At 42.1% G+C, this 243,793-nt stretch overlaps 5 protein-coding genes across 13 annotated transcripts; 4 read left to right on the top strand and 1 right to left on the bottom strand.

Annotated features, from left to right (window-relative positions):
• The first annotated feature begins 1,104 nt into the window (after positions 1–1,104).
• On the top strand, positions 1,105–54,542 carry LCP1 (lymphocyte cytosolic protein 1). 4 transcript variants are annotated; one of them, XM_085577455.1, is made up of 16 exons: positions 1,105–1,199; positions 29,840–29,929; positions 36,165–36,316; positions 37,024–37,153; positions 38,153–38,285; positions 38,879–38,960; positions 41,001–41,166; positions 44,199–44,341; positions 46,321–46,416; positions 46,919–47,114; positions 47,275–47,353; positions 47,554–47,668; positions 48,487–48,620; positions 49,590–49,713; positions 51,758–51,882; positions 53,116–54,542. In XM_085577455.1, the coding sequence occupies exons 2-16, from the start codon at positions 29,863–29,865 to the stop codon at positions 53,246–53,248; spliced, it is 1,875 nt and encodes a 624-aa protein (XP_085433581.1). In that variant the 5' UTR covers positions 1,105–1,199; positions 29,840–29,862; the 3' UTR covers positions 53,249–54,542. The 4 variants fall into 4 exon arrangements, with proteins under 4 accessions (XP_085433581.1, XP_085433572.1, XP_021384126.3 ...); XM_085577446.1 differs by lacking the exon at positions 1,105–1,199 and adding an exon at positions 2,237–2,260; XM_021528451.3 differs by lacking the exon at positions 1,105–1,199 and adding an exon at positions 20,248–20,446.
• An 8,753-nt stretch (positions 54,543–63,295) lies between these two features.
• On the top strand, positions 63,296–76,430 carry CPB2 (carboxypeptidase B2). The gene is made up of 11 exons (XM_021528452.3): positions 63,296–63,432; positions 66,702–66,777; positions 68,713–68,837; positions 68,929–69,037; positions 69,570–69,671; positions 70,217–70,321; positions 72,841–72,957; positions 73,406–73,496; positions 74,674–74,876; positions 75,934–76,018; positions 76,142–76,430. Exons 1-11 carry the CDS (start codon positions 63,356–63,358, stop codon positions 76,324–76,326), a joined length of 1,275 nt encoding a protein of 424 aa, XP_021384127.1. The 5' UTR covers positions 63,296–63,355; the 3' UTR covers positions 76,327–76,430.
• A 1,074-nt stretch (positions 76,431–77,504) lies between these two features.
• ZC3H13 (zinc finger CCCH-type containing 13) lies at positions 77,505–123,095 on the top strand. 6 transcript variants are annotated; one of them, XM_021528454.4, is made up of 20 exons: positions 77,697–77,873; positions 83,695–83,817; positions 84,253–84,362; positions 89,715–89,826; positions 96,015–96,123; positions 98,170–98,309; positions 99,266–99,420; positions 100,733–100,930; positions 102,290–102,463; positions 105,192–105,502; positions 106,512–106,976; positions 107,855–108,037; positions 111,114–111,657; positions 112,328–112,431; positions 112,902–113,918; positions 114,895–115,404; positions 118,391–118,546; positions 119,157–119,357; positions 121,865–122,028; positions 122,602–123,095. In XM_021528454.4, the coding sequence occupies exons 2-20, from the start codon at positions 83,701–83,703 to the stop codon at positions 122,770–122,772; spliced, it is 4,941 nt and encodes a 1,646-aa protein (XP_021384129.3). In that variant the 5' UTR covers positions 77,697–77,873; positions 83,695–83,700; the 3' UTR covers positions 122,773–123,095. The 6 variants fall into 6 exon arrangements, with proteins under 6 accessions (XP_077637523.2, XP_021384129.3, XP_085433496.1 ...); XM_085577370.1 differs by having other exon boundaries at positions 77,698–77,873; positions 118,391–118,540; XM_021528453.4 differs by having other exon boundaries at positions 77,723–77,873; positions 83,692–83,817.
• A 29,922-nt stretch (positions 123,096–153,017) lies between these two features.
• On the top strand, positions 153,018–195,345 carry SIAH3 (siah E3 ubiquitin protein ligase family member 3). Its single transcript, XM_021528456.4, has 2 exons — positions 153,018–153,565; positions 194,523–195,345. The coding sequence occupies exons 1-2, from the start codon at positions 153,089–153,091 to the stop codon at positions 195,114–195,116; spliced, it is 1,071 nt and encodes a 356-aa protein (XP_021384131.2). The 5' UTR covers positions 153,018–153,088; the 3' UTR covers positions 195,117–195,345.
• A 31,492-nt stretch (positions 195,346–226,837) lies between these two features.
• On the bottom strand, positions 226,838–232,035 carry CBY2 (chibby family member 2). The gene is made up of 2 exons (XM_085577472.1): positions 231,836–232,035; positions 226,838–229,438 (listed from the first exon to the last, which is right to left on the bottom strand). Exon 2 carries the CDS (start codon positions 229,283–229,285, stop codon positions 228,332–228,334), a length of 954 nt encoding a protein of 317 aa, XP_085433598.1. The 5' UTR covers positions 229,286–229,438; positions 231,836–232,035; the 3' UTR covers positions 226,838–228,331.
• Between the last annotated feature and the right edge of the window lie 11,758 nt (positions 232,036–243,793).

The raw sequence follows: 243,793 nt of genomic DNA, 5'->3' as shown, positions 1-243,793 counted from the left end.
GTAGGGCACACATCTAAAGATAAGTGTGCTTGTTTTCTCTCATTTATAGGTAACCTCTGTTGAAACTGGCTGACAGATCAAGGATGGTGAGAAATGGTTGCAGAATTGGTTAAGTTATCAACACCCTGTGGAGCACTGCCTGCAAAATTCCAGGAGGAAGAACAGAATGGAAAAGAAATGAGGGATTAGGATGGAAATTAAGGGGAAGAATTCCTGAAGTGAATGTACATAGTACAGATCAGAGGCAGGGAAGGAGGTGAAAACACAAGAGGAAATCTGAAGTTACAGAGGTTGATGACAAGAAAACAGGAGACTCAGTGAGGGGAGTGGAGGAAATGCAATGTAGAGAAGAAACCTTAGTGCTTCTGGCAGGGAAGAAAAGTAGAGGTGTTCAAGCTGCTGGAGACAGAAAGGATAAAAGCATGTCAGAGGGAGAGGGAACATGATTTTCTCATGAGATAAAACTGACCATTATGTCTGGTGAGATTTTAAGTAAAAATAAAAATGAAATCAGAAGATTATCACAGAATATTCTGAGATGGAAGGAGCCCATATGGGGATTGAACCTACGGCCTTGGTGCCACACACACATGGCTGTAGTTAGTGCTACAGATGCGATTTAGTTCAAGGCACCAGGCAGCTGAGCCACCACAACTCATCAGTGCTGCAGAAGGGAGAACAGAAAGCTGGTAGAAGGGAAACAGCGTGGTGAAGGATGCAGGAGCAAAGGAAACGTGTCTGTCATGAGCCCTGCCAGGTTGCTCCTACTCTGAGAGGAGAGCAAAGTCAGGGTCTGAAGGAGGGGGAAAACCAATTCCCAACAAACATATGTGGATCAAAAGTAACCTGGATACAGCTGCACTCTTAACCATGCACAAGCACCAGGAACTTTCTGCTGCACAGTATCGAAGCCGGGCTAACACTGATGAGGAGAAAGCGCCTGTTCTGTGCCCCAGCTTAGAGCAGAACCCCTTACAGAGGCACCTTTAGCAGCGCATTTCCCCGAGCAACGCAGGGGCAGCCCAGCGCCACACACCCCCTGGCCCCGGTGCCGGTGCAGGGGCGTGCCCGGGGCGTGTCCGCAGGGGCTGGGCGGGGCACGGGCGGCGGCGCCGGTGGGAGCGGGCGGAGGGGCTGCGGCTGCGGGAGCGCGCCCGCCCCCGGCCCGGCATCGCCTGTTGCTGCGCCGCTCCTCGCTGGTAACTATCCTCTGCAACTGCGGTCTGCATGGAGGAGGTGGTGATGGTGGTCATTATTATTATTATTATGTTATTATTATTACTGCTATTATTATTTCCCCCTCGGTGCTCACGAAGAAAAGATTAAAGTTGCTATGAAGCAGACTCCTCCGGGAGCAGTTACCGCTCTTTCGGGGGGAGCGGCGGGCGGGGGGGCGCGGTAGGGACCGGGAAGCAGTGCGGACATCCCGGGATGATGCTGCCCATTGCGGGGAGCGGTGCGGAGGTGCCGGGATGACCCTGCCCATTGCGGGGGTGCCGGGATGACCCTGTCCATTGCGGGGAGCGGTGCGGGGGTGCCGGGGGGCCCGGCCGGGGTGCGGGGGGCTGAGGCGGCGGGCGCGGTGCGGAGCCGTGCGCGGGGAGCGGGGAGCGGGGGGAGCGGGGCTCTGCTGTCGGTGTCACGCTGTGCCCCAGCACAGCAGTGCCGCTGACTGTGCTGGATGGGGTAGCAGGTGTAAAGCTGGTGCTTCTTCGTGCGAACCAGGTCGAGCTGAGCCAAACCTTTTCAAATTAATCTCGGCTATATAATTACTTTGAGAAATAAGCCCAGCACCACAGTCCTGATTCAAGCAAGATTTGATGCAGTGTGATAGAAATTTTATCTGGGTACCAAGTCTTTTGAGAGTGACTGACAAATGAGGGATAGGGCAAAGAGAGAGACAGGAGTGGGCAGGGGTGAGGGTGGGCTACTGAAGTGGAGGCAGTCTTAGCATCTCTGATAACTGAAAATGTTCTCTTGAGGTTGTATTTAGGGACTGATGAGTAGTCTGCATCTGTGTTCTGTGAACACTAATCACCCACCACAGTTTTCTCTGTCAAAGAATGCTTGGCTCATACATTTAATCTTAGTATTTATTTTTTAAATTCACTTTTGTCCACAGGGTCCCACTAAAGACAACTCCTTTATAGCTGTAATAGTTTTGAACATTTCTGAAGGGCATTTCCTGTGCCTCACTATGGAGATGAAGAAGCTGGTTTGCATGTTGCAGTGACTCTGCTGTTTGTCTCCTGCCTGCAAGGTTAGCATTTCCCTACCAGGCTGGCAGCAATCAATTTTCCTCTTTCCTCTGCTTCTCTCCTTCCTTTGCATTTATTCCACTGCATAAAGTGAGTGGAATAGGCTGAGGGGAAAATTTGGATGTCTTTCCTCCACAGAAGCTGCGTAAATGAAATTAAAGGCATGGCTGCAATGTGCATAATAGGTACCAGAGAGGGATTATTTAATAGACCCAAGCATTTACATTTTTCTTTATGTAATTGTCATTCAAGGATCAATACAGTGCCCGAGTGATTTTTTCATCATTGGCTGTTGTGCTTAGCAGTGCGAGGTTGAAAAGAAAATGTCACCACAAACAAATGCAGCACATTATCTGTGTGCCACATGGAACCACGGGCTCTCCCCTGCTGGGCTGTGGGCTCTTTTGGGCAGGTGTAGCAATGCTGTGTCTGCACCATGGAGCTGCCCTCCCCTGGGCGGTGCTTGGGGCTCAGGTGACACCTCATGTGCCACCCTGACAGCCCTGTCTGGGAGGTGGAATAGGAGTGTTCATGTTTGCCTTTGGGTTTGGAGTTAGGGTATAGCTGGGTGAGCATCCAAACCTGGGAGCCCAGGCACACTCCTGAGTCTGCTAGTCAGATGTAGGTGCATGCACTGAAGATGACAAGCTCAGGAAGGCTAGGAGGATACCCAAAGGGTACAGAATTCTCCTAGTGAAACATTTTGCATGTGTTCCTACCATTGACAGCAAAATACTGGGTTGCAGATTTCCCTTGGAGGTAAATGTGGAATTGAATAGAAGAATGTGACTTAGGCTTTTTTCCTGAGGAACTTTTGCATTCTGTATTTTACAAGGAGGATGAAATTTTGCTCTTATACAGATTTCTGGCCAAACATTTCTGTGCTGCTGTGGGATTGGATTTTTTCTCCTTTCAGATGAGAGGAATAAGGCCTTTGTGTCTGCAGGATTAAAGCCTGTCTTTTTTGTTCCAGCATAAAAGATAATTAAAAGAGCTGCACTTAAACCACCACCTCACTCAGAGGCTTATGTGAGTTTTCCCTGGTGGGAAAGGAGCCCTTTTCCACTTCATCTTCCAGAACCTTCCCACAGTGATGGCAGGGGCCGTGACAGCAGGTGGATGATGGCGCTGCCATCTCAGCAGGACTCTGGTGTGACAAGACACATGGGAGGGTCTGTGGTCTGGTCCCCAGCAGCCTCTGTCATTGATTTCCACTGGAGATCTGTCTTGGGTGACTGGTGGCAGCTGCTGCTGCCATCAGCTGCTTCCAAAGTGACTCCCTGTATTCCTCTAACAATTGTTAAATTAAATTGTTAAATTAAAAGATGTAGTGACTGTGAATGAGATCACCAATAGCAGCCATCTAGCAATGGAGTGTGCTGTACACATTATCCTTTCTCCCTCACAGCCCATCATCATCTCCATGACGGACCAGGAATTCCTGAATTTTCTCATGTGCAACACACACTTCAGATAGCCCTTGATAAAAAAGAAGTCCTCAGAAAACACTTGCCCTCTGATCATCTATTGAAATTCAGAGAAAGAACAGTGACAAGGCAACATGGACAGAGTTTTGTGGGACCACATTCTTGGAGATCAAAGGGAGAAACTCAGAGCATAACATTTTTTGTTTCTCCACAGGCACATGTGTAACCTGTACTACTGCTAAATAATCAGATTTATTTATTTATTTATTTTATAGATATCTAGCAGGTTTTTCTCAGGAAGATCCAAAACTATAGTCTCTTCCTTGTTATTAGAGAATCCACATTTCAGTTTTGAGGGATGGATGCAATAAGTACCAATTGTAAGAGTGTGGGTTACCAAAATGGAATGCATTTCACCCAGAAGCTCAGACCATGCTGCTAATCTTCCTGCTGACCTTTAGCATTGGCAACATAGGGAGCATTTGACTGGAAGGTTCACAAACAGGTAACAGTGTTACAAATTGGATTCAAAGGATGTATTTCTAAATTGCTCGTGGACTCTGCAAAGAAAACCCATTTAGTTTATCTCCGTATTTTGCTTTTATCAGGCTCTCCCTGTACTGCCTGTAGGCAGAGCCACTGACCCAGCCAAGAGCCCTGATGTTGGTCCCATTGCATGCAGGCTTTAAGGTGTGAGTGGAATGGGGACTAGTCCTGATGCACACATCTGCAGCCTGTAGGCTTCCTCTTTTCCTTTCTCCCTTACCTTGTAACCTGGTGACTCTGAGTATTTACAGTGCATTTATTTCATTCTCACTTACAAGAAGACCTCTAGTCCATTTATTTCTTATAGGAAGAAAGAAGCCCACTTAATCAGCATTTTAAATAAACCCTAATTAGTATTTTAATCTGCCTTAGTAATATTTAATCTGTTTCTATTGTGAACATCCTTATACTTGTTTTTCCCCTAGGGTTTTACTCTGAATCAATATTTAACGTATTTGCCTAGTTTAAAATTGATTTGTCTCTTTTGGTTTTCATTATTGAATCTTCAATATTTACTCTTCCTTTCCTGTTGTAGCATTTTAGCACTAGTAGTCCTTTATTAGACTGTGACTATATGCCCTTGACTACTGCTGTTTCAGAAAGCCACTGAGGTAGTTTGCAGGGCTTTTTCTTAAAAGAAAGTCTCAGAAGAAGGTCAGCACATCTCATTTTGCTCTTGCAAGCCCTTTCCTGCAGAAAGTGAACTGTTTTACCTGGGAACACTCATAGGAATGAGCTAAGTAAGCATGCATTTACATCAGAAAAGTTTCCTTCCTCATAGCATTGAATTTTAATGTGACCCACTGCATATGAGGTTTGGGTAGATGAACTCCAAAGTTTCCATCCCACCTACATATACACAGTTTTTTCTTCTCAGCTATTTAAACTGTGTACCACATGATGGAAAACCATGGTTAAAACTCAAGTGTCAAAATATTTGGGGAGAATTATGTGGCAGCACATTTAACATTTACATCTCATTTTAATCAAGTCCAAAAGCTTTTGGAAAAGGAGGTCAGCATAATTCTGGAATTGATAAAGCACTGTAAATGCAGTGGTAAAAAAATTTGTTTCCAAGACTTGAGTACTTTACAAAATGTGTTTGTTTCTCTAGACAGAAATAGCCATATTTCTTATAATACTGGAATTTCTTTCCTCATTATAGTTCCTGTCACCATGCTGTTATGTTGCCTAACCTTGAAATGAAAGCAATTTTATTAACTTTTTACAAATGCTCTTTTTGCCATGTTGGGATTGAATTGCCTATCCCTCTCAGGGCAGATAAAAAAACCTCAAAAAGTTTAATTTTCTTGTGTGTACTAGTAAAAGGGAGCCAATATGCTGGGTAAAAGAGGAATTGAGGGTGAAAAATCTGAAAAAGAAGCCAGTTACTGCCATTTTTTTTTGTTGTTTTAATAGTTTTATATGGTCATCATTTTAGGTAACAAGGAAACAAAACCCAGTGTCTGCTCTTAAGCAGAAGTTTCAAGCTGAGTCACAGAAAACGTATCTTAAAATAGTATCTTTAGAAGCAACTTCTGTGTTTCATGATTATGTGAAGAAACATGAGAACATTCTCTGATTTTTTTATAAAAGGTCCTGGATGATTGACTTTAGGAAGTTGTCAATGTAATTTTTCTTTTGCTTATTAGAAGAACTCCAAAGATGGGATTTCAATGTATATCACAGACAAACTCTTCATTTCCAAAAAACAAAACAATTTATATCATAAGTCAAAATCTCTTAATAAACTAAACATCTTTTACCCAACTTTTGAATTCAGAAGCATCTGTATTAAGCATCAGCAAACTCGTCTAGAATTTTTGCCCTGTTGTTTTCTATACAGTCCTTGTTTGCATGACATTCTGTAAAGGGACAATTTTTTCTCTCCTTTCCCTCCCCGTAAGTGTGCTGTGCTTTTGTACAGGTGGGTGTCATGAGTTCACTGTTCCATTTCTTCACCTGTGTATCCAGGTCAGAGTTTTCAAAGGAAAATGTAGATTTCAGATTACCTGGCTTAAGACATCCAGGCATTCTAGAATCTCAGTTCAGCCAGGGTTAGAGAAAACAGCAAAGGAACAGAACATAAGTGGAAATAGCTTGGATTACATTTTGCAGTCACAGTGAGGCCATTTGCATGTTAGTGACTCGGTCAGCTTGGCTCTAATGAGCACAGTTAGAAGTGTGATTAACACAGGAAGTGTGAGTGGGGACATGCAATGAGCAGCAACATCAGATCTTTCTTTTTTTCTTTTTTTTTTTTTTTTGGCCTGTGAATTAAAATGAAGTAATTTATGTGTTTTTAAAAAATAAATCATAGTTTCCCCTAACAGCTCTTATCTTGGACCTAACTCATCAGGAGGAGTCCTCACTGAGTGCTCTGTTGTAAGGCTAGGCAGAATAACTCCTGGCTCCTCTTGCCAAAAAGAGCAAGAATCACAGGAAAGTATCCCACTCACCAGGTACCCAAAGCCAAATGTCTGTCCAGGTGTCTGGTGGGGTTGTTCCTCCAAAGAAGCCATTTCTGACTGTGGGAGAAGGCTCCCCTGTGGCTGTGGGGGGTGGGGGGGATACCTGAGGTGCCATCAGCTGATAATCCTGGGGGCACCTGCTGCCTAGAAGTGTTGCAGTAATAACATGGAATCACATGGACAGATGATACCAGGGGGAAATAAGCAGAAAAAGAACCTCCATGCTGCTCCCTTCTTGTGGAGGAGAGGGTGATGCCCACCGAAGGTCTCCTGTGCACATGAAAGAATGTGTCTCAGAACCATCATCAAGCTTTAAAAAGCTTTTATTTAAAAACACACTGTCTTTGAATGTGTCTGTAGGAAGCCTGGGGTTTGGGTAGTATTGAGGGGTCAGTATGCACAAGGCATTTGGGACAAATAATTTTATAATTCCTGCAAGAGAAAAGTACTATTTTGCACAGTTTGCTTCTTGATAATGGTGCTTTACATGATGAGGTGGTTATCAGTTTCTTTATTCTTATATTGCAAACACAGCTCTTATATTGTCTGTTTGCCTTAGAGAGATTGATAGGTCATAAAAGAGATACCAAAGGAGAAATACTTCCCAGAAAATGAGGAAGAGATTTATAGTCAGTTAGAGAGAGAAAATGCCCTTACCTGAGATCCCTTAGACCTACCTTCAGGCTCCTGTAAGTTACAGGATAGATGACACTTTTTACTTATGGTTTCTACTATCAGAAGGAATCAAAATATTTGTTAATATGAATCACATTTTTTAAAACAAATAGTAACCTTCTCCTTCCTTTTCATTTTGGGCATTCATTCAGTTAAAAAGGCAGTGTTGGCTTAATATTGTGATATACCAATGAGCCCCAGTAATTTTGTGTGAATGCTATACACTTAGATGAGGAATCAACTTTTCAAGCAAATTCAAAAGTAGCCCTTAGATGAAGGCTGTCATTTTACACTGGTTTTCAGACAACCCTGGCTTGGTGCAAAGTTGTGAGTGCCCAAGTATTTGCCTGTGTATGCAGTTCTTGTTTAAATCCCAATGTCCTGACTCCGCCAACCTCCTCTTTCAGAATTAAGTGCCCAAGATAGACAAGCAGGTCAGACAAGAAGGTCAGAAGAGGAACAACCAACCAAAAGTTAGAGTTAGGCCTCTATTTCAAACAGGGAAAGGTCTCTTGTGGACAAATGTTTTAGAGTTATGTTTCTCTTTTTTTTTTTTTTTTTTTTTTTTTTGAATGGGAAAATTAGAATGGATAAGTTGGCAGCATCTCAGTTGAGCTAGCTTCTTTAAGCAAACTCAGATTTTTCTCCGAATCTCAGAATTTCTGCACTGCTGTGCCTTCATTGTCTACATGCACATAATTAAATGGGTCTTTGCAACCAATGGTAATCAGAAATCCTAGTAGCTGACCACCACGTATCTGCCATGCATTTATCCTCTTACCCTTCCTCTGAGTTTTTCTTGTGGTGGGATATGTGGGCTCTCTTGTGTTGGCCCAGGTGCACAGAATCTATGCAGTAGCATTGTCCCAGAAATTTTGGGCAGAATCATGGAATACTTTGGGTTGGAAAAGATATTTAAACATTATCTAATTCCAACCTCCCTGCCATGGGCAGGGACACCTTCCACAAGACCAGGTTGCTCAAAGCCCCATCCAACCTGGCCTTGAAAACTTCCAGGGATGGGGCATCCCCAGCTTCTCTAGGCACCTTATGCCTGGGCCACAACACCCTTGCAGTAATTAATCTCTTCCTAATATCTACTCTAAACCCATCTTCTTTCATCTTAAAGCATGCCCTTGTGAAAATTTCTTCCCCAATTGTCTTGCAAGCCCCTTTAAGTGCTGGGAGGCTGCTAAAAAGTCTCCTTGGAGCCTTCTCTACTCCAGGTTGAACAGCCCCAATTCTTCATAGGAGAGGAGCTCCAGCTCTCTGTTCTTCTGTGTGGCCATCCTTTGGATTTGCTCCTGCAGGTTCATGTCCTAATGTAGGGGTCCCACCTCCAGAGCTGAAGCAGCACAGGGTAGGGGTCTCATAACAGTGGAGTAGAGGGGGAGTATCACCTCCCTTGGTGTTTTCTTTTGATGCAAACCACAAGCACATGGCCTTTGCTTAAATGACAACTTATTTTGCAAGGGCAGGTTGGAGGTCCTTTGGTAAAAGCTGGGGTTTGAGAGTGCAGGTGCGCTGCAGAATGCACCTGTGTGCTGGGAAGGGAGGCCGTGAAGTTTTGATGCCAGGCTGCAGAGCAGCTGGTGCAGGGGATCTCAGTAAATGGACAATAATTTCTTTCTCATTCATGAGTCTCACCCCTTGCACTCCCTGGAGGAACACAACCTTGGGCATAGGGTAGCTGTAGCATCATGATTCTCGGGCCAGCTGTCCTCACAGTGCTGTGTCCAGAAATTAACTTGGCAAAGGCATCCCTGTGCTTTAAGCAGAAAATGCCCAAGGTGCTGGAATCCCACTGGGCTATGGAAATACACTTTTACAATCAAAGACAACAGCTCTTCAGCAATGGAGGAAACAGAGGTTGCAATACATAGCTGAGACTACTGTGGAAATGCAAACAAAACCTAAATCTAGTCTTTGCAAAGGCACCTGCAACCCCTCTTGTTTAAATGGGATTTGCAAGCCAGAGTGTGCCCTGTGGAGCTGGGGGTACATTAGTGTCAGTGTGCTGCTCAGGAGCGTGGTGGGCCTTCCTTCTCTGGGGAAGGGGTCAGGAAGAGATGGGTGTGTGGGGGATTGTTGCAAGCCATCAGAGCCTGACCCCAGTTTTCCTTCCTCTTCCTGTTGCAATTGCAGGAACAGCTCACATGCACAGGAGAGAGGAGAACCAGGCAAATTGATGGGATTTTCTTTGCCTGGCTCTGCTATAGTTCGGTGCTTCTATCCAGTGTTTCTGACAGCTAAAATGGATATTTCATTACACAGCTAGTCAGTCATGTAATATGTAATGCTGTGAAGAGCTGAAGAACATACCTAGTTAAACCTAAACTTAGATACTTTCCAGAGTAATGCTTAGAAAAGGATTTAGAATTCCTGTCTGTCAGAAACTCATTGCTGCTCATGGGAAGCTCATAACTTACCAGGTGTCCAGAGACACAGAATTGCCTCAAGGAGCATTAAACAAGAAAAAGCAAGCTTAACCAGCAGACAGACTGCTCCTGCCACTCTTGACACTGAACTCTCTTTCCCTTGAGCTATTTGATGATTTGTGCTAATTTTTTATCTCAGTTCACTCCTCCTGTGTGCCTTACCTTTAGCCCTGGCTAGCAAAGTGGATTGAAATAAAAACTAAGGATTCTCCTTCCTTTTTCTCCATGCTTTGCAGCTCTCTGAATGATAGTGGTAGAGCAAGCCATTCTTCCGTCTGTCAGTTTTCTGGTTTCTCTTACCTGCCTCTGTCATCTGGCAGACTGCAAGACCTTTGGCAAATCTTTCTTATTCTCTGTCTTCAGTTCCTGGAACCACAGTGCCTGGAGTCTCCAGGATCTTTTGCAGAAATCAGCTATAGGCAAAGAGAGGATAGAAAGATGTGAAAGAAAGACTGAGCAACCAGGAGCATTCTGGAAAAAAGTTCTCAGCTGCATTACACATTCCTCTATGCTTGATGTTCCGGGGTGAATGGCCAGCTCTTCACAGTGGCGAGATCATTTCCACCCTCAAGCAGCAATGTGGCTTCCTGTACCTGGTCCCATGTTCTGGGGTGGGCTCCTCAGCCAGCCTGTGCTTATTGCCCACGGCAGTGCCTGCCAGGTGCTTCAGTGGGAACGTGGCCAGCAGAATGGGACTGGGGCAATCCCAGCCCCAGGCTCCCTGCATGCCCATGCTGTCCTTGGCACAGCTCCGGCTGCCTGGCCAGGGGCAGGAATGGTGGCCATGCCTCAGTTGTCCATTCAGGCCAGTTGTCCACTTACAGGTCATGACCTACAGGTCACATTGGCAAGTGGTATCATCTGCAGAGATTTCCTTCATCTTCAATGTGTCCAGGGGTCTGAATCTTTGCTGCTTGGGAACAGCTGAGCTCAGAGTTGTTGGAGTTTGCCATTCATTGCATGAGGCATGGATAAATATCCAGGAAGGGGCTAAACAGATCTGCCTGAGCCCATGTCCAAAGCCATACTGCTCACTCTCTCAGCTGTACAATGAGGAATGGAAACTGGGAAGCAAAGCCAAGTCGGGACAGCGACACTGTCCCTTTTGGAGTTTTGGTTTAGGAGATGGGTTGTGTGCACCTGTTCTCTTCTGGTCAGTAAGTGCCTGGGAAAGTGGACTTCACTTATGGCTTGGGGGTGACCTGCAGAGATGCTGTGATCTGTGCATTTATTTAGTGGGATGCAGAGATGAGCAGGGCCAAACATTTGCTCCTTGTACCTTGCTTCTTGTGCTGTTTATACAGGGGATTTTTGGGCAGCAGTCTGGAACAGTTTGGGTTTTATTCCATGCTTTGTGACAGGAAAGAAGGCAAAGTGACCACTGTGTGTGTCACTTGGATGGCACAGGGCTTTTTGCCTGAAAGGCCTTGGTTTCTAAATTCCTGACACCACCCACCCACCCACACACACACACACACACAAGATCAATACAGTTGTGGAGTTTTTGTTTGCTACTGAATTGTTTAACATTTCAGTTTCTCCTATGCCTCTTGAATGCTTTCTCAAAAGAGCAATTGTTTGTTTCAAGTTTGTCTTTAGATAACACTCCAGCTAAAGTTTTGTTCTCTTTTCCAAGAGCAGTCCTTTTGGGACTCTTTTGAGTCTTCTGGCATTTGAAAACACATCTGATGTCTTTGCCTCGAGAGCTTTCAGGGTGCATTGGCCACAGCAGCACAGAAAATGGAGCAATGAGGATACAGAAGCAAGGAACTCCCCTGCTTGTTAGTGGATGTGCTCTGCCTGTTCTCTCATGGTGAGGCAGCTCCTGGATGATGCCCACAGGGAGCAACACAAGCAGCACCTCTGGGATCAAACTCATGCACCTGACACGTGTCTGACACCTCACCATGGTACTTTCGAGCAGTGGATCTCCCATCTCTCTGTCAAAAATCCTTCACTTCTAGCAGTGAGCAAAATTACATTTGGTCTTCTCTTCTGTAACATGTGACTTCTGCAGGACTTCTTACTTAGCAACTATCCCAGTATCAAGGGTCTTCCTGACTATATTCTTAGTCAGGTGCTAAATATGTTGTTTGTTAAAAAAATAAGGCTGCCCCAAATTTTCTCAGTTGTGTCTTGGCCACCATGACTGTCAAAGCCTGGCTGCTGGTCTAGACAGAGAGACACTTTGATAATAGGAGTATGCCTTTGGGTGGATACCCTTCAGTTGCCTTGCAGGGATTTTGTATTCACATCTCTTCCAGCCTTATCTCAGTGGATCTTTCAAGAAATATCAACATCGACCAGTAGGAGAGAAAGGTGTTTGACCAGGAAGATGAATATTAAAAGAACAAACCAAAAAATCAAGGAAAAGCTTCTTTTTGCTTACTTGAGATAATCAACACTGATACTGAGAATACAAGGGAATAACAACTGGGTTTTTTTGGTGGCAAATATAATCAGTGTTTCTCCTTGCTAAAGGGGGCAGCATTTCCCCCTTCCAAAGCCTTTTCTTCTTGTATTTTTATGTGTCATGGAAGAGATTAATCTCAAATACAAGCTCCAGCTCAGAAGTCTAGTTGATCACTAAGTAAAATCATTATGAGGAATAGATTTGTTCACATTCCTTTACAAAAATAGAGATAACAGCTAAGAGTTTGTTGGATTCAGGGCCTTTGTGAAAAGCCTGACCTCAGATCACAGAATAACAGAATAATAGAACGACAGATTAGAAAAGTCCCTTAAGATAACATGAAGTTCAATGATAAACCAAGCACTGTCAAGTCCACCATTAAACCATGTCCTTGAGTGCTACATCTACACATCTTTTAAATGCCTCCAGAGATGGGGACTCAAGCACTTCCCTAGGCAGCCTTTCCTGCCTAGGGAAGAAATTTTTTCCTAATAACAATATGAACCACCCCTGGAACAACCAGAGGCCACTTACTCTTGTCCTGTCAGTTGTTACTTGGGAGAAGAGACTGACCCCAGCCTGGCTACAGCCTCCTTTCAGACAACTGTAGACAGATCCCTCCTGTGTTTGATTTCCATATGATGCCTCCACCAGAGAAAACCCTCTTTTTTTTGGAAAAATTTTTTTTTTTTTCATCCTGCAGCTTCGCTTCGGGAGATGCAGGGCATGTTCCTTTTGAGCAAAAGGCTGAAACCCAGCACAGGGCATGGGCAGCCTAGTGCTGGTGTTCACCCTTCACTTGCAGGAGGATGACAGGTCCCCTGATGCAGCCCCAGAAGCAGGACTGGCTCTGCAAACACAACCATGGCAAGGCTGGAAACAAAACCCCTTTGGTTTGGCAGTGCAGGAGGAAATTTTTTTTTTTTTTTTTTATGTGCTGTAGAAACCCAGCAAGTTCCTTCTGTGTTATGCAAAGTTTCCCCTCCTGACAGGGAACTGTTTGTAAGTGTTTCTGGACAGCAGTTCCAGTGCAAAGCTTGGGCCCCAGGCTTGCATGTGAGAGACTGCAAGCAAGAAGTCTTGATTCTGATCTGAGCACGGTTACGAATTTTATGAGAAATGCTGGCTTCAAAGCTTGAGAGCAAGCAAGCAGAAACTTCCAGGGTAGGGGTGAGGAAATGACAAGACGTAGATGGAAAAGCAGGGAAAAAAAAAAGAAAGCGTGTAAAGGAAAAATGAGATAATAAAGGGAAACATGCCAAAGAAAGAGGAAGATATACAAGAATACATCTTTTAAAAAAGCTGAGAAGGAAAGGAAGAAAACTAAGGTAAGCACAGAGCAGACAGCCTAGGATGTAAAATTTCTAACATTTAGAAACCTATGAAGTCAGAACATAGTGATAGAGTGCTCAAGGAGACACATATGTGAGTGAACCCATGTGCACATGACATTTTTTTCAGTCCTACAGGCATTTGTGTGCAAAGTTTCATCTAGATCCAAAGGTAGTGGAATTATTGTTTTCTTGGCAAAAAAGTGGCCTGCTGTTCAGGAGAGCAGTGTAATTTATATTTTTTGGGTTTTTTTTCTTCTGCCATGGTTTTCAGCAGAAGACAGGTACTTGATATTCTGGTGATGGGTTGGCAGTGCCCTAGTTTGCAGCAGAACAGCTTTGTCTTGGCTGTGACAGCACCCTGTGCAGGGCAGGGACCCTGGGAAAGCCCATTCTACTGTGTCAAAGCTGACGGTGGTTCACTCACCAAAAACTGAGTGAGACTGAAGCTGAAAGTACATGAGAAGGTTGGTTAACCATGAGTCAGCTTCTGCCAAATCGGATTCTCAAAAATCATTACTTTGTGGCCTCACAGTTTTGCAAAAATAACTGGCATAACAAGTGTAATTAAAAATAATTTTTTTTTTCCCATCAGTTTCTCATGGTTTTTACTACTGTAAGCCTCTAACCAGCTGCCCCACCAAAGTCACGTTTTCATGTATTTCCTTCCATCACAAAGTCAAATTATTTCCTGAAAGAAACCCAGGAAAATGAGGAAACACATTGAACTGAGGTAGGATCCTAACCAAGACACTGGTTGTCATTTCTAGGACTACCAAAACAGGATAGACAGTATTGTTGCAACAGCCTCCATGAATGACACTTCTAGACCCATATCTGTCTGGGAATGGGTTTATCAGCTGGAAGAGTCACTGCCAGTCTCTGCTGGAACTGTGGGACTTGCACGCTTTCCTGGGAGATTCTTGGAGGTGTGCCCTTCTCCCACTGCAGCCAGACCTGGGAGCTGACAGTGGCCAGGCTTCTCCAACCTCTTCTTGTCACTCTCTCACCAAGTAAAACCTAAGATTAGCTCATGTACTGTTATTAATATTTCACTACTACTCCTCTGCAGCAAATGGATGGTTTTGATCAATAATTCATGGCTGGGTGTAGCCTATTAAATTTGAAGTGGGGTGTATGCTTTCATGTTATTTATTTATCATTGCTTTTATTTTACAGGGTGTTTTTTCCCCTGCTATTTCATTTTTCACTTGCTTAAATGCCTCTCCTTCAAAGTTCAGACTGCTTGCAGGAAATTAATCTTGTGCCTTATGACTTTTAAGTAAGACTAAGCTCTCTGCAAGGGCCTGAGACTGAGCCACAAGGAAAACTTTCAGACCCACTCAGTCACTTCAGTGCAGAAGATCTCTTTGAAACAAATGACTTGGGGAATTTGGTAACAAATTTAACTGCTCTAAGTTCATCCATGGCCTCAAGAGCTGTCTGCTTTTAGTTTCACAGGGGTATTTGGCTACTTCTGCTGAGGGAACAACCTGCTCCAAGACCAGTGATCAGGCATTGCCCTGTCCCCTCCTTTGCCAGTGGGGGTTGTTCTATGGAACCAGTCTGAAAACAGGTTTTGGGGAGTGTAAGTCTTCTTGGGCTGGTTGCAGGTTGTATCCCCTAGTTAGAAATGGCATTCTGCTTTGCTTTGTGAAAATAGTCTACTCATAGCTTATTTGATTTTTGTGGCTTATCTTGATTCACGAATAAGACAGATTGTAGTGAAACTGAAATAAAGATTTCCTTACAAGACTCTAAGACAGGCTACAGAGTGTAGGGCTTGGAAACTGAAAGCTGCCAAAGCATGTGAAATCATAAACCAGCCTAGCTTTAACAGGCCATTACCCTCCTGGTCACTCCTGTGCCCAGATCCAGGGGAAAACACGAGGTTTGGAGAGCTGCTGATCTGAGAATTACCCTACCAAAATCATGCTTTTCAGTATGACAGAACTTCTTTCTACCTTCCTCTTTCTCCAGCCTTGCCAGTATGCAAACCTCGGTGTCCCTCCCTGACCAAGCATAAATGTCTTGTTGCTGATGGGCACTTGAGGCTGCCATATTTGCTGTGTGGCACAGGCTTCCCTTCATCCACATCTGTGTGCTTGGCATGGGCCATCCACCTCTCCTCTCCTCTCCTCTCCTCTCCTCTCCTCTCCTCTCCTCTCCTCTCCTCTCCTCTCCTCTCCTCTCCTCTCCTCTCCTCTCCTCTCCTCTCCTCTCCTCTCCTCTCCTCTCCTCTCCTCTCCTCTCCTCTCCTCTCCTCTCCTCTCCTCTCCTCTCCTCTCCTCTCCTCTCCTCTCCTCTCCTCTCCTCTCCTCTCCTCTCCTCTCCTCTCCTCTCCTCTCCTCTCCTCTCCTCTCCTCTCCTCTCCTCTCCTCTCCTCTCCTCTCCTCTCCTCTCCTCTCCTCTCCTCTCCTCTCCTCTCCTCTCCTCTCCTCTCCTCTCCTCTCCTCTCCTCTCCTCTCCTCTCCTCTCCTCTCCTCTCCTCTCCTCTCCTCTCCTCTCCTCTCCTCTCCTCTCCTCTCCTCTCCTCTCCTCTCCTCTCCTCTCCTCTCGGCACTGTGGCAGACTCCAGCTATAACAGACTCCTGCCCCCCTCTTTCCTGCATGAACAAATTTAGACAAAGAATGAGATGCTCTTGTTGCACCAAGAGGTATTTCATGGTATCATGATTCCACCCTCAACAGACCCCAGTATCCACGTTGTGACAAGTTCAATGGGATCACCCAGCATTGCTTTGCATTCTCAAGGCTTTTTCTGGCATAAATAATGCAGGAGGAACACAGTGTAAAAGGTCTGAGTTTCATATACATTCTGCAAAGCCCCAGTCTGTGGTATTGTCTCTCCTGCAGAGATCACAGGTGGCATTTCAGGGTACGCTGCTAACATAGATCCAGCAGTAGGTCAAATTACCAGCTGGCACCTGAGCACATGCCATCAGAGTAATGACTCCTGCTTCAGACTCATTTACCTTTCAACAGCATTGAGGTTCTTGGGGTCCATATTCAGAGGCGGTTCAGTGCCTAAATGGTTACAGTGGTTACAGGAAGTGGCACTGACTTTCATAGGTACAAGGGCAGAGTCACAAAATAAAGGTGCAACTAAAACTGTAGGGAAATTAGACTGGGTCCTCTGTACTTATATATGAGGAAGATATTATTTATTATTATTATTTCCATTATTTTGATTTGCCCTAGTTTTTAATGGACTTGGATGTCCCCCTTAAATTGTGCTGTCATTAAGTCAAAGACAGTTTGCAATGTCCACAAGAAGCTTTCATTCATCTTGGAAGATATGTGCTGCAGTCCCCACTCTGCTCCCTACCCTCTTCTTCCCATCCCAGGGCGTGGTCTACAACCTGTGACCGTATCAGCTGTGGCGAGGAAGACACTGAATGTGATTTTGCAAAGGAAAGGCTTTTGGGGAGAATAATTTCCTGAAGCAGAAGCAGCCCACAGCAAGGCAAAGTTCTTGGGAGATTGTGGTGGGCAGCTGCAAATGTGAGCACCCAGAGGTGGGTGTGCCAGGAAAGGCCACCACAGGAATACACTGCCCCAGTGCCCATAAGGAAACCACTGACATCCAGCAGAGCCCAGCTCCCTCCTCAGCTGGGGACCCCTGCAAGCCCCTCCTGGCTGCCAGAATACAGCGCTGCCAAGTCAGATGAAGCTGCTGGACCTCTTCTTAGGCAGATGCCCCAGATCCTTCAAATATAATTCCTGTTAATTGCTGGAAGTAGGATTACTCGTTCCTGCATGCTTTTTGGGTGGCCACTTACTTTGCTAAGAAGCATCCAAGCCTTGTGGCAGGAGAACACAGGCAGTTTCTGCCCTTCCCAAGGCTCCCCAAGGGTGAAGGTGAGGAAGGTGAGAGCCTGGTGGCAGGTGAGGAGGTTGAAGTGAAAGTGCTCTGTCCCTCAGAGCTACAGGGCTGGCTCAGGAGCAGAGGCAAGAAGGAGATAACTCGTGGAAGGGTTTGAAGCCTGTGGTGACACAGTCTGGCTGCTCTGCAGTGAAGTGTGACTGCATTTCACAGGCAGCAGGATGGGAGTGTCAGCACTGCCAAAAGTACTTGGAAATAAAGGCCCTTCAGCCACAGGCACAACAAGGGGCAAGACTTTTGAAGTGTTGTAGTGGTGACAACAGCAGGGAAAAGATTGGATCTGACCTTTTCAGCTGTGTATCAGGGGCATGGTCTGTTAACAATTATAGTCCTTCCTCTGCAAGTGATTGAACACGGTACATGCTAATTTATGGCAATTAATTTATAGAGAATAATCTTTGATATTTCCTAATGTCTTTTTCTGTAATTGGAGGACCACCTCTCCTTTAACTTTTTTTACCTTTCATACACATAAATCTCAAAGCAGCTGCATTGATATTTTGGCTCTAACACTGAAGCTGTATGTCAAGTTTATTGTTTTTCTGAGGTGGGACAGAAATGGACATTTAACTCAGTCCCACAGCACAGCCTGTCCTAGCACCAGCTGACCTGTTCCTAGCCATAAGCATGTTTTGTGGCAAAATGCAAGCTATTTATAAGAGTTAAACTTCAACACCCTTCTAGGAAACCAGTACTGCAGTATCCTGCCCTGTTTAAGAAATTACTTTAGAGAGATCATTCTCATGGAATCCTACATTGTCAGGAATAACACAAATGTCCACACACAGGCCCAAGTTAACCAGGTACAGGTAGGAGATAACTATTGCACTGTCCCACTGATATGTGTTTCTGTGCTGCTCAGTAAAATTGCTATGTGTGTGACACTTCAGGGATGCACAGTGCAGGGTTTAAATAGTGTGTCATAACAGGGCTTTAGCTGGGGTTGTATCTAAAGACTATCTAAGTTTAATAATATTTGGTGAGACAGTAATATTAGCTATACAGTGACAATCCAGCAGGTCTTGAAATGAGGCAGAAAAAGGGATTCACAATCCACACGGCAAATATATTTTTTGTTTACGTCTGCCTCATAAGTCCATCATACTTTAAATCTCATCCTTGCTGTCCTTGTATTTCCAAGCTTGTTTGAACACTTCTTTAACACAGCTGGTGCCTATGGGATGTGCTGGTATCTAATCAGTGCTGAGGACACAGTGTTGAGCTCAGTCTAGGTCACGCAAATATAAAATACCACACAGCATGGTGGACACTCTGAGTTGCTCCCCTACCTTCTGCATAAGCTGTAACAACTCTAGAGTTGCTAACTTGTTAGAGTTGCTAAGAGTGCTAAGCAAACATATCTGGTAAGGAAACACCCAGCCCAGTTTTCCTGTGCACGTAGGATGTTAGATTTAGAGCACGCATCCCTTTGGTGCTCTCTTCCTTATCTCAGAAAAGACATTGCAGCATTTAAAGGGATGTCATGGAGACCAATAAAAGTAACTTAGGATTTGGAAAAGGTCTGTAAGAAAAAAGCTGGGACAAACCATCAGGCTGGTGTAAAATATCCTAGAAAAAAAATAAGAGGAGCTGTGGCACAGCGTATCAAATAATCAAATACTATAGAGTAAATATTTTTAAAATAGAAGTGAGTAATAAAAAATGCCTGGAAAGCATTTCAATGGTCCTCTGAATAAAACAAATGTATGCTGATTCAAGGATGGATCTTAATTATAGAGATTTGTTCACGAAAGGGCTTCCTTGAATCTCTTTACAGCAGCATGTATCTCATGGTCCAGTGAATGACAGCTTTTTAATTAAAAGACATACAGTTTGGTAATTCTTTTCACTTGCTCCTTTTCATAACTAAAAGTCAGACCAGAAGTTTTTGAAAAAGCTGAAGGATGATTCTTCAGCTTGTGGAAAATGGCAAGAATCTTGCTGTTAAGGCAGGACACTTCTTAAAATCCCTGTGAGACTGATAATTAAGTTTTCTCTCTTGATATGTTTTCAGATCTAGGGCTTCTGTAATGCTGCATCTTCAGGGCTTGAAAGATGGTTTATAGCATCCATCGAGCACTTTTACATGTGACCCTCAGTGGATTGGGAAATGTGTCCTTGAAGTCTGTGTCAGTTGTGAGGTGGTGTGAGGAGCACTGTGTTCTTTCTCAGGCTTCCCTGTTCAATAAAGGCTTGGGCAAACTGTAGGGAGATACCAGGATGGTACTGGAATGGAGCACAACAGATCAGAGAACAGGTAGAGAGGGCTCAACTTGTTCAGCCTGGAGAGGAGAAGGCTGAGAGGGATTTTGGCATCTACACCAATCTAATCAGAGCTTATGGAGAAGATGGAGCCAGCTTTTTTTTGTCAGCAGTGAACACTGATAATGAAAAGGTCACAAGTTGCATCAAAGGAAATTCCAACCACTTGCATGGAAAAAGTTTTCACAGGGAGGGCAGTCAAACGTTGGCAGAGGTTGTGTGGTGATGCTGAGGAGTTTCCATGCCTGGTGACTCTGCCCCAGCCTGGCCTGGCAGCCAGCCCTGCCTGGTGGGTGAGGTGTCACTGCAGACCTTACTGTTCTCAAACGTAGCTGCCCTTACCAGTGAAGAAAGGAAGTGTTTTGAGCGTGTGTGTGTTCTGTGAACGAGAGTGGCAGTGAGAGGAAGCGGCGCAAAGCAGTGGCCTTATTGGAGGAGAACTGAGGTGAAGAGGTAGAGACCAGAGAAGGCTTTGTTTCCTTATAAAGACAAAAATCTATTGCACTATGGGGTTTTGTCACCACTCACTTCCCTCTCCGGGCTCAGTCGTGGGCTCGCACTCTTGGGCTTGCCTAGTTGCACTGCAGAAAAGGAAGAGTTTCCTTGTCTGCAGTGACAACTGCTGTGCAGCTCCTCCACCCTACGAGACATTTGGTTTATTTAAGAAGTTCTGCCCTTTCCACTGGATTTGCAACTGCTGAGCTCTTCGTTGCTCTGACCCACTGCTTGAGCCCGGGAGGTAAGATCACAGCATCTAGTGGTTTTTTGGCAAGCTGCTCTCACGGAGGAGCCCAGCAGTTTAACTGCACAGGAAATTGTGGCTGCCATGAAAAAACAGAGCAGGTTCTGTATTAGCGTGTAGCATTTTTCATTAGTCTTGTACACGGAATTTCTACTGACCTTCAGGAAAGTGTTTGATAGATTTAATTTGGCAGAGTGGTTTTTGGCTGAGTAGAATGGTAGTCTTGGAGTTGGAATTGGCTTGGAAGGGTATGATAAAGTAAGAAGCCATTATTTAGATTGCAGACTGGATCCATGTAAGAAGGTAATTTTAATTTCAGTGATGAAGAACACTGATTCATAAATATAATGTATTTTGGCTCATAGTGCTTACAATGTAATCTGCTGGCTATTAGGACATTTATATCAGGTTTTTAGAAATGTAATTTTACTTTCCAGTGGATAAATAAAACTGATTCATGATAGAGCCTAATTGCAATAGGGACTTCTGCTTTTAAAATAGTGACATGGGGTGGTCCTAACATTATAAATGCCTTTTAAGATCTTGACTGGTGAATCTGGTCAGCCTTGTCCCTTGCCTTCTTTGGGATTTCAGCTCAGGCTCTAGATGAATTGTGAGTTGTGAATATCTACAGATATTGTAGGTGGTATTATTGTGACCAGGAGCCTCCAGGCTTAACTGTCTTCTTTATAAGAGCAGTAGCCTTGCTGGTTTTGTCATATAGTGATTTCCTTGGCACATGGACTTGGTTTGAACATTGATCCAAAGGAACACTGATCCAATGGAACTTTAGGTCTTTGTTATCACAACCAAAGTCACAGACCAGGCTGGCTGACTGATCTCGTACTGCTACAGCTGTCAGGTGAAGATGATCTCTAGCAAATGCAGCTGGCTGCTCAGCAGATGGGGTTTGGTCATCTTGCTAAAAGCAGATCACACCCTGACACCCCTCCTGTAGAGAAACTCCAGCATGTTTCTGCTTCTTCCCCTCTTGTCTGCCCACAGGAGCAGTCTGGCCTCTTGAGCTGGGGAGGCTCTCATGGGTACACAGTAGATGTGGAAAGCCCCTCTGTGGTGGGAAACTCCACCCAGAGAAGTGATGTTAGAGCCAGGAGGGACTGGGAAGTACCTGCCTGCTTGCTGGTAACATGAGAGGGAGTTTCTGCTTCCATCCTGACCATAAGGTCCAGATTTACTCATCTCAGAAGCTGAAGGTCAAAAAAGGGATGTATTATCTTACTGGGTTTGAATCTGCTTCCTCAACTGGACTGGAATGTCTGCTTGGATTGAATATTATTATGGTTATAAAATGTTTGTACTTAAATAAATCTATTAGTGTTGCTCTTCTTGCTCACAGAACCTGCCACACACTCCATTGTCTTGTATTTTGCTATCAATATTTTTGACCCTGTTTCTTTCTGATTTCAGTCATGAACAGCTTAAAACAGCTGTGTAGCTTGGAGAGGAGTTATCTTGATGGAGAACCGACTGTAAAAGTCATTACCATATGTTTTTTATAAAGCATGAAAGAACTAGGAAGAGATTGAGTGAAGGGGAAGGAAGGAGACGGGGGAGATCAGGGAGTGCATTCAAAAATGTAGCTCATTTTTGTACCTAGCCCCTTCCTGCAGAACAGCAGACTCCAGTGAAATGCAAAATGTAAAATATTTATCAAAATGAAAAATACTTAGGAAAAATTCTGAAACAGTATCTAGGTGCTGCAGGATGGAGTACAGGAGGGTCTGTTGGATGCTCTCTGCATTCCCACTGTTATCCAAGGGGAAAGCTGTAGGATGGGAAATATATTCCTGCCCCTTGATGAAACAAGTAGGGTGTCCTGGACATGGAGGCTGTGCCAACAAGCAGGATAGTGGCATGTGAGAGACATGAGAGGGACATCCAGTGACCAGGCTTGGGGACCATGCCGTAAAGCCAAATCATTCTTCAGAGGAAAGGGGAGCAGGAGCATTGTGCCTTCTGCTGCTCCAGATCCTGCTTGCGCTCCCCACTGCACACTACAACTCCCAGCATGGCACCATCACAGGATGGGGGCCCAAGCAACAGCACAGCTGGTAAGAAGGGCTATGTTCAGATGTGCTCTTCTTTTTCTGGTCTGATTTTGTGAGTGGAAGGGCCTGGTCACTGCTGGAATCACTGAGGTGTCCTGCAAAACTGAGGACAGAATTCAACTCCCAGCAGAGGAGAGACAACAGCAGATTCATAGATCCTTGAGGAACCAGTCAAATGCTGTGTTTGTATGTGTCAAATGTATACGTTTGTATCTAAAATCCTCCTTTTTACAGCTGGAACATGTTTTTAATATTCTCCGTGCACAGAGGAACTGTTTTTCTGCAAACTGGGAGCAGAGGCTGTATTCTCTTTTTCGTGCATCCGTTACCAGGCTTCTACAGCACATTTGGGTCAGTACTTCATGATCTGATCTCTTGCTCTCAGGCTGAAGCACACAGGAATAGGAAGAGAAGATTTTGTCTGTATGTCCAGGGTTTTATGCCCATCTGCCACCCCAATTGTTCTGGGACAGAGCTGGGCTAGATTCTCATGCCTGTATCCAAAGCAGATCCTGCAGGTACTCTCCTCTTCTCCCACCTTTGTTAGTGAAGATGGAACTGGGTGGGACAGGGCTTTCCATGCCAAATGGGACACCTGTTGAATGACTGAAGCTGTTTTTCAGTTTGAGAATCAAGACATTCCTTTATCTATGGAAATAGGTTCTCACTTTAAAGCCAGCTAGCCTGTGTTGATAAAAGGATGAGAAAGATAAGTGACCCAACAAGAAATATAGTGTACTGGATCAATTTTTTTTTAAAGAAAATTCTACAGACACTGATTGAAAAACAATATGCACCTAAATGCTATCTCCCTAGTAGGGTGTGTCTGACAGATACAAGACACATAAGCAGAGTATTTATAGGTTCAGAGCTCTGCTTTTTCAATGTCTTAATCTCCTTGAAGAATTAACCCTCACTGCCACTGAGTGGTATATTGGAAAGAGATCTCCATCTCTTTCCAGACCCTGTGGATTTTCCACTCCTAAGGCCTGTTGACCAGTATTTGATTTAGGACTCAGGCATCACACTGACAAATAAGGTCTTTTATGAAATGGAACATTAACAAATAACTCATGGGCATCACTGTATTCTTTCCAAACAGTGATAAATGTATTTCCTCTGTATTTTTTTTTCAAATTGTGTAAGAAAAAAACCAGATAAAGCACAACATCTTAATAATCTCAGTGCCTACATACATGGTAAGATTTGCTGTTGCAGGCATCAGTCTTTTAAACAACCTTTGAGGCAAAGATTGTCATTTACTGTGGGCTAAATCATGAATCTTTGTAATGTACGAGGGAGGAAGTATTTGCCATATCTTCAGAAAGACTCCTCTTGGTGTCTTGAATGCTGATTTAAACAGCAAAATGCCACCCAAACTGAAGGTACTGTGATCCAAGTTACCCATTGCTAACAGAGCAAAGTATGTTTCTGTCTACTTTAGGATTTAAAATTTATCTTGGCATCTTTGAGGAAATTTTAAAAATACTCTTATTTATCTGTAGTTATTTCAGTAGGGAAAGTGTCATAGCCCAACATGCACAACATGAAAAACAAACTTTTTTTAATGAACCACCTCATGTGTTTGAAAATGTTGCAGTTTGTGCTTTTTCAGTGATTTTCAAAGTCCTTGTGTAAGAAATGTGTATAATTGGCATGCGGTTGCAAATGTGTTTGTGTTTGCTGATATTGTCAGCCATGGTGAGCAGCTGTCTGGGTAACTCACCAGCATGGAAGAGAGATATGAACTCTAGTTTTCATCTTACATCATGAGCAGAAAAAAAGCTGTCACAAAAAATTCCACTCAATCTGCCTGGAAGCTGTGACACCAAACAAGAATAAAGGACACCAATGGGATTGTTTGTTTGTCTAAGAAGGCTGGATACCCCAAAGCTATCACTGGGAATGATCACTGGCAGCTCACATTAATTTAGCATTAAAGCCACTATCCTATTTTGCTGTGGGTGCAGTATGGATCACCCTGCTGGTGCAGGGACACAAGCACATTATTTTGATCAGAACTGTAAGAAAAATAACAGCTAATAATAAATATAGTGGAGAAAAGCATGATACTAGCAAATATGCTGAGACTGAAGTTTAATTGAGAGATAAACTATTCTGGATTATGCTAAAGAACATGTTTGGCTGGTAGTCAACAAGACGGCTTTGCCTGCTACACTTTTGTTCAAAGTTTTTGCTGATGAGCACAAGATGAAACTTTCAAATTGAGGAACTTCTAGGCCACACTGCTGTAGTTTTGTAGTGTTGATTCTTCTTTCAACATGAGATCTACTGTATAGTTTACCTTTTTCTCACCCTTTAGTGACAATAAAATGTCAAAAACATGTCTCCAGAAGGAAAGAATCAGAACCTAACTCAAAAATCTTCTCGTCTCCTCCTCAGTCTTCCACGCTGTAGGAAGTCAGCTGAGACAAATAATTTGAACAGAAATGCATATGGATTTATGGACTTATGTGTGGTATCATATGAGAGAAAGATAGAGGAAAATATTTCTGGGGAGGAATATCCTATCAGGGATATTCTGAAGGGTGACCAGGAATAAGCAGGCATGCAAAGGTGCAATAAATATAGGACAAATATGTCCAGGATACTCTTGTTTTCCCTTGAACTTTTCTGGCCTTCAGGATGCTTCAGATCTGTCATAAGAGTTTCTGCACAATTCCAAGGACTCTTCTCTCAATCCTCCCTGCTGATGGCATGATCCAGGGCAAGCTGTGCCTTGGGGGAGGATTGCTGGGGGTGCCTCTTTGATGTCAGCTGGGAGGGAAAGTCTAATGCAGAAGAGAGCTGGGGAAGTGTTCCCCAGCCCTTACAGAAAGCTGGATGTTGGAAATTGAATTTGTGAGTGAGATAAGAAAGAGAAAAGGAGCTAGAGCTATGATCTTTGGTGAAGTAAAAGGTCGAGTTTTGTGCGTGCAGGGGGACAGTCTCACAGTGCCCCATGAAATTTTGACAACTCTGTTTTGCAACAGCCAGTGCCTCTTATTTCATCACTTTCAGAAAAAACAATAAATAAGTTTGAAGAGAGGATAGCAGGAAATTTATATATGCCAGGGAACATGTGTCTTGTCACTCTCCAACAACTAGACAAGTTATCATATAATTAGTAAAGTACTAGTGCATTAACAAAGCAAAGCCCTGATGGTACGAAGTGAGTAAATTTTAGGAGTGTCTTTGACTTTCTTGACACCAAATCCACAGTGAAGTTGTTCCTGACTAAATATGTTTGTGAAAAGCAATGTTGTCCCATGAAATATGCTTTTTTTTGTTTTGGGGGAAGGTAGACAGCTTTATGTCTACCTATAAAGTGCCATCTCACATCTTCAAGGTTTTCACTGCCCTGCTTGCAACAACTCTTAAACACTAGAACAGTGGATAAAAGTATCAAACAAGGTAACCATTTTATACAAGTCTTGGAAACCATGAGGTTTTAATGGCTTTGCCATTTATTATTGATAGTGCATGGCGGGTGCACACTTTGCCGGGCAATGCATAGTCAGACAGCTCCTCTGAGTATGGCTTCAAAATCGAAAAGAAAATGAAAGAACATAAATATCACTGTGTTTCAATTTAGCAATTATGTTCAGGTTTAAGATTATTTTAGTTCTTCCTTTATATTCCAGTCTAAAAATAGTTTGTTATTAGATCTCTTAAAACATTAGCGTGGTCATAGGTTCTTCTGAGGATAAGGTCAGATAAAAGGAAGCTTTAGGGCACAGCTGTGACATATTGGATTGGAACTGATGGCAGGGAAGGGAGTGCTTTGTTAAAGGCTCTTTTGGTACCAGTTTGCTTGTACTCTCAGCAGCTTGGGTGAGAACTTCTTCCCATTTTTACACCAACTGGTAACTCAGCAGTCTTCTGAGGAGGAAAGAGTCTATTTGCACAACTCTGTGTTTTGCTTTTGCAATAGCGGGTTTATGCTGCTTGCCAAACTAGAAAGAAGTGTTGCTTCCAGGCAATGTTGTAATCCGGACATCCTGAAGTCATCTGAATCTCAGACTGTCTCAGGGAGTTTTCTATTTTTCTTCTGAATGTTTATTGCCATCCATTTATTTCTTGTTGGCAGTTCCACTGCCTTTCTTGCTCTGAGCACTGGGGGTATCTTCCCCGTCTCAGCATCCTGCCTCAGCATCTAAGCACGTGCTGACTTTCACCTCACTCTCCCTGAGACACCTCAGTTCTTTCACTGATCTTCCATCACACCAAGTTCAAGATCCTTCCTCCCAGCTGCTCCTGGTCTTCAATATCTCATCTGTCCTGACAGCTAAGCTGTTTGTGTTCAGTTTGTACCAAACTCCCCTCTGTCTTGCCAAACCTCTCCCCTGCTCAGCCTTTCTCTTTGCTTCTGGCCATGCATCACTTTGCTCAAAGCCATTACCTGGTTCTCATCTTTTTTTGGCTGGTTTTTACTTTGCTCCTTCCTCAGATAGCTCCTCAACAAATGTTCCCTCCAAAGGAGCTCTTTCAACTTGTGCACATTGCTCATCATCATTGCTCATCCACATATTCTCCTTTGTTCGTGTATCATCCTCTGCATTTTTTTCTCTGCATTTGCCTGGTCATACTGATTTTGCAAACAGTTTGGAGTGGAGCAGTGCACTGTGTGCTTACAATGTCTTGTGAGTTATCAGTAACTGGACTATTCACCCAGGATTGTTGGATACCCTCTTGATGGAATGCCCAAAGTATTTTCAGTTTGTATGGGGGATGGTGAAGTGCTGAAAAAGGTTGAACCCTAGAAGCACATGACTCTGCTCTTGGCTGGTTCAATCAGTAAAAAATATTGTACCTGACCTCTCCCACTACTATCCAGAAGCACTTTACACCTCTCTGTGCCTAAATGTTATCATTTAATGATTTAAGCAAAATAAGCATTTTAAATACTGAAAGGTGTCTTTTTGAAGGGGCATTTTCTCCTTTTTTTGCTGTGTTGCAAAAACTTTGGACTTTTACTTACTTGATTTCCTTATGCTTTGTTTTTTTCTACTTAAACCTTTTAAAAATGACTTTAAAAAGTGATTTTTACTTGGGAATAACTCTGAAGCCTTTAATCTGAAAATTCTGGTGCCTTTCTGAATCTCACCGTTGTGAAACCACAGTGGGGTATTAATTAGCAACACCCAGTGGATTTAGATACTGGAGCTGACAGGCTGAAGTCTAGAGATGCTATGAGGGTGAAACTGTAGGAGAAGCTCAGTTATGTGTTGGAGCAGGCAGTGACCATCCTTCTGTCAACTGAGGACACCCATCCCTCAACTGATGGAGGACCAGTCCTCGTTCTTGGTGTGCACCTGAGATGAATCTGATTGCTCAGCTAAGTGTAGTTACCTTCACAACAGTAGATCATACTGACCAAAATAAGTCAAAAGGAGTCATTACAGCAAAGCCATTAATCATATATAGGATTCTCTGTATTTAACAGATTACTTATTTACATTTCAGAGGTCATATCTTCTTATGCAATCTGGAAGAGGCCATTTAATGTTGGTGATACTTTTTTCTCAAGGTTACTTTGCAAAAGTAATGTTATAGACAAAAACTTGTAGTGTTTCCTACCTCTTAAGCCTAGAACAGTCTTCATGCTATTAAAAGTTGTGTTGCAAATTATATTGCTTGATCAAGTGACTGGACTAGAAGGAATGACCTTGCAATGGAATATGGATTTTCTGGTTGATAGTGTAAGATTTTCATGTGTCCAGGCACATTTTAGTTAACCCACAATTTGTAAAAACACACAATAGACAACAGAAAAAGACTGGCAGAGAAAAATCAGAGGCAGGAAAGATACCAGGACAGACTGGGGGAAGACTATGGATCTAACTTTACCCTAACATACATAACCCACATTGCTAGTGGATCATATGGATTTTTAAAGGTGATCCTTGAAAATATGGTGGTTAGAACCAACTTCAAGAATAGTGGCATTATGGATTCTGCTGCTCTTCTCTATTTATCAAAGTTGGAATGAATTAGCATATTTTTTTATTGCTGTCCTTATTCTAAACCACAGTGATTAGGCAGGAGAAGGGTGCATGACACTACTAGGAGACAGCAAACAAGAAGTTAACCACATGGGTTGTTTTTGGGCTATTTCAAAGCCATGTCCACAGTGGTTTTCACAGACACAAGGAATCAATGCATGAGTTCTGCAGAGCATTGTCTCTGAAGCCCAGATAGGCTGTACATAATTCTGTGTTTTTACAGAGAGCTATTGCAAACCTAGGGTTTTTTTGTTGTTTTTTTTTAATTATGCAGTATGAATTTTAGTTTTGGAGTGGCATGTTTCTGGGTTTTTTTTTCAAAATTTTTTTTTGATTACTGTATCTACAGCAACCACTTCCCAGGATCAACTCAGGTTTCCATTCTATTCTATTTAAATAGTTGGTTGGTTAATTAATACTTAAAGAGACATAGGACACTATAGTCATTCTCACAAATATAGAATAATAGATAGTCTGTCTCCTGAACAGCTTCCTCATGAATATATGCAAGGGACAGTAGGTGCATGAAGAAGCAGATGGGGATAATGAGCATCTTCTGGCAGTGTATTTAATGATACCATAAAATAAAGTGAACTTTCCTGTCCTTGTTATTAAGGAAAGGGCTGTAAAGTGAAAGTGTAATCCTTGCTACTGTTTTATATCTTTGATAAGAGGAAAGGCAGGAAAACTCCTTCTGACCACACATTCCTAAAGCCACCCAGCCTCAAGCACTAACTTAGGCACCTTGGGAGGAAAATCCTTAAACTCCTCACATATCCAAGGAGAGAAGCAGCTGACTTTTGGGAAGTCTGAGCTCTGAGCACCTGATGCTCCAAGCACCTTGTGAAGGAGCTTCTCTCCCTCCCTTGTAAGGGTGAGCAGCCTCCTCATTAGGTACCCAAAAGTAAGTGGTGCAAATATCCCCTGAGATTGGCTCCAGCTGAGAGCCCTGCTGAAGAAATGACTGGTGAATTGTGTTTCCAGGGGGGAATAACAAGAACCAGCACAATTTATTCTCTTTTCTCCATGAGAAATGAAAGTCAGCAGAGGCAGGACTTAATTCTAGTTAAATTAGTATAAATAAAACTGTAGTAATTTTGAGCAGGAACTGGTAAAACAACAGGAGGGACATGGAATTGTATCTCATCTACACAGGATTTTATCCCTTCACTTGATTTCAGGATACAGAGAGGAGCTGGATTTTCAGCCATGGCAAGCTGCTCCAAAAATTTGAAAACCCAAGAGAAAACCTCTCTATTTCATCACAGTTGCAAACTCCTAAAGCACCAAATGAAACAAGTGTCTTCTTCTTGCAGGCCTGCCATTCACAGAAGTAAGGATGGCATCGACAGCACACTTCTCCGAGGAGGAGATGGCAGAGCTCCGGGAGGCCTTCAGCAAAGTTGGTGAGTGCAGCCAACAGCAAAGGCACTGCTGAAGTGTGAACCTGTGGCTTGCTCTTTTCTCATAGTCTGACTGACCAGCTATGAGGAAATGGAATTTGCTCCATCTGTTCTGTCACATCAACCACAGAAAGTCCTTTTCCTGCCACTGCAGGCCTCCCAGATGAAACCACACCAGCTCACTGCAGAGCACTGGCCTCTTACAGAGGGGGGAGTTGGGGCTCCAGCAGGTCTTGTGAAAAAACTCAAAAGCTGTACAGCAAACCTTATTGGAAATATTCTCAAGTGTTTTCCTGAGGGAAGAGTAGGCTCCTCTGCACGGTTGGGGTGTAGGGAGGCAGAGATCTCTGAAGCTTGCTCTTGGGGGAAGAGATTTATTGGAGAATTCAGGAATGCCCAAGCCTCGTGCTCTCAGGCGTAGCACGTGGCCGGGCTTAGGAGGACGGGGGAGGGGAGAGAGAAACGGAGGGTTTAGGAGAGGGGAAGCCCCAGGCAGGGAGGGAGTCCTAGAGGGGAGGAGAGGGCCAAGAGGCCGCATGGCCGCTCAGAGCCCCCTTATCAGGGGCTCCCAGGTGGGCTGGGACAAGGCATGGGCCAATGGGGTTACAGACTCTGTTTTAGGGGCAGGTACAGAGGTGCGGGATGAACCACAATCTTTTGCAGGGTGGGATGGAACAGTCCATTTCACTCCAGGATTCATCCAAGGGTAGAAGTGACATCCGGCTAGCTAAAATAACAATCATATCTATCTATCCTCTGCAACAATTGCCCCTTTTCGTTAAACTTTTGAAAAGGTAAATACAGACTTAATTACTATTTTTGCACAACTTGGGGTACATAACATATTGCTAATGAAACTATACTTATTACTCTAAAAACAATCAAGCTTACTTTACAGAGTTCCTTCAGCCAAGATGCAGAGCTCAAACCTTCAGATAAACTGTTTAGCTAGATTATTAATTGAAATTGAGGTGGCATTTATTTCTTTACTGATTGAGCATTTTAACCTTTTGACTGCTTTAGTCTAATGGAAGAATTTAACTGAGGTAGTGTTATTAAAACCTTTTGGGGAGGGTTCTATAATTGACTAGGTTGAAAAAGTCTATTAGAGCTTTGTATCAGTTAGAGATATGGTATCAGAGCTTGCAGTCTTGGCCAGAGTTACCCAGGCATTTGTCTTCGGTTAACCTATAGGTGGAACTTCAATACAAAAATTTGAAATAAGAGAACAAATGTAACAACAAGGGTACAAAATTAACATGCATGTGAAAATAAATGTCCATAGTCTTGAATTGTTTCTGGCAGGTAGTTTTCATCTCGTCTTAGCACAGTTCAAATCTGAGCGCCTGCTTCTTGGTTTGCACCTGCAAAGTCATTGCCACTGGTGAGGGCACTGCCAGATTTCGGTGTATGGTAAGGCTTTACATTCTTTGCCGGGATCCATCTGAGTCCTTCACCTGTAGAGACACAAGCAAACCCTCTCTCCCATGTTACGAGGTTGCATGGGCTTTCTATTTGTCCTGTGACTGAGGTCTTGATCAAGACTTTTATTTTTACTTTTTTGTTGTTCAGGAAGTGTCTGTAAATGGGGATGTCAGGCTGTCCTATACAGCAATTTGAAAAATTGTATGCGTATGGGGCTTTGCTGAAGCTATTTTGGGGTGTGGCCTTATATATTCCCCTTTTCTGTTTTAATAAGCTGCTTTCTAGGGCTTTAGATGTCTTTTCTATGGTACCCCCCAACAGCTGGTAACAATAGGAGAAATGGAAGCTACTATTTCCTGCCGCTACTAGGAATTCTCTCTCGTCCAGAGATGGGACAGCTGTCCACTCTCTGGGACTATGAGGCTTGGATATATGCCTGTCCATCAGTTGGAGGCCATCAATGATTCCCTGAGCATCCTGGGAAACTGAGGCAGCAGGGGTGGTACTGGTAGGGCTAGCACAGTTCTCTGTGGATCCTGTACTCGTCAAAGCAGCTGCCAGGTGCTGTTCCTCTTTCCCTGGCTGCATGCTAAGCTGTGAATTAGATGCAGCAGCTGCCAACAGCTGGGGCAGAGGGGCAGGAGTGGAGACTGTCAGCAAAGGCTCATGGGAGAAACTTGAGGATGTGGAGGGCTCTCTCCAAGCTGAGGCTGCAGCTGTGGAATGTGGATGCAGCCTAGGAGAGGAAGTGGGGGCATCCAGGGGCTGTAGGGGCGGCGGTGGGGTGACGAGAACTACTTGTTGCACGGCTGGCCGGAGTTCCGGGTGGGCACCCGGCACGGAGGGCTTTAGCGGCAAACCCGGAAGCGACTCGAAATTCCCCGGCAGCGGCAGTGGAACTCCTTCTGGCGGCTCCGGGGGTCCTGCCGGCGCCGCTGCTGAGCTCGGGGGTTCTGGTTGATCGCACATTGCGGCACGGGCGGCGTGGGGATCAGCAGGCTCCATCGGCGGCGGGGCAGAGGCGGCAGGAACTGGCCGGACCGGGGACACCGCGAACCGCGCATGCGGGCAGGGCGTCACGTGGTCCGCCGGCCGAACCAAGATGGCGGCCGCGTTTGCCGCCCCGCCGGAGCTCTCTGGGGTTGGGGCCGCTCCTTGGGGGGGTTGCCGGGAGGCGGGGGGTGGTGGGGTCTCGGCACGGGGCGCGGCGGGAGTGGCAGGCTCTATCGGCGGCGCGGCAGAGGCGACGGGGACCGGCCGGACCGGGGGCACTGCGAACTGCGCATGCGCGGGGCGCACCACGTGGTCCGCCGGCCGAACCAAGATGGCGGCCGCGTCTGCCGCCCTGCCGGAGCCCGCTGACGATGGGCACGTTCCGCGGGGGGGTTGCCGGGGGGTGGGGGGTGACGGGGTCGCGGCGCGGGGACCCGGGGTGTCCCCCCGTGGCCGCGGCACAGGCTGGGGTGGAGGCGCCGGGCTTCCCGGTGTGTCCTGCCGCGCGTCCGGGATTGGGGGTGTGGCCAAGCGCCCTCCCGGCGCGGGCAGCGGCGGCAAGGCGGCGGCGGTGATCGCCGGATCGAGCGTTTGTAGAAACGCGGCGAAGGCGCTTTGTAAGGAGCCAACGAAAGTAGCAACAGCCGCTGCTAGGGGGGTTTCGGGGGGAGCCGGGGCGGGCACGAGCCCCGCGGCCAGTAGGGGGGGCGGGGCGGCAGCGGGGGCCGGGACAGGAGCGGCGGCCGCGGGGGGTGGGGCGGGGCCGGGGCTGATCGCGGCGGTGGGGGCTGAGGTCGCGGCGGAGGTGGGAGGGGCGGGAGCGGCCGCGGCGGGGGCCGCCGAGCCCGGCGGGAGGCGGCGCGGCGCGGGGATCGGGGGGGTGCGGGGGGTGGTCGCAGGGGCCGGGGCGGGGGCGGCGGGAACCGCGTCACTCAGGGGGGCGGCCGCGGCGGTTGCGGCCGGGGCCGCGGTGGGAGGGGGAGGGCGGAAGGGGATCGCGGCGCGGTCGTCAGCAGCCGCGTGGGCCGGCCACATGGCCGGGACCGGCTCTCGAGGAACGAACAATTCGGCCACAGCTCTAAAAGCTGGGAGTAGGTCGCAGGCAACGGCGTCTCTCCTGGAAATCTCAATAAAAAGCTTATCACCTACTGAGTCCCAGAATTCTTTGGTAAAGGCGGCTGATCGATCCGCATGAGGGAAGTGGGGCAGGACCCATTCCAAAAGGGATTTTAACTCTTTCTTAGGCAAAGTACTATTATGACTACGTAACAGATGGTTCAATTGTTTATAGAGATCTCTATCTTGGGTAGAGTGGGATTGTCCCATATTTTAGACCTGTGTAGCTCACCTCAAATTCGCAAAAGCAGAGATCCTCTCGTCAGGACTCTGCACAGGTCCCCTCAGAGCTCCGGGCGTCTCTCCGGACGGCTTTTCCGTGCTCGGGACCTTCAGACCTCCCCCCTCGGGGCTTCCAGCGCAGGCAGTGCTGGGCAGTGCTCGGTGCGCTCTCTTAACGTGGCCACGTGCCACCAGCTCACAGCTCCTTGCTCGGGCAGTCCCAAGAGCTCCAAAAGCCAGCTATTCACAGGCGATGGTGCTCGAGGGTAAAATGCCTCGGCAAACTTTAAAGAGATAAGGCTTCTACGTTGCTTAGCAACGACAGCCTGTGCTCAGAGCGAAGAGGAGGCTATCACAGGTAATTACCGTGCATGGAGGTGTCGAGATTCCTGGGTTCCTTTTTCTTTCACATTGGGCGCCAGTTGAGGGAAGAGTAGGCTCCTCTGCACGGTTGGGGTGTAGGGAGGCAGAGATCTCTGAAGCTTGCTCTTGGGGGAAGAGATTTATTGGAGAATTCAGGAATGCCCAAGCCTCGTGCTCTCAGGCGTAGCACGTGGCCGGGCTTAGGAGGATGGGGGAGGGGAGAGAGAAATGGAGGGTTTAGGAGAGGGGAAGCCCCAGGCAGGGAGGGAGTCCTAGAGGGGAGGAGAGGGCCAAGAGGCCGCATGGCCGCTCAGAGCCCCCTTATCAGGGGCTCCCAGGTGGGCTGGGACAAGGCATGGGCCAATGGGGTTACAGACTCTGTTTTAGGGGCAGGTACAGAGGTGCGGGATGAACCACAATCTTTTGCAGGGTGGGATGGAACAGTCCATTTCACTCCAGGATTCATCCAAGGGTAGAAGTGACATCCGGCTAGCTAAAATAACAATCATATCTATCTATCCTCTGCAACATTTTCCCAAGAATATTGTTTATTCACGGCAACTTATTTGGAAGGTAGAATTTTTTTTTTTAATGTAAATTGAGTATTCCCTATGGAAAGGAAGAGTGTGGAGAAGACAAATGTGCAAATGGATAAAAAATTTGTGATCCCTTCACAATGAGCATTCAAGCCCCATATTTCTACAGTATGGTTTTTTTTTTCAAACCTTTAGGCATCTCATCTGATTTGTCTCCTTTAAAGTCACACAGACCTATCACTGTCTACCCAAATTCTAGGAAAAGGACTTTGTGGTTCTCCCAGTTCACTTAACTTCTATCAGCCTGGCTGGATTATGCACTCATCAGTCGTCCTTGCTGATTCAGGTGGTGGTGGGTTGATTTCTGAGCACACAGTAATCTAGGCTGGCAATCTTAATAATCTGGTCCCTGTGAGTGTCCCATACACCCAATGCACTGACAAGGCAAATCACAGAATCCTAACGTGGGTTGGCTTGGAAGGGACCTTAAAGATTATCTAGTTCCTACCCCACTGCCATGGCAGGGACACCTTCCACTACATCTGGCTGCTCCCTCAAATGCTGGGAGGAAGCTCTCATTCCTCTCCCAGGCATTTCCCTCTCCAAGTCTAGATCCTTTTGTTGAATGCCATGGTGAGATGGGTAAGATGCTCTTTGCAATCTGTGTTAATCCATGCTACAGATGCTGAGGGCTGAATGTCTTTTTGCAGCATTCAACAAGTGACTCAAATTGCAACTTGCCATGCAGGAAGTGAGCACATGCTGCTTTGAAATCACTTCAACCTCCAGGATGGGGACAAGAAGCCTGCAGAAAAAGAAAGACACAGATACTTCAAAACCAAATATAAATAACCATACCTAAGGATATATACATTTATCAGTGTCATAACCATAGTGTTTTAACAGAAACTCTTCATGTGATAAACTCAGTTTACTTTTTTATGGAGTTTTTCACTAAGTGGAGAATAAAGGACTATGGACCTGTATTGGTGATCTTCTCATCAAATACTACCCTGTATTGGTGATCTTCTCTACCAAATACTTGCAGAAAGCTCAGCAGGAGTATTCATGTTAGCACCATCACAGAGAAACACTGAAGTTTTTATTTTGAGGATGACCATATGCAGTTCCAGCCTACTTCTGATGTTATCAGATCCCAGAAACAGGCCAAAATCACAAATTATATATATGGATAAGTGCATATGTGTATTGTGTCAACTTTATTTTCTTTAGCTGTTCTGTGGACAGGATGCTTCCTGTATAGATCACATCAGTGTGACACACATCAGTGTGTAAACCTTGGAATGGCAGTTATATCCTAGCTTTATTAAGATATTTATATGTCTAAATATAAATTCATCACAGTGAGTGTTTGTTTGTTAAAAGTGATTGCAATTTTTTCTTGGGTGTGAATAACACCAAAGCAGTTGAAAATAGCAGGTTTCAAGAAAATTAATCTTTGTATATAGTGTACAATATAGTGTATAGTGTACCTTTCCTTGGGTAAAATAAAGCCAGCCTTTATGTGAAGAAAATGTCATTGAGCTGATGTAGAATGTAAAAGTTTGCTTTAATCTTTGCAGATATCAGCGGGAATGGCTTCATCGATACCAATGATTTAACAGAGGTGTTGAAGGCTGCCAATCTCCCTCTCCCAGGATATAAAGCCAGAGAGCTCATTCAGAGTCTGACAACCACGGGGAATGGCAGGATCAGTTTTGATGAATTTATTTCAGTAAGTAAGGTGTTATTTATTTCAGTCACTCAGGGTGAATGAAGGTGATCCCCAGGGCACAGCAGAGGCACAAGCACAGGGTCTCATGGGCACCTCATTAATCCAGTGAGTCTCCTCACTGGAAAAGCTGAAAGCAGAAAGTAATCAAACTAGAAATTCTGCAATTAACTGGGACAAGTTATGTGAATACAGCTGCTCACTGCATAAATGTAACATCTTTCAGTTTGGTTGATGCAGCAAGATACAGTTTTTCAGTTACACATTGCAAAAAGATGATGCTCTGGCTAGATGATTGCAAAAAGTGTAAGCATATCAAAACTGAAAACTTCATGGGGCATTTTTAATCAAAAAACTTCTTTTTCTGGTCTGAACTGGGTCAAAAGCAAGTGCTAAAATAGTGGGAGTTCCCTTGGGATGGAGAAGTAGGTTTTTACTTGCTCTTTCTTCAAACCCAAACTGCTGTGCTCCAGAGTAACATTTTTATTACTTAGCTGATCTTTGTTTGTTGATTTGAAAGCATAAAAGCTGAGTTTAATCCTGTTGTACTTCAGCAGATACACAGATTGTACCCAGAAACCCACTGAAAATACTCAAGCTTCCCTTCCCTATTTATGGAGCAGAGAGGATGTGCCTCCTGGCCCAAGAGATCACTGTTTTACCTTGGTTTAATCCTCCAAAATTCTAAAATCCTCTCTCATGCTTGAAAGATTTTCCAAGACCTGAAGAGTGATGATGTTGCCAAGTCATTCCGAAAGCAGATCAACAAGAAGGAGGGGATCTGTGCCATTGGTGGGACATCGGAGCAGTCCAGTGCTGGCACACAACACTCCTACTCAGGTAGGTGCAGCTGTCCCACGCTGACAGCAGCAAGGGAGCCCCGGCTGCAGCAGCACAAACACCTGCCCACTGCTGTCCCTGCTCACCAGGGAGCCAAGGCACAGGTTCCTCACTGCTGATAACCCATTTCCCTGCACATTTTACCAGGCACTCATTCTGTAAACTCTCCTTGCAACTAGATAGTTCCTGACTTTTTCCCATGGAGGGCACAACTCCATCAGGGCTTTTTCCCCAGCCTGTTTCTCCAAGCTGAAAGTTGGTTGCTTTTGTTACCTCCTGGGCACAGCCCTCTCTGAAGCAGTTCCATGGGAACATGGTCCTACCCTTGGCAATCTTCTGCAGGGGCAAGAGTGGGGGACTGACTCTCTCAGGGGAATAGAGAACAGAGGATGCTTCCAAGGACTCCATCCACCTTCATCCTGGAGGGCACCTCCTCTGAGCTACTGGGAATCATGTGAGCTGCTGCTGGTACAGGATAACTGTGCTGCAGCCCTGCTGAGCTACAGGCACATCTGCCCATTACCCTCTGAATGCTCTTTGTCAGAGCCCAATCCTGGCCAGGCTTTTCTAGATATTCCACATGAAGAGGGTGTAATGTACAATACAGAATTGTTTGAAGTCATGTGGGATTTCTATTTAGCAGAGTGGTCCAACAATGCATTCAAATTACAGTGAAAGCACAAATTACTCCTTGCAGAGCTTAACATCTGCACCACACATTTGAACCACATGGACTTCATTACCAGTCTCTGTAATATGCCTGATCTCATGACCCAGGCAACCCCAGTGAGTGGGAAGGGGCATTGAAGGAATATTAACCAGCTCAAGCCCTTTGCTGTCCTCAGCTCCTTTGCTTGTCTCCTGAGAGCTTCTTCCATGCAGGGTTTTGTTGATCAGTCGCACTGGTGGGAAAGGCTCCCCAGGGGTTCTGCCTTTGTCAGTAAAATGATGGTAGAGGTACTGCACAGCAAACTGATGGATTTGACATTGTGTCCACAGAGGAAGAAAAATATGCCTTTGTCAATTGGATTAACAAAGCCCTTGAGAAGGACCCTGACTGCAAGCATGTGGTGCCAATGAATCCAGAAACAGATGACCTCTTCCAGGCAGTTGGTGATGGCATAGTGCTTTGGTAAATGATACTTTTCCTTCTCACAAACGGGAACCATGAGTCGGCAAAAACTCTGATTTCTGTTTAAACAGAACCTGCTGAATTTACATTAAACTCGGGAGCATTTGCAGACTCAGGGCCTTGATAATACTAGGGTTTTTGTTCTTCTTTTATCTTCAAAAATATAAAGCATACTTCATGCTTAATGAGAATTTTTCCTTGCCTCTAGACACTTACAGTTAGATGAAGTCAGTGAAATTTGAGGAGCTGCTTGGATTTATTTTTGCCCAAGGACTTCTGTTGTTTCACACAAAGTGGCAGAAAATAGTGAGTGCTTCCACAGACATTTTCTGCACAAAAAACTTCTCACACAACTTCACCTTGTGGCATTCTTGGCCTCACACCTAAGCACAATCTGCATGTAGCCCAAAATAATTGCTTAAGTATTGAGTGTGTGCCTCTGTGTATATATGAAGAAGCAGAGGGTGATCATCTATTTTTGTTAAGTAACTTTCCAGCTCTTAGACATGTCCTGCAATGTAGAGACAAAAGCTATACCTATAGTTTTTGCACACATAGCTTAGTGTATTTCTTGTTTTTTCTTTTATTTCCAGTAAGATGATCAACTTTTCAGTGCCAGATACCATTGATGAGAGAACAATCAACAAAAAGAAACTCACACCCTTCACAATACAGGTACTTAAACACAACTAAATTCTTGGCTTTTCCCCTTAGGAAGCTTTTGTAATCACTTAGAGGAAAGGCTGGTTCTACCCAACACAGATAGACAAAGTTGTTTGTGGCACAGTGAGATGCTCAGGTCCATGTAATAAAAACACAAAGACTTACATTTACATTTCCTTCCAAACATATGAGCAACCTGACTAACCAAACACAACGAATTATGTCCATCAGATCAGAGCTTTAGATGCTTTTGTGGTAGATGCCACATGAATGCAAGAGCGCAGAGATAATACAGTGACCAGTTGCAGATGGAGTAGCTCTCAGAAGGCTGAATCCCTCTTTTAAGGCATGACAATGGACTTGAACCCACAAGTGCTGCTGTTGCAGTTTGATGTCCTCACCAAAATATTAACTGAGACCTTGGAAGTGCCAGTGCAACATGCCTGAAATTAGACCATTGCCGTTGTAAGCCTTTAACAAGCCAGTATTTCACCCTCAATACTGAATCCCTCCTTTATTTCTATCACATGCACATATATATGATTTTTAAAATGGACAAAAAGGGTGTTAATTTTTTTCATGACTTAAAGTTTCTCACACAGCATTATGTAGAGAGATATTTTTATATTAACAACATCTATATACGAGGTACAGAGTATAAATAGATATTTGGAATAGATATGAACATAACCCAGTTTAGCCTTCAGCTCCTCTGATTTGATGGAACATTAGCAAGGCTCAAGTAAGCTCAGAAGCCATTAAATTGGATTTTTATGCTGTATACCTCATTTTTCAGTTCTAATAATTTTGGTCAGCAGCATAACTTAATGATGCAGTTCAGATCAATCCCTGTCACATGTAGACATGATTTGATCAATATAGCTTCCACTTTAACTTAACCCTTTTACAGCTGCCTGCTGGAGAAAAGGTAATTAATTTGAAATGGTCCAATTTTTCTAGCTTATGAGAATTTACACTATGTCTCTCTCTGCATTTTGTATCTAATCAGATCTCCCTGTCATGACAGCAGTGCTGAAATTAATGTGAAGAACTGCAAATTTGTGTGATAAATTATATTTTCCAGGCTTCTTTGCCTGCTTTACTTGCCCTCTGTTTACAAAGTCACCTTTTTGCATAGTGTAGACATGAGAATCAGATTTTCTTATTCCTTTTATTTTAAATGGACAGGAAATGGAAAAGGAACATAATGTTCCTGAAATATCATTTTTATTTCTGCCTGTCACTGTGAATCACTGAATCCCTCAGTTTCCTCTGAACACTCCCAAACCAGGAGTCCATACTCCAGAGTTCAAAAAGAAAATGTCCAGCTATTACCAGTTCTGACCAGTTGGCTGAACTGCAAGGCTACAAACTCATCAGGTTTATTCATACTGATTGCTGGGACAGTGTGTTCTTTGCAAACACTGCCAGCTAGCAACTTACTTGTACCTTAGGTATCAGGCAGGGCTTTTGCAGAGTGCTTAGAGAGAGGTGAGCCTGGGATATCTGCCAGTTGATGGGGTTGTAGCTCCTTTCCTCCTCCACGTGTGCAGGACTGAGCAGAGGAGAGTTTGCCCACGCTGAAGCTGTCTGTACCTGGGCATGAACTCTGGCATTAGCCCTAGGGACATCCTGGCCTTGGTAGCCAGGACTGAGCCAGGACATCTCTGTGAATGTAGACATATGCTCTGAGCTCCAGTGCCCGGTGACATGACATTTGCCACCTCTGCCAAAAAGAGATCCTTTCTGTCTTTATGTTGAGACCCAGAATCCCCAGGAGAGTCTGCATTCCCCTGTTCCCTGTGTCAAACATGTATCCTGGGCTGCATCAAAAGAACTGTGGCCAGCAGGTCAAGGGAGGTGGCTCTGTCCTTGTATTCCACTCTGATGAGCACCCAGAGCATCCACCTGGAGCACTGCCTCATGGTTATGTGTACTTCAATGTATTTGCAGTGAAGCTGCCTGCAGATTTCACTCGTTTTGGCTGTGCTCCCTTCCTGTAGCCCCAGCTCTTACGTTCTGCATAATTCAGAAATTCTCACCTTTCCCTAGGAAAATCTGAACCTGGCCCTGAACTCTGCTTCAGCCATTGGGTGCCATGTTGTTAACATTGGAGCTGAAGACTTAAAAGAAGGCAAACCTTACCTGGTTCTGGGTCTTTTATGGCAAGTCATCAAAATTGGACTCTTTGCCGACATAGAGATCAGCAGGAATGAAGGTATGTATGGCTCTTCCTTTCAGTGCTCCACTGTTACCACTGCAGAGTCTTTAGGATAAAGCTCTTTTTTTAAAAAAATCAAGATTTTAATTTTTTTTTCTTCAAGTACTTGTTGTCTGTTTTCTTGACTGGTCTAATTTCCCTTGCTTTTCATGAGCTTCAAGTCCAAGGTTTTCTGTAGACTTGTGTATTCTGCTCATTGGGTCAAGAATAGTGGTCTGCATCCAAGTATATTGGTGTATTGGCACTAAACCTGGGATAATGAAATCTGCATTCAGGAAGTTTGACTCCTTCTTGCTCTTGATTGCCAAATATTTTTCTTTGTGAAATCATAATTATAGGATCATACAATAATTTAGGCTGGAAGGAACCTGTGGAGGTGCACCTTAGAGATCTGACTTAGTCATCCAGCTACCTGCTTTCAGCAGTACAACATCTTAAGTATAACAACTTAATGTCAGGTGAGGTAGCTCAGGGTCTTTTCCTGTGTTTTCTGGGCAGCCTATTCCAGAGCCCAACCACTCTTGTTCTGAATTTTTTTTCTAGTTGGAATCTAGTTGGATTTTCCCTTCTGGCATCTTGTGACACAGCTCCTCATCCTTTTCCTGTGCATACTGGAAAAATGCAGATCTGGCCCCTCTATAATGGTTGAAGACAATACTTGCAACTCTCTCAAACCTTTTTTAGGCTAAACAATACAAATTTTCTCATCCTCTTCCCTTATATCACAAACTTCCATCAAAACATTTTTGTGTCCTTCCACTAAACTCGCTTCAGTTTGTCAATGTCTCTCTTGTACTGGGAGTCAGAAACTGGACATAGCATTCCAGGTGTGTCTCACCAATGCCAAAATTCTCTATGAAGTAGCTTTGTCATGAAGGCTATGGGTGTACCTGCAGTTCACACAGAACCTCATCTTGCTGCTTTGTTCCCCATACCTCTGGATAGTCCCTCACCCAACACTGACACTTCTTTCTTCCAGTTTCTGTGCAGGCATTACCTTCATTGCCTCACCCCTTTCACAATTCTGTCCTTTCTGTTGCCAGAGCCACCCGTTCCCATTCCTTTGTAGGTAGCCTTGCCCTGTTTATTTGCTATTTTTTTCCTTTCTGGTATTTTCTCCTTCACTTCTCATCTAAGACTTCATCTAAGGCTAGACAAGCCAAGAAAATGCTGATTTTTTTTTTCAGGTTTTCCCTTTCCCTCATAGCCGTTGTCTGCAGCTGTTTCAGGTAAAACTCCCCTTTCTTGAACAGGGAACCCTGTATTTCCAATGAGTTTTCATGAGCACTTGATAAGGCAGTAATACATCCCAACCTCTTTGGGAATTACCTGGGATGCACTTAATATCATATTGGATTTTTCCCATGTCATATCAAATCATGGCTCAGAGTAGCTTGGAAGACATTTAATCCACTCAGGTTCTCATCCTTCGTTCATATAAGCTTTTAGCTAATAGCAGTTGCTCATATTAATTCCCCAGTGAATGTCTTTGAACATGGCACTATTAAATTGCATTCCATTTTTATTACTGTCATCTAGTTTGTTCTGTCGGATTTCCTGATGGTCCTCTGTATTGACTATGCCACCTATTGACTATCATCTTCACATTTTTAGCATGTTGCAAGTATTTGTGCCAAGATAATTGATGCAAAAAAAAAGAGAAAACATTAATCCAAAAATCAATCCACATCCAACACCACAAGAATCCTTCTTCCAGCCTTCTGTCAGTGTCAACACTGTTCTCTTCATAAAATCCTCTGTCTACCTTCAAATGCTCCTATTATCCCCCTCTGGTCCAGTTTAACCCCATTGCACCCTACATCAAATTATCTGTGTAACTCCAGTTATGGTATGTCTCCACTGTTTCCTTTATGTAGCCAATCCATAATTCTTTCAAGGTCTGACAAAAGATACTAGAAGAAAATCAGAGCAATGTAACACACTCTCCTTTTTTTGCCACATTAATAATTAGCTTCCATGTTAGTTCTTCTTTTCAAAACTAGTTCCAAAGCCTTTCATGGTCCAAAGTTTCAAGGGTCAATCTTCCCATCCTTCCTGTTCCTCCTCTTATGAACATAATATCAATTTTTCTATATAAATAGGGTATCTCCTCAATTGACAGATGAATTAGCCCTACTGGCCCACAGGCCTATGAGGTAATGTGCAAGCATTCCAGAATGCCTGTGTGAATCCAGTTTCAGTGTGAAGGGCACTGAGATTTCTTTCATCTAAGCTGCAAAAAGCAGTTCATATTTTCATTGCAAGCTTGCCCCTGTGCTCAGCATCACTGTGTCCAGCTCTGCACTGCTCAGCACAGGAAAGACTTGGACCTGTTGGAGTGGGTCCAGAGGATGGCCACAGAAAGGCTCAGGGTGCTGGGGCACTCCTATGAAGATGAGCTGAGAGAGCTGAAATTGTTCAGCCTGTAGAAGAGAAAGTTTCAGGGAGACTTTATTGCGGCCTTCAAGCAACTGAAGGGGCTTATGAGAAAGATGACAGTAAAATTTCCAGTGGGGCCTATTGCAATAGGAAGAGGGGTAATAGTGTTAAACAAAAGAGGGTAGATTTAGACTTGGTATGAGGAAGGAATTTTTTGCAATGGAGGTAGTGAAACACTGGCAGAGGTTGCCCAGAGAGTTGGTAGATGCCCCATTCCTGAAAACATTCACAGTTATGTCAAATGGAGCTCCAAGCAAACTGATTTAGTTGAACATGTCTCTGCTCATTGCAGGGAGGGTTGACCAGACCTTTATGGCTTGTGGGCAGTTCTTAGACCATACTGTAATTGTTTTCCATTTGAATATGATCCCCTACTAGATTCACAAATTACAAGCTTTGACTCATTTTATTGATGAGAGCCTTTTTCTGTTTACATCTCTGTCATGCTAACCCAGTTTGAATTTTTGAAACATTTTGGCAACTCATATTCAGAAACTAGGGTAGGAAAACATAAAAGAGAGAAAACAGTTATACGTTTTCCTCAACAAGTGTTCACATCATTGTTTTTTAATTTTTTCTTTCCTGCTTAGCCTTGATTGCTCTTCTGAGAGAAGGAGAGAGCCTGGAGGATCTGATGAAGTTGTCTCCAGAGGACCTGTTGTTGAGATGGGCAAACTATCACCTGGAAAATGCAGGATGCAACAAAGTCAACAACTTCAGCGCAGACATCAAGGTATGAGAAATATTGACCAACAAAAGCAAAACAGTAGCTCTACACACAAATTCTTGCCCTCCACAGAGGGATTGTGCACTGAAACACTCCATGAAGCTGAGACTTGTGCTTGACAGTACTCTGCCAAGCACATGGAGCTGGGTACTTAAAATATTTTCTTTGTGGTTTACAGGCAAACTACTGGGTATGGTTTGGACAGGGCATATGGACATTATATTTTCAACTCCTTGCCTCTATTGCTCACCTCCTTTCCAAATCTCCCTAAATAACTCTTGACCTGACTTCTGTTTGGAAAACCTTTAGTCAAACATGTAGAGAAAAATGATTGGGCATTTCCAATTTCCGCACTTGATCTTTCCTTTGCCTGGGCTATGTGCTCCTCTGTCCCAACATTTGCTATAGACCTGAATGCAGTTTTCTGTGAGTTTTAATTCACTGGGACTATTGAAAATATCACATCTATACTGGGAGGCACTTGCAAGGGTGGATCTGTAGTCTGGGCAGCATTATTTCTGGACCTCTTGGGCTTGTGGGTGCAGTTTCAGCAAAGCTTTCTCTGTAGGACCTTCATTGTTCCCAGACAGATGTAGCTGGACCTCAGTGGGCACCAGAATTTCAGACACTAAAACCCAGTGTGAGGCCCAGACAGCATCCCCGAGGTCTAGAGTGTGTATAAAGGAGGGTATCTGAACTGGCTTACAAGAAAGCCAGGGTCTGTCCAGCACATCAGCCTCACCAGCCAAAACCTGACTTGCCTGCTCCCAGAATAGCATGGGAAAAATCTGGCTCCTGAGGTACCTGGCCATAGGCTTCATCAGGGACTGAAGCATAAGCACAAGCATTCAATTGAAATTCAGAAAACAAAACAAAACAAAACAAAAAACCATCAGGGAAGGCAACAAGAGAGATAGAGGGTCACATTTGATAATACAATTTTTATTGTAACAGATTTTTGGTTGACTGTGTGGAGGTGACTGGAGAATATCCATGAAAAGGGAAGGGAATGGAGTCTTTCCCATCTTTCTGTGTGCTGGTCAAAAAGACTATGGTTCAACTGATTAAATCCTACCTGCAACTGAAAGCTAAATCACAATTCTGGTGTTTACAGTTGGAAAATAAGGCACACATTTACAAGATTTCAGTGGTCTCAGTGTTTACAGACATTCTCTAACTAAGTCTGTCTCCCCACCTCACTTCTGTTATAAATAACCACTTCCTAGATACCAGGCATATTAATGCAGATGTAAAATATTTTAAATAATTCAGGTAGTCTGCTTAATATTTTGAAGAGCATCAGTTGGGTTAGTTAGTCAAGTCCCTAGACATTAACATGTAGTTCTATTTTCAGTTCTTAGAGCTGATTTTGAAGTGAGTTGATATTTTCCACATATGGAAGCAGTGTTGTATTTCACAAAAGATTAAAGACACGACATGATAAACTGTTGTCTCGTTCCTGCCCTTTTGCCTGAAAAATGCTGATACTGTTGTCAGTGTTAACTTCTGTCCTTGCAAACTATGCTTTCTCTTCCACAACTGTTCCAGCCTTGCTTTGAAATCCACTTTAAACATCTGCTTTCTCCTTCTGCATTTTCTTTTATTAAATGCTCAGCAGCCTGACTTCTACAGCATTATAAAGGTATGCATTTTCTTACCTCTATTTTTATGTTCAGATTGTTTAATTCTGATATCTTTTTGTTGTTGCTGCCTTTTCCGTCAGTTCAACACACAGCATTTTTGTCTCGTGTGTTGGGCATTCTCCAGCACATATATAGTGGCTCAGGGAAGAAATAGATCTGGCAAACACAGCATAAAGTAGGAATTGCTAAGTGCTTCCAGCTTAATTAATTTAATTATGTAGCCCAATGATCGATGTAATAAAAATGAAGCATGCAGGCACATTGTTCAGGGGAGCACTGGCATTCAAAGGGCTGAGCTTTAGATGTAATTTTTCTTCCCTTTAATTTCTCTGTCTGTCACAGGACTCAAGAGCTTATTACCATTTGCTGAACCAAGTCGCCCCCAAGGGAGATGAAGAAGGCATTCCAGCTATTACTATTGACATGTCAGGATTAAGGGTAAGATGAGATAAGTTTGGAGAAAATGCCAATATTTTCTGTCCATTACTTGCATTCCTGGCCAACACAGAGCTGCACTGGGATGCCAGAGCCAGCAAATTCTTCATTGCATTGCAACATGATCTTGTATTTCAGAAGTCAAAGCTTCCAAAGAATTAAATTATGTGTTTGGATTTTTGTTAGATAATAACTCTGAAACTTCAGCAACCATTTAATCACACTGATAAACTACTAGCATGTAACAAGTGTATTTAAATACATTTATCTGTGAATTTCATGAAACCATCACATTTACAAGGAGTATGGCTGTAAAAACAATATGTTGAGGTGCTTGACTTGTAGGCAAAGCCCAAAATACAGAGTTGCCATTAGTAAAAATGGGAACGGGAACAACTGTAAATCTGTCAAGGGGCTGCTTTAGCAGCTGGATCCCCCCAAGGAGAGCGCAGTGGGGTGGTGCAGAGCTGGGGTGGGTAGCTGACGTCCCGTTTGTGCCGGGCAGGAGAAGGACGACGTGCAGCGCGCCGAGTGCATGCTGCAGCAGGCCGAGCGCCTCGGCTGCCGCCAGTTCGTCACCGCCACCGACGTCGTCCGGGGCAACCCCAAGCTCAATCTGGCCTTCATTGCCAACTTGTTCAACAAATACCCTGCCCTGCATAAGCCAGAGAACCAGGACATCGACTGGAGCTCCATTGAAGGTCAGGGAAATGCAAATATTGCACCGTGATATTTCCCATGTGTGTCCTTCTGTTCGTGGTTCACTGTGCTGTGAATTCAGTCAGGGTTTCTTCCCAAAGCACTTCCATTACTGAAGTGTGGTGTTCTGCAGGCCTTTGATTGATGTGTCTGTTGTTTTAGGTGAGACAAGGGAAGAAAGGACATTTAGGAACTGGATGAACTCCCTTGGTGTTAATCCACGTGTAAATCACTTGTACAGGTAAGATGAGGTATTACACTCCCTTCAGATGATAAATACAGCCATCAAGTTGTTTGTAAGACCATAAAAACTTTTGGGCCCTATAAGAATTTATGCTGCTTTGTGTTTCCCAGGAAACTAACTTTACCTCTGCTAATAGTTGAGTTGTGCTTCTTTCCTCTATTCTTTGGACAATGATATATCTTTTTTGTTTCTTTCAGTGACCTGTCAGATGCCTTGGTTATCTTCCAGCTCTATGAAAAGATCAAAGTGCCAGTAGACTGGAACAGGGTGAACAAACCACCATATCCTAAACTGGGTGGCAACATGAAGAAGGTACAAAAAGCTAGAATAGTTCCAGTAATGATGCCTTATCCTCAGTGAATGCCTAAGTCATGTGGGTATTCATGTTGCCCTCCAGTCCCAAGGAGAGCACCTTAAATGATTTTTGTGCTTAGTCAGTGGATAATTTTTCGTTCTGAAAAAGAAATATACATTAGACTCACTCACTCTGTTGACAGGTAAAAAATATTTGTTAAGTATAAAAAGACTTGACAACTTTTGTGTCAGTATTTAGAAACTGTATTTGCAGATCCCTTTTGCTACTGCTTTAGGCACTGATTGTAATGCATCTGGACTGTGAGATGCATGGCACCAGCTTAATTGCAGCTGTCTGGATCACTGCCCTCCACATCAACTGAAGACAGTGATGATAAGCATTCTTGATCAGATGCATCAAGAACCGATCACAGAGTTGCTGCTAAATGCAAAGCTTTCTCCCAACTATCTGGATGAGTAATTGCATCCAGTTAGACCAGATTGATCAACCAATCTAAAATATTGGCTGGGACACTAATCCTTTGTCTCAGTGCAAAGCCATAATGCTGGAGGTACCCATGAGCCATACACTTTTATTTTCCAGGATAATCTGCTTTTCAGGCCCTGATAATGAAGTATAGCATTTTCTTCTATGTTAAATGTTCAGAATGGTATTTTTGGGATGGATCTGCCTGCTAGTAGTCAATCAGCTGTTTTATCACAAAGCCCCAAAGTTTTTGTTTGCCCAGGAGGCTGAGTGATCCAAAGAATTTAAAGTAACAGTGTCTTGTCTTCTTTCTTCTTTTTTCCTATATTTTTGACCCTGGCATTTACAGCTTGAAAACTGCAACTATGCAGTGGAACTGGGAAAGAATCAAGCCAAATTTTCCCTTGTTGGCATTGCTGGGCAAGATCTGAATGAAGGAAACCGTACGCTCACGCTGGCCTTAATCTGGCAGCTGATGAGGAGGTAGGTCAGGCAGCCACGAGCCTCAGAGCATTTTGATCTGCTCAGTTTGCATTGCTGTGGTTATGCTCTCACTGAGGAGGCTCTACAGGCTACAGCCCTCTCACTCCTCTGCACTTCAGTGCCAAGTGACCTTCTGCTCACTCCTGGTTAAGGATGTGATCACAGTACGTCTTGTGGGCAAGGCCATTACAGTCAGCTCATGCAGAAGATTGTTATTGTCACTAACTGCATAGCAACAAGAAATGTTTATTGCATAGAAGAGAGGGAAAGAAGTTAAAAGGCCTCTGTGTCAGAGAATGAGGACAATGTCCCAGAAACAAGTAATTGATGCAGAAGTTTTGTAAGCTGCTCCCTGCATGGGGCACAACTAAGTACCTCTCCCCATTTTAATGTAATTCTCTGTGTGTGTATGTTTCTGTGTTTAAGAGTGTCATAGCTGAGAGTAAAAAGCCCCAGTAGCTGGGAACTGAATACAAACTAAATTCAGACTATAGAGAAAGGTAGAGGTTTATCAGTAAGGTGGTTAAAATAGGGATGAGCTGATTACTTACCCTAAGTTTGGGATATCTTTCTAAGGTGTATGCTGTATAAGCAAAATACTCCAGGCTTGGTTTTATGCAGAAGTCAGTCTTAGGTGAGCAGAAGGATTCCCTTCTATTTCTAAAATCAGTGATTATTTTTTAAGCACTATGAGAATAAGTAATTTACAATGAGATACATTGATAGGAATTCCAGGAATTTTAAGTAACCAAAACTTTTAGCATTCCTAAAACAGTGATTAAGGAACTGGGGATGAATGAAACTCCTTAGATTAATAATTGTGTTATAACATAAATAATATGCACTGTGAGTGTGCATGAGGCAGAGGAATATCAGATAATTGGGATAATGCCAGACAAGCTATGCACATGCAGGACAGTTCTGAGGTTACAGCAGACTTTAAGCAAATATCTTGGCTTCCCTCTTAAGGTACACCCTAAATATCCTTGAAGACATTGGTGGTGGAGAGAAGGTCAATGATGAAATCATTGTCAGCTGGGTCAATGAAACACTCACTGCAGCTGGGAAGGATTCAACCATCTCCAGTTTCAAGGTACAGTTTTTTTCAGAAATCTCTGCTCAGGAATCTCTTACTCAGAGTGCTTGTGTGTGTGATATATAGGTGTGTGTATGCATATACACACACACTCTACATTATGATACAATTCACTGCATCGCTTGATTATTTTTCATTCCCTTTTAAAAGCTTGTTCAAATACACAGGTTTTATTTGAGAGACTTTATTGTGAAAGAGTAATAGAAATATGATATGAACACTACAGGAAATATCTTGAATTCCAGTTTGGCTTGGGAAATCAAAGGATGGAGACAGGAATGATGACTGGAATTAAGAAAGAACTGCTATGCTGTTGGTTATGAATCAACAACAATTACAAATGGCAGCATTAAAATGAACAATAGCAATACATTCATAACCTGGTAGTACCATTCAGGGTACCTTACCTTATTTTGCAAGGTACCATACTAACACAGAGATGGACCAGTTCTAGAGCACTTCCAATTCCGCTAACATATCTATGACACTTCCCAAGCTAGGGAACACTCAGTGGATATAAATCAGCAGTTTGCACCAGGCGAGAACAGATCCATCAAACTTCATGTAATGAGTTCAGGAATCACACAGCTGATCCCTCTCACCCCTCCCATCAGTAGATGTCTATCAATGTCATCTCCCCACAGGAAGCAAATGCACGAGCCCTGCACCCCATCTTTTGCTTTAATGACATTGTATTCTATGACAAGGTGACCTACTTCATGGATGAGGAAAAGGCTGTGGATGTTTTCTACTGGGATTTTAGTGCAGCTTTTGACACTGTTTACCACAACATTCTCCTGGAGAAAGTGGCTGCACATAGCTTGGACAGGTGCACTGTTCACTGGGTAAAAACTGGATGTCCAGGCCCAGAGAGTGGTGGTGAAAGGAGTTAAATCTGGCTGGCAGCCTGTCACCAATTGTGCCCCCAGGGCTCAGTTTTTTGGGGCCATTTAACATCTTTATTGATGGTCTGGACAAGCAGATCAAGTGCATCCTCAGTCAGTTTGCAGAGGACACCAAGCTGGGTTGGAATGCTGATCTGCTGGAAGGCTCTGTAGAGGGATCTGGACAGGCTGCATTAATGAACCAAGGGCAGTTGTATGAGGTTCAATGAGGCCAAATGAGGGTCCTGCACCTGTATCACAACAACCCCAGCAGTACTACAGGCTTGGGGAAGTTGTCTAGCAAGAAAGGACCTAGGAATGTTGGTCAGCAGTGGCTGAAAATGAGCCAGTGTTTGCCCAAGTATCCAAGAAGGCCAATTGCACCCTGGCCTGTATCAGCAGTAGTGTGGCCACCAGGACCAGGGCAGTGATTGTGCTCCTTTACTCAGCCACACCTTGAATCCTATGTCCAATTCTGGGCCCCTTACTACAAGAACGACACTGAGGTGCTGGAGCTTGTCTAAAAGGCAACAAAGCTGGGAAAGGTTCTGGACCATAAATCCTATGAGGAGCAGATGACAGAGCTGGGGGTGTTTAGCCTCAAGGAAAGGAGGCTCAGGGGAGAGCTTATCACTCTCTACAACTGCCTAAAAGGAGAGTGTAGCCAGGTGGGGTCAGCCTCTTCTCCCAGGTAACAAGTGATAGGACAAGAGAAAATGGTCTTGAGTTGCAAATGGCCAGGGAAGGTTTAGATCGGATATTAAGAGTAGTTTTTTCTCTCAAAGTGTTGTAAAGCCCTGGAATAGGCTGCCTAGCGAAGTGAGTCACCATTACCAGAGGATTCAAAAAATGTGTAGATGTAGTGCTTAGGGACATGATTTAGTGGTGGACTGGGAAGTGCTAGATTAAGAGCAGTCTTGATCATAAAAATCTTTTCCAACCTAAATGATTCTATGATGTTTCATCCCTTGGGTGAAACAAAAAATCCTAGAAAGAGTTCTTAGTCTGCCTTAGATAAATAAATATTCTAAGTAGCCCCTTGTGAAGATCTAAATGGTATTTGACTGAACTGTGCATTGCTCTTGAGTCTAGACTCTGGCTTTGTGGGAGTTCTGTCATTCTGTTCTTGCATTTAATTTTATCTTTCATCTATGCAGGATAGCAAAATCAGCACCAGCATGCCAGTCCTGGATCTCATTGATGCCATCCAACCAGGGTCAATCAAGTATGACCTTTTGAAAACAGAGGACCTGAATGATGAGGAGAAACTAAATAATGCTAAGTACGTTTCTGCCGAGTGGCACTTAGCATGAGTTACCTGCTCAGGCTGGCCTGACTCTGTCTTTAAAATCTATTCTGCTGTCATTTTCATCTGGCACAACCTCATGTGAGAAATATCACTTGAGTTAGAAGCATGAAGGCTGGGAGTTAGGTAGTAAAAAGAGTATCAATGCAGTGTGTAATGTTGTAGTTCCTGCTTCATAAATCCCTTGAAATGATTGAAACCACTTGGGTTCACAAGCTCCTATTTTCTTATATTAAATTTAAAATTGTTTCAGAGATCAGGGAACAATGCCAACAAATAATGAACAGGGATTAGTGACAGCTCTTTGGTCACCTACAGGTAGAACAAGGGCATATTTAAGAGAGAAAGAGGAGAACAGGATTCATGCCTGAAAAACTGCTTTTCTAGATGTGGATATTGATTTTTTTTTCCTGAATACAAACGATTTCCTAGCAGAGAGTCAATTCTGGGGGCATCTCCCTCTCCTTTCTGAGTTACACAGATCACCTCCTGGTCTATCATCAGTTTAACGTCTCCTCTTCTATGCAGTAACTACAAAGGAGAAAAGGATGACTGTAAAGCAATCATTATTTTTGTAAAGACTTTGCCATTATTTTTGTAAAGACTTTTCCCACTGTTCTTTTTCCTTCCATTTCCTACCATCTATTCTCTTTCTTTTCTTGCAATCCTATGTCTGCTTTTCTCTGTACTTTATTTCTTCATTCCTCTGCTGTTCTTTTCCTTATTTCACCCCCATTCCCCTGTGTTCCCAATGCTTCTCTGCATTTTGGGGGAAATTTCACAAATGTATGTGCTCTGAAGTGGAAAGAACCTGGGATTTTCTAGCTTTTTTAAAAAAAATAAAGAGAAGAGACAAACTCACTGGAGAACAGCCAGTGGCTCTGAGCAGGGAGATGGGAATGTCAATTTGCACTTTCTGGGTATGACTGAAGTAAGTCCCCGAATGTTGATTTCCAAAAATACTGATTTCCACTGGCATCAGCCTTCTGCTTCTATCCTTGCAAGTTTGTTTTTTGTTACCTTTTATTAGAACTGTAGTTCTTTATGAACCTGTCTGATACATTCCTATAGAAAAGTTTAACTTTGGTAAATCAGTGAAACCCACTCTGGTTTTGATCATGTAAAACACTTAACAGAGGGAAAATTATTCCTACTGCACTAATTTCTGTCTTTATTTTTCCCCTTTTTTTCCCCACCCCTGTAATGCAGATATGCCATCTCTATGGCAAGAAAAATTGGAGCAAGAGTCTATGCCCTTCCAGAAGACCTGGTTGAAGTAAAACCCAAAATGGTCATGACAGTGTTTGCTTGCCTTATGGGAAAAGGAATGAAGAAAGTTTAAAGCACAAAAGACTTGCACTGATGTTGGTTATTCACTCTTTAGATTCCTTCAAACTGGATGCTGTTCTCTGTATCAAATAAATATGCAGGGTGCTCATGCTTTTATGGCATGAATGTTATACATGGTTCCAGGTCATACAGAAGTTGTGTATTCACATGTATCCAGGAAATACTTTGTTGCTTGATTTCTTTGCCTTATTTTCCCACTTTGCTGGCTATAAGCATTTCATATTCCTAAACAAGTTTTCGACACTGAGGCCTAAGCATATCCTTTCATTAATGGATACCAGGGTTTTCTGTGAGAGGTCATCCAGTGACAGACAGCTTTTAGGACTATGAAATGTTATACTCTGCTTCTACCTGAAAATGTTGTCATGCTTTTCGTAGCATTTCTGCCATATTTACCTTCAGTTTGCACCTGGGATAACAAAACAGGTTTCCTCAAGCCAATGCAAGTAATAGTGACTATTTCTGGAGCAGTAGGATCCTCTGAGGAAATTCTTGTGGAAAGAAAAAAGTGTTTGGTGTCTGTGATGTGTTGATGGTATGTAAACTGAGCAGTACTTTTTCCTGCAAGTTATGGCATTACTCAGATTACATTACTGCTCACCAAAAAAGCCACACTGCAGCCTGGTCCTCCAAGGACATCCAAACTCTGGAACCTTTGCAACAAACATTCTCCAAGGAATAATTCATTTTTATGTCATAATAAACTTTAAAAATATTGCAAAGAATGGTAGAAATGAAAGCCATGTTAAAGAAACTAAGGGAATGTACTCAGTAGCAATACAATGAGAGGTGAACAAAGGGATGCAGAATGATATATTTATGTAGACAATAAAAATTCAACTCTGTTAAGTTCACAGACTTGCACTCAAGGGGCTGTGGCTCTGATTCAGGAGAGCATTTATACCTGTGCTAGCATAAGAAACACATTCTAAAATGCTCCCCTGAACCCAGACTGGAATTCTCAACAGAGCTAAATCAGCTTTGCTTTGCAGCTAACAAGGCACTGTAAATTTGCCTCAGTTGAGGTCCTAGCCCTGTCTATGGATAGTCAGTGGGATATATTTGCACTGAATCTCTTCCTTGGCATGAGACATTTACTGGCCTTTATGTGGATTTTACTGTGGTGAAATGCAGAAGGAGGGAATTTTGCCTTAATGCAATCCCGTTGACACAGTTTTCTTCCTCTCCCCCTCCCTTTCCTCCAGACCTTCAGAACTGCCTTAACAAAGAACCAATATTCTATGACATGAGAGGTCTCTCCAAATAAAATGTTCTATGAAGCCAAATGTGTAGCCCTTGCTTTTAGTGGTGGACGTGCTAGTCGGTGTGTGTCACGGAGCTGAAATGGGGACAGAGGTAAAAATAATCTGTGGGCTCACTGAGAATGTGTCTTCTGCATTGTTATTGAAACCACAGATTGCAGAGAATGGAAAGAATTATTTCCTAGGCCATTTGTGAAAATCCCACTCTTAGACACTGTGAAAGATGGGACATTGTTCTGGCTGGACTTCCAGTATGATTTCCCCATTTGGTGCACTGCCCAACATCCTCTTCCTTTGCCCAGATACCCATAAATTTTTCTTTTTTAAGAATTCTGCAATGCAAATATGCTGCTTTGTTTCTTCAAGAATGGCCAGATCCTGATCAGATCTGACTCCCCTGTTCCTCCTAAGAATTTAATACAGGATGGGAAAAGTACAGCATCCTAAAACCCATTCTGTCTGGTCCCAGTATTTCCCAGTGCTTCCAGAGGAGGAGAACATCCAAAGTGCTGTTCAATGGAGATGTCACCCCAGCTTACTGCCCAGGAAGGGGGAATTATGAGACCATGGGCTGTACACTACTTCTCCTCTTTTCAAGTGTACCACCTGCTGTTGCCAGAGAAGAGGGGTGGCACTGAAAAGGCAGCTGCTCTCCCCTTGTAATTGACTTGAGAGTCCTTCAGAGGTAAACCAGAGAGAGGAAACTGTGACTGCAGAGCATCTCTCAGGTGGGATGGCCTTGTATTGTGTGAGCCACATGTATGTGTTTGCAAAATGAAGAGGCAATTTTTTGTTGGATAAATGGTGTAGATCTGAAAGGACTGGGTAATCCTGCCTAAAGACAGCCCTGCTCCAGGTTCCTTGTTTCAGGGAGATGGTCTCACCCCAGAGTCAGGGGCAGTCATGAAGGATGAAGTAGATGACAGATTGGAAATGGCAGCAAGAACCAGGGTGAGAAGGATGGCTTTTCCCTTGACCCCAAATGAATGCAGGCATTTGCCATCCCCAGAGAGTAGAAGAAATTTTCAGGCATTTTCCATTCACCAGCTCTTAGTAATTCAGCTTTTTTGCACAGGGGTAGGATTTTTAGAGGAGTCTGCTGAGATCGGCGGAGAGGAGGCTTCCATACATCACGCATTTCCACTAGGCAAGGCGTAGGACTTCAGGGGCTCTGGGGACTGAAATGCCTCTGCCTCAGGCTCTGGAGAGGGGCCAGGTGATGTACGGTGTTTTTTGAACCATGTTTTGTGGAAGGGGCTGCTTTTCCTCCTCCTCGGCATCCCTGCACGCATCCCTCCCCGCCGGCAGTGCCGTGGCCGCGGGCTGCTCTGGGGAGCAGCAGGGGCGAGTGCCACCCCAGCGGGGAGGGACAGGTCACCGCGAGTGGCACTCGCCGAGCCCTGGCAGCGCCGGGCACCCTCCGGCAACGGGGGAAATGGATCGGCGCTCTCGGCACTCGGCCGGCGCTCGCCGCCGCGCGAAAGGGAGCGAGCGCCGGCAGGGGTACCACCGTAAATACCTCCCGCATCTTCAGCCCTGGCTCTGGAATCACACTAGATAAACGAATCCGTCGTGGTCCCGAAGGTGTGGGAATAGCTGCATTCTGGTACAGGAGTAGAAATATTTTCACTTTTCAGTGCATTTCTGTTTAATCGAGTAGTCTTACTTATTTGATGGACTTAAGGTTTTGCTTTCATGAACTGTCAATAGCAGCCTGTAATAAAGGTCTCTCTCAGCAGATGCTGAAGGCGTTAAGCCTATGACAAACATCACTAAAAATACCAACCAGGATCTGGAATTTTTTGCTGTTTCTTTCCTCAAACTTTTTCCCATCCTTCTTAGAGAAAGCAGCTGTCTTTGGGATTCACTCTCAAATCAAGCTGGCTTTGTAAGCACTTCCATTATTGATTGTCATTGCACAATTAATCATGATTTTCAATGCTTCAAAAAGGCTTAGACATTAATACGAATAAAAATAAAGCATCAGCATTTAGACTAAATAGGAGAAAAAAAACATGAGGGCAATCAATCCACACGCCTCAGGGTACATCTGATCACCAGATGGACTTAGAAGGAAATGTCCCCCCCACAGAGTAGTAAAGCATAATAAGGTATATGATGAGGATTTTACACCTTCTTGTAAATCATCTACCCTAGCTAGAAATCATCTGTTCTAGCCTTAGAAAGGGGACAGCAAGCAGTATGGCTGGTTGCTGTGCTCTTGTAGAGATAAGGTTGTTTCTATTTCCTCCTGAACTGGGACTGAACCAAAACCCCAACCTGACATCACTCATCCTTCTAAGTGCAGCTTAATTCTTTTACAAGCCTAATCACAAACTTCAGGTCTTGGTGTCCACTGCTGCCTAAATGACCAGCAGCTTTGATCTGGTTTCTGCTTGGAAAATAGGACCCTTGGAAAATAGGTCTCTGTCAGCTGGCTGCAAAAAGCACAGGAGCTGCACTGGTCCTACAGCAAGTACCAGTGATTGCTGCTTTCAGCTTGACGGAGAAATGGATCCTGGTGCCTCCAATCCTACAAACCCATATGCTGAGTTGCTCAGAGTCAGCTCTCTGTCTTCTCATACTTCTGGAAGCCTCCTCCACCATATGAAGAACAGACTTGCCAAGAATTTGGCAGCATTTTCCTTCAGGCTGCTCAGCCAATTAAGCCCGGTGCTTTTCAGGCAGCAGAGAGTAGCACCACTGAATGCTGAACTCTGCCTGCTGTGTGGTGAGCCATGTTGGAGCTGAAATTTATCCACAAACATAAGAAGCTGTTCATTAGCAGGACATGAATCAGGAGAGCACTGTGTACTGTTAAGGTGGCATCTGTGGACTTTGTACAGCTTAATGTGAGAAAACTGTGAATTAGGGCCAAGCTCAAATTATAATGCTTTCAATTTTTTTATAATTGTCATTCAGTGCTTGGTAGCGGTTCTCTTCTGCCACCATGAAAAATGTGTTATTCACCTGGCAATTCCTTTGATGCTCTGAAAGTAACACACAGTTCTTACTTCTCACCAAGTAAAATGGCTATATTTATAAAGGTCTGTTTTTCATTGTATCTTATTTACTTTTTGTGCCCTGATAACTTTTCAAAGTGCTTTATAGGAAGATTAATTCGTTCCAAGAGTGCAAAGTACTATTACTGTTCCAGATCCATGATAAATTGTCCAAAGCTGAGAAAGGCAAGAATTCATACAGGCCATCTGCTCAGCGGTAATGCTATATCTGAAATTTATGAAAAGAGCAGAAAGCTACATAACCAATCCCACCTAGATACACTGAACTCCCTCAGGACAGGGTCTCATTTAGTGCATTTGTTAAGGATCTAAGGAAATAGAGCAATGAGTATCTGTAAATGCATGAAGCACAGAGAGGAGCCTCACACATCCACTCCAGAAATCTCCTAGCAGATGCTTCACGCGTGTAGTGCTGCTTTGATTCATGCAGGCAGAAAAGCAATGTGAAAATGAAAGGCAAAACACCCTGCATGTGTGAGAGGTGGTGGACAAGACTTAAGAGCACCAGCCTTGCCATGCTACCTCCTCAAGGCCTGTGTTTGCTTGGGTGTCAGTGAAACCATCCTGTGGTTAGGTAATGTGCCAGTGAAAGGCTTAATCAGCCACAGCAGGAAAACAGAAATTCCTGAGGAGAGATGCAGGCTCTGCCCACCAGTCCTACATCCACTGCTTGCAGCACTGTCAAATCACAACTGATATTAGGGAAATGTGGCCTCAAGTGTCCCATAATACTTCTCAGATCTACCTGGGGTGATGCTGTCCATGCAGAGATCAGATCTTGCATACCAGTCAAATGCCTCTAGAAAATTTCCAAATTTGTACAAACTTCCCAATTTGTGGTTGGAGCCAGGTTCTAGAGCAGTGATGTTGTCTCTGCAGTGTGGATCTGCTTGCACAGACTGATGGTGGTGGGGACCACACCAGCTGAGAGGGGTGAATGAAAGAGGGCAGGACCTTTGCTCTATGGAGTTTCTCTTCACCAGCATCCTCAAACAGGCCCTGGCAGCTTTCAAACAGGTCCCAGCATTCTCCAAAAGTCCAAAGAAAAGGTCAACTCTTCCAATCTCTTCCAGATGCCGTGCAAGAAATGTGAACAAGTTCAAGGAGAGCAAAGAAGAAAGAAAGTTCTGTTGATCCAGCCAGAGACAGGTAGAACACATCACTACTCCAGGGCTAATTTCATTCTGGATATGTGCACACATAACCTTTGTACATAGAGGGAGACAGGTGTGCATCCATTCACGTGCATCTTGGCCAAAGTGTGCTCTCTGTAGGTGGCACTTGGACACCTTCCTCAAGTGCTCAGAAGTTCTGCTTGGAGTGTTCCTGGGACTCTCTTCGATATCCTTTGTTTACCAAAATAAAACTGGCCTTGCAAGTGCTCCTTGCTAAGATATTGGCAAATAAGTCAACGTGGCAAAAAGAAAACATGAGTCACTTGGATAATGTGTTGTTTGGGTGGTAGTTTACAACAGACCTTCAGGAAGCAGAGCTAATGAAGAAAGTGTTTAAACGTACAGACACCTCCCCATTTACCCCAAACTGTGCTTCACTATAGCAGCTTTCATTTTGCTAACCCAGAAGAACTGACTAGTAAAGAGAGTAAAAGAAAAGATTTAATAAACAAAAAATGTTGGCACAACAGAGTCCTCAAAAATGCCAAGGAAACATGTATTTTCAGCCTCTGCTCATACCTATCAGCCATGATTGAAGCATACTGCTGAGGTGTGTTTCCTCCCAGCTTAATCCATAATTTTCTAGCACAAGCAGCATCTGATTTTTATATTTGAGGATGATGCGAGGTAGAAATGCCAGAACAACAGAAATTTAGACATAGTTCAGATTTTCCCCTCCTGGTGATTTCATGGGCTGCAAAATTGTTTCCTGAATGAAATAACAGAGGTTGATGACATTGGCCATGTATGCAAATGATCACAGTGTCCTACAAAGATTAATTGGTTCATGAATAAAGATGAGGAGCTGAGGTGTGCAGGGAGAAATCATTTATCAATTATATGCCTTGGAAAACTGAAAGATGATGCAGCCTTAACGGCTGAATGGGTTTGAAAGGGGGACTTGTAAATTGAGTTCTAATTTTGTTCTGCCACATTCATAATAAAGGGCTGTTAGACTAATTGCATCCTTGTGTGGCTCATGACCAACAGCACTCAGCTGCATCACACAGGGAGCAACAGAGATCAGAGTTTAGTTAGATTTTAGTCATCTGCCTCAGGTGTGAAGGATGCTCACTGGTTACCTTTGGCCTCATCAGTAGTGATAAGGCACAAAAAATGGCAAAAGCCTATCAGCAATTTTCATGAGATTATTTTCCATTTGAATCTGAATTTAAAGAACCAGAAAGGACAGCACAGACTCACTTGGCTTTTATGTTCTGCTTCAGTCACACAGATGCATCAGCACGATTACCCATCCCTGAAGGGACTCCCTGATTAACTGGAAACAAGAGAATTCTGGAGGATCAAAACCATAACAGACTATGCTAATCCCAAACAAGGAAAAAGATCAGAGGGATGTGGTTGCTGATAACAGCTGACCTCTGCTTCTCCTGCCCCTTGTGAGTGCTTGTTAACAGGTTTACTGTTACAACAGACAGCGCCAGCCTAGCATGGGGTTTAGCACACACTGAAATACAGACTCAGATCTGAGAATCTTGATGACACTTGTTATTTAAATTCTTGCTGCTGGATACTGTGCAAGCCCCAGAATCAATGAGGATATCATACTTAGGTTACAGTTGAGTATAAAGGAAATCTCGTGAGATTTGTGTTGCTGAAAACCAGGGTGAGAACCACTTATGAGAGTCACTGGAGATTACTCAGTGGCTACATCTGTCTGCAGCAGTTCAAGAAGTTTCTTCTTTGACTTGTTTTATCTGACAGCTTTCCAGGGTCTGGCTCTCTTTCACCAAAAAGAGAAGCCTGCAGGAGCCCAGCATGATGACCAGGCACAGCCCAGCATCCCAGCATGTGCTGAGGGGTCTTCAGCAATGATAGATACCCTGACTTAGCAGGGACACGAGTGCTGGTCTCTGCTACTGCCACCATTCTGGGCACTGACATCTTAAACCACCACACAAAGATTTGCCAGAGCCTGGTCTGTCTGAGGTACAGCACCCAGTGTCTGCCCAGGGGACACTGGTGTTTCTACATTTGAATGTGCAGAGGGAGAAGAGAGACAGGATTCAGCCAAAAGAATGAAGACATCTCCTTAGAACTGCCTTTAATTGTGATTATATTTTAAAAATCAATATAATGATGGCATCAAGAGGCTATATATATATATTACCAGTCCTAATTCCCAGATGCATATTTTTCAACAGAGAAATCAAGAGAATAATTTGTTAATTATCAGCTCTGAAAACCAAGACCAGCTCATCCCTCTTTAAATGAAAGCCTGTGCATCTCCCAAAGTGACCATAAAAGTTCAACACCAACCAACACAACTGAAATTGTCCCCCATTAGTACAAGGCCTCTGGCCATATTTGCTATGGCAACACTTGCAAGTGTCAGGTCAGCAGAGCCCATGGACTACCCAGTGAGAAGGAATAATTAATCCAAGTGCAACAAAAACTTTGAACTCTGACAGAATTTTTGACCAAGCAGCTCTTCACCAGGTGATGCTGAGTCGGCAGAAGCAAAAAGGGTTGCTGGAAATGATCAGTTTTGATGAATTTCCCAATTAGAGAAAAATAGATTTGTTCAAGAAAGGAGGATGTCAAATCTCCTCAAATTCAACTAAAACCTCACCTTGCAAGAGTTTCTAAATTGAGTCTTTTTTTCCTCCAGGTTTTAAAAACAATCTGTAGAAATTCAAGTTAATTTTCAATAAAATAATTAAAATGCCTTACAAAAATATCAAGCAACAGTTAAAATTCTCAAAACTAAATGTTTTTATTAACTCAATTATTTTTACTGTTGAACTTCACAGTGTTTTTTAAGACTGCATTTTTCTTTCCTGATAATCTGGGAAATACTTCTCAGATTCTAAGAAGTCCTCAAAGGCTATTAAAAGATTTACTGCTGCAGGTAGAGTTTCCTCAAACACCTTTTTTTTTTCTTTTTTTTGAATGAAATATTTCCTTTGCATTCCAGAAACCAAAAAGCAAGTAGGAAACCAGTAGCTTTCAAACACTGTGTGAACAGTCACTTTGCAATAAACTGGAGAATCTCCTGGAAGAACAACCAACACTAAAAAAAGTCCTACAACTATCATTTGTCTAAAACTCTCTTCTTGGGTAGACAGTAGAAAATGTTCCCTTTTCCCACTTAATTAACACCCTAAGACATGTACAGATATGACCTTTTCCTTTCCTTCAATAAAAGCAACCCAACTCCATCAGCTTTTCAATCTCTTCTGTTAAATCTAGCTCAGCAGATTAAATTTTTCTTCATATCTGTGCATGAAACAATTCCACATGAAATAGTGTCTGAATGAGCAAGTTTTGTATCCCGTATTTTATTTTTATTTGACAGCTTCCTTTCGCCTGTGTGAGGAAAGAGCATCTGAACCACTGGTTTAAAAATCAACCCTTCTGACAGAGTGCTGCCCACTGCCCTTGCTGGGAATGGCCTCTGTACTTTTATCAGAACTTCCTGTTTGTTTGAACAATATCTAAAAAGATAAAATAAGAACTAAAAGTGTAGGTAAGGCATCACTTCCCATAAGCCTTTCTTTGCCTTTCCTTTTGGTGTCTGGTTTGTGCTCAACTCCAGTTTGGGGATTTTCAGTATTGGTGTATTTTCACAAAGACATTAACCCCAGTGTACCCACTGGAGAGCATGATTCACCTCTGTTGACTTCAGCCACCTAAAACTCAGCTGTCCGGTTTCTTAGGACAGGACTGCCCTTCTGAAACAATTAAAACAAAACAAAACAAAACAAAAACAAAAAAAAAAAAAAAACAAAAAAACAAAAATAAAATTTACAACAAAACCAAAACAAACCAAAAAACCAACCAACCAAATAAAAAAACCCAGGACTGTGTTTGACTTCCAAAGGCCTGGCTGCCTGCTTAGGTGGAGAATTGTCTCTCATCTGGACCAACTTTAGCTCCATGTTCAAGCATGGAACAGAAATGAAGATTATCTATTCTCGACATGCCAAATTCACAAAGCTTTTCAGCATGTCCTGTACAGATAACTGTGGATAGAGAAACGAGAAGCCAATCTTGGGGGCATGCAAAAATTAGTAATAATGAGATGAAGAGTCACTTGTACTTTTTCTTGAAAAGTAATCCTTATGACATCCATAAGGAAAATACATGGATGACAAAACACTAAAAAACATATGTCTCACTTGCTCCTTGTTTTCTCTGCTAGCAAATGCTAGGAAAAGAAGGTTTCCTGATCAGAGTTTTTCTGCTTGGACTTAACCTCATTCCCACTGCTTTGAACCAGATTCATGCTTGACTGTGATGTCTTATAAGAGAGCTGGATGCACAGCATGCTGCTGGACCACCAGAAATACTAGAGGATTACAAAAGCTTTGTGCTTGTTGTCCAATCTTATGTCTGTGGTTTGTAGCTGCAATAAAATAAAAGGCTGAAATGACAAAGTGATTTGTCAATATGAAAATGTTCAAAATGTATTTTATCCTCTCGTACATGGATAACATCAGTGTGAGCAGCACCTCCCCAGGGAGCTTTGTCATATTGACTTAGCCACCAGGAGCTTGGGGTTGAAGTGAGAAGCAATATTAAATTTTAACTACTCTTTAAATAACATTTTTAAAATCAATAATGTGGGTCCTGAACCCTTGGCTTTCCTATTGCATTTGGTTTTGTTGTGAATGACATGAAGATGAAGTTTTACTTGCTCTTTTTCACCTTTTTTATCTTGGTTCCAGAGAAGTATGTCTTCACTATTCCAAGGTAAAGATCTACTGATGCTACTGGGCATTCTAGAGTGTAGTGGGTGGGAAAGCATTGATGCAAAATAATTCTGAGTTGTATGAGAAAACATTTGTCAAAGGCTGACATATATTTATTGCTCTTGTAATTGGATATGTGGTTCAATTTAACATAAAGATGGTAGGGGAAATGAAATTATTTTAAGTCTTCTTTGCATCCATAAATCCTATGTTTTTAATCATATTAAGACTACTCTTTTCAGTCTAAGTGCAAATCAATTCTGTTCATTCAGTACTTTTGAATGCCAATAAAGGGCATTTTGAAACTTAATAGGAAAAATAATTTGCTTCATTTGCCTTAAAACAAGATCTTAAATGAATTACTTCTTGAGGTAGAAAGAGAAACCATTTCAGAAAGTGCTACCAATCTGTTTTCTTTCCAAAGCAGCTTTTATGATGTTTTTTCCAGGCATAAATCATTTCTGAATAACCATTTGGTATTTGTACAATGTTTCAGAAGCAGCTTTATTGTTACCTATTGATAAACTTCAGAAATGCCCTGAAACCAAATGCTTTCTTAAAACATGAGAACATATGTCAGAGATGAAGACAGGCAAAGTGCTTTTATTTTCTGCCTGTACCACTGGTTTAAAAACCTGAAATGTTTTAATAAGTAGAACTAAAAGGATAAGTTCCTCATGTGGTGATTTTAAGCAAAGCTGAACAATTTAGGATTAAATACAACCTACTCCCAGAATTAAAATATCTACACAAATAAAATGTGAATTATTTCTCGTATCCCTTCTGTGATTTTGCACCACTCTGCAGACTTGTGAAAGATGACCACCATTGAGTTCACGCTTTTCCTCTCCCTTTGTGATGCAATCATATTTTGTTGTGGATTGCTATGGAAGTGTGAGGATTAAAGTAGGGGGAAACAAATGTGGGTTTAGGTGAATTCAGTGGAACAATGCTGTTCTGTGCTATTTGAAGATTTATTTATTTCATGTTTAAATAGAACACTGAATATCTGACTCTTAAAGAAGAATATGGTGATCCCCACTAGAAAGCAGGAGCCTAATCGCCCCAGCCCGTTATGAAAATGGCTAAAATAATGAGATTTATCTGATCAGATGAATTTTTACACAGCTTTGTGTAGGAATAAGTCCCCTTCATCTTTCTGTACAGCTAGTAGGCAAAAATAAGTGTATTTATAGGGCAATTAATTTCAGGTTAGCACACACATCTAAATTATCTCAGGTTAACCCAACCCCTAGGGTGCCTGTTTCTTTATTAAGATAGTGCCTAGCTCATATGAAGACATCAAGCCCACCTAAGATTAGCAGAAATGTAACTTATAGGGTAAGATCTGAGTAAGGTAGTGTGGGGATGGCAGCTGGATTTCTACCAAGAGGTAAAACAGAAAGGAAAAATATATGGGAAACAGGGACAGAGCTCAATGGGTCTCTGGCAGAACACTGGAAAAAGGAATGAGAAGGCTCTTTTCAAGGGCAAACTGAAAGCAATCAGGGAAGAGGGCAGGAGAACACAAAGAAAAGAGGTGAATTTGAGATGACCAGGTCCACCTGTCCAGGGGCAGCAGGCAGGGCAAAGAAACTGGGGATTGAGGCCTGATTCTGAGCTTGGTAATAAGGGTTTATAATTAAAATTTTTTGTCTGGGTGTTTTCTACAAAGAATGGGAAAAAAGACAGATGAAAGAGGGTACAATGCCAAAGAAAAGCAGAGCAGCTGAGAGGGGCAACAACTACAGTTTTGGCTGTTAATACTTGCTACACTGAAGTGCAGGGGCAGAATTCTGATCAGCTTATTCAGAGTATTCAGGTCTTATCACGAGAGCTAGGGAGGAATTGTAACAACCGTTCAGTACTTACCACACTTGGACAAAAAATTTGTGCAACAAATGGTGGGGTACAAATACACATCAGCTTCCCCATTATGGTGCTCTCAGGCTGTGGGAATCATGCAATGGAACCAGATGCAGCAAGCCTTTTTTTGGCTCCTGTGTGAAAAGACTACCTCAGCTATAAGAAGACATCAATTTTTAAAGTAGCCTCAAACACACACTTCAGAGTGCACTAAAGAAATAGGCAAACCGCCCACCTTGCCTATTCCTGATTGGTTTTTGATGTTCTGTCAAATGATGGTGGAGGCAAAAATAGGGTTGGCGTGTTGTTGGTTCTGCATGAGAAACAACAGTGATTGCTTGGAGCCTGGCTAAAAGTAAAGATGAATCACCTGGTTGCCAGATGCTGTCAGGTTTCTGCTTGAAATCAGTCACAGCAACAAGCTGTGACAATCATGTTATGCTGCTTGAAAACCCTAGTTTTGAGAGCCCTGCTTGTTTTCTCTTCAGGACAGCCTTTGCAGACAGGGCTGGCAGGGACTTTGATCATGCCTGGTTTATACAGTGCCTCCAGTTCCACGTGATTAAATGGCTGAGAGCCACCTCCACCAGGAAATGGAAAGAGGGTTCTGATATTCCCTGAGTCTCCTTCTTCTACACACACAAATTATTTTAATTACCTATACAATGCAATTCTTAACTACATGACTTGCAGGGCACTGATGATCAGGACTCAATGCAGAGTGCTGTTTTTTCTGAATTTCACTTCTGTCACCAACAGTGGCATCAGGCATGGAGTAGCTGGGAAGCACCATGTCATGTACAGCATGTCCAAACCATGGTTTTCAAATAGAAGGGGAATAGAATTTACTGGGGAAAGATGGGGAAGACAGTGGTACAGACCATCTGAAACAAAACCAGCAGAGGAACATATATAAGGACACCAGAAAAGCTTGACTGAAGTAGTAATGCACATCTAGAAAACATCATGTCTGTTTTTTGCCAAACCTGTGAGGGCTTTTGACAGACTGGGAGGGCTGATGTTTCTGCTGAATGGTGACCAAGAAGCTCAGGGCACAATAGGAGAGCCATCTTCCTGTTCTCATCTGGTTTTCAACTGCTGCTGCTGTGCTGTAGATTAGCTGGAGCTGGTGGCTGTAGTGCTGGTACCAGCTTCCAGGAGCAATCTCAGTGTTCAACAGTAAATATTGGTTACCAAAGCCCTGCACCATCTCTTGCATGGATTTTACTGATTAGTAGATGCAGAGGTTGGAACCAGATTCAGCATCTTCACTATTGGAGTGTCTTTGAGTTCATGGCACACAAGCCAGGGAAGATGAGAGAGGCCAAGCCTGCTTCTTCCCTTTTGCATGAACTGGAGCTGCTCCAAGTACCTGTGCTTTACCTAAATACCCTTGTTTTTCAGGGATGAAGTTTTGTGGGCTCTCCCACAAACCAATGAACAAGTTGAAGCTCTTCAGGATTTACTGAACACCACTGAGGTAAACAGATTATTCTGGCTCTCTGAACTCTAGGCCAAATTTTCCCCCCAAGTGCCCTAATACTGCTTCTCCCTCACAAGAAAGATCTAGCCCACTTTCATTCATTTGTTTTAATACATCAGCTCAGGAAATGCTTGATTTTAATTTCTCACTACCTTATGATTTACATGTGTTTACATAATGTTTCAGTAATGAATTATATCAAACTTTATATTTCTGCAATTGATTTTGTGTATTAAGGCACTGCAAAACTCAGAAAATACCAACACACAGTAAGTAGAAATATGTTTGCTAGAGAACCTCAGCACTTTTAACCAGTGTGATCATGACTTATATATGGCTTGCACACCTTTGAAGGTCAGGACTGGATTTTTGTGGTATTTTTTTAAAGGTAGCATCTAGAAGATAAAAATATCTTAAATAATATTTTTGTATTATTATTACTTCTATCTTTCATCATATAGAGGAGTATTTAATTAAATGGAGACATCTCTTTTCTTGTCCAATCATACCCTCCCAGTTTGAAGTCAACACTGCAACAAAAGTGTAACCATTCTTTCAATCAACATAATTTACAGGATGATTGAAGATGGGTTTCATATGACTGAGAGCTTTCAAAGGTGTCTATGCCCAGTCTTTCTCTGTCTTTCTTGGCTCCTATTCATTTCACGCCCACCCTAAAATCCTTCTGCTGTCCCTGCTAGCATGTTCTAATAATTATTTTAAGTTCTCAGAAACGTCTTGATAACCTTCCTTGCTGTTTTCCACCTTCAGAAGTCAAGTCACATTTACATCTCTTTTTCTGTACCAATATAAATCTCCACTCCTTCATCTTTTTTTTACTACTGTGATTCTTCACTTTCTTGTACACAGAAGCACCAAGAAGTCAGGAAGAAGAACTGCAGAATATTCAATGCAAAGAGGGCTTGTGGTATTTTCTTCCAAGTCCTTTATGGGAATATGCAAATGAAACATTTTTCATGGATTATAAACCAGACAATTTGTTTCTATTACTATAAACTGGGGAATCTAAAAGAAAAAAAACAGAACAGGAATGGCAAAGGGAAAGGGAAAGGGAAAGGGAAAGGGAAAGGGAAAGGGAAAGGGAAAGGGTAGGCACAGACAGTACCTCCCAACCAATTTTAATGGTTACCATTTATTGTTCAAGCAATAGTCCTTGTGCAACTGAACCATAAAGGAAAAAAATAAGCCCTATTGTCTGGTGACTTCGTGCTGTATGATACCCTAAAAATGCACCCAAGAATTATGCTGACTTTTTTCACACTCTAAATTTATGCCTAATTTACTATTAACTGTAATCCCCAGGTCTTTTTGTATTATTGGTTCTGAAGCTTCAGTCTTTTATTGAATATGCTGACTTCTGATTTTATTATTGTAAAATATTTAATTTTACCAAGAACAAACTAATTTTCTTACTTTTCTCCAATTTCTAATCTCTGTATTACTTCTTCAACTTGACTTATATTCAAACCCCTTCTGGCACTTATTTCTTCCCTGATCAAAGTCATCAAAGATTACAATAACTACAAAGCCTGGTCTGATCTTCATTAATTCTCCAAATACCCTCAGGGAAAATAACTCTCAGCACACTTGAAAACATGTAACATAATAACCAACTAAATATATCTATTATACTAGAAATACTATCTCAGAAAATGTTATGTTCTTGTCTTTGTTCTTGATTTATGAATTTCTGTGCAGAAGTCATTATAAACTTTTCTTAAATACACACATTTCACTTCCAGAAGTAGCAGAATGCTACACATCACAAGGAACATTAAACAGCTTGTTATGAGTGGTCTCTTAAATTGAAAACATATGCTTTGATTATTTCCAAAATGCTTATTAAATGATAGTAAGAATAATTTTTCTTTCCTCAGTAAAAAAAATAAAATGTTTTTGAAAACTTTGTAGGTCATTCTCTGGCAACCAGTTGTGGTTGAAAACATCCAGAAGGGCAAAGAAGTCCATTTCTATGTCAGGGCATCCAACATAAATAGCATAAAAGCTCAGTTAAGGCAACTGACCATCCAACACAAGTATGTATTTTTTATTTGTTGTCATGAATGATTCTGTAAAATCGTTTGTCATTTATTTAACAGGCGGTTGTGCTCTTCCTTTGTTATTCAGAGTCTTGCTGGGAGATGTTCAAGGAATTATTGAAAAACAGACTGCCAATGACACAGTCAATGCTCGTGGATCTTCCTCATACTATGAAAACTACCATTCAATGAAAGAAGTAAGCTGTTTTTGTTTTGAGCATGTGTAGATGCAAAGGGTGAAATTTATCTCACAGTTGAGAATGGATATAAAGGGAACTAAATCATCAGCAGTTAATAATTACCACTGTATTGCACAACAATTAAGATTTCTTTTTATTGTAACGTTTTCATAGAGATAGAAAGAAGCACCAGACAAAATCTCTCATACATGTATTGCCTCAAACTGTGGTTCAAAGACAGTAAATACAGAAGAAAAATGAAGTCACAAAACAAACATGTAAATATTTAAAACATGAAATCAATAACAATTGAACCAAATATAACTAAACAGGAATTTCAGGGCTACATTTGGACTGTGTTGTGGCTGCATTTTACTGCTGGTTTTAACAAAAATTAGAGTCAGGCATGTGGTAGGTGGGTTAAATTATTAGTTTTTCTTTCTCATCAGATAAAAATTTTGGGAAGTAGGATGAATTTAAATCTAGACTACTTTCAGGGAGGAAGCAAAACAATAAAAAGAAAATCCACTTACTAACTTAATCCTTGCAGATATATCATTGGATGGAGGCAGTAGTGCAAGTCCACTCTGATCTCCTCCAGAAAATATATATTGGATCATCCTATGAAAAGCGGCCGCTTTATGTTCTGAAGGTACACCTGTGACTTACTGCAAAAACTTTCCAAGTACTACTGTAAGCAAATGATGGGGTTTGGCCAGAACATTTCTTTAAATCTATTACCTACATTCTTATTTTTTGTGATTTTTAGAAGTCCCAAATTGTTCTAGTAAGATGCGTTACTGTTGCAAATGCATTTGACCAGATTAGGCTCCTCTCTGGGTCACAAGGAAGTTACCACATCTATGCCATCATGCAAAGGCATGAAATACTGGCATAGTGGATGCCCTCCTCTGTTGATGATGAAGCCAATCTAGTTTGTTGCCCTGCACAGCTGATGGAAGACTCATCTGACCTCAGCTCTTGCTGTCCTCTTGGTGCCTGTGTTAGGACTTTGCAAGCAGCCTGAATGGCTCTGACTGTATGCAAACCTAGCCAAAGGCTGCATCCTGGCCCAGGATCAGTCTGAGCTCTCCTTACAAGACAGATGCTTCTTCCATCTTGGTTACCTTTTCACTTCCACTTTTATGTGGTACCCTTTACAGTGGTGACATTTGAACACACTCTCTCTTTTGTCAGATTTCTAAAAGCAAGGAAAAATCAAAAAATGCCATATGGATTGACTGTGGTATCCACGCTAGAGAATGGATTTCTCCTGCTTTTTGCCTGTGGTTCACAGGTCATGTGAGTACATAACCACATCTGATTACTGTTTTCAAAGCAAAGCAAAAGATCTTGATGCCATTTACCTTTGTCCAATTGCATTGTAGGATCCATAAAGCCTTAATCAATTTACTCCCACAAGACCAACACATTATATTTATGTCTAAACTGCAAGCATAGCAGTGTGCGTGTATGTGTGTGTGTGTGTGCGTGTCAGTAGATAAGAGTACATGTGAAAAAAAGGTATTAGGAGCAAATGCAAAGGAGCTCAAATGTATTATTAAATATGAAAGAAACCTCAAAGTATGTGCAGCAAGTTCAACAGAGGCATTTATTGTTATGAACGGTCAGGGATGGAGAGGGCATGCAAGAAAAAGTACCAGTGTTTGGTAATCTACTAGGGCCATGTCTGTACTGCCGCGTGGACTGCTGGAGTGGTCTTGGCTCTGAGTCACGCAGCACATGGTGACTTGTGTCCATGTTACTGCAACTGGCACTGCCTGGAGCAGGTCAGAAGATACACAGGGTGAGCTCAAGCTGTCCTACAACCCTTGGCTCTTCTCTACATGCCTTCCTAGAGCCACAGGTACCCCACATTTACCTGCTCCAGACATGGCACAGCTCCACACCAGCAATCCACTGGCTGTGATGCATTACCCTCTGTGCTACTGCTCCTCCTGATTCCATGTTCTTTATTTCTGCTCCTTTTTTTTTTTTTTTTCTGGATTTGCAGAGAATAACCACATAAGCAAACTTCTTCTGAAGGTATTACCTTTGCTAGTGACACCCTCATGTCAGACCTCCAGAACATGACCAACAACACCCAGCTGTAGTACCTGTTCATGGTCATGAAGATCACTGATGGGTTGAGCCTGTGGATTAATCACTGATGGGACAGGCTTAGATCAACCAGCCTTGATATGTGGCCACAGACAAATAGGCACATTTTCTTTAGTATCTTTATTATCGACACTGCTCAGGAGAGGGAACAAAGGTGCACCAAAAGAAACAACATCCACCCTTTACAACTGGATTATAAAATAGATTGCCTGGGTCTTCTTTGAACTGAAAGCATCTCTTCTCAACTCCCTATGCTGAGCTGCTGACCCAGTCCCTGGTATGGACCAGGAAAAGGCTTCTGAGGCCTTTTTGGCCCAGACAAAGTTGCCCATTTTGCTCAGTTAATGTTCTGAGATATTTATTTATTATTACTTTTTCACAAAAGAAAAGTTCACAGTAAAAATAAACCATATGACACTGGACTTCAGTCACCAGTACTATAGTCAGAGAAACAACATAGACAAGTCCTTGAAATGTGAATTATGTTTTGGTCATGATGGAACTAAATAATGTGGTTGATTATGATAATAATAAAAAAATAAATGTATTTATTTTTGCTATCAGTCACAACTATAAAATCTCAATGCCTAAAACATTTGAAAGGATATTGCAGGAATTAGGGATGTATACAGCTGAATGGACCTTGTGACCCACTGATAATCCCAGCTTGCAAGGTTCCACTGAATAGAAATGCATTTGCCCTTTTCATGTTGCTCCAAATAATTACCAGCTGTGCTGTCATTTTGCCAGTGACATGTCCCTGCAGCATTTTTCAGAAGTAACAAGCTGAACATTTAGGTTCTCCATTCCTTTGATCTAATTTGTGTGGTTTAAATTCAAATTTTGTTTCTGTATCTCTTCATGAAGCAATGTTTTAAAATCTGACATTAATACATATCTGCACACATGCACTAAAATCATCAGCTCTCCCTAGCAAATCCTAGGCATTCTTTATAATGGGTCCACTTATTATAATTTAATTTTGTCGTTAAGATTGTACAAAGATTGACATTTCTCATTTAGTCAGAGGAAGCCCATTGCCTGAGGATAACTAGGAAGGATTTAAAATGAAAAAAGGTGATCTAAGTAAGGCATAAAGATAAAACAAGGATGATGAAGGACTTAGTCTACTCTAATAGTAACAAACCGACTCATCTAGATTAAAATTTATTTCTTTGTCATGGACCAACAACCAGGTTCGGTATCCCTAATGCCCTCAAAAGAAGCTGTGAGGCAAAATTAGCAATGTAGATCATACTGACTCTTGTCATACAGTTGCACTAAACTCACAATGCAACCAGAATAAATAATGTTATGTACAGCAGCCATTTGAAATATTACTTGTTATTTTGGAGCTTGCTGTATTTTGGGCAGGAGGGAAGGTTTCTATTACTTACACAGGCAGCAAAAGCTCAAACCTTCCTAATAATAGGCTTCATTTCTGTCTCATGACCACCCACTAACACTAAAGGACTGCAGTGTCTCTGACTGGCTGTATCAATTTTAACCTGTGGTGCTTCTGAGCAGAGAGCTTCTTTGCTGTTTAACCATTTCCATGACATGATGAACTTTATCAGACTCGGGTAGACTGCTCTGATAATTACACAATTATTTTACACATACCACCAGGTACCATTGCAGGAAGGTAAGAAAAATAACAATCAAAAGTGCTTTTAATATGTTTCCCCTGTGCTTTAAAGGCAATCCATGTGCGTGAGAGAGATCGGACCATGACAAGACTTCTGGAGCACTTTGATTTCTACATCATGCCTGTGATAAACGTGGATGGCTATGAATACACATGGAGCCACCCCTCTGTATGTAAACCTTCTTTGAAAGGTTGTTCAAGGTACTGATTTGCTGTTTATGGGAATTATCATTGTGCATGGTTAGGGCATAGTTATCATCCTGGAACTTCACATCCCAAACTTATTCTGTACTTGGAATTTCTGTATCCTTCCTCACAGAAAGTTGGATTTGTACTGCTAAACTCACATACCTAGCCAAACAGTATGTCTCCTGCCCTCCTTCCACAATCCAAATTCCATGGAAATCAGAATGTGATCACTTCTGATTCTACCCAACACTTCCTTTTATCACCCAGCCTTACTAGCAAGCAGACTGTTTTAGAATCTTCCGTGGTCTTCACTAGCACAGGACTGTATAGGTGCACATGAGAAGTCACATTTAACTAACCAGGGAGGCGGTGCATTGACTTTTCCAGCATTTTTTCCCTGAACATGGCTTGTGTGTCTCTTTCCATAGAATCGTCTGTGGAGAAAAAGCCGCTCCTCGCACGGTAACAGCAAGTGCATTGGTACTGACATGAACAGGAATTTTGATGCACACTGGTGTGGTAGGATATAATTTTCTTCCTATTGAACCCCTGCTTTTGGCCATTACAATTTTTGATTTTGAAAACATTTTCATCTACTGTTCCATGAAGTTAGTACAAAGACAAATGTAGCTGAGTATCTATTATGAACCAGTGAAATCTTTCCCAGCTTTAGATAATTCCTTCTGGGACTCAGGATTTTTCATCCCCAGATGACACACCATGGAATAACCTCTTCCCAGCACAACAGAGCCCCTTGCATCACACCATGACACACCTGGGGTGGCTGTAGGTGGGAAGAAAGAAAGAGGGAAGAGGTGGCCCTTGCCATGTCACCCAAGGCCTGCTGCACTATCCAGCTGAGTAGATGCTCCACTGTGGTATACCAACTGATCAGCTCAGTGATCCTTCCATAATGCCTAGCTGACCAAGATTTTTTTGGTCCTTAGTGATTCTTATGAAGACTATATTAAATTATGGCAGGCACTTTAGTACTTGTCAAGTTTTGTCCATAGTCTGCAGAATAGCTGCCTTAAAATGTTACCCTATCGATCAGATCTGACTTCACTCAGTGCTGACACTAAATTCCTAAATGTATTTCAGTCATTCTAGACCACTGCCAAACCATCCACAGCTGTTGTATCAAGAAAAACATGCATTTTCCCCCTGTAAAGATCTTGAACGCTTCCAGAAAGTTATTTGGTCTTATTCTGAAGACAGAAGTGGTGAATCCTATTTGTCGTCTTGATCATTTGTTCCAGTGTCAATTTTTCTTAAAAATTTTCATTTGTTTCCTCAGCTTCCCATTGGGAGTTTGCTTTCCCACAAAATTAAATAATAATGTAGGATTACCTTCTTCCTATAGTTCTTCTAGATTTTAAGATGTGATCTCTCAAACATGTGATGATTTTAAATGAAGAATATTCATCCTCTCGTCTAAGATTTTTTATCCAGTCTTTGAATGCTTTTTCCCTACATCTTCTCCTTGATTGTTTGTAAGAGCACAGTAGGTGAGAAATCCTGCTAGGCTTGCAGAGATTTCTACATGGATGCAAGTTCTTTCCATAGCATGGTGGAATCCATGATTTCTTGTGTATTAGCACCATACTCTGCTCTCATTTCATACTCTTACATTTTTCATGAACAGAAATGCAGAAGTGAAGAAATAAAGGAGTAAAACTGCATTTTTTTTTTAAAGGTCCAGGAGCATCTCACTCTGAATGCCAGGAGATATACTGTGGACCCTATCCAGAATCTGAGCCTGAAGTAAAAGCAGTGGCTCGCTTTGTCAGAGACCACAAGGACACCATTAAAGCCTACATAACCATGCACTCCTACTCCCAGTTGGTGTTGTTTCCATATTCTTACACTATGAACAAAAGCAAGGACCATGAAGAGCTGGTAAGTCTTCCCACCTCCAGAAGTTTCACACTTATCTCAGAACTATTCACCATCTTGGTCAATCTTGTAATGAGGGAATCACTATGCTGTGAAGATCAAGAATTAGGAAATTACATTTTTCTTGATGTCCTTAACAACTTTAAAAAGTCTGGGCTGGTCTAGTAGTGTGTAAGTCAGCAAGCTGCTTCTGAAGGCTACAGAAAAATGAAAATATTTATTCCAGATTGATTACACATCAACAACACTTAACATGTTGAAGCTGATGCTAGAAGAGCAGAGTCCTGTTGTTCTGGACGTCTTGAAAAGATACATATGTGCAAATTCTTCATTATGTTTTATGGTTTATATAAACTGTAAAATTAATTGGGTACATTACACTAAAACACCTTTTACATACCTAAGCAATGAGGTATTCTGGTGGATACTTACTACTTTTATTAAGGCTTTTGCTAGGGATACTTATTTAAAATTGTCTTAGTGGTAGGATGGAAAATATATCCTGTATATATAGAATTTTACTTTCTTGAACCACCAAATAACACAGCACAAACCCTCACTGAAAACAATGGAGTTCAAAACAGAACAGTTACTCTTTCCCTGTAAAGCAGAGAGAGGTGCACTGATTATTTATGGGCATTTCAGTCTTCTTCATGGTTTAAGAGCAGGGTTGTCTCAATTAAATTATTTTACTGCCATATTTGTCAATATTACTTAATTAAAGAGTGACTCAAGTACTGTGGCAGAAAATAAAAAAAATATGAGATGAATGAGAACAAATGGTTTGACAAGAATTTATTGCCAGAAGTGGGGATAAGGTCCCATCCATACTTTTTATCTGTCTACAGCAGAAATGCCATCTGTAGCATGGGCATATGCTGAAAACTTTTATCACATTTAGTGGGTTTTCTAGGACCTTTTATATGATTATGTGATTATTTTTATGTGAAATCCTGAGCACACTGTAAGTAAATTCTAACTGTGCACATTTTATCTGTTGTCACAAGGCCTTAAAGGTAATGGTTTTTAACCTTAAAGGTTATGTTTTGTTTAATTTCAGGAAAGTCTGGCACAAAAAGCAGCTAAAGCTATAAAGAGGACAACTTGGAAAACTTACAGACCTGGTGCTGGTGCACAAACAATCTGTAAGTATGACTTTACTGCAATGAAAGGCAAGACAGTATATCCTTGCTAGCATCAGAAGAAAGCTTTTGAATAGAAAAAGTTATGGTTTCAGGCAATTTTTCTATTTTCCCTTCCTCACATAGATTTAGCTCCTGGAGGATCTGACGACTGGGCTTATGATCTTGGCATTAAATATTCTTTTACCTTTGAGCTTCGGGACACAGGAACTTACGGATTTTTGCTTCCTCCTCGAGAAATCAAGCCAACTTGCTTAGAAGCACTTTCTGCTGTCAAAGAGATAGCTCAGCACGTTCTGCAAAATTTGTGATGTTGAATATAATTTATTCCAGCATGACTGCAGCTAGTTACTTATGAAAATGTAATAAAAAACAAGCTTGCTCCTTTATTAAACTTCTTTCTACATAGGCAAAACTCTAGAATGACTGTACCCCCTGTATTTTAAAACACATCAGTTTTTTTCAGCCATACTTATATACCTATATCTACAATGGTAGCTCACTGCACCACAAGAGTAATAGAGAGAGCACAGTGTAAGGGGAAAAAAAGCACGTATGTCCCACTAGGTAGTGGGAACTTCAGATGAAAGGGTCTCTGACACAGGGCACACTTGGCAGACTCCATCCATAGAAGAGATTCCCCCATTTAGGTAATTTGTGTTATTGTAGGATTTCATTACAAGAGAACAGCCCTACTTACCACATCCCCTGTGAAAGAGGAAGGGTGGTCACAGCAATCGAGGAGCACAAGTGGCCAAACCACCAAGCGGCAGCACCCAGAGGCTGCTCCACTGCAACTAGCCGAGCCCATTCACCCGGCAGCCAAGGGCTTGTCGCAGCACAGCTCTGGCCTGAAGGCTCTGTAAGGTGACGGGACAAGGGGCAATGGTTTTAAAACAAAACTGGGCAGGTTTAGACTAAGAAAGAAGGTTTTTTTACAGTAAGGGTGGTGTGGCACTGGCACAGATTGCGCAGAGGGGTGGTGGAATGTTTCCCATCCCTGGAAACATTTATGGACAGGTTGGATGAAGCTCTGAGCAACCTGCTGTACTTGAAGCTCATGGAAACACAGATTCATTGAGACTGGGAAAGACCTCTGAGATCATTGAGTCCAAGGTACAATCCAACACCACCCTGTCAATGAGACCAGGGCACTGAGTGTCATGTGCAGTATTTTCTTAAACACCACCCAGTATAGTGATTCCACCACCTCCCTAGGCTTCCATTCCAATGTTTAATCATCCCTTTTGTGAAGAATTGCATTCCTAATGTACAACTTGAATCTCCACTGGTGCAGCTTAATACCGGGTCTTCTCATCCTGTAACTTGCTGCCAGGGAGAAGGCCTGGCTAAATCTCCCGTCAGGTGACCGTAGGGAGCGATAAGGTCACGCCGAGCCCCACCTAGGCTGAACAGCCCGGCTCCCTCAGCCGCTCCTCACGGCACTCCCGCCCCATTGCCCCGCCCCGCGGGCGGAGCCGGCGCCCGCCCCGCCCTCCCCAAGATGGCGGCGGCGCCGCTTCCGCCCTTCCCGCCGCCGCCCTCCCACCTGCGACGTCACCGCCGCCGTCATCGCCGTCATCATCGGCGGCGGCGCGGGCGGCGCGAGGGCCGCCGGGAAGGGCGCGCGGAGGCGGTGGCGGCGGCGGCGCTCCCCCGACGGCTGTCCCGGCGCGCGGGGCGGGAGCGGCGGGTCCGCGGGGGCGCGCGCCGCTCCGCGCGCTCCTCCCCCTCCTGCCCGCGCCGCTCCGCGCTCAGGCCCGGGAGGACGGACCCCCCCCTCGCCCCCTCCCACCCTCTCCGCCCCGGGCGGCGGCGGAGGAGGCGGCGGGGAGCGGCTCGGCAGCGCAAGGAGCAGGTGAGTGCGGCGGGGCGGCCGCGGGCGCGGAGGTGAGGTGGGGTGGGGTGGGGAGGCGGGGCGGGTCCCCGTGTTCCCTTCCCCCGGCCCGCGGCGGCCGGGCCCCGGGCGCGCTGGGCCTGCGGAGCGCAGCGGCGGGGAAGGGCCGCGCTCCCGCCCAGCTCGGCGCTCGGTGCGCGGCCGGGGGCGGTCCGGGGCTCCCCGAGGAGGGGCGGGGCGAACGCCGTGTGCCCGGGGCCGTGCCGTCAGGCGGTGGTCGAGCTGGAGTCTGCTCCCCGTATAGTCGGGTATTCCTGATCGTGGGGTTTTTGGTTGGATTTTGGTGGTGTTTGGGATTTTTCTTCCACTTCAAGTAGTGCTCTTCTCCCGCTCTCTGGCAGTAAAATAGTTTCTGCTCTAATGTGCTCTAGAGGGACTGCTAATTTGGCTTGTGTGAATTCACGCATCGCCATTCCTTCAGGTAGCGGCTACAGCTAGCTCCCATCCCTTCCAGAACTTGTAGCCGGGCACGGTGGGTCGGTGTGTTATGGGTGGTCTACTTAGGGCCTCGCCTTTGGCTTCTCGATGGATTCTCACTCCACCGTTGATTTCTTGTCAGCCTTCTGCAAGAGTGCTTGAAGGTCAGGTGTTTGGCTCTCAGTGAGCACCAGCACTTCCGAGGGATCTTGGGCTGGTGATGGAACACTCACGGTTCCTCTGTGCAGACAGGAGTGGACACACTCAGCCCATTACTTGAAAACTAAAGAAGTGTGGTTTATGTGGCTGTGCCCAAGATAATACACCCTGCTTCTCAGCAGGTTTGCTGAGAGTGACGGCATGCTGAAGTGCTGATCCAGCTCACAGATCGGAGGTAATATAGAGTAAGGCAGAGTGAACTTGGACCTGTCCGCACCAGTCTGCACAGAGCGTCCATTAGTCTGGGGAAACATCTTCTTTGAGTATGAAGTCTTTGTTAGACAAGGCATGGAATATTCTGTACTTCCTGGTATGGTACTGTGGCCTGATGTTTTTATTCACCTGTGGAGAGCCAACCATGATTTTATACTTGTGCAAACATAATTAGCAGTTTCTTATTGCTACTAATAGAGAATATCATATGTGAAACTAGAGGGGTAGGTTCAAGTTACTATGGTGATGGGCTACCAGCAAGGAGTTTTAAAATTTGGATTAATTTCTAGTTTTGTGTCAAACAGGCTTATCTGTGTGAGTATTTAATTGCTCTTTTGGAAGGTTCACTATTAATGCATTTTACCACTTTTAGTAATATTTTTAGGTAGTAAACCCAAGGAGCTTCTTCAAATATTGCTATTTAATTAGTGATGTGACATGGAAGTATTAATATTGTAATAGGACCCAAAATGTTATCAGATAAAAGCTTTTCATTTTAAAAAGTGCAGGGAACCATTCTCAAAGCTGCTATTTAGTTTTCAACACATATTTAGCTTATCAAGGAGTATTAATAATGAGTTTGTATCTGAACATATGTAGAACTTCGAGGTAATTTTGCTTGTTATTTGAAATATTATTTATTATTTATTGGCATATTATGTATCTCTTCACAGGTAGGATTTTCGGAAGTGATGTTGTGTGTAACTTGTGTGTGGTGTGGTGTGCATGCGCAGACATTGACGTGCTTATGAGTGATGTTTTGGACTTCCTAAAGAGATTTTTATCTCCTTAAATGCTTTTTTGTTTTTGAACATTACTTTTGTTCTGTTACATCTCAGTTTCAAGTTTTCCTGTAGAATCCTTCAGGATTCATTTTTTCAGGTGGCTGGATTAGGTTTTTGTAACAGAAGACCAGATGTTGCAGATATCTCTTGATTTTGACTTATGTAGTACCGCACTGATTATGAAGAAAAATGTTAAGCATGCTTGACACCAAAATATAAGAATATTGATAATAAAAAATACAGAATTTCAGTGAATGCTGTCAATCATATCATGCCTCATTGATTTCCGTTCATTGGCAGAGCTCAATAGGTGCACTCACTTCTCTCAAGTCTGTCACATTTTAGATTATTAATGAAAATAACACTCTGTGATATGTTCTCCTTCGAATGGTAGTGTAATTAATGTCATTAACAGATTGTCTCTCGCCCTGGGAAAGTTACTTCCTTTAAAGAATAACATGGATGAATCTGTGAATGAGTTATCCTAGTGTTATAGTATTTCTAATTTATTTTAAAGGTTGTTGTGGATCTTATTTATGCATGGAAAAGTGAAAATTTACAGTTAAAATTTTAGGTATAGAGTTTATTTTAGGAGAATAAAGTTAACTTTGCTTAGTTTCAGAAATTTCATTCTGTTTCAGAAGTAGCAGAAAGTTCAGTGCCCCCAGGTAGAGTCAGCAGTGCAATGTCATGTACCTGAAATAGAGAAGTGCATAATATTCTGCTTAGAATTATTATTTTTTTTAATCCTGGTAGTAATTATTTGAAATGTTGAGAGTGCTTAAGGCTCAGTCCACATTGGTACTCATGGCTGTCCAATCCCACATTAGTTTTTGATAAGGAGATGGTAATTCAGAGGCACAGACATCTGATGGAAAGTCACTGCACTGGCCATCATCATGGGATGGATAACAGGACTGTGATCATCAGTGGTAAAAGAGCAGAAGGTGAAAATGTTTCAGAAGGGGAATCTTTATGGGATATTCCATTTAAATTGTTATTGGTTGTCCATTAATGTGCAGTCTGAGAAATTTGGAAATTAAACATGTCATTTTTTCCCCCTTACAGTACTTGTTTGTGAGCAAGGAACCTTCTCAGAAACAAAAAACCTACTGTTAATCCATCTAAGATTTTCAATACTGTTTTAATAGTCTCTTTATTTTTCCAACTCACTTGGTCCTCAAAGAATGAAAATGGGACTGACTGCATTTGCAAACACAGTCTCTGAAATGCATAGTTTGACAAAGTGAAATTCCTCAGTTTGCCTCAGAATAATGTGTCTGTACTCTAATCCTGCAGCTTTTGATACCATCTATATTCACTGAACAGTGGAATTGCAGTTCTTGTTACATGAGCGAGGCCCTCGTGATAATAGGTGCATACAGAAAGTAATGTGCTGTGCACTCACAGCATGCTGGGTTTGTTTCTTTAGAGTAATCTATCATGAAATACCTCTTCTGTTAATAAAGGATCTGTGGTTAATTGCAAACTGGTAGATACGGGCCAGAATACGAGGATAGAACTGATAGATTGCTACCCGAAATGGCGCAGGTTTTTGTTTCTCATTTTAAGTTGTTGTTTTTTTTTTTTTTTTTAAATATGGGGTTTTACAAACTTTAGAAGGTTTAGGATTAAATGGTATTCTTCTTAATTTCCATATGCAAAAATACAGAGAAAAAAGCAGTTGGAATTAAATTATGTGTTCAGTTAGGATGATGTTGCCCCTTCCTTCTCTCCACGTTTGTAACTCCTTTTAAGCCTAGTCATCATCATAACTTCCTATACAAGTTAATTCCAAAAAGGTGCTGAATTCTGGGTAAAAATTAACATTTAAAATGAAAGTTTTGCCTCTGTTTCTTTGAAAATAAAAGTACATTGGAATTGAGGCAAAATGAATGTGATTTTTCTGTGTGCTGCTACGATGTCACTGTGTACTTGTGTATTAGACTCATCTCTCCTTCATGTGTTGAACCCTCTCCCTATGCCATTGCCAGTGTTGTTTATCTAACTTTTTATTTCAAATATGGCTCTTCTAACTGTAAATATTTAATCCAAATTAGGCATTTGTTATACAATTGTCTTATTAAAAATGCTTTTGCATGTGTCAGTTGATTTTTATATCTTCTATTGAAAGAATGTGACTATGTGAAATGTAGAGATTTAATATTTTTTTTCTGAAAATTTGTGAGAATCCTGAAATGGAAGGGTGCTTAGCTAGGTGAGATGTGGTATTGTTTTGCTTTCTAACTTTAATGGTTTATCCTGTCAGACTTTTTAACTATTGCTGCACATTGAGCTGTCCACAATGACTCCTAATTATTTTTCTCAGAAGACTGGACTAATTTGGTCCCATCAAATATTTAGACAAAATCATTTCTCCTTGTGTGCATTGCATTATATTTATTTGCATTTCATCTGCTGTTCTATTATTCAATTCTCTAACTCAGTTAGATCTTTCTGGAAATCTCTGTTCTCCGCAGTTCTTACTAACCCAAATAATTTCATACTACTGGAAATTCTAATGTTTGACTGTCTGCTTCCACTAATTGATGTTAACCATTGTTTTTAATGTTTGGTATACACCGTATGGTTAACTTCTACCCTCCCTGGACATCTTGGTTAATGTCTTGATTATCTGAGCCTTTTTTATGAGGTAAAAATCTTCAGATAATCAGAGCCTTGAAGGAGTCAGTAGAGCAGAGGTCTACCGAGAAATGTCACATACACAATGTAAGCTTTCTTTCTTCTGTTGTTTATAAAGGTGCTGAAGTGCTTCACAAGAGCTTCAACACAGCATTTTCTTTGTAGAAAATGCACACGTGTCGGACTCCTAGGGAAATCTTGTTGTGGAAATAACAATAGGGTTCAGATAATGAAGTGTCCACACTTTTACATGATAATATTTTGTTTCTCTGAAATGTAACCTTACCATATGGATACTGTGGGAACATATTGCTGATCAGATGGTGAAAATGTGTATTAATCCTCTTTGATGGATGTTAGTTTAAATGTGTATTATTCTGGCTTTATGGATGAACTTTGTCATTTGTAACCTGTTTGTGTATGAGATCGTTTGTGTGTGTGTGTTTTAAATGCGGTGACGTGTGCTTAGGAGCAGAAGAGACAGCAGCAGAAGGGTAGGGGATTAGCATTTGGCTAATCATGTTCTACGGGTTAATGAGGGTGATGGCACATTGCAGTACAACAGAGCTGTGTTTTGGAGCTGTATAAAAATTGTTGAGCACCTAGCAGGTGTTTCCAAATGGATTTTATTTTTGTTTTCATCAAATAGAATGTAAAGAATGTGCATTAGTTTTTGAGGCCCATTTTGTCCTTTTTGTGCAATCTGTCTGTAGTGCTAAATATATATGTTCCTTTTTTTTTTCTTTAAATATATTGTGGTTTTTTTCACTATAACTCCTTCCTTTCTCAGGTAAGATGTGGCTTCTTGTTTATCAAAGTTATGGTATATTTCCTTTAAAATATTTTTTTTTTTCTTAATGAGAAGGAGCTACTTTTTTAGCAGATTAAGAAATAAGTCATCATTATGGAGTAATTTTTTTTCCTAAACTCATGTAATTCCATATAGTTGTAGAAATCAGACTGATAACACAGGCTGTGGATGATAGTGAGATGGCTTTCAGTAGGTTGTCATACACAAAAAGGGAGGAAAAAATAAAAAGGTCTCATTTTTAAAAATTTGTTTCAAGACTGGGAGGTGTTTTTAATGGTTGGAACTGGTTTCTGAGAGGTTGGTGAAATGACATTAAAGATTCTATTCATTTTAAGTCACTTGAATTTGTGCACCAAAAATACATGATGAAAGAAAGCATCTGTCCTGTGTGGTGTTTGCTGCCTAAATTAATAACATGTCATATGATCTTTCCCAAGGGGAAGCTGAAGAATCCAAAGCTGGTCATGAAATAAAATCAAAAATTATCGTTACTGGTGTTCAGCTGACTAGTTCAAGTCAGAAATATTCTGTATTATTAGATACATTTCACTTATTTATTACTTCTTTTTCTTTCTTCATTGCCTCTGCAGCAACTCTTGCAATGTATTTCATTCTATTTTATTCATATGAGTTCAGTGTCAATAGCCCCAAACTGAAGGATTTTACAGTTTTGCTTTTTTTTTGGTTGAAGTAGTACAAAATGTCAAAAATTAGAAGGAAGGTCACAGTGGAAAATACCAAGACCATATCCGATAGCACATCCCGAAGACCCAGTGTGTTTGAAAGGCTTGGACCCAGCACTGGAAGTACTGCAGAGGTGAGTTTTAAAAGTGTTCTTCTTTTCTTCCCCACCCCAGCATCTTCTTTTCCAGGATTTATGTGGTGGGAAAGAGTAGCTCACAAGCATCAAATGCTCAGTTGTTGTTGAGGTTAAGTAAAGGTGAAAAGAACTCCTTAACATATGGATGTCCAACATACTAATACTAGAATTTTCAAATACTGTGTGTTGTGCCAGCTTCTGGATAGAGTAGTGTTACTGTGCATATTAATAATGTTTCCACCAACCTAAATTTTTCTCTGCCAGACCTGATGCTCTTTGTTGATTATTTTTTTAATCAATTATATTACTGGTGGACAGAAATTACAGATAAATGGGACTTAATGTGTAGTCATTTGTTTGTTCTGCCACACTCACACCAATGGTATTTCCAGAAAGGAGTGTGAAATTCACCCAGTAATGTCTGTCTCTTAGACACAGTGCCGTAACTGGCTGAAGACTGGCAACTGCCTCTATGGGAACACATGTAGATTCGTACATGGCCCTTCACCACGAGGTAAAGGCTATAGCAGCAGTTATAGAAGGTAAATCAAGAACTCACTTTGAATTCTTCACATGCTGTAGGAAAATAGCTTTTGCAATTCTGTCTTTTGTTTGTTTTCTTTTTTTTTAAGTGAAATGCTGTGGTGTGCCTACTTGTGTGTTATATCAATAACCAATTGCCTTATGAAGCTGCTTAAAACAATTATTTTGGCAATGTGCAGGGTTTTTGTGTGTATACAGCTTTAAAAAAATGAATAGTTGACTAGATGCAGATTAACTATATATTACTTGAAATGGGAAGTTCAAGTGCCTTAGTACTTTGTTTTTGACAGAGTACCACTGCTTTCTGGTGTACTTTTCTGTCCTGTACTAAACTGTTGGTTTGCAATTACAGTGGTGCTCACACTCACAGCCTTTCTGCCTTTACTATGTTGTGTGTCTATCCTTTCTTTCATGTTATGAGAAAACTTCAAAACATGGCTTTGTGACTTTTTCTGTCAGATATTGAAAAATGTCCTGTATTATAGAGGGAGATCAAAAAAATTACCTAATTTTTAAAAAGATAATTTTTTTTATTATATGTCTCTTCGTATGTTTCTAAAATTTAATTTTTTTTCAACTGTCCTTTGTGTGCCATAATGCCTAACTTGACTGAAACCAAGTATGGCAGCAATCTTGTAGTGTTCTTGCTATAAAGGACAGAAAGATGTCATAGTTTTAGCATAGTATCCCTTTCTGTGAAGGCTTTGTTTACAATTTATGAACAGCTGTCCTTCATAATGCCAGTAATACCTATAGATTATGGATGGGCACACTGAAGCATGAAAGAGTAAAGCAACAACAGGAAAGCTGGCATGAGGTTAGGGTTGTGTGTTTGGTTCTTTTTTGTATTCCTATGGCATGCTTCTAGGGTGATCTTGACTTTGCTTGTTTGATTTTCCAACGCTTCTAAGGTGGTAGCAGCTGGAATACAAAATACATCACTGAGTTTAATGTTTCTTTTGGTGTGTAAAAATTTTACTCTGTTCTGCGCTGAGTGTTCCAAATGAATAAAGTAAGTGATTTACTGGTAGGGATTAAATTTTAAAAGTGTTAAAATGTCATTTTCTCCTTGCCTTCAGTGTTTGAAACATTCAGTGCATAGTTCTGCTTGGTCATTTGAAGAAAAGTGACATTTCTTTTAATGAAAGCTGTGTTTCTGCTTCACTGTCACTGTTGACATTTAAGAAAAACATTTATTTCCTTCTTATTGCTAACTTTTTTACTCTTTTTACTAAGACTGTATGAAAACTCAAAGGACAAATCTTCCTGCTTATTTGCTTGGCGCATTCAACATTTAATAAAGGTGTTCTTCAAAGTAAAAAGGGGGAGGAAGCCCACCACCCCACACACCCACCAAAATGGACAAATGAAAGAGCTGTGCCTGTCTTCAAAAGTTTCCATTAATAGCTCTTGGCCAGGCATAGGAAAAGCTGCTACATAATATGTACATAATAAAATGGTGGCATTTTCATGCCATTTAACATTAGAGAGATTTTCACAAATGTTATCCAGGCATTTCAAATGCAATTTTATTTGCTTCAGGCAAGCCAAACTAATGCTGCTTCTGCATCAGTTCACTTAAAGCAATATTCTTGTTCAAGTGTCTGGGATAGCAGAATGGCAGCGTTTCTGCATATGTTCAGTCACAACTGCCAGGGAAGTCTCATCTGCTTTGCAGGGAGTTGGGTAGGACAGAGCATGTCTTGCTGCCTTTCTGTCTTCATGCCTTCTGCCTCGATACCTACCTGCAGTCAATCCTGTTGTTAATGGTTTTATCTGACCATAATACCTCCCATAGTTCAAAACATCACCAGATAGTAGGAAAACTTGAGTTTGAAGTATGATAAAGATTGTTCCATTTTAGCACTAATGCTGCCTCTCACAGCATGAATTATAATCTCGTTATAAAAATAAAACCTAACATGTTTTTACATTAAGCTTACCTGATTATGGTATTAGAAATTCAGTATTAGACCTGCCAGTCTTCCCAACATCAGAATTAAGGAGAAGCTAACTGTGAGCTCTGTGTAAACGTGCTGTCCCACTAGGAATTTTGCTCTTTCTGCACTTGTAGATTGTTGGTTAGTTGCTTGGCAGCTTCCTGTCTGGCTCTTCCATGCAATTGTCAGGATCTATGCCATTGCTGGGCCCTTTTCTTAGTCTGACTTTTTCTCTTTATTTGGGATCATCACACTGCATTCAAAAACCAAACCAAGCCAGCAGTCATACTAGGAAAGAATATATGGGTTTTGAAAATTCCAAATGTAGGAAACTGGAAAACAGGATAGTGTTTCTTAAGCAGTTATAATGTGTACATAATACACGAATATTGGTCATCTGCCTCTATGCACATATCTGCTCTCACACGGGTACACAGAGATATCCTCAGGTATATGTGTTGCAAGGTGTGCCTGTTGTTGGATTCTTGTTCCTGGCGCTTTTAAGAAGTACAGGAGCAAAGGAAAGCACTTTCTGAATGTTCATTTCCTAAATGCCGTTGAGCATGGAGAACTGAACTGTTGCAGGAAGTAATGCTGTTTAAAATCACTTAACTGCTTTAGATTTTGCAATGAGGAAATTCCTCATTTTAGGCCTTATTTAAAAGATGGGCCCAGCTCAAAATATTAAAAAGAAATTGCATAATGCCTTTTGTGTGAAAGGTTCTGGCAGTTGCAGTCTAGCCACATCATCTTAAACTGCACAGGTAATTTGTGTTGATCTGTTGAAGTTCAACAGTGAGCATGACCTGGAATAACCAAAGATCCCTTTTGGAGTGGGCTGGGGAAAAGTTACATAGAATGAAGCTGTGATACACATAAAAAAAAAATCAGGTAGTAGACCAGACAAAGCATCTGAAAACAGTTATTGCTTCCTGAGTAATTATTTCTTAAAGTTTGACTAATTGTCAATCTTATTAGAGTTTTTGGATGGTTTTGATGTGTTTGGGGAAGGAGAGATAGGGTGATTACCATGACTTTGCTTTGGTGTTCTAAAGCTGAAAAAGGTTGGCCCACCACCAGCAAAACCAAACAAAAAATTGTCCAGCAAACCCCAGCCCTGAATGTGTAGCTTTTAAATTTGTGGTTTTTTTCATAGCTTATATAATATTTAAGTAGATTTGAGGAATGCTTTAGGGCAATACCTTTTTTTTAGCATAGGAGGAAAGAAAACATTTATTAATTGATGGTAAAAGAGTTTGGATACTTTGTTTTTTACTCCAACCTATAACTTAAAAGAAAAATATTATAATGTCAGATGTCACTCTATAAGGTACATGAGCTGCACTCAGTGCATGTTCTCTTGCTTTCTCCTTCAGCTAATGGGATTTTTTCCTGAAAGTATTCCTCTCAAGGAACAATATTACAAATGCATTATTGATAACGTTACTGCCTTTTAACTTAATTTTCAGTTTCACTAATCCAAATCTTTTGTATTTGTAGCTTAAATATTATTAAAAATTAAGGTGTTGAATTGCACTTTAATGCTGAAAGACAGGCAGTTTATTTGTTGAGGTAGCTGATGGTGAATGCTTCAGAGAGTTGTGGTAAAGAGTCACCTTTTTAATATGAGGGGACGGGAAAAATACTTTGAATTATGACCTCTACTAAATCCAGACACTTTAAAGATCATATAGTTATGCATGCAAAGAAGATAACTTATATTTGTATGCTGGTTATTATTTGATCCTTAATGATGAAAAAAGCAGAGCTCTACTCTTCTGTACATTTCCTCTGATCTAGATGGACCTGTACTTAAAATTTCATGGAGAATTAAATGCATTAAAAATGAGAGCAGTCACTGGTCTTTGTCTCTGTAGGTCCTCATATATTTAACCTTATGATGCAGTTTAAAGAATTAAATATAGGAAACTGTGCAGGGGAGGAAATGTTAAAAAAAAAGACTTTTTCAAATATGTGCAGATTGAAAATGAAATGGTATTAAATTTTTGTATACATTGTGAAAGACAGTTTACCCTTTATTTATAATGTGATAGGATGAGTGGCAGAAACTACTTTCTCGATGGAAACTGATTCAGTCTGAAAAAAAAAATGCAAATTTCATTATTCATATATTACGCATAAGTTTTCTAATCAAAAGACAGCATTAGTATCTTTTTATGATTCTTTAGTGTTAACTGATAGTCACAGATGTAGTACTTGTATACAACCATTTCACAGAAAAGTCTGTCGTTACAGCCAACAGCCATCACAGAAGTACTAAACTTAATGTCAAGCCAAATGTATAAGAAGAGAAAATTTGTTTTCTTGAACTGATCTTTCAGTTCTGAAACAGTTCCTACATTCCCTTAGCTTAGGAATTTGTTTGAATCACAGAATGGTTTGGGTTGGAAGGCACCCTAAGGATACCTGGTTCCAACCCCCCTGCCATGGGCAGGGATACCTTCCACTCCACCAGAGTGCTCAGGATGGGGATGTTGTGGGTTGTGGATGGGGCATCCACAACTTTCCTGGGCAACCTGTGCCAGTCCCTGACCAATGCAGTGGTTGTTCTCTTCCAACCCATACGGGGTGAATGAACTCATGAATTCATACTAAGAGGTGGCAAAATTACATTAGTGTAGGATGTTCCTTCCACATCACAGTAATATCTTTTACAGAAACTATATCATAAAGGTGCATGACAAGCAGAGTTCATCCAGTATTTTGCAATTAAATAATGAAATAGTTATTACTGCAAGATGGAAAATGCAAGTGGCCTCCAAGAGTTCATTTCTGATTCATCTCTTGTAGCAGTGTTTTCCTGTATAGCAGCCTCACCTAGACCATGGGAGGCTGGTGCTTAGGTTACCTCTGCTCCTCTGCTTGCAGATTTCATCCACATTCATTGTTGTGCTTCTCTGTGACTGTCATTGTTAGCCTGTAGTAGTTTGATTCTGCATTAATTGTGATTTTAAATATATATATGTTATATATAGAGAGAGACACTTATGTACTATATATAAAAGTTGTTGCAGCTTAGATTAAGGAGAAGGCTAAATCTCCAAATATTTGGTAGGAGTGATTGTGAAATACATCTGCATGATGGTCAGAAAAAGGTTATTTATTCTGGATGGGAAGCTGATCTGGAGTAGTAACTGAGTAATGCCATATATACATACAAATAATTTTTCTTCTTAGAGTCCAGTCTTCCTTGACTTTCTGAAAGGATTGTGATTTTTCTAATGCTTAAGCCCTTTAGAATGGAATATTTTCTTACTCATCCACCTTGCAGCTGGGTGGGAGGTTTAGATTTTTCTGGATATACTAATAAAATAATAATTGAAAGACAGATAATATTCCTTTAAAAATAGTCCCATAGAACTGGTTATATTGTGTTTCTGTATTATGTAGGTCACCAGAAAGACCCACTGGAGATCTTCGGGAAAGAATGAAGAACAAACGTCAAGATGTTGAGGCAGAGCCACAGAAACGAAGTACAGAGGAATCATCCTCTCCTGTTAGGGTAAGAGTGGAGTTTGCAGAACTCCAGAATCCCTCAGTAACAATTGGGCAGTGTGTCCTAGAAATGTTATTGTTGTGACTTGTAATATTGAAAATGTTTTAAAGAACTGATCATTTTGTACATAGCATATCACATTTTATGTTATGAAGTGTCTTAACAATTGTATTGTTTTGCAATTTTGTAGTGCTTTCTTGTCTTTTGGTTCCCAAAGATCTTATAAACCCCTCAGACTTAAAATGTGTTATAAATACTGATAAACAGGTATTTAATAACAGTGCAGACTCTTTGAATATTACCAAGAAAGTATACTAACCATTGTTTCAGTCGTCCACTATTTTCCCCCCAACACTTATTCATATCCCTTGTATACATGCATCCTGACTTAAGTTGTTCACCCCAAATTTGCTTTTGATGAAACCATGCAGTTACAATTGTGCAGGTTCATTTTGACTTCCTCCTCACATACTCATCAGGCACCCCAACTGGTCAATTAATGGATTTTGCAAAAAATTCATTATTGTTCATATTTTGTAAACATCTTTCTGCAACCCTGTGGCCCTCAAATATCAAAATTTAATTATTTTTAAATTGTGTTATCTGTTTCTGATGTTACAAACAAATAGGGATAGAGTTCGTAGTGTGACCCTGTACCTGTGTAGCAGTAGCGCCACTGTATTCCTGTTTAAGACCATCTTAATATGAATAATTTTTTAAAGGTTTTATTTGTGAAACATCAGTTTTACCTCTGCAGGTATTGACAATGTTCAATCATTTCCTCTTGGTCTGTTCCTACTTGCTGTGTAAAATGAATTTTATATGTCAGCTGTAAATAAATCAGCAGCAGCTGCTATCATTAAAATTAACAGAATGGCTTACCTTCCAATCATGTTTTCAGTTGCTGTTAATTTTTGTAAACTCTCAATCTTTTTACTGAAATGTGTTTCTTTTATTTTCTAATAGTTTGAATAAACTGTTCAGTTATTGAGTACATGGTTGGTGGGAAAATTTTTTTTTCCAACCGTCATTAAAAATTTGCTGTAACTTCTGTCCTGGTGCAACTCTAATTTTTATGTAATTCTTACTTTGGGTTAGTTAACTTTGCTTTTTATAGTGTTCTCTTAATGTAATAATAAAATATTCTTAAACAACTAAAACCCAAGTGAAAGTGAACTGGAAGCAACAATCTAAAGGAATTGGCGAATTAGTGTTGACCTATCAAAGAATTTTTTATAGATTAAGCACACAGCAGAGTAAAAAATGCTCTGCTTCAATCACATAAAATGGAAGACTGAGGAAACAGCTGAACTTTTGTTTTAGTTCCATGGAGGCAACTCTCAAAAAACAGGATATCAAAGAAAATGTTCTGGAACAAATAGCTGAAGAGGGACAGTCGTCAAGAGTTGCTTTGCAAAGAACCAGAAAATATCTAAAAGGACAGAAGACTCGAGTGACTGAACTGCTAAGAAAAATCTTGCTCCATCGGTGGAGCTGCTGTTATGGTGGAGATCTAATATGTGATGTTTCCATATTTTATTAAAGCTTTTGGGGTAACAGCAGAGCTTGATAAGAAAGCTTTGAAATCATGAAAGGTAGCTTGTTCCATAAGAAGTTTCATAATTTTGGTTAAAAATAAAAAAGAAGAGACTGATCAGAAACATTCCTGCAGACAATATCTGTGCTTCACCAGATTACTAGACTCAAACTTTGATGAAGGGTAGTGGTTAAGAGAGAACTGCCTGACATAGGTCAAACCTGTTGTGAAACAAGTCTTCTGAGGCATATGTATAGATAGTCAAAGAATAGAAGGTATAGTATTTTAGGTTTAGAAGCCAGCTAAGGGGAAAATTTTAGATTAATTTGAAATTGAATTACACAGAATGCTATTGTAATTAATTTAAAGAACTATTACTTTAAAGAATGTAGAAAAAAGTTGGACATCCCAAATGGCAAACTTTGCAGAAGATTGGAAAACAGTACTTGGGATTACTGAAGTCTGAGGAATGCCATGGGGGTTGGGAAAGATAGTTTTTGGCAGCACAATGGCAGATGAAACTTGGTGTTGGCAATGAAGAAAGTATTTAAAACAAAAAATGAATTAATTTTCTAAAAGTAACTGAAACCATGCAGTAGAAAAATAAGTTATTGTGGACAGCTCAATGAAACCATGTGTTCAAAGTGAAGTCACAGTTGTAGAAGCAAACATTCAGGTATATATATAAATGGAATAGAAAATTATTGATAATATGCTGTAGAAATTAATGGTCTAGTTTTATTTGAAATGCTGTTTGGTTGTCATCACATGTATGCAAGAAAATACAGTCAAAGGTCTTCTTGAAGTGGGCAAAGAGGTGAGAAATAAACTGGAGAGAAGAGAGGACATGGGATGAATGCATATAATGTATGTTTGAGAGAATGTAAGTTAGATGCGTCATATTCATACTTTATACCAGTAGAAAGAGTGGCAAATTTGAAAATGACGAGGGGAAATGCTATTTATGTTATATAAAACAAACCTACCTGGTTGCCAGGATAGACACACAAAACTGAATAGGTTCCACAAGAAGCTAAGACAGTATATAACTAGTATAAAATCTTTTCAGAAGAGATTTTTTATTCTTTGGAAACATAACTAGTACAATCTCTATGTATTTAGGAAGAAGCTTCCTATATTGACAGTTTATAGACTGTATCCCTTTTTATTTCTTCATGCTTTGTACTATTTGCAGAGACAATATGCTGTGCTATGTGGACACCTACATTGAACTCAGTTGTTTTTATGTTTCTTGGATTTGTGTTTGGAATTACTTAAGCACTTATGTTAGTGTATGAAGTATAATACAGATAATTAGGTGAGGTTCCTGCTGTTACTGTATTCAGTTGGAAATTTTTATTTTAAACAATATGAGAAGACAGTTACATTGGCGTGTATGAAGTCTTGCTAAAGTCTTAACCTGGAAGCTGTGTGTGATTTGGGAGAAACAGTGGGAGGAGCTTAATGTACATTTAGGAAGATTTTTGTAAGGAATGTGTATTGTTTGTTTCATATCTGTGGATTTTGTCACTGTAGCTTTTAACTATTTCCACTGGAAATAGGACTCAGCATTGTCCATTGTCTTCCATCTCTGAAATGGGAACAAATACCTCTTAATATCAGGGGAACTTCAGATTCATTTACTTACGTGTTTCTGTAGCATGGTAGTAGTCTGCACTATAAAGAATATATACCTAGAGCAAAGTAGTACTGTGCTTGCCCAAAAGGTTGTGGCTGTAATATGCATAGTTTACTGTAGGTTTAAAGGAATCTGTGCTTTGGAATGAGTTTATTTTGCTGCTGCATGTATGTGTGCAAGGTCAAAACCGAGATTTCTGCGATGTGAGAATTGTAGGTTCTCTTGTATTGTGTAAGTCTTCTATTCTTTCCATCGGTGTTGGCAAAGTAACACTTCTTGGCTAGAAGCATGTTTTACAGATTGGATGAGTCCTTTTGTGCTTGGCCAGGCTTTTCTGGCAGTAGTGGGAAATTTATTCAAGTAGACATCAAGTCTTGTGCTATAGAGTGCTGATCACATGAAACATAGAACTTCAACTTGAATAGACATTAAATTAAATAAAATCTCACAGAAGTCAGCCATAATGTCATACGTTTTTCCCTTTCTTATGTGGCATATCTCTAAACATCAACATGAAACTGTGAAAATCTATCCAATACCTGCTATGTTTAGCTGTGAGCATATACCTAAAAACACTGTAGACAAGGTCTACTAAATCATTGTTTCCTCTTAGGACAAGCTGCAATTTTTTTTTAGTGAATAAATATATAATTATGTAAGTGTAATGTTTCTAATGTAGTGAATGGCATTTTTTCAGATGCTGCAGATAAATAGTTAACAAGACTGAATATACAACATCTTCAGGTACAAGTGGCAGTCATGCTATTGGCCTTTAGGAACTGAATTTACTTTATTCTTGGCTTGTTTAAGGGAGAGACAAAAAAGGTCTGTAAAGGATATGAAGGAAATATTTCATTCCCATAGTATTAGGGAATCAACGGTGTTACAAGTGTAACAAATAAAAGGAACATGTTGAAGATTTTTTAGTGAGAAAAATTAGGTATGTGTTCTAGACCATCATAACTTAAATTCTTGATTAGCATGCCCCAGGAAAAATATACTCAATTTCTAAACTGATATTTGTTTCTCAAGATGCAATGTTGTCAAAATCTTTTTTTCTTGACAACTAAACAACATTAATGTAAAATACTCTGTTTGCCCTATAATCAGTATTTTATTTTGATAGCTGTTCTTGTTCTCAGTTCTTCTTTAGAAAAATGATTGTGCCACTACCGAATCTTTCCACTGAAAGGAGAAAATACAGGTTCTTTCAAGATGCTTGTATTGGCTTGTAAGTTTGAGGAGGTAGGCATGATACATACAGGTTGTGTAGTATTTTTAACATGGACTTTTAACATGGACTTTTTTAAATTGGACTTGAAGCATTGACTTGCTGCACGTTCTTTGATGACAAGGTATTTGATGCATTGTCTTTGGGAGATTTTTTAAAATCCGCATGGAGAGGTTGTCCTAGTGTTTGTATTTCAGTTTCCTAGTAAGAGCTAGTGTTGAATTAATAGAAACTAGTATTCATATTTAAGAAATTACAGTTTTGTTAGTTTATGTCATAGGACTTAGTTTAAGTATATGGCAGAAGTATACAGCTCGGTAGAACAGCTGTGGCCTTCATGGAGAGTGGGCTAGAAAAAATAAGAACAGTCTTCCAAAAGAAAAGAATGATTGAAGGGAATCTCATCAAATTTTCTTTTAAAGTAATTTGCCTTGGGGCATAGTAGAATTCTGGGCCTTAGATTGAATGTCTTTAGTACATGTTGAGACAATGGCTTAGTGGATGTAGACTTGTCTGGAGTTTATGTCAGCAACCAACATAACTCCGTAAGTTATGACCTTCTACATAATTTTAGAGATTTTCATCATTAAACTGGAGATAAGTTTCTAACATTGTTACTGAATAAAAAGGATTAGTTGAATTTTACTCATTTTTGAGTGACTGTCTGCAATTTTATTTTGTTTCCTTAATGTACTTCTAAGGTGATGTTAAGGTTTTAAATTAAGGTCTAAGTCTCAATAAAGAATAGCTAGTGAAATTCTCAGGCATCTCCTTTTCTTGGCGTTTCTCCCACATACCAACATGAAAGAATCCCCAGAAAAACAAAAGAGCTGAGAACAGATTTGCTGTTCTGGTTTCCTGTTTAATAAATTAATCGGAGATACTTCTAAGTTTGAATTTTCTTCTTTTGCTAGTAGTGAGGAAACTTTGTTCTGTATTCCACTTGAGTCCAGGTACATCATACTGAGAATGATGCTTCAGCAGATGCAGAGGTGTAACTATGTAGCTTTATACTGGAATTTAGCAAGGGCACAAGAGCAACACAGCATCAGTTGACTTGAAATTATTTTTTTTCTTGTAAGGCTAGTCTCTGGCTTTCCTTGGTGTTCACAGGACCATCCACCACATGGGAAAAGGGTGCTACTGCATTAGTTAGACTTGTCTTGCAGACAGTGAAAGTCAAACACAAAGCTGTCAATGGAACTTGATTCAATTGTGTTGCTTTAGGATTTTTTCCCCTTCTGCCAGCCAAGGGTCTCTGGGTTTATTTATTATCTCTTCCTCCCCTCTTCCTGTCCCCCCTCCCCCATTCTTTATCCTCTGGAGAGCTAAATGGTTCCACTTCTGGGACTCATCTGCCTTGCATATAAGTATTCTTATTTACAGCTGAGAATTCTTGCTCAAGCTGTTAAAATTATACTCTTTAAATGTTCATTAAACATCTGATCTTTAGAACTTAATATCTTCTTTTGGTGCCTATTTTAAACTTTATTCTCTGATATGTGCTTGACTCTTGCCCTGCCTTTAAGCCTTCCTGTTTTATGAACCCTTTCTTCTCTTTTCCTCATCTGCTATTTGCATTCTGATTATATGAAATTGCATTAGAGCATGTAGGCTGTGGAGTCTCTGCTTGTTTAGGAAGGTATTTGTTCAACAGGCTAAAGGGGAAAATGCTTTTTGTACTATGAAAAAACCCCAGCCAAAATACTATGTTAAATACACCTGCTTCTTCAGGCTTCTTTTAAAATAAAGTTGTTTACTCTAATGCGGCATTTTTCCCTTTATAGAAAGAGTCTTCACGAGGAAGACATAGAGAAAAGGAGGATATCAAAATTACAAAGGAGCGAACACCAGAAAGCGAAGAGGAAAATGGGGATTGGGAAACAAACAGAGAAGGTACGTATAAGGTATTGAAATGACACCTCAAAGAGCTGTGAGATTTCTGAACTGTGTGCCAAGTGGAGTGCTTCATGATTTACTTTATAAAGCAGAATACTTTTGTACAGTAGTCCTTAATTTTTTTTTTTTTGAGGAGAACTGACAAGTTACTGGAGTTGGACTGCTACAGTGGTTAAACAAACTAGCTTTAAAACCACAGGCTTTTTTTTTTTTTTTCTTTCCCCCCTCTTTTGACCACTTGGGCAACAAGGAATTTAGGTATATTCTACTCCATGGTGAATCCTTCACATTAAGGTCACTAGATGAATCCAAGTTGCATCTAAAGTAATTTTGGAGCTTGTCAGTCTGAGAAGATAGTGTAAATCCTTTGAAATCAAAAGTCAGCTGTTTTCGTTGCATAACTTGTAATGGTAAACTGTCACTAACAAGTTTCCATTAGAATAACAATAGTTGAAGGCGGACATCAGTGACATACTTATGTTCTAAAAATACTTGAAGAATGCTATGTGTCTTGCATTATATTTGTAGTCACTTCTGTATGAGTTGATGGATGGGAGTTTTTGGGTTTGGGGTTCTGTAGTACTTATTGGTGGTTTCATTATTGCTGAATCGCCACTGAACTCTGGTATTGCTGTAGTTTTCTAAGTGTCTATTTTTCAGAAGTAGTTACAACATTGCAAGAAAAAATGGCAGCTCTGATCTCATCTGAGGGAATTCACATATAATGAAGATATTTGCAATGAAGTTCACTGCAGGTTGTAGGATGGAGCTCCTTGGAAATGTCAATTAACTAGGGAGCTTTTCAATATAGCGTGTGTTAAAGTGTTGCAGGTCCTGTTTTGCTGTGTCTTAAGCACAATACATGGAGTGGATTTGGAATGGAAAAGTAGCCAATATATGTATTCACTAATTTAAAGGTTGGAACATAGAAACCACGAGGTCTATATAAAAATATGGAATGAATGTGTTAAGTCTTAGACACTGAGACTTTCATCTTGAGAACTCAGCTTTTTTTTGAAAATAGTGTCAATTGTTGGTATATGGATGAAGGAGAATTACTGTCTGTTAATTTCGACTGAGTGCTGTATAAGTAGATGGATAGGCTGAAAAGAACCTAAGCTATTGGGAACTGCACCTTTCTCTGTACTGTTCCCATGCATTCATGACACATGAAGGTAATTTGTAGACTGAATTTAGTTATTGCAAAACCTTTTATGTAGTTCCTGTATGTAGGAAGGGAGTGAAAGCTAATAACTTTTTAATGAAGTTGTCTTTTCTCTGACAGATATTTTTCTAAAATGCTTTTTGAGTATTAGACTTAAATAGCCATAAACAAAATTGATATAAACAGAGTGAATAAATTCAATTTTCAGTATGATTTCAGTTGCCAGGTTGGAAGCTTAAGATATTAACTGTCCATGACTTAATGAAAATATGAGAGAAATAGCACTTTCTCTAATGTGAAAAACAAACAGAGATAATGTTGTAAAACCAGATGTAAACTCTTGAAGTGTATGTTTATCCAATGAAAAGGTTCATGCAGAACTCTTATTTTAAAATCAACGTTTACATTAATTGTAATTAAGTCTATTAGTTGATTTGTAAGACACTGTATGAAATAAACCCCTCTAGTATCGTGCGTCACTACATGAATCTGTTTCATGTGACTTCCCCAGTTAAGTAGTGTTCCATATGTTTTCACTCTTTGTGAGGACACAGTGTTAATTCTTTTGTTATTTAAATATAAAGTGGTTTACTGTGTTTTCCTTGCTACCTCAGATGAATGTCCATGAAAGAAGTTAAGATGTTCTTTATAGTGAAGTTTAAGAGTTGAACTTCAGGTTGTATGGAACTAACTAGAATTACTTCATGTTTGCACACAGAATTCGAGAAGAAATTTGGCATTCATTCCTTGATCCATTCATGCAGTGCTTAAAGGTCATGGAAATATTTATGGTTGCCCTCTAGTATGCTAAATGTTATTGTTGTATTTTTCATCAGAAATTGTCTGTTAATCTATTTACTCTTTTTCTTCAAATAAAGACTCTGATAATGGAGATGTTAATTATGATTACGATCATGAGCTGTCTTTGGAAATGAAGCGCCAAAAGATTCAGAGAGAACTCATGAAATTGGAACAGGAAAACATGGAGAAACGAGAGGAAATAGTAATTAAAAAGGAGGTTTGTATTATGTAAATGTGAAATAAAAAAGACAAGTCATCAGCTGTTGTCCTGGTTTTTAAAAGTGTTAAGTTTTCTTTTACAGTTCTTTTGAAAGTTTTAAAGTTCTCATAAAACTTCTTTAGCCTTCTGATAATGTTTACATATTTGAGAGTCAGAGTTCCCACACAACTACATGTAAAAATAGAGTAGTTTACATATTTCTCTGTGGGTGGAGAAAAATGATTGATTGATCTTTGGACACTTCTAAAAATCAGGGCAACAATCAGCCACTTCATAGGGTTCTGTGAAGGGTTCTAATGGTTTAGAAGATTTAGTTTTTGGGCTACCAATGCACTATTGTGTTATGTGATAGTAAATAACTGGCACCTATGTAATTAGTATGTGACTTAAGTACTTGAAGTGAGTATGTGATCAGTCATCCAGCACAGTACCCAAGTTTTCTCCTTTTTGAAGTCAGCTATTAAATGAGTAGCATTTAATGCATTTTAGTGATACAAAACTAGTAAGATCTGTAACAGAGAAGATAGGTAAAAGAAAACGCAAGGCATTTCCCAACCTCATTTTCCAGCTTGCCTTGTAGTAACAGAATAGTGTGACAGAGAAAAAGCTGTAGGTTTTAGAAACTCTAAAATTTTGGGGAAGACTGAAAAAAAAACCCTCTTAGGATGTCTTTCTTTTCCAGACACATGTGAGTTAGTTAGCATACTTATTTTAAACCTTAAGTTACAGTTTTTGTAACGTATTACAGAATACATCACCTTCTCTTCCTCTACACTTTATCTGTTGTTTTCCTTTTACGCTGTTCTTTACAATGTGATGAGGTTGAAGTAGAGATGTACATGGCTCTCATACTCTGTCACTTGCTGAATTTACATGTTTGACACACATATCAGCATACAGTTACACTTTTGAGCATCAATATCTTACTGCTTTATTTTATTCTTACCCTCAAGATTTCTCCAGAGGTGGTTAGATCTAAATTATCACCATCACCACGGAAGTCCAGCAAATCTCCAAAACGAAGATCCAGTCCCAAATCATCATCTTCAGCTAGTAAGAAAGACAAGAAAGCATCTACTGTCTCTTCACCACTTTTGGAGCAGCAGAGGTCAGTATGTAGGTGCATCTTTCAAGAGAGTGCGAATAGGGAGCCACACATAACTGGAGTTTTCATAAATAATATTTTCCATTTTCCTTTGTTTCAGTGCCCTTGATTATATAAATTTAGGAGAAGATCTCTCAATTGTGCATTGTGAATCATCTTATGCAGATAATTGTCATATGGATGTAGTTTTCAATTGATTATTTTCATGGTTTACAAGCAGATCTTTTCTCTTTGGATCTCCAGAAGCTGTGTGAGATCATGAGAAAACAGAAACCATTGAAAAGTGGAAAACACTTTTGTTTTAAATGCTGCAGCTTGTGAGGCAGCCTCTCTAAATTGAAGTGTTTAAAATTTGACCATTCTTTTGGTGTTGTATATTACTGTTTAAGATATAATGTGTGGCTTTCAAGGCAGGGAATTTCTCAGAATTCAGGAGAGGATAAGAAGTGAGGGATGTGGAGGAGCAGGGAAGAATTAAGGATAAAATGCTTAAAAATCACAGCATTTTAACTGGATGCTGTGCCACCAAAGTCAATCTCCAAATCTGCTTCTAAAGTTCTTGCTGGCCACAAGACATTTTGAATTGTTGTTTGCAGCTTTTAGATAGGAAAGAAATTACTGCAGCAGTGTAACCAGACACACCTGTGTTTGGTAAAATCCCTATTTAACCTATTTGTTGAAATCCCCTTTAAAATAGGGGTGGAATGACCTTGTTTCTGCTGCAGGAATGGTACAGCATTTGCTGGTGTACTACTGACACATGCAGTGATACCTAGTTGATGGGATTTATCTTAGTGGTAAATTCTGTGGAAAATACATAGTATTTCATATTGTGAGGTACATACTCAAGAATGTTTAGATGCTTCATCCTGTCAGGTAGTTAACATTAAATTGAAAACATGAGTAGCTCAAGTAATTTTGTGTATGTGGTTGGGATATTGCATTGCAGAAATCGGAGTATAAATAGAAAAGGTACTGTATGGTTTTTGTCTTCTGATGTACACAGTTCATGTAACGGCATTTTATCTTTGAAAACTGGTTCTGTCTGAGCAAAAGCAATTCCTGGTTTTGTTCACTTCTGTAGGGAAAAAAGGCTGTAAATCAAGGAGCTCAACATAAATTTTTACCATCTCTTGTTTTTTCTGTCAAGTTCTCCTGTTGAATGGTGCTTGCTAAGGGAGTTGGTAAATCCCATCCTAAAAGCTTCAAGGCCTTTTATGTTATAACTTTCCTGTCAATGTCTGAGAAGTTACTGTATTAAATAGTTGTCAACTCTTCATTTTTATACCCTCCCGCCCTGTTAATTTTTCTCTAGGAGTTCTAAAAGTACCCAGAGTAAAAAGAAAGGTCCTCGTACCCCTAGCCCTCCTCCTCCAGTACAAGAGGAAACTCCCCTGGGGAAAAAACACAAAGAAAAACATAAAGCAAAAGAACGTTCAGAAGAAAAGACAAGGGACATGAAAGAGAGAGGGCGTGACTTTGAAAGGCACAAGGAAAAAAAAGAGAAGCAGAGGTAAGTTATGTTGCATTATGAGCTTTTAGCTGTAACCTCGCTTGAAAAATTATCTTCTATAGAGCACTGATTAACAAGGGTGGTATTACCTACTTTGCCAACAACCTTTTCAGTACTCAGTGAAGTATTTTCAGTGTATTATGTAGATGGGTCAATAGACTATAGCTAACAGATTGGTAGGTTTTAATTGCATAAATTTGTAAGTTTGTAAAATGCTCCTTTGAAAGCTTCATTACTTCTCAAGAATTTGGATCTTGAGAACCAGTGGAACAGATTGTTTGCCAAAATCTTTATTGAAGTCATTCACTGGTCTGAGTGTATGCTTTTCAGAAAAGTTGGCAGTGTGCATTTAAGTGCTCCCTAATCTTCAAGTAGGTTAAAGTATTTTTGAACTAATCAAAGACTACTGACATTTTGGAATTGCTTCACTTTTGCTTATATACATATTTATATATTAAAAAAAAATGGTAGGCTACTATAACTATTCCATTATTTCCTGGAGCATACATGTCCACTTAAGCTGAAAGATACATGATCTGTGTTTTTATGTCCTTTATTTTCTTGAAAGTCAGGTGCCTGTTGTTATTTTTTACTTTGTAACTGGCATAGCAGACTAAGAATTGGAAGAGCAGTCAATCATGTATTTTTAATTGATTAAATAAATTCAACCATACTTACTTGAAAGTATTTTATTTTCCTCATGATTGCACACTCCATTACTGGAAGGAAGTTGCAAGCAGTAGAAAGGAATATTCTAGATAGTGCTGAAAGCATCAAGACAGTACTTATCACTGTGCTATAACCAGGTATTGCTGTGGTGACTAGTCTTATATTTCACTGTTGGATTTTTGTCTTTTTTTTCCCTACATAATAAAAAATGAAGTTGTAATGTCGAATCTCTATGAGGTACAGTCAGTGAAATAGTTGAAGGTTTTGGCAGATTACTTTCATTCACTTACTACTGGGATTAGCCTGTGAAAATGTGTCTGAGCTTGAAGCTGATTAAATAAAGTTCTGATATTACAGAATTTTTTTAATAAGGTAGCAAAATATTTCTACATTGGTAAGAATTCTGTTTTACCACCTCATGAAATGTTAGGTTAAATTTCAATAAGGTTTTTTTTGGTTTTAGCATGTTTTAAAGTCCAGTGTAGCAAGAAATATAGTGCATATCTTGCATTCTTGAGTTTTGCTAATTTAAGGTAATTTAATATGTTAAATAATAGGTGGAACAAATGACTGTATAACATGGCTCTTGATATGGTAATCACAGGTTCTGTCTTGGAGGTGTCTGTAGTGTCTTAGAAATCTGCTAATGCTGTCTTAGCTTTGTTAAACAAGCTGCTGTTCGTTTCCCAGGGATCCATCTGAAAGCTCCCGTAGACAGAAACGGTCTCCTAGTCCTGCAGATCACTCTGGCAGTAATTCTTCCCCTTCCAGGGAGTACTCACCACCTGCTGCAAGGCGAAAGCAAACCTCCCGAGCTCCAGCCAAGTCAGCCACTCACAAACCTAATTTCTCACCCTCTCGCAGGTGGGAGGTCAATTCTGTGGATTGTATTTCTTTTAGTAGTTCTGGTTTTGAAACTTCCTCTCTTGGTTTGACTACTTGTTTATGTGCCTGTTGTGAATGTGTGTGCCTCAAACACTTGAGCTCTGAGATTTTTTGGTTTTTGTAATGTTACTACATGGAAGGTGTCTGTCATGTCAAGAACACAAATCACGGTAAAAGTTTCCATTTATCAGTTCCTCTCAAATGTTTTGCCTTCAGGTAGAACTTCAAAAGTCTGATATGAGATACAGTGAGTCTGTGAGCCTTCAGGAACTTGCTTCCTCCCTAACTTTCTCCTTTTTAAAAAGTGGAATATAGGAAATTATTTTACCTTTGAGATAGAAAACAGGCAGAGTTTCTCTTTTCTGGAATGGGTAAAGTGATACACAGGTTCTGGTTCTGCACATCTTTCTTGAGAAGCAGTTACAGCTGGTTAAACAATGCTGTACAAAGCTTCTTGCAGGAAGTTTTAGGGAAGTTATCGGATCTGTTAGTTCTTGGGGCTTTGAAAAAAAATGTTTTACAACCCATTAAAAATGGAGTAGGCTCCTTATTTTGGCCTGAATGAGTGTAAGCTCAGATTTAGAATGGCAGTGCTAAATACTACTGTAGTCCCATGTTTGTATAATGGAGAGCAAAGCATCCTTATTTTCTGCACCTCTGTTGAAGGCTGGGGGAAACAAAATAAAACCCATCCATTCAGCAATCCAAAGAGTTGTAAGCAAACTGATTGGCTTTTGTGGTGACTTGGTTCAGCTGGAACAGCACTGGATTGTTTTATGTGACTGATGGACATTCTTGCTATATTGGATTCTTCAAAGGGAAGAGAGTTCTTCCTGGAGGAGTAGTACTGAGACTGCAAAATATCTCTTCTGTACTCTTTTATCTGTTTTTCAACTTACTCCAGTGTCCTGGTTTCAGCTGGGGTAGAGTTAATTTTCTTCCTAGTAGCTACTGCAGTGCTGTGTTTTGGATTTAACATAAGAATAATATTGATAACACACTGATGTTTTAATAATGATTACCACAGTTTCCCACACCCTGCCAGCGAGCAGGTGCAGCAAAAATCCTGGGAGGGAGCATGGCCAGGACAGCTGACCTGAACTGGTCAAAAAGATATTCCATACCATAGAACATCATGTTCAGTGTATAAATGGGGGGAGTTGGCCAGGAACATCCAATTGCTGCTCAGGGATGGGCTGGGCATCAGTTGAGGTGAGCAAATATGTTGTGCATCACCGTTTTTCCTGGTTTTCTTCTTTTTCTCTCTCTTTTTATCTCCCTTTTGATTGCTATTATTGTTACCATCATGATTATATTTAACTTTATTTCAGTTTTGAAACTGTTCTTATCTCAACCCACAGGCTTTATTTTTTCCCATTCTTCTCCCCACCCTGCTGGGGTTGGGTGGGGGAGTGAGCAAGCAGCTGTGTGGCACTTAGTTGCTGTCTGGGATTAAAGCACGACATCTAATATTTTGCTCATCACTGCCTGCTTGTACCAAATGTTGTGCAAGGGAATGTTAAGCAGAGAAGATAAATGGGCCTTCTGCTAGAAGCAGGGAAGGGTATTTGAAATATTTTGTCTCCATACTATTGAAAGCCTTCATGCAAGCCAATCTTGGTAACTCTGTGTCTCAAAATAATTATTTCACAGGGAAAAATAAATGTAGTCTTAGTTTAAAGACATGAAAGTCTTAAAGTCATTAAAGTTTTTCTGATTCTGTCAGTCATATCTAGCCCTGCCAGAATTTTACGTTGACTGCTTTGGAAATTTGACTACTAATTCCAAGTTATCTGCTTAATTTGCATATGAGTTGTCATCTTAGAGGGATGCAGACTACTTGTTTCCTCAGGAAAAGTGAGATTTTTGAAGATATGTTGTCCGAGTGTGGCTTCTTAACTCCCACTCTTCTCCTTGTCATCTCTGGAGTTTTGTGAAGTGGAAGAGAGTTGGAGTTAAGGACAGTATATATTTCATGAGAAGAGATTCTTGCAGGTTACTTCAATGCTGATAAAGGGAAAAGTACCCCACTACTGAGCCTAAAGATGTGAAGTGTGCTTTTGTCCACATTAGTCATATTATGAGGAAATTTTATGAGGAAATCATATTATGAGGAAGTTTTCCATGTTTGTGTAAATATTCATGTTGGCTAACATCCTACATAGGTATATGTATGGTTTTTCTGGATCTAAGAACTGTTTAAAGATCAATCCTTACCATAAAAGGTATTTAAACATGTATAAGGAGGAGACACTGTTGCTTTGTAAAAAAAATTCAATGCTGCTGTAAACAAAAAGTTTTAGTTATACCTTGTAAAAATAATCTGTATAATTTTATTATGAACTCTAAAAATTATTTTATATTAAAGAAAACAATGGTTCTCATTTGGGAATGGAAAAGAAGATAATGATTTTTTTCTGACTCCTCCTTCCCCTACATTCTGGTAGCTGTGTAATACAATTTTGATTGGACAGACTTTTCCTGGGCACTAAATAAATAATAATCATTCAAAGATAAACATATTTTGAAAACATACTCTTGGCACCCTGGAGGGAAGCCAAGTTTGATGTTTTATAGAAACAGCACGTATTTTCAGCAGTCAGAGAGTAGAGAATACAAAAATTATTTTAATTGCTTTTTTGTATGGTATGTCAAGAACCTTTCAAGTCAAATTATTACATGTGCCTGTTTTAACTCTTCCTCGCAGGTCTGCTTCTCCATCAGGTCAGCATCATTCTCCCATATCCTCCAGGCATCACTCTTCATCCTCGCAGTCAGGCTCGTCTGTTCAAAGACATTCTCCTTCCCCACACCGCAAAAGAACTCCTTCTCCATCCTATCAAAGGACAGCTTCCCCGCCTGCAAGGCGGTCATCTTCCCCCTATCCCCCACACTCTTCCTCTCCACCTCAAAGGAAACGAAGTCCTTCGAGACACCGATCTCCTGGAAGAGACAAGGGAAGACATGATCGTGATCGGACTTCACAGTCTCATGACAGGCGCCACGAAAGGCGGGATGGTATGAATGAAAATAGCACTTCAGAATCGTTTTTATTTGTTTGCAAATTGCATTTGGAAACTTGATTTTCAAATTCTGGCATTGTGTGCACCCATCCCAGTGCCTAGGGATTGAAGAAAATATTGGCTGTGTTTACTCTGGCTGTGCTGGTGGTGCTCTTTGCAAGGTACTGCGTGTAATAACGTACCCCTGCAGAACTGCTTATGTAGGCTCAACTGATTGTAAAGGTGCTTGTAGGTATCTGTGTAGGTGTTCCTTGTGTAATGCAATGGTGGTGTCAGTAGGAAAGTGATTTTCATGGCAGGCTACACCTAAGTAACTATTACTCTTTTCTGTGAGGTACCCAATTCCAGTCCCCACTGATTGCTTTCTACTGTCTTTGTAATTGACATTAAGTGAGATGTGTGCAAAGAAGGAGTCATTCCCTCTGTTTGGGTAATATGTGATGAGCAAACATGCTGTTTGCCTCGAGAGACAGATTAGACGAGTGCATTTGTTGGCTCTATATTAGACTAGCTGTAAACTTGCCTTCCTGTAGTAGTAATATTATAAATACATAATAGAAAAAACCCAAAACAAACCAGACCCCCAAACTCAAACCAGTAGATTTTGGCAGAGCACTGGGGCCTTACAAATGGTCTAAATATATCATAAATGTTTTGGAAGTGTCTGTGTGTGTGTGTGTTTGTGTGTGTAGAAAATAAGAGGAATCTATGATTGAAGGAGTGATGATCCTGCCTTAAAATTATTGGAGTGCACTTGCTCTTTAGTATGTTTCACATTTATTCTTATTATTCTTACTGTGTTTTGAATAGGTGGATATCTGTAGAGATTGATATTTAGAATAAGACTGTTAAAACTTACTAAATGTATAGATAGATAACCCAGCATGATCTTGTCATGCTTATATGTTAATTTTGATTCATACTTTGCGTTTGTTATTTTAGTACTAATTGTTTGCTTGCTCAGATTAAGCCAGGTATATAACATTCTTTTGAACGTTCTGCAGAAACAAGAGGGAAAAGAGAAAAAGAAAGAGAAACAAGAGATGATCGTGATTATGACCAAGAGCAGAGTACCTCCAGGGACCACAGGGATGACAGAGAGTCTCGTGATGGAAGAGATCGGAGGGACACGAGAGACACCAGAGATCGGCGGGAGCCACGGGAATCCAGAGATACTCGAGACTCCAGAGACACCCGGGATTATAGCAGGGATGCCAAAGACAGTCGTGACCAGAGAGACTCGCGCTCCACACGAGACTCCCATGACTACAGAGACAGAGAGAGTCGTGATGCCCATAAAAAGGATGACCAGTATCAGGACGACTTGCGCAGCTATGGAAGATCCCATGGCAGAGAGGAGAGCTCTCGTGCTGAAACAAGGAATGACTCCAGAAGTGACTCCAGAAATGAGAGCAGAAGTGACAGAATTGGCAGAAGTCGAGGCAGAGGTCCAGAATTATCTGACAAAGGTATTACATAGTTTAAAAGTCCATGTGTCCCTATTATTGAAGATTGAGTATTTGCATTCCTACTGCCTTGTTTGATATTTGATATGCAAGTGCTGTCAAGTAGTTCATGCTTTTAAAGCTTGAATTCTGTTCAGTTCTGTTGTCGTTAAGCCTAACCCTTACCTCACTCCATTTAATGTTAATGCAGGTTTTCCCATTGGCTACAAACACAAGAGGCTGATACGTAGTGGAAAATTCATAGAGGGTAGTGCATCTCAGTGCACTGGGCAGCAGGTTTCTTAAGCTCTTTCAAAAACAAGTGCATGTCTTAGGTCCTGAAAACCATCTCTCATACACACTCACCTCTCCCTGCCTCACCACCCTGCCCCATCTGATTTCCAAAAAGTGTGATTTTATTCTTTAAAATTATTTCTGAAGTCTGATGCATTAATAATAATAAATAACAAAAACTTTTAATAATCTGTAATTTATTTTGCTTTTTCAGGCTTGTGACATTTTCATTAGGGAAATTATGTACAGTTTCTACAGGGAGAATGATCTCTGCTTTCTCTGCCTGTTCTTGCTACACTGTTAGGTTACAGCCTATTCAGAACAGTTGTGAACTGACTGATATTTGGACTGATACTTCTAGTCAGGACACCTTGTACTATGACCAGGGCATGAAGATTTAGAAAGTCTTGATTTTGCAGTTTGCAAATAATAACTTTAAACAATTAAAACATACGAAATTTGAGTTGTTGGTTAAGTAGAGTTTGATGGTACAATAATAAGTCAGCTAATTCAAATTTATTAGATGTTAATACATCAGTTGGTATAAAATATCAATGGATTTCCTTACGTGTGGAAGCTCATGTTTTGTGTTGCTACATCTTCATTAGGAAGTCGGGGGACTAGAGGATCCCAAGCTGATGGTCACAGCAGTAGTGGAAACTACCACGACAGCTGGGACTCGAGGAATAGCTATGCTGATCGGGATCGCTATGACAGTCGGGATCAAGCAAGGGATTCCTCCTTTGAAAGAAGACATAGTGAACGGGATAGGCGTGACAACAGAGAAAGAGGTATTTTAATGTCTGGTTTTACTCATACATCTGTAGTCAAATGTGTAAGTATGAATGTGTGTTTCCCTCATTTCTACCTTGTTCTGCCCCCACACTGATTCATAAATAGTTCCTCTGACACCACACACTGACTACTACTCCTATCTTTGATATAACTTCTGTTGAAATACCTTTCATTGGTATTATGTGCATGAATGCTGTCACCTTTTCTCCAGCCCTGTGGCTAAGTTTTGGCATCTTCTGTGTTTATTCCTCCAAGTGTTATTTAAACAAACTAAACTTCAAGGGATTTCATTGTACAACTTCATTGTAAAATGTTTTTGCCTCCTCCTCCTCTTCATGGTTTGTAAGCCTGTTAAGCTGAGAGTCATGATTGCATTTCATTACTGATTCTGTTTGCCTGTGTAGAAACATTATGCTTTTGCTCTATAAATTGCTTGAGTGTGTTTTGGGGAAGGCCTAAACTAGATTGACAATTATGGACTACTTGCTACTAAAGTAAATGGCAGTTTAAATTTATGCTTAATTCAAATATTTATTGTCTGGGGAGTTTAATAGTGATGAGTGCTTTGCTATTGTCAATAATTATTAACTAAGCATTGATACAGATACCAATGATAATGAAAACTGTATGCAAGACTTATTTTGACATAATATGCAAGATGTCAGACTTCTGTACCAGAAAGTTCACTGTGTTGGCTTGAAGGAGCTTAATACCAGCTTACACTCTGGAATATATTTGTATTGCTCACCAATTAAGAGAATAGGCGAAGTCAGGGAAATGAAAATAGTGTGAAAATTAAAAGTGGAGCTGTGAAGACTAAACATGAAATTACAGTGGGTTATTTTCTGTCTTTTGATTTACAGGTGACAGATACATTCTAGCTGCTCTGTAATTTCAGTTTTTCAAAGAGCTATTTTGTATGCCACTTCAAAAGATACTTTTTAGTCTATTGAAACAGATCTGTTGTTGCTTGTTCTTGTGAAAGGCTCTGCTTCAGATTGTCTCTCATCTTCAAGGCAGGATTTCAACAGACCTAAACTACAGGCTTCCTTTTTCATGTCAGCTGAAAAATCCTGAAGATTCTTCAGACGTATCCTGGGGGTTGGCTTTTACAATCTGGCTTTCATCTCTTTCACCTTCCCAGCTCAAATAAATCTTACAGATATATATCATATAATTCTGTGCCCTTCATATCTTAGCAAGTTCTTAATTTATTAAGAAAAACAGCAAACATCCACTGCCAAAAAAAAACAAAACAAAACCCCAAACCAACAGAAAAACCTTGGAAATAAAAGCATGTAATCACAACAAAAGAAATTTCTAGGAGGGAAGTTGCTTTGAATGGGTTGTGTTTCCCTTTGGGGGGAAAAATATAGAGTGTAAATTCAAAACTTGTTGTCTTTTTCTTTAAAAACTTAGATCACTTTTTGTAATAGTAAGTCCTCAGCGTTACAACTCAAGAAAGTTTCCTTAATTAGATTGCAGTTTTAATATCTGTCATTGTGAGAAAAATTGAGGTAAATTTTGATTCTCTGATATGCAAGGAGTATGATTTTAAAATGCAAGCTTGCAAATTTGAGCTGTCTTTATTCAACTAAGGGAAATATGCAAGTGTTCCAAACAACCACTGGAACAGTACTTCAAAAAATGAAGTCACATAAGAAGCGCTGACTATCTGCATTTAATTCTGTCATGAACTTGCAGTGTTTGATTCGCATAAGACTTTGATGTGGATGTTTTGTCACCAAAACTGACATAACAAATAGGAGTTACAGAACTTCTTTATAAAAATCTAATACTTGGTATGCAGAGTAAATCATATTACAGTGTTGTAGGCCACATTAAAAGAATGTGAAACCTGTTCATGGAACTGATTGCATGGATTGATGGTTTACCTTTTTAAAAAGGCAGAAATGTCACTCAGCTTTACTTTTAATTTTATGTGGTAACAGGAGAGCACTAAATCATTGTTAATTCACTCAGGGATGAAAATTGATTAAACTGATGGAAATGCATGTTTTATTGATTTATTTCTGTCCAAACTCTGCCTGCTCATGCCTAGTGGACATTGTCTCAATTTACAGCGAAGTGCACTCAGCCTCAGAGTAATGGACCAAGAAATACCAATCTCTGTTCATGCCATTTTTCCCCTCTTTTGTGTAGTGTTTTTATATATATGTTGTAGGAAAATTGTTCTATTGATTTGTTGTGCCTCAAATACTACTAATGTGAGCATAGAAATTGCTATGAAGTAGTTGAAACTTAGAGAAATACTGAAAAATATCCAAAATACAATGAAGAATACGTAGATAAGTCTGTGGAGAGTAAATACAATTAGACAAATAAGATTTCACCATCCTTCTGGATCAGTCATTTTCTACATGTTTAGTTTTCCCTCTGACTCTAATCCACTGTCTGAATAGCAGAAACTCAGATTGTAAACTGTGAAATTCTGCAGTGAACACAAATGAAAACTTCTGGCAGCTCTGCTTCCCCTAGCTCATCTGTGTCTCTCCCTGTCTTCTAGGTTCTGTTGTGTGTTTCTGTGCAGGGATCTGTTCCGTGATGAGACAAGCCAGTATTCCTAATTTTGCAGAAACTTTTACTCGATGTTATAAATAACTTGAGTCCTTGTAAAGCACTTGACTCTTAATAGATTTTGGAAGTAAAATCTTTAACATTTCTTATGCATGCCATTCCCAGCTTTTTAAGATCTTATACCAGATTTGGAATCATTGGGTAATACAATAGTAATAGTTATATTATGAGGCATACATTTGTCTTTTGAAGCCATTCAGAAAAATTTGGTAGAAAATTTAAAATTTTTTGGCAACTTCCGGTTAAGTAAGCAAAGCCTACTTCCTAAATGTTGAAAAAGTCTTTAGAAATTAGTTCTGCTTTTTGTCTTCCTTCCTCCCCAAAGGGAATATTCAAGTTTCTGCAGGAAGTTGCTTTCCATTTAATGCAAATCAAGATCTAGATTGTCAAGACTAAGGCTCTTTTTTAATTAGTGCAGTGGAAGCAATGTATATCTGTTTAGCACTTGGTAATCAAACCTACTTCTGATTGCAGATCCGAGAGCAAGCTCACCAGTACGGCACCAAGGACGGAGTGATGATCTCGAGCGGGATGAGAGGAGAGAGGAGCGAAGGGTGGATCGGTCTGATGACAGGAGAGATGAAAGGGCCCGGGAGAGAGAGCGGGAAAGGGAGAGGGACCGAGAGAGAGAAAGAGAAAGAGACCGGGAAAGAGAGAGGGAAAAAGAAAGAGAGTTGGAACGAGATCGTGCTCGGGAACGGGAGAGGGACAGAGAGCGGGACAAAGACAGGGACCGTGAACGGGACCGAGACAGAGACCATGACAGGGAAAGGGAACGAGAGAGGGAGAGGGAGAAAGAACGGGAGCGAGAGCGGGAGGAACGAGAAAGGGAGCGAGAACGAGAGAGAGATCGAGAGCGGGAGCGTGAAAGGGAGAGAGGTCGAGACAGAGACAAAGAAAGAGACCGCCAGAGAGACTGGGATGACAAAGAAAAAGGAAGGGAAGATCGCAGGGATAAGAGAGAAGATATTCGAGAAGAAAGAGGCTCAAGAGATGTCCACGAGGAAAGAAAATCCAAGTGAGTGCATCTAAATGTTACTTCAGTCAAAGAAAAAGGCAGTCATTTACTGTTGAATTTGCTAAGTTAGTAGGCAGGGGAGTATCTTAAGGAGGAAGACATCTTGTTTATTCATAGGCTTGGTCTGGAGCTGTCTCCCTTGCATCTGTGTGGCACGTGCTGGTCGCCCCCGAGTCGGTACTATGCTGGTGAAGTTATTCCAGTGTTTTTTTAGTGCTGCATCATGGAACTATTTGTGAGCTAAAAGTTGAGTCAGACAATGTAATTTTCCCTTTTATGCTTGCATTGTGTTGCCTTTAATAATGCAGTCACTAATGGAAACATAGTAGAAAACTGTGGTACATTATGAAGTCTGAAATTCAAATAGCAGCTATCTAGGTCAGGGTTTGTCACTTTATTAATTAAATTTCTTTGGAACATGCATTACCCTTTGCACTACCAAATTTCCAACACCAGAAGGCTACCAGTGATGGCATGAAAAATATCCCCAGTGTTGTGTTGTGCTTCTTTTAAGTGCACAGCTGTTACTTGGAATGGCAACTTAGAAAACTACAGAACTTCACAACATCGTTAAATGTCTTCTGTATGAGATGCTTAGACCTCAGGAATTGTATTGATGATAAACTCAAAGCATCCTAAAGAAATTTGGTGGTGCATGTTCCTTTTGCAGGAAGCGTCACAGAAATGAAAGCAGTCCAAGTCCCCGTCAGTCACCCAAACGTCGCCGTGATCATTCTCCTGATAGTGATGCTTACAACAGTGGAGATGATAAAAGTAAGTGGGAGTGGGCCCTCTCTGCAGCTGGACCCAGGTTATCCTCTGTCTGTGGAAAATAACTTGCAATTTAAACAGAAAAAACACGGGGAAAGTTTTATAAGTGTTTTCCATATTTTTACAAGCACTACAAGTTTTCTTCATCTTTATTTGTCATTTATCTTCATTTTGTCACTATGTGCTATGTCTTCCAGGTGATAGTGACTTCCACATCTTCTGTGTAAGATGCATGTTTACCAAATTGGAAATTGTCTTTTACTGCTGCAGCAATAGAAAAACCTGAGAAATCAAACTGAAGTAATGGATTATGTGTTTTAATGGACACTTTTTTTGGCATGGAGAAGACAGCAAATGCTCACATGCTCTTCCTACACAATAAAGGCTGTGAAAAAACATTCTTCTTAGAACAGGATGTTCTTTTTCTCATTTCCCTTTCATTTAGAAAAAATCTTCTTTTTCTCATTCTGCAGATGAAAAGCACAGACTCCTGAGCCAGGTTGTGCGGCCGCAGGAATCCCGGTCACTCAGCCCTTCTCATGTCACAGAGGAGCGGCAGAGCCGCTGGAAAGAAGAAGAGCGGAAATCAGACAGAAAGGAAAGTTCCCGGCGCTATGAAGAACCAGAGTTTAAAGAGAGGGTTTCTTCAGCTGATAAGCAAAGAGAGCAGCCAGATGCTTCAGAAGGTTCCCGGTCCAGGGTTCAGGAAAATCTTGGACACCATCCTTCTGAAGAAAGAGATGCTTCTGATAGAATGCATGATGACAACAAGAAGAAGTCTAAGATACAGAAAAAGGCCACGAAGAAGAAGAAAGATGATGACAGTGGGGTGGAAAGGTATGCTAATGAACCAGCAACTGAGGAAAGCCAGGTATTTTCCCCTAAGAAAGGTCAAAAAAGGAAAAATGTGGAGAAAAAGCGTAAGAGATCCAAGGGTGATTCTGAAGTTTCTGACGAAGAAATTGTTCCACATCATAAAAAGAAAAAAGGCCCAAGAACCCCTCCTGTAACTAAAGAAGAATTGGTTGAAGCACCAACTGAGAAAGCAGTGGCAGAAGTCCCTACAAAAAGAGAAGATACAACATTTAGTGACTGGTCAGATGAAGATGTTCCTGAACGTGGTGACATTGTTGTTCCAGAAAGAACCACTGAGGATTCCCACAGAAAAAGTCACAGGACGAGGGTAGAAAAGGTGGAAGCCCCTCATGTTACAATAGAGGATGGACCACACCGTAAGCCTGTGGACCAGAAGCGCAGCAGCAGCCTCGGTAGCAATCGGAGCCATGCCTCCAGCAGGCTTAGATCCCCCTCCAATGAGTCAGCACATCGCAGTGGAGATGATCAGACTGCACGGAAAAGGATCCTGCACAGTAGCTCTAGGGACAGGGATAGGGACAGGGACAGGGAGAAGAAAAGCTTAGAAATCACTGAAAGGAAGTCCCGAATTGATCAGTTGAAACGAGGGGAACCCAGTCGCAGCACATCTTCAGGTAATAAGATGCATTTTAGTGAGACTGACCTATCATTCTGTGTACAAGTCCCAGATTGTTCTTCATGGCTCTAATTAGTGACGGGAGAGGAAGGTGCTGTCTGCATTTCATTGTAAAACTAGAATGAATTAAGATTTCTGCAAGTGTTAACATATTTGAAAAGCTGATTCTCAGTGGGCAGGATTACCATTTTGTTTACACCAAAACATTCAGTTGGATTTGGTTCATGATGTCAGGGGAGTAAAGTAATTTGTAGGACAGAAAAACCTCATGGAGAAAATAATTGTGCTAACAGAACATTGAGGTAGTTTTATTATCTAAATAATGTTCTTAAATTTGTTATTAGTGTTACTTTTGGTATGGAAATTCCTGTAATGATGCAAAATGAGGTAAATTTTTATGGTTCCTGTTAGGCATACTTTTAATGTATATGGAAATCATTGCAAAATCAAAATAGTCATATTTTTTAATATGTGTAGTTGCTGTGAAAAAAACAATTGGTAAAATATTTTAAAACTGAAACAGCATCCATTCAAAAAACCTTCTTCCAAAAGCATTTTGTCTCTCTGTTCTCTTCATGATTACGTTCTTGAAATTTTTCTGAATTCATCATTTGTTAACTAAGGCATCCTAGCTTTAGAAGGCATGTTATAAAAATTTTGAATTTTGAGGTGATTCTTTTTTCTTTTCTGTTTCCCCCCATGCCTGAATTCCTGAGTTAAGATTGCATACCTTTAGTTGGTTTCTCTCATAGTAGAAAGCAGCCACTAAAATGCTTTTTTGGAAGTGGGAAGAGTTACCATGTGTTTATAAGTAAGGTTAAATCTTCTAAGGCATGTGAAAGCATCATTAATTTGAAGATTATGCTTTTTAGAGGCATATTTTCCTACCCACATCTTTAAAATGCTTTGGTCTAGTAAAATGGTATTATATTTATGTGTCATAGTCATGCTTATACATATAATCTTTTATGCAGATCGTCAAGATTCAAGAAGCCACAGTTCAAGAAGAAGCTCCCCCGAGTCAGATCGTCAGGTCCATTCCAGATCTGGTTCCTTTGATAGCAGGGAAAGGCTTCAGGAGCGAGATCGACATGAACATGATCGAGAACGAGAGAGAGACAGGAGAGAGGGGAGACAGAGGGACTGGGACCGAGATGCGGACAAGGACTGGCCAAGGAGCCGGGAGCGAGAGAGACTCAGGGAGCGAGAGAGGGATAGGGAGAAAAGACGGGAGCTGGAGAGAGAGAGAGACCGACAGCTGCCTGATCCTGCTGAAAGAGAGAGAGAGAGAACTCTTGACAGCTCTTCTCAAAAGGAATCAACAAAGCACAGTGAAACAAAACTGGACAGAGATCACGAAAAGGAGTTTGATGGTGTTTGCCGGGACTCAGCGGCTTCTGAGAAGGAGAAAACGGACAAAGATTTAGGATCTTTACAAGGCTTTGAAGATGGAAATGAGGCTGAAAAGGTAGAGAGTCTAGAAGGTGAGCTATTCTGGCAAAGAAACTGGGCTAACAAGTACTTCATTCTTTCTCTTAGCATAATGCTAAATAGAATAATTTTCTGCTGAAAGGCTTATTTGCTTCAGCTTCTCTGCTGTGGAAGCAGACAGTGAGAGAAATCTGATGAGTATCTTTCTTATTGTTAATTATGTTGGTGCCATTTCTTAATTTCCAGAGAAGTCTTGGGGCAAAGAAGCATAGATTATCTGACATAATTTCACCAAAATGCAATGTTTCTGAATAAGCAGTTTACTAAAAGATAACACCAAAATTTAATTGCCTTGTTACATAATTTTAAGATCTATTTCTTATTTTGGGGGTGACAGGTAATGAGTGAAAAAAAGGGAATGTGGACTTGGAACTGTTTTTGTTTTTTTTTTTTTTTTCTGACAGACCTCAATTATCATAGAACTGTTTGTCTGATTAGTAGGTGAGGCATATATATGGCTTGGCACAATAGTCCAAAAATAGTTTTCCTGAGGTAATCTTATAGATCTTTTCAGATCTAACCTTATCTGAGGTGATCTCAGTAATATCAGCTGAAAATGCAGCTTCACTTTGCTGGCCCTAATGATACTTGGGTAAGTGTGCTTAGAAAGAGGCAAACACTGACAAACTTCTAACAGTTTGTCACATGGATTAGAAGCTTGAGCTTTGCAAGAATAGGGAGTTGGGAAGTATTTTTACATGAAGAACATAAAAGAAAAGGTCTAAATCCAGAGTAACTGACATATGTTATGGTTACTCTCATTGTGTTTGCCATTCTTTGTAAGAATTACCTGTAGTATTCATTGTTAATTTGAGCAGTTAAATCAAATGCTGTCTCAAGAGGGTTGTGAGAAATATTTAGTACTTAGGTCTCCTACCTGATTACTCACAAAGTGGTCTTTAGAATTGAGAGATCCTGTTGGGAAAGTTTCATTTAAGGAGATTATTTGTGGAGTGGAAGCACTTGACAAAAATAGTATTTGAAATGAGCCTGGAGAAGTCTGCTTTTGCTAAAAGAGACAGAATTAACTATTTAGAAACTAGAGGAAAAGCATAAATCTGAGAGTGCCATGTAACTTGAGAAAAGAGGTAATGAAAGGCCATTCTTGGGTACGTGACCCGTTTCCAGGAGGGCACCTGTAACCATATAGGTTGTGTGTGTTAAATGTGTTCTTAGGTTTAGCCTTTCAGCATCCTTCTTTAGATGTGTATTCTTTTGTCTGTTTTTCAGAGGTTGTGTTCTAAATTCTCTGCGGTTTTTCATCTCTAGGGTATTATGGTATATTTAGGATTTCTTAATTTTTTTAGGAAAATCTACTTTGTAAAATATTAGATGGCATTCCATTTTATTAAAGCCTATTCTATATAGCATGGTTATGATTTTCTAAGGTTTAGTGTACTTCATTATCTTCATTACTTTGTAACTCCTCTTTACATTGCTCAATTCAGCTGATGAGTGTGTTGAGTTTTTAATGCAGATTTAATATAAAAGTACGCTTCCACATAAGAGTGGTAAAAGATAGTTTGTAAATTACAAACTTTTACTTGAAGTTCAAAATATAAAATAATTTTTTAAAAGTATATACTGAGAACTATGAATTGTATTATTTTAAATTTCTTAATACAGTAAATTTTTAATGGGTCCAGGCATGTAGTATTGGTGAACTAGTGAATGTGGTACATCAGTGGGGATGCAGCAGAAGGATCTTACAGGCAGTGAATATTTAAGGTTGTAAGACACAAAATGAAATCTAGTGAATTTTGGTCACCTTATTCTCCTTTCTAAAAAGGAAAAACTTGTTAGAAAGCTAAGTAAAATTTCCAGATGTGCTGATGTTAGGGAGGTATGTGGTACTTACTGTTGTACTTACTGTTGTATATTCTCTTAACAAAATATGTCAGGATATTATTAAATTGTCTTAATGTGTTTGCTTTAGGAGTGGGCTTAAATAATGCTGAAGATGCTATATGCTTCCTCCAAAGCATTTCCAGATGGTCTGAGTAGTTTGTTTATGCCCTATTGGCTTGTCTTTTACTTGCTTTTCCCTTGCTGATTTTTAGGCTAGTGAGGTGGCTAGTTTTTCCTCCCCCACAAAGGCAACCCGAAAAAAAAAAACAAAGAACAGGAGGAAACTTAAAGTGGAAGCAGTTTTACTCTGGCTAAGGGAGCTGGGAGGTATCAGAATAGTCATTCACAGATGAGGATCCCTGTAAATTCTGTCCAGTTTTTGGGGCAAACTCATTGTTAGTACCCATGGTGGAGAAACGTAATAAAGCCTGAGTTCAGAGCTTGAGTCTGGTCTTTCAGTCTTGGAGGTGAGAGGATGTCCCTTTTGTGAACTGCAGAATTCAGTGTTTGAATGTCTTGTGTTCACAGGTCCTAAGGAATATGTTTGACATACAGCACATGTATTTCTGTTTGCAGATAGTATGTGGATGGAAAGGAGGGTAACTAAAAGAAGTTTGGCATGGTTTTCTAAAAGCTCTTCTTGTGACTGCTACAAAGAATCTAAAATTCTGTACATAATTGTTTCATTCAGGATACCTGTTACCTTTTGTATTTTTGAGTTTTGTTACTTATTTTAAGACTTTTGGACTGAATCCTGATTTTAGATTAATGTATTAAAGCGTCTGAAAGACTAAGTGGCACTGACTTAGATTTTTATAAACTATTTATTCTTATAAACTACATGTCAGATATCAGATAATCAACATATATGTTGTGAAAATGGCCTTCTCTGAGCAGTTTGACTAACAACCACACCAAAAATTGACCAGTGTATGTAAAATTCAATTTACCACATTGTGTATGGCAGGCATAACTTCACTGTTTCTCTGGATTAATACCAGTTTTTATGTTGAATATACTTGTTCCTAAAAGTTCACAGTTTAGTTTGCTTTTTGTCTTCAGACAGTGTACACCATATTTAGAAAATAAATATGATTGCTTTAAAGCTACAGTATGTGTCTGTCTCTGTAGGAGGAGAGGATGAAACAAAGACCAATGATGTGCAGTCACTGGGGTCTGGTGCTGGAGAATATGAGCCTATCAGTGATGATGAACTGGATGAAATTCTGGCAGGTGATGCTGAGAAGCGTGAGGATCAACAAGAGGATGAGAAGATGCCTGGTAAAAGTATATCAACCCCCTTTTGTGATCATTTGAATATAAAGATTAGATCAGTGTGCATATAATGCTGTTGTGATATTAACAGTATTTCTGAATTAGGAGTGAAGTCTGTGAGTAGATTCTGTCTGTGTTTGAATGCTTTCCAAGTGCATTGGGAAGAATGGAATTGCCTAATTGTCCTAAATTCAGTTGGGTAATCTGGGCTCTGTGAACTAGCTTTCGGAGCATTTAATTTTAATCCATCTTAGCATATTCAGTTGTACTGTGACTTTTCTGCATGCATAAGTAATATCTCCAAACCTGCTGGCTAAGCAGGATCTGAGCAACCTTTCACAAAGGGATTGCAATAAAAATAAAGCAGAATATTAGGCATGGGTTGGGTTTTTAAAATCCATATAACTTTTTATTTCTATTTCTTTTTGTATTTCTCCCATTTTCCACCCATCCAAGTGAGTTTTGACATTCTTACAGGAAAGGTCCAAGAGGTCTGCAGAACAATGTTCATCTAATATGTATGTTGCTTTCAGGAGACAGCCGTGTGCACAGCATGTGAAATTAATCAGCTGTAGTAAGGGGTGGTGATGTGATAACTCATTCTCTGTCAATGCTTTTGCAGATCCAGTGGATGTTATAGATGTAGACTGGTCCAGTCTTATGCCGAAGCAGCCAAAAGAACCACGTGAGCCTGGGGCTGCGCTTCTAAAATTCACACCAGGTGCTGTTATGTTGAGAGTTGGCATTTCCAAGAGATTGGCAGGACCAGAGCTCTTCACCAAAATAAAAGAGACATGCCAGAGGGTCTTAGAAAAACCTAAAGGTAACTTCAGCAGGGATTAAACTGTCTTTTTTGTGGGGTGAAAAAGTCCTTATGAAATGTGCATTAATTCATTATTTTAGGTTTCAGAGACCACAGAAAGTATATAATGAGTGTTGTGTGAAAATTACAGAAATGTGATACAGCAGCATGTTAGTCAGATTACTGTTTAGATTCCAGCAATGTTGAGGAGGTCTAGACTAATAAAACAAAATTGCTTTCATCTTAGTGAAATATTCTTTTTCTGAGACTGTTCATGCTTTCCTAGCCTAAAGTGTATTAGCAGTTTCTTAAAAAGCTAAATATCTTTTCCAGTGATTTAGTAGTAGTATTTCAAGACAGAAATAAGATTTCTTATTTTCATTCTAAGGATCCTTTCTAGAATTCATAGATAGGGGTTTTGGATCACAACGAAGGCACTAAGTTAAATATGTATGTTATACCTCTACTAAAACTGGTAAATAAAATGATTTAAATGTTTGGAATTTGGACAAAGTGTATGTCACAAGACATGCATGATAAATGGTTAGGCATCAATTGTACTAATGCTGTTTACTACAGTTCTGAGTGCTAGCAGGGTTTTTCCATGAGAAGGAATACTAATTTTTCACATCTTGGGAATCGGTTGAGCTAGTTGCAACAACTTGCATGGTAGAATGGTTCTTTTGGGACTATGAAACATTTGCTTTCTATAAGACCTCTATGCAAATTATTGCAGGATCTAAATGTTAGAAAATTGTGGTTTGTAAATAATAGTATCTGCAGAGCTCATGTTTTTTTTTTACTCGGTAAATTCTAGTTCTTAATTTGAAACAATACCTTTTACTTTACATTATTCCTTATGCAGTTGTCTTGTTCTGAGAACCTCACAGTCTCACATAAGTGGGGGGAAATCCAAAACTTTTAGCTGTGCTAATCTCCATCAGTGTCACTGTTTGCTTGAGCCATTTAAATTGTATAACTGTATGAATCATGAGCTCCTTTTTTTTTTCTGTCAAACAAAATATTGAGTCTTCCTGAGCATACAAACTGATACAGTCAAGGTATGAACTGTGTCTCTCTCCCATTAAGCTTTAATTTCGTTGTATACTTCAGCAGTTCTTACCAGGGATTCCTTGCAACAGCAACTGCACTACGGGATGACTCCACCTAGCTGTTTAAAATGATACTTGAACTAATCTCAGCAATCTTTGCATGCTTCCCTAGAAATAAAGTCCTTAGTGATAACAGGAGGCTCTCCAGCACTGCCTTTGGACTGTCTTAAGTATACTTGGGTTCAGCAGAACCTTGCTCTGGAGAGGATAGGAGATTTGAAGTGCCTCTCTTGATTTCCATTTGGTGTGCATGTGCAGTCTCTCACACATCAGAGTTCCTACATTGCCAGTAGGCTTTCAAGTGTATGCACTTCCTCTGCAGTCTGCCAGGTGAATGTTCTCTGTATAGAGATTACACAGCCACAGCACATATAGTCTAAAGAAAGGCACAAATATGGTGCTCTGAAAACTGAATTAATCTGAGCTAGATGAGCTCTGTGTGTGTAACAGTGAAAAGTAGCATTTTCACTCTGGACTTCATGGTGGTATAATTTGTCTCCCAGTCTTATTCCTGAGGTAGGTATTCCCGTATTTGTTCTTGTTGAGGAACAAATCAAAATATTTCTGGTAATACTATTAAATGCAGAAAGTAGGGAAATTATACCTTGTTTCAGGGTGTGCTTTTTAAATTATTTTTTCTTTGGAAATAAAAATCTGTAGCATGTGATGTGATGGTATTGAGATTTTTAGCTGACTTGCCCTCTATTGTATGCAATTGTTCTTCTAAGAATATGGACATGCTTACTTGCCAGATATGCTCAGCAAGCATCTGGCAGCTTAGACTCTGCAAGCTGTCCATGTTACCTTTAAAGTGGCCTTTTTGTGTCTTGTCACTTATTTCCATTTGTTGATTGTCCATTGAGGTTGTCTTTGACCTCAATGTAGTTCTCTTTAACCTGCCCTTCATTTCATGTAACTTTATTGTTTCTTTTCACCTTGTTTAAAAACTACTGAGTTTCATCCACATTCTGAGTGGTTTAAAAAATAACCATACAACAACAGTGTTGACACTAGCACAGTTACCTGATGTTTTGCAAAGAAGTGAAACTTGGGCTACTTTATGATTAATGCAAGTGGTAAGCAAATACCTTTCTTCTGTCACACGTCTGATCATAAATCATACCCTGTCTTCTGTCCAAAGCTGTCATTTGATTTTTAGGCTTCCCAGTGATTGCTGTCTCAATATTGCTTTCCAGTGCTGAAACTAAATACAAGAGTATCCATCCTTCCCTTTCAATGGTGAAGGTTTTATTCATGTTATTTTATAAACTGAAATACTCTTTTTTTCCAAACTTTGATATTGTTTAGAAGGCAGAAATACAAGTAGTAAAACATTAATAAAATTCATATGACTGTATGGTGCTGTTCAAAAATACCATGTATATATTCATCTCTGCAAATCTTAATTCTTTCTAGATGCAGAAGACCTTTTTGAGCACGAACTGGGAGCACTGAACATGGCTGCACTTCGGCGAAAAGAAGAGAGAGCAGGTCTTCTCAGCAATCTGGGTCCTTGCTGCAAAGCGCTGTGCTTCCGCAGGGATTCTGCAATTCGTAAGCAGCTCATGAAGAATGAAAAGGCAAGTGGTCTGTTTACAGTGCTGGGTCAGAGTGTGGGAGCACAGATGGCCCTAAGCAGAGCTTTTCTCTGGGAGATAATTTTTGTGTTTGTTTTTCTGAAGCAGATCTGGTCCTTTAAATAAACTGACTTTTATTTAGAGAGGTTGTAGGGTATTTATTTTTTATGTAAAATGAGAGATTAATTTAAATTTGAGACTAGAGCTAGTTGCTGTTTCTTACCATTTCATATTTAAATTCTGGAGATACATTTTCTATATTTAGAGAATAATAAAAATAATTAGGTAATATATTATTTCAAAGGTAACTGTTGAATAACTTTCTTGCTTAAGATTCCATGTGCTATTATAAGAATTGTAAGAAGCCAATAAAATTAAAATTTCTGCAGTGGGTTTTATGATTTTGTATGCTTAGTAGAAAAATCATTAATTCTCCAAGTCTTTTCTAGTGGTATGATTAGTATGATTAAACCTGTAATTGCTGAGAGTACTTGAGGTTAATTTCCTAGTTTGCATGTTAAAAGACATTGTTTTCAGTTCTTCATTTTTTTAAAATTACATTTCCAATTTCAACAGGGTGCAACAAAACAAACTTACACAAATTCTGCAGCAATGGACAGCGACTTGTTACGGTTGAGTCTACGGTTATTCAAACGAAAGACTGTGTGCCAAGTTCCTGGGCAGGAAAAGACAGAGGACAGCAAAATTCCACAGCCAGCTCTCCAGCAGGAAGTGTGTGTGACTTGAGGAAATGACTGCAGTGGCACTTCCTTGAGTTTGAGTTGATTTCTCACTACCAGTGTTGGTGTTGCTGTTTAGAACTGGTGGTTGTAAAGCGGCTCTAGAAGATGAAAGGAAATAATCCATTTGTACACAGTTAAGAGTATTGGTTTTAGATGTGAATAGGAGTGAAAAATTAAGACTTCTGTGTGGAGGTCTCTGCAACTTTTGTAATATTGAACCTTACACTGTAACATAAACCTCTTTTATGGTGCATCAAGTGTAATAATGTGAAGATGTCTGGATTTAGTAGTTTATAACATCAAATTATATTAAACTGAGGAAAACTGTTGGTGTATCTTTTTCCTTACTATGAATGGGTATTTCCACCACCACCTTGGTCCCTCAGTACACTTCTGAAATTTTTAAATAGCTGAGTCTGTTTGCCTTTTTTCCAAATCCCTTTCTTATCATAGTGGCCTCTGGTGTGGAGTTGGATCAAACTCTAGCTCTTTTCCATCTTTAACATAGGTTTCCTTTATTGTAAAGGACATTTCCTTTAATTTTTTATGGACACAAAAACCTAGTCCAGTCAGTTATGGCTCCCTTTTTTGTTGATTAGAGAGAAAGTTAAAAACAAACAAATGAAAAAAAACCACTTAAAGAAATTATTTATGACCAGTTTTAGGTGTCTATAATTATGAGCCTAACTGCATTTTGGAATTGCTGCCTGCTTTCAAAAAGGACTAACCTAACCAGTGCATAGTGAAAAACTGTGAAGAGCAGCGTGGTCATTGGTCACAGCCAGCAGAGCTTTGTGTGGAAACCTGCTTTTCAAACCTGATTTTCTTTTACAACAAGGAAACCTACATGCTTGATCAAGATGCAATCTTCTTGGATTTTGATACTCTCTCAAATATCCTTCTGGACAAAAAGGATGTCCAGGACACAGCTGGATAAGCACATCATGTTATAGGTGAGCAACTGCCTCATGGATCAGGTACACAGTGTTACAGTGAATGGAGTGACATCAGAGTGGGGACCTGTCACTAGTGGGCTTCCACAGGGCTCCATCCTCAGCCCTGTGCTCTTTGTCATCTTCATTAAGGGTTAAGTAAGCTTCCCAGTTGTACTAAACTGCGAGGAACTCTTGATTCCCTGGAAGGCAGAGGGGCCCTGAAGAGAGACCTCTATAAATTAGAAATGGACATAAGAAGTTCAACAATGGCAAGTGCCAGATTCTGCACTTGGACAGCCATGGAAGTACAGACAGACTGAGGTTGGAGGCTGGAAAGGAACCCCATGGTTCCTGGGGGGTCCTGGTCGATGGCAAGTTGAACACAAGTCAGCGGTGCCCTGGCATCCAGGAGGGCCAACCCTGTCCTGGGGTACAGCAGGCACAGCATGGCCAGTGGGTAAGGGAGGGGATTGTCCCACTCTGCTCTGAGCTGGGGCTGCCTCACCTCGAGTGCTGGGGGCAGTTCTGGGTGCTACAATATAAACAAGGCATTAAACTATTAAAGAGTGTCTAAAATGAGGATAGTGAAGGGCCCTGAGGGATGCCATAGGAGGAGCAGCTGAGATCACTTAGTCCATTCAGCCTGGAGGAGAGTGGAGACCTCGTGGTCTTCAACATCCTCGCAAGGGGAGGAGGAGGGGCAGGTACTGATTTCCCTCTGGTAGCCAGTGACAGGACCAGAGAAAACAGCAGGAAGCTGAGATGGGAGGTTTAGTTTGGATATCAGGAAAATATTCTTCACCCAGAGGGTGGTTGGGCACTGGAACAGGCTCTCCAGAGAAGTGGTCAGAGCACCAAGCTCCAAGAAGACAGAGTTCAAGAAGCATTTGAACGAGGCTTTCAGGCATATGGTGTGACTCCTCGGGTGTTCTCTGCAGAGCCAGGAGTCCGACTTTGATGATTCTTGTAGGTCCCTTCCAACTCAGGACATTCTGTGATGAAATTTACATTCTGTTAATCATCAGGGCAGATCAATCCCGTGCAGCAACTTGAGGGTGTTTCACAGTTGCTGAGTTTCAGGAGGTTTTGTATGTTAGCTGTAGAGGCAGTGACCAATGATGTTTTTGCTGGTTATTAAGATCTCAGAGGTATATTATGGACTTGTCAAGCCTGGGCTCAATTTTGTAAGAATTGTTTTATTACAAAATGGGTGGGGGATCTTTGGTTCATACCAGTAAGGTGTCTTCAGGCGGTCTGTGTTGTCCTCCATATGAAGCCAAGACTTCTAATACCTCAGACTAAGTCTCTGTATACACCTCTATGCTTTTTCTGGCATTAAACTGGAACTGTTACTTTGAAATCTGCTTGTAGAGGATTGAAAAAAAATCCATACCTATACCTTGATACTGGGTTACTGCAGAACAACATGCTTTTGCTGTTCTCAGATGAGTTGAAAATGAGTTATGAACCACTAAATTTTTTTACAAGTTTATATCAGTTTCTTATCCTTTTCCACCACTTGAAACCAGCACACTGTGGTGGGATGTTGAGTGTGCTAACAGCTGGTCTGTCTCACATCTGTTGTAATTGCTGACAGTTGTATTGGCTTCAGGCAGAGGCCTAACTGAACAGCAATGTGGTTCAAATAGAGATTTCTTACTACAATGCTTTCTGTAACACCTAGTACCTAAATGTTCTTACACTACATTTAAAGAATTATTTAAGAAGACATGAGGAAGTTTTTAGTTCTGTTTGTTTTTTAAGTGCCCACGCAGCGGTGTATAGTATTCATATCAAATATAAATGATGTTAGAAATCTGTGCCTTCCTTTTTTTTTTTTTTTTATTTTTTTTTTTATTTTTCCTAAATTATGTGACTCAGGCAAAAATTCATTTTATGCTTTTCTCTTGCTGGACATTTTTAGCTTGTTAACTATTTGTGATGTCATTGATGATTTTATATATGTTTGTAAAAACAAACATGTCTTTAACACTGTAGTACCTGAGCAAGAGTTAACAAACCAATTCTATTCAGCATTTAAATGTGTTCTCACCTGTTTTATAGCTACCGTAATGCTGCCTTTAAGCTGAAAGTATCAGATCATTGCTACCAATTATGTTAAAGCCTATTTTAACCTCTGTCTCTAAAAGGCATAAAAATATTTGATAGCTAGAAACAGCCTTATCTAAGACCACAGTACACAAAATAGATCAATAGTGTGGCATTTAATTACACTGTGCTTTAAACTGTCTTCCTGTTAAATGGTCAAGGTGTATATATGTACTTAGTTTGAAGAATATTTCACCCTAGGAAATGCAAAATAAAGTAGGTCTGATGGGCTGCTATGAGTATCTTCTGAAGTGCTGCAATTGCCTCTTACACACCTTTGCTTTAATTCAATTTGCAGCACTTATGACTGCAAAAGTATGATAAAGTACTGGCAGAAAACGTGTTCCTGTGGGAAGCACTAAGATTTTTTTTTTTTTCAAGCATTTCCCTTCACCTTGCATGAATTACTGTACAGGTAGAGCCCAGTAAGTGTGAAGTTCCCCTGTTACGAGTATTTTGGTCTCCATCATTTTAAAAAAAAAGTAATGTTTAGTTTGCAGGGAATGTAAGTTAAAAACTGCCATCAGGTAGTTTACAATAGCTTTAAGAAAAGGAGAATTCCCCACGTCCTAATTTCAGAAAAAGGCATGAAATTTGTCTGAATTGCAGTCCTTCCTTTAGGACTTCCCATCTTTGGACCCTCCACACTTTCCCTGTGTTGATCATCATTTCTGTGATGGGTCTTCTTGCATCTTTTCCTTCCTCCCCATTTGTCTCCTAGCTTGATTTTGTTTGAAAAAAGATTGAGTTGAAGAATTTTAGTCCATTTCACATTTTGCAAGGCTTCAGGAGGATACACAAGCGCCTGTAATATATCTGGCAGTGGGGCTAAATGCATGCCTTGGGTGCCCCTTTGTCTTCTGGCTTCAAGTATGAAAACATGGAGAAGCATCATTCCCTACTCAGTTTCTCCTTTTAAGCTGTGGCAGTGACTTTAAAGCAGTTTCTGAACCAGATTAGAGACGTCTGCCCTCTCTGCTGCTAAGCTCATGCTGTGCCTAGTTGGATGATAAATTAGTTTTAAGCATCCCTGAGGTTCCACTGGCACGTGGCGCTGCAGAACAACGAGCTGTGCCTGTGCTGGTGGAGGAACCAGCCTTTTGTCCCAGTGAAACACAGGGCCCAGCTCCTGCAGCCAGAATGGATTTAAAGGCAGAGCAGATTTTTAGAGCCTCGAGACACAAATAGGACTATGACCTGTATCTTGGGGTGGCATCACATTCATTATCCCAAACAGTACTTTAGGGCTATTGCTGCTTCAGCTAGTGGAAGGAGATAGGGATTTTGACAGTGGGCCATCTGCACAGCATACTCAAAAGGCAGAGTTTAAACAGTTTTGCTAGATTAAGGCTTTTATTTGCATTGTCTTGACACAGTTGTGTTCTCCTTTTCTTGCTGTAGGGGTGCCCTTCAACAGGGAACAGGCTGACTGGAGCTGGACACAGCCTTTGTGTTCAATTCCAAAATTTGCTACCAGCTAAAAGAGTTCAGGAACCTCTTGTTTTGCAGTCAAAGTCTGTTTTTCAAAGGGTCCTTTTACAAAGCAACTGGTTTTACTGTACAAGTTTTTGTTTTAATGCCAATTGGAGGCCCAAAGTTATAGTACCAAAGGCTTGGTCTTGCTGCACACATTGTAAAGTGAGTAAGGGATTGTGAACAGTGTGGGTGTCAAAGGTGGTTTTGGATGCAATTTGGATTTGGATGCAGTTGAGAATGGCAAATAAAATAATAATGAAATAATGTTAAAATAATAATAAAAAGCTCTAAACAAAGCCTTAAACTCCAAAGTAAAGCAATGTGACCAAACATCAAGATGTGAGGAGTTTCCTCAACAATTAGCCTCCAGAAAAAATTGAAAATTTGTCCCATCAAATTCTATAAAGGGGACCAAATCATGTGGGAGAGACAAGTACTAAAACAAATGCCCAGTTTTATGGAAGGAGACTGTTTTTGTACTGAACAGCCAGTATTATTGCCTCTGCCCTATCAGCAGGGATCACTTGATGAAAGTGGGAAGATAAACATCTTCTGGAAAAGCTTAATTTCTTAATATCAGCTTTCACTGCTGGGGATGCATCTACCACAAGCTTGCTTTCTTTTATTGGTGATGAAGCTAAGGTATTACCTATAAAGATTGAAGTGTCAGAATACATATTAGTACAAATTGCTGAGGCACAGAGCAATGTGCTGCCAGATTTTAAGTGTATGTTCATATGTGAAAGGACTCTGATAGTTGCAATTATGCAGTTCCTTACCGAAGGAAGACTGAAACAAAGAGTTTTGGATGAGGATTTTAAGAAAGCTCACAGCTTTGGGCAGAATGAAAAATGTTCTTTCTCATTGTCTTAATGATTCAATTCATTGTTTGGATATATTGTGGGTATGAGAAATGCTTGGGGCACTGCCTGGAAAGTACTTGAGAAAGGGAGTAATAGAAATGGGACACAGTTTGAGTAGCAAAGGTTGTAGTTTTCAGCCCGGGAGTGTGGCTTCACACTCCTAAAAGCTGGGAGCTCGCTCATCAGAATGGAGGCGGCAGAAGGATCTAGATATGCTAAATGAGTACATGAAGCACTGGTGAAATAACTGGAAACAGGCTGTGTGGCTGTAATATGGTTCCAGATGAGTGTTTCCAGTAGGCTGAGGAGTGGTTTTACTACTCTCTGAGTACTTCCAGATTCTCACCTGGTCTGCCCTGGTCTGTTTCCCTGTGCTTTCAGAAGCTGGATTCAACCTACAGACTCGAAGAGCCCTGAAAATGAGGAGGAGCATGTGTCGGAATGTGTGGTATTGATGATCCCGAGATTGTAGAAAGTCTCTGTCTTTCTGCCCCATTGCCAAAGAAGAAGTCATAATTCGTCTGTGCTGTTTTCAAGGTTGTTTATTCTTGCTCATCTCTAACATGTTCTGCTGCCCTACTGCAGGTCTGTCCTGCAGGGCAGCGTGTGGGGCTCTGCCCTCAGTGGGATGTTACAAATATTAAATACCAGAAACTACCTGTGCTGTATTTACAATAATGTGCCAATATCTGTCACCTACATTGAACAGTGTGTCCCCAGCCTAAACCAACAGAAAAATGCCAACACCACAGTGAAACATGGAGGGCATGAAGAAGGAGAAAAAGGACAAGACACACCCAATTTCCTCCATCTTGTCCCCTTTGAACCCCTAATCTAGAAACTTGAAATTTTACTTTTGCACCCATGCCACACTTAATTATTACTCATATCAAACACTCTGAGCTTGTAATTCATCCTGTAAGATTGAAAGCTCTTTTCCATGGACAGAGATCAGAGACAGTGTCTCTGGGGGCTCTGTACAGGGGGGTTCCTGACCCCCTGCCAGGGTCCCAGGCCCTCCAGGGCAGCAGAGGTAAGCCCTGGATTCCCACAAGCGTGGAACATGAATTCCATCTTTTGAAAAACTGAGAATTGGGGAGGAAAAACTGAAGGTCAGAAAAAGATCAGTGGGGACCTATGCTGCTCACATGTACTTTTAAGATGGCTACTGAGATCTGAATAGGTGCACACAGATTTACCTTCTCTCTGAGTTGCAAGGATGCTTTGTGCCAGCACAAAACATACAGTTGGTTCTGTCTTAGACATCATGCCTGCATCTGTGCCTTGTATGCTCACAGAAAATGTGCTAGCAAGAGGTTTCAGAGGACTTCTGAAACGTCTCACACAAGGTTAGCAAGAAAAAATTAAGCTACAGTGAGTGAAGAATAAAGAAATGACATGAATTTAAAATTAACAAGGAAACAGAAGGAAAAACAGAGTATTAACTGATCATGTCTCATCACAAACAGCTCACAGTGTGTGACCTCCCTGTACATTTGTGATTTGGAAAGGAACTGACTGAGAAGCAAGATGAGAAAATTTGCAAATCACAATTACAACTGGAGGGAAACCTGAAGAGATATGTTTGCTGCCATGTGGCTCATTCATTTAGCTCATTTCAAGTCCTTCTGCCAATCAGCATCAAGATGTCCAAAAGTGACTTTGGTTTGTTCAGCATGGGTATGGTCACAGGGGTCTACAGGGATGGGTTCAGTGAGAAACTGCTGGAAGCTTCCCCCATATCTGGCAGATCCAGTGCCTGCCAGCTCCAGGACTGACCCCCACTGGCCAAGGCTGAGCCCAGCAGTGACAGTGATAGTGCCTCTGGGATAACAGAGTTAGGAAAGGGAAGGAAAAAGCCTGTACCATTGTAGATGGAAAGAGGAGTGAGACTACATGAGAGAAACAACTCTGCAGACACCAAGGTCAGTGGAGGAGGGTCAGGAGGTGCTCCAGCCACCAGAGCTGGGATTCCCCTGCAGCCCCTGGTGCAGACCATGGGGAAGCAGCTGTGCCCCTGCAGCCCAGGGAGGTCCTTGGGGAAGCAGAGATCCTCCTGCAGCATGTGGAAGAGCCCACACTAGAGCCAAGGGATGCCAAAGGAGGCTGTGGGGAAGTCCATGCTGGAGCAGCCTCCTGGCAGCACCTGTGGTCCTGTGCAGAGGAGCCCACACTGGAACAGGCTTGCTTGTAGGACTTGTGACCCTGTGGGGACCCAACCTGGAGCAGTTCTTGAAGAACTGCAGCCCATGGGAAGTTCTAGGGTAGAAATTTGTAGAGGACTGTTTTCAGAGGAGGACCTCACACTGGAGCAGGGGAAGAGTGTGAGTCCTTCTGAGGAGGAGGAAGCAGCAGCAGAGACAACAACTGATGAACTGATCACAGTCACCATTCTCCATTCATTGGTGCCACTGAGTTGGGGGAGATAGAGAATTCAAGAGTAAAGTTAAGGCCAGGAAGGAGCGAAGGTGCTCTAAGAGTCGGGGTTTATTTCTCATTGCTCTACTCTGATAATAAGTTAAATAAAATTTCCCCAACTTGAGTCTGTTTCTCCCATGACAGTAATTGGTGAGTGATCCCTCCCTGTCCTTATCTTGTCCCACAAGCCTTTCATTATATTTTCTCTCCCCTGCCCAGCTGAGGGTCACTTTGGGGGGCGCCTGGTGTCCGGTCAGGGTCACCCCACCATATTGACATAACACAGAGGCAGAAAATTTAATCAATGTCTATACCTTATAGTGCCATAAGTTTGTGGTATTGGTACCAGAAAGAAACCTGTAGATCACCGAAAACTTCAATCTGAAGTAGAGAGATATGTATAAAGCCAAAAATAAAAGAATATACAGAAAAAAGTTATATATGCAGAGGTAGTAACTGCACAATGAGTAGGTTTCTAATGTATGAAAGTTTATTACAAAGCAGGTGAGAACTTGGGGAAGGCACGTAAGATCGTATATCAAGAATATTAAAATTCTTGGGACTGTGCCCTTAGAAAGGAAAGGAGTAATAGTTAGGTATTATTAAATTATGTGAAGTAGTGATCCAGAAAAAGAAGCATGGAAGATACTTTTTTTTCTGGACCTTTTGACAAAGCTCAGTTGATATTCGGTAAAATTGAAGACTAGCAGAATTGAATAACGAAATAGAAATTCTTGTTTTCCTTGCAATGCCTAATTAGGTTTAGGGTTCAAGCTGTAGGATGTGGCAGAAACTTAAACTTCACAAAATTTTCAAAAGGCTTAAGCATGCTGTGAGCATATACAGCTGTTTCTGGGAGGTAAACTAAGACTGTGACTAAACCAGCTTCTATTACATGAACTTCTACACAGTGGGAAGGCTGTCAAGCATTGTGAACTTCTGGTCTCCAGCAGATTGTTTCTGTGTGAGCAAGCTGTCTTAGCTCCTGAAATGGGATAGTTGCCTGTTGGGAAAAGTCCCTGACCCAGCTGCCAAATCACATAGAGCGTTTGGTTGGGAAAAAATCATGTTGGGGTGAGCCAGATTCTATCACACCATCATTCAGACTCAGACACGTTCCTGCACTTGGGAACCATCCTGGGCATGTTTGAAACTTTCAGGGTACCGTTTGTGGAGACTTAAACAGCTCATCTCTTGGAGACTATAAGAGCTGCTGGTCAGGCTATGTCAGCCTGTGTCTAACTCTGGTAGAAAGTATGAGACTCTGTCTGATGGCTTTTGAATTTCCCTTTGAGGTGTCTGGTTAAGAACACTGTAAGAAAGAGATAAACTGACAGATAATATGCCTGACTGTAACATTTTTCTTTCATGATCTGCATTTCTTTTTCTTTTTTTTTTCTTTTGGGAAATGGCTTTTTTTTTTGCCAGCTTTTCCAAAGGTAAGTTATGCAAATAATAAATGCACTGTTAAATCCACACTTAGCAGCAACTATTCTGTTCCCCACTTCCCCAAACCATGGTACCCCTCTTTGAAAATCTCATCTGATGCATGAACTGTCAAAACATAAATGGGCAACTGTGACTTTTCTACTGTCTGCTCTGGAATGATAGCATAATCTATTTCCTGTATTCATGCCTTTAATTTCCATTTTTATTGCTACAATCTCACCCACTTTTTTTTTTCTTAGTGCACAAATTATGAATATGGCCTTGCCTATTCATCAGTAGTGTCTAAAGTGCATGCAGTGGGTGATGCACAATCCTGTCTTGTTGTTTGGTCTAGTTAATGCTGCAGTCATAACTACACATAAAAAATGGGAGTGCTGCCTGATGACAGCTTGGTGTAAATCATTACATCCTCTGGCCAATGTGGAAGCAGGGCTGAAGCTTAAAACAAAAAAGAGGAGGGATAAACATTGCTTTTAAAATATTTCTAAACCCGTGAAAAACAGAGTTGTTCTGCTGTTCTGTCTGTTGCACAGGTTTGAATGGACACATGAGCCTTTTCATGGAACATAGGACCAATGGCACCACCATTTACACTGAAATTTCATCATGGGAGGGCTACATAACCACAAGATTTGTTCATAAGGAAATTAGGGGTCACACTTCAGCATCATTTTAGGAAAAGCAATTTAAGCCTGTTCAAATTCAGTAAAAATAAATCAGCCTGCTTTTGCTTAAATTGCTGGAGCCTATAACAAAATGTATTGGGTAGTTAATAAATAAGGCAACTGGATAGAGTCTGAGAGTCAGACTTTTTTTTTTGTGGCGACAGGCATATATCAGTTCTAGGCTCAGCTCAACCATGCACATCTGGATAGAAAGGAAATATCACATTTATGTATGGGAGATTCAGGTCTAATTTTCACCTGTATAAACCAATGTGAAGTGTGAAGAGAATGACGTGATAAAATTGATGTACTACCGAAGTGATAAATCCAATATCTGGAAAGATGTTTTCCTTCCCTGCTTGCTTCTGAACCGTAGAAATTGGTTTTCAGCTCTTCACCCAAGAACAGCAGAGGACGATTTATCACGTGGGGTTATTTTTTTCTTTAGAAGTATTTTGTGTTGTTCTGAAAGTACCTAATCACCATGGTGTTGATTTCTGTATCAAAAGGGAATATTAGTTAAAGAGCAGGAGTTTTCTTGGCTTTTGTCAGTGATTGTTACTGGAATAGACATATATATATATTTTTTTTTACTACAGTTTCCAGAGGGTAATTTCTCTGATCTGACCATGTGACACAGGCAGTGGAGTTACTGCCATCGTGCTTGAGCCTGTGGGCTGTCCCTGTGATGGTCTTGGTGCCACGGAGGAGCCATGGGCTCAGTGTGCTGCTCCTGGCCCTGCACAGCTCCAATGAGAAGCACCAACATGTTGGCCATGGCCCAAGGGGCTGTCACACCTCAGGCTGCCTGTGGGCACAGGTATCCTAAGCATGTTTGCAATCAGCACCCTTAAGCGGATTTACATGATGACACGTGATGACAGTGTTTTAAAGCATGGCACAAAAGTCCAAGGTCTGCAACTAAAAAAGGAATATTTTATCTGCAGACATTAATCTGATAAATGCTGACACGGTCCTATAAAGGAATGGAGGAGAAGTCAATGTAACCCCAAATTAATTTGAAGTGTTGGGGTTTTTCTCCTCTTGCTTTTTCAAGACTAGGGTAGCTTTGTGATTAATTGATCAAGAGCTGGGAAAGTTTCTTTCCAGACTTACAAAATCAAATTTCATGTTGCTTTTGACCTGCATTAGTGGTGGACAGAGCAATATATAGCCTGATCCCAATTATTTCTTAGCTGTCACCACTGGCTTTCTCCATCCCTCTAGTGCTGACATGTGCTGCTGTTTGTAGGCTGGCAGCTGCACAGAAGCTTGCTGGAAAAGGAGTCATGGAAGGGTTACTAGATGGCAATAGAAAACTGTTTTAAACAAAAACATTCAAAAAGCCAGCAGAAGTCTTAGACATGTCTTAAAATGCATTGTAAAGAATATTGCAGATTATTTTAGAGATATAGTAATCTTTAATATGGCTTTCTTTCTAATTGAGTCTTAGACCCCCACTGGTTAAATGACTGACTTTCTATCTACACGGTTAAATTTACTTTTTTTTCCCCAGATAAAAATTTATGAACACTGCTCCTGTTACAAATCCTGAAGTACAATTTACATTGAGAATAAAACCTTTAACAATTGCTAAAACAGTTAATCAGCACACTAGAACATTCTCCATCATGGATCTAGCCTTAGGAATTTAACTAACAAACATGTTATTAACCACTGATGAGGCACTGTTTGGAAGAGATCATTGCTTAATTAATCTTTGTACAGAGCTAATAAAAGTGTTAAATGGTCCTCTCTGTTGAACTGGATTGCTAGTACAGATTGCAAGTTCCCTTGAGGGGAAATCTGAGGCCAATATGACATTAAAGTTAGCCATCCAACAAAGAAGATATTTTAGGCATTAAAAATAACAATGCCAAACATTTCTATTAATAATGTCGTAAGGTTCAGTGGCTGTAGGTGTACTACTGAGTGTATGTGCGTGTGTGAATTACTGTGCTCTTTCCACTTCTGGTAAGAAAGCTTTGTCAAAAATCTTATTTAGATTCAGTGTTTTTCATCACTGTTCTGTTGTGGCATAAATTAAACTTGTCGCACTTATCTGAAGGAGGCAGGTTCCACTGATCAGGAAGGCAGAATCTGACACAAACTCTGATGTCATCTGCTTATCCCAAAAAGACAAACAAGATCAAAAATCCCTTCATATTAATGAGGTGGATAAACCCTCTGCTTGATACAATTTGATACTGCCACAGTAAAAGGCAGTGTGACCAGATTGCCCTTGTGCTTCACAGCATTTTTAGCAGTGAGTGCTCAGGTTTTAGCCATGGAGCAAGGTGCCCATACTTAATATTAAACATTTGTTTTGGAAGGCATTATAATTCCTTGCACGAGAAGTTACCTACTGCCTTGAGCTCCCTTTTAATACACACGTTACATCTTTTGGGAGAAGAGAAAATTCCATAAAAAGGAAGGTTGGAAAGGAATAATTTGTCCTTGAATGTCTGGTGTTAGTAATTCAGAAAGGATATTGGTCTGTCACTAGAGTCATTTCCCCACTCAGAGTGTTGACTCTGTGTGCCTGCATCCCATGATCTGAATATCACATTCAATGTGTGATTACATTTGTTTTGTATGAAATTATCTCAAAAAGGACTAGGCAGAGAATTTATAAAGTGGCAGTGTGACAAAAATGCATTCATGCATACCTGTATTTTTGATGTTTGGGTTTTATCTTGCTTGAATTCTTGCTGGTTTCATGTTTAATATTCTGCACACATCCCCTTGGCAAAACCTGGGTGTGTCCAGGTGAGATCAAATCCTTGCAGGCCTGACTCCTCTGTGATCAGCCTTTGACATTTCTTTCATGGTCTTTTACTAGGCACACTTGAATACTGATAAGAGTCTTGCACTTCAGGAATGTGGTCATAAGCAGAGATCATCCCTTAGTGGTCCATGGACTGGTTTCTCTGTGTTGTCTATGTAGTCTCTAATGCATCACATTGAAGCACCAAGGCAAAACCGTCTTGATTAGCAAACCCTTGGAGACCTCTAAATATTGCCTCACTTCATTACTACTGCAAAATAATCAATATGCCTCACCAAAATTAACTGTACATTGGACATCTCCCTTGCCTGATTACTGTGCATATTTTATTCCTCAAGGATAATGGAGGTTTGTTCCCTGCCAAGATGTTATCCTGGTTGTAGGCACAGCTGCAGAGTCTCTCTGTGCCTGTGGTCTTTTTAGGAATGGGCCTTAGCTGCTAATCAGAAGTAGTCTGTACATGTGCACATGATTTCTGTTTGGTCAGTTTGAGTTGAAATTCATAAATGGTAAGTGAGTGATTAGAATAACATACCACTGTGCTTTTTTAAACATCAGAATGAGGGCTGTAATAACTCACTCCTGACTGTCTACAGCACATGTTCACAAACCAGAGATGGTTTTCTACCCCTCATTTCATGCTGACCTTTTAATGCAGTAACCAAAGCAAATGTTACACGTACAACATCATATTGGCTGCAATGCAAACACTGGTTTTGTTACAGATAATTAATATTGCTCTAGTCAGACATTTTCTCATTTATTATTTCCAGTTGCTTCATGGTTATTAAACAGCCACATTTCAAACGTGGACAAGTGTCCATGATGATATACAGAGGTCTGTTAAGTGGAAAACTTGGAGGTGCCTTTGTATTACTCACATCCCTGAGGAATATTGCTCTGGTCATGCTGTCTTCAAAGATACATTTGACCTATCCTCAGTAAGCACTGCTAAAGGTTAGAATAAATATGCATGTTTTCTATGCTTATTAAGCCAAACTCTAGACATTAAGAGGACATGAGAGGCGTTTCCACTGGTCTCCCAGCACAGTAAATTGCTCATGCTGGATGTGCTTGCCTGCCTCAGCTCTGCTCCACTCATCCATGCTGCTGTTTTTCCATACATGCATTCATAGAAATCCATTTGCATGGAAATACCAGCTCACTAGTTAAGCCTTTGCATTGTAAATCCAGCTTTAATATTATCAACAGTGCTGCTTCCTGCTGTGCATCAAGGTCCAGTGTTTCCCATTGTGCATCAAGGTCCAGTAAGCCACTCCTTTGTGCTGTGGGCTGTGGGACCCATTCCATGTCCTGTGTCTTCTAGTCTCTTGCTTTGCATTGCTCCTTCCTCCATGAGCAATACCAAGTCCTTCTTTCTGCAGCAGAGGCCAGCTGAGCTGCTGCAGTAATGCAGGAACCTTCTAGACACAGCACCACAAAGTTGTCCACATGTTGTCCTCAGTAAAATCTCCTTATCAATGTTGTTCTTGCAGAATCCTTTCTGCAGAGAAGGAGTTAGATCCCAAGTGAGTGTGAGCTTCAGTGTGGGGGTTGGTAACATGGTCGGAGAGTTCAAAACCTCATCCCCTTCCAGTTCACCACCACATCTTAATCTGTGATCCTAACCACTGTCAGCTGTGTCTGAACAGTGCTTGGGAAGAGAGAAAAGGAAAGATGAAAAGGAAAAGCAGGTGAAAAGAGTAAAAAGCCTGGAAAAGAAAGGTGCAAGAGTTAGAAAATTTTGAGAGCAGATATTGTGAAATTTCTTTTCATCAGGTAGTAGAAATCTACACAGAGAAAAATAATTTGCTTTCCAGGACAGACCTAGCTCCAATAAAATCATGTTAGATCAGGGACTTGTCTTTTACAAAATTATTTTTAAGCAAAAAAATGCTGTGTCTTTTTACTGATAAAAATCTAGACACCATGATCAGGAATCCAGCTGAGGATAAGCTTCTACTTCAGTAGTCCTCTTTGTCCAGGACAGGTCTCTCCCTTTCCCTCTTTGCTTTTAGACCCTGATATTTCATTTTCTCAGTTGCTCAGGACACTTTTTTTATCAACCAGAGCCTGACCACTGCAACAATGGTCCCCTGCTTCCTTTTCTCTCTTCTGTTTGGGTATGTTCCCACCACTGCTGTGACCTTCAGAACTGATGTACGAAGCATCCCCTGACACTAACTGTGAGGCTGGGCAATAAAATGAGGAATTATCAGGCATTTACATTCTGAAGTCAACGATGAGGAGGGTGAGCCTTCTGAACATCTGTTTCCCCTGTTTTCAAGGGGGCCTTCAATTTACTCCTGGCTCTCACCCACGTGGTTGTTACCAGTAACCACCAGTCAGCCGTGCCCTGCATCCCCTGGGAAGGGCTGTGCAATGAACTCCCTCTAAACTGTGGTACATCTCAGTTTTGGGGGTATGATTGTAACAGCCATGAGGTTAGGAAACAGCTGTAGACCCCTGAAAGGATGATGAGAGAAACACAGGGAGAGCTCTGATGTCCTCGGGTCTGGATCCGGAGTCAGGGCTGCACAAATAGGAGATTGTTCTCCAAGTGGTTGTGGTCTCTTCTCTAGGGTGCCACTGTCCTGTCTCCTCAGTTGTGTCCTAGATTGTGAAATGTTGCCCAAGGAAGAGCAAAGATCTGGCCTGAAGGTGAGAGAAGAGCCAGAAACTTCACAAGTGTAAATTTCCAGAGGAAAAAGGAGTAAGAGGGAAAACATAGTAGGACAAAAGCCCCAGCACTGCATGTGTAGGAGAAGGATGTAAGGAGAGATGGATGAAGGGAAACTGAGTAATGACCACTGTTTGGAAATGGACTTGATGGGCACAGGGGCTGTTCCCCAGTAAAGCACAGGCAGGGGTGAAGCTGTCCAAGAGCAGCCATCTCCTGACCCCATGAGTAAAGAGGACAAATGGGAAGCCCTGGCACATGGTTGGGGTGTCAGAGCAAAACGTAGAATGGACTCTTTATGGAATAAAATGCCTGAGTGGATTACAAAGGCAAATGTGCCCCTGCCTTTGACTTTCAAAGACTTATGAGGGCACGTTGTTCAGCTGTTAGACCCCTCCCTGCTTTAATGGCACTGGAAGTAACCTTCCCCTCCCAGAGTTCCCTACTTTATTGCCTTTAATAACCTCATGAAGGGTAATGAAGCATTTTAAGTCTTGTGTCAAGCTGACTGGTGTGGTGGGGATGGGAAAGGGAGGTTTTGAGACATTGGGTCAAGGCTTTGAGATGTCTTTGAGCAGGGGCCTGAGGTGGGAATGTGACATCCCAAGCCTCAGCCTTGTGGTCAGGGTGCTGCTGCAGCAGTTTCAGCTGAGAGCCCCCTGCCTTGTTCAATGCCTTTCCCAAATTCTCCTGAGTCCCTCTGTGACTTCCATGTGGAAATTTTGGGCCAAGATGGAACAAGGATCAGGACGGAGGGAGGGAGGAATCACCTGAGCCTCACACCTGCTGCCCACCCACAGGAAGAGCTAGAGGTGAGTTTGAGCATTCCCTCTTGTCAGTGGAGTTCCCTCATGCCAAAATCTAAGAACAATAAGAGCTTGGGGGAGCTTTAAAAGCCCAATGCCAAAGTGACTTTCATTATGCATCACACTGCTTGCAGTCATCAAAGTGCTGCAATGCCAGTGCACTCCCAAAATTGGATCTGTGACAGCTGGATTCAGGGTGGAGGTGTGGGAAGCCTCTGTGGTTTATCAAATAACAAGGCGAGACAGGAAAATCAACATGTCACACGGTGTCTGCTAGCAGTCCAATGGACTTAACCAGCTCCACGTATTTTAGTGTTTGTGGTGAATTTGCTTTGCTTTTAAGAGCAGACAGACTTTCAGGCTTGCAGCCATTTTCAGACTAAACACCCCACACTGCTCTGTCCTCCCCATCCTATGCTGAGATGCTTTTTGGACCTGCATAGATTGTCTGATTTTGTTCCAAAATGCTGCCTCCAACATCCAATAGAGTGTTGTAATAAAATGTTTTCTTTTTTCTTGGTTGTTTCCCTTTTAAACAAGGTAACCAAGAAACCCCAATTTGCACCCTGAAATGCTGATTGCATTAAGTAGTTCAGTCCATCAAGTTCCCAGTGACACTTTCTGTCTGTGAGTTTCAGATAAAGACAGGGAACTAAAGTAGCTTAGTGGATTAAGGGAATTGCCTTTCCCACCTAGACACCTCGGCTGGAATCCGATTTTGGCGCTCAAGTGTAATTGTCCATCTGCTTCGGGGGAGGGAGGTGGGGACAGACCACATGAATTTGTGTAGTCATTGGGCAACTAGGGGTGGCAGCCCCTGGGACTGAGGCCATTGGCTCCCTGCAAGTTGTTCCCCTATCAGATGCTACCTCCATATGGGGTTTCCCCACCGCTGAAAATTTATTAATTTATTAGTTATTTCATCCCTTTGGCATGAAATAATTACCCCTCACAGCACATGTGGAGAAGCTTTTCCCAGTACGGAATACACTGTGGCAAATTCTGCCAAATTCGTGTTCATGGAGAGCAGTGTTCAGAGAGAGGAGGTGCTAAATGGTTAACCTTTCCATCAGACCAGGGAGAGGCTGTGGCTGTGAAAGCACCAGTAATTTGCCTTCCATTAAGATGCTGCAGCTTCTCATCTATTTGAAGGTTGCAAGAAATTGTTTTCTAAATAATAAGACTTTCTCTGCAAAAAAATATCATAGGTAATGGAAAGATTAAAACAGGGGTTGAGGCACCACCAATCTATATATTCAATCAATGTCAAATGCTTTATGTAATTGTTCTCTGCTTCCTGATACATGTTACTAGGATCATACCAGAAAGCTCAGGAGAATTTCCAGGAATTGCTGCTATTTATTTTTTTTTTTAATTATTGTTATTTTTAGTTCAGCTATGAGGTCTAGAACAGAATAACTGAAAGTTTTCCAGATGACTGAAATCAGTGGAAAATCTCGCAGAGAATACATGGCTTTTGGTTTACATGCCTATGGTCACTTTCAAAGGAGCAACACAGCTCTCAGGCTGTTCCTTTCACTCTTCAGTATGGCTGTAAGAAAAGTGAACTTTCTTAAAGGATGCTTGTTTCTGTGTGCAACTGAGGCCTGTTATTCCTTATATATCAAGACATCACAGAGCACCTGAGAAAATGTGTCCAGAAGAGCTGTATCTTAATTGTTGTGTTCTCCAAGGTGGAACATCACAATTCTGTCTGGTAGCAGCACACTGCAATCTTCATAAGCGGGAAATTTCTCCAAGATAGTCAGATTTTGATGAGGAAGAACACAAGCAGCCAAGATGAATCTGAACAGTCAATATCCCCATTTTGCATATTTTTTTTTCCTATATAGTATTGAGGAAAACAGTCTATGAAAGCAGTAGGGAAGAGAAAACTACAGAAGTTTGCAGAGGTAAAAAGTCCCACTCTGCCAGTTGAGGCAGAAGTGAAACACTGTGTTTTACAGGAATTATGCATCCACGCGGCAGAGGAGAGAGACAGAAATACCACTTAATGTCGAATTAATCCAACACGATTTAATAATAAGGCACAAAGGAACAGAGTTGTCATTTACCATCAGATTTTAAATGTTTTGTGTGCAAGCTGCCCATTTAAACCCTCTTAATATACTCTCTTGTTAGCATTTGCTACACATCCCAGTTTTACTGCCCCTCTCTTCTGGGTTTTTCCTGACCCAACTTTCATAAAAATGTGATTCAAGCAGAAAAATGCGTTGAAAGATGCTGCAAGAGGAATCCACTTCTCTCCTCTCTTCCTATTTCCTGTAAGAGTCTAGAAGAAGGCTGACCTTGACATAGGACCTGGTGTCATTGCCTCTTCCCTTTTCTTTGTGGTGTAGCAGTTACTCCCTCTTGTGAGAATGCAGGAGGAAGCCTACTCTGCAGCCCTAAACAAGGGAAAAGTTTTCCTTGACACTGAGTTGAGCAGATAAGATGGGAGATTGTTCTTGGGTACTGTCTTCAGGGTTGATCCTAGGCTGCAGCCAGAGCTGATGGAAGCCTTTTCCCCCTGGAATTAGGGACTTCTGTTGTCTGAGCTGATTTGCAAGTTTCTGCATTAAAAACCCATAGGTTACAAAACAGAAACATTTGGGAGTTTTTTGACAATCAAAACTTTTCAGATCATGAAAAATCATTAAAATAATCATGTACTTGAAAATGTGTATTGAGTGCAAATGCTGATTTTCACTGGAAAACATCAGGGACTATTTTCTTCACCAATCTGGCAGATCTAGTCACACATAAGCATTAGCTTCTTTCTTACCCTGTTTCATTTCCAAATGTTTTGCCTCCTTCTTCCCAAGTTCTCCTCTCCCTCTCTGCCAGCAGAGGTGATGCTGTGGTCGGAGAGTCAGTGCATGGTCAAAGGGTCAGTGCTCCGTGGCTCAGCCCATGCAGAAGGCTGTCAGCATTTAAATGTCATGGAGAGCAGTGGAATTTCATGGTGCTCTGGTGTCAGGGGAAAACAAACTAACAGATTCCCCCTATACTTCTGACTCTAGGAAGCAGGAGAAGGCAGGAGCTGGGAACAGAAGTAGAGCACTGAAATGAGGGAAAATTCCAGGCCTTGCCCAAGCTTCTGCTGTAGGCAGCCATGGGTCACTCTACCCCTGTGCCCATCCACAGAAGGACACCCTCATCCTCAGTGTCCACCCACCCCCCTGCCCGGTCACCTGCCCTGTCACATAGAGATCCCTGAGATCCTCTGCTGAAATATCAATGTGCAATGACAAATTACCAGGATATGTTAGTCTGCCTTACTCACACCAGGTTAATTAGGATCCACTAGCTAAAGAAATTGCATTTATCCCAGTCAGCCACAAAATACAGTTTATTTAACTTATGACATTGAAATATCCTGGTGGAACAGAGGGTTAAAAGGGAGCAGTGACTAAGTACTTCCAAATTGTACAGTGCCCTGAGGGCACCTCTGCCGGTAACAAAGTGAATCTCAAACAGATCTGACTTCCCTACAGCCCAACTAAGTGAAGTGGGGTGGATCTGTCCCAGGTTACCTGCAAATGAGACTGACATTCTAACACAGATCAACACCCATCTGGGCTCTTATTACATCAATCACAAAGCCTTGGACAACCATCTACAAGGACTTTCTCTTCTCCAGGAGAAATTAGTGGATGAGATCTTCGAACAGTGGGAAATCAGATGTACAAGAACCAAAAGCCATTTAAGTTCTTTTCTTTGCTCACCTTTCTCATGATGAAAACCAGCAATACTTGCCCTGGCCTTTGAGGCAAAGCCCCTTTCACTCATGGATGTGGCCACACCCAGACAAGCGACAGGAGACAAGAGATCACCACTCCAAGACTGACAGTTGGACATGAACAGGACTGTGATTGTGAAAAATGCGTGGACTGGGAGAGGTTTGATTTCCCAGGGGGCTTTGAGGACACCCATGTGTAGTCTCAGTGCCCCTGCAGGTGAGATTAGGGTGCCATGGGTGCCTGCCTCACCCTGGAGTACCACGACGCACTCCATGCCAAATCTTTCCATAGGGATGTGACCATGCTGTCCCCAAGCCCACACCTCTGCCCTCCTGCTGAAGGGCTTCAGCCCCAGGCAGGCTCAGCCAGGCACCAAAGGGCCAAGAGACACAGCCTGCTCCACTGGTGCTTTGGAGGAACAAAATGTGCTTATTTTCTTTGCTAAAAGGAAATGTATGCAGGAGCCAAGATCACCAGGGGGGTGAGGTCCTCTGTCATGACTTTGGGCCACTTGTGCTTGTGCACTGGAGCATCTCACCCACAGCAGGCACATCAGAATTGCAGACAAAGTGGCAACTCCCAGGCTGCACACTGGACCAGGTACAGAATGATACTGGGACTAGAAAAAAATTGAAAAGTGAAAATTTGAGGATAAAAAATTCCCAATCTGAATTTTGAGGCTGCAATTTGTCCCAGCTCCTCCTTTCTTATGATGGGCCATGGGCCAGGATGGCTGATAGGTGTTCTCTGAGGCAGGATGACTCCTCTTGGACTTTGATTCAATGCCACCATGCCAGGAGATGCTGTTTCATGCCTTATCCTCCAGTTCTGCTACTTTTCATTTCAGATGCAGGGGCATAGTTTATAGCCTAATTCCAAAAAACAAAGATTTGGCATCTATTTTTTATGCTTTGTTAAGTATCTGTTTGGATTTTTATGATTGAACTTATATTCATGGGGTTTTAGGTTGTGTGCAGCCATCCAACAGTAAGATTAAATAAAAAGTGGAGTCCCTTTATTGATTTGCTTTTGGTTAAAAACAAACATGTCATATATAATTGAGATGTACACTGCTTGTAGATAGTAGAGAAGACATTTATAAAGCTACTGAAAGAAATAATTAAACTGAGTATATCACAGCCACCTTTCTGAATCATTCAAACAGGGAAGTTTACACCCATAAAAGGCTGATACTCCTTCTGGCAAACTTTTAATACAATAATTTGGTTTGTACTTTAAATGCCTGGCATATTTTAACGTTGGAGATAAATAAATCTCAGTGGGATTGCTGAGTAATTAAGAAAAGTGTGTCTGATGGGCTTGCTTCATATGGAGAGGTGAAATAACACCGTGAGAGTCAGCTGATCATTTGATATCTTTGCATTAAACAAAAAAAAAACAAAACCAAGGTAAACCCTGAGGCATGCCATTGTTATGCTGTGTGACAGGGATTGCTTTCGAACAAGTCATGTTTTCAGTGTTAGCTGTATCATGGTTTTTAAATTGCCATTTAAAATGTAAGCCAATGAGCATTGTGGAAGGAAGTCTCCTGAGAGCTCCTGAGCCGGAGCATGGTGGCCTCGAGGCCGAGGTCAGGGCTCATCTGCTCACTGGGGCTTTCCTTGATTGAGGGCAACAGCTCGCTGGGAAAGCTGCAGTGGTGGAAGGGCTTGAGGAGGAGCAGGTTGGTGTCTGCTGGCTAATTACTGGCAAGAGATCTGCAGGGGCTGTTTATTTTCTAGTAATAGGTCAAGACACAGTTAGGATGGTCTTGAGAACTTGCTTTAGGGTTTTGTGTTGAGCCATCTGGACGCTGAGTTTTACTGAGGGTTAGACTCCTGGTAAGCAATGTCAAAAAGCAGCTGAAACACCGAGCCCCCAAAGAAAGGAAATCAGGCCTTGAATTACTGCCTGAGTGCAGTGTTGCCATGAGGATCAACACACACAGTTTTAGTCCCAGTGCTACTGCACACAAATCACACTGGGAAGACTCCCTCAGCTATTCCTGCCAGCAGAGGGATGCTTCCACATCAAGACGTTTCTCTTGAAGTAGTCACTTGGCTGGAAAAACCTTGGAGAGCAGACTCTGGGAATTTTCCCTCCAGTGTAAAGCAGCAGAGTTATATCCCAGGCCGGAAACTTTCAGCCTTGGTCTCTGCTGGCTGCCCAAGGTCAGGCTCTGCTTGCCCCTGGGGAGTTGGCTGTATCACAGCCAGGAGCACATGGTATCAGCTGGGATTTGTGCTGACAATATTGCTCTTGGTTTCAGTGAGCATCTTCCAGCATGAAAAGCATTCCAGGAAGGAGGTGGCTGTATCCCCAGGGATGATAACTTATCTTGTTGTGAAAAACATCAGTTGCTCTCTGGAAAACAGAGCCCCCATAAAGACATTATGCAATTAGGACCATTGCCCCTCAAAATTATTATTTTCCACTAAAAGATGTTATTATTGGTGGAGAAGTGGCTGCAGGAGCTGTCCACTTGGCAATTGTGTCTGAGAGCATGGGACAGAAGCACCTGTTTATTGACTATATAAATCAAATTAATTTAGTTACATTTACAAACACAGGAAGAAAAGCAATAAGGTCTGTCATGTGGCTGTGCCCCAAAACAGGCAATTGAAACTGCTCTCCCCAGGGAAACCAAGAATGTGATGTGGCTGCAAGTATTCATTTGGTTGTTGTCATTTCCAGTGCTACATATTTTAAATTTACTTCAAGCACTGTTGAAAGCCTATAATGGTGAGGAATTACCTGCCCAGAGGGACTCTGGGTGACATGCCCACCAGCACAAAGGGAAGTTGTGCTGTCTTGCTCCACGGAAATAGTGAATTAAGGGCTTATAACCAAGGTTAATAACTCCAGATATATCTCCTTCTACCACACAGGGAAAGTGAATTATTTATAGGCAGAACTCCCGCCCCCTAACTCTCACCTTCTGCCCCTCTCCACTGCTTTACCAACATCCTTTGCCCTGTCCATGACTCCAGCCACACCTAAAACATGGCACAGGATTTCTCTTCCACCTGGGATGCAAACAAGAGGTAAAAAGAGGCCATATTTGGAAAACTCTCCCCAGCATTTCTCGCTGTGGTATTTGCCACATTATCCAAGGCCAGATGGGCTGTGTGATGTGGATCCTGGGCACCTCAGCCTTTGTCTGACTTGTGAGATGCTAATCCAGGGGCACAGGGAGACACAGTCCCTGTGGAATGTAGCTCAGAGGGAGCTGGGAAGCTTTCACTGCCCTGGGCACCTGGTGATGGCAATCATTGGTCTGCTTCATCTCCATTTGGCATAATCACAAGGGTATATTGAGCTGAAGGATGGCCCCAGAATTTGTTTCAGGGAGGACTGAGACAGAGAGCCACCTCATTTTCTTCCTCCTGAGATTATCCTGAGGGTGAAATAAATAGTCTAAGAATGAAATTTTGCCATCAAATTCCTGTCTACAAGTGTCATGGGAGCATCACATGGGAGCACAGAAAGAGGATCTGGTCCTCCAGGTGAGGCCCTTCTTCTTCAGCCTCTTTTATTGTGTACAGTTCCTGGGCAGATGAGTCCCTGCACTATCTCTGACCTCTGTGGGCTCAACCTAAGCTATCTGTAGGCTGGGAAAGTGCCACCAGCTGCCAGGATGCCTGTGGTACTTATGCAGATGTGAAAGGACACATTCCAAGCAAGCTGTTCCTGGGTGCAGCTCATGCAGGACGGGCACCTCTGGTGACATGCTGGGACATGGTAATCATCTTAACAGCACTTGGCACTGAACACTGCCTCTCATCCTCATTGCTCCCAGTCTCTGTGCCATTAGCTAATTGAGCTTTTCAGCAATGCCTCAGAAACACTGGCTTTGGCAGGCACATTTTTCAAATTACTAAATACAGATTTGGAAAGGCTACATGTGCCTCTTGGCCAGTGGTCATCTGTGGGATCTACGAGCCTTTAGCTGACAGGAGCTTGTGAGACCCTCAGTGAAGGTGGCCCCTGGTCTCACAAGAACTTCAAGGGAAGATACAGCTGTAATTTGTCCCAGAAACTCTTATGAAAAGTGATTGGAAATTTAGAAAAGGGATCTGAAATTCAGACACTTGTCCAACCATTCCCAACCTGAATAATCTATCGATCTTGTGACCCAAAAGAGCAGGGACTTCTGTCTTGCTAAGTCATTTGGATACAGACCTCCAGCTCTTCCTCCATGCCCTCCTCCTTGGTGTGAGAGTCAGGAGCAGCAGTACATTGTTCATCAGGGCTCCTCTGCAGCCCCAAAACCATTTTACATGAGCCCAGCGAGTCTGTCTCCTTCCTGCTACCTATCTGTCTTTTGCATGTTCTCCTGCATGTGTCTCTGTGTCTGTTCTAAAGCAGCTGGACTGAAAAAGCCCATTGGGACTCTGGCAGTCCCCCAGCATTCTGATTGCACACCAGCACTGGAGCTGAGAGCACACCAAGGAGATTAAAGGGTGACAGCTGTGCTGCCACCAGCCTGGTTGCCCACTGCTGCTTCCCCCGGCTTGGCACGGTTCTGGGAGTGAAGAGAGGGGCAGAGACAGCCTCTCAGGCAAGTCTCCCAGCCACAGAAAAATTCCTCATCCCTTAAAACCTCCTCAGAGTTAAAGGCTGCCTCTGAAGAAGCTGCTACTTATGCTGTCAGCAGGAAAAGGAGCCTACTCCATGCATCCCTTCTGGCTCCAGGAGCTTCTTCTCTCCAACACTGGGCAACTTCGGCAGATACAGTCCATCCCCCCAGCCGGTGTGGCCTGGGGCAGCAGAAGTCTCCGGTGGGCACTGTTAGGCTGGCAATTGAAAGCAATAGGTCTTTATGGTAATTTGGGCACCAGGCAACTACTATGAATAGGAAATGATGGCAGTTACTTTATCAAGTAGCAGCATGAAAATGTGAAGTGCCTTTATTGAGCTGCTGGCTTGCTGGTGAGAGTTAAAGGAGAAGCTCTCTGGGGGATAACATTTGCAGAGAAGTGGCATGAGATACTGCCATAAACTCCTCCGTTAATAAGCGAGCAGAGGAAGGCAGGGAATACCTAATGCAGCTGTGTGAAAGGACAAAATTGAGATAGTAGAAGCAGCAACATTTTTCCCTTGGCAGCAGATGTATCCTAAGGAGAAATGAAGAATTTCCCTCTTGACCCAAGAACTAGAAAACTCATGTAGTGCTAATATTAATATAGGAAGGATGGCTTTGAAAGGCATAAAAGAAAAACACATCTTGGCACATCAGTGCCCTCCAATACCAGCAAGAAATTTAAGTCTCTGCTGAAAGGAAGATTAACAGGGAAGAGACCAGCTCAGCAGCTGTGCAGTGACGATGCTCTGCAGGTGGCCGGGGGTACAAAAACGACTTTTGCTCTGTGACAGATGGGGCAGACGTGGCCCAAGTGTGTAAAAAAATGGCAGCATTCATCCCCAGTTATTCCAGTGATGGTGTTGGATTGCAGCGTTGCAAAGCAGCTCTGAGGGCGATGACCATGCATGGTTGAAGGTGCTGCCCAGAGGGAACAGAAGGGCAGCACTCAGGAAACTCTGGGAAGAACATCAAATTGCAAAATTGTGAAATTGGTTACAGTTCAGCAAATTCTGTTTTCTCCCAAGTTTTGCAAGATTGTCTGTGGCATTTATCACTGATATCTTAATTGGTGTGTTATTCAACTGCTTAAAAGGCTGCTTTTGATAGTTCTTGCCCAATGAAAGCTGTTCTTCAGAGAAAATAAAAATTGTTGACACATTTAGGATCAAATTCTGCTTAAAGCATGTGTACAGCTCCAGTGCTCATGTAGGAAAATTGCTTATATTGATGAATGTAGTGAAAATGGATTTCTGAAAACCTATTTGGCAAAATAATCCACCACAGAGAAGGAATTTTGGTAAAGCAAACAATTTCTGACAATGCTTTGCTTTTGAAAAAAAAGCAGATGATTATTAAATATGAGAAAAAAATCTGCTTATATTTTCACTGTAGTCATCCAATACGATGAGAGGAGGGAGCACCTCCCTGCATTTTTCTGGGAGATCTGTGATTCTCCTCCATGCCTGCAGGCAGCTCTGGCTTCCTTGTAGCTGCACTGGAGTTAAATCTGCCCTGCAAGAGAAGTGGAGGTGTGGAATGGAAACTCCAAGGAGTGGACAGGTCATGTTTGTAACCAGAGCACCGTGAGGTCTCTTTGCTTCTGTACTCATTGATGGTGAGAAGCAGATCAGGTTCGAGAAGACAAGAGGAGGAGGAGGAGGAAGAGGTAGAGAAAACGCACAGAGAAGCTGCAAGAGTGACCTGACCTTGGGCAAAAAAGGTGTTTTGCAAAGTAAACACTACCTATTTACTGGGTTTGATGGAGGAGGTTTTGGGCAAAAAACCGGGCCTTCAGATGCAGAAAGTCTATGATGGCAGACACTGCCCCAGGTCAGTGAGGGAAAGTGAAATGACTTTCTGAAGTCAGAAGCTCATGTAGGAAAATAATTCAGACTGAAAATATGATAAAAAATCCTAGTGGTGAAGATACATAATCCTTGGAAGAACTTAGCAGGAGATGTCACTGGTCTCCATGGGAATCTTCAAAGCCAGGCTTTTTGGAAAGAATGGGTTCCAATCAAAGCACAAAGCAGTCACTGTGAAGTGACACATGCTTTACAGGGGCCAGGCTGGAGGGCTACAAATCTTGTTCCAGTTGTAAAAGTTGTTGCTGCTTCTAAAAGGCTCGATTCCCTATGGATGTGCCCTCCAGTGTCCCAAGATGACAGCTGTAGTGCTTAGGGAATGCCAGGGGAATGGAAAGCAGGTGGGTATCCCTGTCCACAAGTCAACTCAAAATGCCATTTTCTGTAGTCACTGCAGAGGACAGGGTGCTGGGCTGGAGGGATCATTGCACTGGGCTAGTGAGACTTTTCATATGTTCTTGCCTAAAAGATAACACAGGAAAATTATAACAATGCAAAAACCTCTCCTCAAAACCTGCTGTGAGAGCCAGGAGAGTGCATGAAGCTTTGTACATTGTTTGGATCCAAAGGATGCAGAAAACTGCCTGATATCCCAGCCAGGTGGCAGGTTAGATTGGCCTGGTTCCTTTTTCAGGGAAATACAAAGAGTGGAGCCAGAGGACATCCTCCATCAGCCAGTGTTGCCAGAAATCCTACCAGCACTCAGGAACATGGGCAGGCCTGAATGGACACTCGTGATACCCTGAGCAGCACCTGCTCTCCTGTTCCTAGGATAAAGACTAGTGTTGGTAACGTGGCAGGTTAGGTTTACCCTACGGCTGTTGAAGAGGGAAAGCAGCATGTAGGAGGGTGACTCCCAAAAGTGCCCCATCAGAAAAACAAACCCAAAATCTCATGTTAGATTTGGATGGAGCAACCCACCTCCCAGGTTATCATGCTGACAAATCACACAGTGCCTGGATACCTGAGGTTTCCCATGAGCATTTTCTTTTCACCTTGGCAGCTCAGACTGAAAAACTGGATAGCTATTGCTGCTGTGGTTGATTTTTGTGTCTGGCTGATCCTGTTACCGTGTAAACCTGACGCAGCTGCAGCAGCAGCTCAGCAGTTAGAGCATTATAATCCCATGCACGTTACAGTGATGCCACTTGAGCTGCTAATTTGGCAAAATCTGTATCCTAATGGAGGTTCAGCTCATGGACTTCTGCCACTTCCCACTTGTCTGCTACGGAATTAACCATCTTGGGTGTAACAGCTGCAGTCACCAGAAATTTGCAACGAGCAGTGAAATGGGGTTCACCAAGCTCCCCTTGCAGGTGAACTCATTTCTCCTCTCTCTGGCTGCATCCATACAGTTAAATAATGACATTAAGAACCTGCTCCATGGTGTGAGGGTAGGTGGGGCAGCTGACCTTGGATATCCAAATCTGGGTGAGACCACCATGACCTCAAATTAATGGAGTTATGCTGGTCCAGACCCTCTGTATGTGAAAGCAGAAGAAAGAACTGGATCCACACCTGCATGCCAGATGATGTTGCTGACCCTTTGTTTGCAAGTGAAGTTGCTTGCACAGCCAGCTGCCGTGTCTTGGTGGCTGCAGAGTCCCTCATCAAGCAGGTGCTAAAAGTCCTGTGTTGAAATGCAGTAAGCAGGTGCTGTGTGTGAGTCTCTCGACAGCATACAGGCAGTAAAATATTTTCCAGATGTGCCACCATGAATGTGAGCCCATGTACTGAGCATGAGTTACGTTCAGATGCACTGAATGCTCATTTTTAGCTTTCTCCACAAATATTGGTGGCAGACAGATGCTCCTCAGGGGGTCACATGTAGTAAGTATGATGGGCACAGAGGCACACAGGGATTTCAGCACTGCAAAGGTCCTTCACCCATCCTTGAATGTGGTCTTTGTTTTGGAGAACAGCAATCCTTTTTGTACACCAGCCTAGAGGTACTGACACATTTTCAGGTTGAAGATGATCCTGTGTACCTGTGGGGTCACGGATACCTCTCCTGCCAGCCCTGGAAGGCAGCTGGGTCTCAAGAGGAGAGGATCACAGAATTGCCAGAGCCCTGAGGTTAGCAGGACTGCAGGGATGGGGGGTTTCCATCTCTGCTGCCCATGGATATGGTAGTGCTTCCCAAGTCTAGGCATTTAGTCAATCGTCAAACAGAAATTATCTCCAGGGATTCAGGTGGTAATAACCAGTGCAAATAGCAAGGACCTTTAGATCATTTATGGCTTTCATGGCAGAATACTTGCACTGGTAACTTGCAGACTGAAATTTCCTGGTATCAAGATTTGTGCAGCTACTAATTACAAATCAGGAAAAAAAACAAATAACTTGCTGGAGGCTCACAGTTACTTTGGGAACAGATAGAGAAAGAATACATTTAAGCAAATCGATTCACTCACTTGTCCTTAAGTCTGTCTGAAAATATTCTCAAAGTGTCACTCAGCATTGCAAAAAATTATCTCCTGTTCTCATTTACAACCAAATGTTAGGAACTGAGGAATACATATTCCTCCCATCCTTAACATTTTCTTGGGGGTTGTGTTATCAGCTGTTCCAGCATTTTCACTTATTTATCTACTGAGATTTTTTTTCATGCACAGCCTCTCTGCAGTCTGGCAGAGGCAGGATTGTGGTATTGATTTAGGAAGAGGCAGTTGTGACAAGACAGTCCCAGGCTAATTCCCGTGCTGTACAGGGGCTGCTCTGGCCGCAGCAGCAGCTTCACCCCCAGCATGGGGCTCACTTTTAAAATGAAGAAAAAAGAATGAAAGAAAACCTACTTCCCTCTGTTCTGCTTTGAAGGGGAAAAGGATTACCCAGGCTAAATAAGCCATCTGAGTATTTAGCTAGCAAGCCTAAATAGTACCCTGATAGGAAGTTCTGGCAGAGAACTAATTAAATTAACTCTCTTTGATTTATTAACAAGCAGAGGAACATATCGCACAGGATTGTCCCATGAAATTAATGTGCTTTCTGATTCCCCCAGCTGCTTCAGCTTAGTCACCTCCCAGAAAAACCGGTTACAGGGACTCAAGTTTAATGAGACGCAATGGCTCGAGAAGGATCCCTGCCCACCAACAGAGATACGCACTGGTAATAATACCTAAAAGCATGTTTATTTTCGTTGCACTTCCCTAATTCCTTTTTAATGCCTAGGACTATTTAATGGTTAATTCGTAATTTCCTGCTCACTGATATGCAGATGAATGACAAGGAAAAGCCTTCTGCATGTTTAATTATTCTGTTGATTTAAAAGCCACTTTTCCCTCAGTGCAAGTTTCTCTGTGTGTGTGTGTGCTCTCATGCATCACGTATTTCATTATTTTTAGAAGCATGCTCTGTGCTTTTTTATGCTCCCATAGTTCCAGCATCCAGTAATTACCATGTTTTGTGTCCAACAGACCTGATCCACCAGCAAGTGTAAATCAGGAAAACATTGCTGTCTCTAAATGGAGTTATTCCAAGTTACACCAGACCTGAGACCTGACCTCTCCTATTTTCAATGATGGAGAAAATGTTATTTGTGTGCTGGGACTCTTGTGAAGTAGCAGCATATAAAATTTAGAAAACTTCAGAGCAATGAAAATCCAAATTGAAGCCTGTGAATGCACAGACGAAAATCTATTTATGTAGCAAGCTCTACTTCTGCTTAACCCCTGCAAGGATCTGTAACTCTCTTTGCATATTTGATTTTTCTCCCTCAATAAAATATAGTCTGCTTAACCTATTTTTGCTACTTTCCAACAGTTTCACTGGAGGGGTTCTTCCCTGCGCCTTGCATTTAGCTTTGCTATCTGAGCACTCCTTTGTAAAATTAAGGCAATTAATAAATGGAGATGTTAAGCAATCGGTTTTGCCTGCATATCTCCACAGCCTTACGTATGACTGGCTGTAATCACAAGATAAATGCAATGTGCTGATGTATGGTAATGTTCAATAATACATTCTCCACCAGGCTCAATTCATCAGGGAGTTTCTGGAGGGAAGGCATTTGTTATTGGCTGTCTCCGGACCTCAAGGATAACATTCCTGTCCTTTCCATTGGCCGCCCCGCTGCTGCAAGCCTCTTCCCGTCTTATTTTGATGATGAATATGAAGGCATGCTAAGCTGTGCCGGAGAGCAGCTCTCGCCGACTACACTCCCACCCCGGGCTCAAGGACTCCAGAGCTCCCCGGCTGCTTCCCCTGCCAGCAGCACAGCAGCAGCAGCAGCAGCAGCAGCAGCAGCAGGAGCAGCAGCAGCAGCAGCAACGCCAAAAGTTGTGATGCTTTTCTTCACCCAGTGCTTTGGGGCTGTGTTAGATCTTATTCACCTGCGGTTTCAGCACTACAAGGCAAAGAGGGTTTTCTCAGCTGCCGGGCAACTTGTCTGCGTCGTCAACCCAACACACAGCCTCAAGGTGAGTTAAAAATATATTTTCTCTTCTAACATCTCCTCGTCTTCCCCAGCACCACCACCGTGATTCTCCATAGGGAATGAAATTATGGTCTGGCAGCAAGGGGAGAGTGCTGTTAACACATTGCAGCCCTGGCAGAGAGGATGTTTGCATTGTCTGAATGTATGATTCCCTTTGGAGCAAAGGAGAAGCAACCCACTGCTCCGAGCGATCGTGGGAAGTTGCGGTTCCCCCTGCCCAAAGTTTCCTCATCCATTTCGCCCACATAATGAGCGTGCATGTGGCAAGCGTTTAGTAAAAATTATTGGAAAAGTTAGCTGGATGAATTAACATCCTTTTCTAGTCGAAAGATGCTGTGTGGTCTCCCAGGCTGACACCCCAGCACAGAGGGATGCTGCCCGGCAGTAGGGAACAGGAAGAGGGGGGTGGCAGTAGAGGGATCTCCTCTGCTGTCGTTTGCTCTTTCAGCGGAAAACCGGCTGCTTCTGTCTCCTGGGGGGAGTTGAAGGAATTCCTCTGGCGCTGAAACTGTCCTTAAGCTGTTTGCAAGGTGAATCTATTTTAGGAAGGAGAATACATTTGCTTTAATGCAAAACTATTTATAGTCCCAAAAAAAAAAAAACATTTCTTTTACTTGCACAGTTCTGAATTTTCACTGACAAAGTGTCAACAGCTCCATCTCTACCAAAGCCTTCATGTCTGTAGTAGAGAAGGAGCAGCAGGGGGAGAAAGTAATCAGGAGACTTTAATTACTTTATCACACTAGTGAATGACCAACTTTAATGAACTGGCTTCTGTTTTGTGAGAAGTCCTTGCTGACCTGACTCGTCAGGTAGCTCCGTTATCCTGGTGCAAGCTTTGAAATTAATTTAATTCAGGACAACTTATTTTTGGTCTGCAAGCATGCTTGTGAGGTACTTGGAGGGGTTGCAGGAAGCATCTTTCCCGAGCTCCTGGTCCCTGGGATGTCCATTGATGGCGCAAATCCCTTTCAGAATACCATCACTTCACCAAAAAAAAAAAAAAAAAAAAAAAAAAAAAAAAAAAGGCATGTTTCCCACAGTCATCTTTCCCGTCTCCCCATCTCAGGCTGTGCTTAGGCAGGAAGAGATTAAGAGATTGTCTGTAGCAGGGTGCCGGCTCCGGGAGGATTTTCCCGCAAGGCTGTGCTCTGAGCACTGCCGGCTGGGGCAGGCACTCGCCGGGGCTGAACCGCTTGGGTGCAGGCTCGCCTCTCCCGGCACCACGCTGCTCGCAAGACAAGTTAAAAACACACAGCCCTGTCATTAACTGAAAGCGTCTGGTTGTCTGAATGAGTACAAGAAATAGCTGCATTCCTAAGTGCATGGAGAAATTTTGTAAGTGAATTCTTCTGCGCTCAACCCTTTTATGTGACCATCTCCTGCTACTTTCATCTATAATTTTAATTATTTTTTTTAAGTGAGCAGAAAAAAGGCTGTCAACGCACAACAGGTCCCAACACAATTTCAGCGCCAGGGGAACTGTCTGATAAGGTCCCATAAACACACAGGGGGGTGACTATTGCTCCACACCTAAGACTAGTCCCAAGTTTATCATTGCAGGTTCTGCTGAGTTGCAGGCTTGCTATGGTAGGAGCTGCAGCTGTGTTAAACATAAGGCACTTCATTTTACTAAAATCCCCCATGGTCAAGCTCTTCACTGCTCAGACCAGAAGCCCAGCAGAAAGATGAACAATCTCAGTCCTGCTGTGGCAGCATTTGAATGCAGGCATTGGAAGCAGATTCTCTTGGAAACAAACAGGACCCTCTAGGAAGAGGTCTGGTGTGTCAGTGAAGCCCCAGTAAGAATTGTTTTGACCGGGGTAGGAATTGCTCCCCTGATAAGGCTGCACTGGGAACCCAAAGACACAGGTGTCTCCACAGCAGCCTGTTGAGACACTGTTCAGATGAACAAGCTGACGAGAAACCCTCTGCTGTGATAAACCCCTCCGACTGTAGAGTGAAACATGCTGTGCAGGTGCTCCCAGGTTACCCAGCTCACAACCAGCCTCATAAATATGGTGGGCTTTAGCTCTGATGTGCTTCCCAGGTGTTCAGATTCCCTCCAGCTGCATAAGGAATGCATCACGACTTTGTGGCAGTATCCAGAGGAGATGTGAGGATCAGGTCCCTTTGTGCCCAGCGTGGCACAAACAGCTGTTCACCCAGAGCAGCCTGTGGGCCAACTGGAGCCTGCTGGCTCCAGGCAAGCAAGGCATCTTGTCCAAAGCCTGGTGTCAGAGTGAAGCCAGGTGAACCTGCTCCTCAGGGTGCCTATTTCTCCCCCAAGGATGCACAAGGAGGCTGTTGTTGCTCACAAAAGGCATCTAAGGGACCATGAAATGTGAAAAGGCTAAACTTATTGTTCTGTGGTGGTTTACAGTATTATGACTACTTTGATGTTTCTTAGTCTATTATTTCTAGCTGGGTCTTTTCAACTGCAACATTTTGTTGACAGCCCCTAGATTTATCTTAACAATTGACAAATGGAGTGAAAACTGTATTAAGGTTTGCGGTCGATGAATACAAACCTGCTAGGAAACAAGGGCTGGAAGCAATGTAGTTTCTTTCCTTTTTCTTCAAGACTTAAATGTTTGTGCTTACTCCAAAATAATAAGCCCTTTGCAAAGGGATTACTTCATTCTGTATCTCCACAGTACTGGTGCAAGGGGACTCCTGGCTGATTGGTGCAAATGATAAATGACAGGCATCACACTCTGGTGTTATTATGCACATTGACATCCTTCACACAGGCCAGGTCTTCAATCAGTGCCAGCACATATAACTTCATTAAAGTCAATTGCTGCAGGACCTCCATTTTCACTCCTTCCACCCTAGGGAGTGCTCAGGGATGTAGTAGGATTCAGCCCACACAGGAGGATCTGTGGCTAGTGATCATGTATGTGTGTCAGAGATGTGCATCACAGAAAGCACTCAGTAAGCAGCAGAGGACAGAGGAGACCTGGTATCCTCCAGGGAAGGTTGCACTAGCTTCTGCTGTCTCAGACTCACAGCCAGAACAAGGGGGCACTCCTGTAAAGTTATGCCAGAATGATGTCATCATCATCATCACAGCCTGGACCTCTGACAATGACCAGAGCCTTCACTTGCATCTTCTTTTAGGAGGTTCTCTACCAGAGTTGGTAGAGAAGCACACACTTAGAGAGCAACCTATGTATTTCTTCCCACTGAAAGGCTCATTAACTGGGAAGGCTGATGAACATTTCTGTGTTTCTTAAAGGGCAAGATGGTAAAAGTGTCAGTACAGACACCTCTATTGATCTGCTGCTATTTTCCCTGCACTCAACCGGCTGACATGGCTGACTCTAAGAAAGAAAGACAATTTTGCAACTGTCCACCTCTGTTTTGTCATTTTGGCAGGAGTATGAATGGGAGGGGGTGTTTGTTTCAGAGCCTTTGTCCTTCTTGCCACTTTCTGCTCTTTGTCCTCCTACAAAGCTTTCCCAGACATAGCAGCGTCTCACAGCACAGTGCTATGCTGGGATCAAAATTCACTTGCCAAGCAGAGAAAACCACTTACCACACTTCTATAGGTCACCTTCGTCCTCAATCATATTATATCTATTTCTTTGTAACCCGCCTTCTCTCAAGCATGTGGTCAACATAACATCTTCTCTTGGAGGGGCACAGCTGGGCAACACAGCTCTCTATCCAAGTGGCTGCTCCCTCCAAAGCCACACCAAATAAAGGAGCAGCACTTATGCTGCTGGCTGCAGGTCCCAGCATGCAGGGAAAGTCTGAAGGTTCTCCATTTGCATGGAAGAAATGGGCAGGGTTTTCTGATCCCACAGAGATGAGGCTCAGTGAATTCCTGTCCATTTGCCCCCTGTCAATAACAATTCTCCCCAGAACTGCAAACTGCAAAGAAGGTGAAGCTGGGGGAGTATCCTCAGTCCTTAGCATCAGTCCCTATAGGGAGCCTCACATGGCAGGGGACGGAAATGCAATCACATTCCTGACAGGTGCTGATGCTTCATGAGATGCTGCATATGGCTTAGTAAAACAGATCTTCTTCATTCAAGGAGTTACTAGCTTTTTACACACAATTTTTAACTCTTTGGGGAGTGTGAAAACTGTTCTTTAAAACAATAAAAAGTTGTGTTTACATTACTCTTGTAAAAACCATCAATCTCCACCTCTGTAGGACTTCAAGGAGATTGTTGAATTACAAAAAAAAAAAAAAATCATCAAACAAGGACAAAAAATGGTTCAATCTTAATATTCTAAAAGGGTCAAAACATGGTTTATGGGTCCAAGCTCTCTTTCAGCTAGTTTTTAAAGCAACAAGCAAATCTGCTCTGGGGAAGGGATCTGAATCCTGTTATAACAGTTTGGCTCTGCACCCAGTGGCTAGCCAAATAGCATTGAAATCCACTTTATCCCCAGGAGGATTAAAGTGCTAGGGTGCATTACACCCCCATGAGGATCTATTTATTTGGTGCAAAGGAGGAGAGCAACTATGAAACCTCCTGCTAACAACACCTGGATGTCCCTGCCTCGACCCATACAACCTCAAATCTCCATGCAGGGCTGTGATTTGGGGACAAAGTGGCATTTGGCCCCAGTGTCCAGCAGGACTGTGACAGCTGCAGCGAGAAGATATGTAAAATGCTCTGCTACCTGCAAACCTGGGCTCCTGGCAAAGCGCCTGCTTCCTGGAATGAACAGGGTCTATGCCTTCAGTAATGTTCAGCTCTTTATTAAAAAGTCAGCTCGGCAGGGGGCTCGACAGCTGACGGGTGAGAAGGTGTGCAGAGTCTGTCCCTGGAGTTTCTGTAGCACACTGGTAGTCGGAGGTGAAGAGGTGTCCAGTCTGTATCTGCAGAGGTGAAGAGGGTCCAGTCTGTATCTGCAGTCCCGATCAGCAGACCGTCCTCTCTCCTTTCCTCCTGGCACACACTGATAGCCGCAGGGTGGGGGGGTGTGCAGAGCCTGCTGCCGAGATCCAGCAGCAGCCATCCCTCTCCTGCCCTCCTGGTAACACCAGGAAGAGTGGCTCTTTTGCTTGTGCCTGCTTCCCATAGCCCAGTCCAGTCTGGTCCTCTGCAGGTTATAGTGACAGGTTAAACACAGCCTAAGGATGGGGTTCCCTTTTCCCCTACCAGCACATCCATCCAGCCTCCTCCACTGTGCCCATCTTTTCCATTTAGGGGTGTTTTTCATCCCCAAAACCCCCTCCCATGATTCCAGTGGATTATTTTGCATCCCGGTCCTAGTGTGGGTGGGGTTGTAGGTGATTCCCAGGAGCAATTAGCTAATTAACATTTCAATGTCAGTACTTAGTTCGAGCCAAGTGTCCCAACCAGGCTGTTTTGTTCATAACACTTCCCACCGCAGCTGTGGGCTGGGGCTGTGTGAGCACAGATCCATCCCTTTTCTAGGGATGTTGATAACAGCAGGCAGGGCTTTGTCAGCCCTCCTTCAGCTACGCCTCTGTTTGAAGGAGTTCCAAGTGACCTGACCACCCCAGGAGGCTCGATCTGTCCGAGACTTTCGGGGTGCCCTGCAGAGGGGAAGCACAGCACGCTCAGGCAGCTCTCCCGGGGCTCTCCGTTCGCTGCTGCCTCTCGGCTCCAGGAGCCCCGGTCTCTGCAGCAGCCGTGACCACCGGCCCGGGATCCATCCACCGGCACCGCCTGGCACGGCACGGGCAGCGCGCTGCGCTCCGAGCGCGCTGCAGAGCGGCACAGCTCCAGCCTCTGCCACAACCCCCGAGTCTCCTTGGCAGAGGGAGGGAGGGAAACAGCCCCCACCTCTGAAGTTTCTTGGACTTCCTTCTCCTCACCTCCCAGCCCAAACCCACTGCAGAAAGTTAATTACCGCTGTTAACTGGTCCTGTGTGTTCTGCTACAGCTCTGGAGGGAGAATCAGGCAAGCACTGAGTCCCTTCCCACCCACATTTGATTTTGAGAGTGAATTTGAGGCAATAGCACAAGGGGTAATGGTTTTGAACTGAAGGAGGATCGATTTAGGTTAGATATAACAAAGAAGTTTTTTATGATAAGGGTGGTGAAACACTGGCAGTTTTCCCAGAGCGGTGGTTTATGCCCTGTCCCTGGAAACATTCAAGGTCAGGCTGGACAGGGCTCTGAGCAGCCTGATCTCATTGAAGATGTCCCTACTCATTGCGCTGGGACTGAAGTAGATGGCCTTTAAAAGGTCCCTTCCAACTCAAACTATTATAGGATTCTCTGATTCTATATTAAATCTGACCCGGTTGCAGGACATTTGAAGTCAGATGTTATCAATGGAAGTGCTGTTATTTTAATATTAGAGAAATGCCTCTCCCCTTGACAGGGTGTTTGACAGCAGGGTGAGGAGCAGCCATCAGACACTGCCACATATTACTTTGTAACCCACCCACTCTGATATGGCTCAGTATATCAGGAATATAGGTTAGACATAGTAGTCCAGGTAACTCTCTTGGGAGAAATGCTGTCCCAAAGGAATTGCTGTTACTAGCACAGAGGGTGCAGAGGAAAAAGGGGTGTTTTAATACAAGGCTTGATTATATTAAATCAGTGGCAAGGTCTCTGTCTGCTTCCCAGCAGACTGGGACACAATGAATATGGTCCTGCAAGTCCCTTCAGGTGTTAAAATGTCCTCAGTCAAGTTCCCAGACATCATGAATTTTGCCTCAAAGTCAGAATTTACAGAGAGTATAATTTTTTGTTTAACCATTAAGATTCTCACCTGGTAGCAAAGAACTCCCAGCATATGTAGTTGGGTGACATTTAAAAGCTTCATTTTTTTTCCTCAGAAACAATCTGAGGTTCTTAAGTAATGCAATAAATTGAGTTTAAAGGTAGCACATCAGATCCCAAGGGCTCTGGTAAAATGAGGGAGAGGAGCTGCTGTGTCTGTGTCCTGTCTTCCTGGGACTTTGGTGCTTCCTATGCTGTTTAAAAGCCCTTAATTCTTGTTCTGCCTGGCTCTGAGCTGAGACTTTGGCCCCCTCAGAGTCTTCCCCTCATGACAGGGAATTGGCATCCCTCAGCCGAGTGCACAAGAGAGAAAAACTGAATCCTGCAATCATTTTACAGGGTGGCAGTGGGGGAAGGACAGTCTTCATGCAGCTTTACTGGGAACTGCGTGCCGAGGTGAGGAGCAAGGGGGGACACAGCCATGCTCTCCTGGCTGCCTGGGGCTGGGTGCCGAGGCCTGCTGCTCCCATGGGAACAGTGACCCTGGTGGGCTGCCCTTGGCACGCCCTGTGGCACCAGCACTGGCACACATGGCACGACACAGGCTGGTACAGAGCCACGGTTCTCTTTGGAGCCCCTGGAGCTGGGTGTCAGCCAGCACATCAGCCACCATAAAGGAGGGAATTCCTTTGGAGAGCTGAGCTAGGTTTAGGCAATATGCTGGGCCTGCTTTTGCTGTGAGTTTTGCAGCAGAACTGAGCAGAGCTGAGCCACTTCGACTTGATGGAGCTAGGGGAAGCCACTTATGTCTAGCTGAACATGACAACTTCCCAGGCCACCTCTGTACGCATGTGGTGTATTTGGAAATAAAAAGCATGGATGTTCAGTCATTAAACACCTTATCAGACTGCATTCTTTTTCTTTCTTTCTTTCCATAGCTTGCCTCTTTTTGTTAAGTGTCTTTTCTTCTCTGCTTTTGCTTTTTTTCATGCTTCCCATTCCCTGCTCTACCAAAGTTTTAAAGCAAAAGATTATCCTCATCTGTCATTCAAAAATATAATTTGGGGTTTTCTTGCTCCTGCTGAAAGGAAAGCATCACTAACTTCACTGCAACTTTGGATGTCTTATTTTCCTCCAAGCTGTTTCAGAACAAATCACAATCATTCAATCCTTGATGTCACCAATTTGACAGATGAAGTTTCACTTTTACACGATCACAGACAAGACCAGGAGAGCTGCAAAAAGCAGTGAAACTGTGTCACCAGCCATGGATGCAGCTGGCAAGGAAGCCAAGGGCTTTGTATGCCTGCAAAACTTAATTGCCACCCTGCACTGGCCTGGAGCTCGAGCAAGCAGGTCCAAGTGAAGGAGCCACAGCCCTTGTTGTCCACCCAGCATAGTGAGATATGAAAATCATCCCAAGAGCTCCCAAAAGATAATATCTGCCCTCTACTTTGGTGTGGCAAAGCAAATCCAATTCCAGCAGGGATTTAAGCTGGCAGTTTCCTGTGCATGCCGCCAAAGTAGACACATGTCCCTTCTGCTTCCATGCTGCAAGGACAAGCTGTTGGGCAGGGCAGTGGCTCAGCTGTTTTTCAGAACCTCACACAAAGCTTTTACCCCTTGTGATTATTGAGGGCTGTGCTGAATGGAAAAATTTCACTTGTGCATGGAGACTTCTTGAAAATTACTCTGGGTGACCTGCTGCTAATAACCACCTGCAATACTTCTGCTCAGCTTTCCCACAGCTCTCTCCAAAGCGGGAAGAGCATCTTGGCAGTGCCAATAAATTTCCTGACACATGTGCAGTATACAATCTGAAGTATTTTTATTTATTTAGAGGCATTTCTGAGCATCTTATATAACATTAATGGATTTATCTTTAGCTCTCCCCTTTCATCTCAGCAATACCATGAAAGCGTCACTGGAGGAGAACAGCAGAGACCTCTGAGTATTTTGTATGTTTATTTTGGTGTTGTTTTCTTAAAAGGAAGAAATGTTTGAAAGAACTTTGGGAAGAAATTAACCACCTATTTCCATACCAGATGCAGTGCTTTCAGTTCTAGTCTTTTCTTCCAGAGCAATTTCATTCTGAACTGATCCAAACTGAAACTCTTTTAAACTTCCAGATTGGCCTCCTCAGTAAAAAATAAATCATTTGAACAGCCTTAGAATTTCACACATGGAAATATTAGGGTTCAAAGTAGCTGATGAATTGCCCATCAGCTCCTAGTAAATGTGTAGCTGAGAAGAGACACTAGTCCTTGTGAATATTTTAAATACAAGATCACACACTCTTTTACATCAAATGCCAGCTGAAATGTAAGGAGAAATAGTGAAATGGAGCATAAATAAGACAGAAAAATATTAAATTGGTAACATCTCCTTGTGCAGAACACAAATGCTGTAGATGAGCAAGGAGGCGGATGCTGCACATTAGAAAACCGCATCAGCAGAGGATGAAAATGTTCTTCCACTCCTGGAAACCACTACGTGGAAAATAAGCAGAGTAATAAGCCTAAAAATGGAGTAAATGATCAGCACACAGGGATTACATAGGGCAGCTGGGGTAAGGGGATGGTTATGGTCACCTTCAGGCTTTGTGAAAATGAGAGGCTCAAATAGAACAGCAGGATGGTGGCAAGTGTGTTGACTGTAGCAGTAACCCAACCTCAGCAGAAGCACTCAGGAGCTCAGTGTCAAGCACATGCACAGATGGAAGAATATGGATGTTTTGCAGGATTCAGACACCCAGACATACTTATTCTGAAAATTATCAAACTCGATCCAGCAAAGGACCATATAAAAAACCTGCTGGAGTTCAGCAGACCTACCCACCTCTTTTCAAGGGTTCAGGGCAGACTGAACACATCCTCCTCCTCAGTAGGGATGTCTGAGGGTTACATTGCAATGTCTGCTCAGCTGAGGACACCTGGTTGCACACAGGGATATGCTCTCTATACTGGTTGGACTCCCCTGTATGAAAAGGCACACCACAGGCCAGGGGAGTCCAGGGAAGTTCAGGCTTTACTTGTAAAAGGAGGGCAGCACTGTGAGTTCCCTGCTTTTTCTGCTTTAGAGCTGAGGTTCTCTCTGTGGTGAGAGAGACAACATCCTTAGGAGTCTAGGATCAATGACGTTTCTTTGTTCTCAAAGAAAGACTGTAGTTCTTGCCACCAACAATCAAGGAAGCTAGAAAAATAGCTTGGGATCGATATGTCATTTTTGTCTAAATGTTAAATTAAATTAAATTAAACTAAAGCTAAATTAAATGAACCCTTCTGGTACCCTACAGTTCCTTTGACTCATGCAAAAGAAAACCAGACACAATAGTTGTCTCCTTAAGACAAATCCAAAAGTTTGGGCACAGTAATACCAAATACTATGTTCACTGTTTAATACAGGTTGAGGTAAAACAACTTTCTTTCCACTCCAGAAAAGAAAGCTTTTATGGAGATTTCAGACATAGAAAAAAGAGTTCTGGCAACATAACTGCATGCTGGAGCTTTCAATTTATTTGTACTAGGAGGAACTCATCACCAGCAAAACTTAGGGAATTACTTTTTAGACTAGTTGATGAGAACTTCAGGCAAAGTGGGTGAATAAAGCATGGGTTTTATTACTTTTTCCAGGTAAGACAGAAGGACAAAGGGCACTTCCCTGGTAGATAAGCTGAACATGAGCCAGCAATGTACCTTGGGGCAAAGACCAGCCTTATCCTGAGCTTCCTTAGCAGGGCTGTAAACCAGATGCAGTGCAATTTCTGAGATTGCATCCAGAGCTGCCCAGAGCTCCTTTCCCACCTGAAGTGTTCTGACCCTGAAATAATCTATAAAAACAGAACTTGGTGCTAACAGGCAGGTGCAGCAGAGTAAGGGTGTTGAGAGCAATCTTTGAACGTTTGCCTCAACAATGACCAAAGTCATATCAGAAAAGTATATATGAAAAGAACAAAGAAGGCAGACAGAAAGTCTTGTGGGATGCACTTGGAAATCCAAGGTTCAGCACAGGAGACTTACACCAGTGAAAATGTATGGAGCTATGCCAGTTACACAAGTATCTGGTAATTTAAACTCATCAGAAATCCAAATCCTCATGATGGTCTAAAGCCCAGAGACATCACCAGCTAATTAAATCAGTCTGAACTGGAAAGAAGGTCACTGTGGCATATGAGGGATGGCAAAAGAGAGTAAGACGTACTCTAAAATATGCTTTGGGACAAGTACCCTTATTTTTAATTACAAGCAATGCTAAATAAATTCTGACAATGAGAAGACAGATTGTTCAACATCTACCAGAAAAGACTTTGCACCATGGCTTAAGTGTAAATATGCTCCTAAAGAGTGCTGAGTGGAGAAAATAATATGGAGCAAGTCACAGGGAGAAAATAATCCACTTGGACAAATCTTCCTCTCATTCTCCTTGTGGGATGGCTTCCAGCAGAAAGAAAATTCCTGGGCTTATTCAATTAACTGCTTCATGATTACTTTCCCTCTATGGTAGAATCCCTGATGCTTCAGACCTGCTTTTGGATGTGCAAGCTGTGATAATTTGCTGTGAAAAGAGGCACAAAGCAGAGAGGCTACTTAGGTAGTGTAATATCTGTTCCCTGTCTGGATTCTGGGTCTGTTCACAGACTCAAAGGAGTCTGTTTCTGTTTGTCTTTGATCAGTGAAAGCCAGAGGTGTAGCAGATTTTGGTGACTTAAGATGAGATAGCATCACTAGAGGTGAGGAAATGCTGGTTTTCCCAGCATTTTTAGGCCAGCTCATGTTTTGCAGTATGGAAGTCTGTGGGTGACCTGTGTTTTGTTGGGGGACTTTGTTGGAATGAAATATTGCCATTCCTATGATTTTGTTGGTTCCTTAAAAGCTGTCATAGCCCTGCAGCAGCAGCAGCAGAGGGGGGAAACAAAACTTGGTCCTTAGGCCACCCCCAACCCATTTCACAGCCTTTTGTGGGTTTATTAAAATAGTTTGCATTTGTATGTCAGACTAGAGAGACAGCTGGAATGCAGGTACATGTTCTCCTTTGCTGCCTTGGCAGTGGCTGTGTTGGTCCTGGAACCAGGAATGTCCTAGGCCACCATAGCAAGCTTCACCATAAGGTGTCTGACAGGAGCCCAAGACACAGGTCCTTCAAAAATGTTTTGTTTCAGGTTTGTTGGCTTGGGATGTATGTTCACATCTTATTTTCTATCCTCACACTCCTAGGAAATAGTTGTCATGTGGTCAGGGCATTGCCTGGCTCATTCAGTTTCCTCTCTATCATCATTCTAGCAAATGCTTTTTGAGGATGTCTTTACCCCTGTTGAGCCAAGAAGTGTCCTATATAAATATTTCCCTCAAGACATCAACTCAAGAAGGTTAAACTTCTCATTATTTGTGCTTCAGGGAGTGGCTGAAAATACAAGTTTTTCACAGCCATATACCAGCCTCAGCAGAGTGCAAACTCAAAGAAGGCAGCAATGCAGCAGGAGCACATTCCTTACAAATAGGTATGTGTCTGCCTGCAGACAGTTCATGGCTATGTCCAGATTAAGGTTTAAACTGTGTCAGGAAAACAGATGCAAATGCTTGCAGTAATTCACCATTGCTTCTTCTGGCTCCTCCCCTACAACCAAACTGGAGCCCTTTGTCCAATTACTGTTCCTGCCTAGAATCTCAAGGGTCTAATTCACATGGGAAATGTTACAGCTTTAAAAGAAAATTAAACTTTTACTGAGTTTCTACTGAGTTCCATGGAAAGTATTTCAAAAAAGAGATTCAAAATTATTAAGGTCATGAATGGTTGCACAAACATAACCACTGATTTGTAAATAACTGATTATAAAGACTGAAATTTGTTTCAGGCTGTTGGTAAAAGATGAAGACCCTATCAGAAAACAGATCTGAAAGCAGCTTAATCTCCAGAAGCTTCACAAGGCAACTGGAGATAATTTATACTTGCAGCTAAACATGAGCTTACTGGTATCTCTTAATAATTTTTAAGCTTTTAATGATTTTTTAATAATAAACCAGTGATTAGAAAAGAACATCCCAGTTCACAGATAAATCCAGGCTGTGTCTGGATATTTTGCTTATTTGCTGCTTTAACTAAAGCAACTTCAATTTGCCAGAGGCCAATGAACAGCCAGTAGCAAGAGAACTCAGTCTGATGAAGCAGATGTTGGGAAAGGGAAAACCTTTTCATTGCTCACTCATAGGGAAAATCTGCCAAAAGCAGCCTTTCAGCATTTTTTTGTAATGTAAGTTTTGCTTTTTGTAACTTTTGCTTCTTGGCTTTTAGAAGAAACTTGCAGATCAAGTATCTTCTGAGGGGCTTCTCTGTGGAAAAGGACCTTGAGGCTCTCTACAGGCAAGTCACAGAGTGGGTTGCAGCCTCCTTTGGTTCTGGATGACTCAAAATTACAGCTCAGGTGCTCCAGGAAGGCCTGTGCCACCTGGTACTTGCAAATAACTGAGTGTTAAAAGTTGAACAAAAATCTACCCTCTGTAGCCAAGAAGTCCTACAACTCAGGTCTGGGTTTGTGGGTAATTTGTTTCCCTGATAGGGAGCAACCCTACATCTTAATGGGCACCACCAAGATTTCCCCAAGATCCATCCATCTATTCCTGAGTTCATGGGCAAAATCAGCATGAGCCCCTTGGAGAGCCCTCAGGGGTGACTGATCCTATACTCTGAGCCCAGGTTACAGGGAACAGTGACAGAGTTTGCTGTGCTTTCCTCTGTTCCCCAAATTGCCTTTCCCCTCCCTGTACAAACAGAGGCTTTAGGCACACCAACAGTCCTGGCAGGCTGTCTGTCTCCTGCCCCTCTAGGTCTTGGAGCTGGGGTGCAAGAATAGATGGAGCAGAGATGCAGCAGAGGCTGGATAGGAGCCAGGCTGAGCCTGAGGAATAAACAGATGCATCAGGCGGGTGCTGTAAGCCCTGCAGGAGACAGGATCTGTTCAACAGCATCCTGCCAAGGCCTTGTGGTCTATCTGCCTCCAAACCTGATGGGCCTATCCGTGTGCTGCAGCACTCCATCAGGCTGCTGGAGCTGCAGGAGACATCATCTAGCTGGGATGCTCTGCAGGAATATTTGTCTTTGGTTTGTCTCTCTGTAATTTAGTGAGGGACAATATTCCCTGACATCAGTTAAGTGGTTTGGGGTGGAGGCAAAAATAGTTAAATCACTTGTGTATGTTACCTTTCACTGTGTGTGCAAAGGGCCCATCTGTAAAACTGATGCTGTTGCCATAAATACTGTGAAGTTGCCAATCTTTTTGGTATCAGTAAGGCCAAAGGATATACTCCACTGATTTCACCGTTGTAAATAGGTAAGAAACAAAATGAGGATGCTGAAGCTTAACTGTAGCCATCTAAGTTGATGATTTTTTTTACTTTAATCCCTTAATGATTATTACAATGTAAGTAGAAAATATAAAGCATTTTAGGAGCATTAAGTAATCCTTAGAGGGCTCATTAATCCATGGTTAATATACAGCCACCACTGAGAAGAGAAGGAGCAATCACACCGCCTCGGCACTGCGCAGTGTGCCATCACTGCCCGGCTTCAGGAGGGAGGCACAGGATGCCCCTCAGCCTGGCACTGCGGAAGGAGGCAGAGCTGGACAGAAAATGAGGGTCTGAAGTAGGCACCACAAGGCATGCACATCTCCCTAACCTCCCTTGTTGTCGTGCATTGGGGTTTGGAGGCAGATCTGTGCCAACAGCTTGACTCTTTCCCCTAATGAAAACAGCAAAGTTGGCACCTTTTTCTTTCAGCTTCCAACCTGAGTAAAATTCAGCCACCTAGATCATAGCTGAAGGCTGTGCTTTGGAAAAGTATGTTTCAGTGCAGCAACCTCTCTGGTTTTCCCTGGCAAAGGCAAGACCCTGGGGAGCTCAATCTTCTAGGCTTCACCACACCTATGACTTGATAAAAAAATAAATGTGTGGAAGTATTTTCCAGCTTTATCTTCACCAATAAACAAAAATGGTCTTCATCATGTTGGGTTTTCTTGGTGATTCCCTGTACACAACAGTGTTAAGACTGTGTATCGTTCAGTCCTAAGTATCAGGAATTGCCAGACCTGAAGAAGAAATCTTTGTCTGCAGTGCAGCCACCAGTCTCTGGGCTTTAATTATGGGGAGTTAATTCTCATACAATATGTCCAAATATCAAATGGAAAACGAAAAAATCTTGTAAGCTAAGTGATCTCCAGGAAGTTCTTAACTGGCAGAAATTTCAAGGGCATACTGTGCACTGCCTTAGGACAAGACCAAACAAGAATGGAGAGACATATCGGGCAATAGTAGATGTACTACACAGTTAAAAGCAAGATCTTCCTTTGTCTTGCCAAGTAACTTAATTTTCCTGATACCTGTCACCATAGCAAATGAGTAGGGAGGTTATTGCAGTTCCATATGATATTTTCTTCATGCATTATCTTCACTTTCAGTGTGCAAGATACGGCTAAGGCTGACTGAGCTGCAATACAGTGTCCTGGCCAAATCTCAAAATGGGAGGTGGTTGCCCTGGCCATAAGCCAAAGAGAAGTACAAGAGCAGGAAGCCTTTTGTTATGATGGGTTTACTCCTCACACCCTGTCCCTAAGGTGAAGAAGGAAATAAATTCATATGCTCAAGGGATAAATCCTTCTCTAGACCAAAGCAGGAGAGATGCAGTGCCCCCTGATACCTCAAGCCTGCATCTGTGCTCTGTGTCTCATGGTGGCAAGTGACTTGTGGTCTTCTGCAGTGCTGGCTACCACCCTAGACATCATGGCCAGGGAACAGGGAGTGTGGACAGGTCATCTTCAAATTATAACAGCTTGCTGCAGATCAGCCCCCTCCCTGCTCTGTGCTGCCCTTGTAGCTAATGTGGGTGTGTCTTCTGTCTTCCATGCCTGCGCTAATCCAGGAGATACACCCAGGGAACCAATAAATGCCATACCTTCATGTGATACTCCTGATTTTCCAGAATTTTTATCTAAGCATAATCTATTGGTGTTATTTAATTATCATGAAGCAGCTGCCTTATAGCATTCAAAACATATCTATTTGCCTTAATTTTGCAGGATGGCCATTAACTACCAACAAATGATTTAAAACATATTTACAGAAGGAAATGTTAGAGATGCATTATTTTTTCATGCCCAGTAAATGCACTCACAATAACCAATTTGGTATTTAATTAACTCGCTTATGAGCTCACCTTTGAGAAATATTATTTGAGAGAACATTTGGCTATGATGCTTAGAGAGGCTCTCAGAGGGAGAATGCACCAGCTGCAGGTCAGCAATAATTTTTTGCTTTATTATGTTGGGGCGTTTTGCTGTTTGTATGGCATTAATGTAGTTCTGGCCTTCACATCATTTCAAAGTTAAACTATTAAACATGCAGAAAATCAATATGTAATAGAGGAATGTTCATTAAGAGAACCATAAATCAACTCTTCTGTAGACAGCAGGTACCAAAAGTTTTCATAAAGCTGCTGGCCCATCATGATCAGAGGAGAGGAGATGGTTGCCATGAACAGCACATTTCTGTCTTTCAGACCAGGGACAAGTGATATATACACATTAACAAATATTAATTAGGAGGGGAATTTGCACCCATCATGACCTAGCAACAGGATGATCTTTCTAGTGTTCCTTGTGCTGTAACTCTCCAGATGAGATGGAAATTGTACAAGTTAAATGGCTTTTCCATTTATGATCCTATTTGAAATTTCACTGACATAACACAGGCAGAAGTTCTGGTGAGGGTACAGTGACATTTTCTTGCCTCATAGACTTAAATTCACATCCTTTAAAGCTAGAAGAGGCTCTTATGGCAACCTAATCAGGCTAGCTGCACAAATCCAAAACCAAGATCCTTCCTCAGGAGCTCAAGGCCATAAATTTCATCTCCCAGATGTCTTTTAGAAACTCCTCTGGTTTGAACACAATGACTTCAGTCAATAGAGATCACATGTCTATGGGTAAAATATGATATTTTTAGAAATTTTACTGTCAGCAGAAATAAAAAGCTACATTTGATTACCTTGGAAGGCTTTGGCAAAGCTGGGAAGGCATTGTTCCATGTTTTTTTCTTCCTGAATATTAACAAAACAGCAGCAAGGTTTGTATCAATTTGGTATAGCTTTGCAGAAGGCTTACATTCCCTTGGTATTTACTACATCAGCCTTCTCCCTCCACAGCTCCTTTTCCCTGTGCTCTTCTCCCTACCAGATTTGCAGGTGCAGATGCAGCTCATCTTGACTGCTGGATCAGCACTTTCTGCCCTCTAAGGCTTTGTGAAAGTCACCCCAGCTTGCAAACCTCCTGGCTGATGCTTCAGCACTCTGTAAAACCAGCGATGTCTGCACACACCACCTACCCCGCAGCAGAGTCCCAGCTCTCCCCACTGCTTTCCCAGGTAGCTGCAGCTTTCTGCCCCTGCCCCATTTTGCTGGATTGCTCATTTACTTTTCCTCAAGCCACTTCCTGACCCATCCAACTGGCTTCTCCATCCAGGAGAGGGCAGAGAGCACTCTCCCCACAGAGCATCTGCTCCTGCAGGTTCCTGAAGCAACCCTGGTCACCCCATACCATGGGGATCAGCTGTGGGCTTTCTGCTCCCTTCGCCCTGGCCTTACCAGCCTGGCAGAATTAAAATGTCTTAATGCTACTTCTGTGCTAATTAAGTATTGAAGCAGTCAGGGGACTGGTACTAGATATTCTTGTACCTTTATATTTTTTTTTTACCTGCAGTATAGGGATCATGGCTCATTGATCTGGAAAATATTGTGCTTATCATTGGCAAATAGCTAGGCTTCCATATAATGTCCCTCAAGTAGAAACTCCCAGTTGGCTTATAAATATTGTCACCTGCATTTTAGAGCTGGAAAAACCAAGGCCTTTCTGAGGTTAAAGCAAGACCTGCGACACAGAAAAGAGAAAACTCCAGTCTCTTTTCATTAAGATGTTCTCAGTAATTTTGTGGAATGAGAGATGAAATCTCCTCTGAAGTCACAGAAAGTCTCACGGGCTCAGCACTTAAAGGTTCACACCTCCCATTAGCTGAAAGAAAGGGGTTTTTTTGAAGCTGATCAAAATACATTTGATGTTGAAGTTACAGAAAGCCATTAATTATTCTGGTTTTGTAGATAATCAGTCCAAGCACCTGTTCATACAACAAACAGCAATACAGTGCTAAAAAAAAGAAGAAAAGTAAATGTAAGCTGATAGCATTTATAGTGAGGAAAAGGTGTCCTTTGAAGGACAAACACTATTCTTTATCTCACCCCAAAGTCCATGGGCTTTGTGCGAACATCCCAGCTCTTGTCAGGGCTGTTTTGCTAGCACAAAGAATCTAGAAAATCACAATTATTCAATTGTGATTTCAATTAAATTCAATTCAATAGAAAATAAATTAAGGAAGTTACGTTCAAGACTGTGCTGCATCATCTGTAGATTGTACTAAACTTATTATACAAAATAGAAAAAAAAAAAAAAAGGAAGACACTGTTGAGTGCCTGAGGGCAAAAGGGCAAATTTCATGCAAGATGCCTCTGTTTGTCCTCGAGGGCAGTGCTTGGGCAGTGCCTGTGGGATGCTGCCTTCCTGCTGTGCTTCTGCTGCTGCTGGTCATGCAGGGGAGACCTACAGCAAATGCCTTCTGCTGATTATTTAAGAGGAAGAGAGAAGTTTTGATTGAATTAAGTATGTGGTAGAATTTACTTAGGACTAAATTGCAGCAAAGTTTAATGTTTCTTTTGAATAACTGGGGGAATGTTGTTCTCATTTCCTAGAGGTTTTAACCACTTTTGAATCAGAACTGGAGAATGAACAGTCTGAGTGGCAGATGGTTTCAATGCCAAAATATAGGGACTGGGTTTTGTTCTCTCCCCCATGGATGGGCAGGTAACAATCCCAAGGCATGAGAGGTGCATGGCAGCAGCTCTGGAGCTCAGCCTGGCTCTTTGGCCATTCTGCAAACTGAGCTCCCTGGAGAGCAACAGGGTAATTGTCCTGGAAGGAGACAAATCTGCATTTTTCTCATCACCCGAATGCACAGAAATGTTGATGGATACTGCAAGGTTTGTACTTTTCTCCTGTATTTTTCTTGGTCTTACTATAGCCAAGTGGTGTGCTGTTAATGGGCATGCATCAAACTGCTTGAGACAGCATGTTCAGCACTGAGAGCAGGAAATAATCATTTCAGGGCCACTGCTAAGAAAACCTGTCGAAGTGTCTTGGGGCAGAGTGAATATCTAGTACTTGGGGATTAATTATCTGGAATTTAATGAGGCCAAAAGCTAGGTAGCAATTAAATGTCTGTAGATGGAGAGAGTAGTTTCATAAAGGACTTCAGTGGTGAGGCTGGCTTAAAAAGATTTTGCTCTCCCGTCTCAGGCTGTTACCAGTATTACTGGCTTTAGGGATGTGCTGTGAACCAGATTGCTGAAGGGATCTGCATTGCAAACTCTTTTGGGGGATTACATGTGAGGTGTGACATTTCAAAATTAGACTTAGGTTTCTGCCAAATTGGGGGAAAGAAGGAGATGTGTGTGTGTGTGTGTGTGTGTGTGTGTGTGTGTGTGTGTGTGTGCAGCACATATGCCCTTACACATATCAACATAAATGTGTTGCAGAAGTGATGTTTGCACAGTATCAACATCTAAGACTGGTGGGTTATGTATAAATAAAAGAGGGGTGGGAAGTAACCTCTTTCCTGAAGTTAAATAAAAATTACTTCTTCAGCTGGTTAAGGTTAGCTCTTGCCACAGCAATTTCACCTTGGAGAAATGTAGCTGGGGTGGTGCAAAAAGAACCAGGGAGTGAGCTGATTGTTCAGGTTTGTGGAAGATCTGGAGTTTTATTTTCATATGTACATATATGCATAAAAGGACAGTGGTTTTTGCCAGTAAATTATACTTTGATGAGTCAACAGGAAGTCCTATTTTCTTTCTAATTTATGTTAGAGGTGTAGCCAGGTTGGGGGTGAGTCTCTTCTCTCAGGCAACAAGAGACAGAACAAGAAGAAATGGCTTCAAGATTTGTCAGGGTAGTTTAGATTGGATAGCAGGAAGAATTTCTGCCCTAAAAAGTTAGCCACACATTAGAACAGGCTGTCCAGGGAAGTGGTTGGGTCACCATCTCTGTAGGTATTTAAAAGAGATGTAGATGTGGTTTTAGGGATGTGCTTTTGTGGTGGTCTTGGCAGTGCTGGGTTAACATTTGGACTCGATCTTAGAAGTCTTTCCCAATTTAAACAACCCTGTGATTCTAAGAAATATGTGAACAGTTCCCATCTACTTTTTTTAAGAAAACATGTTTAGATGACAGTAAAACTCCTGACCAGTGTATAACTCCTGACCCTCCATACCGGTCTATGTGACATTAGCCAAAACCCACTCCTGTTCTCAGTTTCATCCAGTCCAGTTTTTCTGCAGAGTTCATGTTTCCCTCTGAGTACAATAACAATATCACTTCAGTTATTGCTGTTGTAGCAAGCAGATCAGACACGCTCCCTGGCATCTCCGTACAACATATTAATTCTGATTATGTAAAATATTACAACAATTATTGCATCAAACAAGTTGCAGACAACAGGATTAAAACACTATGGCATGACACATATAATATGAAATTATAGACACATTACTTGACTAGGTATTATATTAGTTTGCATATGGGACCTAGGAAATGACTTGCAGCATCAAAGATCATTTTATTTTTAAATCAAGAATCAGAATATAGCCACTCTGGGCTTGAACAGAGCCCTTTCTTGCCACTTATAAAAAGACTGATGGTTTTCTTGCAGCCATGAACCAGCTCTCCATCACATATTTTGTTTTTTAAAGCTGTAATGAGATCAGACATAGCTCAGCTTTCCTTAACTCTCCATGGGCTAGTATCAACGCAGATGTTCATTAAGAAGAGATAATGGTTTAAAAGCTCTAATTTTGTTACCCTCTCTGCCATCTAAACTGATCCTAATGTGATTAGGAAAGTCCTTTCTTACTTAGGCAGGGTCAATTTGTCTCTGAGGAGGTAGGGAAAGGAGACATTGAGGGTGCCAGTGCTGGCTCCGTGCTCAGAAATGTTATCGTGGTGGCAAGCAGACTTGTTAATGCCGTGTCCTTCATCACATCCTGAGGCAGGGGAGGGCAACCCCCTTTAGTCTTTCCTTATCTGCATTTATCTGGAAGCAATGGGCTGCCACATTTCCACAGGTGCACTTTATAAAAAAGAGGCTCCCAAACCTGGTCACTGAGGCTGCACTCATCACATCTGATTTATCACAGCTTCACCTCAGTGGAGGACCACAAGAAACCCAGTGAACCGAGAGCAAGCTGCAGAAGTGTTGGCACAACAGGTTTGGTTGCCAGAGCTCTTAAACATTTCTTGTCACGCAGAACCAGATAAGAAGTTAAAGCAGTCATTAAGGAAGTTTAGCCTAAGTTCAGAGAACACCCTGATGAGCCTGTGTGAAATAATAATAGCAACCAAAAAAGGGAGAAAGTTCTAAAGATATGTTGGTGCAATGTTGGCCAATGGGTCAAGATTTGGCTGCAAGTACAGGGAACAGCATGGGCAGCAAGGCTGGAGGGTCATTATGGGCTATGGGGTCATGAGAGCTTCAGAGCCACAGAGAGGGGAGGGAGCAGCAGGGGGAAGGGGCAGAGCTGTAGGATGAAGCCCATCAGAGGAGGTACACGTGACATAAGCAATGCTGAAAGTGCCTGTGGTCGGGCCATATCTGCCCTGTTTTGGGACAGCCTCACACCAGGGCCGTATATGGAAAAGCTACAGAGCTGATCACTTCTGCTGCATTCACCTACAGCAGGCCTGGGTGGAGAGAAGCACTGCTAAGCTTTCATATGGGCACTCTCATCTGGCCCTGGGGGTGTAAATTATGACATCCCTCCCCTGTAGTTCCCCATCAGATGTCACCAACAAACTAATTTTCAAAAGATGATGTTACTTTATTCCTTCTGCAGTTGCTCTGTATCTGGCTTTTTTTACCCCTTGTGGTAAGATAACCCTGTCCAGCAACTAAGTACCTGCAATCTGCTTGCTCACCAGCAGGATGGGGGAAAGAAACAGATTGAGAAAAACTCAGATCTTAAGATAAATATAATCAAATAAGAGAAAAAAGAGAGAAAACAAAGAACATGTGATGCAAATACAGTCACTTGCCACCTCCCATCAGCAGACTGGTGTCCAGCCAGTCTCCAAGCAATGACTACTTTGAAAATAATACCCTCTGCCCGATTTATTGATTAATATGACATTCCAGACTACACATTTGATCAGTTCAGGCCATCTGTCCTGGCTGTATCCCTTCCAAATTTCTCAATCAACCCGAATAAACTTGTTGGGGGGAACCCGAGTGATAAACACAAACCTTGATGTTGTGCAAGAACTTCCCAGCAATAACTAAAATGTTTGTATTTGACCAACACTTTGATTTGTGTTCAAATCACAGATTTGTTGGTCATGAGTCCAAAGTCCAGCACCATAAGGGCCTCTGAGAAGAAAGTTAATTCCATCCAAGTTGGACCCAGTACTCCTTATTTGATTTCACTCCACACCCTCGGTGACTCTTCCCTTCTTGCGCACTGCTCTTTTCGGGTGCCAAATATAAAGGAATGCCTGAATAAATGCAGAGCCCCATTTTACCAGTGGAGGGAAATAGGTATGCCTAGAGCAGATGCAAAAGCAGATCACAAGGTGAGTAATGTGATTCACTCTGACTCTTGGGAGATCCTGCATTGACTAGGTAATGAGCAGATGTCTGTGAAGCTCAGATGTTAGGTAAGGTGAATTAAACTTGTCTTTGAACCCTTTCAGTGATCTCAAAACTCTGAGACACAAACCAAAAGTCTTTAACCAGATTTCTCTTTTTGATATCAGACACTTTCCACTTACCAGAGTGGTTTATATCTTCCAAAAGTTTTTTGCTGTGGCTCTTACTAAAATCTAAATTGTTGTCCTTAAAAAGAGTCCACACCATGCATCACTTTCCACTTGTGTACAGGTGAAATACAAGTTTGGCTGTGTTTTTTACCCATATGCCTTTCTGGTAAACTTCAACACCAACAAATAACTATGAAAGTGTTTCATGCTCACTAGCTGAAGAGATGACAACAATTCAGAGGGACAACCAGAACAAAGAAAGCCAATTTCCCTCTATTGGTTGTGCTGGATTTATGTACTGGAGAGAGGAAACAGTCACCCTCCTTTTCTAGGTCACTTTGTTCAGGCACCTTTTGCTATGCACAGAGAGATTCTGTAAGCAGGATATCCACAACTTTGAAGTATAACACGGTTATTTATTGGTTGAAAGAGACAAGGGATATCTGGGATTTAATATGTTGCCACACTAAGCGCTAGAATGCTCAGTGCCTCCATCAGACACCTGAAGAGTCCTTGCTGGGCAAGTAGTCAGCCACAGGCTGGGAAGGTTTGCACTCATGACGTGTTCTCAGTGCTGCTGAGTTTCCAATCTCCAAATCTCTTTGTTGCCATCTAGGATTTTGTCTCTTCCCAAGATGGTGTTTTTCTTCTTGCATCCTGTAGTTGCTAACTATTTACCTGTCCCTACAGAGGAGAGTAATTCTCTGTAGTCAATACACTGAAATATCCCAGGTTTTCAGTCGTCCCCCAGTAAATAGGGGGTTGGTAAGTTCCCTTGAGGGATGCTGGCTAAGCCAGTGTGGGAGAAAATTGTGCAATTTCCTTCACCTGTTCATGAACATGACCTGCTGGGGACTGGGGGAAGGATCCAGCTCCTAAAATACAATTAGATGCTATTTGGTCTCTGACTCCACAAGACTCACCCGATCACTTAGGGTCGTCAAGAATCCCTGTACACCAAAGCTGCCACTGAAAATGTGTAAATGTACCCAATGTGCCTCTTTGCCCTGGGCTGATGTCCTTGGACCAACTTTGCTGAGCTCTGCATCTCTCCCTTGTACCTCCCTGGGTGCAAAATCAGATAGTCCCATGCTCCCCAATGGACTAGATCCTGTATTTAATTTTTGGGTGTACCCAACACAGACTGACAGTCTAGAGGACAGGAAAAGACAGAACTCCCTAGCAGCAGCTTTCAGTCTATGTCTCATCCATTGTTTACAGAGCAACTCAACTAGTAAGAAGCCTCTCCAAAACGGGAGGGAGCTGCAATCTGCTACTTCCTACAGGAGTGCCCTAGTGGTGGAACAGATTGAAGCGGGGATCACCTTTCACTCTTTCTGTTGAAGCAAGATCATCATGCAGGCAAAAACACAAGCATCTTGGAATAGGAAAAATATTATTAAATACCTATGTCTCTTATGGAAACAGTGAACCACAGCCTGTTTTTTTTTTTTCTCTCCTGTAAAGCACAATTCACAGAAACTAGGGCTCAATACTAAATTTATCTTCCTTCACGTCAGCACACAACCTGTGAAAGCCTCTGCTCTCCCCATGTCTTCCCTGCTCCTAGCAGCTCAGCTCTGTGGAATGGCTGCAGTGGAGCTCTCCTGGCTTTGTTCCTCTAAGAATTTGGGTTTGCATTGTTCACCCTTTCTGTACAGTGCTTTTTCAAGATACCTGTTATGCTCAAAGCTGGAGAAAAAGCAATAGCAGAAATAACAAGGGTGGCATAACAGTAAAGCAGCCAAGTGAGAAATGTACCACTCCAGTGCAACAAGACTCATTCTAGCCACTCAGCACCTGCTCTTCTCCTTGGAGCTGCAGCTCCACTACCAGCAATGTCTACAAAACCCTGAGGTGTCTCCACTGAATCATGATGTCACCTGCCCACAGCTGAGCATGTTCAGCTGAATGTGACCCCTCACCAGGTGTCTGTAGTTGTGTGGATAGGATTCAGATATATAACAAGAAGCCAAGTTTACTTGAGATACCCTTGCTCGAGAGTGCCAGTATCAGGAAACAAATGAGATGAAAGGAAATAATGCACTCCTATGACTACAGTATACACTTAAAATTAATTCTCTGTAGCTGAAACTGATTGTTCACATAAATCTCACACTGCTTTTAAGCTAGGACATAACCTCTGCTTAATTGATATTCGTGTCTGAAGACGAAGAAATCAATTTGGCATGTTTAAGGAGACTTTAGTTTTTTTCATGGAAAGTCTTTCCCTGGTAAATGAGTTTGTCTTTGTATAGGGTCAGATTCATGAAACAGATGATAAACCTTTAATAGATGTAGCCTTTCTTGGTAGGTTTGGAAACCAAAACACCTTCTGGATGCATCCTTTCCATGGTCAAATGCCTGCACATATGTAAACTTGCGCAATTAGCTCCCATTCTTTCCCTGTCTCACTACCCTAGGGTAAGATGTCCCTTTGTAATTGTTTATCACTGTGCACACAATCAAGTCCTGCAGAGGCACCTGCTGAAATAGGGCCGTGACTCTTCCATTCCTGTTTTATTTTTCTTTAACCATTGCCCACACAGAAACATCCTGGGATTCAGGTGAAAGTGAAAAAATTAGGTGGGAAAGCTCATTTTAACATCAAGCCTGCAGTGTGGGAAAAGCAACATTAAAAAATACAATGTGTGAGAAAGCTCAGCCCCATTTCTGACTGACTGGAGTTGGGATGTGGTTAGCAATGCATGCTCAAAGCACACCCTTCCTTAAAATTCTGAATCAAGCAAGTGGAAGAGCAAGGAGTCTGTGCTAGGTTTTGAAATGAGCTTGTACAGCAGGTTTGGTGCATGGTTATCATGCCTTGTTACACACACTGCCTCATGTCCTACAATTTATGTGCTAAGTATTTCTAATGCAGCAACCACATTGATTTCAAGGGCAGTTTGCAAAATGGTGTGACTCTACAGCTGACAGGGAAGGTAAAACCTGAATGCCCTCTTCTAGATATAGAAGGGTTGCAGTACGGCTGAGGAGCTGAAATCAGTCCAAAAGCTGCTGACAAAATGTGCACTTGAAGAAGAGAGGATTTTTACATAGTGCCTTATGAAAACAAACACGTACTTGACATGTAACTGCATCTTGACATAAGATGTCAAAAGAAAAAGCCTTTCACAGGAAAGTGCTTATTATTTTCACTTTCAAATGACCAAGTGCTTAGGAAAGGTGTCAAAAGAAGTCCCTGAAAGCTGTCTGTCTCTGTGCAGCCATTAACCTTCAAGAGCTTGGGAAGCAAGACAAAAACACCCCTGGTGTGGATTTTTACCTCTCGCCTGCACATGCTGAGCCACCTCAGGGTGTGGGGAAATTCAGATGTGGCTCTATCTACCAAACCACATCAGGCCAAGGCTACAAAACTGACCTGCAATTATCCATGCAGTGTGATGGGCAGCATTCTCCCCAGATTTGGTGCATACCAGCAAGCATTCTCCTTAATTTACTCAGAGAGACCAGGAACTGTTTCCACCAGACACAAAGTAGAGGCCACTCTGTGTGAATGGTAAATTAAACCACATAGACAAAAGATGTTCCACTTCATCTCAGGGCCAGGAAATGGCTCCTGAATTGTTTTATTCACCTGTATAAAGGCAGCCTCTGCTGATAAATTAGGGATATGCCAGTGTGGGGCCAGATGGATGGATCAGGAAGAGTAAGACTCAAAGGGCTTGAAGGTTACCAGGGAGCTCAGAGGCAGGAGCAAAGTGGGATTCATCTCACCTTAGTGTAAGAACTGAAAACCTGATAGTTGCATCTAAGCTCTGCTTAGTCACCCTCAACAGCCCTTACAGACAGTGGACAGAAATAGCCAAGTGAAGCCAGAGTCAGGGCAATGCCAGACCAAACTGAGAACTAAGTTTAGCTGTAACTGCTACTCTATGGCTACGGATGGTTTGTCCCAATCCTGATGCTATTTTATGGAGTATTTTCTAAGTTTTCCACCTGTATTGCTTTAACTACAGTCACCTGTGTATGGTCAGTAGCAAGAAACTCCAACAAAGGGCATTTGCAAGTCAGTTTAGGTTCAAACCACAGTCAATAATTTTCATTTTCACACGCGACTGTTAAGAAAAAGTTGTAGATTACCTTGCTCCCTGCTTTAATGCAAAGAATTCATCTTAACACTCTTTTTAACCTCAGTTTCTCATCCTGAAACATTCACTCTCATCTTCTACCAGGGTCACCTTAATGTCCACCAGCTGGAGTTGTGACTATGCCTCGCCTTTGCTGTTCTCAATTGTACTGTCCTTTCTACTTCACTGCCTGAGTTACATGCCTTGAAAAATAGTAGCCAGTCATCACTGTCCCCTGGTCTTGGCACCTTTCTAAGTACAAAGGAAATTAAATATTGAGCAGTAATAAGTGAAAATGATACATGGATCAGTATGGCAGCTCATGAGAATACTGGGGGGCCTTAAATTACAAGAGTTTTTTCTTAAACCATTCTAATTTCACAAGACATCTATGTACTCTGTAACCAAGGGCACTACCAGGCCCACAGCATTTAGCACAGCACCTTCTCCAGTCTGTTAACTTGGATGATCTCTGGCTGGTTCATGCCACAGCTTTTGCAGAACCTGTACAAATCTGTTGCTGATGATTGCCTTTCTGATAAAAGGAAGAAAGCAGCATGGGCCTGCTCCTCCATTTACTTAATGTATCCTCACTAGCATTACCCTGTAATATATCTGTTACCAATCAATACTTAATATAATTTTAGCGAATGGTGGTGGAGCAAGCCCAAAAGCTAAAGCAGATCGCCATGTAAAACAGGCAGCAGAAATAAATGGGGAGAAAGCTCATGTGGAAAACAAAGTAGAGATGGTAATTTCTGTGTCTGCATATTTACTCTGTGTCAGAGCGTGGACAGACCTCTAGGAGTGAAAGATAATGGGACAGTTTTCCATCTTAGGACCGGAACAAAAAAAGAACAAGAACTCAACTAAAGATTAACCATTAGTTGATTAAGTGACAGGCAATTATTAGAATTTTCCTTCCTTCAGTACATGAGACAAGGCCAGGGCACTGTGACATGCAATTGGGAAAGACTGGAGAGTCAGGGTAGGTTGCAAGGAGGGAGCAATGCTGCTGGATCAGGGAAGGCTGGCCGAGGGTGCAGCTGGAGCACAGGCTCAGACCAGGATGGGTGCTGTGGTGCTGAGCCACTAGGGTGTGATGGCCCCACAATCTGTCTAGGGCCAGGAGGGACTGAGAAGAAGTCAAACATGTGTGCCTTGAGTTTGAGGCTGTGCAGCATTTTAGAGTCTATTTTTGCCTTCACACAGCTCAAAGTTAGGTTATCCATTACATTCTTCAATATTTCCCCTAAAACTTGGAAGCTATTGGTTTCTCTGCATTGAGGATGCTTTTGAAGGAGACTGACTTTGCTCCTTGACAGCAGAGACTGCTTTTCAATCAGCATCAGACTAAGAATACAGAATCTGTCACGGTGGCTACTGTTGGGAGCAAACTGTACTATGCACTTATGTCCTTTTGATTCAAAACCTCTTTGGTGGGCAGTTTAGCTGCAGGCAATGACAGAGGGAAAAGAGGAAAGTAAGTACAAGGCTAACTGATCCTTTGTCTCTATGAACTACATAATGTGGCAGCTGGATTGCACATCCAGGTTGCAATGGAAGGAAGCCTGTGCAAGTGGAAAGTCCTACTAGGCTCAAAAAATTTGGGCCTACATCTCAAGGTCCTTATGTCACTGAGCCTTTCCTGCATATAATTCTATAAAGAGCCTCCAGTAAAGGCAGTGCTCATCTCATTATCAATTCAATTTTTGCCATAGCCCTGTTAGGCTCTTAATTTCTTGTGTTAAAACAACAAATGAGATGACCCAACTGCAATCTCTAATAGGTATCATGGGTCAGTAATTACTCATTTGTTATAGTGCCTCTCACCCATAGGACAGAGATGAAAATTTGTTCTCCTAATGGCAAGAGCTGTAAATTAGTTTTATTTAACTGTTAAATCTAGCTGCCTGAAAATTATAATGACCAGCCCTTAGCTGGGAAGAAAATGTGTCAGCTCAAGGGATTTTCTGCATTAGGCAAACAGGCAGCTCATAATCACCCATTAAACAGTCACACTGGCTGTGTCCTGACACCCTTGCTGCTCAGAGTCTGAGTGACTGCTGATGGTGAAAGTTTGCAAGCCTGGTGCCCACTTCTGGGCCAGTGACCCCAGCTCCACTTCTAGCTTAAGAAGAGAAGTGAACATCTCCTCCAGGCGCTCATGGTAATTTCAGCTTTCAGGAAGACAGACGTGTTCAAGATAGGGATGATGAATTTCTCTGTGAAGGTACATCTTATCTCTGTTATTAAGGGAGCTTCAGATGAGTAGGTCAGATTTGAACATGTTGATCTTTTAGACATATACATTTAGATGAGACAAATCCTGCTCAAAATTTAGCCATTTGTTTGTCACAGGTGTTTCTTCAGATGAATATTTTTATCTTTATCCTTGAAATCTTTGCAAACCCTGTGGATCTAAAAGATGTTATTCTGAATTAGCATGGACTCTCTGTGGAGTTGGAATTTAAGGGGTAAGCTATCACTGCATACTTACAGGGTACAAAAGAAGGAAATGAAGGGGCTTAAAAACAGATGGAAGCTCTGTTGACAGGGTCATGAAGATGCCTAACAGCCTTCATCAAGCAAGTAGCTGCTGGTGAAGTTGTAGAAACACTTGAGTCGTTCCTCCTGGGAGTGTGGGTGTCCCTCTAGCAGACACTTCACACATTACTCGTGTTTTTGGTAAGACAGACTGCACAAAACACCACACAGCCATTCGTGTTTGTTAAGCCTGATCCCGGAGGGCAGCCCAGAGCTCTCCCATCTGAAACCAGCGGGGGGGTACATTGCTCACCTTGACTGATGCAGTCCCTTGCAGCAAAGCCATGCTGTTCACTGCAGGGTCACATTCCAACAGGCTGCAGGGATTACAGCAGACATCTCAGTGGCCTGAGGGCACCCTCCAAGAGCAGGGAGGCTGTTGCCTGCACTGTGAGAGATTGGGAGCAGATATTCCCTCTATCCCATCCCTGAGAAACCACACTTCCTCTGTGCAGCCCTTTGGGAAGAAGGATAAAAGTTTGTCCTGGGAAAGAAAGGCTGAAACACCTTCGATGTGATGAAATGAGTGGTCCATCATCTTGTTCAATAATGTGTAGTGCAGAAAACTCTTTTAAAAGCTCTCTATAGAAGGCTGAAAATAAATTTTAAAAATCTACCCCAATGTCAAATCCTCAAAACCCATAAGTGTATGAGAATAGTTGTAAAATTATTCACTTTTATGATATGCAAGTTATAGAATATTGTACAGCCAGACAAGTTTATAAGAACATGTATTAAGCTGCCAGCGTAGGACCTGGCTGAAGTTAAAACATAAAACCTTGCCACAAGAAAGGTGAAGGTGTGACGAGGGACATTCAAGAATAAGAATGGCTTTGAATAAGAAATGTAGTCCTCTGCCTCCTTTTCCTGGTGCTCCATTTGCACTGAAATAGGAAAATTTAGAATGGAGAACCATAGAGACCAGAGCTGATAGGAAGAGCCCGTGGTGCTGCAGCCAGAGCTGCATGGTCTATGCTAATGGGTTTCTCACTTTAAAAATAACTAGACTCTAGGGACTGCAGCTCTGCTGAATAATGGGTCTCTCTCATCTGACTGTGCCTGTTTTCCCGATGAACAACCTTGTCATTCCCTGGTGATATCCAAGCAGTCAGCCTCACCTCCATGGCTGGTAAAATCATGGAGCAGATCCTCCTGGAAGATGTCAAAACATGTGGAAGACAGGGATATGATTAGAGACTGCCTACATGGCTTCACAAATCATGCCTGACTATTTTGGTTACTTTCTTCAATGGAGTGGCTGCATCAGCAGGCAAGGGAAGAGCTATAGTTGCCATCTACTCCAACTTCTTTAAGGGTTTTGATACAATCCCCTGCAATATCCTTACCTCCAGGTTGGAGAGAGCTATGGGTTTGACAGATGAACTGTTAGATGAATGAGGAATTGACTGGATGGCAGCATCCAAAGAGTAACAGTCAATGGCCCAATATCCAAGTGAAAACCATTAATGACTGGTGTGTCCCACCAGCTGAACCAATACTATCTAATATCTTCATCAGTGACACAGGCAGTGGGATCAGTGCACCCTCAGCAAGTTTGCAGAGGACATCAAACTGAGTGCTGCAGTTGGTTCACTTGAGGGAAGGGATGTTATCCAAAGGGGCCTTGACTGGCTTGAGGAGCAGGGCCCTGTGGATCTCATGAAGTTCAAGTGCAAGGCCCTGAAGCTGGGTCAGGTCAATCCTGGGTATCAATCCAGGCTGACTGATGGATGGGTTTGGAACAGTCCTCTGGAAAAGGACTTGGGGGTGCTGTCCATGTAAAATCAGATATGACTCTGCAATATGCACTTGCAGTCTGAAAAGCCAACCATATCCTGGTCTGTATAGACATAAACATGACCAGGAGGTCAGAAGAGGTGATTCTGCCTGTCTATTCCACCCTTGTGAGACCCTACTCAGAATACTGCATCCAGCTCTAGGGGTTCCCAGCACAAGAAGGATGTGAGCCTGTCAGAGCAGATACAAAGGGCCACGAAGGTGATCAGGGGCTGGACCAATTCTCCTGTGACGACAGGCTAAAAGAGATGGGGTTGGAGAAGAGAATGCTCCAAGGAGATCAGATTGCAGCTTTTCAGTTTATAAAGGGGACTGATAAAAAAGATGGAGAGACATTTTTTACCAGGACCTGTAGTAACAGGACAAGTAACAGTTTTAAACTGAAAGAGGGCAAGTTTACATTAGACATTATGAAGAAAATCTTTACTGTGAGGAAGGTAAGACAGGGGAACAGGTTGCCCAGAGAAGCTGTGGATGCCCCATCCCTGGAATTATTGACGGTCAGTTCAGATGGGACTTCGGGAAACCTGGTCTAGTGATAGATGTCACTGTCCATGGCAGGGCATTGGAACTAGATGGTCTTCAAAGGTCCCTTCTACCCCAAACCTTCTGTGACTCAGTGGTGCTACACCACCTCTTGCTGTTGGCATGTGAGGTCAGAAGGCAGGTGCCAGCAGGTGAGGGGATGCCAGGGTATTCTCCCTCAAAACAGCAGAGCTGCAGGAGGCACAGCACGGAGTCTGACTGACTCAACCTCTCCTGGAAAGGGTAGACAGTAGCTTTCTGTAAGCAGGAATGTTAACTTAGAAGATTGCTGTGGATTTTAGTTTTCATTTTTTGTTAGATTTTTTAACAAAACCTTTTAAATTTTCAGTCTATTAATGGCAAGGAACATTGTCTTCTCAGGCTAAGCTGAGCCTCCCTTTCTGCTCTTTTTTTCTACCTGCATCCTCCCCACATGAAGAAAACTTCTAGAAGAACTATTCTTTGAGAATTTGAGGGGGAGGATGATGAAGGAACAGGCTATGATTTGCACAAAATTAAAAGAATATTTGAGACACAGACAAATGTTCCCAGAGAAATGCCCCTTTCTTTACTGCAAAGAATATGTCAATGAAGCATTTGCATACATTACACCAACTAAATTAGTTTATCCAGACTTGCCTTTTGCTCTTCATTCCCAAAGCTAACAGCTCACATAGATTTTCTGGGTTGTTTTGTAGGTTTATTCCTCTTTCTTAAGCTTGACTGCACAAACTCAAGACACACTTTCATCTGACAGTGGAATAAGGATGAATTTTGGGTTGGTTTGTCACAAGGACACTTTTCTTTCAGTTCCATCTCTACATTGCAAGGTACCCAGAGCAAGGGCAAGCTGAAAGACACTAGTGAAGAATGGGCAGAGATGTGCAGGGGAACATAGAATTGCTCTGAGTTAGAAACAATTTATTTTCCCCTCTTCTATAACCTGAGCGTGACCCCTACCACACCAGGCCATTGTGGGTGTGTTTGGGTTGCCCATTGCTTGCTGGTACCAGCAATGCCTCAGTAAGAAGGAGACAGACATGACTTTAAGATACCCTTGCATTTCCTCAGAAACAGCTCTCAGGAGAAAGTCTTAACTAAAAATGTGGAGTGTTTTATGGCTCGTACATTGCTCAGTGACTGCTACAGAGGTGTAGACACAGGCAGAGCTTACAAGACAGGACAGGGAGACAGGGTTGGCAGCACTGAGAGCCCTGTGTTCCCTCCTCACTACACCTACCTGCCCCCAGCCTACTGTCTGCACTCTGCTGTGGCCAGTCTGACACAGGTTTAGCTGCACGTTGCCCTGTGACAGTTGTCAGAGCAATGTGACATAGACCACAGAGCAAATCCTTGCCAGGAAAGGCACATAGATGGGACTGGAGACACTGGTCCCAGCAAGAGAGGCTGGGGGCTTGTTCAACAGCCACCACCTTATCCCTTCTCTCCTTCCAGCAGGCCAGTAACATTTGTGCCATCCTTTGGCACTCCTGGGGTGCGTCTCTGAAAGAGCAGTTAATGGATTTACATGTCAGACAATTGTGATAGCTGGAGATTGTCTGATGGAAGGGGAGAAATTCAATTGTCTCAGGGTGGATTTGGTCTAATTATCTCAGATGACACCAGCAAATCTGCTGCTCTTGGAGACACGCTGTTACTGTAGTAACTTGTAAATGAATATCAGATGATGAGTAATTTAGAGGCAGTCTGAACTGCTGAGTTTATGAGCACAGTGGGCAATAATTTCTTTTTTTTTTTTAAATGTTTTTCCATATTAATTTCTTTTTCAGTGTGAATGCAAACCACAAAATCAACAGGTCAGATATAGGGCTCTTGTGAACTCTGCCTTCCCTATCAGTCAGCGCAGATGCAGCTTGGAAACACTTTATCACTTTGCTTTTAATTAAAGCCTATAATGGTTTTGCATTTTGTGAACAGGCTTTATCCAAAATACAAAGTGGATAAAGGATAAAGCAAATCTTCAGATAACTCTGCATTTTTGATTATCTCTATTGTACATATGCAGGCTGCTCACTCCCTCACCCAGAGCCAGGATCAGCAGTGTCTCATGAGCAAGCTGCTGATAAACAATGCTGCACCCTGCCCTTGTGGAGAAACAGCTGATAGGGTGTGCCTTGGCTTCTGATATTGCCTTGTTTGGCCCAAAGGGATGGCATTTAGAGGCATCACCCTTGCTTAAATCAAGACATAAAATCTAGCCCAAAGAGGAGGTGGTAAATGTCTGCACACCCCAGTGCATCACCAGTTGCAATGCAGCATCAAGTTCAATATGCTATGGTTTGCTGTCACTGCACTGTGCTCAGTCCTAAAATGCAGCAGAGAGAATACAAGTTGCAAATCAGGTCCCAAGGGCATGTCCCACCTCCAGCCTAGCTTTTTATTTTGACTAGCAAATAACTGCCAGATGCTTCACAAGGAACTGCCTGTGCACACGGTTTTGCTTGCATCTAATCAGTGTATTTTATTTCTGAAATAAAGTACAGAAAGTGATCTCAGGTGAGATCCACCAAACACAGCAGCTAAATTGGGATCTTTTTCTGGGGTGTCCATGACCCTGCTGCAGCTTTGGCTGAGGGTCAGCAAGGTGGTATGTCTCCCTTCAGTTTGAAGCACAGGAAGTTTTGGTGCCCACCTGGGCTTGGAAAGGTTCATCAAACTTAGATTTGAAAGGAGAGCTGGAGAGCATGGCCTTGCTCCATCCTACCACTGTCCACATGGGCTCTCTTAGAAAGCATCTATGGATTGAAATGTTTAAGCGTGGATCCTGTTTATATTTCATTATAATTACATTGTTTCCAATATATTGAAGAAGGTTAAGTTTCTTGAATTTTTTTGCTTGCACTTCAATAGTTCATAACAGTTAATGCTGAAAAAAATGATTTTTGAAAAGAAAGCAAGGGGATTTAATTTGAGAATAGCATATTTCTTTTCACCTGAGATACATTTAAAATAATGAATCATAGATTTGCTAGATCTACCACAAAATCAGTGTTTTTTTTCCAAAATACCCCTGTATATATGTGGATTCATCTCAAATTCGGGGTCATCCAATAGAGAGAAGTGTGTGGACATGTACTAAAGCTGCATTTTCTCTGCATAGTCAGAGGTGTGTAATTAGCATGAGGACAGCCATTAACACATCCCATGTGCTGTGTCACCAAGTCACGCCTGATTATGTTGCAAAGTGAGATTAGTAAAATGAGCTTGAAGTTGTCCTCTCACTGCCATTTGATAGTAGGGAAAACAAATCCTTCCACTGCCAAAGCTGCAACTAATATTCAGTACTTAAGAAATTCAACTGATGCATTCATAATGAACAGGATTTTATGAAATTAAAATTTTAAATAAATCCCCAACATGGTCCCTGGCTTGGATTTCTTAATTTCAGATATGAAAGTACAGCTTTTGACAAAATAGGTTGAGGGAGTTGGGGATTTTTTTCTTCTCTTTTCTTTCATCTGAAAGACTTAAAAAAATCTCATCAGCATATTAAAAAAAGAGCAGAAGATAAATTAAATGAAGACCAGGATTAAAAGACTCACTACTTTCTTCATGTCACCTTTATAGTTCTTTTGAGCTTCTGTCCCTGTGAGGTGGGTGTAAGTAACATGGAGGTGGATGTTAGTGGGTGGTAAAGCTTTTGTGAGGCAGAAAGAAATTGAGGATTAGAAAATTACTGGAGGCAGTTTCCATACAGATGAGAAGAAGCAGTCAGTCCCTGAGAAGCCAAGAAATAGGAGGAAGACAGCAAGAAAACTGAATAAATGGCACATTTCTCTGGCAAAGAAAATGTCAATTTGTTTCAGCAGAAACCCTAAAAGTTACTATGGTTCCTAAATTTGCTGAAAACCCTGGAAGCTGCTTGCTCAAAGCATTCTCACAGCTGCAGGCCCAGGTCCCTCCTTGTCTGCAGAAATCCTTAGGTCAATGTCAAAAATCCACTGAGTTTTCACTGCACATTTCCAGCTGCTTACACACCTACAGGGTGACTGTGTCTCTTCTTGCTTCTTGTCACAGGCAGGTTGATGGGTTTTAACAGGAGGTGTGAGCACAGCCCCTCTCAATCCCTGGCTCCCACCAAAGATTGCAGCTGCCATGAACATGTACAGCTCCTATCAACTCTCCCATAACACAGCCAAGAAAACTGTGGATGAAGATGAAAGAGTTTGGGTTCATGGAAGGAGTAGTTTCCTCTTGGGAGGAGGTTTAGTTTGCAATGTCTCAGGGTGTGCTAAAGTTGGACTAGGGTAGAGAGGGAGCACTGTCTTCTGGTTTGGTCTGGGTGACATGTGTGGTGGCTTTGTTTTCATCTTTGCAGTTTTCTGTGTGGCCCTGCTTAGAAGCTCCACCATGGTGGCCTTCAGACCACACCACTGACTGCCCCAAGCAAAGAGCCCAGCGAATGGGTGAATCAATAAGTGTTTGCAAAGTGTGTGTGACCACTGGAGAAAATGCAGTTGCATGGGTGTGAAGTGTCTGGAAAAAGATGATTATTTGCAGCACCTGCTTTCCTGTCAGAAACACTTATTTACTGGGCAGTGAACCAGTCCCTGTCCTTCCTCCTTGGGAGGCACGTACTGGCACTGTTCACAGGGATGTGAAAGGCTGATTTTTGAACATTATGTGCATTACAGCAAGTAAAAGTATGAACGAGGCATGAGGAACATTGGAAAGTGCTGAAAGGTGACCCCTAACCTTTACTCTAAAGACCCAAGCAGTGTTTTTAATTCTACAATTTGGTGATGCTACTCACCTTCCTTATACTCTAGGTTAGCAGTGTCCAGGCCCAAGCACTGCTTTCAACACTCCCTCACCCTGTGGGATTTATCTTGACAAATTCATAATTTTTAAGTCAGAACTTCAATGGCAAGACACTTAGCTGTTCAGGGCAGCAGTTGCACTTGCTCTCCCTGCTGAAGCTGTGCCAATGTGCAGCAGAGAAGCAAGGCTTGAGGGATGGTGGTGTATCGAGTGCCTGCACCCTACAGGGCCATGAGCTCAGCCAGCAGAGGTGCAGTGTGGGTTGCTGCCTCTGTTTCCACTATTTTCACCATAGCTGATCTGAAGACTTCACTAGTTCAAACACAGAAGGTCCCTCGGAGCATGAGGAGCAATAGCAAAGCCCTTTCTCTTGGATGGGTGCCTCTGCTTTGCAGCTGCAGACTCAGAGATGTGCTTGTGTATTCTTTACTTCTTGGAGGTCTTTAACTCTTGGATCTACCTTTCATCCTTCCCCTGATTTTTCTATCAAGTCATTGGAGTTGTAATGATGAGAAGGAGCCACAGATGTACACCCTCATGTGAGCAGGCATCCATTGCTCTCTCCTTGGGCTGCGTTGTCTTCAGCGCAGCAGGAGAAGGAGAAGCCCATTGTGGTACACATCTTTCCTGACTGAAATTGGGTTGCCTTTCTGTTTTCTGTCTAGAAAACAGTTAAACATTTGTGGGTCTGTGCTGAGGATGGATCTGCATGTAGAGAGGGTGTCCAGGGGGATGTTCTTTCAGCACCACTTGGAATCAAGTGAATTGCACTCCAGGGCTCTTCATGGGCTGTAAAAGGAGCTGACAGTCTTCAGAGTTAGGGACTTACCCCTCAAACATCAAAGTTAGAACAAACGTATCACATCTAAATCAATTTGTTGCATTTTTAGCAGAAGCCCTGTGTCATAGTCCAAATCTAGTCATGGTTTAGTTGGGTTTTTTTTTCCATAAGAAAAGCACCATGTGTTTATAAATTGGTCTTTGCCAAATTACTTGGTCTTAAAAAGAGCTGCTCTGTAATAAGCTGCATCATTAAAAAGAATTTTTTCTGTGAGCAGCAGAGCCTGGTTTCCTGCGGTTTGGTGCCTCATGGTGGGATTATGTTGCATCTAATGAGGAGCACTCTGGCTGAAGCCTTTTCTCCTGTTCATAAAGACACTGTCTCATGTGAGTTCTCTAGTGTCTATAATCCATTTGGGATCAAACTGCCATTGTTTAGGTTCTCTCCTATCCGTCAATGTAATACTGCTCACGTGGCCAGCTGTTCCTCCCTGGAGACATGAAAGAGTTATGCTGCTCTACCCTGATGCCTCTTCTCTCAGAAATGGTTGAAAATTAAAGCATTTGAGAATTCCATCCCACAGTTCAATTTGACTGAAACTGGCCAACAGGCTAAAAGATAATTGAGAATAATACTGGACTAACACAATAATATAATAAATCTAATTTTATTAGGTAATTGGGCAATAAATGGTAGAAAGTAAATACTGGAGCAGATTAAACATGGAAAAAACTGTTCATAAATATTTATTCAAGCATTTAAATACACTCAAGGTGACCATTTTTTGCCTGTTTTGCATTTCAATTTCAGCATTTCAATTTCAGCATTTCAATTCACAGCCATATGAATGACCAACAAGATCACAAACTCATACTTCAAAAGTAAATGTAAAATAATATTTTTCTCTGAGACTTTTTCTAAAAAGTGACAGGGAATTATTAAACATTTCTTTCAAAATACTACAAATTTAGAATTTTGAAACAGGAGTGTCAAACAATTCAGAAGCCAGATTTTGAAAATGGTTCTTACCAAGCGAAAGAATAAAAATAGATCATGAGGTTTGTGCTGAGTTTCCAGAATTTTCAATAAACCTGAAATGAACAAAGTTAGACCAGAAATCCTTTGTTGAAGTGATTTGTGGAAATATTTCAGAAATGTGAGTTGTGAAAGGGAATTCATAATTATGCACACACACACAAAAATTCACAAATTTAGGAAAGAAGAAAGATATATTGTATACGTTGCTCATTGTAATTTATTTTTCCAGTTCCTGATCCATAGACACATGCTTGTCATAAAATGATTTTTGAAGATATTTGTATTTTCTTACCTTGGATGCAGTTTAGATGGATGAGCTACTATTGTTCTCCATGTTTCTCAAATTAGGAGAATCCATTTCTAAATTCAATTTCATCCTCAGTGGAAATGGTTTCTCTCACTCTAGTAATCTTTGGAGAAGAATTATACATAGTCTATAAAGCTTCAAATTTCAAAACCTAATTTTGAATGTTAGTCAAGAGGTTAATTTGAGATTCATCTTCCAAAAGGGGAGTTAAATAAAACTGATAGAAGGCTGGAACTTGTCGAGTGGTTGAAAGGTTTATCAGCATGTGAGTACGAGTTCATTAGTTTTAATTAGTATAATCACTAATTTTGCATTAACAGTTTGGTAAGAGAATGCAATTGCTCACACCCACTGTATTAGATTGGGAGATTAGAATTCATTTTATGAGGCAATTAGCATTTCAGGTTTTTTTTTTTTTTTAAGGCTTTTATGATCTGCCACTGCAGTAGCCTCCTTCACCAAAGAATCTAAATTAACCATAACTTTCATCCTAATGGGATGCAAAAATTAATGTAGAATTAAGTGTGAACCAGTAATCCCACTGAGATAAGCAGGCAGCTAAAGCCACAAACCTTGATTAGGTTATAATGACCTGTTTTATTTCCTGGACAATGATAGGAATTTATCTGTCCTCAATTCATTATCTTCTCAGAAAGCTTATATTCTTGGATTTTATATAGCAAAACAAATAAAATATAAGGAAGGGAAAAGTAGAACAGTAGTTACTGAAGTAATAATTGTCAAAAGAAAAAGCTGCCAGTTTCAATAGTCAGGCTTAACTTGTCAATTATTCTTTATATAAAATGTCAGAGGAAGTAGGAACAGCTCCCTTTGACATCCAGTGCCTTGGGAAGAGCAATGAATTTCACAGCAACAGCAATCACAACCCTGCTCTATCCATCATAGCCTTTGGCAGCTACTGACACAATGAAAACAGATGGAATTGTTATCCTGGTGCAAGGAAGCCCTGGTCCTCTGAGATTTAGGACAGTTTACCCAAGAGATTGCCTTCCAAAACATCCTGTAAAGAAATGTGCAAGTTTTGGTGGGAAAAACATCTTACAGCAAGGCTGTAATGAAAACTTTCACAGTATCCATAACAAGACAACACACCCTTTGTAGGAAATCTACCATCCATTATATGGGATTATGCTTGCCACTAGATAAAACAAATCTCTGCTCAAAAATCCAAAATCTGCTACTAGTTGGATGGGGCGTGGAGGATAACAACTGTTAAATGTTAGAACTATAATGTAGTTCATGCAATTTTTGGTACATATATTAAAATAAGGGGATGTGAGACACTAGTTAGGGAATTACATTAATCTTCCTAGGACTTACGTTAAAGCAAAATGTATGTATATATGTACATTCTGCTATAAGGGACATTAATGGATGTAAGAGATGCATCTTTATAAGAGGAGTTCAGAGAGAAAATGTTTAAACAGCTAAAATTTAGGCATAGCTAGGCAGACTGGATGTCAGTCTCTCTAGCATCAGCTGGTGTCACCTTTAGAAGCTGAACTACTTCAGCTCAGATCTGAATCCTGCACTCCCAGGGCTCCCTCACTCTACAGGCTGTAGAGGCAGTTCCAGGTAACCAGGTTTATATCTTGGGTGGGTGAAGTAAATGCTTAAAATTGTGTAAGATAATCATGACCACCATGTCTGTGCCTTATGGTTTGTCTATGCACACAGTTACTGTGGAGAGACATTATTCTTCCTGAATTACATTGCATGTGAATACACTTTTGGTTGAGTAAGACTTATTTCTCTTCAACAACATTCTGTTGAGAGAGGCAGAGCAGTTTGCTTTTTATTCCTCACGTAGAATAATTCTGCAAGAGCTGCTACCTTTTTAGTGAACTGTCATAGCTTAATCCAAATGTACTTTAGTGTAAAAATGCCCTAAATCTGCCATCCAATCACCTTTGAGAGCAATTTAAGTTTTATGGTGGTAAGAGCATCAATTAGGCACAAATACATTGACCAAAAAAAATAGTGACGGTATATACAATAAAAACCTACATTTATTTCACAAATTATGAGTGTAATAAAGACTATTGTTTCAGGAAAAATTACTGTATTTGCCCGTATGTTTCATTAAAGAATAATAATGCCATACATATTTCATTCCCTTGTTCTGAGCAGCAAAACTCTTAACTATATAAAATGCCCCATGCTGTCCTTGCTTTGTTGGGTTGTTTTTTCCTTTTAATCAGATTTTTCCCCCTGAACTAATGAAATTGCTCTTTAAGCACATACATCATTTTCATTTGAAGTGACTTATCATGGCTCAAGCAGTTTGTCTGTTCTCCTGGAGAACAAGGCAACTGCCATCTCCTTGTGCTGTGCAGGTCCAGGTCACAACTGCCTCTGATGCCCGGTGTGCTGAGTTCTCTGCACCCCCACTAATGCTGCTTTAGGTGGAGTATGATGTCTGCACCTTGCATATCTCCACTGGTTTCTGGCCCACTCTGTCTCACATTAAATTTCTCTCTTCCCATAGTATGCACCGACCCGCTGTGCAGCTGCGCAGGCATCCACGGAGCAAGGCATCCTTCCTCCCTGCCATCACCACGAAGCGGTGCACGACCCCCAGCTGGTCCCCTGCACGTGCCCGCTCTTCTCCTGCCCATGGGAAGGGCACCTAGAGGTGGTGGTGTCCCACCTGAGGCAGACCCACCGCATCAACATCCTTCAGGGCGCGGAGATTGTCTTCCTGGCCACGGACATGCACCTGCCCGCACCAACGGACTGGATCATCATGCACTCTTGCCTTGGCCACCAGTTTTTGCTGGTCCTCAGGAAGCAGGAGAAGTATGAGGGCCACCCCCAGTTCTTCGCCACGATGATGCTGATCGGCACGCCCACCCAAGCCAACAACTTCACCTACCGGCTGGAGCTCAACAGGAACCAGCGGCGCCTCAAGTGGGAGGCGACCCCCAGGTCCATCCTGGAGTGTGTTGACTCTGTCCTTTCGGACGGGGATTGCCTTGTGCTGAACACTTCCCTGGCTCAACTCTTTTCTGACAATGGAAGCCTAGCGATAGGAATTGCCATAACCACCAGCAAAGTTCACAGCTCCGAAGCTGAAATGTGATGGGGAGAAGGAAGAGGAGGAGGAACAACAGCAACAATATGGTGCTCTATCTGCCTTCTGCGAGCCAGAACTCATGGACTTTTTATTGGGGGGGAGGGGGATGTCTCGGGTCTTTTATGGTATTTAGTACTTGTCCACAATGGGCATTATGTAAACATCCCGTGGTTACGGTCCCTGTGTCATGTATTTACCGTTTTGCTAATACAATTTTATGAGAAATTTTAAAGAGGCTAATCAATTTATTGTTTCCCTCCAGCAGCACTGGAAACAACACTTGTTAATGGAGAGTGCACCCTGGGTGACTCGCAGAAACCTTTGTTCTGACCATGCTAGGCAAATATGTTTTCTTCATTGCCTGCCTAATGGACCAGAGGCTCCTGTGCCTGTTGAAAGGTGAAGTATTCCACTACGGGACAAGAGCACACAGGTTTCCATATTAGCAATAGTAATTTAACTCCTGTATTTTGGGCACAGCCAAGCCCTGTGGGAGCTGGCAGTTTCAGGGCTCCCTTTGCTTCTGAGGAAAAACTTTCTCACCCAGACACTGAAAGCTTAGAAGATAAAGTCACTCTTCTGCTGAGCAGAGGGCTGGGAAACCTCATCCTGCATTAAACTGGGAATAACAGTTAGTGGCTGGTCACTGTGAGCATGGTTAAATCTTACTCTTGTATCATAAACAGCAGGGAGGGATTTCTAGATGGTCTGGCCATAGGATGGATATAACCATACCAAGCCATTGGGGCATTCATCTTTTTAGCTGCTGTTTCCTTAAATATTCAATAAGAGATTTTCAGAAAATAAAGCATAAGAAGAGTCCTAAGCTGGGTACTGATCTTGCTACTGAATTCTGTGCCAGTTAGATCCTCAGTTTGTGCTGCTAAATGTTGATGTACAGCAATATAGATAGGAGACCTGTTTGCAAACTGGCTTTGAGATTTGGCAGGCACTCCTTTGAAGAAAACCTCAACGTTTTTTCCCTTGCATACATTTTGTGGGGTGGTGGTGAGGGGTGACTATCACCTTCTCCTGAGGGTGTTTCACAAACAGTGATGGTCACAAAAAGACACAGGTTTCTCTAAAAGATTCTCCCTTGAATGGTTACTTGGGGGAGAGTTGGAGGCAGGTGCTGGCCATCTCTTGTCACGCATTCCCATCTGCAGTCAGGCCTGTTTCCTCCACAGCCAACAGCAGCAGTGAAATCCCACTGCAGTATGTGACGTGTTGAAGGAGGGCCTCAACAGATAGTGTGACACATGAGAAGCATGGGAAAGTGTCTTTTCCCGTTTTCCCTTCTGCCTGTGTGTGGCTGTGGTCTGGCTGCTCCTGAATGCTTTTTCAAGAAACATCTGGTGGGTTGGGTCAGTTAGTAGCTAGAGAGACTGAGGCTCATAACTTGAGCCTCTTGGAAAACCAAGGAAGCTGGGGAAACAAGCTATGCACAGTCCTTCAGTGTTTCAAAATGCATCTCACTCTAGCTTTGGGTAGGCAAAAACACTGATGCTGATCTCTCCCACTTGTTGCTCTCCTGAGGATTACTATAAATGATGCATGAAGTAAAATGAATTGTGGCTTTCCTGAGATGAATACCATGCAGGTAAATGACTTCTGAGGCATAGATGCACCTTGCCTCCTCACCTGGACTTTCACAGCAGGTCAGAGAAGTGTGAGGGTCTCTTCTACAGGCTGCTCATGACCACACAAGCTGAGATCTGAGGAAGTCTCAGACCCTGTCAGAAGGCACTTGAGCTTAACTTCCCGGCTCTCCCATCTCTGAGTTTAGAAGGCCAAGGGTAGCACACTGATTTGCAGTGCCTCACTGGAACAGTCAGACTTCAGAGAAGCTGGCTTTTTCCCTGCGATGTTAAATATTCAGGACCAGCAAATGCTGCCCTTTCCCTAAGTGATAGCAATAAATAAATCATTGGTGTTTTTGTGGACTGAAACTGGCTTCTCCAGCTCCTCTAACAATTGTTCTGCTGCTGAAGTAAAACAGAGCAAAAGTAATAAAACCTCAATAAAACCAGTTCCTCTAGTTTAAACTTCCTGACCTCTTTCTACAATGGGGTAGAGACCAAATTTAATGATGTTTTTGTTGCCTGACCACACACGTTCTAGGGGGAGGTATATTACTTATTTATTTTTTCAGTCTATTTTCTTCTTGTTAGTTTGCACCATTTTTTTCCTTGAAATATCTATGGAAATGTAGGTATTTTAGGGCATGGTCCTTGCTAAAAGACCAGCATATTTCAGGTAGGATGAGTGTAACAGTATCAGCTCTCTGGAATGGATATCTCCATCCCTTGCCAGCACCCTGGTTTTGAAGGAGGGATAGTGGAAATGTAACCTTCCTGACATAACCTTCCACACATCCCATGTGTTCTTCTCCCAGAGCTTTCTAGGAACCACACCAACAGTTCAGCTTTTCCATTTTGTTTTCAGTCTTCTCCCCTCATCTGATAGCTGCTTTTCTCATCCCATTTTCAAGCCCTCTACTGTGGTTTCACCCTTTGACTTGCAGAGCCCATGGCACTTCTTGCTTTCTCACATTTGTACCTGTTGGATGGGATTGTCTAAATTGTTCTCCCTGCTTTCTGAAGCCAACCAAGTAACCTCCTTTATCAGTTTTCTCCACATCTGAAAAAAGACCCAGCTCTCTCGGGGATTTCAGAAATTCAGATACATTGGTGTACTGATTAAAATCTGTCCAGTAAGTTCTCCCTATAAAGAAAAGGAAGACATATTTTGGGAAGAAATGAGATGCGGTTGCCTAAATCCAGCCTTCATAAGTGTCTCAACATGAAGTGCAAATGTTTTAAGGTATATTTAAGGACTTTCTACCATAGAAGACAGTCTAATTCTGTCATAATTCAAAGCCTGTGAGCAACCTTATACTGCTATAAAGCAAAGGTGAAGCAAATATTCCACACGATAGGGCATAAATCCTAAAATACTGGCAAGTAGGCTCAACAATAAAATTCAGTTTGCCAGCATTCTTTCAGTGCTCATAGTATAACACTTTTTACAGCTCTGCTTATGTTTGAAAGGTAGCTGAAGCTTGGCTTCCTAAATTTGATCTGAAATCAGGGCTTCTAAAACTAATTTCGCACTCTAATATTTTGCATCTTTATAGTGTATTAAATTTGAATTCCTGCCTTCCTGTGAAGAACACAGCCTTATATCTCTTTGAAGTAAGGAAGTACCCTCCATGTGGTGCAGGAGAAAACAAGGTCTTTCAAAACTGCTATGCAGCTGTTGCAAAATTCTGTTTTCCCAGCTATCTGGGAGTGGTGTTCTCCCTTTCTTTTGGTGGGGTTTCAGTTGTCTTTTGGTTTTCTACACAGACATAATATTGGCTTTGGGTTTGTGGTTTTATTTTTAGGGTTTTTATATATCTCTGTTCACAGATGGATTTTCTTGTGCTTAGTTTAGTAAATTGCAACAATAATTGCATCAGACTGAGACAGATGGATTGCTACCAGACACACTAGAAAACCTACTTTGGTTCATCTGCACTATCCATCAGATACCATGTGAATGTAAATGTCAGATCTGCAGTAAAACAGCATTAGTGCTTTCAGCTCAATTCCATTATGAATTAAGCTCACATCATAGATCCATGAGTCCTTATAAATCAGCTGAAGCATCTCAAGTCTCATCATGTTGAAGATCTTGCTGTGCCAGCGCTGGCTGTAGGGCTTGTTGAGAAGTAGGGCAGTAGTCTTCCTCTCACTGGACTTGATATCACACCCTCTGTTTCATACCATCCTAATGAATACAGGCCAGTAAATACTGAAGGAACAAGAGGTGGTAAATTTTGGACAAATTAGGGTTATAGCAAAATTAGTCACTTACAATAAATTGCTGGATGCTACTTCATGGCTCTCTCTTTTGTGCATCAGACAAACTAAATCCAATTGACAGTACTGTAGTACAGGTGATTTATTTGTTTTTCTAGCCTAACACACACCTGACAAACACTTTATTTGGAGAAGAGTCTGTCAGAACAGACTCAGAGGTACTTCTTCTGCAATTGAATCAGAAACAGCTTCTCACATGGAAGAGCTTCAGATTTTGAACTGTTCAGACACAAGCATAAGTTTTAAGGTTTTTTTTAATTTTTTTTTTTTTTAGTTCAATAAACTCTGCCTGCTCACACCATCAGAGTGAAGGGCGGAAAACAAAGATTGCCATGTGTCATCACCAGAACTCCTCACGCACAAATATGATTCATCTTCTGCAGAGATGAGCCTGCAGAACAGAGAGGGTTTCACAGCAGGGTAGCATAGGGCAGCACCTGCAGGCTCCAGAGGTGTGCACATAGAGCTGAGGGCAGAGCTCATCCTCCAGACAGAAACTACTCAATAGGAACCCCTTGGAGTGTGGTCACGGTGGGACTGGTAGGAAAGCAATTGGACCTCCTGGGAGTAGCAAACAGCAGGAGTTAAAGCTCTGTGTAGAGACGTTTCTCTTCTCATCAGCACCTTCCACCTGGCTATAAAGTGTCTCCTCTCCTGGGAACCTTGTCTCTGGAGCAGTGCAGGTGATCAGATCAGCTGGGTCTGCATCTGAATGGTCCTGCACAAGGATGCTGCATCCTGAATGCAAACACCTAACCCCAGTCCAGCCTGGCACCTTTGGGTTTGGTGGGTACCCAGCTGCCTGCAGCTGCTAATGGTTCCTCCAGGTCCTGACACCTGACAGTTCTGCTGCCTTTCACCTGCACAGTTCCCACCAGGGCAATAAAGTACTTGCTGAAAACCACACAAAAAATCTTTGACAGAACATCATACTAAACCTCTACCTCATACCTCCGGCTAGGACTACAAGCAGTCATTCTTTCTTTCTCCACACAGGCAATAGACTAACACATAGCTTTCTTATTGCCCTTTGGGCTCTGCCACTCCAGAAAATACATGTGAAAGATTAGGAAGCAGTGATCATCTTCAAGGGAATAATGAGGACTAACTTTCATTGCAAAGATGTCTCTTCTCACAGTACTTTCACAAAAGGGTGCCAGGCTCCAAGAAAGAAACTAACAAACTCTGGTGGAAGGAAAATGGGAAACACCAATTGCAAAACCTGCTGTACTTCAACCAGAATGAGCTTTATGTCTTCCAAGTAGGAAAAATCTTCCTGAGATATTGCCTATCTGAATACATTACTTAATCTTGCAGAAAGCTCCAGGACAGAGAGGTTCTTCCTGTTAGAAATTGCATCAAGTAACCTTATTGATGATAAATGGCTTTGAACTTTCATAGCAACAGTGACAAAGTGCTTCAACATCCATGCAGCACAGACTGAAAAATCAAAGCTTTTAGACAAAGAAATAAACTTATTCAAATGCAAATGTGAGATTTAGGGCAGAGTTTCCAGGTGATTTTAAAAGCACTTTTCTTATTGCTGAGATTGGTTGTCTGCATAGCAAGATCTATCTCACTGCCAGCCAGGTCCTATTGGCTTGAGTTCAGGAAAAATTCAGATAGTCTTTGGTGATCTGCTAAGTGAGACAACTTTAAAAAGTAAAGCAAACACTGTAAAGCATGAAACAAGTCTGGAAAGCATCTTTGTTTTCAGATCAGACTGCCTGGCGAGCAGACTGTGGAGAAAGGACTACATCTCCCACCTTTTCAAGGTGAATCCAGACTGGCAAGCAGAGTCTGTGTAGGAATTTTCTTCATGTTGCAATCTCTGCTTTAGCCACTGAAGATAATAGCTGCCAAGCAGCTGGCTTGAAAACTTCAATGACTCTGAGACTGTTCTCTAAATAGCTACTAAGATTCACTTTTAGGCTGAGATGGTACCAGGGCAGAGACAGGAAGACTCCACAGAGGCTCCGCAAGGCTGCTCAGCATGAGTGCATGGAAGGGATGCAGGCAAGCCTTACACCTCTGCCTGTGCCTTTCACAGCAGGACCACTAGACCCACCCACAGGGACCCATCTGAGTCTTTCCTAACAAACTGTAGCAAGTAGCTGGGCCACAAAACTGGATGCTACCATCCTAGAGTGGTTCAGTTTAACAGCAGCCAAAATCAATGTGAGTTCCTCCCTTAGCTTTGAGAATTAAAACAGGATCTGACATCAGAAACATTAGGCCCGTTCTTATCACTACCAGATATTTCCTATTTCAGGATAGAGGTTCCTCTTGGCTTCTGACAATACAAAACATAGCTGAGTGCTACTGCAACTTCCACAGTGCAGTTCTGATCCAGAGAGAGATCTCTGGGAACTACAGTAACACAAAAAAATAATTGTATAATATACTAACATAAAATAATAACACAATGAGGGTTGACAACGTCTTTAAAGTAGCAGATGTAATTGAAAGGGGTCATTACCTAAAGTGAGCTTCAGGGGAGGCCTGTGTTTTTGCCTAATTGAGATGTGGAAGGAGATATCCAGAAGAGTGACAGTCTCAGGACTCCCTTGATTACTCAAAGAAATGCTGAATGAAAAAAAAATCAACTACAAGAGTCCTGAGTGAAACAGAAATATATATTGCTGTTGCCTCTGGGCAGCAGTTTCTTGTGGCATGTGTCCTTGAAAAAGGAATTCCAGTAGGCAGAGAGGGTTGAACTTCAGCATGTCACAGCTACTGCAGAGTTTTCACTAAGAAATACTTAATCAGGACTACTAAAAAAAAAAAGAGAGTATAAACATCCACTGGATGGTGTGACCAGTGTGAGAGCTGCCAAGGAGATTTATCTGCCTTCCTCTGGGTAAACCTCCACACAGCTCCTCTGCTGGATTGGCAGAAGACAGGGACAGCCCCAGGTATGAGGAGGACTGGCTGGATTCCTGGCAGACTGTAAATTGTTGTTGCAATTGCACAGTGGCTGTGTGTGATAAACTCCCACTCTGAAAACCAGTGAAGATTAAACCTGGGCCCTCCAGCAGTGTATGTCTGTACTGGCTGATGCTGACAGCCAGGCTGTGGATGATGGCAAACTCATTGGCCTTACAGCCCATATGCAGGACTGGCATGTGTTGGTGGTTGTGTGTACACTGAGAAGTCATGTTGAAAAAGGATTTCTGCATGAGATGTCCTTAGTGTATTGAGGGCAAGCACATAATCAAACTGTCTGTGCTGGATCACACCTCACCCATGCCTCCTGATTGCTCTTCTCTCTGCTGGAAACATGGATGAACCAGAGCTGAATCATAAGCCACAGAGATCTCCAGGCACTGAGGCCCACAATGAACACCACAGGGGTGTTCATCCTGGAGGGCCCATGGCTGTGCAGAGGGTAACACCAAAGAGCTCCGATTCAAATATGGAGAAATCTTTATATGTGAGCCATAATGTCGTGTTTCCACACATCAGAGGATTTATTTCTGCAAAACACACTCATCTTCACTCAATTTGCAACCTCAATGAAAGCTCTGCCATGACTTATGAAGTTTCCATATGCAGTGGTGGTTGCACTTCCTATTTGGCCTTGAAGACTGGCAGGTGAGATGGGCTCTCAGTTCCTCAGTGATATGACTTTCCTCTATAGGCACAGCATAGCTCTTCTCCAGACTGAGTGATACTCCCCTAGGTGCAGACTTGCTGCAGAAATCCTCTCTGCACCATCTGGCCACAAGATCAGAATGGTCCATCCCAGACCCAGAGCTGTAAAGCTGTTATTTCACACTGCATTTGCTGTGTGGTCTGTGATCTGACTACAGCACAAGCATCAGAATCCATCCTGCCATAATAGTCCCACTGCTTGGCCAGGTTAAGGCACTTGCTCAGCCATGGTGGGTCAGCTGCCCATCCTGGAGCTAAACTTACCATACACATGACACCCATCTACAAGATTGATACGCTGTCTAACAAAACAAACCCCATTCTCCTCTCCCGTGTTCCCTTAGTAGATACAACAGCCAGCTCTAGAGACAGGTCTGAACCATCACAGTTAAGTTAGAAGCGAATGTGCAGGTGAAAATTGACAGTGGGACAAATGATAGCAAAATTTTATTTGGGTGCAAGGATTAGTGGACTTAATCAGCAGCTTGAAACAAGAATGGGAAATACTGATACTGATTATGGTAAATGGGGATTATGGTAATGTATCCAAATGCAAAGGTGACAGGAAAAAGACACTCCTAGGTCAAGAAGTTTTCTGGAACAACCTTTAGTTTTGGTGTTAATGCCTTGGCAGAAGGCTGACACAGCTTAGCTTTTAGACCAGTCAGGTTGGACAGCAGCCAAGAACAGCTTTTATTCATTACATGTAAACTGAGCAAATTGCTCAGGGAAGGGAGTCAATAAACATGGATCCTCATGGCACAGTTTTCCCAGAGTGACCTTTCAAAGTATAATTGCATGTTGAAAGACTCGTTGGGAGTTGTCTCTGATCAGAGAAGCACTAATCAAACTGGACTGGGGACTTGTTTGTACTCAAGTGGGAGTGTGTCAGAAACGGGCTGTGTAGTTAGACACTGCTTTTGGCTAGGTCCCATGTGAGGCTGTGATCAGGAGATCTTCAAAAATCTTTGGCCTCAGGCTCTCTGGGAAAAGGAAGAAATAATATTGGTGGGAAGCGTCTTCATTATCACTAAAATCTCTATAGCTTACTGCTCTCTTCTCATCCAGGGGTGATGACTACATTCAGATCGCTTCATCAATTTTGATTGTGTTCATGGAGGTGCATGACTCCAAGCACGATCTTCAGTCCCTCAGACCACAGCCTTCAGGCTGCAGCTCCAGATCAGTGTCATGGGGTATGGGGTCACCATTCACAAGAAGAGCTGGCTATCCTCTCATTACCCCACCCCCAGGTTTATTCCCGGCAAGCAGCCTTGCCCCCAGCCCAAACACGCCACAAAGATATCCTTGTTCTTCCACAGGTAACAATCTCATCCCCTTCCAATGCTTAAAGGCCCTCTCTTTAATTCCTTTAAAATGAACATTTTCCAGCTGAAAAAGTGAACTTGAACCACCTTTGTATTATGCCAACATAATTGCACAAGTATTCATATCGCCAGAGGGGTAGGTGATCCTGGGCTTCTCTTCAGCCTTGCCTTAGATGCCACATGTCATGAAACAGTGTCATTTCCCAGGACAGACACACTAAACCCTAAGGCAAACTAGTGCATGGCATCACACATCACACAGCTGTCAGAAAACCAGCCAGAGACTGAGGCATCCTTCTAGCTCCAGCAAGTTAGAAGAGGCATCAAGGAGTGCACTTTGGAGGGCTTGGAGCTGGGCTGGCAAGGTGAGCACCCCTGGAACTCGGCAGAGGACTGTGGAGGAGAGGGTTTCCTGGAAGGTGACTACTGCATTATTAATGACAGTTCAGGTCACTTAATCCAAATGCTTAGATCATCCTCTGAGACGGTGAGGTGCATCCATCTGTGAGCATCAATGACAGAATTGCAAAAGCCCACTTCCTCTTTTAAAATTCAAGCAGTATAACTGTACTGCTATGTCAAGAAAATTAATCCTTTGAGAAATTAAAACTGTTCTTTTTTTGGATATACAGTGCAAGACTGATCCTTACAGAACCATAGAATTATTTAGGTTGGAAAAGACCTCTAAGATTATTGAGTCCTCTCATTAACACAGCATTTCCAAGGCCACATCTAAACCATGTCCCTCAGTGCCACATCTCAAATATTTTAAATACCTCCAGGGATGGGGAATCAATCACTTCCAATGGGAAGCCTATTCCAATGCTTTACTACCCTTGAAGAAATTCGTCCTGATGTCCAACCTGAACTTCCCCTGGGGAGCTTGAGGCTTTGTCTTCTCATCCTGTTGCTGGTTGCCTGGGAGAAGAGACTGACTCCACCTGGCTCCACTCTCCTTTCAGGCAATTGTAGGAGTGATAAAGTCCCTCCTGAGCTTTCTCTTCTCCAGGCTAAACAATCCCAGCTCCCTCAGCTGCTCCTCATCAGTCTTGTGCTCCAGACCCTTCCCCAGCTCCATTGCCCTTCTCTGGACATGCTCCAGCACCTGGGAGTCCTTCTTATAGTGAGTGGCCCCAAACTGAACATAGGATTCGAGTTGTGGCCTCACCAGTGTCCTTAACAACAGGGGAACAATCACTGCCCTGATCCTGCTGGCCACACTGTTGTTGATACAGGCCAGGATGCCGTTAGTCAAGCACTGACTTGAAGACAAGCACAAATGACCTGCCTGAACTCAGGTTAGGTATGCCAGATTGGAATTTAAGTAAAGAAAGTAGCACAGGAATAGGTTATTTATTGCACAAATCCTGAGCAGTGTTTTTCTCCACACATATTTTGACACATATTTGTATTTGTTGTCATTCATATGCCACTGTCTCCCCAAATATTTGACTTTGACTTAACATGTTACATTACGTGAAATGCTCTCATAGAACATGCAATGGTACCTCTGAGATAATTTCTTAATCTGAACCAATGTATATAATCTTCTAGAAATCCTTATGATGATGTATTACATGAAAGAGCAGCAATAAACCTTTCTATGGGTATCTTTAAAATATTTCACGAGTGCCACGTAAATCCTATTTTACATTTTCAGCTTGTATCACCTGCTTGCATTGGAAGGCTACTTTTATGAGAGGGTGGTGCATCATGAGACAGCTGAAATAAAATACTAGGAGGAAAAGAAATTTTGCCAAAATGCAGTGCCTGCTAAAGCTTGTCTTACAATTCGTTTGCTATATTTAATCTTCTCAGTCACAACTGGTTTGAAGAGAAAAGTGTCACTGTCACCAAAGGTAAAACAGAGCTCCCTGTACTCTTGCTTGGGCTGCCCCTCATGAGCTGGATTTAGCATGACCTGCAATTTGTGGCCGGAGCTTAAGAATCCTCATAGGAATCAGTTTTGAACCTGTGTCTAGCCCAGAGCTGGTCCTGTGGAGAAGCAAAGAAAGGGGCTCTTGGTATTTTTTAATATTTCTGTCATTTCATTAAATGGAAACAACATCAATCTGCTCCTCATTTCTTGAAGGCTTTGGGCATCAATTTTTGTCTGTTTGGGATTTTTCTTCTGGACAATTAATATACTTTAGCGGGGAATATACTTTAGCGGGAAGTATACTTTATATAATAATATATAAAGGGGAATATACTTCAGCGTTACCACATAAGTTATCAAAGACCTTCACAGATTAATTACTTCATTTCAGGTTGGTTATTTGCAAGATAGGATTTGGGCAGGATCACTAACCCTATTGCCTGTCAATTCCTTTTAACGTCATATTTTTTTCTTTGCTTTCTTATTGCCAAAACCTGTTTCAGGCTCTCATGAAGCTTGATAGGAATTGCCTTGAAAATTCATCTGAATGATCAAAACTGACCAGACATGCAAGATGAATATTCATGGTTTATTGAAGCAACCTCCACCCTCAGAGCAGGATACCTTCAGCTGACCTGTTGTCTCTCATACAAATTACTACCTCATTACCATTCCTTCCTCTGGAACTCAGCTGCAAGGGACATTGAGCTCGTGTTTAATAATTCAGAAAAAAAAAGTGAAAGAGAACTGTATCTGATCCAGAGTGGAGACACCTGAAATTTCCTGCTGTATCTGCAAATGGAAGTGGACTTGAAGGGACTACAAGAACTGGCTTCTCCCATTGGAGATGAAGCAAGGGTGTTGCTCCCTTTGATTTTAGACGAGTAGAAGATAAGTGTCTGCATTTGCCCAGGTGACCTATAGTTTCTGTTGTGGAGGGTGGAGTTAGGGCACTTTGAGGAGGTGATACATTTCAGGTATTTTGACATCAACTTCAGGAGGCAAGGAATAAAATCCATAAATTGCTCACATCAACCTCCACTCTTTTGGGGGCTCAAATCTCCAGGAAAACCAGACTGAAACCTACCCCAAATACCACAGGCTAGGAGAAAAGGGTACTTTGTGCTTGCACTCCTCCCAGATGTTAAAATTGCTGAGAAAGGTCATTCATTTACCAGCTGACAACAACAAGAGATTACCAAAGGAGCATCCTGGGCTGTGGGTTAGCACTGGGATCCAGTTCAGCAGCAAGCAGAGAATTAGATTTTCACTATCCTCACTTCTCTGGTCTGCCAGAGCAATGCTAGCCTTTCTTTCACCAAGGTTCAAACAAGAGAATCTACTTTCAGGATTAACAACTTCACAACAGACACACAAAAAATTGCTGATGATGGAGGAACGTGATGTGAGAGGTGATTTTCCTCCATTTGCCCATGAACAAACACACTGGTGGTTGCAGAGCAGACACTGATTTGCAGAGAAGTCAGTTGTGCCTTAAAACCTCAGGCAGGAAGGTGCAGAGTGCCATTTGGGAACCAAAATTATGTTTGGGGAAGGCATTGTGGTAACTCCTTTAATACAGCCAGATTTCATGTGCAGCAAGAAGAGGGGCTAAAAATAGAGCAAGATGCTAATGAGGGCCTGGCGCACACCATCTGCACAATGAGATGATGATTCTTTTTGAAAATGCAATAATTTAAGGGGTTGTTTCATTTTGTTTCTTTCTGCTGCTGCAAAATGTTCAGAAACATGAGGCTGTTTGGGTCTTCAATTTTTTCTCCTTAATCTTAGAAAAATGAAATTGTAATGGACAAAGAAGAAAACAACTCAAAGCAAGAGTTGCTTTATTTTTCCTGAGGCTGCTCACATGTGATCAGCAAACAAAGTGGGTCAGAGCAGGCTTTCATAACACTTCAGATGGATTTCCACACAGCACAAGATGGGGTTCAGGATATTTTTTACAAAGAGGGACTTTGACTCTTTTTCCCAATTTGTTGCCTCTGTTGCAGCCACCACTGGAAGCTCCCTGTCATCAGCTTGGTCATCTCTACACCCAAAACCCACCTGGCAGCTCAGGTTGGCCTGGGACACTTGCTTTTGTGCCGCACCACTGATACCATCTGCCCCTTTGGCTCACACACAGAGTTTCCCTGGGGATGGACATCCCACTACCCTGGGAGGAAGACAAGCCAGGGGGAAGGACTTGCTGATGTCTGTTAGGAGCATGGGCACAGCAGAACCCAAATCCAGGATGGCATGCAGCTGCTGGCAGTAAAGCTGTGCCATCCCCAACTCTGGTACAGCCAGGCAAAATTGCCCAATGGTTTGGGCATGGTAAGGACATTGAATGATGCAGGTCTGTGTAAACTACACGTCTGAAGGAATCCAGGCTGAAAATCACAGCAGGAAGATAAGTGGTCAGGAAATACCTTTTTTTTTCTTCCCATCAGAGTGAGCCAACTACCTGCTTGTTAGCAGTCTATGTTGGTGGACCATAAGAGCATGCACGTTGGTGGGGCATAAGAGCAGATCAGGAGCTGTTTTCTGTGCTTTCTGGCACAGGCACACTCATCTCACACACTCACTCATCTTCTTTATTTATAGGAATAATTGCTACTCTGGGAGGGAAAAAAACAGGTATTGTCTCTGAATGGGTCTCATTAAACAAAGCACACAGATGGTAATTAATACATCATAGCATGCCTAAATTGTAAGGAGAAATTGCTGTAACAAGAAGTCACCCCAAGAACAGCAGGATTCAGATTAGTGTTCATTTCAAGATCAACTGCTTCTTCATTCCTTGAAGAGCTAGGGACCAGCTATTCCACATTATGGAAGATTTATTTGTCTGCTTTCATGAGTATTGTGTCACAATGGAGCTTTGTTATCTTTAATAGATTCATGTACTCTTCCCTAGTGCTTTGTCAAATAATAATACTTACAAGGCAATAAAAGGGAAAAGAATGCACAAAATAAAGAACCACCCCCTGTACCATAAGTCCTGGGTAGGTGAATGTGTGTGTGTATTTTTGTGTGTGTGTGTAGGAGAGGGGTTGTTTATTGCACCATCCGGTGCAGAATTAAATAATTTATGTACCATCTACATGCAAATGTATCCTTCATTTAGGTAATAAACTGCACCCTTGTATAATTTACCCAAACAAAGGAGCTACGAGGACACCGCCACTAATCTTCAAAAATCAACTGTGCCTTTTCAAAAGGGATTTTTGTCTTTCTGTGAATTGATCAAACTTGACAAGTAATTTCAACCTAATGTTCACGGCTACCCTCCTCTCTCCTCACCATCTGTAGGTGAGAAATCCTATTTTCTGGAAGTGACAGGGTATTGCAGGAGGCTGCAGACATCTGTAAAAAAAAAAAAAAAAAAAAAAAATTGTTTTCCCAGAGCTACAGGCAAACCAAGGGTGGATTCAGGAAGCATATGAGTGGTTTTTAACAAATGATAAATTCTTTATGCCTGCAACTGCCCAGATGGAGTCATGTATTTTAAGTCACTAAGTTTAGTAAGAGCATCTGAGAGATTAAAACATCTCTGTATTTAAAATACTATAGCATAAATGCTTCACTGGAATAGCCTTGCTCTTGTTAACAAATAAAGACTCTCAGAAGAAATTAATTCTGCATACTTGCTGCATCAATGAAAACTACATTATAGACAAAGAGAGTGAATGCAAACTCAATTTGCTTTCAAATTTGTTTATAAAAATACCAGCTTTGACTGAAAACTGATCAGTCCCACATCAAGCACTAGAGGTGAAATAGAAAAAAGGTCAGTTATCATGCCAGCAGGATCACTGAGATTAATCCAAAACAATTACAAGAGAATCTTGTGCAAATTTTGGTGTTTTCTCTCAGGAAGTATAATACCAGATTTAGGGCCATATCAGGACACTTCAGGGAATACAGTGCAACCCCCATGCACCAGTGGATGGAGATTCTTGTGTCCCTAGGCCAAGAGTATCCGACCTCAAATATAAGCACATCTGTGTGTAACCCATATAAATACACCAGTGCTGGGGGAGTTATTATTTTCTTTTTACTATACACGTGCTTTCTCCCTTTCTGGATCACTGCTGCTCCTGAGAATTTTTTCAGGGTTGTTTTCCTTAGCAAGTAAGAGGTTCTCATGTGATACATCAGATGCCCTCTCACCCAGCTCAAAGTGAAAATGTCTTTTATTCACCATGCCTCAATCTAGATAACTGGAGCCATGAGTTTCCTCAGCTGCTGAGCCCTGCAGCATGTCTTGCCTCCCAGAACTTAAAGGCAAGTGGTTCCCCACACAGAGGAATTCTCTACATTCTCCTCTCTTCAACCCTCTTCTGGGGGTGACCCATTGCTTTCATAGACAGCTATGATACAGCTGGAATTGATTGGTTCTTTAATTAAAACACCATCACCTTTTTCTAATTAAGAAACCACCCTTTGGTAAACAAATCTCCATAACATGTTCCACATGTTCACAACAACAGGTGTAGCAAGTTAAGATAAGAATTGTTTTTCATCCTTTTCTCTGATCTTTCCCCAGAAAGGCCTGGGAAAGCTTCCTGTTGCTGTCCGTAGCCAGAGAGCTGCTGCCACAGGGACACTCAGTGGCATCCTTGGGACAGACCTGTCACACATAAGTTGAAATGCTCTTGAGTTGGAGGAGGCAAAGTGGTGGCCAGCAGAGGGGAGATAAGGCTCAAGGCCAGCTGAAGGTCAGGTTAAAGCACCTGGCTGGGCGAGGCACAGGGGGAGGCTGGAGGGTGGAAATGCACTTTGGTGTCACGATAACTTTTGAAGTTCTGAAATCTGCTTTAATTTCCCCATTAGAAGAAATCCCATAGCTTCTGATGGTTTTCACAGAAGAGGATTATGTCAAGGGAGATTGAAAAGGTCCCTTGGAAGATTGAAAAGGTCAGGCTTTTCAGGTCTTTCTGTATTTCTCCCTCTTTGTTTCCCTCCCTCAAGATTTAACCAGATGGTCCACCTCAAACTTCACTAATACAGAATGGGAAAACAAGTCAAAATCAATACATGATCACAGAATGTCTTCTTCAGGAAAAAAATAATAGAAGCTAGTAAAAAAAAATATTTTTTTAAATTAAAAATAAAAAATTCTCTGCCACTAGCCTAAATATATTTTCCCAGCCATCCGAGCTGAAAGAAAATTCATGCTTCTTTCTATTGTCAGGTAGCTGGACATTATGTTAGCTCCTCAACCAAGACAATTATCATCCTCTCAAGGTCTGGTCATTGCTGGACAATGCTGGTCATTGGTTTTTCTGACTGTACAATGAAGAGCTGACCCCTTAGATTTGCCCTGTGAGGGTGCTGGCAGCAGTGAAGACAGAAGGGGCAGGTGCAGACCGGCTATGCAAAGACAGAGATGAGATTGGGTTTGGTCACAGAGCTCAGCAGAATGGATTTCTGAGGCAGTAAGAGGCTAGATATGTTTGTTTCTACTTCAATAAGGGGGATGAGATTTCATTTTAATTTTGTGTGAATAAATGGCTGTTTGCCAAAATACATTGGCCTATACTAACAACATTACTATTGCACATAAAATGGAACAAAACATTTATAATAATTCATCAATTTCTTGAATCATTCAGTCCTGAAGAATACTAATATTTTTCCCTGTAAACCTTTGAACTTCCTGAGGTCGTGAGGTCAGAGAGACAGACCCTGCTGCTGAGAGCTCCTCTCCTCTCTTCTCCCCTCCCCTCCCCTCCCCTCCCCTCCCCTCCCCTCCCCTCCCCTCCCCGGCAGGACTGGACCTGCTGTTCTCACCACCAGCAGAAATAGGTTTATTAAGTTTTCCAGATCATTTGGGTCACTGAAGGGAGGAGGGCAAGAGCTCAGTACCAACAAAATCTTCATTTTTCTCTGAAAGGAGAGGCAGCAGCCTAAGTTACTGCCAATTTTCACAAAGCCATAAAGGTCCAGCAGTATCACTAAGATAGGATTCAGTCCACGGCTCCTCATTATTCAAAGGGATGGGAGGATATGGAGACGCCAGAGTAATCTGGAGCAGACAATGAAAGTTGTCAAGTCTCCTCTGATTAAAACTGCAAATCCTAGCACCCTAACCCTAATCCTCTCCTGTGGAAAGGGGAGATTAGTTTGGGTCCTGAGAAAAGATATCTCTATCTTTTCCTGAAGTTACATGTTAAAATTCAATTTTCTCTTAGAAGATGGCAGGCATGGATATTGCTTTTTCTCTCCCTCTAATTAGAAAACCATAAGAAAGCAAACACTGCTGCTTGCAGTGACTGGTGTAGCAGAGCTCTCTGCTCTCTGATTGCTTCATTAGCACCCCAAGACTACCAACACCACCAGGGAAGCTAACCATCAGGATCTTTTTCCATCCCTTGGGGGTTACATGGTGTTTTGTAAGACACTGAAGCAATCCATAAACTTTTGTTTCCACGTACACAGGTGTGAATCAGCAGCAAGCAGGCAGGCTGTCAGGGAGAGTGCCAGCATGCCAGGGCACTTCAGCCCCTCTGCCTCCTTGGTTCTCTGGTCATTAGGAGCAATTGTTCAATGGTATTTATATTCTGCATCATCTGCATAACCAGGGGTGATCCTGGCTTCTCTGAGGCTCCCAATTCAGCCAAAGCCTAACATCCCTAAAAGCTGCTTTTAATGTCAGCAGGACAGTCTGTGCAGGCAGCTTTCTCAGCAGCACTCTGAAGCAATGCAATTATGTGTTCTGTAACAAGGAGCTCACAGCCCATGGCAGAGCCTGAAGTGGCCAATGCCCTGTGGGGACAGGGACAGAGGCAGCCCCACAACACAGCTGGCAGGCAGTGGGGTGAGCATTCAGAAGAGCTCAGTGTTGGTACCTGGTGAAACACTCTCCTCTCTGGCATCCTCCTCCATCCCTCCATCCAGTGAGAGCCCTGTGCATCCTCTCCTGCCTGACACCTTGCCAGGTGTGCAAGGCAACTAACAGGGAAGGACCGTGCGGAGCAGAGGGGCTTTTTCCAGATCCCACTGGTGTCAACACTTCTCACAGCATGGCACATCCTTGACAAATTTCCTTCTCTCTGTTTTTCAAGCCACTGTGCTCACCAGTGCCTTCATATGGGGCTGCTAGGTTTCAGCAGGAAAAGGCTGGTTTTGGAGAATAAGGTGGAGCAGGGAAACCCACCTGGAAAAGTGAAGTCACCCCAGGGCAGGGCATTGTCACTGTAGGGGTCAGCAAGGCCTGCTGAGGAGCACCAGAATGAGTCTCTGCCTGTGAACAAACCCTTCACAAAGCCCGGAGAAGATGATAGAGTAGCAGCCTGCATTGATGTGACACTTTTTTTTGTTAGCCCAGCTGTGACTGTGCTCAAAGAGTGACAATAATAAGCCTCTGTGTCTTGGTTTCCAAACCAAACACAGATGAGACCTTTGTGATCAACTGGAAACCCTGCTGATGTCTTTAAAACATCTCCCTGGGAGGACTACAAAGCATTAGCAGTAATATTTATTTTTCACAGCGTAACTGTGTTTTGAGAAGGGGAGGGCAATGCTCATTAGCAGCACAAATGTACCAACCTGTATTTTCAGGCTATTAATATGGTGGCTAGAGTTAATGGAAATATAATGGAATGAGATGCTTTTAAAAGTATGGGATTTAGCACAGTCAGGGAAAAAATCATAGGCATTAACAAAATTTTAATGAGAAAATCAGCTTGCAGTAATTTTACAGGCAATGATTATTTCCTTAGTTTTACTACCCTGAATAGCTTTGTCTTTGTTGAGATACACTTGCAAGGTGTGCATGTGAGGCAGTGAATGATGCATTTCAGGCCACCGCTGTGACAGTCCTGGGAAAGAAACATAGTTTGATGTACAGAAGATTGTCTGCCTGGCTGAAAGGCTGGAGCCTGACCACACCCTTTCCACCAAAGAGCAAGGGAGGTATCTTGGACAGGCTTTGTCCATTGGCTGCTAGTGACAGATCATGTCATAATTCAGTTATTTCAATATTTGGAGTCACCTACCCTCCTCCTTTGGAGCTGGAGCTGAGGCTTCTGGCATAGGTAGTGCACTCTGCCCTCCAGCAGCATTGTGCTCCTAATTAGGCACTGAGTATAAACCCAGTAACACACAGGATTTTATCACTACACTTACACACATACTCATGCCCACCTTACAGAGATTTTCTCTTTGCTAGGAAGTGACAAGTGCTTTCACCCCACTCTGGGGCTTGCTAGCATCACAGCTGCCCATCAGTGAAGCTTATCTGGAGAGACTGAGTGGTGCTAATTGTGCTTGAAAGGGCCAGGGATTTATTTCACCCACCTTGGGTGCCAACAGAGCAGTCACTTCTCTCGGCTCACTTTAACTGTCTGTAGGGAGAAATGGGTGCATTAATATCTGTCCCACCTGACTGCTTTTGGACCTCTGGGCTAGGAGAGGCCTTGCACCTCAGAGGTGCCTGTTTGCCTTCCCTGGAGATACCACTGATCATATCTGAGTTTGAAATCTCCACAGGGATCTTCCTATTTGAATGCACACAGACTTGGTCACACCTCACAAGAGTTCCCTGTAGTGAAGCTGCAGTATAGATGTACATTAGTCTTCTCTGATGATGGCACCACAAGTGCCCAGGGGCCCAAGGAAACAGCAAGAGAGATGCATTTCAGGGACAGTTCATGATGGTCTCTATCCTACAGTTCCAAGTGAGGTTGCTTGAGCTTGCCTTATAACACCCTATAGGTACAGAGTATCAGGCAGAAAATGCCTCCCTTGTCCCACAGAAACATCACCAACTAAATCCTCTGCTTGGAACACATCTTGCTAACCTTGCATGATTGAAAGTTTATGGTTACATCTGTGTGCATCTTAAAGGACATAGCCTCATAGAGACACTTAGTGCTATTCCTGGAGTCTGACATCTAGAATATCCTTTCACCCTTCTACAGTTCTGCACTAGTTAGAGCCAAAAATCTTTTTCCTTAAGGCATATTGTCTCTGGTCCCTCATAAAGAGCTGGATCGTGGTAGGTAGCCAGGGAAGAAACTCCCTGTGACAAAGACTTAAAACTGCTGGTGCCAGCCACTACTGGTCCAAAATTCATACATTTTTGGGAAAATCTCCTAGTATGAGCCCCCTGACAAAATTAAGCCCCTTGACAATTTAATTAAACTTCACTCAGCACTCTGACACTGAGCTCAAAACTTCTTGCTGAGCTGTGGCAGGCACTTTAGGAGAAGATCCAATCACATTCCAAAGTCACCAGCAAGAAAACAAGACTGAAGGCATCCAAGAGGATTGTCACTTATGGTGCCCTCTTTCTGACTACTGGTCATGCTTTGCATAAAAATAAAACTTCAGCCCTGTCAGACTGAAATGATTTGTTAATTTTATGCTCAGTTCTGCCTCCGCTTTTACTGCTCACTCAGATGAACACTGTGAGCCTCCAGAGTGGGAGCTGTGTGCTTTGACAGACTAAAGTCCAGGAAACCTGAGGGTTTTTTGTTTGTTTGTTTGTTTGTTTTCTATTTTTATGGTTTGGTTTTTTGTTTGTTTGTTTTATTCTGGATTTAAAAGGATTAAAGTGAAAACTCAGTGCCAAACCTTCATGCCTGAACTTCAGTGACTGTAATATAGCAAGGTAGCTCTGACCATTTCAGAACTGTATTACCCATAAAATCAAGTGGTACCTCTAACACTCAGAAGTCATTGGAGGGACCATCCATGATTTTATTTTTCCCAGTGGATTTATTTTGTCATTTGTTCTGGGGATTTTTCTTTCCAACATACCATGAAATTTAAAATTAAAGATCTACTCTGAGAAGGAAGAAGTGAAAGAAATGTTATATTTTATCTAAAATGCTAAAGAAGAAGTGAAAAATTCAGCAAAGATGTTTTTTGTCATCTGCCTTTAAAACTAGAGTATATTACTCTGAAACATGTATAATTCTGCAAAAATCCCTTAGTGTCATTTGGAGTGTTGCTTCAAGCTTGGCTGCTTGCATCTTAATTTCTCCAAAAGTTTCTACCTAAAAGCAAATTTTGTATTAGGAAATGACACTGCAAACATGGATCACACAGAAGCATTCTTTAGGCTCATCAGAAGTATCAGTCCCACAGGCATCAGGGAACTGTGGATTGTGCAGAGCTCTTGCCTCTCTAGGCACATGGAGCCAAAGGGGATGGAGCAAACTGTGTCCATTTTCTTGCTAGCTCGCCGGCAAGTGTTATATTAGTGAAATGTCATCCCACAGAGTTTCAGTTTAGTCCTTGTCACAGACAACACAGAAACAGTCACCTTTCTTTTTTATTTTTCACTTTGATTTCACTCACTGAATTTTCTGTGGACTGAACTTGTTTGCTTCAAATCCTGTATCAGCAGAGTACACAAATGTGCATTTATTATTCAATGGGATATTAGTAGAATGTCTTGTAAACATTTTCAGGATGGGCAACTGTGTCTGTGCTAAAGCTATCTCTTCCTATAGAGAAGGGAAACTAATGGTAGTGTGTGAACGGTACTGAATCTCTGCTTTTTTTTGCTGTTGTCAGCTTTTTTTATGCAGAAAGGTGGACTTCACAGCAGCAAATGTTTTAGCATGAGGAATCAGAGAACTTTCATCCAGCTTTATAGTTCAAAATGTAGATGTTTGCATCTAAAGCAATTGCTGTGACTTCCTTTATGTCCAAGGAAATAAGCTCCCGGGGGGCTCTGCCGCAGGTCCTCAGTGTAGGTAGTGGTGGCAGCAGACCCCTGTGCATGCTGGAGACCAGAGTCATGATGGGTCCCCACAGCCTTCCTCAAGGGTAAGGAATCTTTTCCTTAAAACTTGAGAAGTGTGTGTTTCCAGCTTTGAGCTCAAGTCATTGATTTCTTTCTTCAGTGAAAAAAATGAAGCCTGTTCGCAGATAGTGGTGGCATTTCTTCCTTCGTAATCCATTTGAAAGAGGCAGGTAGCGCTACCAAGCTGTTCAGTTCATGGGATTTATTTGTGTTTTCAACCCACTATGAAGCTTCAAAGTGCTATGTAAGTATTATTGGGACTGTGTTTTCAAGACTATCTGTTGCCAGTCTTATTGCTGCAAGCTTGAGCACATAGATATATTTTGTAAACATCAAACCTACCCCCGCTCCCATCTTGTACAGGCATTATTTTTTTACTTATTTATTTAGTTATTTGTTTCTGGACACTTTTAAAGGATGTGGAAATTAATCATATTGAATTCCATACATATATGTGTGTATATACGCACATGTGCATACACATATGTATATAGGGCTTATATATATTTTATATATTTATGTGTAATAAGTTGGAATTACATTAGAAATGGATGATCCAGAGAGATAATTAACAAAGCAGGGGCTGTGCCTCTTCACCTTCATTTTACTTCTGATACATGCATTTGCACGAGTGCCTTGTTTCCACTCTTGCTGTTTGCATTAGTGCTATTAGTGCCTGGTAAAATAGATGTGGGATGGTGAAGCTGTGGTGCTGAGGAAGCAAGAGAGTTCAAATGATTGAGAAAACCCCAACCATAGTATTTCCTGGGATATTTATGTGGCACACATATTGTTTAGTTTATTAACAGGAGGGTCAGAGGGCAGGCAGAAAGGAAAACTATGGCTGGAGATGAACAATCTCCCAGCAAAGAAAGTCATCCCAAGGGATGCTCAAGGTATGAGAGGTTGCAGTGCTGCAGCCCAAGCCCCAAGACTCATTTCCCAAGGTTGAATGCAGCAGGCAGCTATGTCCCTTTCTGCAGACCAAGAAGATGTCAAAGAGCCTGGCTGTCTTCCAGGGCATGTCAAGCCCTAAGGTAAAATGGATAGGTCTTCAGACTGTTTTGCATGCCTGTTTTTCAAATTCCTTTCCTGGAGAATTTTACTGGGGATAACTTTTATTAATGCGCTTAAAAAAAAAAAAAATTACCAGGCAGCTGCTTTTTGTTCTCTGTCTTCAGCCCACCTCTCCCAGAGCAAGCCTGACTGTCCCTCTGTCGTAGCCCTCAGGCTGGAAGCAAGTCCTGGGGAGGGCCCACAGTTCCCTCCCTGTCCCTCTCCTTTCCTTTGCATTCTTTCTCCCTTGAAAACCGTGTGTGTTCCTACCCAGCAAAGTAGTGGAGCAGCACAAAGCTGTTACTGGATGCTGCTGTGGTGGGACAGTCAGGGTCTCAAAGGAGGGAGTGGATGAGGTAGAGTATTGAAATCTGAGAGCTGACATGCCAGGAGGGTGCAAATCCTGGGAAAGAGGCTTGTCATCAGTTCCTTTGCCTAAATCCATGCCTTCCCACACATCCTGCAAATCACTTCTCGCAAGGCCAGAACTAATATGTGTTTTGTCTTCAGGGGGAAAGACTCTTTGCAATCACTCTATTGTGATTATAAATCACAATATAGGAACTTTTCTGACATGTTACCTCCCTTTTCATGGAGCACTCAGCTGGGTACAGGCAAACAGAAGGGTCTTCAGCCATACCTGGCTGCCTTTTCTATCCAGAAAAATTGGTACAGCTCCATGTCTGAGCAAGTCTGTCCTTCTGGGAACTAAGGATGTTTAAAAGAAGGTGGCAAGTCTTATTAGCATAAAAACAGCCCTCTACACTGACACACTTCTGAGCTACATCTACATGAAGTTCCACTGTGTTGGAGTGACAGCCCTGTGGCTGCACTCACCCTGTAGATTTGCCACAAGTTGCAGTGGTAGGAATCTCAAAGCTAAATTACTAAGAGGAAACATTTCAAACGGGTCAAGGCTTGGCCCTCCCTTTTGTCTGTAAAATTTGTATCTCTATGTCTGCACTTGCAAAATACTTCTCTGGGTACTTGCACCTCTCCCCACTCCCATTTATCCCAGCAAGTGGCTGAAGGTGGCAATGCTTTTATATGAGTTTGCTTTTCAATCCCAAGTGGAAAGAGTCTGTGTAAATTGCAAGGCTGACCTTCTGAAAATGAGGCCTTGAGTTACCCCTCTCTTGTATTTAACTTGCAATTTACCACACAGAGGGAAGATAAATTAGGTTAATTAGGAAGCTCTGGAATACTTTTGATCATTGTGCTATGCAATCATAGATGCATCTTGCCTTTAGAACCCTGAATATGCTGACATGAAGCCTTTTCTGCATGCCAGCCTCGTGGCATCTCCATCACAATAAAGGAGAGGGAGGGCAAGATGGAGTAGCCAAGCAAATCAGGAAAAACAACCAGCTAAATTGAGTGCTTTCTAATCTAATGCATTTAAGTCATACTCAGTAAAGCTTGCCAACAGAGCCTGGCCTCTCTGCTGCAGAGTTCACAGAGGCATCTGATTAGAATAACATGTGTCTTCTAAAAATCCTCTTTTAAAAAGATTTTCCTTCTGGATAGGGAATACATAATGAATTGGAAATGTCCCTTTGGGAGTGTGGGGTGAAGAGGGGCATTCAGCAAGCCCACCCAGCCCCAGAAGTCTGACTGCTCTCTGCCTGCCCACAAGATGGAAAACCCATCAGCTACAGCAAGTTTTTTATTCTCTGCCAAATATAAGTAAATATAACAAAAATAAGCCTGATCAGATTTGTATTCAACTATCTTCCTGAAATGATGTGAAATCCAAGCCCAGTTTCAAACACCAGCAATAGCAGTGACATATCCTGGAGTCCCCAGGAACATAATTCTTCAGAAAAGTGTCAATTTCAACATGTGTGTTACATGACTTAGGGTAACTTGTTTTAGGTAAGGCTTTTGATGTTTAAGGGATGGGAGTGGACAAGGATTTGAGGAGAGATTAGGAATATGGTAAGAAAATGAATAACCACTGTATCATATCATGAGCAGAGGGGCAGAGCCATGCTGTGACATGGGTTGTCAAGAGTAAGAGGAGAGAGATATTTTTTCTTTTTTTTAAAGACAAGTATGTTTTGATCTGAATCTTGAAAACAAGACCACATAATATGTTGTAAAAGAGTACAGATTGTGCAACAAATGCTTTGTCTGTGACTGCATATTTGCCTGGAGCAGCTTCATGGACTGTGTGCATCCATGCGCTCTTGTTTTTAATACTCCCTTGAAGAGTCTGAGCTTTTTCCACTTACAGAATAGCTGGTGTCAGTGCCAGGAAAAGAGTACTTTCCTGTACAGCCTTGGTCAGAAAAAAGCTAAACTCTGGAGATGTTATCTAGTAGTGTCACTTGCTGCTTCCCCTACTGCCATCTTAGCAGAGCACATCAGCCTGAATAATGTTCTAAATGGAGTGTCAAACCTTCTTGAGCAGGATTGTGTTGATGTGTTGTATCTCACACAGGCAGTAGAGCCAAGAAACCCCTCAGGGTGTCTCAGACCACACCTAAGCAGAGCTTTGCTGGCAGCGATGATGTTCAATGCACCTTCCTTTATGCCAGCCCAGTTTTTCCAGACTTGCAGTATCTTTGCAGCCTGACAGTCTTAGAGGACAGATGATGGAGAAGCTGTTTTTGTCCAAGACATGCCTATACATGTAGTTGAGAATGGGAGAGATGGGTGGATATTCAAGAGAGATCCATACTGGACTTGATTGGACTCAATGACCTTAGAAGTCCTTTCCAGCCCAAATTATTCTATGGTTCATTCTGTTCTTATCCATCAACTTCCTGAATTGCTGAAATACAGCAAAGCCCAGGGCCATTTAGAGGTCTTTATACCCAGTCAAAGCTCTAGGTCTGGCCTGGTGGGGTGAGATAACCTCCCTTTTCTAAACCAGCTTCACCAGTGGGAGGTGATCAAATGGCCCTCTGCTCCTTGCCCAACACCCCCACCACTGTAAAATCCAGCTGATGATAAAAGCCTAAGATAGCTGAAAAAATGTACAGTCAAAAGAGAATTTCTATGTATTGGTGCAAGAAAAGAGTCTGTGATGTCAGCCGTATTCTTCAGCTGCATCTGCAGTCCCCATCACCTCACAATTCCTTTGGAAAATTGGACAGAAATGAGGACATACCTCGTGATATCCGATGCCTGGAGGACCACGCAGCTGTCTTGGACTTGCAAATACACTTAACCTGAGCAGTCAATCATTCTTGAAACTTGGTACAGACTCTCCTTTTATTTCCTCTGATAAAAAGGTTTCAATGTAGTACTGGTTTTACCAGGAATTAAACTGCCAGCTTTAGTGTGACATATGGCATTTTGTTGTATCAACGATTAGGTATTTACAGGCATGTCATTTTATGCCTAAGGCCAGCTTCTGCCAAGAAGGAAGGATTTTCACATATGATGCATATTTCCATAAACAAGGAGCTTAGGTAGAATAGCAGAGCACTGGAAGATTATGCTCAAGTCTGATTGTACTATGAAGAATTGTAATTTCTTCTTGCTTATTCTATCTTGGTACAGCAATGCACTACCCCTGACCATTCCCTACAGTGTGTGACATAGAAAATAATTTTCCATTCTTTTTATGGAATTAAATTAGCACTTTTACAATTCCTCCTTCAGGACATTTAAGAATATATAGGAAAGCTATTTCTAATCTCCAGCTGACACACACACACACAGTTTTATACTTCCAGTGTAAGTGAAATTTGCCCCAATCCCCTGGTTGCTTCCTTGTCGAGTGCTCTTTTGCAGTGCATATGAAATCTCTGACTTTTAAAATAGTTAAAAATAGCTATGGGTTAAAAGCACTTGAACCTTCTCATACTCTTTGAAGACTAATTTAGGAAACCTGACAGGGTTCATCATTCTGTTCCTGATCAGTAAAATCTATTAACAGCGTTGGTGATGAAGTACCAGCTAGACAAAGGGAAAATGACTGCTCTCAAGTAAGCTATTCAAATAAAAAGATATTAAGCAAAAGGCTTGGACATAATTCAGTAATGACCTTCATCAGCTGAAATGTTTTTGTGTCTTAAGTGAATTAATGAGCTATAATTATTAGCGTTCTTGGAGATGGAGATCAGAGAAAGCATTTTGCATAATGCAAACAGAACAACACAAATGGAAGGCCAGTCTGTCTCAACAGACAAGGTCTCTTTTGTTATAATTAAATGTTATCACCTTCATTACTTCTTTAAACGTGCTTCACAGTTTATACTTTGACATCCTCATACCACCACACCATTGCTATTTATGGTACAGTCACATCTGCCATAGCAATGGAGGTTTTGAAAATGTTTTACCTGACTTTTAACAGATGGATGTTAATGGGATATTTATTTACAGAATAAAATTAAATTGAAACTGAATCTTAATGCACAATTTACATAATCAGCTTTGTTCTGAGCTGGTGAGCTGGTTTTCCAGCACTTGGGACCCTTCAGCCACAGCTGCATCAAAGAAACAGCCACTGAGAATGGAGATTAAACAATTTCCTAAAGCTTCAAGTCTTGATGAGAATCTATTATTCCATATTAGAATACCATAATTTCTCCAGACACTGCCGTAAGATCAAAGATGTATGTAAGAGCTTTGGCATAGCCCACGATCAAAAGGAAGATGTTCAATTTGTATTTAGAAAACATTTTTGCCAATTATATTTTTCTGATGATTTGAAATTTTTGTGATTTTACCTTTTGCAACAAAAGCATTAAAAAAAAAATCTGAAATCACAGGCATAGAAAGACTGAAAAACCAAAAGGTTTGCAAGAAATTTGCAACAAATTAAGTGAGATTTGCTCATATTATTTGTGCAATCTACTGACAACTCTCAGCCCTGCTGACACTCAGCTCAGCTGGAGTTTTGGCACAGGCTTCAAGTGGCACAGGGCAGAAGCCTCAGATGCAACACTAAAAACTTGCTTGGTGCCTAACCCCTAACTCTGAGGCTGCATGAATGGCTGTAGGGCTGCATCGAGTTGTTCTGACCTAAGTGTAGGATCCAGCATTTTTCCTTGTTGAACCTCACACAACTGGCTTCAGCCCATTGATGCAGCCTGTTCAGACCCTTCCGCAGAGCTTTCCTGCCTTCCAGCAGATCAGCGCTCTCACTCAACTCAGTGTCATGCACAAACTGACAGAGGGTACACTCTGTCCCCTTATCCAGATCATCGGTGAGGATACTAAACAAGACCAGCCCAATACTGAGCCCTGGTGACATCACCGGTGACTGGCCATGAACGGGATGTATCCCGTTCACCACAACTCTCTGGGTCTGGCCATCCAACCAGTTTATAGCCCAGCACCCATCCAAGCTGTGAACAGCCAGTTTCTCTAGGACAGTGTTGTGCAAAATTGTGCCAAAGGCTTTACTAAAGTCAACACAGACAACAGCCTTTTCCTCAGCAATAAAGCAGGTCACCTTGTCACAGCAGGAGATCAGGCTGGTCGAGCAGGATGTGCTTTCCACAAACCCGTCCTGGCTGGGCCTGATTCCCTGGTTGTTCTGCATGTGTCACACGATGACACTCAAGAGGATCTGCTCCGTAACCTTTTCCAGTACCAAAGTCAGATTGACAGGCCTGTAGCTCCCCAAACCCTCCTTCCAGTTGACTTGACTGGAGGTTAGAGAGTTGACTCACCTTTAGCTGGGACTGCTAATGGTGGGGAGTGCCTTGTGAGCCCTTCACCAGCTCCCTCAGTACCCTTGGGTGGAGCCCAATCAGCCTCATTAACCTGTGTGTGTCTGAGTGATGAGGAAGGTCACCGACCATCCACCCTCGGACCTTGGGGGCTTCATTCTGCTCCCTGCTCCCGTCTTCCACCTCAGAGGGCTGGGTGCCCTGAGAACAACTGGTCTTGCTGCTAAAGCCTGAGGCAAAGAAGGCATTAAGTACCTGAAGTCTTTTCTTCATCCTTTGTCACAATGTTTCTGCCCACATCCACTTAAGGGTCAAGGAATTCCTTAGCCTTCCTTATCTTACTGACAAATTTATAGGAATATAAACCAGATTAAGTTTTATTTGGGTTTCACCCTTTTAATTTTCTCCTTGTATAACCTCACAACATCCCAGAGTTCCTCCTAAGCTGCCTGCCCCTTATTGTCATAAACTCATGTATTTTTTCCACTTAGCTCCATCCAGAGCTCTCTGTCAGCCATTCATCAAGAGATGTGACCATGTCCCAGGCCCTGACTCTCCCCACCTAACCTTGGCCACTCCAGGCTCTGCAGTCAGCAGAGAAAGACCTGTACCCTCTGCAATCCTGCCTCCATCAGCTGCAGAAATTACCTCAGGTGGCCATGGGTCTCAGTTACTGCTTTCATTTCAGTATCTCCACTTAGCTGAGATGAATACCACTTTGGAAAATGGGTAAAGTTTTAAAGCTTTCTTCTTTAAAACCAGCCAACAGCCACTGTAAGAATTTCTTTAGGAAACTTATCTGAGGAGTTACTCCCCCTCTTCTTTGCACCTCACTGCTGGAATATTTTGAATAATCTGTGCTCAAATTGGATGTAAAAAAAGGAAGATTACTAGTCCAGGTTCAGCATAAAGGTTGAGAGAAAGACTTCCACTTTATCCTGCATTTAAATGTACACTTATGTCTAATTCTGAGCTAAACTGGAATAGGGTGGGAACTGGCTGGGAAAGAATAAACTGGGCTGCTGAGAACACCAATGAATAGTCTGCGCCACTATGGAGAGGATGGCTTTTGGCCAGCACAACAGCTTTTGTAGTACACCCTCAACTTCATGAAATCACAAGCAAAACTCTGGGAAAACAGTCTTCAGCAGTTAACAGGAGTGAGCCAGGGCTCAAGGAAGCTCATAGCACTTTGAAAAAATTCTGAAATTGCAGTTTAGGGATGAGAGGATGTGGTGGGGTTGCTGAGATGAGCACAGAAGGCCAGAGTGGGTGTTCTATGAAGACAATATAAACCCAGATGTATTAGACTGTCTAGTAAAAAATGAGAACAGGAAATTCAGCATTTGCACAGCTAGAGGCAATAATCCAATTCACAGGGAAGTAAGAAGCTGATGGTGACCTTGCCAAAAATCCAGCTTTCCAAAAATAGTACCGATGAGTAGTAAAAAATAAGGACCTAATCAGCAACATTAAGGAGAGAGACAGAAAGTTTGTCTTTCTGCAAAAGGTAAATTATGCACTATAAGAATGACATTCATCCATTTCAAGCCAGAATAGCTACCAATTTCCAGGGACTTGTAAATCAGTGAGCAGACAAGAAAAATGTATTAAACTTATTTAATTTTTTCCTAAGCCTGCCTGTTATTATAATTAATAAGCTTTTTCCTATAAATGCTTGCTGTTGCACTTTTCTTCCATTTGTACATGAAATAGTGTGCAAAAGCTTTCAGTCTAGCCATTCTCAGCAGCACACACACTAGAGATGGAGACCTATAGGATGGCCCCCACTGGTAAATGGCACTGGCTGGGGGCGTGGAACAATGCAGAAAATGTGCAGTGTTTAGGAATCTCCCCATGCAGTCCCGTGGCACTCTGCAGGCCACTCAGTCTGATCTCACCATCTGTGCCCTTAGCGTTAACAGATAAAGAAATTCTCCTGATCATCTGCCTTTCCAACACCACCCAGAAATGATCCTCCACTATTGTCACCAACTTGCTCTGGTTTGTAAATAAGCAGTCTGGAGATTTGGTACGTCCTGGGATTATGAGAGTCCTAGGGTGACTTTATGGTGCTGGTATCCCCAACTGTTTGTTCTGTTTATGCTGGATATTAAGTTCTGTACCTTTAAGACTGGTTCTGAGAGCGAAGAGGGGAGAGAAGAAGTGCAGAGTTTGTATCAGGGACTGCACTTGCTCCCCCACATCATGCTCCTCGACTGTGCTGTCTGCAGCACGGACATACAGGGGAAGAAAGCTCTCCTTTGCTGTTTTGTTGGGGTTTTTTTAGGTAGCTGAGGCAGAGAAGTTCCCGGACTGTGGCTTTTTTCCTTTTTGTTGGAATTGTTTAAACCTGCTCTGGACCAAAAACCCAGAAGAACACTGGGAGCCCACATCTGTGGCCACCCAGGGCCTGGGACGCAGTGTTTTCCAGCACTGGAGGGGCTGATGAGAGACTGAGCGAGCAGAACTACACCCCGTGACAAGGACTCTCTGAATTTGCCATCTCTTCAGAGCAGTGAGAGGTTCCATTGTTTAATACTGTTCATTTTTTCCATGTTTGTGAGTGCTTTGCTTGTTAAATAAACAGTTTTTTCCACTTCTCTCAAAGGAGATTTATGTCTGCTGAACTGGTGGAGGGCAGGGCTGCTTGAATTTGCTTTCTAGAGGAACCCCTTTGAAGGTTTCCTTCCATATTTGCCCTAAACCAGGACAGAAAATTTGAACAGCACAGAGTCCTCTGCAAGGTTACATGCTGGGCAATCTTTTATGGACATTGTCATCTCACTTGACAGACTTGAGAAAACTTGAAGGAATGATAAATTCAAGTTCTTTGTGAGAGATGCCAAAAAATATTTATCAGGTGTAGACTTTTTCGCAACTAGGAAGATGAAAGATCCAAAGAAGTGATCAAAGTGCAAAGGACTCACAAAACCTAATTCCTTCCAGAAACATCATTAGCATTCAGGAGAAGTATTGTGCTTCCCTCAGGATCCTACATGCGTGCATGATATTTAAGCTCTGCCCAAACTCAATTTTATTCACAAAGTAATAATTTTTCCACACAATAGAGAGATCTGAATCAGCTGCTTAATGAAGGCATCTCACAGAAAGCAAAGCCAGGGACTGGGACACACTCCCGAGCCTGTGCCACTTCACTACTTGATGAAGTATCTCCTCTGCCTGGAACTGCCAAGTTTCTCACTCAGAGAGCTCCAAACCAAATGCCTAAGTTGGAGTTAATTGTCCTCAAAGTAATTATAGAGGCAACAGAGAGAAACAAGGGACTCCAGCTGGTGACACAGCCTATTTTTAGGCTAATACAAGTGAGATTAATAGGATTGAGATTAATCACAGCCTGAACATGCCCATTCCTTCCTGCAAGATAGAAAGCCCAGGGAAACTAGCTGAGATCTGGATGTCCTGTCCTGGATGGACACCTGACATTAGATGAGATGACTCCTCCCAAACACCTGGTGGAAAGGTGCACTCCCAAGTGTCTTTCTTGCCCATCTATAGGGATATGGCAGGAGTCAGTATTCAGATTCTCACTACTGGCAAAAAAGCAGTTTATTTCTTGTAACAGAACACAAACAAGTTTGTTAAGTATGAACACATGGTCAGAGTTTTTTCTTCTGCTACCCTCCTCTGAGCCTCTGCATTAGGGTCTTCATAGTCCTGTTTCTCCTTCTTACTAAACATTATGTTCAAACCCGGTGAGGGAGATGGCACTGAGAAAAGCAGCGTATCAGAAGGCACAGAACATGATCATGTTTCCCAGCACAGTGCTAAAGTATTAATCTGTTAATAACTGTGACCCAGTCATTAAGCAGGAGCAACTTGTTGTCTGCACATCCACCTCTTAATGAACATTGTTCCTCTTCTTCTCGCCTGATTTTTACAGATGCAGCCCTACCCACACCAGCAAGAGACAGCCATTTAACTTCATGCACGAGATTTGCCTCAGCATCCCAAAGCCTGAACAGCAGAAGAAAATACCTGTTGTTTAAAGCCTCTGAAATAAAGTCATCACTTGCACTTGACATGGTGTTTTCTGAGTGAAATACAAGGTGAAAGATAGTTCATGCTTTAGGTAATTCTGTGGCAAATCACTTAGAGACTTTTAAACTAGAGTGTCAGCCTGCTTTTGGGGTCCTGTTGCAACAGATAAACCTCACTGTAACCTCTCCTTTGCTTTACAGTAATGCTCCACAATTGCTCTGCAGAAGTCTCCCTGCATCTGTCTTGTCAGATTACTTAAAGGTTCCCATATTGTGCCTGAAAGATTGTGACAAAGTGCACTGCATCCGGATTGTCCGAGACAGAGGAAATGCATTTCCAGCCACTCTGGCCACACAATTGAGATTAGACCAGAACTTCAAACCTGAGCAGATCAAAAGGTTCTCCTCTTCTGTGTCAGCAGATCACTGGAGACTGGCTTGTCCATTGTAGTGTGAGTAGATGTCCTTCTAAATACTGGCTTAAGCCATGGAACAGCCATCAAAATGCTGCTTTTGGCAACCTGCGCCTTGCTCTGGGGCAGGTAAAAGCCTGCTTTATCTGACTATTCAAGAAATCAAGAGGGACCTCACTGCTCTGTGCAGAAGAAGTTCTGCTGCCTGCCCCATTCTCTCCTGTGGTCCCCACCATGATGTCTGGGAGGAGACATCCTCCTTTATTAATCAATGCTTTTTTAGCAGAGACTATGAGTATGTCCTTGGACTACAAGCTGGCACACTGTAATCAGAGTTGAGATCCTCAGGCAATAACCTTCTGAAAATCTAGGCCTTATTATCAGAAACTTTGAAAAAAAAAATGCTAAAAAACATGATTCCTGACACCAGGCAAATTCATGACAGTCACCTACACCATATAACCAGAAGGAAAAATATATCGAAGTAGTGCAAGAAAGTTTCAGAAAGACACAATGTTCCCCAGATATCTTCAGGGTCTATTGGGATTTTATTAGGTTTCCTGAAAAAAAAAAAAAAGAAAAAACTTTCTGGGAAATGAACTAGCAGTTTTTGACCCCAAGCTTCACATGCTTCACATGTCTCCAAGCTGATGCTCAGTTGTCAGCTTCTGCCCTGCTTCTTCATACACTGGGGAAGTGATGGCAAGGATCTCCTTTTCCAGCAGATCCATTTGAGCTGTAATGTCTGACACAGTGTTTTTCACAGCATTCAGCTGCAGCTTCAGTTTATTGTAATCTTCTTGGAAGGATCTCTTCACATCATAGAGATTGTGACAGCACTGTTTCTCCTTAGGAGGAGGGTTCATTTTCAGGAAGGTGTGGAGAAGCTCACACAAATCCTGGAGAACCTGGAGGATTTCATGCTCTCCTGGCATTCGTGGGGCAGACTCGATCTTATTCTGAGTTGGAATAGTGCTCTTCCTTTTACTTTCATGTTTCTGCTGGGGCACTGGGCCAGGGTTACCCTTTTCCACAGCTGCAATGGCATCAGTGTTCTTCTGAAGATCTGAGTGGGCATCTTGGCTCTCTTCATGGACAGTGATGGCTTTTTGGCCTTTCCAGTTAACAGGGAGTGCTTTATTCTCCTGTTGGAAATCCTCAAAGATTTTATTCTTTCCCTGGACTGCCTGGAGAGCTTTGTTGCCCAAGCTGAGCTGAACACCTGTGCTCTTCTCTTGGAAGAGTGGAAATGGCTTATTTTTGCTCTTGAGGCTTTGCTGAATAGCATCAGTGTAAATTACCTGGGAAGATTTGTTCTGTGACTGGAGATACTGTAGGGCCTTGTTTTCTTCCCAGAGCATCCTGTTTTTGATCCAGAGGACTTGGTTTTCCTGCCAGAGTGCTCTGTTCTCCTCCCAGATGCTCCACTCATTCTGTGCCTTCTTGCTAAAGAGTTTCTGGTGGGAAGAAAAGGGTGGCTGGCAGTAGATGTCATTCACCCATTTTCCATCAATAAACACAAACATCTCACCCCTTGGCTTCACCTGAGGGGTGATGCAGTCTGTCTCAGGCTCTGTGTGCTGCATGCTCTGGCTCCTCTGATCAAAGGCAGATATTGCCCTTCTTTAGCAAACTGAGGAGGACTGTGGAAAAAGGCTTTTTCCAGGGCTTCTATAAGAGGCCACTGACCACTGTCAAGGAGCAGGTGACACAGTGGGGCTGCAGAAGCTTGATTAGGACTGAAAGAACAGGGAACACAAATGTGCAGATTTACTGCCAAAATTCCAAATCAGAATTAAACTACACAAGTGACAGAATAAGTGAATAAATCAGTTCTCACAGTTAACCATGTTGCCCCTTTGATGCTGAAAGGTAAGGAATCCATCAGATACCTAGCTGATAGAAGCTGAGAAAAATGGCATTGGTAGATAAAGCAGCACAATGGCAGTACTAAAGTCTTTCTTATTAAAGCATGCACTTCCCCTTTATCTCTCTACCTCATTTTTACAGACCTGTAAGGGAGCAAAATGCAAGACTATTTTCTGCCTCAGAATAGCCTGCTCCCAAATGACTGATGCACAAACACATTAAAAATTGTTATGAGGCTCAAAAAACCTTTTTAAAATAAAGCATTTTTAAAGGTTCATAGAAAAAATCTGGCCTTGAGAGTTTTTTATTGCTAATGCTGAGTAGCCTGTGCTAACAGGATGCCACAAAAATGCAGAGACAGTTTTGCTTTTTGATCTTAAACTCCACAATATGCACAAACCAAAGCTTTGGGACATCAGAGATTTGTTGTTCTTTGCTTGGTTTTTTACAAGCTCCCTTCACCATGGTCCAAAAACTGTCACAACCCATAGATAATTCTCCACCTTTCATTCTCATTTCTCCTGTCACTCTTACTCTTTATATCCTTTGATAGCTCTGTTATTTTTCTTGCTTTCTAGCCCTGCAATGGTGATTGCTTATCTTTTTCCTACAGTCCATCTGCCTCTTTTTCACATCATCAGAAAACTCATCTCTAAAATCCATACTGTAGGGCCAAACCTCTAATGCTTCTCATTTCAGACACAGAAACCTCAGACTTAACTGTTGAATACTCTCCCCTCCTTTCCTCTACCCAAAATATTGCATTTTAAATTACCTTTTAACCATGAGTGAACTGGGGCAAATTAAGGATTTCAGTCTTTTATGTGGGGGAAAAAAAAACCAACAACCAACCAGACAATCAAAAATTATTGTTTTATGCTAAAGAAAAGCTTGTTTTCTGCACCTAAATAAAAAAATATTAAATTTATGTGATTTTCATGACGAAGTTATTTGATCTGAGGTTGAACTATTCTTTATAACCAAATTGCTGGAACTTTCAGGGTTTCTGCACAGAGTTTCTAATAGCACAAATGTGCCTTTTTCTAGGTGAAAAAAAAAATAAAGTTACTTGTCAGATTTCACTCAGGTGTATTCCTCTCCTGCTGAGGTCTCACAGCTTCCTTGCTGTCCCTTGGAAAGCCCAGTTCTGCCTTTCTTCCTGTGAGGAAAGTTTTGCCTTCATGAATCTTGCCCTCAAATTTCTACCAGCAGAGGGTGACCACCACACATGAGCCCCTTATAGCCTCCAGTTCTGTCATCCCAGTGTGCACCTCCTGTCCTATTGTTGCCCTTTCCTGTTGCTCTCCCTTTTCCCTGTCATTTCATCAAACAGCACTGCATGTCCAGGCTCCTCCAAGTTACTTGTTAGAGCCAACATCCAGAGATGCATCCTGTACCCCCTTCCCAAATTTGTCCAACCACTTATAAAATTACTGCTTCATTTAAAATCCAAAATTCCTTCATTTAGGAGAGGGCTATTGCAATATAGCAATATAGGTCTGTTTGCATTTACGTTTGATTTTATTGCAACCTGTTTACTGTCTGAATTTCAGGGCTGTCTTCCATATCATCTGCTGCTTTATCTCATGTCAGACTTGTGTTTTCATAACATCATTCTTCTGCTAAAAAAGGTATTTCCCAAAAACTGTGTTTTGGACTTTTTTTTCCCACTTACACTATGTCCAGAGCCATGCATTGCTCCCACCCTTACACGCTTCCCCTGCAGCCTTTCCAACACATGCCATTCCACTGAGGTGCCCAGTCCCATTTTTTCCCCCAAAAGCCCTAAAAAATTTGGGCTTGGTGAGGGGTGAAGGGGCAGAGGGCAAATCAGCCACAGAGGGAACAGACCTCTAATTAACCAGGGAAGATGCAGAACACATCCAGCATCAGAAGCCTGGACCCACATGCCTATCATGGACAAACAGCTACAGTTCTTAAAGTCACTTACAGAGAAAGTGTTTAGATTGCACATTTTCAGGATAAACAGAAATGTATAATATATACGACATTATCTGGGGGACAATTAAATTGACAGTGGCTCTGTCAGCTCTTTTGCACTGCCAGGGAGACATCGACCCAAGCTTTAGGGACCCTTCAAGATCTCAGTGCCTCCCATATATATTTTTTCCCCCCATCTCTGAATAATCCCAGGAAATGCTGGGCAGCTGGGCGGATGAGCAAGGCAGCCAGCTGCGGGGCAGCCCCGCCACGCCAAGGCAGGCTGGGCATTTGGGAGCAGGGCACTAGGAGCCGCACACGCTCACCTGTGGGCGCGGCGCTCCCTCTCCGCGGGGCCGAGCGCCGCAGCCGCGCTGAGCTCCCGCTGCTGCCGGCGTGTCCAGCGCCTCCCCGGCCGGGCACCGGGCACTGATGGGAGCGACCTGCCCCAGGAGCCTCCAGGGGATGGGAGCTCCTGCACGCCCTCCTTGCACAGCTCACTTCACGCTGTTCTCACAAGACTGGCTTGGGCTTCTCCCAGCGTTGCTCTTCTGGGCTGCTTCTCATGGAAACGACCTTTCTGCTAGCTCGGCTCCCATGCCCTTTCCTGAACCCAGACTTCCCGATCTCCCTTTGATGCTCGTAACTGAGAACAGTTTGGACGGATTCTTTCTCCATCACACCCTCTTAAAACAAATTTTGCTTTTATTCTGAAACTTCAAATTCTGTTTGTTGCTGAACTGATATAGATACATTCAAAAATCTCGTCCTTGCATGTGCTGTGGGATTTGAAGTTATTTTCCAAGGACAACATGAAGTTTTTCTTTGACTATAAGTTTAAGAGCAGATTATAGCTGAATCCAAGTAAGAAGAAAATAGAATATAGAAGACATTCGCACATGCAGGTTTAGATATTATTTGTAGCAGCCATTTCCACTTCCACATCTTTACATTTCTAATGAAGTCTTTCTTATTTGCTACATCTTCCAGAAATGGATTTTTTTTTTTTTTTTTTTTTTTTTTTTTTTTTTTTTGTAATCAGGATTCTTGAATAATAAATACAGCATTTAAATTCTCTTTCAGTGAAAATTACTAAGTTGACATCACCCTCAAGGAGACTGCTGCTGCTTTAGGAACTTGAAGGTATAGTTCAGCTTTGGTGTTATATGAAAATTATAAACTCAGGTATAAAATTCTTCTCTGTAATTGCTCCCTTGCTTATATTTAATCTTAGACAACAAAACCACATCACAGGTTACTATGGCAACTCCCCAGGGAGTATCCTTCTTTATTTGAGCTCCAGGATCCCGCACAGGAAAACAGATAATGTCCTCAGAAGAGAAAATATTTTATATGGGCTATTTGTGCTTGGCCTGCCATCATATGGGAATTTAAGAGTTCTACCCAGTGCAGACACTTTTCAGGAGGAGATTGGATGAAATATCCAATTTGAATTTCTGAAGAACTGTGGCTGTGGACTGTGAAAGTGACCTTTGATGAACATTTTAAGGTCCAAGAGCTGACTAGAAACAGAATTAATAGAAAGAAGTGCAGCTGCTTAATCCAGAACCATGGAGAACTAACTTGATATTGAGCGTACCTTTGCTTTTCTCATGCAGTATTTTCCTTAAAGTTTTGTAAAGTTCCTCTGCCAAGTTAATTTTTTACTGAAAATTATGAATTCAAATGCCAATACATTTGGATCAAATTTAGTGAATATCATCAGATGTGTTTATGCACACATCAGAATTGGAAATGCTGCAACAGCTCACAGCAGAATTTTTTATAGCAGCTACACTGATTTCTGAGTTAGGCTCTCAAAAGGACTGAGATGTCATTCACAAGATTACAAAGACAGAAATAATGCTGAGTGTGTTCCACTTCCTGCCAAGAGAAAAGTAACCCCTGCTCTGTGAGAAGGGTTTGAGCTAACCTGCCAGCAGAGTGTTTTGTCCACAGCTTCAGACCACTAAATTTCTCAAAGATGTTTCACTACACAAAGAATTAAATATTATTTGGAACCAAAGCCTTTTTTCTCCATCCTACCTGCACACCTTATACCAGGCTGCTCAGCTGACCTTTGCTGTCCTTCTTGGAGACTGTCTGGTTCTAGAAAGGATTCAGTGGGAAGGATGTGTGATCCCAAACACACTCATATAATATTCTCCATGCTCCGTGCTGGGGTACTAGAGGTCACCATCCAGTGATGGGTTAAAAGCCAGGGGGAAGAGCAAGGTATGAACTGCTGCCATGAAGATTTTGCAAGAAGGGCCCTGAAAACCCCATACCAGTCTCCTTTTTATTAGATAGAGGCATATACCAGCAGTAAATGTCAGCCCTTTCCATCCTTTGCTTTTGGGTTAGAAGATCTGGCAGTGTCTAAAGTGTAAATAATATTGGCGGCGGGGGGCAGGTGGGGGGGGGGAATGTTGTGTAGAAAAATTCATGCTATATTCCCAAATCTTTATTTTATAGAACCAAAAGCATCTGCTGCCACTTTCTACCATGCCAAACACATCTGTGCTTTTGAAATACCAGCCTCTGTTCAATCCAGTGCAGGCTGGTCTCACCACACATTCATCCACTGTTCTCCAGGGCATTAAGCCTGGATGTGAATCCCACCTAGTCACTAAAAAGACTCTTGCATATCTGAGTGCTCTTGAATCATCTCCTGACCTCAACAGCTGGGCAGGGAGTAAAAATTATGTTTTCTCAGTTTCTGAGGGAGTGAAATGTCTGATAATATCTCAGCATTGTATTCTGCCCAGGAACAGACAGTCAGCGGTGTGAAAATCAATAATGAAAAACTCCAGATCAGTTTTTTTTAAAGACAGATAAATGGCTTGAGTGACACACCTATGTCATTCCCTGTTTGGACTAATTGTCCTTCCAGGGACACTATCAGAGTGCTGCTGCTAGTGCGTCTCAGTGTAACCCTCACAACATCCAGTGTTGTGCAAATCACCAACCCTGCATTCTCCTGTCAGCACTGGGTCAGCTGAGAGCTGAAATGAAAGGTGGAAATATCTACTTTCATATCTTCCCTCTGATCCTAATTTTATTTTAGACATTGGGTAAGTCATCATTTCCTCAGGTTCTCAATGAGTTTGAGATGCTGACTTTCTGATGTAAGCTGTCAAGAGAATTTAGTTCTTCTTTGTGAAGCGCCTTGAACATGAAAGCATGACAGCAAAGAAGCCCTACACACCACTCTTATTTATCCCCTGATTGTAATACACACGTTTCACAGGGTGAAGCAAAACATTTTACTATTGCTAGTAAGTGACATCTTACAGACATGTCAGGCTTTGTGTTGTTCCACCTTTGATCTCATTCTCACTTTGCTTGCTTTGTACTTTAGCTATGAATATTTAGAAAAAAAATCATCAAAACCCATGTGCAATCTCTTGGTCAACTCTAAGCCATTTCCTGTCAACTCTGTTCCAGTGTGTTGTGCCTCTGTGAGCCTTGCTAACAAAAACCAGCCCAATTACCATGTCACTCTCCTAGTTCTGTCTGAACAGATCACAATTTACGGAGCACTCCACAGGCTGAAAGAGCCCATTGTTCACTGCTGAGTTAATGCTAGAAGCAAGGATCAGTGATGCACTTGGTTTCTGTTCTGAGGGAGAGGGGCAGAGCTGGCATTGCCCCTGGAGGAGCCTTCCTGTACATAGGGACAATTTGGAAGGGGACAGTCACCTCAGTGTGCCACGTGTGAGCATGGGGTATCCCAAGGGCCTCCCTGGGGCACCCGGAGAGGCAGGTCTGCCAGCAGGGACACGCTGTCCCTGATCTCTGATAGCCACAAACCCCAAACAGCAGCAGGCACGAGTGCTCGGGAAACAGACTTGAGCCCTCAGCGACTTGTCAGCCAAGTGATGCTCCAGCCCTCACCACTGCTCTGATCAGGTCTCTGCTGACTGCACCTGAGCTCTGAGGTTCTGCAAACAGGTGCAGTGTTTGGGAGTTGGGGGCATTTCAGCTCATTCTGAACACAGAGCAGGTCTTCCATGTGACAAGTCTTTGGGTGAGAGGGAAAATCAGTGGCTCCATTCTTGATTGACAGGGAGAAAATTAAGGGTTCAGGCTTATTAAGCAATCTCTAACAGTGATTTATGGGGTCCTGTACATTTTAATCTAACAAAAAAATTTAAATCATCTAATTAGCTAAGTGTGTAATCCTGTATATTAATTGTCTATTAGCCACTTCTTAATTAAAATGGAATGCTTATCAAATAACATGTGATGGCCACGTAGCACCAATTTAAGTCATTATCAGACCAGCTCCTATTTTAATAAGGATCTGTTCAACTGGAGTCTAATAATTTCATTTTCTTTTAAAAGCTCTACTGAAGAGGAAGCAATCACCTTAAAAAAATAATATTCCATTAGGACTTTCTAGACCCTTTACTATAAACAACACTACATGAAGAATCACAAAACCCATGTAAAATATCCAAGGAACTATCAAGGAACCTGGAAACCCAGATCTTATGTTTAAATTTGTCCAGGAGTTCCTTGTTCATGCACACAGACCTTTCAGCATTTTTGCTTGACTTCCTCTTTGTTGGGATGCATCACTCCTGAGCTTGAGGAGGTTAACCTTGATTATTAACCAGCTTTTCTGGGCCCATCATCCTTCCTGGAAATTCTATTAAGCAGATTCCTGAAGAGATCAAAGTCTGCCTTCTCAAAGTCCGGATGAGATTTTTGTGATCTCCTCAATCCAAAAATTCTAACGCCATAATTTTGTGGTCACTGCAGCCAAGGCTGCCCTTGAGCTTCACATCCCTCATCAGATACTCTTGATGGTGAAAACAAGGTCCAACATTAGCACCCCTCCTCATTGGTTCCTCTATCACATTATCAGGGCATTCCAGGAATGTCCTGGATAGTTTATGCCCTGTTGTGCTGTTTCCCCACGAGATATGAGGGTGGTTGAAGTTCCCTATAAGGACCAAGGCTTGTGAACCTGAGATCACTCCTGTGTGTCTACAGAAGAACTAATCCACTTCTGCTATGGGTCAGGCAGCCCATAGCAGACCCCTACTATTGATGTCACTTGTCCCTGCTCTCCCTTTAATCCAAACTCATAAGCTCCAAGCTGGCACCTGATGCATCCCCAGGCGAAGCTCCATGCAGCAGGAGCTGGTCATTAACATGGAGGGTGACACTCCCTCCTCGTCTCCACACCCTGTCCTTCCTAAAGAGCCTGTGTCCCTTCATTCCAACTCTTCAGTCACAGAGCCCACCCATCACAGCCCTGCAGGAGTGCACAGTTCCCTAATTCCTCTGCTTTATTCCCCATTCTGCTTGCATTCAATAGAGACATTTAAGCTGGCCCGCCCATTAAGCTGATTTACTGTCTGGAGTGTCTGGAATCACACTGTCCTGCTCTTCAGGTGCTCTCTTGCTGACCTGTGACCCCTCTCCAGGCTCTGAGCATCTCTGGCTGGCACTGGCATCACACTGGTAGGCGTGGGATGGATTGAGGTTTCCCTCCCCTGGCAGCATTACTTTAAAGCCATCTTCACCAGCCCGGCAAGCCTGTGGGCAGAGACACTCTTCCCCTTCTCTGGGAGATGAGCCCCATCATCTCCCAGGAGATCAGGTTTCTCAAAGAGACTCCCACGATCTAAGCAGCTGAACCTCTGGTTGTGGCACCAGTGCTGTAACCATCCTAAGATTTTATATGGACTCTCCCCCCACTGCCCTTTCTGATTATTCATGCATCATCTTCAAGAAATTTTGAAATGGCTTACTCGGACTTGTACCCGTGTTCTAATGGGCAAACACTGCTGAGTACATCTCTCTCAATCCTTGTAGGCATGCAAGATTTGTTCTCCTATGTGTTTTTATCACTAGACCTACAGGAGCAGACTTCTAACAAGGCACAGGACCCATCTGGTAATCTTATTAAAAATCAGATTTGGCTTTCAGAATCAAACTTTGCCCAGTGGGTTTCTCAAATGGTAGCACTGTCACCTGGTTTTTGCAAAGAGCTCTACACTCAGCTCCCACGACTACCCTTCCACAGCATTTTTGCCTGTTACAATGGCACACAGATTTTTACTGGAGCTGATGGGCTTGTTCAAAGCAAGCATCTTATGAAAGATATAAATATCTTGAAGGATATCTGAAGCTTAGTGCTAGACAGTGTAATTTTGCCAAACTAGAAATGCAAAAAGAACATTAAAAAAAGATAATATAAGCTCGTAACTGAACTTAAATGTGGAGTGGTACTGAAACAAGATAATTTCAAGCTCTGTGGAGCACTGGTTTACTTTTTCTAGCACATATCATGCTTTGATGGGCCATGGCACACTTTGCTTAGAGGAACACAATTTTAACATCTGCTCTTCCCAGGGTTTAAATTGGTGCCAGAGTACTCTTTTAATGGTATGCCAGAAGAAGAAAGGTTTCAGAAATGAAATAAGAGAATAAACAGTTAAAACCCAGGTACTATTGTTAAGCACACCTAGGAACAATTAAACAGGCAATTTTAGAAATGTTATGTAACCCCTAGGAATGATTTTATGCCAGTGGAGCAACCCCTCTTACCCATTTCCCTCAATTTTAAACCTGCAAAATCTGTCCTGAGATGAATCGAGGTTACAAAAGTTACCTGGTTTTCCAAAATTGCCTGCAAACCTCTGTGCAAATGTAGGGTCACTGTCTGTCCAAAGGCTCTGCGGTGGCACTTGAAAAATAGCTGGAACCAGAACACACATCCACCCAGAGAAATGCAATGAGAAAGAAATAGGTTAACCTGTCTTCATATGTGTCCAGAGGATATCATTAACATTAATGTAGTCATAAAGCAGCACCTGCTGGCTCAACACAGCACATCTTTGCCTACTACCAATTAACTCTTCAAAAATAATAGAGAACAGTTTTTGCCCTTCTGCCCCAAGCACAATAACTTGTTTCCTGTTAAGCATTATTAATTATAATGTCCCTGGTGCTTTGCCTCACTGAAATGAACAGTCCCATTAGTGACATAAGCTTCATAGCAAGGTATATCTCAGCAGGAGAAAGTGCAGAGTTATTGGGCTTTAAAAATATTATACTGCTTTTTATTACTATTGTTGTTCCTTACTTGTTGTAGAGGTTTCACTCTTAACCATCCAGAAGAAAAAAACCCACACATCTCAGTCAAAGCACAGATCCCACCTAGGTAAAGGCACACATTTCACAAAGATGTTCACACTACAGTAATGTCAATGATTCAGCAAGTAAAGTCCAAGCAAAAGGCTTAGGTGTGGCAAGGCCTGTGATGACATGGGCAGAGACACTCCCCCAAAAAAAGCTGTAACCATGTTCTGCATTGCTAAAAGTGAGCTGCAGTCAGATGCTGAAGGGAAGAGTGAAGGTGAAGGTGACCCTTCCTCTGTGGTCAGATGTAAGGTGCTGTGCCCATGCTGCTGCACAGCAGCTGGGTGCTGCCAGCCTGCACAGGCCCTTGGCTCTCCTCCAGGGTCCTTTTAGAACCAGCTCTTCCCCACTGCACTCAAGCAATGCAGCCACCCCATGTGCAAGGTTTCTGATATGGTGTCCGATGATGGCACTCACTTATACACAAGCTTTGCATCTCTGATTTACAGTGTGAGGGTTACTGTGTCTTCTGCAAGGTGTCTCTTACTGCCCAGTTCATGTTCTGTGGCTGAGCTGCCAGCCCTGTCTGAGCAGACACCACCAGGTGTGAGCACTCCTGGTCTGAGCAGAGTTGGCTGTGTAAGAAGCAAAGCTAAACCTGTTCTGCTTAGGGAAAGGACAGCTCTTCCCTTTCCACCTGTATGCAGGGATGAAGTGGCAGATATATGCAATGCCCATTAAATATTTTACATGGTATTTAAGCTGAGCATTTTGGCAGAAAGCGTAATCCATCTAAGCTGTCTGTACAACATAAACATACAGTATGTGGCAGCCAGCCCATTAACTGAAGAGCTGTTTTGCATACCACAAACACTGAGGTTACCCATTGTGCTTGTGTTACCCTTCCTATCTTATCAAAGTCACATTCTGCATAGACAGGATGTCAGGAATATGATTTACTGGTTTTGCTTGTCAGTGCATTGCAGGTGATCACAGACCAGGTATCATTGCTGAATGGATGAAGGCCAAGGACATTGGTTCCTGTATTTAGAATAGAAGGATAGCAATGTGCAACTAGTTTCTGTCTAAAGCCAAGTTGCCATTAGTAGTTTGCAGAAAGCTGCACAATTGCTCCTCTAAAATTGTGCCTGATTGCATGTTTATGCACAAGTTTGATCTGCACAGAAAAGTGCAGTTGTTCAGGCTGCTGAATCTCTGTCAGCCCTCCTTTTATGAGACAGTCAAGCTTTTCCAGAGCCATGAAATGCTTTGTATTATTTGCTGCTGGGATTGTCACATCTTCTATATCTAACAAGGTACCTGGAGACTGTCCTACTTCTAGCAAAGATTTCTACCTGACACTAATAAGATGACAGCATCCCAACATCACCTTTTTGAAGCAGAAAGGGGCACTCCAGTGACCTGGGAAGCCTCATCTGAAATGACTAAACCAAAGCCTGCCCTCATCTTACAGACAAGGTGCATGCCATCAGCCCATATTTCCCTCACCTTCCACCTCAATGCGGATTAATTTCTCCTAGTCTTATCCCAAGAATTGCTGAATGACAGAAAAAGAGATATTTCTGTGACTCACAGGCCAGTTTTTGTAGTGCATCTTTATCTGCTTTGCCTGATTGATCAAAAATGTCATTATCTGCTGTATTCTGCAATCTCATTGACTAGGTTCAGCCTTGCTAACTTCTAGCCTTCAACGATCATAAAGTTTGTGAAAAATGAAGTTAAAAAAAAGGGGTGGGTTTGTTGTTTTTTGGGGTTTTTTTACTGTATTCTGGCTCTTTGTAGAGGTCAAATATCCTTCCCACTCTTCAGAGAAGTTACTATCTTTCTGATGACAGTGGATTATCTCTTGCAAATAATAAGACATCTGCCTAATTATTTGTCTTTGATTTTTTCCTTTTCTTTGCATCAGCTCCACCCCGCCAAAAACAGCCCTTAAAAACCATAGCCAGCCATCTCCATTTACATCTACACAATATCCCCCATGTTTTCTCTTCTGGGGAAGCACCAGGTAGTACTGTTGAAAGGCAAAAATTTAGATGCAATAAATGCACATGAGCAAACAAGATCAGAAATTACTTGCCTCGTTGTTGAAACCCATCATCCTTGATGCACAGCTGCCACCAATGCACAGCCACACCTGCGTGATGGCAAGGGCTGAGCTGCAGATCTCCTGGGAGGCCTGCTAAAGAAACTGCTTCTGAGATTCAGGTGAATGGTAGTGCCAAGGGAAACTGCTATTGTCCTGTGGAATACCTGTGTTCTTCATGAGGAGAACATAGAACTGTAAGCACGGGCACTCGCAGAAATCTGAAGCAGCATTCTTTCCATATTATGCATATGAAATATCAATACCAGAGAAGTCACATCCCACAACCTTTTTTTCCCCCAAACAAGAGAATCACTACAAAACTTCGTAACTAAAGAAAAGCAGATGTGGTTAACAAAAGAGCTAAAACATGGTTGGAGCAAGAAGTTTATTAAAAGACAGTTCTTTTAAATGCCTTGTCATTTGCAAATACTTTTAAAATAAACTGTAGAGATTGCAGCTCTTCGTTATACTGACATCTTTTGTACTGTGGCTGAGAAATCACAGGTACAAGTTCACATACATGTCACTGTGCAAAGTGCTCATGGTAATCATTTTCATGGGGAAAAATAAGCACTTGAAGGCTCATATATTTTATGTCATGAATTCAGTTAATGCACACATCAATCAGATTGTCAAAGCTGTTTACAGCCCATGACTGGGTATTTCTAGCTTTTGACATATTATATCAAAGAGAACCAGAATCCTTGAAACATAATTTTATAGCTCTATCTCTCTCTCTTTCTCTCTATTCACAGCTTTCTTTCCATATTCAGTTTTTCTGGTAAACTCTTTATATCATTTGCAGCTCCTTCAGAATTCAGAGTCACCAGTTTATTAGCAATATCAAGAACATGTTTTTCCTCTTCTGAGACCCTGCCCTGGGTTTTCTCCAAAACTTACAAGGACTAAGATTTGCAATATTTAGGTAGGTTCAACTACCACATTCTTCTAAATTAAATTGCTCTGGTATTCCTTCATGCATTTGTACATCACTATCTAGTTTCTTTCATCCAATTTCAAAAATGTACTCTTATTCTTCTTTCTCCATGGTCTTCATTTTCTTTTACTTTTGTACTTAATGACTCTGTGTCTGGCTGTTGATGATGAGCTGTCTCCTCTGGGGTTTGTTCAAAGCTTAGAACTAGTCTAAGATATTAGTCCCAAAAGAGGGTGTGAGAAGGAAGAAGGGTTGGAGGATCTATATTTTTTTCTTGTGAAAATTTGGAACCCTGGAATTAGAAATTACCCTTTCTTCTATATTTTTCCTCCAGATGAAAATCATGAAGATATACCAAGTTTTCTCTCCATGTATACCACATGTAAGAAAACAAGGATTTTGGAGTCAAGTATTTCAAGCCATGAAGACACAACACTCACTAATTTAGTGAGTACCAGCACAGGAAATTTCTAGCAACATGCACTGGAAAGATAAAAACTCAGATGTGCTTTACACCATCACCAAATGAGATCAGCTCCACTGGATGGACTGTCTTTAAGAGACAGACAATGGACTTGACAGCAGCCCATGAAAAATGAAGAGGTGTGATTTATTCAAAGGACCAAATATCTCACAAAACTGGGCAGGGGGAAGGAAAGAAAATGCAGGAATGGAGAGGGGTCAGAAACCATCCAAAACTCGTGCGGGCAACTGCAGCATAAAAACAACCAAACTACTAGTCTAAGAACTTGGTCATAAAGTTTAATGGCTTGTTATTTATATGAAGCCTTCAGTAACAGAATAAGAAGTGCCTGTTTTCCCTCACTTCACATCTTTTCTATTGAATGCTTTCTTTCCTCTCTGTCTCTCTTCATTTTAATTTAAACAATATATCTGGTTTAAGTGTGACTATAAAGCAGACTCTTAGCAGGAACAGAGGTGTGTGCCAACTGGAGATGGCTCCACTCCCATCCTTTCCCAAGGTCATTGCCCACCAGCCACACCTGAGGACAACAAGCCTGCAGTGCTGTGATCAGCCAGGAACGTGCTCCAAGAGTAACAAAGAGACAGCATGCCCCAGTAGCTTGCTGGGTTGTGCTTGCATGCAGCAGGATATCAAGTCTTTCAGGTGTTGTTTTGTTGGAGGAAAACATTGTTTTCCTCCAAGACATTTATTAAACACTAGATTTTAGAGTGCCCTGATAGGTTTGCATGAAGGACATTGTGGGACTGACTGACAGACTGATGGGATAAAGATATCAGGAAAACATTCAAAATTTACTTTTGGCAACAGTCAAGAAAAGGAAGGGGAAAGCCTTCCAAATCTTCCTGCAAATAGGCTTTCCCATAGATTTAATGGGGAAAATAAATGTGCAGATTCCAAAATAAATGTGCAGATTCCCTACTTTGAATCACATTAGTGATTTGAGATGCTTCATCATTCTCTACATCACATGAACTTCAGATTTTTGATTTCCCAGACTCTGCTAATAACAAGCCTATAATTAGGTATCTGTCCTTTGCAATCAGCACTACAGCTTTCTGTTCATAGGAGAAAAATTGGAGGGTGGGAGAACCACTCAAGAGCATAGGAAAGCTGCCACTGGTGTAATGTAGCTGGCTAATGGTTTCAAAAACATTATTAGGTATGTAGCATGTTAATAAAAATGCTGTTGCTCATTTGTCTGTCTGATTGAACCCACACAAGTTTTGGGTGGGAGCTCATTTTCTCAGACTCCAGTAGTTAAGTAACAGATTTCTTCTGGTTTCCTCCTCCCATGAGCCATTTGCCTGGATGACTGGCAACTGTTCCTGCTCGTTAGGCAAGATTTGAAGTTTGATACAGCAAGATGATGTAGAAAGGCATGATGGAGAGATGCTGCATAGGGATTTACGCTCTTATTTTACCCTGTTTTTTATTTTGTCCGTGCAGTTTGCTGGTTTCTGATCTTCAACTTGAAAAGAGGAGCCCAAGTATGTCAGCAGGCAAAAATCAGACTGTTACTTACTATCTTGGAAAGCTTTGAGAAGCAGCAACAAGAAGGCTTCAGTGTAAAACCTTGGCCTGTTAAAGTCACAACAACATCAAATGCATGAGGGATTTTAGATCTAAAGCTAGAGATATTTTGTCAGTCTTAT

This window comes from Lonchura striata, chromosome 1 (assembly GCF_050655825.1).
Source record: "Lonchura striata isolate lonStrDom1 chromosome 1, ASM5065582v1, whole genome shotgun sequence".
In the NCBI taxonomy this organism is placed as follows: Eukaryota; Metazoa; Chordata; class Aves; order Passeriformes; family Estrildidae; genus Lonchura; species Lonchura striata.
The sequence above is the reverse complement of the archived record's forward strand: the minus strand, read 5'-3'. Positions and strand labels throughout refer to the sequence as shown.

What these genes read in the sequence shown, in the direction of transcription:
- CPB2 (XM_021528452.3), top strand. Translation starts at nt 63,356, where the DNA reads ATGAAGATGAAGTTTTACTTGCTCTTTTTCACCTTTTTTATCTTGGTT. An exon ending in CAACTGACCATCCAACACAA is followed by an intron (nt 68,838 to 68,928) that starts GTATGTATTTTT and finishes TTTGTTATTCAG; the next exon opens with AGTCTTGCTGGGAGATGTTC. An exon ending in GGCCGCTTTATGTTCTGAAG is followed by an intron (nt 69,672 to 70,216) that starts GTACACCTGTGA and finishes CTCTTTTGTCAG; the next exon opens with ATTTCTAAAAGCAAGGAAAA.
- ZC3H13 (XM_077781397.2), top strand. Translation starts at nt 77,520, where the DNA reads ATGGCGGCGGCGCCGCTTCCGCCCTTCCCGCCGCCGCCCTCCCACCTG. An exon ending in CTCGGCAGCGCAAGGAGCAG is followed by an intron (nt 77,874 to 96,014) that starts GTGAGTGCGGCG and finishes TTCCCTTTATAG; the next exon opens with AAAGAGTCTTCACGAGGAAG. An exon ending in CACGAGGAAAGAAAATCCAA is followed by an intron (nt 111,658 to 112,327) that starts GTGAGTGCATCT and finishes TTCCTTTTGCAG; the next exon opens with GAAGCGTCACAGAAATGAAA.
- SIAH3 (XM_021528456.4), top strand. Translation starts at nt 153,089, where the DNA reads ATGGTAATGTTCAATAATACATTCTCCACCAGGCTCAATTCATCAGGG. An exon ending in ACCCAACACACAGCCTCAAG is followed by an intron (nt 153,566 to 194,522) that starts GTGAGTTAAAAA and finishes CTCTTCCCATAG; the next exon opens with TATGCACCGACCCGCTGTGC.
- CBY2 (XM_085577472.1), bottom strand. Translation starts at nt 229,285, where the DNA reads ATGCAGCACACAGAGCCTGAGACAGACTGCATCACCCCTCAGGTGAAG.
- LCP1 (XM_085577455.1), top strand. Translation starts at nt 29,863, where the DNA reads ATGGCATCGACAGCACACTTCTCCGAGGAGGAGATGGCAGAGCTCCGG. An exon ending in GGTGATGGCATAGTGCTTTG is followed by an intron (nt 38,286 to 38,878) that starts GTAAATGATACT and finishes TTTTATTTCCAG; the next exon opens with TAAGATGATCAACTTTTCAG. An exon ending in AGAGATCAGCAGGAATGAAG is followed by an intron (nt 41,167 to 44,198) that starts GTATGTATGGCT and finishes TTTCCTGCTTAG; the next exon opens with CCTTGATTGCTCTTCTGAGA.